The sequence below is a fragment of the Rhamphochromis sp. 'chilingali' genome, assembly GCF_963969265.1.
Source record: "Rhamphochromis sp. 'chilingali' genome assembly, chromosome: 9".
Classification (NCBI taxonomy): domain Eukaryota; kingdom Metazoa; phylum Chordata; class Actinopteri; order Cichliformes; family Cichlidae; genus Rhamphochromis; species Rhamphochromis sp. 'chilingali'.
In genome coordinates this window covers 13,861,244-14,124,910 of record NC_137936.1, presented here as the reverse complement: position 1 = coordinate 14,124,910, position 263,667 = coordinate 13,861,244, and the positions used below count along the sequence as shown (strand labels likewise).

At 41.6% G+C, this 263,667-nt stretch overlaps 1 protein-coding gene and 1 long non-coding RNA gene across 5 annotated transcripts; one reads left to right on the top strand and one right to left on the bottom strand.

The window, feature by feature from the left end:
- Window positions 1–20,084: 20,084 nt before the first annotated feature.
- On the top strand, window positions 20,085–204,552 carry plxna1b (plexin A1b). 4 transcript variants are annotated; one of them, XM_080892383.1, is made up of 32 exons: window positions 20,085–20,208; window positions 54,130–55,556; window positions 72,564–72,746; window positions 108,214–108,354; window positions 121,440–121,540; window positions 123,402–123,525; window positions 124,721–124,874; window positions 125,926–126,025; window positions 132,783–132,897; window positions 147,308–147,508; window positions 162,461–162,557; window positions 165,132–165,322; window positions 171,648–171,799; window positions 174,582–174,705; window positions 174,831–174,967; window positions 177,664–177,831; window positions 180,623–180,716; window positions 181,742–181,978; window positions 183,757–183,900; window positions 185,209–185,443; window positions 188,580–188,722; window positions 189,991–190,247; window positions 192,811–192,877; window positions 196,523–196,669; window positions 197,057–197,216; window positions 197,625–197,728; window positions 197,928–198,024; window positions 199,583–199,773; window positions 201,888–202,057; window positions 202,375–202,587; window positions 202,674–202,824; window positions 203,752–204,552. In XM_080892383.1, the coding sequence occupies exons 2-32, from the start codon at window positions 54,378–54,380 to the stop codon at window positions 203,845–203,847; spliced, it is 5,673 nt and encodes a 1,890-aa protein (XP_080748509.1). In that variant the 5' UTR covers window positions 20,085–20,208; window positions 54,130–54,377; the 3' UTR covers window positions 203,848–204,552. The 4 variants fall into 4 exon arrangements, with proteins under 4 accessions (XP_080748509.1, XP_080748507.1, XP_080748508.1 ...); XM_080892381.1 differs by having other exon boundaries at window positions 197,928–198,036; XM_080892382.1 differs by having other exon boundaries at window positions 188,580–188,728.
- On the bottom strand, window positions 188,606–220,945 carry LOC308403132. Its single transcript, XR_013972866.1, has 3 exons — window positions 220,773–220,945; window positions 190,041–190,209; window positions 188,606–188,744 (listed from the first exon to the last, which is right to left on the bottom strand). It is a non-coding gene; the product is annotated as an uncharacterized lncRNA (long non-coding RNA).
- Window positions 220,946–263,667: the final 42,722 nt, after the last annotated feature.

The window sequence follows — 263,667 nt, the reverse complement described above, 5'->3', positions numbered from 1 at the left end:
TTAAGATAGGCCACGGGAGACAGACAGCCAATCTCTGCTGGCTGAGAGTTTAAATATTCCACCTAGATTTAGCGCTGGTGACAGCCCCGTGAGACAAGCGGCTACCCTCAACTTCAGTAACAATTTCCTGCCGCAGAGATGACTCCGGTGAGGAGCACCGAGAGGTTGTCGGTTCAGCTCCTTGTATGTGTGGAAGAAAGGAGGGAAAGAGTGAGGCTGCAGGGTCCTAAGGGAGAAATATGAAGCTTTTTTTTTTATTTTATCCAGAGTCTGTGTAATAGTGTGAAGCCGGTTTACCCACAGAAAATAGATAATATATCCCTCCATCTTTCTCTTGCTCTTTCTACTCTTTTATCCCTTCCCCCTCTGCTTTCCTTTGCACTCCGCCGTGGTGGGTTCAGTTCTTGACAAGGCCCCACATCCAGCTAGTTGCTAAATGAATAATACATGCATGTTCGCGCAGCACTGTTAGACAGAGGGACAGAAAGAGAGAGAAAAGAGAGGGAGAGGCAAAGACGGCGTATGAGAGATGCTATGTGTATGTTTGTGTGTGTATGTGTGCGTCAAGGTCTGTTTGGTGTTGATGCCTCATATGGAAAGGCCAAAGCTGTCACGGGGCTTTAGATCTAGTCTATATACATCCTGCACTAGAAGAGATGTCTGCACAGTCTCATGTCAGATGATTTTCTTCCATCTTATATAGTCCTTCAACATAAGTGGAAGGAAGAAGTCCTCGGCGAAACTCCCGCAGGGGTGAAAGACAGGCCAGTGCCGCCCTCGGGAGACTGATTGAGAACATTATTGCAGGCAGGTTTGCAGTGCTTTGATTTCCAACGCTCTGTGCGTGGCACTAATACCGCCGTTAGGTCTCGCCATCCATCCCGAGCATCACCAGTTCCGTTTAACCCAGCAGAACGAGGGTTGTCCTACATTTTATCAGCTCCTCTCGTTCAGTTTTGATGGAGATCAAAGCAACGTGCCAGCAGCCAGCGGAGTATGCATGCATTATCAATCATGGCTGTGGCTTTCTGTTGTTCAGGAAAATATATTACAGAGATCAAAAGGAAAGGGTCATCAAAGGCAATATCACTTTACACGTGGGGGGGGGGGGGGGGGGGGGGGGGGGGGCTGTATGCACACAAGCTGGGGCGCAAATCTGAAATGTTTTGGCTTTATGCAAATGCACTCCTGTGTATGTTCGAGGCAAAGAAAAGAAGTGTGAAAACAAACATTTTCTGCCGTCTGCCCTCTGACCCCCAAATTAGACATGTGCAAATGTATGCTGTGTACTTGAGAGAGCTTTTTGTTTCTCTGCACTCCCGTTTCCTCTTTCTTCCTCTCTCTCTCTTCTAAAGACAAGAAATTTCTGGTCTGAGCATGGCATGTTATCTCAAAGGACACATGCAGAGTCAAATGATTCGCCTCCCGCTCTCAACTATTTCCACTTTTATTAAAAAAAGAAAAGAAAAGGAGTGAATCAATGGGATCGGGAGGGGTCGTTGGGACGAGTAAAGTTAGTGAAAGCAAGTGAGCCGGGCTTGTTTTTTTTTTTTTTTTGACGACATGTGTAAAGTGGGTTTTTCAAGGTTGTGGAAAAGGTGTTTTGCCGAGGATGAAGTGCAGTCTCAGCTATTCCCAACGCTTCAAGTACAATGAAAGTCCTAGCACCTCAGGCGGCAGGCTGCTGATTGATGCATCATGACTTCACTCCTCTCACACCGACAGGCGGCTCAGAAATCTGTCTAAGCAGCTCAGTGCCATGCTCACGCAAACATACACTTTGCTTCCAGGCAGTACCTGTGAATGCACCTTTTCTGTTTGCTGTGTTTTTAACCTTGGCGCACACTGCACGTGACCCACATGCTTGTCCACTGTTGGTCTTTCTGTCTTGCTCCCAACAGTGGCTCTCTTCCACAGTGTGCCTGTTGTCTTGTCTTCCTCCCCTTTTACCCCATAAGCAGTCTTATCAGTTGGCCGCCTCTCTTCCTAATCCTGTTTCTGCAAAAAGCTTCTTCCTGTTAAAAGGGAGATTTTCCTTCCCACTGTCACCAAGTGCTTGCTGACAGGGGTCATCTGATTGTTGGGGTTTTCGCCTCTTTCTGAAGCGCTTTGAGGCAACTGTTGCTGTGGTTTGGTGCTATATAGATAAAATGAGCTGAACTGAACTGAACAGTCCCCCTGTTAGCTTAGGGACTTTTTGCAGTGTTATTTCAATGCATTATTGGTTAAATTATAATGGAATTGTTATGCAGTTACTAATGAAAGATTAAGGCTGAATGCACAAATAAATTTTTTGGCTTTGTTTGTTTTTAATTTTATTTATTGTAGTTATGTCACAGGGATGGCTTAAAAAGATTCAGATGTATGAATACTTCCTTGACTGATTCCCAGGGATCTTTCTTTCATTTTTCTTTCTTTTTTAAACAAAAAACCTTATAATGTCTCTTGTTTAAAGAATGCAGGCCCTTAAAAAAGTACACACTGGCACAAGTTTTACCATCTCTGTCTGTTTTACTGCACGATCATTTACTGTGTAATAAGCAAACATCGGCCATGTAAAATTTTGTGTCTTCCTTTGAAGTTTTCCCAGCGATGCTTGTCATGTCAGCAGTTCAGCCGGGGGGATAAACAGTTATTCAACCGCAAGATCAGTTTCAAGTACGCAATGCCGTGTTTCTTTCACAGTTTATGCCAGTTTTTCTTTCAGCAATATTACCACCCAAGGTGAGAAGAAATAACAGCTCCAATCTATCGCGTGTAGTCATGTCAAGAAAGAACGGGCTCGACTCCAATGCTATTGTAGGTTAAATGAAAATGTGTGTGTATCAGTGCTTATATAGTCCTTGTAACAAGATAGTAGACCCTTTGTCAGTTCTAAAGTTTTACCTCTCAGGACATAATAAAAATCATCTGGTTCTCAGTAGGTCTTAAAATAAACGCTCAGATGAACAATAAAACATGAGGTATCACACCATGTCATCATTTTGTTGACAAACAACAGAAGCAGGGCATCCTTATTGCTCCTAATCAGATTCACTCGATCGATCATAAGGTATGTGTTGTTGCAGTGTCAAAGAAGAAAGATGCCAGTAGTGATCTTAGAGAAGCAATTGCTGCTGCCCATCCATCTGGGAAGTGTTATATGGGAATTTTCAAACACTTTGAAGTCCTTCATTCCACAGTGAGAAATTATTCACAAGTGGAAAGCATTCAAGACAGTTACCAGTCTTCCCAGGATTGGATATCCATGGAAATTCACTCCAAGGTCAAACTGTGCAATGCCTAGAGAAACTGCAAAAGCCTAAGAGCTACATCTCAGACTCTACCGGCCTCAGTTAGCTTTTTAAATTTTAAAGATTGTGATCAAGTATGGTTTGATTGGAGGGGTTTCATGAGAAAGTCTCGTCCTTCCAAGCGGAAAATAGCAGAAAGGTTTTCAAGGTTGTTTCTGAACCCTAACAAATTGTTACATGGAGAAACCTTTTGAATACAAGCGTGCTGATGCACACAGGTGTACACATGGGTGAGCACACAGGTGTACACACAGGTGTTCACAGACACAAACTACACCTTTCTTGGCTGCTACCTAAAAGCACATTGTGCGCTGTCGATCTTGTGTGCTGCACAATAACATGTAATATTTGGTATCTACTGTTAGCTAATTTGTGTGGTAATTGTGATGGTGTTGTATTTGTTATGTTGCTCTTTTTTGTTTGTTTTCTCTTCTGTTTTTTTTTCTTATCTCCATACAGGTGATCCAGGTGTTTTGTTTGTTTTCCTTTTTTTTTTCTTCCCCCTTCTCACCATCTCTTCTCTCCTCTATTTTTCTTTCTCTCCCGCTCTTTCGTTCATTCTTCCTCCCTGTCCTGTCCCCCAATCATGTCTGTCCTGTCTGTAACAGCCGAAAATAAAATAAAATAAATACATAATTATATTAAAGGTCAATCAAATGGACCAATATGGTAAGGCCATGATGATCCAACTGCAGTAAATCCGCTTGGCATCTTTCTTGGCCTTCAGACAACAATTCTGATGGTTAAAGATCCAAACGGGACAGGCAACAAACAAAAAAAAGTTTATTAAATAAGAAATGACACAATGTAATATGTTATGTGTTCTTCTTCATGTGAGGCTGTAGTTACCTAATATTAAGACCTGGTAAGAAGTAGCTATTTTTTATGTAAAACCTTAGACTTTAAAAGATATGAATTATTAGAATTTGAATTTTGCACAATTCTTAGCTGAAGTCTGAGATATCCTAAAAATGCTGAGCTAACAAAGTGGTTACTAATAAATATCAGTTTACGATGTTAAAATGTGAGTAAACTTCCTCACAAACGGCATCACGTTGTGATACAGAAGCTGCACAGCTGCCGAGTAGAAGGATCTACACCATATGGTGAAGATTGCACAGCGTGCGGTAAGATTGGAGGTCCCATCTTGAGGATGTCTACATCAGTCGTCTCAGGACAAGAAAAATAGCATCATTTCAGACACTTCATACACCAGTCACCTTATATTTGAACTTTTGCATCAGGCAAACGATACAGACTAATGCAATCCTACACAAACAAACTGAGGTATATATTTTTCCTCTGAGCTGTGACCTCCATTACCCTCCAATACACTATGATAACTTGCGCTGATAATAACTTTCAGGACTATCATTGCATCCTATGTAATCACTCCCTTGGATGTAATAATCTACATCTACCTATTATTGTTATTATTGTATTTTCTGATGGGCATAATAGAAATGCCAGTCTAAATTCTATCACACTTGAATAACAACATTAAAGTTTATTCTATTCTAGTCTGTTCTTTTCAAATAATGTCTTAATATGATTATGCAGCAAAATCATTTACATGTTTTAAATGACTCTCATATTTTTGACTAAAATCAGACCATGATGGAGTGTATGAAGACTGACAAGTTTTGCCCAAAAACCAAGGTCACAAAAAATGTAAGGCTTTATTTGTATAACTGGACAAATATTGTTTCCATAGCAACTGTACTGACAGCTTAAAGAGGCTGTATTTCTGTATTTGTTATAGAGCGTGCCTTGTCTCCAAGTATAGCACTCAAAAGTAACTTTAAAGGGCCAGTTCTCCATGTTCTGGTTACACTGCCTATATAATCTAACTGCAGCAGACGAGCTTTCACTCGTGGAAGTGCAGCTCGAAAAGTGGATTGAAAAGCCTCCGAATTTTCCCTGCAGAGACAATACAGAGAAATTCTCACGATTAACCAGAGGGAAGATAGCTTAATGCTGAGAGCTGATGCCATGACACAACTTTGCATGCTTCAGCTAGCACAGCAGTTCTGCACCAACACAAATAGCGCGACACAGCATCATTTGAAGGCATGCTGTCGCATGAAAACCCAATGCCATCAAATATGCTTCAGCACGAGCGGGGGCACGGCTGTGAACTCCGTTCTGCCCTCGCTTCTGGATCCCGACACTTCTGACAGCATCTACTCCGTTCTTTGATTCTTGTTCTCACAAACACTAACCTGCAGTCTCTAATTTACCTTCCCCATCCCAAGTGCCTCTTAATCACTTGTTCTCTTTCCTCTGTTTCCTTCTCCCCGTGTCTCGCTTTCTTTCTCTCCTCCTCCTCCGCCTTAGAATCCATTGAGGATTTGCAACAATGGAGTTGTAGACTGGATTAAGCAATACAATGTCTGATGGAGGGGGTGTGAAGGGGGGAGAAATCAATGGGTAGATGTGATTTACTAAGCTGCTAAACATCCTCCGACACGTCGACCAATTAGCTGTGTCAAACGGGGATATCTTTACTACATGTCCAAGGTCATTAGATAAGTGCACCCATAGCAGAGCTTTCTGCACTTGGCGCGTGAGTGTGTAAAAACAAAGAAGGAACAGGACGGAAACGTTGAACAATAGAGCATAGCACAGCGCCTCGGTTTCGACTACCTGTCTGCGCTGCTTAATAACATTTGGGATTGCACAGTTTGCACCTTGTCACTCTCACTGCAGCTGCATTCAGTTTAGAGCAATGAATGGCAGAGTAATTTTTTCCATCAGTTCTGTTTCATACAGTGAGTAAATGCAGGAGGCTGTATTGGATTGTAAGCACACCTTTTAACACACACAAACACACACTGCATTTCATTCCTCCTCTTTCTGCTGTCATAGAACAGCTATTGAAGAAAATGAATGACAGAATGATGTGGTTTATTTTCCTCTTACAATAGAAAACATTAACTCATACATATATAATACTTAACTCTATTCTGCATATTCTTAGGGGGGAAAAGAAGCTGCTTAGCTGCACTTGTATTGTTCACCACTGTCCCGCGTGTGCTCATTGCTAATATATTTATCCTGGTAATCACAGCACACATCATTTCGTGTAACATGCCTCACATATCACCTAAAATAAATATAATTCATGATATCACCAAGTTCCTCGCCAGCCAGGGAACCTCCGGCAAAGAAAGAGAATTGGGTGCAGTTATCGCTGCTTTGAACTAATACATGTAGAGTGCAAATATGGAACAGTGGCCTTAATAAAACAGCTGCTGCAGCTGGTCGTTTTTGTTTTTCATTTTCTTTTTCTTTTTTCCATTTGGTAATTTAATTTTGAGAATAACACTGAGGTGTGTTTGAGATTAGTGGAAGAAGAGGCGCGTCTTCACAGCACACAAAGAAGAACTTGAACAAAAGAGAGAAAACAACACACAGAGGAGTAGAATAGAGTTTGATTAGGCAAACATAGCATATTAACATTATTATGATATAAAAATTTATATATATTTAAAGTTACGTTTTTGTCTCATCGATCGATCTGCATTTTATAGACATTCTCTTTGTGGTTCTGTTTTTTGCGATCCACATACCAATAAGAAAATCTGTCTTTGTCTATAATTTGGTGCTGCGTATCCAGTAGAATAGGTTTATAAGAAGAAATACAAAGAATGAAAACACACTGAGGATGTAAATCCAAAATAAATTGATGAAAGGTGCTAAAATGCCCCAGGACTGCAGGAGGACTGCCGCTGCACTTTTCTCGCTCTCTTCTTACACATAGTCATTTGACCCATTCTTACTAGAAGAAAGTTGATGTTGTTGTAGTTCAGAATTAGAGTTTGTATTTACTGGCAAATGTATATATGTAGCACAGTGTTTTATTTCCATCTAATGTATACTAGAACACAGATGGTAGAGCAGGTCAGGATGAGAGTTAGCAGGCTGGGTTATCCTGAGTAATCTTTCTTTATTATTGATATAAACCGAAGCAGTATGTACAAGGTATCTGTATGAGAAGTAAATACATGCAAACAGTATAAAGGGAAAGCAAAATTACTAGTATGTACTCTGTATTTCAATGACGTTTTTATGTTTGTGTTTAATCTGGACCAAACGGCTTTTATTTCCAGCTCAACGATGACACAAAAACACAACATTTAAATGCTGTTTACTCTTAATTAATTAATCCAAATAAGACCTCATATATATATATATATATATATATATATATATATATATATATATATATATATATATATATATATATATATATATATATATTCGTTTTAAAAAATCACCATATCACGAGGTCAAACAGTAGCAGTTAGGAAGATGTCAGCTGAGATCTGTCTTCTTTATTAGCTGTCACATTGGCTAATGGACCTGTGGATTATTAAAATATATGAACTTTCATTAAGTCTCCTACTCTTACAACACGTGCCTTTTTCTCCTCCATATGGCACCGAGCAGTATGTCACATTTGATAAAGTACGGAGACAGCATAGCTTGAGCTCCGCGTTATATCGCAAGGTGGCCGTTATATGAAGTGATGATAACTTTGCTCAGGTAATAAATGATCTAGATTGGCTGCGCATATAGAAGTTCAGGGCTACCATCGAGATATGAAATCAAAAATTAAATGTCAAGACATTTAGGATAGATCTGGTCTCACTAACACCGATAGCTTTTATGAGTGGCATTTGTGACGTGTTGCTGAAGAAAATCTCAAGTGTGTTTTCTGTGTCTACTAATACTGTTTCGCAGCATTTCCAGACAACTTGCATAATTGTAAAGATCAGTTAGAGAGATCACACCCTGCCGTTAAGGGCGTCTGCACCGCTGTCCATAAAATGCACGGCCACATTCTGGCTTTAGCTTCTGAGGTTTTCCCAAGATGCATTGCTTTGCATTTAAATAACTCTTTTCCCATCTATCTCTTCTACCGACCGCATCTTAGCATCCTAGTATAGTGTGTTGTTTTCCAGGCTTTAAGTTTGCTTGGCTGAGTGGGTCCAGGACAGCTGTGAGTGAGGGTCATTCACTGCTCTGTCAGGGCTGGAGATGGAGGCACTGAACTGAGGCCAGCTATCCTATGCTACTCCTACATGCCACCTTTTCTCTTTGTAATATGTTCCTGTGCGGAAGACAGCTTGGAGTGAAGAGGAGAAAGGGAAAAACTGTGTGCATAAACAAGTCACATCAAGTCCTCAGTCTTACCATAGAACAGATTATATAAGCTGCCTTGTAAGGGTTGGATCATTGTGTGACAATGTGTGTTAAAGCTCGAGCAGCTGAGTGTGAGAAATGATCAGAAATAACTGAAGTTTTCAGGCACTTCAGTTCATTCAGTATTGGACAGAGTGTAACACAAAAGGCAGTTCACATTTAGTCACTTCTCTTGAGACCATCTCGTCAAAGCTGATTTCAAGAGTCTCTCACTGTGAAACATATTACCACATGTTTTTATTAGGAAATTCTTCAACTGCTTTTTGTTTCCCTTCTGACTTCATCGGTACACCATTTGCTTAAATTGTGAAATAAAATCATAACCCGCATACAGATGGGTAGCAGGAAAAAGGATAGTGGTGTATGAATCACACCACCTCCATGGCACCATGGTAACTAAGCAGTGCAGAGGTGAGCTCTGAAAGGGAACAAGGTGAAAGGTTTTTCTGTCGTGCGAGTAGTGGAAATGCTTTTCTTGGAGTACATTTAATTATAAAGCCACTTTCTCCGCAGGCGGGTTCATTTGTGCCAGAATTATTTGTCTCTTCATTCTTTCTCACAGGTTTAAAACACAAGCCAGTGTAGGTTACCTTAGGGGAAAATCCACCTCTTGGCAAGTTAGCATACTCCACAGAAATGTAATGACCTTGGGCTGTTCAGTGGAGGATTAAAACAAAAAGACTCATTTGTGCAATCAAAAGCCCAACGCTGGCGCGACAATGAAGCGAATCAGACAGCTTTGCAAACAAGCGTGCTGCTTTTTCCTGCAATAAAATGATTTCGTGCAGACGCACGCTATGCCGTGCATTTCACGAAATATACGACTGGTGTAGGTGTCCAAAGGTGAGGTGGTAGCAGAAGCAGAGTTGTGTTTTGAGAGACGCGTGGCAGGATTTCCTGTGTAATAACACTTGTCTAAGGGGAGTGTGGCTGCTCACAATTGCAGTGCTGACATTTGCATTATGCATCTTTAAAGGACAGGGACGTCCGTCTGCTTTTTTGGAGAAAGATCACTGTGGCCCGTATTTATGCACTGCTGAGGTGCATTCATATAGCACCATAGATGAGAAACCACTTTTGCTCCAGCATCTCCAGCATGACAGATAACGTGATATGCTTTATGCTCATGAGGTGTTCTTTTCCTTCTCCATATGTTTCTCTTCCTGTCATTTTTGTGCAAGTTAATATTGGTTTCAATTTTTACAAAGACTTTTTGTCTTTTCAAAACTGCGCAGGCTCTTTTAAATGTTTTCTGGCGAAGTCTAATCCAGCCTTCTTGCTCTTGAGTGTAACTAGTAGAGTGCACCTTGTTCCAAAGCCTCTGTGTTTCCATTCATTAAACCATTTATTGATTGTAGAGCTTGACAATGAAACCCTGGAGTGTTCTTGACTTGGTTAGATAAAGAGATGAATTTGTTTCTCTTAACCAAGGAAAAAATTCTGCAATCATCCACTTTAGTTATCTTCTGTGGTGTTTTGGGCTTTTTGGTGTGGCTGAGCTGGCCAGTGCAATCTTTCATTTTCAGCATGTACCAGACTGTTGATTTAAGTTCTTGCTATCTCTATGATAGATTTGGCTATCATGGCTTTCTAACACCTTTGGACCTCACACTGAGAGAAGAGAAGATCAACACTTGGAGTCAACTGCACATCTTTTAATGCTTAGTTTGTCACGGCATAAGGAAGCCATAAAACTGCTCGTCAGTCAGTTGTCCAATTGGACTATGAATATAAATGGCTGTATTCCCTAAACAGTTAATGCGATGCTTTTGCCAGAACCCTTAAATTAAAGATGAAAGTCTGCCTCTTGCTTGATTGATTTAAAATCCTCAGTGGGGTTTTACAGAGGCAAAATTACAAGAAAATACGAGTGACAATCTCAAGTCTTAAAATTTGATCAATGCTGTTTAATGGTAATTTTATATACTGCATAAATTACATTATATACAAAGTTCACTGCTTTTGTTTTGACAGATGTATAGCATGTCGCCTTACAATCAAATTGCTCATTACTGCAGTCTTCACAAGCTAAGACGCTCTTATGTTATAATGAAGCTGTGTATCAGGGATCCAGCGAGACGACTGAAGCTGGATTCAGGAAGAAGACTCAATGGTATTACATGCAGGCGATCTGCTTCTGCACAGCATTGTCCGTTTGGGATTTTTTATACCCGGAGGCCACTCGGAAGTGAACAGCGATGTCTCTCTCTACATAGGATCTGGTGTCCTCTCCACCTTCTCAATAATTCAATGGAAAGAGGAGACATCAGTTCTCGTATAATTACTGTGTGAGGGTGACAAGCTCCTCTGTCAAGGGCAAGATGGGAGCAAGCTTTACACTGCTGAAGAGAGCTAAAAGACACAGCAACAGCAGGTGCTGCTGGCACTGCGGATGACAAAAGCTTCAGCTAAATATGAGATGATGAAACTGCAGGTAATTTGGGTGGAAGTTATTTGGGTGGAAAACGCTGTGACAACATGCGGTGTTTTTGTTGTTTAGTGAGAACTCAACTCCGAAAGTTACAAAGCAGCTCTAAAATCGTGACAAGCCTCAGCAGCACTGAGAGGCAAGGAGGCTACTCCTAATTTTACACCTAAAAATGTCATTATTAGATACAGGGGGCAATATTAATTTATGAATTTTGACATGCTTTAACATGGGTATTGTTCTGCTAGTTCTCAGAGGTCAAGAGGCAATGCAATCCTTCTCTGCTGGGCAGAGAGGTGCCTAACGTGATATCTGATTTCGGCTCTGGGCTCGGCTGAGATGACAGACTCTGTTAATCTAACACCAGGCAAACCGCAAACTTCCTGCACAAAGAAACCCTCAGCATAAGCATACCTGCCAAGATATGATTAAAACTGTTACTGTCACTGGGACCTAAAACCTGGCATGGGCAAAGGCTTGGCATACAGCCCTCAATTTTAAATGAGCTAGACAAAGTAGGCAGTCATTAGAAGTAGACGTTTTGACATACCGTCTCCCACAGGCACCCAGGAACGTGTCTGGACCAAAATGTGAGTGTGCTGATTTGGAATCCCCGAGGAGGCCCGCTAACTGTCTTTCGTCCTCATGTAAAAGGCTGAGCTGATCTGAGATCGGCACTCGTGGTGATGAAGCTTTTCTTAAGAAAGCGCACAGGATGGATCATTATAAATGGTTACATATTAGTCTCCAGATTGTCCAGTTTGTGTCTTACATTAAGTCTGAAAACACGTCTATTTTATAAACATTTTGCTCCACTATTATTCATGAAAGCAAAGTCTGCAAAAATAAAGGCTGCATTTAAGGTTGATGGTACATGGTAGGGCTAAAGTTTATAATATTCTGACTTGATATTAAAATATAAATTATTTACACTTCCATTTGGCTGATATATCAAATGAAACTCTGCCTCGCTGTTTCTCACTGCCTGCCGTGTTGATTGTTTACTTAAGCTTGGAATTCATCATTTAAACTTGGACATTCCCCACCTATTAAATACAGAATAAATTGAACATGTTAGCACTTGATTAGCACCAAATTTCAGGAACAACAAGGCTTGGTCACAATTATCTCTCAGAATGTATCGTATTTAAGGTGTTGAAAAACCAAAAGGAAAGTCACACTTGTAAAGTACTTCATTGTGTACATTTCTCTTTTTTAGCAGGCACAACTGTGTGTATAGAAATATGGAAGATGAATGCTGCCTGCATAAAACCACTACATAAAAACAGATCAGCAAAGTTCTCCCTTCACTTGAAATTAAAATAGTTTGAGCCCCTGCCTTGTCACAGCAGGTAGCCCCCCATATTTGATTTGACAGTTTTACCCCAGATGTCCTTCCTGACGCAACCCCAAGAGGGAGCTTGAAATTAAAATCACAGAAGGAAGAAGTAACGTCTCCTCTTGCCTAAACCAACCAGCTGTCCTCCTCTTGAGTTTTGCATCAAGTGATCCAACTAAACACAACACAGATACTTTTTTTCTGGAGTGCTGCCGTGTTTTGAAAAAGATTACAGAGGTCCAGATCTTGCTATCCTCCTAGCTTGTTGCAACCATGTTAGCAAGCTGTTTGGATAGAAATGGATGTATTTCTTTTATAAACTTCGTCATAAACTACATAAATACATTTCTTCATAAAATATACGAATAGAGGGTCAGCATGTCTGCTTAATGACATGTTAATCTATTTAACACTGCCATAAAATATGCTAAAAATATAAACGACAGTCATGCTAAAATAATGGATGCTTTTTGCTAGCTCAGTATTAACCCACAATGCTGCAGCTTGCGTATACATATTTTACATGACAGGAGAGGATAGCTTTGTGATTATTTTTAGCCATGTGTCCTGACAATATTTAAGCTCACACATTGAGCACAAGGACATCACCGCGCCATAAAGTCAGCCACACTCTTAAAGGACATCTACAAAAGCAGCTATGTGTTGTACAAATAGAAACATCAAAGCTCTTTCCCTCACCTCTCTTTCTCCTTCCCTCCTCATTGTCCTCCAGATCTCTGTGACTGTGAAGTGAAAAAGGGGGGGGGGGGAAATAATAATACCAAAATCAAAAGACAGTCACAACACAGGTTCCTGTGATTTTTTGATCAAAATGGAATATGTCAAATTTAATCAAAAGACTGGTGTTAGCTAGTCTCCCTACTATGAGCACCCCAAGGCGTGCACATCAGAAGCCAGCAGAGAAGGGCCACATAAAGTGTTTGATGGCAGCTGAGAGATGACACAAAGAGGCTGTTTGTAACTAATTAGGTTCAGTTCGCCTCACCTAGATTTTAATTATGATTGGGTACTTCAAAAATTTCTGCACCAAATGCATTCTTTCAAAAAATAGCTGGGCATGAGCAGAAAACAAGCTTTGCTGCTAAACAGCCAAGCATAGAGGAACCTACTGTTTGCATGCCCAGCACAGCACGTGGAAAATTAATGGTGTTGTGTTTTCCGGTGCCTTACGAGGTGTGCTTTCTGGTACAACATGCTTCTAATTACGCTGCAACACTCAAGTAATATCAAAGTTGTTACTGTTTTTGATACTAATTACATACATCATAGCATTTCTGCCACTAATTGACTCCATGCGCTATTGCTTATTTCTGTTTCCCACTGCATTTACACGACTCGTATTTGTTTTTCTATAAAGCTCTTCAATATTCACGAAGAGGAGAATCTACCTTATCAATTTAGAACGTATTAAGGTCCATCAGAGGTGAAATCACAAACCGTCGTCGTTACAAATTTGCTGTGTTTTTGTGCTGGCCGTGCTCCCTTGCCACATTCATAATAAGTCTTCGGGCTCGGCACTCATTGGTGTGAAGCAAACTGATAATTCTGAGATTTGTGAGCACCTTAAAATGATTCACAAGCTGCAGCAATTTCTTATCTCACCAGTCTTTTCCCCCCACTATGACAGATTGCAGCCCAGAGGAAAACATTCAGCAGATGAGGAGCTCTAGCACAGACAGGTGATTCACTTCTAATGGATGTTAATGTGGCAGGCACGACTGAGGATATTCCCAGTGGTGTACACTTACAGCTAATTGATAACTGAGGTCTATGAAAAGATGCACATTAAATCATGGCCAATGAGCCTGCCTATAAGGTTGCAGCAATTTTAAAGAGCAAGTCTCCAGAGTCTCTTAAGGTTTCCCACAACTGAAATGCAAACTGAATGAATAATTAAGGTGGAAGTATTCTTAACTCATATTACCTTACTAAGACATTACGATTTCACAACAGTTGCATAAGCATAATCTTATAATGCATAAACAATTTAACCTCCAGCAATACCAGGTTTCTCAATCCCCTAATGACTTTCTTGATTTCTCCTCGTGTTACTGTTTGATTAGTATCGCTCCTAACAAGCCCAGGTGTGATCCTGCAATTTACTTAAATGTAATAAAAAACAACATTTAACTTAATACATGTGCATGCAGATACAATTTGATTCCCTTTGCCATGAACAGATGCCGTACAATAGATGTAAACTTTCAGAAGCTTTAATTTAGAAGGGCATTAAAAATGTGCATGTCTGTGGTGTTTACTAATGGAAATGAAGTTGTTTGTTCATATTAGGAAAGCACTAAGCTATTGTAGTGATCACATACATCACAGGTGATGGGTTTTGCAGCTAGTAACTGGAATGCTGTGCTTGGCAATACACTCATGTGAGTGCCTCTTCAGAATTAGCGTGTAACATAATACAAAAGTATACACTGGTGTACTGTATGCAAATAAACTAGGGGGAAGTTTGTCTGTGTTTCATTTATCCATTACATCACACACTGTTAGTTTGAGATCACTGATCTTATCATGTACTCACCAGCCTTTTTTATTAGTTACATCATGTTAGTAGCTCTGATCCAGAGCTCAGAGCTGTGTTCATTCTTCATGACACAGATTCACCAAATGCTGGAAACATTCGTCAGATATTTTGACATGATAGCATCACACAATTGCTGCACATCCGTGATGTGATTCTCCCATTAAACCATGTATCAAAAGTGCTCTACCGGATTGAGATCTGGTGACTGGGGGGGGGGGGGGTTCTTAAGGAGCTTTCTCATACGGTGTGTTATCAACCAACCATCAACACCCATCGGAAGATGGGATGAAGCGATGAAGATGGTTAGCAACTAGGTAGGCTGTAGCATTTAAATGATGTTCAGTTGGTACCAAGAAGCCCAAGGTGTGCCAAGAAAATACCCCCCATTACACCAGCACCAGCAGCCTGAACCGTTGATACAAGGCAGGATGCACCCATGCTTTCACATTGTTTATGCCAAGTTCTGGCCTTACCATCTGAATTTTGCGGAAGAAATCAAGACTCATCAGACAAGACAATGTTTTCCATTCATCTGCGGTCGACTGTCATGAGCCTATGTGTAGCCTCAGTTTCCTGTTCTTAGTTGACATGAGTTATTTTTACCTTCCTATCAACTCAAAGGAGCCTAGCAACTCTCCTCTGACCTCTGGCATCAACAAGGCATTTTCACCCAGCTCATTGCAGTTTCTAAAATACTCAGACTCGCCTGTCTGGCAAGACACAACCATGCCACCTTAAAACACCTTTCTTCCGCATTCTGGTGCTAATTTGAACTTCAGCAGGTTGCCTTGACCATGTTAATATGCAATCAGCTGTGGCCATCTGATTGGCTGATTAGATTTGCATTAATGAGCAGTTGAAAAGGTCTATCTAATGAAAATGTATAGGTTCATCACAGGCAAATGACGGTGTGAATATGTAAGTTCAATGTAATATTTTTCACTCATGAAAGTGGTTGAAGTTTATAAATGAAGCCTAGAAAATCATCTTGTCCCTCCATAATATATATATTATATTTGAACAACAGAGCAAAGAATTCTGGGACAGTTTTGATGAATGAATAGCTTTGTGCTTCTGTGTATCTTTCTGTACTATTAGTGTTGGACTGCGTTATTTTAATGAACACTTCGCCTCATTATGACTGTGCTAAATGTTATAATCTGTTCTAACATCAACATCTTCAATTGCCTGAAATAATCAAGACAGATAGTTATGTTTTGTTATTTTGACTTGGCTTCAAACAGACGTTTCAAAAAGTTTCTGTTTGTCCTGATCTGGCGATGGAGGGCACAGATGGCACAGTTCCATAATGGCCCAAGATCCTCAGAGCTCAAATAGGATTGAAGTGACTGTACAAACAGATCAGACAGGTTTAGCCAGATGATATCCTGTAACCCTGCTACCCAGCAGTCAGCCATCTTGTTGTTAGCCAATTAATGGCTCATTACCTGTTTAGCCCCCTGTTTGTGCCACCTCAGGTTACAAGGCTACCAAAGCTGCACTTCACTCGCTGGTTCAAATCTGATTAGTTGCGCCTAATTGGCACAGATCAGATGTTTTTTTGGCTTTTATGTACCAAGGATCGGGTTTCATGGGCAGTAAAAGAGATGGCATCGACTGCTAGGGAAGAACAAACAGTGATCTTCTTTCACTTTAAGAGAATTAAAACAAAGTTTTCTCCATCTCTCTTTTATTTTTGTGTCTCTGGAGCACATTTTAATCTGCTGTTATCTGTGTGTCAGGAATAACTGGAAATTCAAGGTACTGTCATTGTATCTGAGTGTGATCATTTCCCTGTGTATAAAAGCAGCCTTTTGTGTTTTATGGACAGAAAAGATGTGAGATCTTTGAATGGATCTGTTTGTGTATATAGATGCAAACATCCTTGCTTGTTGGAGTGTTTGCACAAAACTGCATTTATGTGCGTCTGTGCGATTGCACACTTTGTGTATTTTCAAGGACGACCGGTGCTCTTTTTCACTCTTTTCAAACATTTCTTGGTGTCTTGTTGCTCACTTAAAATATTTGCTCTTCTTGCCAAACTCAGGCCCATTAATACTACATGAATATATATTAAATAAACAAAACAAGCAGAGAGCAAAACAGCAGCAAAGCATCCAAACAGCCATGCGTGCATTTATTTTATATTCTCACAGCTTTCAGCCCAAGCAACTCGACCCGTGCACTATCTAGTGAAGTCATGACAGCTAAGATTAATCAGGCTCATTAAAAAAAATACCACCACTGAGCACTATAGACAAAACAGCTTTTGGTTTGCACTGTAGGTATGTGCACAGAAAGGGCAGAGTTTTTTTGTTTAAGCATATTAGGAGTGCTGTGTCTTTATTTATTACTGTAATAATATGCAACCAGAACTCAACAAACAGCTCAGTGGAAGACAGAGGAAGCAAATAGTCATTCTGGCTCACATAAGCCTATTGTATTTCATACTACATGAAAAATTTTCCCATGAGAATTTGCACCCGGCCTGAAGTGAACTGGACAGACGTGAGTCACACTAATACAAAGCTAATCAATGTGTTACTGTTTAACTGCGAGATAGAGGTTTTGTCCAGAGGCCTTTCACATGTTAAGTGAGGCTAATCTTTTAGTATTAGTGTGCCCAAACCAATTGTTTCTAAAGGCACACAGTGGGCTTTTTGACTACTACTGAAAAGCTGCGAGGTTTGATAGACTTGGGGGAAATTTTCTGGCAAGTGTCGAAACTCAGCTACTCTTCTATTCTAATGTGCAGGCACGCAAAGGTCTGTGTTGTTTTTAATCAAAAACACACATTGCATCTTCGTCCGTGAAACACTCATTCTCACCCTCTCACACTTAGATACACACACAGCTCGTGAGGCCAGGTGGTGTGGTTAGTGCCAGATCTTGGTCTCTGCTCTCCTGAGTGCAATTGGTAACCTGAGCTGCCTGTTTGAGTAACTCAGTTATCCCAAAAGCTTCCTTGCTGCACAGACATCATGGAAAAGTGCCCAAAAACATGGCTTACCTAAGCTCCTAATATTCACTCGCTCTTCGAGGAATATTGAAATAAAGCTTCGAAGGTGGCTTTCACCATTGTGAAGTTCAATATCATAGGAGAAGAGGAAGAATTAAAAGTTGGTTGGGGTATAGGCTTACAGGGGCAGTTTGTATTGAAAATCTGTCATCAAAGTGACACTGAGTCTAAGTAAGGCTGTGGAAATGTGTCAGCTGATGGGACATGACAGACAGGCTTCGGGCCTCCTCGTTTAATTAGAAGTCTGACTTGTTTTGTGGAGCTCACAACTAAAATCTGTCTGCGATCATCTCCCGGGCAAGTTCTAATTTGAACACCATTCACTGTAGATTTAGATTTTCTGCTCACGACCTGCAGGTATGCAATATCTTGCAACAGGATAAACTGTGCCTGTCAGGGCTTTAATGTCAACTGGTTGTCTTGCAAATATTTGTTGTCACTCTGTCCACTCCTGTCATCACCTCTATCTTGTTCCCACACAGTACTGCCTGGGTTTCTCCCCCTCTGCTGTCGTCTACTTCTAATGTAATCTTTTCCTGCGTCTGCTATTTGTTTTAACTTGAAGTGAGAGATGTGTGCTGTGAAACATATTTATGTAGGTAATAATAACTGTGATAATAATGACTTTCACAACTGTGATTAGTTGTGATTGCTGGAGTGGTAGTTGAAAGTAACAATGTCCATGATTATATTTTAAGTGGCCTCCAGATTTTCTTGTTCTCTTTGTTTTATGTTAATTAAATATAATTAAATTGAACTAAAGTCATTTCTTTATATTTTACCAAGAAAATGGGGAATTGGTGCAGCGATTCACTGAAACTTGTGCAAACATACATGGAAATAAAGTATATAGGGTGAAAACTGAGTTTTTAACAGTTTGCATGAGCTTGAAAGTCAACATTTATTCTTAAATATAGCACAAACTTTCTCAGAAGAGCTTTTTTGTCATTGCTTTATGTAATGTCCTGATCCATGCTGAACCTCCTCCATATATACTGATGATCATTTGAACCAAAAACTGTAATTCAGGACTCCATCAGACCTGTTGCCACTGACTTTCAGTGCAGTTCCTGTGTAATTTCCCCCATTTCCCTTCCTTAAGAATAGCTTCTTGGCAGCCACCCTTCCACTGAGACTATTTCTGATGAGGCTTCAGCAAACAGTACATAGAAAAATTGAAGGTCCAGCTGCATCTTTCAGGTCCTGTGTGAGATCTTTGTTGGATTTTGTAATTTTCTTTCTCAAGAACATGACTTTCAGATACCATCATCTGCTGTAAATAGCTTTTTAGGTCAGCCACTTCTTCTTTTGTCCTCCACTTGTCCAGTGTTGTCAGTTTTTTAAAGGACATGCTACACACCATGCTGAGATGTGCCAAGTTTTCAGCTAATAACTCTATGAAAATCACCTTGCTGGTGCAAAAATACTATTTTATGCCTGTCAAACTGTGTTATCTTTGGTATTTTTCATATAATCGGCTAAAGAAATGGGAACAAATTACATGCTTTTGTGACAGGTTGCTAGTAACAAAGTGCCTAAAGACAATTTAAAATTGCTGCTTTGCTAAGTCGTCTGCTATGTGTAGTTACAAGACTTGCTCATCCTTTGAGTTATGATCTTTTCTTATGCTTGAATGATTCATAGGTCAGTGTTAAGTGACTTAAAAAAACAAACAAAATTCTCTGAAAATGGTCAGATACAAGAACTGCAGCCAACTTGCAAGGAACAACTTTAAAAGACCTTGCTCAAGACTGCTTTAAAAACATTACAGGAAACTCTGGCTCCTTGGAAGCAAAATATTAAAAAAATGAATGGTGACTCAAGACTTTTGCACAGTTTTGCATTTCTTTTTAGATTTTTATTAAGTAGATATAAATATTCATTTACAGAGCCTGCCACTACATAATTACCTACAACTGAGAAGGAGGAAATACAGAAAGCCAGATAATTAACAGTGTACGAACATAATAGTTCATAATTACAATTCAATTAAAAACGTGAAAAAAATAGTTTTGCACGTGTGGAAGCTAAGCTTGGCCAAATTATGAATGTAATGTAAAGGTCTCCCCAGCCTTCACATTATAAAGCAGTGGAAGCCCTCTATGGGTTTGTTTGGGTACTGCAGCATCAGCAGGGACAGCGGCGGCAGAGCGCCTCCTCCCTCCCTCCCTCCCTCCCTCCCTCTCTCCCTCCCTCCTACTCCTGGAGCCGGAGCTGCATTCCTCTCCTCTCCGCTCCATTCACACGCAGGGAGCCGCCGGAGAGAGAGCAGACCCGCTCTGTGACCAGTGTGGAAATGTCCACAAGTTTTGGAATTTAAAACCATGGCGAGGATATCTACCCCAAGGATCACTTGAACCTGTAAGTACCGCGAAAACTCTGGAGCAGGGCTCTTTTCGCGTGGAAGGAGCAGTTTTTGGTGGAAATATTGCGCTTACATTCCCCCCCTTCTGTATTGACACCGTGTGGTGAGTTTGGGGTTGTGTTTCGTCTCTTTTCCCCAACGTCTTCCCAGCTCGCGCTGTGTGGTTTCTCCACGAGTTTGCCGGGGAGAAAGGTGGAGGCTTGTGGCTCCGACCAAAGGCAGCCGTGGAAAGCCGTGCGGACGGAGGACCTGTAGAGAGATATCTACTTATTTAGGTGTGCGCTGGTGTGTGTAGACTTGCGTTTCTGTGTTGCGCTGTGTTGAATGTGCGCCCCGGTGTGACCACCAGCCGGATTGGAAACACAGAAGCGCACACACAGACACACACAAACTGTTAAAACTGCGGATATTTTGAGCTCGCGCGCCGCTTTAGCTAACTCTATTACTCTATTGCCTCGCGCTGAACACCTGGTGCTTTGAGAGAAAAAAGGGGATGGTTGCGGGGTTTTTTTTTTAAGTATCCGCGGGTTTTGGTGCAGTGTGTTGAGTTTTTCTCTGCTTGAAGCACGGCTGTTGAATTAAAAATAAGAGTTTTTGGGAGAATGGGAAAAGGAGGAGGGGGGGAAGCAAACTACCGGCACCGGGCTAACGCGGACCAGCTCGCAGCCTAATCTGGCTCAGAGTGCGCCGGGCGGTTGCATTGCCTCGGAGGAGGAATGCCACCACCATACATAATTACAGGTATTCAAGGAGCTGACACTCACTGTCGCCTGGGTAAATAATCGGGGGGAGTCTGAAGAGTCTGCCTGGCCTTAAACGTTTTATTATTATTTTTTTAATGTTATTTATTTATTGTTTTTTTTATGTTTGACTGCCCCGGCTTTAATAAATGGACCTAAGGGAGGAGTTGTGTTAGATTTCTCTAGGGAACAAGGTAGTACCCCCCCCCCCCCCCCCCACCCTTCTAAAAAATAAACAAATAAATAAAGCGATTCCCGTATTAGCTTTAAAATAATTAGAAATTGTATGTCGGCGTGATGTGATTGGGCCATTAATCTGCAAACCAGTTTGTGGCAATTTGCGAGCTTTGTTATTCGACGGCAATTGAATTCCTCTCTTCTGAGCAGGGATGGAGTGGTGAGGGCTGTCTGTGGGTGTGTTTGAGTGCGCATCGGTTGTCAGCTATTGAAAATGCTCTCATTGCTCTATCGGATTCTCCTCAGTTCTATTTTTTAATCAAATCCTGGTTAACCAAATTAGTCTACCCACCCCGACCCCCGCACGCAGCATGAATTCATTTGGAGCCCGTTTTAAACATGCATTCATGAATCATATTAGATGAGTAAAGGCTTAGAGATAATTTGAACCTTTTTTCGGGGTGGTGGGGTGCAAGACTGGGGGTTAATGAGAAAAGTCACATCTGTGTTCCTTAAATATTTGCGCGTGGGTGTATCATCTGCACATCGTGGCACCCGTCGGACGATTTTACTACATGTGGCACCCCCTGGAATAGACAGAGGCGGTTTGTGTGTGATGATGGCATAATTCTGTATTAGAGGTGGTGTGACCCTGTTTGGCCTGAGATAGGGGAAGCAACAGTTTGTTATTGACAGTTCAATGAAATGACATGCATTCACATGTAAATACTGTGGGATTTCAACCATGACATGAGTGTTTGTTTAAGAGGTGGTGCCTAGACACAAGGCTTTAAATCACTTAACCACAGGACCAGGGACATCTCACCAGCTGCACAACACAAGCATACTGAACATGTCAAAATCAAAACTGGCATTATTCACACCAGCGTGTGACTGACAGAGAGGAACCAAAGGCATCATTGACTTTTTTTGTGTGCAAACAATGACCTTTTTCTTATTTAGCAGCGACGGGGCTTGAAATGACAAAAAGCTCAGTGTAGTTCTCCTAGTGACAAAAAAAATCTTCAAGTGATTATGGATATAATAATATGCTCATGATTACACATGTGCATGTTTAGACATGCCCAAACAACTGCCTGTTTTGACCCTAATCTATGAGAAATGGGAGGATCTCACCTACGTGATTGTTTCTTTGTTGTTTCAAAAAGTCCCACTAGTCCAAATGTCATCTTGTACGGCATTAACATGAAAGCTGGCAACCCAGCCAGAAAATTACAAGCAATTTCCCTCAATCTTCCCTAATTATGATACAGATCTGCCCCACAATAGAGCAGCAGTGTCGTGAATTTTCAAAGTCTGCCCTGTCCAGTCTGCCTGCTGCCGTTTGCCGCTGTGAAGAGTAAATCTGTGATGTCCAAACTTTGGAATTCGAGCTGACATGTGCTCTTTGCACCCCTCTGGTCCGGCCTTTGTGTGGCTCCCCCCACGTCGCATTGCTCCGGACGTTTCAGTGAGCGGCATATTTAAGGTCTAATTAGATTGTAGATGGATGACGAAGCAGAGGGGTTGCGCTAAAGTGAGGACTGAATTGCATCTTGGCATGCTGTAAGACTGAGCTTGATATATTTTTGCTTTACTGCTTATATTGATAGAGGATTTTAGAAAAGGAAATAAAAACAAGGATTTGAAATAAATTCCTGCAGACACACATGGGACTTTCTCAGCTGGAGTGAAAAACTACTTCACTGGGTTAAGGAAATTGTTTATATATGGGAAAGGACTTTCACAGTGTAACTGTATTCTTGAGGGTATGCTGCACTATGATTCATGGCTTTCATGCAGTGGGAAGATATATGCACTGTGTTTGCACTCACAGTTTTGTAGTCTGTGTGTTGCTACACTGCAGAATCCAGGTCCTTTTCCGGTGTTCCTCAATGTTTGACCAGTGTAACATCCTCAACTTTTAGGCATTTCCTACTCTCTGCCTCCACTTTTCTGCTGCTCTTCCTGGCTCCAGCCTCATGCTGCCACTCAGACTTCCTTTCCTAGTCCGTTCTTGCCACCGACACCCCCCAAATCGAACACTTTCCCTCTTCTCCAGCAAAGTTACACCTTGTCAGGTTGCATGCCGATTCTCCTCTCCTCTGGTCTCCCTTTTCTTCCTCCTCCTAGAGAGAGACTGGACTAGCAGGCCAGGCCAGGCTTCTCTGTCTGTTTCACAACTGGCTCCTCACTATGTTTCATTTACGAGATGGCTAGTCTTCATTGTTTGCCAGTGCCTGTCCATTGATGCCCCTTTGGCTCAGTGAAGAAGCGTTTACTACTAACTGAAACGGGATCCCCTCTTGAACTGAAACAGTGGTTATGTCAGAGAGTGTCACGTACACAGTAGTGTTAACTCTGCCCCACCCCCCCCATGTGTGACTGAGGGCTTTTTTGGCTCAGCGATGTTGTAATGCAATATCTGCTTTCATATCACAGCCGGTGGAGATGGCATGTTTTTATTACATGAGTTTTCATTTGTGTCAGTCTTGCTAAAGAGGTTAGGCAGAGAGGTATGTTGCCTGCTGGGTTCTGTTAAACTAGTGTTTATTTATTTATTTATTTATTTATTTCGTTGCACGTCTTGATCTTTTCTTCCTTCTTTGCTTCCGTCACGTCCTGCCCAGCCTCTCCGTCGGTCACCTCCCTATATCTCTTTCTGAGCCTTTCCCTTCCTGTCTTTCCATCAGTATTTTACTTAGGCTCTCCAGGGTTTCTGTGATGCCCTGAGGTGAGGAGCCACTCAGCAACAGCAATATTAAAAAGCACGAAAGAGGGTCCAGCAGTAGGGCTCTACCCGAAGGCCATGCTGTGCACACACACACACACACACACTCACAGCTCTCATGGTGCTAACACCTATCCAGCCGACAAGCCTTAATATGAAATAAATTCACTCGCCAATACCTGGCGGGCCTGTCTTGACTGACTGCTCAAATAGGAATGACCTCCATTTGGCCCAAATAAGAAGCTGGGATTGAGAGTCAGTGGGCGGTGTTGAACTACAAAGTGCTGGTGCATTACGAATCATATCAAGAGGTGAGTTTGCAGGTGAGCCGGCAGCATAAACCCTCATCAGTGCCAATCAGAGGCAAATTTAAAGGTAGACTGAGCTATCTGCAAGCTTCATCAAAGTTTTTGCAAAAAAAAAAGGGGGGGTGTGGGAGGGGGGTGATCAGGTGTGACAGCTTTATTTTGGTCTCGGGGAAACTGGCTGAACTAGAAAGGATGCATAAAGTGAGTGGTTGTGGAATTTAAATGAGGGCTCAGGCTGTACTGTTTGATGCTCTGACCATTAAAAACCCAAAATCCTTGTTGCATGCCTTACTATAGTATAGCTGATTCAATATGACCACTGTGAGCAGAGCAGAAATGTCTGCAGTCTGAAAATGGCTTTTTTCTTTCTTTGAGGAAGGCAGCTTTAGTTTCTCCGCCGTGCTCATCCAAGTGAACTGTCTGTTATGTATAATTAATTTTCTCCTCTCTCCCAGTTTATTTTTATCGCTCACTTTTAACCGTTTCTTCAAAGGACCCCTCCCCCGCTTCCGTCTTCCTCAGTGCCTGCTGAAAGTGACAGCTGCTCGGGTACAGGGATGCTTTTTGAAGCAGGCACTGAAAAGGCCACTCACTCAAGACAACTCGGAATAGAAAAATCTCTGCCGTTCTGACAGTATCAAAACCACTCCTGCTAATCTGGCTGCAAATTGAAAGAAGCTCCAGTGTTAGTCTGTGCTGCATGTTGGGGAACAGAGTTTACATGGCTCCCTTTATTGTTCAAAGATTTGTTGGTTGGTTTGCTTACAATGCAAGGCAGAGGGACAAGACTGACTTAAGTAGGGCAAGAAGAAATTTTGTCGTTCACTGTTATGTGCATACTCACATTTCTCGAGGACAATACTGCGATGAGTTTATTTTCAAAGAAAGTCAAATTGACAATCCCTCATTTCATTTGTGGGAAAGACTCATCCCAACCAAAGCGAACCAGTGTCATTGGCTGTATTTGACCCTCGACCCCCAGCATGTCACTACTTGGATTGAGTTACAGTCATTCCGAAGGTCCCAGCGATGCAGAATTAAGCTCGTTCCACTTCTGACCTAGTGGCCTTGTCTAGAATCCCACTACACCTGCAGCTAGTGGGCACAACCTCAGCATATGAGGCTTCCTACCTGGCAGGCTAATGCTCTTGTCAGCAGTCTGTCTTCCCCCATCAGACACTGACTCAGACGGGCAGCTTGGGTCTGATTGTTGCAGACGGACCAAAAAAAGGAAAAGAAAAAAGGTTTCTCTTGTTGCTTTTTCGCTTATAAAAAGAGAGCGAGTCTGGTATTGATCTGGAAATCATCATTCCTTCCTGTAATCTCATCTCATGTCATCTATATTGTTTAATAATTTTATTGATGAGGTGTGCATCTGACAGGTTGAGTTGCACTTAATATTTTCCTGGATTAGCATCTGTGAAGTGAGGCTTCCTAGAATCATAGTTATTGTTACTTAATGTGAATCTCAAATTTTTTTCTTTTTCTTTTATGAACAGTATGTTAGAACTGAGAATTAAGTCACAGACATAGAGGGTATCCCACATACCCCTAGTGTCTGCCTTCCTAAATTTACTCTTAGCAGGAACAACCAATTTCCCTAGTTTATAGGGCAAAATTCTAACCTTTGAATGGCTTCTATCTGGAGCCTGTCAGTATAAGTAGCAGAAATTGTGTCTTGCGGATGCTGAGATAGTCTCAGTTTAGATGAGGGAGCCTACTGGTTGTTTACTGTGCTCACTAGAGTCTGTCTGCCTCTTCAGGCATGTTTGGCTTGTTAATGAGAACCACTGTGTGAGAGAGGAGGCAGTGCACTGTGGGTGTGTGCCTGTGCATGTATTTGCATTGAGATAAGCAGCACACCGTTGATGTGCACACTGTATCTTAACATATTTGTGCACGTGAAAGTGAAAAGACCTCTGGTTTAATGTAAGGTAACTCTCCACTGTTGTAAAGGAGATGAAATGGTGAAGAGTTTTCACTGGCATGTAGTTATTGAATGTTTTGATTAATGTAATGGTGCAGTAACTCATAATTGCGTACTTCTTTTTCATCCATCTCAGTCATAGTATCTGCTGTGTCGTTATTGCTGTCTTGCATCCTTCTACTTGCTTAACACACACACCCCTCCTGGTTTCTGTTGTGTTTACCAAGGGGAATCTTAAATAATTCAAATGGTCTGTACTCCCCAGCCATGTAAATAAGACCTAATAGAAGGAAGGCTTTTGAAAAGAGCCACATGGCTGTGGGCTAGCCTGTAAATCAGCTAGATGCCTGTCTGGGCTCTTTATTGTGTCTGTGTTGGGACTAGCAGTAACCTCCATGTTAGCGGAAGGAAGGACAACTCATTCCACAGAGGTCAGCAGTTTGGTGACTGTGCCCCCGAGGCAGCGGTGGGCATTGAAGAAATGTGTGCATATCCATGTAGGACACAGGTAAATGTACCCTCTCTCTAGTCCCTTAGTTGCGTTCAGGTTCAGGTTTGTGTGACACACACAGACACGCATGCTATGCCTCATAAACCATACACTCTGATGTCAGCACCTGCATGTGTGTTTACCAGATGGAGATAAGTGCTCATTTATTCATTTTGTTTACCAGTAATTTTTTCCCCTGAGTGCTTGGCACTCATTAGATGTCGGCTGGTGCTTTTGGCTAGCTTGGTGTGTGTGTGTGTGTGTGTGTTTGTCTGTGTGTGTGTTTGGAGAGGGCAGACTCTTTGCAGAAAACCAGTCAATCATGGGGACAGAGAAAAAAAGAAAAAAACATTTTGCTCTTTCAACATAACAGAAAAAGCAGTTAGCCTTCTTAAATCCGCTATGCTATCCCACTTCAGCTGCAAAAAGAAGGGTAGGTTTTGAGTAGCTTTAGCCTAAATCACTTTGGAGCGCTTCCCAGCTTCTCACCTCTCCACGTTTAACTCCCAGTAGCCAATTTTCTAAAACAGGGCCAAGTGGGACCTGTCAGGTTTTGGGACAAGCTCAATTTTTTAAGCTATGGTTAAAAGCAGTATTGCTTCTCTTGAAACTCTAGCCCAGATGAAAAATGATTTCTGTTAAAACAGCACTCCAAAAGAACCACTGAAATTATTTTTAAAAGAAAACTGGAACATAAATAAAAGTGCAAACCTTTTACAGTAAATAGCCCTGTTTGTAGTTGAAACCAGGCCACTTACTCCACACGCCTAATCACAATGTTATGTGTCTGTCTAAGAAATGGTTTCCCGATATTCATGTCCCTGTGCTTATGGTGAAGTTGACTTGTCACATAGAAAATGTAGCCTGAAACTCCTCTTAAAATGGTGAAGAAGCAGCATAGAATATCCTACACCTCCTCCTTCTTCACTCCTTTTTTATTTCCACAGCCTCTTTGTCAGCTTTCTTTGTACCCTTCACAAAGGGTTAAAGAGGGAGAAGTGATGAGTAGCCCACTGAGTCTGGCCTCTATTGTATGTTGGGATTGTGCCACTGCATAGCATGTCGACTATAGACACATGTACATGGGACTTTTCTGATTTCACAGGGACTACGGTTACCCCGTAATACGACGCTCACCTGCTGCAGAGTTATGCAGATATGAGACACGTGTATTTTATGAGCTCACTCAGTGGAAAAATGTTGTTTTCATATTTTTCTTTTGCATAGTATTTTTCACTTTTGAACTATACTGTACTCGAAGCTTGATGCACACTGTGCACCTTAGATCACGTTCCTAGCATTTCACAGCTTCAGAGGAAAGTTTTCGGGATGCTGCAGAAATACTTTGTTTTGCTTCTCTTCTGTCAGTGGAACCATGTGCTTGAGGACTATAAAATCTCATTCCCCTCTCTTTTCTACCTTACATACCTTGTTAAGGAGAAAACCACAGACAGCATGGTGTGCAGAACACTGGTGACTGCTCAGTCCAATTCTTTTAGCAGACCTGTGTTGCCTCCATGTAATAACGGCACAAATCCTGGGGGTTCTTTTAAGTTGTCTCTCTGTCCTCGACCACCTGCAGAGAAAAAGCAAACCGACAGGGGCACACTGGGAATAAGTGCTCCAGGCCAGACAATGGCGGACCGCCAGGAAGGGGGTGGGGTGCAGGTTGTAGCCAGAAATAGAAGAAGAGCAGGAGGAGGAGCAGGGCTCCAAACTTTGAGGAGGGGTGGGAAAAGAGAGGTCAAATGTTACAATGATCTGTACTTTGAAGGTGGAGTAGAGCCATGGAGGTTTTATTGCCAGTGCTCTGTTGTTGCTTTTTGCCCATTCTGGGGTGAACCTCTGGTCTGCTACTGCATTATGGGGAGGGGCATATAGATGGGTCTGGATGTGAGCCACACATTGCTATCCCATGATGTCTTCAGTTGCGCTTGGTCACCTCTGACCTCTTCTTCCAGCAGTTGTTGCATTGGTCAGCAGCTTGCCTGGCCCCACATAAAGAGGCGTAGAGTAGCAAGGAACATCTTTGCTTCAGTGAGTCTGTTTTTTTTCAGCTTCTAGATTTTCTAGGCTGGATAATGAGGCAGAGCATGTGACGAAACAGCCAGCAAACACGAAGGAATGCATCAGCGATACCATTCCGTTTCAAATGAAATGGGGTGTGGAGCTTGTGCCTGGTGATGTGCTTGAGCTGGGAGGAGTTGCTTCCTTTCACTCAGTCTTTTCTCTCGAGACTGTCCTCCCTCTGCCTTACCAAGATTTCCTTGGTTTCCATTGCATGTGAAGGAATGCGGCTGTTCTGGTTGATCAGCTCAGCTCTTCATTGTTTTCAGAGTGTGACCTTGTTTGGTTCTCGGGATCAGCTTGACATGGCCTCTGGTGCACTTGCAGACGTACTCTGCGTGTCCTCTGACACATGACAAATCGTATTTGTCTAACTGGCACTTCAGGCAATACCAAATGTTAGCTCAAAAACAATGGAATGACCAATAACCAAAACCAGTGGTTACATTTAAAATGGACATGTCTGAAATTTGTAGCTTTTTCCAAACCCAAGTTATCATCAAGTTGGAGCATCTTTTAGTCACTGGCACACATCTCATGAAGACATTTTAAGGAACAAGCTGTTTTTAGTTTTTCTTTCTTTCTTTTTTTTCAGTTAGACACACCTCATTCTCCCCTCAACAATCACTGCCGCAGTGAAACTTGGCCACAGCACAGACACATTTTCAAAAGTAACCCATCTCCCAGTCTGCTTGTAGCTGCATCAACATAAAAGTGTTTAGATTTGTGAAAGGGCGGGATATTAAGAATCTGAACAAAACGACGCCAGAGCCTGCACCTCGGCCAGAAAGAGCTGAGGGAAAAGAATAAGACAGCCGAGGAATAAGGGAGGGAACTTGGCAGCGCTAACTAACTCGGAACAGCAACAAGACAGCTCGCACCGAAAAATACTAAATAATATTGCTGCAGTGAGCAGCTTTTGTATTCAAAGCAGGGCAAGGAAGAGAAGAGAGTGGTGGGAAAGAAGGATGACAAAAAATAGAGAGGAGCTGATTCAAACTTTAATTAAAGTCTGAACACAGCACTGGAACAGCTGCTGTTGCTTGTGCCACCCCGCCACACTGGCTTTGCGGCTTTTTTTTTCTCTTCTTTTTTCTATTCGGAAGCCAAACAGATGTTATGAGGGGGTGGTGACTTTATCGGACGAAAGGGTTTGTTTTCAGGGAAGAGGAGGAAATTAAACTCTCCCACTGTTAGAACAGTGCTTTTAGTAAATCATTGTGGACACTGTGCACAGCAGTGGTAACTATGACCGTCTGATATCTTATCTCACGCATTATATTATGGTCCTTTCAGACGAGCGTTAAACTGACTCTTTTAAATGAAGAAAATTTTGTATTTAGAAAGTGTCATGTTCGATTTTCTTTTTTTTGTTTAAAGGTGATTGTGGCAGTTTATTGTCATATAGACATTATTACGTCTGTCACGTCATCCGCTGAATTTGCCAGCTATATTCAGCGGAGCCATATGTTAAACTTTCAGGTGCTATTCACACCAGCCATCACTGTGTAGAGTATCAGCCCGCCCCCCACCCCGTGTGATCCAGATGTCTGTCATCATCAGTGTGGTAAAATCCCATTTGGTTGGGCTCGCTCACCTCCCTTATCGGCGTCTGTCTCTCCATCTCTCTCCCTCTTTCTCTTTCTGTCACTCTTCTATGGAGGACGTGATGAAAATGGCTGTTTAATCATGCAGAGAGGTCAACCAATCAAAGGGCCTAGGCCGGGTGATTTAAAGGCCTATTCAGAGCACAGCTGGAGGGAGAGAGAAAGGGGGGGTGAGAGGAAGAACGAGAGAGCTACAGAGAGAGATGGGCTGGGGTTTGATTGCTGTATGCCACAGGCCAGCTCTCATCCACTTACCTCTGGTCTCATTTCACTAATAATTGTCCCTGATAGATTGATGTTATAGACAGGAGATTAGTGAATGGAGTAGGTAGAGGGCAGATAGGCAAAAAGATGCCGCAATGGCAAGCCGACCTGTCTGTTTGGAGAGTCGCGTACACGCCAAACAGCAGAGGAGACCCCTGTTTTCCTCCAATTAACGGCTTCCACTCTTGCTACAGAGCGTACCCGTTTCACACAGATACACAGTTTGAAGACGAGGCAGTTCTCACCTGAATGTCCATGGGTGAGAGTGACAGATGGTTGGGAGGAGCAGGGGAAGTGAAGACAGACAGAAGTGTTGATTGTGTCCGGTCTTTAAGCCTCGTTTCCACACTCACGCCCTCAACTGCCCCGGTATCAAGTTCATGGTACAGGTACTGATATGCACAGTTAATTCATGTTTCACCATTTATTGTAAACATCCATCATTGCTGTCCACATAAGATACATTAAAGCTAAACATATTTTTTCTTTTAGGAGTTTAACAGTATTAAATTTCATGTTGTTAAAGTACAGTAAGCCTCTTCCTGTAGTGTAACCTTTTGCCTGCCCAGCGCAAGAATATTGTGTGTGTTTGTGTTCACAGTGGATTCACAAAGAAAGATTGAAAGGAATTTCCCCTGGTCCTGACAGGGGTATTGCCTGATCAACTTTATTGAATCAAGAGTATTGACTTCAGCTTCTGTTCTCATGTCATCCTGACATGACAATTTTCCACAAGGTGTCCGGTGAAGCTAAATGTTTCAAAGGGACGTCAGTCACTCCTGCCCTGTTTTAATGCTTGTCTCCCTTCAGTGTGTGCACTTGTGTCTGTCACTGTTATTTAATTTTTTGTTTCCAGTGAGTTGAGGACTGCTGAGCTGGTCAGTAGGCTCACATTAACTTTATTATGTGTCTAATTATACAGAGCTGATATTTGGCTGCTTCCACTGCAGTTAAATTAACAACCTGCTAAGTAAATTTTTGTTTTTGGTTCAGTTTGTGTGCTCTGATGCATGATGCTGTCTGCTTCTGCTTTGAAAGTTTCCAAACACTGCACAACTCAGTGCTGCAAAGACACAAATGAGAGCTACAGCGGCCCCGGTTCTTTTTCTAGTTCTTTGCAAAGCTGCAAAAATATGCAGTAATAGGATGATCTCTGCTCACTCGACACGCAAGTTGTCAGAGAGAAAGAATGTAAAGAGAAAACAATGAGAAGTGTTGACATGACTCTTTAAATCATGCTTTGGTGGTGAATGTACAAAACTATGGCGCAACCTGCACGTGACATATGCTTCTGCAGAAATGTGACTGTGTCATGCGACACAGATAAGAACAGCTGTGGTTTGGGCCATGTAAGTCAGTAACGTATGTCAATGCAAGGGATTAAAGATGTTTCAGCATGTCAGAATACCATACTAAAACACAGTATTCCACCAATGCAATTCTTTCAGAGCTTCATCGCACTTTGTTTAATGAGGGCAGATTCACTTGTTCAAATTTATGGAACCAGATCCCAGATATATAAGATTAGCATCTATAGACCTAAGAATGAATTCAATGTAGGGAATCCACAAGGCGAATTGCCAAGTATAAATCAAATTTGAGTTCTTCGCTTGCATTAGCACTAGAATGTCTGATGAGAGGCTGATGAAGCAGCGCTCTCGACACTCCAGTACTCAAATCAAGAATCGATTAATCACAGTGCGTAAAATGTCAGAAAATGGTTGATCGAAGTGATAATTTTCTGGAGCCCAAGGTTGAAAGCAGTGGTTGGTTGCTTCGTCTTAAACCGCTGTTTGAAAAAGATCCTAAATTTAGTGTGACACCAAATGGGCAGATGCAGAAAGTAATTTCATTTGAAAAAGCTGGAGTCTGTCCATTGGCCACTCAGCTGTGATTTAGAGCTTCCTTTTCTTTGTCTTCTGTGGAATCTCTTAAGGACAGAGAAGGTTTGGGGACAAGTTTTCACATCTGCATCGCAGCTGCAATGTTGGGCTGCAGGGATTTTGTTACTCCGTGCTCACCGTGTCTCTGCTTGTGTTTCTGATATAGCCAATAGTATTTGTGGAGTACCACTCCAGCAGATAGGTGGCCTCTTGCTCTCTCTCTTTCTCTCTCTTTCTCTCCCTCTTTTTCTCTCCTTTACACACTCTCTCTCTCCCTCTCCCTCCCTTCCCTTCTCTATGACCTTGCGTTGGCGTGTGCTGATGAGCGCTGAGTGGATACACTCATGAGTGGTGTGTGTGGATGTGTGTGAGGGGCTAGAGAAACTGTAGGAGCTCCATTTGTTGTGTAAATGCAAGCCGCTAATTGACTGCCGGGCACGCAGCCTCTCCTTCAGAGGCTGAACCCTGCCCTCCGTCGGGACCCGGGGATCCTGCCAGGGGAATGTTTGCCCCCTCTCTCTCTCTCTCACTCACACACACACACACACACACACACACACACACACACACACACACACACACACACACACACACACACACACGCTCCCAACAGCCTCCCTTTCTTTCTTTTCCTCTGCTGGAGCAGGCCTGGCACAGGGCCAGAGTGAGGATGGGCACAGCGCAGGCCTCTCTGTTCTCTTGCTGTCTGTCTCTGTGTCGAGATCTCTTAATGAAAATATACACTGCATTTTCACATAATAACATGCGCTGTTTTTGAGCACACTCCTTATTTCCATTTTTTAAATGGTCAACCGTCTCCTTATATCATATGATACTAGCTACATTTGATATTTGTTTTTTCAAAGAAGCAGAATATGGGAAATCTTTATGAATAGGTAAAGTCTCACTGGCATTAGTTACACAGACTTAATGCCACAGGAAGATGAAGAAATTCTCACTATGCTATGCTTTAATTTAAGGCTTAGATTTTCTTTTGTTGTTCAATTAGGGCTGAAACCACTGGCCATGGTAGCCATATCAGTGTTAGCCTCAGTGGTAAGCCGGTATGAGACATCTAGCCCAACTGCTGGCTGGCTAGCAGCCCAGATGTCACTTACCCCCCCCCCACTCCCCACACACACACACGCACACGCAGAGGTTTCTGTGTCGCGCTGGCTGAATTTATAGCCTATAGGTTCAGGTCATTCTCTTTTTACCTCTGTCCTCATGTTTTTTTTTTTTTGCCTGTCCCAGTCTATGTAGATGCATTTTTGTACATCCACAGACTTTATTCAGCTAAAAAAAAAAACTGAACTATGCTTACCAGAGTTTTTTGTGCTTAAAGGATTTTCAGTGGTACACATATGCTTCATGTTTTTAGTGAATTGGCTTTCTGCTGCGGTTTCCATGTGTCCACAAGTCTCTAAATATCTGAAGCTAGAAAGTTGTCCCGTACACTAGCTTATTTCTGGTTGCAGTTCCTACATAATGACACAAGAATAGTTTGAGGTGTGTGTTGTGCCCTTGTACCTAATGTTAGACATTCAGTGCTTGGTATATGTAAAGGGATGTGTGCTGGAACCCAGGCAGGAGGCCAGATTGTTACAAAATTACAATGCTAAAATGGAAAAAATGCATGCTTACGCACACAGACAGAACAGAAAGACCTTCCATGTTCAGGTTTTCCCACCTTAGTCCATTGTTCTGTAGCGGTAAACATTTAGGAACACAGAGAGGAACAGACAAACAATAACCTGACACACTCTCCCATAACACTCTGTTTAGACTGCAAACACAAAGGAGTAAGTGAGTGTGTATTTGTGTGTACACACTCCAAGCTGCAATCCCTAGAAATAAATAAATAAATAAAAGGTGAAGTGCAGTGCAGGGCCCTGTGACTAAAAATGGGACATTGCTGAATTTACGCCATTAACATCCACATGAAAGCATCCAAATGTCAAGAATGTGACTTTCTATTCCTGGTAATTCAGAAATGCTTGGAATGCAGTAAATTGGCAGCACGAGCTAAATGAAGTCAGTCCAGTCGGTAACCTTGGTTTAATGCTCGTCCATGTTCAGTTTGTTTGATGTGATCTTCACACCCCAGCATTTGATAACGGTATTCGTGAGAGAGATACTTGACTTTAAAAACAGGCCTGTGCTTAAATGTGTTATTTTAGGCTTATTTATTTTGGTGACTGTGAATTACACACAAAGAGACAAAAGGAAGGATTTCACATCAAGCTTAACCACTTGTGCTCTAGAGACATCAACAATAGGATTAGCTGGCCTGCTAAATAACCAAGGCCCAGGCCCAAGCCTATTATACTGCCACAAGTTCTTTTTTTTAAATGTTTGTTAATATAGTCACCTGTTATTCCCGTATAATGAGTTGCTTTTGCACAAACCACTTTACTGACAGCAACTGAAATATGTTCATGTTTTTTAGGACACATTATGGCACTTTGGGGTTTTTTTTGTTTTGCTAGAAGTGACTGATAAATCAGCCTTGGTCACATATTTGATTAAATGCCTGCACTTTGCAGAGAGTGTATTGTGCCACAAAGGGTATATCTCAGACCTGCTGACAGATCTCTTGTTTTTGTTTAGATTTTAGGACATGATGAATTGAGTCTGTGGTGCTGTTAGTCACAGTGTTGCCCAACAAGTTTGAATCGGGAGAGCAAGAATTTCTAGTTTTTAAAAGTGTGAACAAAAGCAGACAGGAAGATTATTTCACTGTCTAGGAAATTTCTCACCTTTTTACAGCAAATGTATCTCTTGTTTTAATCCCCACTATAATCTCCACCTTTGATATGCGAACATATAAACTGCTAATAAAACGTACTGAAGCACAAAGACTGTGTGTAAAAGTGAAAGAGAGAAATGATACAGTGGCTGGCAGATTTAATGACGAAATAAAAAGAGGAAGTAAATCTAAAATATGCACTAAGCACAAGAAAAAAGTAAACAGTAGTGGGAAAAAGTTGTAGAGGAAGGGAAAGAGCAAATTGTGCTTCCTCCCTTCTAGCTATATTAGTAGCACTGTAGCCAGACAGTGTTGAATCTGAGTCAGCAAGAGCTGAACTGGGGCCCTACCCTATAGCCCCAGGGTTGCTAGTAACAGACACACACACACACGCAGACTCACTCAGGCACAGTGTCAGACCTGTCGCCCTATTCTCCTCAGCCCTCCAGCTCTAGCCCTAACTATAGCTGTTCAGCCAACCACTCTTAATTAGTAGCTGCTGCTGCCGCCTGCCCTGCCCCGGCGCCACTGTGGTGAAGCCCCAGCCCCACATCTGTGTGCGTGTGTATGTGTGTGGTGGGTTTCAGTACGTGTTTACTCTGTACATCAGCTGCAGTGATGTCTGCATGTCCTCTTAGCAGCGTGCGTTCCTCCTTTGTGATATTGCAGGTGGAACAGGAAGCGCTGCACAGAGAATACTTAATGCTGTATTTGCTCAGCAGACAATGTGGTTATGTGCATGATATTGTTTCGCCACGTGCTTGTCTCTAAAGTCTTTTTAAACGATTCATTCAACTCATGTTGGTACACAAGGGAGCTGCTTCAGAAAAACAGTCATCAGAGGAAAACTCAAATTCTTTCTTAGTAATGCGTCTCAGAGATCACAAGTGCAGAAGAGTAGGTGTGCTTTGAGAGCCTAAAGAGTCTCAGACTGTCAGGAAAATCTATATTTCCCCCATTTCCAATGTTGTGGGAGCTCAGTAGCTGTAACTGCTCAGTGCACATTTTGAGAGATGGGTGTAGAATCTTGTTTCACTAGTGTCCTTGCTGAGGTTTATGCCTGTCAAGAGACAGCCAAGTGTGTGTGTATGCTGTGTGTATTTACTGCTTCAATACGTGTCTGTACTTAAACAACCACAGGAGACAAAAGGCACACTTAAACAGAGAATCTGTTATACTGCAGTTAAAAAGACTGGACTGCATAGCACTATAGACGCTGCACTCTCCCTGTCCATGTTCTCAAATACCTTCACCCTCCCTCTTCCTCATGTGTCCTGTCAAATTCATGATATGAAGTGACACAGAAGGTCTCATCTAAGCTGTGGATCAGACTGACATATTTCTCCCAGAGGACCCACCCCAGTACAAATGCATAGCTGGAATAACTTTGCCAGCCAGCTACCACAGCCACTGGCCTGCTAATCAAGACCATATGAGAGAGAGAGTAAAGAGCAGCTTAGCTTGGTGCAGGAAGCACACACAGCTGGAACCCCCCCTCCCCGTTTTACGCTCACTGCACTCGCATTCATATCTGTTCTTGGAGAATCTTAAGCCACAGCCCAGCATAACAATGACCCACATTAGTGGCATTGCTTCCTCTCAGGCAGGATCTGGGCCATGCAGAGCCATGCTTGCTGGATGAACACCTCAAGCATCGCCAGCAATCAACATTTATTCACACACAACCACCATAGTCCATACATTGATGGATGACTTTAAAATCCAATGTGAAGCGAGAGATTTGGTTGTGTGCTCAGCCAGCAGCTTGTAAAATAAATGCTCACAGCATGTAGCCCCAGTTGAGGCTTTTCAGGAATTCTGTCATTTGACAGTACGGCTTTTAAGAGTGTATTGGTGGTGGTCAAAGCAGTTGTGGTCACTCTACATAATCTGTCAATGTCTTTTACTTCATTTTTTTTTTTTATCCCTTCTCCTCCTTTTTCAGTGAATCAGCTTACAGAGAAGCATCATGTTCCAGTGTAGTTGTTAAGCCCCATATGCAGCTGCACAATATCCCTTCTTTAGTGACAGACTGATTTGTGTGACTACCCAGTTATCAGATCAAAATAAAGACTGCTGGACTGAGATTTAAACCTCCTACATGCCCTTTGCAAAAGCAACAAACCACTGACTAGTCCTCAAAACTACACAGCACCCAAAAGTTTGTGCTATTTTTTTTCTTTGCAGGGATAAATAACCACCTAAGTGAAAACTGTTATGGTTTTTGTTTGCGTACTCCTTGGTTCTTCAGGCAGGAATAATCTTGTTTTAACTCCCCCACCCCCCCAAAAGTAAGTTGTCTGTATTTTGAGTAAGATTTTGATTTGCATTTAAGATGCTAATGTAGCCTTTCGGGTGAGCAGAAATGGCTCGAGTGTGCCGGTACTTTGTTTTGTCCCAGTTATTCATTAGGCTTTAATAATTGCTGCCTTGTGCTTCATACAAACACAGCCTGGAGAATTACATTCACTCTGTTCCTCTCCTTGGAAAGGTCAGGGCATATGGTGAGACACCTCTCACACATTCACAGTTCATGCATCACTTCTCATAGAAAATGTGCTTTCTCGTGGACAGTTGAGCTGTAAACCTGACGTTTGTGTGTCTGTGTGTGAGTTTAAGGAATGCGTTGAAATTCAAATGAAGCATGGGGGGGTTGAGACTTGATATTCACACGGGAGAGAAGCGGGGATCTTCTGATGACTCTCTCCTCCTCTCTGCTTGGGTATTGTGGGTTGAGGTCATGAGCACCGCTCTGGTGGCAGGTTCTTGTCGTTGTGTAACCGTTAACCTTTCCCCCTTGTGAAATCGCATGAGTTTTAACAAGCTATAACACATCATACTAGCCATCCTTCAGCACATCAAGGAAAGGGTCCGCTGACCTGGAGAGGAAAGTGGATTGGAGTGTGGCGACGGAGACCGGCTTAGTGCTGAATCCCATTATCAAACAGTGTTTGTCAAATAGCGGGTCAAGGCCCACTTGTACCAAAGACAAATTAGGTTGTGGTTTAATTCCAGAGCTTTGAGGAGCTAATTTTGCCCTGTTTAAAGTCAAGAGAACAAGAGGTTGCTTGTATCAAGTCTTTTCAGACACTGGACTTGAGATAAAGCTTGATCTCAGCTGCTTTGCTGGAGAGAACAGATGGAAAAAAGCTGTTAATATTTAAAAAGCCTGTTGAAATGTAGCTTTATTTTGCTTTAGTGCCGTAGTCTCCAGGTCGAGTAGTGGATTGGTCGGTCGATATATGGTGGCAGTTATGCAGATTTGTTTTTCATTTTTCCTGATAGCAGTTGAAAAGTAGGTAAGATTTCAGTCTGTTAAATACAGCCCTACTTTGGCACTTTATTACTGCTAGCATGCCCATTTGTCCTTTCCTGCCATAAATTGTTGACACTAAAAGACTCCATGTCTGCACTCCATCCTTTTTGCATATATATTTTCCACTATGGCAAATATCCCAACATTTCTTGCTTCATTACCAGTGCCATCTACTTCACTTTGAAAAGGAGAGACCTAGCTTGCATAAATTCCCAAACAGTGTAGAATAACGGCAATCAAATAACGCCTCTGCCATATTTTCAGTCTGCTTTGAGTGGCTGAAATAAGTGCGGGATTGGAAAGTTATGACTGGCAGTTGGTCCCTGTGGGCCCATGGAACATGGCCGGTCATTTGCCTGGCCGGTACTGGTGTGATCTACTCGTACACAACAGCGAAGTGCCTGGCTGAGAATGCAGGAGAGGCGGTGGAGGAGTAGAGGCGGCATGGTATTTATTCAGTATGCAGGGTTGCAATATAAACAGAGGGGTGACTTAATTAGACTGTGGAAAATAACATTTAAACACATTCAAAGCCAGAGGGAGCTGAGGATTTCTCGTCTTCTGTGATTGTCCCCCCAATGAGGCTGCATCTATCATGTATTGTGGTATTCGAACCTGAGACTAAAATTGCCAATTTTATAATTTTCTCTTTAGGGAACACTGTGTGGGGATCTGTTATGAGATCTTTTTTTTTTCTTTTTTTTCTGTGCGTGTGAAAGAGGCTTTAGACCTGTAGCATCCCGTCTTTCTACAAGTCACTGTCGCACCTTAGATTATTCATATCTAGCTCAGTGTTATGTTGAGCAAGACACTTATATATTTAGTCCCTCTTCTCTCCTGTCTTCCTTGCTCTCCTTGCCTCTTTGTCTCTAGCATTCCTCTCACTCATCACTCTTCCTCTCATCTTCCCCCGCTCCCACCAGTCTCTCCTTATCTCTTTTCCTCTGCGCTCAAATTTCTCTCTTTCCAACACATCTCCCTCTGTTTTTCTTTCTCTCCATCTCTGTTCTTATCCTCCTCCACACTTTCCTCCTCCTCTCCCCCATAGCACTACCTCGTCCTAGGTTCCGTTGCTATAACGATACTGACAAGCCCTTTGGACACAGTTTTGGCTTTCTGTCCCTCACCGGCCTTGCTGTCACTCACTGCATTTAGACACGGGAATGACAAATGTAAACTTAAAGACACACAAAGACTGTCGGACACCCACAAACTATGCACTCACACTCAGTTTACACTAGCAGCAGCTTTATTAATTTAGCTGTCTGCCAAGTTGAAAGACAGTCTCTGTAATATGACCTAATGAACGTGCGTTTGAGGTTGCTGTGTATATTGTCTTGTATTGAACCTCCCAGCCGCCCCCCCTTTCTCTGCCCTGGGACTGACATACAATGGCTGATGTTACTTGTCGTTCTGGACTGCCCGGTAGGTCCAGCTTTTCCATTTGGAATGACTCCAAGAAAAACCAGTCTTCTCTCATAATGCTCAGTTATGAAATGGAAATGTTGGAGTAAAGGCTGTAATTCCACTGAGACTGTAATGCTCAAAGTCTTAGCCTTGAGTATTAATATTTAATATATTTGCTTCCCCCTTAAGCTGAGAAAATTTGTTGTTAGATGTTTACATTGTTAGCATCAGAACAATGTGTGAAAATTAGGGTGAAATTTTCTTTATTAAGGAGAAGCTGCACACAGGTGGGTAAAAAGAAAAGAAATGTGTATATCTGTGTAGGCTGACTGGGTAATTTAGTTACGACGAATTTAATTATGACGAGCTACTCTTATTTGAAACCTATACTCACCTATTGAAACACTTGATTAAAACTCTGAAAAAGCAAGTGGAATCCTTGTGAAAGTTCTAACGTGGAGTATTGTTTTGGAGTACTTAGTTGAAGTTGAAGTGGTGTTGGCTGTAGCTATGTGACAGTTACTCGGTTGCCCACAAGCTAAGGATAAAAATTCCCTTTTAGCTAAACATGCACAGACTGCTCTCCTCTTATCTCCCTCCATTCCTCCTCGTTCCACCTCGCTAACTCTCTGAAAAGGTATCGTCCAATTCACTCATCTCACTCCACTATCTCTCCCGCGTTTCTTATTTCCATCACCACACCTTTTCACTTCCACCATTTTTTTCCCCTCTCGTCTCCAGATCTGGTGATTACACATTTTATTCACTCAGCCTCTTTTCTCCATCATTAGGTATTTGTTCATTCTCTTCTCCGGCCCACTCTCTCATTCTTTTCACATAATTTTAGTTAGATGACATCATTAAATATGGTGCGATGGTTAAGTGAAGAAAGTGGAACTTCAAACATCTCATTACTGTACCTGCTGGAGTTCCTACTTCTGTTTGTATGCAAGCTATTAGTCACACATACCCACATGTACATATGCAAGCCTTCGTCTCTGTCTCTGTCGCCGCCTCTATAGTGAGGCAGTGATGCATGCAATGCTGTGTGTTGCGCTTCACCAGGAATACAGCATGTGCTGATGATCGGTGACAAGACAGGAAATCGCCCGAGCTCACAGGCCTCTATCCAAACATGCTCACTGTCTGCTGGTTTGAATGAAACTACGCTCCTGGGCTAAAAATGGCTGGGGTAGATGCTCTTCCTTTGTTTCAGCTCCACAATAGGGCAACGTACGATAATTAGCATTAACCTCACATAGAGCTGGGCGATAGAACGATAACGATATGTATCGCGATATAACTTTTACTCGATAGAGAAATTAAGCTATCGCGATAGACCTCGCCGCTCTTGTCCTCAAAAAAAAAAGGCCAGCCAATCCAAATTAAGTAGCGCAGAGCCGAACCAATCACAGCCGCAGCGTCACGTCGCGTGACTTGTTACGTACAGCACAAGTGCCAAGCCGCATGTGTGTTTGTTTGGGAAGCAGCCAGCGGGTAATGGAGCCAGCGCGTAATGGAGGAAATGAGTGTGCCGACTAGAAAAATCAACCGAGCGTGACCGAAGAGAAAACAGATGATGGTTCCAACGCCGGAGAGATTGTCGAACGGAAGAGCCATAGAAGTTCCGTAGTGTGAAGGTATTTCGGCTATTTCAAGTCTGACAAAAAACAGAGTAGCGTGCACTGTAAATTGTGCTGAAAGCAAGTCTGGAAATACAATAAACTGGTGCATGCGTCACACTGTGCGCCACGTTATTGTTTCGGTGAAATGAATTTCTACAATACTGTTACTGTTAATTCTACTCTCTACAGTGTTTAAATGCTTACATATACACACAGTTACTGTCCCTCCACACATACGACTCGGTTCTGCTTCTATGCCCCAGCTTTGTTTACTTTTTCCCACCGAGGCTTCTAGACTTCTGATTGGCCAACATTTCAGCACGGTTAGGAATCTAGCGCCACCTGCTGCTTTGGCATGTTCATAGCAGCGTTTTCCTTCATTTCTGCCTTTATGTGTGGACGGGATTATTTTTTAAAACGAAAACGGAAAATCTCCGTTTTCAAAAATACCCGTGTACGCGTGGACGTAGCCTCAGTGTCTGACTGGAAGCGCTAATTCGTCATTCGGCTTTTGTCAGACTAAAGTAACTGTTAAAACTGTTTGAAAAGCTAAGCTATACAACAAGGAGAGATTGAGAATTTCCTTTTAGTTCTCAGTTTATTTGATATTGACAAAAGTTAGTCAGTTTTGTCTGTTCTTCTGTAAAACAAACTAAGATTTATTTTTAGAATTAATATTTTGTTTCTAAGTGGAATTGACAATTTGGTCTGTTTCATTTGTTCTATTTTGAAACTTAAACGCTTTAGCGGCTGCCTTTTGTGTAGTTTGCAATATTTGCCTTTATTTATCTGAAAAAGTCTCATGTTCCTTAAGTACATCTACCCTGTTGAACTTATTATGGGAAATAAATATTTAAATAAAAACAAGCTGCTGATTATTTCACATTTTACTTGTGAGCAACGGCACATTTAAATCTTACAAATATAGTTATTTGGCTTATATCGTGATAGATATCGTTATCGCCTGAAATGAAAAAAACATGTCGTGATATGAAAAAATCTCATATCGCCCAGCTCTAACCTCACATGATTCGGATGTAGCGGTGCCAAACAAAATGAACGAGTTCCTGGACAAGACGCTGTCTTTGTGAATCCCGTTGCACGTCTTCCTCTGGGCTGTGATGAGTTTGACCAGTCACTCTTCATTTTCATGCAAAACTTTATGCTACCGTGAGGACTTCTTTCCAGATCATATATTAATATGCAACAATTTTTTCCCCCCTGCTGTTGAGGAATCAAATCTTCATCCCCCCAGGCTGAGATCTGCATTAACTCTGTTGCCTTGTGACCAATCACAGGACATAAATTGGCTGAACACCATGTGACACAAGCCACACGCCTGTCTTGAGGCATTAAGAGCAGAGAAATAGCCATGCGGTCACAGCCAACAATATGGTTACTAATAGTACTCAACAGTATATATCCGGAAACGGTATGGCTTTAATGGACAAAGATGGATAAGGATGCTGTCTTGAGTCAATACTGAACCAGTCCAGACACACTGCGTATGCTTGCTTGTCTGCTGCCATTAAGACAAAGCAGAGCCATCTATTTGTATAAACTTGAATGCGTTGGATGTCGTTATGGCTCAGTGGAGATGCAGAGCAGATGGTCAGTTTGCCTGTCTGTTTCAATAAAAACATATTGCAGGTGACGAGGCACCAGAAAAATCCACAGCTGATAAGATATGAGCTAGTTTGGACTTTTGTCAAGTCTTTGAAGCGCTAAGGTCATGTGTCAGTTTCTTTATGATGTAATCTCAAAACGGAAGATTACAAACGACTTTGGTTTTGACAGCTTTATCCAGATATGTACATTTTTTGTTATCATATCATGTAATCACCAAAAACCAAGGGTGCCACAGGTGTGATGAGGCAAAGGTGGATTAAATTAGTTTATAGGAGACGAGCAAAAGGCAGTGAGCTACGTTATCATGCTTATGAACAAATGAGTTTGTAGTTGATTAGCTGCTTTCCTTGTATTAGCTTGTGCTTACTGTGGAAAGTCCAAAAAGGGGAGGCTATTTTTATGACACCAGTAAAACAAAAGGAGACAGTGATTTTATTTTAATGCCTTTCTCCTTGAAGCGACTTCTCTTCTGCCGCTTACACCACTATCACCCACTCTGTCCTCAGATCGTTAACAACAAGATTTATAGTGGTATGCATTTTTTTACAGCAATCAACACTCGGCAAGTTTTTACAAAGGAGTTCAGCTCAGCCCTGCTCCAGCACTCAGTGTGTCAAAGGTCAGTCGAGCTCATAAAGAGAAGGTGTGAGGCAGAGAAATTGAAGAGAGTCGTTGCCATTGAGGACAGCATTGTTTGGTAATGGGCTGCTTTGGGCAGAGCAGTCTGCATTCTATTATGGTGACCTCAGCAGGCAGAAAATAAGCAGCGCCATGGAGGAATGTGCAGGCTTTGTTTTAAGAGGATCCCGTCTAAAGTCCAGACTCCATTGCGGTTTTGTTTTGTGAAAAGTGAAATACTGTTGTGGCTATATGCTATTCATTATCATTTCGTCAGTTTAGTACACTTATGTCCCATTTCACCCAGTTCACTGACTGAACCGTTCCTTACCCGTGGTTTTATTACATCAGCACCTGCACATCCAGCCTAGAAAGCTGAAACACACTGCAAGTTGAGCATTTAAATTACAGGACTTGTGTTGTGTTTGGCTGTCATTATGAATTTTCTTTGAGCTCTGTGGCTATTCTGGTATAGGCCCCCTCGAAAAAAATCAACCAGAGATTTTTGTCAGCTGTCACTGGATATGGCTGATGAGCTTTAGTTGTTCACAGCTCGTTGTTCTTGATGCCACTGAGAGAAACGGATCACTCCATAAAATGACTACAGTGAACAATTAGCCATCTTTATTTTCGTCAGACATTTTCACATTGTACGTCAATGCAGGTATACCACATTGTTGGTGCGGAAGCTGTAATGCATGATTCACTGTATTAAAAATAACTTTATTGTTTGACAACTTGCCTGAGACAATCCAACTTTTGCCAACATGACCACGTGTGCTAATTAAAATGCAGTTGTACCTGACCAAATCAAGGTTTAGTGGCAAAACCTTAAGTGTATTATACTAAACGAGGGTGCGTGTTCTTTTGGCTATGACTTCAGTTTAATTCAAACCCTATGCTTTAAGCCATGAATGTTTAGGAAGGACTATAATTGTTTATGTTGTGAGGTAAAAGGTGAAAATATGTAGATGTACTAAATAAGTTAAAATATGTAAAAATCAAGTTGTCATTCCTAAGTGTGCAAACTTTGATTGCCAATTTTAATGTAAATTATAAAGTTTCCTGCCATGGCAGACATGGTGATATTGTGTAGCTTTTTGTTGATGATGAATTTATGTCATCTTCATTATTGTTGCTTTAAATCCATGTCAAACAGAAGCAGTATTAGGTTTATGCTTCAGACATAGCACAGGCTCAATGTGTGTTTGCTTTAGTGAGCTAGTGCTGAAATACTGTAGCCTCACTGTTACAGTTTCACTTTGACTCTTAGTAGGCACACTCTGGCCTGACCTACATAGTGCCTACCTCTCCCACCTTCGTTCGCTCTCTCGCTCACACACACACACACACACACACACACACACACACACACACACACACACACACACACACACACACACACACACACACAAATAAATGCAGGATTTGTCATGGAAATAAAGACCCAGTCGCACAAACACAGTCGAGAGATTAAGAGAAAACCGCTAATCTGTTGCTGCTGCATCAGTGTGGTTGTGTGTCTGTGTGCTGCTTTTTGAAATGTGGGCAGGTTTTTTGATGCTGGGTTCAGCAGTGTTTCATTCTATCTTTGCAGCTAAAATGAAGGCCTTTGTTTCTGAAAGGAATTTCACCCCTGAGAGAAGAAACGGGGAGGAGGAACTGGGTTTCCTTGCTTGTGTTTTGAAATTTGGTGTTAAAGCAATTTGTATTTTGGTAGTGCTCATCTAAAAAGCTGGTGAATAGGCCAGGCATGAGAACTGCATGAGGAAATAAAAGGAGAGAGGCTGAGGGATGATTGGATGAAGGAAACAGGGGTGGATACAAAGGAGGAGACAAACCCAGGCTGTCTGCTCTTCATATGTTATTGTAATGACAAGGGCTGCATATTTGGAAGGCAGCCTGAGGCACTCAACCCTGCGTTCAAGAGCCAATTCAGATACAAGGTTCATAAACCATTCAGAACCCAGAGATGGTGGCGTTCATCTACCAGCCATCTCAGACTGCTCACAAATTACTTATAAAGGCTGTTGCATGACAAATTACTGGTGAGAGTTGATATTTAAAGTGTGGTGAATCACCTTTCGTATAGATAATCATACACACAAATGAATGGTGTGTTTTTTGGGGGTTTTTTTTCTGGGTGAAGAGATGAATTCAACTTGGAATCTTGTGCAAATTCTCTCTGCATTACAGTTTAGCTGACGTGGTGTTACTAATCAGAATCAGTGGCTTCAGGAGCTCGCATAACAGTTTAGACTTTCAAGTGTAAGTTGTTCATAATCGAATCTCACTGAAGTTTGTTTCTTTAAAATGGTACGTGTGTGAAAGTATGTAACCACATAAGAAAACAACTGACATCTGAAATTTACCCGCCAATCACAACAGCCCAGGAAGTGCTTTTTTTTTTTTTTAATTTATTTTTGATATATATATCATATGTCTATATACATGCATGTCCTGGTGAAGCTTTAAGGAACATTAAAATCAGCTTCTGTGCTTGTTTGAATGCTGTAAGCTAGGGGTGGGTGATATAAACGATATACGATAGAAACGATATAAATTTGGCCAACGATAGAGATTTTGACTATACTGCTCTATTGAGATAGCGCATGTTGATGATGTCATCAAGCTGCGCATGTTTTGGTCGAAAGCGTTACAGCGGCTACAACCATTATCATCTGCAAATTATGCCGGGCGACAGTCATAGCAAAGAGATGAAGCACTTTTGAAATATGGGGAAAGCCAAAAACTCCGCTTCACTTCCGTAACATTGATTCATTAATGTTGAAACTTCTCGCAGCTGTTCTATTCCCATGTTGTTGCAGTATATTAATAACTAACCTTGTATTGTGGATGAATAATCTCAGTTGTTCTCCTGACTGAAGTTTGCCCCGTGTATAGCATCCTGCTATGCGATTGCATTTGTCCCTAACCACCAGAATCTCTCACGTTAACTTTTATCGAGTGGAAAAAAGTTGGCGTTCATCCTCCAGCTTCACTGTGCTAATGTTATGCTAACATAGCTGTGTCGCTAACAATCACGTAGCACAACATTATATACCAGGTAGTCCAACTTCAGTAACCCTGCAAACGCCACTGCTGTTTAGTTTTCTGTCTTAATTTATGTCGGAAGTGGTGGCAGAGCTGTACGTTTTAATTAGTTTCAGAAATCTCTCATTCAAAACATGGTATGTCATGTTTAGGTGGAAACTAGCGAGCTAACTTCCTGTTAACTTCTAACTCCGTTAAATTTAATAACTTCTGTTTTCATGGATGCCTGGTTGTTAAACTTAATTGTTACACCTGGTAAAGCAACAACGCTGATGATTTTATTAAAGATGAAAGAATTTAGACTGTTTTTAACTCTGTGTTCGTTTGACTTTGGGACCTGAAGAGGACGGAGTTTTGGACCCATATACTCCGCAAAGCTCCTCACTACGGCAGCCGTAATGCTCTGACAATCCATCAAAACATTTTTTAACAGATTTCTGCACGCCCAAATCGGTTCGAGGTCAGTAAGCACAACCAGAATTCATACATAAGGCACACTCGATTTTTGAGAAAATTAAAGGATTTTAAGTGTGCCTTATAGTGTGGAAAATACGTTATACAGAAGAAAATAATATATAGCGATATATATCGTTACCGCACGTGCTTCAAATTATATCACGATATGGATTTCAGGCCATATCGCCCAGTCCTACTGTAAGCCAGCAATGAAGGCGGCTAAATTCAAGAAATTCAGTGGCTCACTGTCACTACTGTGCACAGGTGCGCACGCCCAGTCGTGACTAACGCACATGCAACCACATACTTGAATAACACTGTGTCCAAAGTAACGTATGCTGGTGTATAATCCCATTTACCTCTCAAAGTGTGTGTGTGTGTGTGTTTAATGTTGCAGCGTATGAGAAATGGAATAATTTGTTTGAAGTACTGCCCACAGTCTGTCTACTGTCTCAGAGTGGCAGCTGCCACATGCGCGCGCGCGCGCGCGCGCGCGCGCGCACACACACACACACACACACACACACACACACACACACCTGTTATCCACAGCACATTGGGTGGCAGGGAAGCAGTTGTCCTTGTATTTACTGCCGCCTCAGACCTTCAGTGTTAGAGTAGATAGTCAGTTAGTTTCTGCCTTTGTCCTTGTGCAAGCTTCTTATTCAAGCCTAGGAAACAAATAGAGGAGTGGAGGAAAAATAAGACAGTGGTTCAGATTATGACAAATTAAGGATGTGAACAGAAAAAAGTGTTGATGTAATAATCTTTTTATGTTTCCAACAAATGTTGTGATTCTCATTGAAAAAGAGCTAATAAAACAGAACATTTTATAATCTTCAGTTTCTATTATTCCAGCTTGTAAAGCGTCTGCTATAAAGACTTTATTGTTGTCTAATATAAAAATATACTTTATTGTTGATTAATATAGAGCTAATGAAGGGTCATTGTTGTCTGTTTTTTCCTCCTCTGTTACGTTTAACTCCTTCGTGTTGAGGGCAGCCACTAGATGGGTCCAGATTTTATTAGTCCAGCCATGTTGATGGAATGAGTGTCAGTGGAGCAAGGTGTTTTAAATACAGGGGGCTCAATTTGTTCCACACCCTGACTTATGCTTTACACACATGCACACACTTGCCAATTCTGTACGATGAAACGAGGCATTCGTTTTGGCAGGCCACCTGCCACATAGAGAGGGAGAGAGAAGGGGCACAGACACTTGTCCCCTGAAACTGATTTACGTTGGCACTAAAACAGAACTCGTAAGGGCTTTTTATGCGCCCGAAGGCTTTCCAGTCGGCTTGTTCTTGCAGCCAACGCAGGAAGGAAATGATACAAGATACCATAATATACAATACTGCTTTATTGTCCGACCTCTAGAAAATTGGTCTTACCTCCTCTGCAATCTGTCTTGGCTTGAGTATGATATAAAGACATTTTTTGGGGGCACTTGAAAAGTGCTGGCTCATTTTTTTTCCCATCCCAGTGTCCTTACCTATCACCAAATGTCTTTTTTCATTTTGTCACAACACAATATGGAATATTCTATCTTCAAGGGGTGTTTCTGAATGTATTGCCCTCAAGACCTCATATTCCCCTATTAATACCTATTCTGCTGTCGTTCAGCTGGAAAGAAGAGGGCCTTGGCAAAACAAATTTCTATATACAGTGACAGATGGGTTTGGATATTTTTATTTTCATTTTTGTAATATAATATTCTCATAATCCCCAGTAGAGGAATGATTGATTTGTTAGAGTGAGATTTGAGTTTGTGGTGTGTTAAGAGGACTCTTTAAGCTTCAGTGTGGTTTAGATTGGTAGGCTGACCCCCTCCTGTCCCTCTCAGCACCTCAGACAGTATCTGATCCGGGACAGATTACACAATATGTTACACTGGTGGCAAAAACGAGCTGCAGCTGACTAACATACCTACCTGCAGCAGATGTGTGTTTGATAGGGTGAATGTTAGAGTGTGTATTTGTTTCAAGAGCAAGCACATCCTCTCCTCTAACTTTTTAAAGTCAGACTTTTTGGGTGTTTCTGTTTGTCTCAGGGAGCGTTTCTGTCCAGAGACTGCCGCCCATTCCCCCGTCAATCTGTCTGTCGCTGCGTCGGGGGATGGTAATCCATTCTCCCCATATGCAGATACTGGCGGTGAGATTAGGCAGACCCTGAGAGAGGATTAAGGCTTCAGGGCTTGGCTGCCCCGTCTATCTTACCTCCTCTCTAACCATACAACCCCGCCGTAATACCACCCCTCCACCCACTTTGCTCTTCAATCCCTCTTCCACTCCTCACCCTTCTCTCTTTTGTCCCCTGGGCAAATATCCAATCTGGAGAGTGTACTAGCTGTGAAGAGGTGGAAGGGAGATTCAGATAAAAACCCATTTAATTTCTGCACATTTGTGTCATGATTTGCACTTAAAATATTGGATCGTTCTTTGTGTTCTGTGGCTGTATTTAAACGAAGTTATATCTTGGCATATATGCCTTTATTTGATAGTAATACTGGAGCCAGATGGGAAATGTGGGGGTGATAGAGGAACTTGAGTTCAACAAAAGTCAGGCCAGGTTGAGAGTTAAACATGGACGGTGCAGTTATGTACAACAGGGATGGTTTTGGTTTGTTATTTTTTATTTTTTTTTGTGTACCTACAGATAAAATTGTAGTTTTTCCTGCTGCACCACCTTGTTTTCAGCCACCTGTGTTTACGCTGTGATTGGTCTACAGTAACTGACTTTGTGCACGAGTCTTGAGAATTTGCAATAATTTTTAGAGCTTTGCATTTTATTTGCTCACACGCATTTCCGGCCTTACTTATAATTTCCTGGCTTCTTAAATCCTCGATTATACCCACTTCCTCTTCGTCTGGTCCCAGACTTGACCCATATGTTGTGACAAGCCACAGAGGGCAAAAAATATGTCTGAATGCTGCTCTCCTTTCTTCTCTCACCACCTTCTCTTCCTCTCTCCCCCCTCCATTGTAGAGTGCTGTAATTGATATGCCACTGGCAATAAATCAGCACAAAGTTACGCTCTGAGCGGCGACCATTATCTGAACGGACAGGTTTAGTTGCTTTGGAGAAGAAGGTGAGAGAGCAAGTTATACAGTTTAGCTCACAAGAGTCACCTGCCGCTTCACCAGCATTTGGGATTACCTCTCCACCTTTGCCTCTTTAAAATGGGGGTCCTTGCTTTATAATCTTTTTGTTTTTCTTCCCCTCAGTCCTATTTCCAGTGCCCATAGGGATGCAGTACAGGCCTGTCGATTGATAGGACATTTCAATATCAAATCCAATAAACTCTGTCCCTTACAGCCAGCCGTCTTTAATGCTTTTCCCTGATGTGATAACACCTTCCCTGCCCCCGATATGGTGACTGCCCATTCCCAAAGCCACAGACGTGCTCCACACCAAAATGATTGACATGTTTTTCCTTGATGGTTCCAGATATGGCTCCCGACCTTCTCCCAGCACTCTTCCGCCCATTTCAGTTTAGCTCTGGAGGAAATTGAAATTGATGAGGGTTTGGAAGAATAAATAGAGAGGGGAAAAAAACTGAGAAATTTGAAGGGGCGTGGGGGCATGTGTGAGAAGTTGAGCGAATAACTCAACAGTTGGGCGTGTCTGCCCTGACAGTAAAGAGAGGAACTAAAGGTGTCTATAAGTAGACGGAGGCCTTCACGCCATGATGTCTTTTCACTAACCTGTAGTTGTTGATGTGTTTTGTGATGTCATTGTCTTATTGCCCTGATAGATAACAAGCAGCAGCAGACCCTAGATGCAATTTGTTGTGTGATTCACACTCTCCTACATCAAGCTGTGGCTGGTCTAAATGAAGAGGAATTACTGCAGGGACACTTTTTTTTTTTTTTTTTTTTTTTTTTCCCCCCCCCCCAGCTTCCCTCTCGTTCTCTATCAGCCACTCTCATTTGCTCGTTCGCCCAGTCTGCCCCATTGTGTCTTTGCCTCACTTGGAAATGACAAAGGAAAATGAGGCAGCCGGCTTCCCTATGCGCTGCCACGCTTTAAATTGACATCTGCTCTCATCGTACGGCGCGACTGTACCATTGAGCAAGAAATTAGTTTTTTTTATAGGCTGGCTCGTCACTTTATTGCGGCTGCTTATGTCGAAGAGGCTGCGATCCGCGTCGAGCCGTTTTAATCTCACAGAGTGGAAAGTGGGGATATATCTGATAACTGCAGCTCAGGCCCTCCTCTCTGCAGTTTCCTTGCCGAGGTGCCTCGACCCACAGGGCTCCCTGGTGTTTGATTCTCGCGAAGGTAGATTAAAATGCAGCAGAAGTGCACCTTTTTGATTGGCTCCTGACTCACTCTCCTTCTTTTTGCCCATACAGTATCCTCTTCGCTCTCTCTCTGTCACGTTCTCTCTTTTTCTCTTTCTCTCCTTGTCCCCCCCCTTCCTATACATTTGTCTTTTCCTGGGCTTTTCATTTGTAGAAAATTGGATGACACCACCTCTCCCTGAACCTGGCTAGCTTTGTGTCAGTTGAGCTATCGTTTGCTATTCCATGAACATCACCACTACTATTTCTCTTCTCTCCTGCTTTCCCTCATTCTCTTTTTTTTCTTTCTCACACACAGTTTGCAGCACCAGTGACTAAAATTTATGAGCAATTCAATGACTACTCTTACTGAGGTGTTTAATTCTTTCAAGATTCGTAAGAGTGCATTTTTTTTCCCTCAGAGGGGTTTACACACCTATAATCTGTCACTCATACCTGCCTTTCTCAAGGATGGAAATATCGAAAAAAGGAACAAGCTGACAGTCATCTCTCTCAGCCTGGCAGGCAGAGCTCCCTGCCCTGTATATCCACACTAATAAGTAAAAAGAACTACAGCTTTTGCTACACAATCAAGAGCAATCACGTAAATTCAGATGTTTTAGCACCACGATAATGGAGACTTTCTCAGGTGCTGCTAAGCCAGTTTTGGTTTTTAAAAAAATCCAGGTTGTGTATCAGAAACAGTCTTGTGGTATCAAAGGTTCAGCTGTTTGTGCCTAATTAGGGGCAAAAATAAGCTTAATAGTAAGCTATTACAAGTGGACTGGCGCATATGTGCTGCTTCAGTGCTCTTTACTACCAGCCACATTCCTACACTCTGGTGAGAACCTGAGACCAGAATTTTCTTCTTCATACCTCCATCTGCCTCCTCGTTTGATTCGTCATCTGTTTCATGTTTTTGCCTCATCCCCCTATCCCCATCTTTTAACCCTGCTTGTCTCACTGTAGTGTCTCATCTTTTCCGATTTGGTATGGTCATAAAACACCTTTGGCACAGACGCTTTGATAGTCAAGGTGAAACTGAAGCGTGGGATCCCTGGGAGAGTTGTCTCCTGTTTTACATAATCAGCATTTACAGAAGAACTAATGTCCTGGTGCTGCAGGAACATGATTGGCCTGTCAGCCGCCAGCACGCGCCCAGCAAACACCGCTCCTCATCACTGTATTGTCATTGTAGGACACCCAAAAGAGCATGCCCTCTCCATTTTTGACTCCTCTCCTTCTCCTCCTCCTTGTCCTTTACCTATAAAAATTCCATCCCTATAAATGATCTCACTCCCTCCTTTTTAATGTCTGTTCTCTGTTGAGTGTGCATATAGCACATTGCATTCTGGGATTCATTATATGTGTGCATTATGAAATGAAATAAATGCCAGAATTGGCTGGCTTGAGGGAGCAGTGATGAAGGAAGCAGTGTGTAAAAGAAAAATACAAACATTGACTGTGCTGTGACTTTGTAGGCATATTGCCACATGTACTGGTGATAAAATGAGTATATCATGAACACTAGATACAATTTTGAAATTGAATCACATACTAAAATGTTCAAGTATTCATTAACCAGATGCAATTTTCACCGTGGTCTTCAACTTAGCCTCATCTTGAAAGGATGAACTCTAGCCCTCGGTGTTGTATGTATATGTGGTATATGTATGTAGATGTATTGCGTTGAGAAGTTGAGCTTTTGGCGGGGGGGAAAAGAAATCTTGTTCTGCAGTCTTCAGTGGGACTCATACATCTTTCTGAAATTGGTTCTAATTACATTGTAGGGTAAATGAATAACATGCATGTTTTAAGGGTCCTCGCTGTGATTGCTGCCTGACCGGGGCACGGTTGGCTCTGGAGGAGTGTTGGAATGCAGTGGATCGGGCCCTTTATAAGCAATCAGTGAATGCTTGCAAGAATTTTCCTGTACGTGCAGCATATGTATCAGCCAATGGTTTTCATAGTGCCCTATGGCTATGTTATATTTATCCTGATATCTAAGGGATATATACTGCAATCATAGCTCTTTCGGAGGAAGCAGAGTTGTGGTTGCCTGCTGTGCTTCCATGAAAGCCTGGTGCTTGTTTACAGTTGTCAGAAGTGCAGGTATAGTTACAATCAGACTGGGTTGAAACTGGGGAGAGCATGACAGTAAAGCCTTCAAGCAGTCCTGGCTATAAATTGCTTGCTGTCAATGTAACAGTGCCCACTGGCCCTTTTTCAAGAGCACACCTCCTCCGAAGCCACCACAGTAACACTGAAAGATATGAAATATTAAGGAGTTCAATGCTGTGAGTCTATAACTCATTCACAGGCTTATATTATGTGTACAGAGCCTTTAATAGTTGGCCTATGCTTTCCCTGCATCTTCACTCATAATTAAATGCAGACACACATTTGCCTTCCAGACTTGATTTGATATCATTTATTTATAACTAGGGCAAATGTCAGCTTGGCTTTTTTTTTTCCTTCTAATTTTGGATGTGCAATTTGTGGGCCTTACTGCCTCCTTGATGCATAATCAATAAGAAATTTTCCTTGAGCACTCAAGGTGTTTTTTCTCTTTTTACCTTCCAGGGCTCCCACATCGTGGCTCTGTGGATGTTCCTGGTGACTGCTCACAACGCTGAGAACAGGACAGCGGATCAATAGGAGTTTTGCTTCCTCTTCTCTGATCCTTCTCTCTCTCCCTCCCTCTTAATCTTTGACAGTAGAACCGAAACTATCAAAAAAAAAAATCCTGACTCGGGATTTGGAACCACAGCTTGCGCTCTCTTTCTCCTTCCCTACCCCCCTCCCAAGCCTTGCTTGTGCACATACCAAATATGTGTCACCTAGCTCGGTCAGTGGCCTCCTCTGGCCAGGGGAACTTTCTCCTCATAGGGCTTTTAGTCATCATGAGCTCATCCTTGTCTGGAGGCCAGCCCCCGCCCTTCAAAAGATTCATCCCAGCTGATTGTTCGCTCACACATCTGGCTATTCATAACAAAACTGGAGAAGTCTATGTGGGAGCTGTTAACCGGATTTTCAAGCTTTCCAGCAACCTGACCAATCTGCGCAGCCACATGACTGGCCCAGTGGTGGACAATGAGAAGTGCTACCCACCTCCCAGTGTCCAGTCTTGCAATCATGAGCTGGCCCAAACCCCGAATGTGAACAAGCTTCTTCTTATAGACTATGCACAAAACCGACTTATCGCCTGTGGCAGCACCTCACAGGGTATCTGTCAGTTCCTGCGTCTGGATGACCTCTTTAAGCTTGGTGAGCCCCACCACCGCAAGGAGCATTACCTCTCGAGTGTGGCAGAGTCGGGTACCATGTCAGGAGTCATCATAAGCTCCCCTCAAAGTCCTACCAGCAAGCTTTTTATCGGAACTCCCATCGACGGCAAGTCTGAGTACTTCCCCACCTTGTCCAGCCGAAAACTGATGGAGAATGAAGAAAATGCTGACATGTTCAGTTTCGTCTATCAGGATGAGTTTGTCTCTTCTCAGCTGAAGATCCCCTCGGACACTTTATCCAAGTTCCCTGCTTTTGACATCTATTATGTTTACAGCTTCAGCAGTGAGCAGTTTGTCTATTATCTAACAATGCAGTTGGATACTCAACTGACTTCACCTGATGCCAGCGGGGAGCAGTTCTTCACCTCCAAAATTGTGCGTCTCTGCATGGATGATCCAAAGTTTTACTCTTACGTTGAGTTCCCCATTGGCTGCACTAAAGATGGGGTGGAGTACCGCCTGGTGCAGGACGCCTTCTTGGCTCGACCGGGCCGGCAGCTGGCCAACTCTCTTGGGATTTCCGAAAATGAAGACATCCTTTTCACAGTATTCTCTCAGGGTCAGAAGAATCGCGCCAAACCACCCAAAGAGTCAGCATTGTGCCTGTTCACCCTTAGGAAGATAAAAAAAAAGATCAAAGAGAGGATCCAGTCCTGCTACAGGGGAGATGGAAAACTCTCCCTACCCTGGCTGCTTAACAAGGAGCTCGCCTGTATCAACTCGGTAAGCTCAAATCTTTTTTGTTACTCCTGCTTTTAGTTAGTAGTAAGCGATTTTGTAAGTTTAATTTTTTGTCACAACACACATATGTTTGTACTTGTGTACTATAAGACTTCCTTGCTTGGATACAACCTCTTCTTATGAATTTGTAATAAAAGAACTATTAGAGCATATGCTTTTCATTCAGACAAAACACATTTTAATGCCACTAGTTGAATGCAGACTACCTGTGCTACATCACCAATGTAGACTGCTGCTATATGCCTGCACTTAGACTATTTCATACTTTATGCCATTTATAATTTCTTTCTCCTGCTGCCTTTCTTTTCACTTCTCTATGCATTTTTCTTTACTCCACAACATCTTGGTGCTTTGATTTAACCAGACAGGGGACATCATTAGCCCAGTCCCCTGGATTTGTGAAATGTCACTCAGGAGGAGCCCTCACGCTCTCACACACATACACACAGTATTGTTCGGTGCACTGCAGTGTGAGATCCTATGGGATAGCATGAGTTAGACTTGGTTTTTACTTACTGATCCACAGTGCATGACCCTGCATGTATTACAGCCAACACACTCCAAATAGACAGACATAGCCTGGCTTTCTTCATTGTGAACATGTGTACCTGCTAACATCCTTTGTATTTTCTGAAAATATTCATGGATCTTTTCACCATTTCCCCTTTACCCAAAACTTTTGCCCAAATTGTGTTTGTTTTTTTTGTGTTTTTTTTTGGGGGGGGGGTGTCTCTGTCTTAGCTGACCACCTGTCTCAGCGTCCACATCTTACATCCTATGTCTGCTTTAAAAGCACCCATGCATTTCCTCCACCTTGCTCTTTCTTAAGATAGCTTAATTAAAGGACCCGTTTTAAAGCTTTTTTCTTTAAATGTCAGTGAACACCACTTTAGCGGCAGGTGTCTTCCATTCACACAACCACACACACACACACACACACACACACACACACAAACCATTCACCCTGTGTTGCGTCTAATGGAGTGGGATAGTTGGTAAGAACAGCACTCTTTCTCTTTGTAGGTCTTCATTAGCTTGAGTGCGCAGGAGTGTTTTGTGTGGTAGTATAAGTGATGTGAATGACCCAGCCAAGTCCTCTTTTACCACCTTCTGTAGATGTATTCTTTTTCCTGTTCAGTGGCTGTCTTCATTCTTTACGGTTCTTTTCATTCTTAGGGCCCATCACACTGACAATAGCTCTAGGGCCAAAAAAGCAGCCTATCTCATTTATTTCAATTAGACCTTTGCACTGGTACTGCAGGAGATACTGGTGCAGAGTGCTGCAAAGAGTTTGACTTTACCATTTATGGGGTGCAGTGCATCTGGTAACTCACTGTGAAGCCCAGTCAAATACTATATGTGCAAGTTTGCGTTACCAGGTAGATAACTTTGTTGCATTGTGCTGATAAGCTTAATGCTGCCATGATAACTCCTACCCAACCTCGGCAGAGTCTAAACTGCTGTAGATTGTTGGCTTTGACTTCAAAATAGATTTCCTGCCTAACACAGTTTTACCAAGACCGCTTCCCTTGTTACATCAGGAGCACAGGTGTGTCCAATAACATTAATTATGGTTTTCATTTAAGTGTCCCAATAAATCATACTGGGAAGCCAGTGTACACCATATCAAGGCTCTATTTTAATGGAATGCAGCTGTTATTAATCAGTTGCACCTACGCATTTCCTGCTATGACACAATAGTGCTGTTGACAGTTTGAAACTGTCTCCCCCCCCCCTTTTTTTTCTCCATTTTGCAATTTGTATTGATTTTTTTTTTCCTCTCAAAGAACATCCCACCAAGGATTCTTCAGACCTAATACTGCTACAATCTTCACTTTAATGCCAGCGATTCCTTCATCAAATCACACATTCATGCTCTGTTAATAACACTGTTCCTGCCCCTTCTCTTTGCTTCCCACACCGTTTCTGTTGCAGCCATTGTTACAGGAGCTTTGGTAATCTTACATCTGCCGTTAATTTATCATCTCAAAAACTGTTGTCCCTTACAAGTTGTCATCAGTGATGATGATGATGATGATGTAATAGCTTCACAGATAAGCCGACCCACTGACCCTGTGGCAGCAGCAAAGCATGAGAGGTTAGACCCAGGCTAATGATGTAGGCGAAGTTTCCCCTAAGCACTGACCTTGTGTCAGCTGCCCACCACTGACCTTAACCGCCACCAGTGACCTGACCAATCTCAAATCTGAGACTATTTTTTTCAGCCTTGAAGCTAGAGCATTGCATAAATGATTAAACATGACAAGCACAGAACTCAGTTAGACAGAATAATAATAACAGATGATTTGTATGTACTTAAATGCCTCAGATGTCACAGTGGTGCAGTGTTTAGGCCTGTTGTTAGGAGTAGGGTTTGAACCTTTTGGGGGCCTTAATGTGAAGTTTAAAGGCCTGTGTGGGCTACTCGAAAGGCTTCTTCACACAGTCTAAAGACATAATTGGCTATAGGTTAGGAGTGTGAGAAACATAGTTTAAAGTGCACAGAAGACAGTGCTGCATGAATTAATGAATAGCTCATTATTTAAAGCATTTGAATGGTCCGTAACACTTGAAAAATGATAAATGCTAACCAGTGAAACTCAATACATTCACGTAGGACACAGACCTTCAAAGTAAAACAGGAAATGTAACATAGACGCAGACTTGACTAGGGGAGACGGAGCAACTAAGAAACACAGAGAACGATAACAGGGAGACACAGAGGGCGGCTAAGTAAATACTCAGAAAACTAAAGAGAATACAAGAAAGCCAAACTAAGACACTAGACTAAAGAATTAACTGGGACCCGGCGGCGACGGGGAAACAGTCCTGGGGGCTGACCGTACGGGCGGCAGTGACGTCCAGCTGGTGGCCCGGAAAGTGGCCGGCGATTCCAAGGTGCAGAACGTGGCTTGGGTGGCGGTGTGGCAGCCGCAGGACCAGGTGAGGTCGACGCAGAAGCAGAGGAGGCTGCTTCAGGCGAAGCTGAAACTGGACCAGGCGAGGCTGAAGCTGACCCAGGACCGTGACAATTATAATGTTTGTGCAAGTGCAGTTTGTTTTCTGCTACTATCAGAATGATATGTGTACATGCACAAGTCAGTGCAGTGTGTATAGTTCAATCAGGGGCAAAAATCTCTGTATGTTTGTGCAGTTGGTTAGTAATTAAAACACAGGCATGCAGAATTAGGTGATTAACACTTTTAAATTGTCAATCTCTCACTCTACATATCCACACACATTCTCGTAAGATACTGAAGTTTGGTACTGAGCCCCACCCTGAATTTCAGCTGCTTCAGGAATTCGAATGCAGTCTGTGTAGTGTGGGAAATGCTCAGTGATGTGGGTGTGAAGGGTGAATGCGTTTAGGCTGACCCTGCCATAGAGTAGTTTAGAGGGCAAAGCGTGGTTGATGGTGGGGTGTGCGGTATGCCTGGACAGCTGTTGGCCACACAGCCGTAATGCATGACCAGACGCTGTGTGAAATTTTCAGATTTGTGCTGGATCGTAATTTCTTGCCTTCGGCCATCATTAAGATGATATGTTTATAGTCACAGTGAGATAGCTGTTTTCTGTAAACATAAATGTTTGAGCGTATTAGAAGCAGCTCTGTGATAAAAGATTTGTGTGTGCGTGCAAGAGTAAGATTGTTTATGCGCCTGTGTTTTGTCCCTGAGCTTTATTATTGAACCCCTGACCTTCTCCCTAGTTTGAGAGTGGATCAATACAAACCATTTCCACAGGAGGAGAGTGAGATGGAGAGAGAGAGTTGCTAAGTTAGGGTTGAGAGGGAGATGACTACAAAAATAGGAAAGATAAAAAGTGTAGTCAGAAGAGAGGAGAAACAGGAGAGAGGCACAGTATAGAAGTGAGTGCAAGGAGGGGTGAGTGAGTTGTGGGAATTAGACGAGAGAGAGGGGCAGCAGGAACAAGAGATGGATGAGAGAGAGAGGGAAAGAAAGGTGCTAGACGTGGGCGGCGTTAAAAATGAAAGAACACGAGGGAGTCTGATCCAGAGGAAGAGTTGGATGTCAAAGCAACATACAGGAGAGAGTATAGGAAGTTAAGAACGGTGCTAAGAAGATGAAAAAGACAGCAAAATAGCAAAGTGAGCCAAGGTAGAGACTTGAAGGGAGTGAAAACCGGAGTGAAAAGCATTCGTATACCTTTTCCAAAATTCAGGAACATTTACAAAGTCTGTTTTGTTTACAAATGTATTATATCCAGGCAGTAGTTCAGATGTGTGATTTTGGGTCTTTACGTGTACACCAATTGAATTGTTAAAAGCAAAACCCAATGAATGAGCTACAGGCAAGATGAAAAATGACGCTGTGCTCTTTCTTTTTTTCTTTTTTTTTTCTTTTTGAAGATGAGGACTTTGATGTTGAGCCATGTTTTGCGTTGCAATCATGGCTGACTAACTTGTAGGTGTAACTTGTAGCCGCCTAAATATGACACATGTGTGAAAGGCAGGGACAAAAAGAGAATATTATCAGAGAATGGATTAAAAAGACAAAATGGTATGTAGAGCTGGTAAGGAAGGACGAGGAACGATCAAGGAGAGAGCAGCAAGCCTTTTACAGCCAGCATGCTCGAAGGAGAGGCAGTGAATCACCGACAGAGAGAAGAGAAGGGTGAGAGGAAGAGTGATAGCCCCAGAAATCTTTTCACCGCCACTGCCAAGAACAGCTTGAGAAAAGAGTAGATGACTGAAAGAGGGGAGAAAGATGGAAGGAAGAGAGGAGAGTGTGATTGAATGCTGGCTGCTGCACAAATAATATCGGTGTCCGTCACCTGGGCACTGCACTGTCCTCTTCAGCGGCACACATTTCTGTCATGTCAACTCTGTGTGTGTTGTGGCACATCTGTCCATGTGTATGTCTAGTAGGTGGTGCTATACAATGAGGACAGAGGAGCACAAGAAGACTCTTGGTATGTGAAATACTACAGAAATTAAAGAGGTGCACTTTAGGTAGAGGAAGTTGGGGAGCCTTGTTGCTCGGAGGTCACTTTGCAGAATTGTTTTCTTACTCACTGAATTTGTCTTATCTGATGGTCACTTCCAGCTGTTTTCTCTGCAGTAAGCAAAACGGAAAACTAGCAAGCACTGACCTTATTTTATTTTTATTTTTTTAAGTGCTCTGAAATGTAGTTGGAGAAAGTCGTAGGAAAGTTGTGGACTTAACATCAAGACAGTGGAGGGAAGCATGGCCATATTAAGTTAGAAAATCTCCATCTGAATCCTTTTAGCACACTACACAGCAATCCACAATGGAGATGCCCTGTAGCGGTCTCCAGGGTTTGTATTGGAGCTGTTCAAGGCAGTTTCTAATTGGCCGTCATAGCAGATATTTATATGGAATCTAAACCATGCTGGTCATGTGGTCTGGGAACAGCATTAGCTACAATGACTCTTTGTGTCTGTTTAATGCCATTAATGTTTTACAGACCAGTGCAAACAGATGCATATTGTACACAAGATTGTCTTGTGTATAATATTGTTTTGGTAGGCCTTTTATATTCTGCTATTAGTCACACTTGGAACTGTACAGTATTGCAAGAAAAGGTGAACCCTTTGAAATGAACAAATTTTGCACTGGTTATTCACCGAGCCAAGTCACAATAATGGACTCACACAAACTAACTGAATTAAAAACAAAACAGAAAAACCCATACATATGGTTGTGCTTTTCATGTGTATGCGCCACACATTATTTAGTAAAAACCTGCAGTGTTTAATTTGGGATTGATTTAGGGCTGCAGTGAGGACAAAGTACTTAACAACCAAATACTTCTGTTGGAATTTTGAGTAACAATAGGGGAGAAAACCATCCTGCTACCACCCTTGTGCTCATTGGCTTTGGAATTTCTCTTTATAAGGATTATATTTGCCCTATTCAAAATGTCCCACTGCTTTCTCTCGATCCCCAGATGGATAGGAAGGTTTTGAACTTTGTCATAGGCCAACGCATCAATCATTTGTAGAATCAATCATAGCAAGTAGGAGTCCGTCTAAAATACTTTTTGTGTGTGTATGTGTGCTGCATAGACCAGCTGTTGTTTGACCCACAGTGTCAGAGGTGATATTTGATGCAAAACCTGAAATCAATATTGAAGTGGTCACTTTGTGTTCAATATTTATTTTATGTATCTGGTTAAAGTGCTCACTGCTCGTGCAGTGTTTAAAAGCCACTACTTGTGAAGTTACTTGGATTCTGCTGTCATTCATTACGATAATTACAATTAATTTAAAGTTGTTGTTTTTTTTTAATGAGCATGAGTTTTGTGAAAATTAAACTAGTTCTTGTTTATTCTACACAAAATGATATTGCTGCTTCTGAAGAGCTGCTCGTTATAAGAGTATAACATAATTGTAGATTTACTCTCTAATGTGGAAGTCTCCAGATATATTTACAAAACCTTTTGATACCACTTTAAAAAAAAAAAAAAAAAAGTAAAGTAGGTATTTTAGGCAGTGTATGGATCAAGTCTTCAATTCATTAAGAATGAATGGGGGAAGCACGCACCTACAAATGTTCTAGTCTATCCTTGCATGCAGAAAAAGAAGGTGGGGAAAAAAACTACACCTAAAGTATTGTCTAGTGTACCTGTCACAAGAGCTCCATCCTGACTTGTTGATAAGCCAGGCAGTAAATGTCCAGTCCTAAATAATTTGCAAATGTGGAGTATGCAAATGATGCTATCTTGCTTTTCAGACCAAAAGAGGAAATACTTCTAGTGAAACACCCAAAGGACTGAAATCCAGATCTGTTCAAATAATCCATCCAAACTATTCTCCTTCTTTTATCCTGAAATACACATTATCATTTTGTTTGAGGGAAACTTGCCTTGTTGTTGTTGTAAAGTCGACAGTGGTCCTTTTGTTAAAGTGTTTGCAGTGGCAAAAAACAAACCAATTCTTAATGTTAAGATTGGTCTGAGTAGCCTGCTTACATTTCAGTCTTTGAAAAATATAAATGGAAATATAAATGATAAAAAATATGTTTTGAATTGGGTATTGGAAATCGTCTAGTTGTACTCGTAATGGTGCTCGTTACCAGATTTCTTGTGTTGTGACATTGTTACCAACTAAATTAGAATCCGGTTGTTCAGTGATGACGCGACGAATCCTACTTCCGGGTCTAAAGTAGTCTGCGTTTAATATGGCTTTTATGTTGTTAACATGTTTAATGCTATGTATTTTCTTCTATTTGATCTCAAAAAGCTCCTAAAACAGTCAGTGATCCCTGTTGACCTCCCTCGGCTTTTATTACCGCTAATCATTTATTTAAGCTCAGTTTTTAAAACCTTAGGATGTAACTACAGCCCAGCCCATGCAGCAGTATATGAATGACTAACTTTGTATTGTAGATGAATTATCTCAGTTGTTCTCCTGGCTGAAGTTTGGTCCTTTTACAGCATCCTGCCATGCGATTACATTTGTTTCTGACCACCGAGAAAACTCACGTTAACTTTTATCGAGTGGAAAAAAAGTTAGCTTGTTTATATTATGCTAACATAGCTATGTCGCTAGCGGTCACGTAGCACATCATTATATACCAGCTAGCCAAACTTCAGTAACCCTACAAACGTCACTGCTGTTTAGTTTTCTGTCTTCATTTATGCTGGAAGTGATAAGAAAGCTGTATGTTTTAATTTGTTTCCAAAACCCCGCAGTCAGGACATGCTATATTGTATTTAGATAGAAGCTAGCGAGCTAACTCCCTGCTAACTTCTAACTCCGTTAAATGTCATAAATTCCGTTTTCATGGATGCCTGGATGTTAAACTCAATTGTTACACCTGGTAGAGCAGAACGCTGATCATTTTATTAAAGATGAAAGACTTTAGACAGTTTTTCAACTCTCAGTAATGCCACAGTGATCGTTTGATATATGGACCTGCAGCGGAGTTTAGACCCAGACACGGCTAGTGACGTCAGACTTAACAACCGGATATATATTTTTTTGTTGCCATTACAGCAGCATCTTAAAACAAATATTCTGCACTTGATGAGCCCACATTAAATTAACCGAGCAGATTGTCATTTCTGTGTTAAGACAAAGTGGATTTGACTCTGAGGCCAGCTCCTAACCTTATTAAATCCGTCATTATAAATATGATCTGATGAATGTAGCTTGCATGTGGTCTCTGTAAAACACAGTCCTCTTTCTGCAGGCCTAATCTAAAAGGATGTGGCGGTAAATGTGTTTAAGTAATTAGACCTGATTAATTGAGCCAGCGTTGATGAACAGAGTTAATTGACAGTCTAAATGAGTTGAGCAGGGAGATGTTGATTGGGTGGGTTGTCTTTAAAGTTATTGGGCCTAATGAATCATGTTTCAGTTAGTATTTGGTCATTTGATAGAAAATTGGATTTTAAAATCAGGAATATTTTCTTTTTTCTTTTTTCTTTCTTTCTTTCTTTTTGTAAACGGCACGGGTTTGCTTTGCGTCCCTGTAAGCTAACAGCGTCACACATACGCACGGTTGCTCTCATTCCATTATTAAAGAACAATAGAAAAACTCTCCCTCTCTCCCTCTCTGTGGAGTGTTTAGTTCAACAAATCCCCATCTCCAGCACCACTCTAACGATACTAATTGCCAGTGTAATTATGTATTGATCGGTACTGTGTGTGTGGGTGTGTGTTGCATACATCATTACCTCTTCTTCACTTCTTTACAGGCTCTTAATACAGCTTGGATACAGTCAGAGTTAGAATTTGTTAAAGTATCTTTTGCTGTTTGGGTCAGCACTTTAAAGAGCCCGATCTCCCACTGCTGGTCGCTGGGCAGCTCCATCAGAGCAGTCAGAGGTTAAGTACTTTGCTTAAGGGCACCTGTGGTGGTTGATGGTGGAAGTATGTTATTCATTCACTTTCTACACCCATATGTCCCAGCTGGGCTAATGGGCCTCCTGATCACATGCAATCTTCTCCTTTCTAACTGTGCTTACAAAGATACATTTTCAAGTGACAGTGTACATTTATGAGTGAGTGTGCATTTCGTATTATCCAGTAGGCAATATTTCTTCTTCTTCTTCTTCTTTCTATTCAGTTGGATTATGGTCTAAACATGTGGTGACAGCTTTTGGAAGCAGTTCTCTGAATAGGCGCCAACTCCTTGAGGTTTCACCGTCTGCCTGGAGTGCACTCAACATAGAAATTACCATCCTGCTACCAATGAATATGGAATTGATGCAGTAATTTCTTTTTCTAAATTATTGATCAGTTAGGATCAAGTAACACATCCTAGAAAATGGCTAGAACGAATCAAAAGGAGAAGGAAAAATAATAGATGGCACACAGGACCAAAATGATTTTTTTCCCCTGTGGATAAGCCCTTGGTTTTAAATGAACACTCTTTCCTCATGGTGACGTTAATGCATCATTTTTGTCACATGCTGGGAAACAAGGTTGTTGTCATAATTGACACATAATTGACACAGTGGTGTCACACCTGACATTGGTGGGGTTTTTTTTTCCTTCTTATTTTTATCCTAAACATAGACGGATGTGAGCTTCTAATTTTGGCTCGTTTCAACATATGTTCTTAGCATATCAAGTGCAAATTTGTGTTTGTAAAAGCTATGGGGATTAGGGTGTGTTATTTCTTTTTCTTTTTTTTTATTTCTTTTTGGCTTAGAACAGGAAATGTTATATTTTGAAGATAAATGAAATAACTGTCAGATTTACAGAATAATCCAGAGCTCACTGTGAAATCCTCTGAACTTTTAAAGGAGTACTTTGGTGGAAAATTGATAAATTCTCTGTCTCTCTCACTCACACACACACACACACACACACACACACACACACACACACACACACACACACACACACACACACACACACACACACACACACACACACACACAGAGCGTGTTTAGTGACTGCACTATAATAGGATGAGGTATAAATGCATGAGGGGTTGAATAATTCCTTTAACTCAGAGATGAATTGCTTTTGATTTTTGGAAGCAGAACAGAACAAAAATAGTTGTTGCATGAGCCAGTTTAAGGAATATGAAAAATAACAAATTGTAACCACACCACCACCTTCTTCCAGTGTGCTTATTTTCCATGTGACTTCACGTACATCATTCACTTGTGTTGTTGAAGCAGACTGCCATATATCTGGGGGAAATCCTCTAAATATAATTTTTGGTGTGTATTCAAATAAGGTCTTTATTTCCAGCTGAGAACCTCTAAGCCCCGTCACTAGTGCTATACATTACGGAGATCTGAGTGAGCTATGCTGGTAAATCATTTTGAAATGGTAGGCCAGTATTCTGTTTGCGCGCGTGTGCCTGGCAGTTACACATGAATTCTTTCCCCTTTGCTTCTTGCTGTATATTGCCACATGAAATTAATTTCTGTGTTTCTCTGGGGGGTTGATGTCGACTGTCTTTGACTACAGAAATAAACACAGCACATGCACATAGTTATGATACCATGGATATCACTGTAAGCCACCAGGTAAAAGGTTGTTAGGCTGCTCTCTTGGTTAGAAAATCAGCACTTCCAAGTATCCTTGCAAGCACATGCACACAAGCTCAGTAGCACTTCTTGTGTTTATTCTACTTGAAGAAAGTCCTGCAGTGCTTCCATGAGTTCAAAACCCTCACTGAGATTTCTGGGTAATTTATGATGCTGCCCTCTCCCAAAACCCCTCACTCTGCTTGGAGGCAGTCTCTCTCTCTCACACACTCACACACACACACACACACACACACACACACACACACACACACACACACACACACACACACACACACACACACAGTGTATGCTGGCAGATGCAGGTACCGTGTGTGTGTGGGAAAACTTCATCAACATAGGACAGCAGAGGAACAGCCAGCACTTGTGGTTGATGCCGCATATGTTCAGTTTCCTCTTCATACTGCTGTCTGTCACTTCTTTTTGTTCACTTCTCTCTTTCATTCTTTCTCATCTTCTCGCACCCACCATCATAAAAGTAGGCCATCGTTATAGTGAAATGCATCAGTTAGGTACATGTCATGTTTCTGGAAACGCATTTACGTCTCTGTTGGCTTGATGAGGAGACAGCTGATGACTAGTGGGGAGAGAAGCATTTTCTTTTTGCTGCCCATGATAAATACACACACACATACATGCGCACGCATTCAGAAACGCACAAAAGCACACACATGAACGACAGGCTTGTCTCGAAACCACGCCGTCAGCATTAATGCCAGCCAGTTTTTGTCCCCCTCTCCGCTGTCCTCTCCACTCCTTTACAGAGCATTTATTTCCTCTTACTAACAGGTTTCTACAAAGAAACATAGTGCCTGCTACTGCAGCAGGCTACCCAATTTATTTGCCTGTTTCTAAATGAACGAGTGTTTTGTGTTTGCCGCCCATGTTTCCTCCTCCCTTAATTGCCATAATTCACAGCAGTGTTTTCAGTCAACAACACTATGTATGTTCCCTTACATAACCCCATGTTGTACTCTGCTGTTTTCCATATGTTTCACTCAATGGAGGTGACTATTGACAAATTCCACTTGAGGCTAGTCTGTGTGCCCAGACATATTTTCCTGACTTAATATGTTGAAGAAATGGCAATCATGGGGGAATGATTATTCAACCATTTCCTTTAGGCCTGGCCATCCAGCGCACATCTGTAATCAGTCTGTTATTGTGGGTGGAGCTGTGTGCACACGTGTCTGGAGCCATATGAACATTTTCACTCTATTTTGCCATTTTGCAGCACGAGATGGGTGAAGCGGCTCCGCCTTCTTGAAGAAATACAGTTGTGGTTGATGAACATGATTACGTAGGGTTGTAGAGACCACTCTGGTTTTATGTGTATAATTGTTCTCAATACTTACTAGCAGTATTTAGGTCGGACAGTTCTCTGCCACCATGAGTATGAGCTGCATATTAAGAATCAACAGCTGGAGAGAATTGTACAATTGTGTGTATTCAATAACCCATAAAAGATCGAGTAATAGTCAAATCCAACAACAGTTAAACAGTTAAAAGTTATGTTTGTTGTTAATTATTCAATCGATTTATTTATGTTTGCTTGTGCAAAACCATCTAGTAACTATCTGGTTCTCCTTGTATCTGATTATAATAAACTCAGCAGATGTTGATTGGAGCTTTGATAAATTGTTCAGGAGGTACATTTTAAACATTGTATTTCCAATAAATGCTTCTTCACTTAGAAAAAAATAAAGTGACAATGATCACGTCATTAAGAGCCATCAGCTTCTGTTTGCCTTGAGCACAGCACTCACATGTTTTTTTTTTTTTTTTTTTTTTTTTTTTTTTCCCCCCCCCCCCCTTTTCTTTTTTGAGAGGGGGGACTTGAGAACAGGCCAAGTTTCTGTGAAAAGCAAATCCACAAATTCATTCAGTGTGCACCGCAGGCACCCTGTGAAAATCAAAACAAGAAACCTCCTCTTCTGCATTTGTAAGACCCTGCTGCCAAAGTCAGCGGAAGGTTGTTGGCTTAACTCCTTTGTCCCCGGCGGAGCTGCGTGTCTTTGAAAACACTGCGGAGCATTACATGCAGTCTCCAGCCAGCAACTCTGCAGAGACCACAAAGGATGGAATATCCTTTCCATACTAAATATCAGCTCCAAATCACATGGGAATCTTTTAGTGTGTTAAATTGCAGAACCCACATCAGAGTGTAGCCTCTGTTAAAATGCTTTCCGACCTCAAGGGAAATGCTTTCTATTCCATGCTGATCTACGCTGTTTAAACCTTTTAGACCAGCAGGAATTGTATACCACCTTTACCCCCCCAGTACCGCAGAGAGACCTGTGTAGGTTACTGTGTGAGCACTTGCTAATGCCTGTGTTTGTAATGGTGGTTTGTGTATTAACCCTTATAGAGTCTTGGGGCAACTGTATACAGTATTTTCCACAGTTGGCCTCCTCTAAAGAAGATACATTAACCTTTTTAGGTCCTGCCTCTTAGGCTTGTACATCTTGGGATTTTGTGTGTGTGTGGTTGTTTGTGTGGAAACGCTACTGAAGACGCATGCACTTCTTTCACATGACTACATGGTTTAAAATGGTTGGCCCTAGTTTTTGTCATATGATGTGTATGAGGAATTATTTTGTTGCTTGTAACCACATCTGCTTGCTCAGGTTGAAAGAATGTCTCGGTTTATTGTGTGCGCATGGGTGCTTATATGTTTGTCTGTCAGTCGCCTTTGTTGTGAGGGATGAAAGTGCCTTCTAGCCATCAGTGGTTACTAAAGAAAGTTGTTTCAGGTAATGGTTGCGTTTGCTTCTAGCTCTCACTTCGTTAAATGCACACACTGCCATACACACAGAAACCCCCATTAAACTGACCCCTTTATTTGTTTCCTTCTACCCTGTGACACGTTAGGGCCAAAAAAATGGGGAGTAAGAAGGGGCAAGCACTTTGTTGTCTCGAGTTGATTGTCCTACCACCTCTCGGAGGACTTGGTCTAAGTGGGCAGATGTGTGATGGACAGAGGGCTGGAGTTGGTGACTTTGTGAGAAATGGAGAGAGACGGGGTGGATGAAAAGAGAAGGTACAGAAGTAGAAAAGGACAGGGAGGGAATATTGATGTTTGCTAAGTTACTGTAGTGGCTAGGAGGGGACAGAAAAAGAGTGAGAAGGAAGAAAAAGGCAGAATAACGTTTTATTGACTTGTGCCGAGCTGCAGGCAATTTAAGCAGATCAGGAGGGAGTGGGTGTTATCTTTTCTCCTGTGCGGATCAATCAGATGATGTAGTGATAAGACTATGGATTACACCGCCATTTACACGCTCCCTATGTATGTGTATGTGTGTGAATACAGCAACTCACACGTTTGCCGGCTGTGGTTAAGTCGCAGATGCACAAACATTTATTCTCTGTTAATAACAGCATCCAAAGTGGACTTTTTTTGATTGGCGTTGTCAAAGAAAATTGATACTCATACACTAATCATTGCTAAAAATTACTGTCTGAGGTGATAATCAATTTCTACAGCAACGATGCTAACAATGCTGGCTAGGGCTGCACGATATTAGGAAAACCTGCGATGTGCGATAACTGTGATCAATACTGCGATAACGATGTGACTTGCGATAAAATAAATAGCAAAATAAAAACAAAAAATGAATACATAATTTCCGCTTTACTGCAACAGTTTTATTTAATGAAAGCTGCTGTATTAGCAGTGTAACAACAAAGTGCACTTTAACATTGAAACATTGCCCCCATAAAAAAACATTGAGGCTTGAATTCTGAAAGACATCCTTCCTGGTCTCTAGAATTAGTTTTAAATAAACATAACTTAAATTATACTGCAAATTATCTCAATGCAGTTCATCATTTTACCACTCACCAAGTAGTTATGATGCAAGTCAAAACTGGAGAGGAAACTTTACTGTAGTGCTTGCGTAGTTTTCAGCTTGGCTCAGTTCAAACATGACGGTCTTCCGGCATGTTTCATACATTTGTGGAATGGCGACATGGGAAAAGTAGTTTCGTGAGGGGATGGGTATCTCCGGTCCACTTTATGTATCAGACTGGTGAAGCCCTCTCTGCTAACTGTATTTATAGGCATTGTTAAAAAATGTGTAATGGCCTCTGTTATTTCTTTGTAGCGCTTTGACGTTTTCTCATAAGGAGTTCCACTTGAAAAACTCTGATACAGAGACGGCTGTTGGACTGCTGCGCTCTTTGTCTTAACATTAGCAACCTTTGTTTAGCTACCCCTGTCTTTCTGGAACTCTTCAAACAGTTCTCTGTGGTTGTATTGAAGATGATGGTGGAGATTAGTCGTGTTTCCTCTGGTGGTTGCCACGAGTGTTCGGCAAGTTTTGCAGAGTACCTGTGTTTGGAGAACGTCGTCTTTATCAAATCCAAAATACCTCCAAATAAGCGAGGTACTATTTTTTTTATTTTATTTTTTAGGCACGAGTTCATAGTCAGTAGCGTTCTCGTCATGCGTCTCGCTCTCAACCTTTACAACTCTGACTCGTTGCTGCAGCGTTGTTCGCTCCCCACCTGCGTAGGAGGCGGGCCTCTAATCCATTTGATTGGTTAATGCCGTGAAGGGCTCTATTCGACTGGTCAAATGTGTAAAGGGGTTTCTTTGATTGGTAAATTCTTTAAAGCACGTGTGTAAACATTTTAAGGTACCCAATTATCGCACTTTACGTCGTCTTTTGCGATGGGCCCATCGCGCAGGCTGATATCGCAATGACAATAAATTTTCGATTTATTGTGCAGGCCTAGTGCTGGCTTTGCCTCCTTCAGTGAACACACAACTTCACACATATCTGCTGCAGACAGCCAGGCACACTAGCAGCCTAGTGCTGGCTTTGCCTCCTTCAGTGAACACACAACTTCACACATATCTGCTGCAGACAGCCAGGCACACTAGCAGCTGAAGTAGTTGACGTTCTTGACACTAACAGACACTTAGGAACTTAAAGAAGTGAGTCAGGCTCCAGTTTGAGAAATATTTAAGTTTTAAACAGTTATCATAAATGTTAACCTGGCCAGCACACAGCATACCGTTTAACTCTATTAGCAATAATCCAATAGTAATATTAGCCAACTGTTATCACTGTGGTAGCGGCTAGTGGCCGGGCTCATAACAAGTGATAACCTTTGCTGTGTAGCTCCCATATTAATGTTATCAGTCCTGTACGTCTGGAACTTGACAGTGTAATTATTTTTAACAGGATAACAAGTGTTAAGCTTCTCTTAAAGTTCCACATTGAGGCTGAGAAAAGTCTGAGCTCTTAGATGGTGTCAGCCTATCTTACCAACTTCATCTCATCAGCAGCAAAAACATGGTGACAAGTCACCTGATGCCCAGCACTACTTCAGACAACCTTTTTTTTTTTTTTTTTTTTTTTAAACATTTATTTTGCACTAGAGAATTACTTTGATTGGCCGTGACAGTTATTGGTTTGGTTTAATTAATCACTTATTGTTTGGATGTACAACAATGTAGAAAATATAGCTTTCAGTTTCCCAGAGTTTAAGTGGTTTTCAGGCTAGTTTTCATCTGATCAGAAGTTGGGGGGGGGGGAAAAGATGTTGATAGTGATGAAATAAGGAAACATTGGTCACTTTTCTAGCGTGGGAAACTAGAAACAACAGTCACTAAATGTTATCCATCAGATTAATGTATTAATACTTAACCACAGTGATACCTGATTGATATCCTGAAACTGTGTACAAAAATGTGCAAATGAAGTAAAGCATTTATTGGCTGTGGCATTTTAACCCTGCTTCATGGATTATACCCTGACTGTGTTTGTATGTCATGACTGGTTAAAGCATCATATGGGTCAGTGGATTGCCTGGGGTGATAGACCCCTCGTGACACTGGAATGTTCCAGATATTGTCACATAGTCACCATCATTACTGCCGTGTCACCACCATGACCGAACACTGTGGAATAAAAGGGGTTTGCATGGTGGGATTGTGCTTTAAAGACAGCAGTGTGTGAGTGTGAGTGAATAACCTCAATTTCAATAATCAATCAACAATCAAATATGTTGGCCATTCTCACTGAATATGGAAACGTGCAGCAAGTTGACTTTTAGGCAGCTTAGCTGCTTTTACGAATTGTTTTTAAGGGCATTTGAGGAATTCTCAGAATAGGTGCTTCACATGCGGCTTCCATAGTATGAGACCACATTAGTTTAGAATTTAAAAAAGGCATTTCTTTGAATATAAAAGCTAATTTGTAGCATTTTTAGAATGTGTCCTTATATGAATTCATGATTAAACGGAATCTATTTATTGTTTTGAAATGAGATACTTTTCCATTTCTTGTTGTAAATACCACTTTAAAAGCACAACAAATCTAAAGAATTCTCTTGTCAGACAGAAAAACATTCACACAATCACCCCAAACATCACAACCTACATTAATTTGTTTTCTGCTGAACAATCTGCTTTAGATCAGAATAGAATTTTGAGTGCTTTTATTTTGTCTGATTCATTTCGTTGCCTTTCCCTCCTGTCTCTAGCCACTTCAGATCGACGATAACTTCTGTGGTCAGGACTTCAACCAGCCTCTGGGGGGAACCAGCACCATCGAGGGGATTCCTCTCTTCATCGATAAGGATGATGGCATGACTTCAGTGGCAGCGTATGACTACCGTGGCAACACTGTGGCGTTTGTTGGCTCACGCAATGGGAAACTGAAGAAGGTAGGATTGTTGGTGTGTGTGTGTGTGGTCTTTTTAAAATTTTTGTTTTATTTTTTTCTATCGATGCTGGTATTTCTTTTCCATTTGAACTGGATGGAATATGAAGTTGAAGGGAAATTGTGTGTAAGCCAAAAAGGCATTTAGATTTTTGTCGTTTATTTATTATCCAGTTAAAAGGAAGCAACTTTCTGGCAAATATCTTTTTACTTGTGAATGGTTACCAGCGTTTTGCCCAGTGATGCTTGTCAGTTCATAAGCTGTGTACTGGCGGCCTAATCGTTGTAGATTTGCATAAGGCACTTTGCTGATGCTTTTTTTTATACTAAATGCAGTCATCACCATTTTTCTTGCTGGTGGCTATTTCCAGCAGGACATCCGAGTGTCTCTTTAAAACCTGTTCATTTAACAAGCAATTTAAAGCAAGTCTGCGCCTACTCTTTCATTGATTGTCATGTTTGTCACGTCAGGCATAAAACGTAACTGCTTTGTCCCAATGCCATGTACGGTCTTTTAAGAGCTCACCTTCAATCAATCCAACAGCTATGACTGGTGAATGGCTTTTCTGTTCAGGTCAGCTGTGCAGGGCTGAGGTGGATAGAGCTTTGGACAGGGATAAAGTGGTGATGGATGCATTGGTGGGGAAGAAGAAAATCTAAAGTGCATTTCTTGATGAAACTATTGTCCCTTTCTTTGGGTCAATTTCTTTGTGGATTCAAAGCAAGTTAGGGTTTATGTCATCGCACTTATGCGGCTGTTGCACCCTTTTCTGTAGAGGAATGATTAATGATGTGCGGTCATGTAACAAATGGACAAACCTCTGTGCCTGATTAAACTGATATAGCTGACCTTTTGTGATTGTATGTTAGATATATGTAAAATTTTCCGCAATTATGGTCCTTTTTGTGTAACAGTGTTGTGTTCAATCTCAGCAATTGTTCCTTTGCGTGTGCGCGCGTGTGTGTGTATCCAGACTATGGAGGACAGAGCTCTCGGGGTAAATGGTATCTCATTAGAATTCACCCCATTTCTCTCCACACTGCTCAAGACCTGTCATCCATTCAATATTATGAATGTATAATCAGCCTGTGTGTTTGTGCACTTTTAATACGAGTTTATGTATTCACGCAATGCTTGTGTGTTTGTCACTCACAGTGTGCATAATAATGCATTGCGCTTGCGATGGCATGGGTTCGTGTGTGCACGCATGTGTTTGTGTTTATGAGAGCGCATGAGACGGCAAACAATACAGTGTCGACTAAGATTCAGTGCCGTGCATTTGTCAAAGTGACACCCATTCACTTAGCTCGGCAACAGTCCCTTTATTTATTTAGCTGTTCTCACATGTCTTTTCTTGTGTGGTGTTATGCACTCTGACTGAGGTATATACGTGTGTTTGGAGCATCACCTGGGGAAGAGACTGCTGCAGTAGGTTTTGAGATAAGTCGTTTTCATGTGTGTGCGCGCCATCATGTGTGTGCGTGTGCGCAACAGCAGAGCCAAGGAGCCCGCGGTTCTTTTGGCTGCCTGTGTTTCAGTCAAACCCAAAAACAACTAAAATAATCTGGTCTTGGAAAGGATTCAGTTTGCTGTGAAGGAACAATATCTAAAACCTGACGTTGGAGCATGCACAGACATGCACGCGCGCACACACACTCACTCACTCACTCACTCACTCACTCACTCACTCACTCACTCACTCACTCAGACAGCAGCCATAAAGAGGCAGATGAAGAAAAAAAAATGGAAAAAGAGCAACTGAATTAATAGTGTGTGATAACAGATTGTTGGGTCCTCTGATTGTGTGCGTCAGTGTTTCTGTAACTGATTTTTATTTGTGTCATTATCCTTTCAGTAAAAGCACCGTCTGTTTCAGGGCGAGTGTTAAAGTTTGTGTGGACGAGTGGGAGTCCATGCAGGCCATGAAGGAATTACTGAGTATGTTCCTGTTCTTACACCTTCCTCAGGAGAGCATTAGTGTTGAATGTTGTTTATATAGCTCTGCCTGAGGGCGATGAAGGGAAAGAGGGGCAGAAATAAGGAGAGTATTGGTTGGCTGGATGAATTTGCCTTAAGGAGACAGCTTGCATGTGTGCTTTTCAGGTGCGTTTTAAGAGACATGGAAAGGTATGATTGGCAAATCCGAAAAACAACAAATCTGGCAGTGACTGTTGCAATAATCTTAAATATAACCAACTAATGTTTGCCAAATGGATCCACATTAATCTCCTGGGAGAGTTTTGAGGTTTAAGGAACATCACTTTACCTTAAATAACTTTTTGTTCACGTCTTTATTGGCTAGACGTGAAGTGCTTTGATAATCTGTTATATCTGCGCTCAGTCTATTTTTAACTAACTATAATGTTCAAGGTTTTCCAGAGCAACAAGACAGTAGCATAAACAACATGTTTTAAGCACTAATGAAGTCCCTCTGTGCTCTGTAGTCTCTCACACACTCGCAGGAGAAGCTTTTACTAATGAGTAATGGTTTGATGGGACACCGACATTAGAGAGAGAGAATCAGGAAGGAAGATGGTAAGATGAAGGAGATATAGGAGGTTAGCGGAAGAAGAAGGGGGAAGGAAGCGATGAAGAGAGGTGATGCCCTCTGATTAACTCATTTCAATGGTCATCTGGATACTGCTGTGGTCAAGGGCACAACTGTTGACCGGCTATCTGCTGCACTTAATTTTTAGGATTAAAAGCTCTGATTCTTTGACGATGTGATTATGTCTGGGTGCTTGGCTCTGCCTGCCATCGGTCCCTGTGTCTTTGTCAGCTTTATTCTAGTTTACATAGTGGACCTTATTCACTCCTCTTTTATGCCTTTCTGTCTGAAGAAGCATTGTAACAAAGCTGCTGTGGTTTGTTTAGCCAACACATTTATAATGATAAAAGTCTGAGTGATTCTCTCAGCCACTTCTGTGCTTTCAGGCCCCGTTGAGCAGTGACAATAAATGGGCATCAACCATGACACACTCACACATACGCTTGCACACATATGCACCATCTCAATAGGTGGTCTGGGGAGATGAGAGAAGAAGGGAGGATTGCACTTGACAATCTAGTACCTATTGTCTGCTTTTGGTGCTGCACACACACGAACACTCAAACGCAGGTTAGGATTCCTCAGCTGCACCCTCCATCAGAGGCCAGCGCGAGCCATCTGCTGTGTATATAGGGCCAGTGTGCCAGGTGGTACGAGCCCCAAGTGCTCGATGTGTCCCCCATTGTGTCCATGCCAGGCTCAGGTGTGTGGGTGCCGTTCAATGACCATTCATCAGTGCATCAATTGAGCTTCCCCGCAGTTTCTGACAGAAGTTAGAAGACAATATAAGACGAGCGTAAACGACCAGCATAAGAATAACATAGTGAATGGGACAAATAAGGCCTTACACTACATGTTACTACATGAAACACATAGGTTTATAGATGTAACAAACTTCAACATAGCATTTTAAAAATCCTTTGAATATGAGAAATCATTTTTTGAAAATCCTCTGACCTGTCCAGGGTGTACCCCACTGCTGAAAAGCAGCTGGCAAAGGTTCCAGCTCCCCTGTGACCCCGAATTGGATATGTGGAAGAAAACTGATGGATATTCAAAGCAGAGAGTGCAGTGGATGATGGTTTGAGAGCATGTCTTGGAGCCAAAAAATAACATGTTTGACCCTACACCTAGTAAGTGTTTTCATTAGCTAATCAGTACAGGATCCGTTGAGGTGTATTTGAAAGCGAACATGACCGAGTATTTGTTCTGTCACCCTGCAGCACATTGTAAAAGCTAAGTGGATGACTGCGTCAGCTAAGCAGCTGCAATCTAAACATTAAGTGGCAGATGGGATTTCACATGTTGTTGCTGTTGTACACACAGCAGGCCTCATGAAGCCACAGTTAGGTTTATGAATTACAGATTTTAAGTCTTTGAGTCTCATCTTCAGTTTGAGCTTTGTCTAAAATTACCTCAGCAAATGTTCTAAATAATATTTCTCACTGTCAAATTTTAAGAAAAACTTAACCCACACAAGTAACTGTAACATAAAACTTGCTCCAGCTTTGGTGTTAAAGATTATCCCCAAAAGCGATCTAATGATCTAAAGCTTGCATCTTTATTTTTCTAACCTATTGAAAATAACAAAAAAATGTTTCATCATAGTAAAGATAATACTGCAGAAATGAGGTTTAAGCCGTAACTACACCAGTGAGACAGCATTTCAGGGGTTAATAAGAAGTGACAGTTTGTCATTTGTATGTGTATATTGCTGTGTGAAGTCACTGATGTATTCCACTGGGGCTGCCGGTGTCACCGTCAAGAGACCATGTCATGGCCTAATTGACTGATGATTGTTATTCTACTGGTGCATAATGCTGCCCTGTCCAACTCCCCTGTGTGTGTATGTGTTTGTGTGTGTGAGGCTGTTTTTAGTGCTTTGCATTTAAATTGTTGTTCCAGCCTTCTCTTTGCAGACAGTGCCCAAATAGTAAAAAACAATTATATATAAATAAAATAAATAAAATAAAAACACACATTCTGAAAATAAAGTAGTTGCTTGTCAGGGAGGAATGATGAAATAAACATCTGTCTTTTACTGATTCTCTATTTGTGTCGTCGTCTTTTAATTGAGAATGTGCAGAAAATTACAGTCTGAAAATATGGTACATAGACTTTGTTTGTTCGTGTGTGTGTGTGTGTGTGTGTGTGTGTGTGTGTGTGTGTGTGTGTGTGTGTGTGTGTGAGTGTCTGAGTGAGAGACTTCTGTGGTTTGTGTCATCATTTGGCTCAGCCTCCCAAGCCACGAGTTGTTTGGCCCGGGCATGAGCACAGAGGCCAGCTTTGTGCGGGCTCTTGGTGGCCCTCGGTCATTAGTTCACCCAACTGCATGGGGTCACACAAACGCACGAAGCGGATGAGAAAGCGACGGAGGAAATGGAGATGTAGCTGATTGTGAAAGAGATTTGATATGGCAGAGGCTGTGGAGTTATGATCAAGTTCCCTAGACAAAACGGATAACTTGCACTTTGTATTTAACACCAAGTTTTTCCACCTAATTTAGTTCTCTCCCAGCGTGCCATCAGTCTTCCAATCTAATCATAATGTTCTCATATTAACAGCTAAATGTATCATTTTCTGCTACAATTTGTTCCCTCTGTGCTGTCAGCACAGTAAAATGGTGTTTTCCCAAATAGCCCAGTTGAGCCACAAATGTGTGAGACGAGCCAGGAATATGCCGTAGGACCACTCATTTAGCACGTAACCTCAAATGAATTTTGCCTTTGTTATTCTAACCGTGGCTAATACAGTGCTCAGAGGACCACAGATGGTGATTTTATTGTTGTTTTTTGTTTTTTGGGGAGTGAAACTTGAACTATATGCATATTATTAAAGTAATGTAATGACCATTATAAGGTCTTACTTATACCGACGCAGGCAGTGGACAATGAAATATGTTTGACAATCTAAATCTCCAAGCTTAAGCTAATGTGTCTGTGTTTGTGTGATTGTCGCTCAAGCAAATGGATATCAGTTGTCTCTGTTCATTGCCTGCCTGAGTCTTTCTCTCATATGTAGGTTATCCTTGCATATGACTATATTCATCCTACAATAGCATTCTGCATCTCTCCGTGAATGCACTCTCGCACACGTCTGCACACACTCGAGCCTTTGGAGGGTGTCATTGTAGATTCACACTGTGAATATACAGGGTTTGTTCACTTCTGCTATCTCTGCTTTTGCTCATTGTATGAGCAGCAGCCATATAGATTGTTGGATAATATAAGCTCTAACAATGTCTAAAACTCATCCATAACCCTCAACTCTGACTAGTGTAACAAGCACAGTGAGTAACAGGATCATCCACTGCTTCCTCACTTTGCCTCTTTGCTTCTGTTCTCTGCCTCGTTTTCTCTGTTTCATCTGCTGCTCACATATTCTCTTTCTATCTCCTTCTGTGATCAAAGATTCCCCTCCCTGATAATAGCTGAGCGTTTGTATGTGTTGAGATGAAATGGCAGTGATCGCTATTTCTCTCTAATCATTTTCTCTCATTAAAGTGAGGAGTGTGCGCATATGCACTCCGAATGCAAATAAATATATGTACAAGTGTACATGTATACAGGAAGTTTGCATGTATAAAGTTTGCGTATGCCCACGCACACACATACATGCTCTTTCCCACTCCAGAAAATAGGTTGTAGCACTTAGATTGTAAGGGTAGACAGTAATGAGGGGTCTTCTTAAAAGATTTAATGCCATACCATCCTTTACACATGCATGATTCCATCCAGTCTCATTAAACCAGGGGTCTAATTCTGCACCTTTTTCCTGCAAGAGCTTCATATGCCATAACGAGCCATATTTCCTACCTTCCTAACAAGCTATGGTGACATTAAGAGGCGATATGACTTGATAGTTCACTCTCAAAACCTTAACAAATGTGTCTTAATCTTGGCACCAATCTAGTCCTTTAACCAAAGCTACAATAAATGTTTAAAGCTAATCATTTTTAAAGAGCAAGATAAGTTACAGTGGGCTTCTGTGTAGGCTAATGCCACAAATGAGAACGGTTCAGTCCTTGATAATCTCGAGCGCTAATGCATTTTAGCTCAGTTCAACTGTGTGTGACTGCACTGCACAGCACTCATTCACTACCTCTGCGTTCTCTCCACAATTCACTACTACCAGGGGTTAATGAGCCAAAGTGGGGAGTAGATGAGAGTGGGGAAAAGCCAAGAGAAAGGGATACAGAATGAAAAGAGAGAGCAAGGGAGATGAATTATAAATGCACCACACTAGAATCCATTTTTAAGGGAAGATTAGAAGAGTCTGGATGCAAGCTGGGATGCTCACATGATCCAAGTGAGGACGAGGCCAGCCTGTTTCTAGGTCATCTCCATTAGGCATCTCGGGGTGGAACATCAAAGAGTCCCTGCTCTCCATATGATATGTGTGTGTGAAAGTTACATGCACTTTTTAAAATTGCACTCAGTTTTACTGTACAATAGTGAAAATCACAATATACTGTTGATGCGCTTAGTGTATTTTTTCCAGCAAATAATGATTTTCTTTAAGGCATCAGTTCCATAGAATTATAGCAGAGCTCTGTCTATGGCAGCTGATACAGCCAAGAGCACACCTGGTGGATGGCACAATGCCAGGACTCATGGTGTCATTATTTCTGACAGGTCACACACGCGCACGCGCACACACACACACACACACGCACTAGAGGGAATATCATAGCTCATACTGAAAGGTAAAATGAGCCCATTCATGCAGGTATATACCAACTTGGAAACACACTGGGACAGCACAGTGTCCGGAGGTTTGGTCATGAGTGACACAGCAGGCAAAGATTACCTTTGGAGGCTATATCTCTCATACAGTCACAGTCACACAGTGTCTCATACACTCATTCCTTTCCAATTAAACTCAGCAGCTCACAGTATGTATGTTCCTGGTTTTAAAAGAGACTGTCTTCAACTCGCTACACAGCTCACCACAAGCCCATTACAGCCACATGTGGAAGCTTAACCTCTTAGCCATTAAATGGAAGAAATCAGCAACTGTTTACGGACGGATACCCTGACACAGAAGTAGGACACATAATGGAAGCAGGCACAGCACTTTGATGCTTCTCTGAGAAAAAAATAATAATAATAATAAAAAAAGATAATACAAGGATTCTTTTCCATCTCCATTACACCAAATGATGAGTGTAAATATGTGAGTTACTATCAAATTGGCTAATCTACTGTGAAGAATGCAAACGGCACTGCCGTGCACACACTCGCACACTCGTGCACGCAGCCTCCTATGGGAAACAACTGTAGCAGGCTTATCAGATTACACGTTGCAAAGCTAATAGATTCTTAATAGATTGTTTTTGATTAGTTCCTGTGGTTTAGTGACGTTAAGATGATTAACATTTGTGAGTAGGGAAACAAACACACATTTGCATTCACACTCACCTGCGTATATTTGCATACAGTGTTGTATGAGGTGACTGCATATTCTGTTACTGTAATTTGTGAATGTCTTTTTCTGAAGTGTGTGACATCAAATGGACGTTGTAGGCTTTAGTAGCACTTCAAGGCCATGAAATTCAGACTGGGTCTCTCTGTGTTTTTTTTGTTTTTTTTTAAAATGCACACACTTCAAAATACTTTTGAGATACACGAACAAAAACAAGTCCAAATACAACAGCTCCCTGCGTTTATCCTTCTCACACAGCATGATGGCATCTCCCGCTGTCTAACTAATTACCCCTCTGTCCTGTGCCCCCCCCAGGGGTAATAGCTTGAGCCTGAAACCTTGTCACAGTGTTAGCTGGCTTTGTATCTTGCCCCAAGCCTGCCTGCTTTCAGACCACTCGCCTCATGACCACTTCTGGCCATACTGCACTCACCCTGTGGGTAATCCTGTTAGCGTAAGAGTATGTGATAGCCAAGCGGAAAGCCAATTCCCCACACTGGTCTTATGCCCTCTGCCCAGTCTCTTAGAGTAACAGCTGGCTAAAGTGAACTTATTTCAGTTTCAGGACCAACTCTTGTTCCACTTTATCTAGGGTCTTCTTATTAGTATTACTGGAGCTAGAAAAAAAGCCCTGTTACTGGTGTAGCTGACCTTGTGACTTAACATTTCCGCCAGCTAAGTCTTTAAAAATGGTGAGGCACTTTATGTCCTTATATTCCCCATTTTAATCCCATATCCAAATTATGCAATTGTCTCCTTTTGGTAATTTATCTATCCATTTATTAAATTCAAATGTTTCAACCTGATTAATTAGTCTCTTTTCCATGTTTCTCTTGTTCCTCTTGCACTTCTTGTCCTTTCCATTTAGTCCTTCTGTTCTCTGTCTTTGCTTCACTCACACTATCGGTCTTTCTCCGTCTCACTTTTCTCCATGGAATTGGTCATTAGCTGACTGACTGAGCTGATTGCATCTATTCCCAAGGCTAGCATTTGTTTGTGCATCTTGTTTTTGTTTTTTTTTCTTTTAATTTTGTTCACTCCCCCCTCTTTCACTCTCTCCCTTGCTCCCCACCCACTCTCCCCCAGCAGTCATTCTTTTTCTCCTCCCAACTTATCTCACTTCATCTACCTTCTTTACACCCCCTGCCGCCCTCCTTTCTTGCACAATTCCATCTATCCCCTTTCTTGCTAAAATGGTCTTAGACACAAAGACTGGTTTGGGTTGCTGAATTAGCATACCAATGCACACAGACACTCCCAACAGTCGTCTCTATATCTTCTCTATAACATTAATTGCACAGTGTCATTCTAAATTGGCTAACACCAATTAAGCCCTCGCTATTATATTTAATTGGTCATTTAGCGTGGCTATGGTTTGAATGCTGTCTCCCTGGGAATGGTATAGCTGGCCTCCAGCAGCCCATGTGGCCGTTTCAAAGACTGTTTCCCCCTCCCTGTGGATTTTACAATGGCCTGGCCAGCAACTGCACTGCCAAGAGCCAAGATGGAGGTGTGTGCATGTTGTGTTCTTTGGAGGGGGAGTAACAAATGGTATGGAGAGGGAGAGAGATTTTGTTCTGTCTGCCACCTCACGCCCTCCAACCACCCTCACATCCCTCTCCTACTATGCTCCTCCATCCATGTGTTGCTGTTGGATTAGGCTAATTAAAGTACCGCAAGCGGGGTCCTCAGAGAGCAAACACACACACACACACACACACACACACACACACACACACACACACACACACACACACACAGAGTACACATTCAGTCTTTAATGAAGGCAGGCACAGATGCACACACAATTGGAAAAACAGGAAGGAACCATGAGCATAAGCCCCCATATGTACAAAGACATGCATCACACTCTGAAAGTACTCTAGCAACAGAGGTTCGTAGGAAAAAGCATTGTGTAAATATTTAATGGGCAGTTTTCTTGCCTTTTTCTACTGTAAATGAGCGAAAGATCACGTGGACCATAGACTGTATGTAAAACATGATTGTAGCTCCCCAGTCTGCCAAATAGGAACTATTAAAGCTACTTCATGATTTGACAGCTGAGTTTCTCAGGCAGATTCATCCCTTGCCTGTAACATCTGGATTGACCACAACAACAGGGCAACCGCTGAAATGCTGCACTTCACTAACCACTTGGGCATAGCCACCATGACAACACCATCTTTTATATAAAGTTTATGGTTTAAAGTAGTTATCTTTGAGTTCCTATATAGACTCAATTGTTTGTCATCAGTAAAGAGCTGAGCTTCAGTCTGTGCAAACCCATCCTAAATGGATCATCAGGAGTCCGTATCCACTTCTAGCTATAGCCAGAGGACTCCCAGCTATGCAGTAATATCCATAGGAGCCATGTGCTGTCTTATTTATGGGTCACTGGCAGTGAACCAGTGGCCCAGAAATAATACCACAACCTCTCACTTTAACCTTGCTGTGTGTCTGCATGTGTGTGCTTTAAAGGAATGGTTGACAGTTTTTGCCGTGTGGCACTGAAGAGTGTTTTCCTGTCTGTAGATCTTCTCTGCTTTCCTGTGTATATGTGGGTGCTGGTGTTTGTCTCAAAACGTTTGCATGTCACGGTATGCACTGATCTTTGAATGTCAATGAAAAATTTGTTCTCAAGATAAAAAAGAAGCGGGGGGAGAGAGAGAGAGAAAAGTACAGAAAGGTAGTCTTGTCACTGAGAAAGTGAGAAAGAACGAACACTTGGTAGGAATCCCTTCCGGATGTTTCTACTTTCAGGATATTGACTGTGTCTCTGGAAAACCGCCTGCTTCCAGGGAAACCTATTGGATTACTGATAACCTTGGAATTGATATGGCCAGTACACGGGGTGTTTAAGAGAGGGAAGGGACAGAGATTGTGGGTACACAGACTTCTTTGGTTAGCTATATTCTCTTTAACTGCTCTTTTGCAGTTAAATCAGTGATGGACTAATACACGTGTACTGTGTTGTTTAGCTTTCCATGCTCCTTAGTTGATATTTATCCTGCTTTGCAGTGGCAGGCTATGGCTTTCGTGGTCCCACGAGAGCCCCGTTTTATTGTGGTTGTTCGTTTTCCTTTTGTTTGCTTTGTTCATTTGTCTCTTTTAATTCTATTTTTTTTTCTTATACTTTTTCAACATGTTCAAAATAAAGATTCAATCAATCAATTATCGTACAGAAGATATCAGAGCATTTTGAGCATACAACAATAAGCACAGTCACACAAGTGCACACCCAATAATAAGGCTCCAATAACATAGAGGTCTTTACTCCAACTTGTCTCCAAATCCCTCAGCGCTGGGCCTGCTCCTCGGTTGCCATGGCAACAGTAGTCAGGGCAGCCACGGTTGGCAATAGTGAGGAAGAAGAACGATGAGAGAGAGAGAGAGAGAGAGAGAGAGAGAGAGAGAGAGAGAGTCACAGGGAGCATTGATGTTTGTGATTCAGCCATGGGATTTCAACGCAGCCACAACACTGAAACTGGGTTGCTGCAATGTTGCTGAATGTTAGAGTTCCGCACCACAACAGTGGGAATGCAGTTTCAGCTGGGGTTGGAAATAAGTGGGCTTGTAGGTCATGTTTACCCCTGTGTGCATTTGTGTGTGTAAGGAGAGAGAGAGGGATGTGCGAGGGAGAAATAAAATTGCAGAGGCAACACACACACACACACACACACACACACACACACACACACACACACACACACATTAACTCCTTCTGCACGTTCAGTCTGGCTTCAGGTGTGTGTGTATGTGTTCATTCATGCACTACACAGTGGCTGTGGACAGGATTCATTCTACACTTCATTGCTTTGATAGTGCATCTGCTTACAACTACAAGGTTTTTCTTTTTTATTATTATTTTTAAAATTTTGCTGTAAAAATAAATCTTACACAAAGTTCTTTTAACATCTGTTAAAAGCTTGCCAGTAACTCATTTGACTTTTAGTATAATGCCATCCAGTTGAAAAACAATTTCCAGAAAGAAAAAACAACAACGAGCTATTGTTGTTGGGGAAATCTCTCCACTGTACATGTACAGTGGAGAACAGCATAGCACAGAGTGGATGCACAGCAAACAGGCAGTTAGTGTCAGAGCTCCGATGGAAAATCCATAGTTTCATTACACTCCTAGTGGTATTAATGTGGCCAGGAGGCGACCAAAGCTCTATCATGGGCCCTAGGGGAGCCAAAATGGCTGCATTTAGTAATGCAGTGGAGTGAAGAGGAGGCAAGAGGGTCAAGACTGCCGGTGGGAATAAAGTGTGTTGGAAAGACAGAGAGAAGCCAGATAAAGTTCATGTGCAGTAACGGGCACAGCTGCAATTGTACCCTACTCACCTTTGGAAATTTCTGCAATGCTGTGCATGTGTGTGTGAAGGAAGCTCACAGTATGATTTGACATCAATGCTGTAGGTTACAATATGTTTATTACACAGATCCTTCACCGACTGTCACACTAAGGTTGACATACACATTTCTTTGTATACCTTGTTGTTTAAAAGGCAACTGTGTTTTGTTGTAGAATAGTACTTAGGGATATTTTGTAATTAAACTTTAAACGGTACCCAGACACACAACAACATTAATGGTGTATTACCATCCCACTTGGCTTGGTATGGCTGTTAACTGGCTCAGACTTCCTGCTCCTTTAATCACTGCCTAACACGAATGAGATCGCACCAGATGCAAGTGAATTCTCAGACTACACCCATTATTATACTTCGTATTTAATAAGGGAAGTTATAAATACACCAAAATTGAGTTGTGTGATAGGGCCTGTCAGTGGTAAAGGGGCCATGGACCTGTTGGGCCCACTGCTTTCATCACCCTTTATTTAGACCTTTATTCTAATCCCAACTCGGTGTTACAGTTCTGTAAATGTATGCACAGCTTTAATGTTATTAAATTAAGAAAACTTGATTTACCTCCATGCATAAACATTTTGCAAGATTACAAACAGACCAACGGACTCACAAGCTTGTTTGAGGAACTTAGAAAGCCACGCTGTTGCAATTGGTGGAAAATAGTTTAAAACTGCTATTACTAAGAACCAAATAGTGCATTAATGAGACAAAGCCACTTAGAGTTATTGGAAGGGTCCTGAGGTGAGTTAATCTGGGAGAAGGTTGGACTTCAGAGCTCCTGGCTATTGTTTGTCCCTCCGGGTGATTAGAGTTAAGAGACAGGCTTTAAGGGAAATTAGCTTTCGATCGTTCCTTCTGATAAAAAGTAGCATTGTAATTGTTAGCGACCTCCAGGGTCAGAAAGTAAAGACCTGGTGAGAGGTATTGTACACAGTAATGTGGATTGATTTTAAAAATGTTGGTCATTTGCTGAAAGTTTACTATTCACAGAGCGTGAAAGTGGCAGAAATGTGTCTAAATCCCTGCTTTTTACTCCTCTTTCAGTGGAATTTGGCAACACACAGCTGCAGGAGTTCAACAGTTCTCATTTTATAAATAATTTGTACCTCATTGTCATCTTATTCTTCAAGTAGACATGTTTATTTTGAACCTCTCTTTACCTTGTATACCTAACCAGATAACATGATGTCAGACCTCACAGGCAAGTGAGGGATTACAACTGGAACAAAAGAGAGAGGAGATGTGAGGAGAGGCAACGCTCACACACAAAACACACACTCTTAATCAGACTGATTGCTTGCATCTCTGACTCCTCATTGCATCACGTCTCTAAGGCATTGCTCCTGCATCTCCCTCTCAGGCTGTTTGTGAGGAACAGATTTAGAAATGCAGGGTCCCCAGTAGACTACAAGCCACAAAAGGCCATATCCTCATGTTATGAAAGCTTAGGTGTTGACCAAAACATGAGGTGGTGTACTTGGTTATAGACTTTTGATTCACATCCAGTGAAGTCTGTAAATGCTGTGTATAAAACACTTGTCATGTACACGCTCTCATTGAAGCACAGTTATATAGAGCCAATTTCATTAGCAGTCAGACCTGACCTGCATACTTCAGTTAATAGAGTTTGAAATAAATAGAGTATTGACTAACTGAGTGCTTAGGTAGATGAAAGAAATAGTTGAACAAGTGGGTATTCAGTGTTTAAAATGCCCAAACAAGCTTTTTCTTTTGCACTTAAATGCATATTTCTCTTGTGCTGACTTTACTGACACACCGATTTTTGTTTTTTCTCCTCCCTACACTTGGAGAAGATGCATACGTTTACTCACACACACACACACACACACACACACACACACACACACACACACACACACACACACACACACACACACACACACACACACACACACACATTCTCTTTCTGACTTGTTCTCAATTCCCAAGTCATCTCCTCAGAGAGAGCGATTGAGCCAGGAGCAATGCAAATTGGGTAAAATGTTCCGGAAAGTGGCTTTTCCCACTGGGACTTCTCAACTCGAGCTCTGAGTTAGCACTCTCTCTCTGTGTATGTGTTCGCTTGTGCGTGTGTGTGTCACAGTTCTTGCACTTGCATTTGTGGGTGTGAAAATGCAAATTGCTCCACATGTGCCTGCGTGCATGAAAATGTGAACGTCTGGATGAGAGTGTGTGTGTTCATCGCTATTTCTCTCAGGCCGCAGTGGGCTGCAGACTGGGGTTAAGATTTTAGGAAGGCTAGAGACCGAAAATAAAAGCATGTTTATAAAGCAAGGTGATGGTGAAAATTGAGGCTACATCTCTGAGATCGCACCAATAAACTGCTACAAACGATCAGTTAGCTGTTAGTGTGACCATCATTTTAGAAAGAAAAAAACTGAGTGGAAGATTTATTTTTGGTTAGAGGGAGATATTGTTAAATTTGCAAATACCATCTGATGTTTGTCAGAGCTTCTTACTTGGACAGTTTTTGACCACAAGCCTGGGATTTGTGAATCACTGACTCCCACGAGATATAAGGCTTTCAGTTTTTAACAATGCATGTGTAGCAATAATCCACAGGACAACACTCTGGTCCTACTTTTATTTTACTGGTTGAGTTTGTCTTATGAACAGTAAACATTACACAAGCTTGAACTGTTAATTAACGTGTGACCTAATACAAAGGACAAGAATCAGTTGTGCTGCATCGATGGCTCTGTTTTATAAACAGCGCAGACTAGAGCTGGGCGATATGAGATTTTTTCATATCACGATATGTTTTTTTCATTTCAGGTGATAACGATATCTATCACGATATAAGCCAAATAACTATATTTGTAAGATTTAATTGTGCCGTTGCTCACAAGTAAAATGTGAAATAATCAGCAGCTTGTTTTTATTTAAATATTTATTTCCCATAATAAGTTCATCCATTAAGCGGACGCGAATGGATGGATGAAGTTCAACAGGGTAGATGTACTTAAGGAACATGAGACTTTTTCAGATAAATAAAGGCAAATATTGCAAACTACACAAAAGGCAGCCGCTAAAGCGTTTAAGTTTCAAAATAGAACAAACGAAACAGACTAAATTGTCAATTCCACTTAGAAACAAAATATTAATTCTAAAAATAAATCTTAGTTTGTTTTACAGAAGAACAGACAAAACTGACTAACTTTTGTCAATATCAAATAAACTGAGAACTAAAAGGAAATTCTCAATCTCTCCTTGTTGTATAGCTGAGCTTTTCAAACAGTTTTAACAGTTACTTTAGTCTGACAAAAGCCGAATGACGAATTAGCGCTTCCAGTCAGAGACTGAGGCTACGTCCACACGTACACGGGTATTTTTGAAAACGGAGATTTTCCGTTTTCGTTTTAAAAAATAATCCCGTCCACACATAAAGGCAGAAATGAAGGAAAACGCTGCTATGAACATGCCAAAGCAGCAGGTGGCGCTAGATTCCTAACCGTGCAGAAATATTGGCCAATCAGAAGTCTAGAAGCCTCGGTGGGAAAAAGTAAACAAAGCTGGGGCATAGAAGCAGAACCGAGTCGTATGTGTGGACGGACAGTAACTGTGTGTATATGTAAGCATTTAAACACTGCAGAGAGTAGAATTAACAGTAACAGTATTGTAGAAATTCATTTCACCGAAACAATAACGTGGCGCACAGTGTGACGCATGCACCAGTTTATTGTATTTCCAGACTTGCTTTCGGCACAATTTACAGTGCACGCTACTCTGTTTTTTGTCAGACTTGAAATAGCCGAAATACCTTCACACTACGGAGCTTCTATGGCTCTTCCGTTCGACAATCTCTCCGGCATTGGAACCATCATCTGTTTTCTCTTCGGTCACGCTCGGTTGATTTTTCTAGTCGGCACACTCATTTCCTCCATTAACCGCTGGCTGCTTCCCAAACAAACACACGTGCGGCTTGGCACTTGTGCTGTACGTAACAAGTCACGCGACGTGACGCTGCGGCTGTGATTGGTTCGGCTCTGCGCTACTTAATTTGGATTGGCTGACCTTTTTTTTTTTTTTTTTTTTTTTAAGAGGACAAGAGTGGCGAGGTCTATCGCGATAGTTTAATTTCTCTATCGAGTAAAAGTTATATCGCGATACATATCGTTATCGTTCTATCGCCCAGCTCTAGCGCAGACTTTGTGATGATTTTCAGGCCTTTGAAAATGAGACATGGATTTTAGCTTTTTATACAGCATTAAAGTCACTGAATAGAAGTGATTGAAAATTTTAAACAGCTAAAAAGATGTAAGCTCACCCTTAAAAATGTGGGTCTGTAGCTACAACCACAAGAGGGTACAAGTGCTAAATACTCTGATAAAGAGCAAAGTTCATTGTAAACTTCTATAACTTCATGAATGTTACAGAAGCAGTGCTTAATAATGAAACATAAATAATGATACATTTAACCGTTAGGGAAAAGCTGAGGTTTAAATGATCCTGGCAGATTTAATTACTTGCCTTAACAATTAAATTTGGAGAGGTTGTCAGTTTGATTGGCCAAAATAAAGTCTTTACTATGCTGCCAAGTTGCTCCTTTGTTGAAGAACTGCATCGCATGCCCTTCTGTGAGCAGGAATCAAGTTTACCTCCAGATGAACTCTTGGAAATGTTTTCTCTGGCATTAGCTATTGCTTCTGCCATGTCCGTTGCGGGGGTTGTATTGTGCTGGTTTGGATTTATTGCCCTCTCTGCATGTGTGAGTGAGTGTGTATTTTTGTGTGTGTGCGTGCAGTCGGTTAGGGCGGATAGTGAAGCATTGCCCTTCCACAAATGGGCCGTGGAAAACCTACAGGTTGGACCATCTGCCTCCTGCACACGCGTGCGTTTCTGTGCGTGAGATTGTGTCTTTTGACTTCTATGAACAGGAAGGTATTGTGTATTCTAAATTTGTGAGCTCACAAGTACACACGTACGAACAGCAGATTCCTGCGCTGGCTAACTTAACAGACTTGGCCCTGGATGGAGGATGCAGGATAGGAAGACAATGGGACTGTGATATTTGGTTTTACTGGAAATGGTGTGAAGAGGTGGAAGGGGGTATGCAAGCACGCCTAGCGAATGGGCACAGTTTTCAAAGGCAGACCTGTAAATATGGCCCGAAAGAGGAAACGATACATGAAAGGGGGGAAAACAAGCTTGTGAATGTCTCTGTGGAAAAGCACAAACACTTTATCTCCAGCTATAATCACTGAGTGAACAAACATTAAGGGGTTTCCAGCCATAGAAGTGAATTGCCTTGTGAAAACGTGTAATATCATATCAGTATCAGCAGTATTGCATTTCAAGGATGTGGGATACATTTTCATCAGGCACTTATCTCAACACAGAACCATTAGACGTATTTACATCAAATCTCTCCCTCCTTTCTCTACATCCCTCCTGCGATTTTTCCCAGGAGGAAAGCACCAAAGTGTGTTTTTAAACGCAAAGAGAGCATGCCACACCATCTGTAACATGTGTATTTCTCAAAGTAAGAATATAGGTTTAATTGAGCTTTTTAATTGTCCTCTAAATCCTGCTGAGCACCCATGCTGCTGCTTAATGGTGTATGTATGCGTGCGCGCGTGTGTGTGTGTTTTCTCTGTGTATGCATGTCTAGGTCTGTTGGGATGTGAATTTTTCTACTTTTGAGTGGAGAGAGTGAGTAAGCAAGCATGTGGGCTCCTTCTTAATGAGCTAATAGCAATGTCTGGTTACCCTTTGAGGAAATTGTTAGCGTCTGTTGTGTTTTTGTAGTTTTGAAAAGGAGAGAAAGGGTTAGAAGAAGAAGAAATGAATGAATTCAATTAACTTGCATAAGAGCCGCCCATGTTGAGTTACATATTGGGTTTTTGGATGCTCTTTGTACATATAGTTGTGTGTTTGAGTGTAAACAGCTGATTGGTTGCTATATTAGCGCCTCACTTTCACTGTAATTCGCTTCGATTTTGAGTTAATCTAATCACATCAATTTGCCATAAACTGTGTGAGAGAGTGGACATTTAATTTCTTTGGCTTCAACGGGTTGTGTGTTGCTATATAAATAACAGCAACTCCGGGCAGGGCTGATCTCTTTGATTGCCTGTGCAATTGTCTGTTCACGTGTTTGTGGTTTTACTTATGTGAGAAATCTAGGAAGAAGGATTTCCTCTTTCTATATGAACAACTTCCTCCTCTCATACACACGTCCTCTCTGTGTGGGGTGCACTTGGAGAAAGGAAAAGGATAAGATATGTGTGTGTGTGTGTGTGTGTGTGCGTGTGTGTGTGTGTGTGTGTGTGTTGGAGAGTACGACACAATAAAGAGTACTTCTATAAAAAGCAGTCTTGTGACAGTCCAGTGCACTCAGCTGACTGTCTGGAAACTTTGCTGTGCTTTCTTCTCCTCTCGCCTGTTTTGCTCCCAGGGCAGCCTTCTCGCTAACTTAACCTTTTTTTTGTCAGAGCATTACATTTTAATTCACACTCTTCACTTTCCTCTGCTCTTTGTCTTGATTTTATTCAAACTGTCCTGCAGAAGGAAATGGGAGAGAGCTGTTGGAAAGCAAAGTGAAGAGGAAGAAGGCAGGGAGTGGTGATTTAATGTCCAGTAACACATGTCGGACTCTGCTCTGTCAGGGAAACGCATAAAAACAAACACGGGCGCTGGAGGTGTTTCTTCAGATGCTGATAGTGTACTACAGTATCCTGTTGCCTAAGCCATTACATCAAGTGTTAAACTTAAGTCCAACAGTGTTGTTACAGTGCCAGCAGTGTGTGTGTGTGTGTGTGTGTGTGTGTGTTGGAATTTCACCATCACAAGCTGAATAAGATTTACCCCCTGTTTAAGTCAACGGAGTTATATTTAGATTGTGTACACAGATGATGATATAGATAGATAGATATAGATATACATACATATGGACATGGAATTGAGTTGTGTAATTCAGTGTCTGCATGTATTTCTGTTTGAACTGTTGATTTGGGTGAGGAAAAGGAAGTGCTGCATGTAACCACAGCCTGGGGTTTGGGCTTTTACCACACTACTAAATTCTGTAATTAAACTAAAATTAGCGTGACTGCCAAACAGTTTCTTAGCCCACTAACAAGTGAGAGCCTGCAGGGAAATGTCGTAAGAATCAGCAAACTGAATGAAAATCCTCAATTTCACTGTATTTGGTTAAAACATGACACATGCTTGTTCCCTTATGCCTCTTTTCCACCAGCACATACTCAACTTGACTCTACTCTGTTTTGGTTGTTTCTATTATAATTGAGTCCCACCTCAATGTGCGCAGGGAGTCCCGTGAAGTCATTTGTTTGCAACACAACACAACCACCAAGCCACCATTTATAAAAACGCCTGCACCTCGTCCCTCATTCCCAGGTTTAAAAAACTGGTGAGTTTGATTCTTTTGAAGAGGTCGTTCCCATGACTCATCCAGTGAGTTTGCTCCCTGCCCAATCAGTGGCATACAGTCCGTTGATGTCACTGTTTGGTTGCACTTGGCTCTCTTGCAACCCTGTACAAGTAGGTACAGAAGATGAACATTCAAGCACTTTTAAATATACCTGTTGTACTACCAGCAAAGTTTAGAACAGATGGAACATGGAACACTAATAAAACATCCCCCTGCCTGAATAGAGGTAAAGGATGTCCTTGAGTAAATAAACTCCACTCCATGCAGGTTAAAGGTTTGGAATTCTGGTCAAAGCTGCCAGGAGGCAAAAAGAAGAGAGCTGAATTTAGATTAGTCTTTGTCACTGCTCGGATCGTTTTGCATCTCTGTTGTTGGTTTAAAGTGACCAATCACCAGTGTCTCATCATCAGCTCTTTCACACTTTATATAATTTTGTTAAACTCTGCCTTTCGTATGTCCTTCCGCTTTCTTCCTCTTGCTAACCACAGCTTTAGATCCATTCTTCTGTTTCTTTCTCTCTGTGTTTGCCTTGGTTTGTGCACCTCATTGAAACAGAGCAGCACAGTCATACACAGATAATGTGTTAGTAAATGACAGCCAGTAACCATTGGTATCAGAAGCGCTCTCACTAAATTTCTCTTGAACTTTCTTCTCTTTTCCTCATTTATCATTCCTCCTTTTATCCTCTGTTTTCATCACTGCCCTTCTGTCTGTTTTGTTCTTTGACCCTGTGTGACTGCTTTAAGTTCAGGCCTTTGAAGATAATATTGTAGCTCTGGTTTTGGGTGCTGTAAATCACATAAACTCAGTTTTCTTCATGTGGGAAACAAACATTTTGAAACAAAAGACTGATGAACAAGAACAAAGTTGTCAAACAATAAGTTTCTTGTTTGCTTAGTACTGCCCCTGTGTTTATAAATGTTGCCAAATCTGTTCATTGTAATTGTATGACTGTAGCCCAGCCCTGGATGAAATTAGGCACCCACAGAAGGATACAGCAAGTCATTTACAGCTTCTAAATTGTCATAATTTGGCAGCAATGTGGTTGAACGTGGGTGGGCCATATCATCTGGATAGCTTTGGGTGTCAACCAAACCCCTCCCAACCTTCTCCTGAGAGACTGCAGCCATTGGTCAGGCCCCATTTTGTTACCATGGCTATAGGCCAAACCAGAGGCGGGGCATCTGTCTTCCACCTGGTCGCACCAGCTGCTCAAGCACTGCTGCTATGGCATGCCTGGAGTGTATCTGAGCCTGCTTGCTGGCTTGTGTTTTTGTGTTTGTACATAATACTTGTATTATATTACAGAAGTGACTGTACTCATAAGTATTACTTAAATATCAAATGGCATTTCTATAGGACCAACAAAGCTACAAATCAGAGAATATATTTAAAGTGCAAAAGAACCCAAAGTTGAAACAGCCAAAGAAATCACAACAAAAGTAAATACACATGTGATAGCTTTAAAAAACCTGTTACCACAGCAGAGTACTCCTGTGATTCCAGTTAGCTTAATTTCATAAGCTAGGGTCTTAAATGAGCTGTGACCACCTATCACCAGACTGGAAATGGCTCAACATGGAAAGTTGGAAAGAGAGGAAAGAATTGCCAGTGGATATAAGACATCTGATTGTGATGCGAAGAATTTGACAAAGTCATGTTTTAAAGAAAAAAAGTGATGATCTAGAAATCAGTCCAGATGCAGTTACACTACTAGTGAGGTGGTGTGGAATAAGCCACAGTAACATGTCATAACTGCAGTGGAAAATCCTTTTAAAAGCAGGCCGCACACATGCATTTGTGGAATTTAGACACACAAGTGCTTCAGACTTGGCACAGAGGTTATCACTGAAAGTCAGAATTTAAGTGACGGTGCAGAAAATACAAAGAGCATTGCATCATGTGTGGACGACATCCAAAAAGAGCCTTTTCTTGCTTGTTGGCATAAAACTGCAAGATTACATTATGCTTAAGAACATGGAAAAAAGCCTGAGGTGTATTAGGAGCACATTCTTTAGTCAGATCAGGCCAAGATAAGTTTGTTTGGCTCAGTGAAGAAACAGCTTATTAATTTAAAACTGGTATCAGATCAGTGCTCTGTGTCAACTGGTACACAAAGCCAAGCTATCTGTATCAGTATCTGGACTCAAAACGTCAGGTTGGTGCATCCCTACCAAAGGCAGTGTGTGGAGTCTGTTGTGCTGCTGTTGTGTGTTATGTTTCCTTATATAGCTATAGTCAGTCCCTATCTGTGCCCTCTGTGGTTACATAAGGTAGTGTAAAGTGCCTCTAGTTGAGCAGTGGCGGTATTAATAGATGTTATTTAAGTGTAGCACACCATGCTTGAAGCCTACATATAGAATCTCACAAGGAGTCTAGTCAGCAAAGTCCAGAGGCAGCAAAGCTGTTCTTGCTTCCAGGTTGTGTGTACCTGTCATTGCTTTTCATCAACTGGGAAGTGCGCGTTAATAATTTATTACCCTACAGCTCTTCTCATTGGGAGGAATACAACATATGCTCTCTGGTGTTTTATATTTACCTCACCCCCCTTCACTGTTGAGATGTGCTACAACACAGGGCAGCACCCCGTATAGATGAGCTTGGGCAATTCTCTGTGTTTTTTTACATCATCCAATTGATTAGCAGCTATTACCAATAGACTATCCAATCATATCCAGCAGCAGACTTGTGACTCATTTTAAATGCCAGTAGCCGATCTGACAGCACAGCTGCTGTCATCAACCAGTATTTTGGTTCATTTAATCACACAGTGTTACAGTGTAGTGGTTACAGTGTGCTAAGTCTGTCTTCATTGTCTGCTCCTGAGCGGAGGGTGTCCCACCCTTCCTTCCCATCCCATCCCATCCTCTCTCTCCTTCCCTCAGCAAACATCTCAAGTGCTTTAATGTTTCTACCTTTTCTTGTTACTCTACTCTTCACTTATTCTGCCATTAGTCTACATGACTGATAACAAGGTTCAATATGTTTTTCCAACTAACTCAAACCAACTGAAAACTTACCAAACAGGAACTGAGAACAAACCTAGCAACTTTTTAAAATACCGACGCAAAACTTCGACTTTTTAAAACCCCACCTCCTTTCCTCAAACTGTAGTTATATTTACTGTTACACATACTGACTTGTGTGTTGGCTTTAGTTGGAAATTTGCACTAAAAATGGTCTGTTTGCAAGAGAATTCGAATTGTTTTAGTTAAAATGTTAAGATATTGGGAAATGTTTTGAACATTTTGCAGTCTAGGATGGAGGAAATGTCAAAAATGTATCATCCTCATCCTGTTTCCACTGGTGTCATTTCATGTATAATATAAAGGATCAAGTAGCTAGTTGTTTCAGCGTGTGTGCCTCTCTCTACACATGCCTAGGACATCTGGTAAATGTCACTGTGTGTTTTCTACTCCTCTGCCCTTCTCCTCTGTTGCTCTCACACACATAACGGTGTAGTGTTTAAATAATGTTGAGGTATAGGTGTGTGTGTGCATGTGTGTTTGTGTTTGGTTTGGTTCGTTTTGTTTTTTTTTGTTTTTTGTCTCGACTTCTGTCTTTCAGATCCTTGAGTTGTTTAATTGTTTCATTTCAGCTTTTATTGGAGTTTCACGCACCCCCCCCCCCCCCCTCATATTCAGATAGAGAACAACATTTCCTCTCCCCTCTGTCCAGTCCAGTCCAGTCCAGTCCAGTCATTTGGCTCTTGAATCAGTCATGCTTGTTGTATTTGGTGGGCAGCAGCCAAGGCTTTCCCTATGGGCCATTACGGCACACTAGGAGTGCAGAATGGTCCAGCAGGGAGGGAGTTGGGGAAATTAATGGGAACAAAGCTATGAGATGGAGTGAGAAATAAAAATGTAAAGAGAGAAAGCGCTGAATGAACAACACAGAGATGAATCAGTGAAAGAAAAAGTGTTGAAAGGGTGTATTGGGAGGCACATTGCTCTGACTCCTGCTTGTGGCAGCCTTCCCAGTTCTTCTTGCATTCTCCTCCTTTAATTTCAGAGGTGAATTCCCAGCAGCAGGGCTAAACCCAAGCCAGGGACATTCTTCTCTGGCTTATCCCCAAACAAGAGTTGGTAATCTGGGGGAAAAGTGGGTGGCCTCACCTGGGAAAAGAGAAAAGAGAGATGGTATAAAAGCTGGTTGGGGAAAGTTAATGTTTCAGTTTGGTCTCACCATACTGCTGTGTCAGGCTTTGGGTTTCAGACAGAACCCAATGTTGTCTTTGCTTGGGTGGAGAAAGAGCATGAGTTCCTTTCACTTAACGGAAACAGCAGTGCTAGAGAGGGCTGTGCGATTAAAATCTCATATCCCGATATAAGACATTTATCGTCCCGATAACGATGTATATCACAAAAATTTTACATTTTCAGCTAATTCTGTGAACCTCGGGCAAGTCGACTTGCGTGAAGTGTTTTCAGCTGGGTGTCGTGTACCTGGAGTCGAGTGTTACATAAGTTGAAACGGCCTCAATTTTCTCTGAGAGTATTTATTACACGGTGTGCTGCGGGGAAAAGCCTGTTCTAAGCTTTAGTTTTTTAACACCTGACGGCTCTTTTTAGCTTCTCATGCGTAAACACTCTGCATTCTGTTTCACGTGATTCAGTTTATTTTGAAAAATCTGAACAGGATCTTCAGCTTGATTGTGAAAGGTTTGTGTGGAAAATAAACATGCGGACGGCAGAGCCATGCGATCGTTTTACTGTCGTTGATGCTAAGGACAACGCATAAAAACAATGGCTTGTCCGTCTGTAGTGTGGCTATATTCAATATAAGAGGAAGAGAGAACTTCGGGAAATTATACAGTGACCATTAAAACAATGAAAAAAAATATTGCCGTAAACAGTTGATTTTGCAAACGATAGCGTAAAATACAACGATAGACATTTTCATATCGTCATCCGATGCATATCGTTATATCGAACAGTCCTAGTGCTAGATCACTTAAAAATACAAAAAAACTAACTCTGCCATATATGTGCTTTCAAAAATCCAGTTCTTTAAATTTACTCATTGCCAAGTAAATACTTCATCACATCTTCATTTTGAAACTATTAAAACACCGTTCTTCCCATCCAGACTCTGCAGAAATAACTTTAATCTCATCCATCACAAATTCCTCCTGCTGGACAAACAATAACACAGTTCAACTGTGTCAAGCTAATGGCAGAAATCCCACCAGACCTACAGATCATGTACCACATCACCTGTAAACTCAAAAGTAAGAACATTCAGACATGGCAGGCAGACGCACGCAGACGCACGCACGCACGCAGACGCACGCACGCAGACGCACGCACGCAGACGCACGCACGCACGCACGCACGCAGACGCACGCACGCAGACGCACGCACGCACGCATGCAGACACACGCACGCACGCATGCAGACACACGCACACACGCGCAGACACACACACACACACGCGCAGACACACACACGCACGCATGCAGACACACACACACACACGCGCAGACACACATTCTTTTCTCGTTCTGTGTTCCTCCTTCAGCTGATTGTTTTGAGGTTGCCATGCCAATGTCTTTGCAGTTATTCCCTGACATATGGAGTGTTGGTAGATGATGATTTTAAAAAAAGGGGGAAGCCCGGCTGTGAGTGTAAATGTGCACAGAGGTGTTTTTACATACACAGAGGCATTACCATGCTCACAAGCACTCACTGGCACATGTACAGAGAGGCTGATAGGTTGGTGTGCAATAGAAGATTGTATTGAAGTGTAGGATTAGGGCGGCCACGTCAGGAATGTGCCTCCTCCTCTCATACAGAAACCAGCACACGCAGCAGAAACAGAACTATTTCTTAACCTAACACACTGTTCATTCTCCCAAGTTTGCACTTTTGACCACCTCATACAGCAGAATAGGCACCGGCAAAAACCTGTGGTGGAGTAACTATCACAACATGATTTGGGTGTTTAAATATTATTCAACGGTTAATGTTTGAAGGCCTTGTCACCTCTGTGTTTATTGGAATTGGTTCATTTCATTGTTGTTGCAACAGCTTATGGATTTCCCCACAGGGCAACAAGTTTTTTCCCCTCAGTTTCAACTTTGGTGAACTTTCAGATTCAGTTTTGCTGACAAATGGCAAGATGTCTTGATGGTGCTGACCTTTGGAAAAAGAGCGAGCCCTAAGTGCAGAAAGTTAACTTGGATTAACACGGAAAATGTCAAACAATTGCTGTCTTCAGTTTATTTAATGTGATGTTTTACTTCTTTTTTTGGCCATTGTGTATATTTGGGATTGTCAGAAGGCTTTAAACACCTGTTAGCGTGATACTCGTCTGACATTTTCTAGACTAAACAAGAGAAGAAAAAACAAAAAAGAGCAAGAAAAGAGAGAAAGGATGGTTAAGATGAAAGTGTGTGTGTGTGTGTGTGTGTGTTATGGTTAAGTCTATCTTACATTACACTTACAGGACAACACTATGAAAAGTCTACCACGCTAGCACCCTGCAACTCACTGATTAAGCCCACATACATACACATGGGCGACCACGGCTGTAAATCACTGCAAACCACGCGGTAAAGCTCATTTTAAACACCATCTGCATTCCTCATCCTTTATAGCTGCCAGACTTTATTCGTGTATGTGTGTGTTCTGTCGCTGCTTTTCTCTGCCCTCCAAATCTCCTCTCATTTAAGCCACCAAGCTTCCTATTGTTACCAGTAACTTTGCTCCTAATTTAAAACATCTTCTCTGTCGCCAGCTGACAGTGCTGTGGTTTCACTGGTTTGTGCCATTTAGTGCCCTGTGCACATTTAGACTTTGTTTATGTCATCTTCTCCCAGTCTTTTCTTGCTCGCTCTTTACTTGTTATGGGCGTTTGCAATGTTTGAGAGCCAAATAAGAGTTTAACTTTTCTGTGTTTTGAATAAAAGCAAAAGAGGAATATGCTGTTGAGAGAAAGGCCTTTAAAAAAAGAAGAAAAAAGTCAGGATTAAGGGAAGTAGAGAAGTGTCTAAACACAAAAGAGAAGAGGGGGAAAAAGATTATAGTGAAGAAAGTACTCCTCCCAGAGGAACTTTTAGGTAGGGGTAAAATAAAATGAACAGAGCGGGAGAGAAATAAATGAAAGGGGCTGTGGAGAGGAAGGCATTTGTGGCCAGGAATGGTTTGGCACACATTACACTGAGGTGTAGTTTTGGCGTGGCTCCCATTAGCCTCTTGTGTTACATCCATTACAAAAATCTGCTCGCGCGCGCACACACGTGCAAGCACACACTCTTACATGGCAGCACAGTCAAAACAGACCCACATCTTAACCACCATAGAATTTCCTTGCCATAATTCTGGTCCTACCCAGAAAAGATGGAAATCACTCATCTCTCTCTCTTTCTTCCTCTCTCTCCCTAAAAGATGTTATTAGAGGCACCAGTGGCCATGTAATCACTTTGGCTCTCCCACAGGAAGAGACACACACACACATGCATGCACACACACCTACCTTAGTAATTACAGCTGAAGATGAGGTCCTATTCACTGTAATCCTAGTGAATGGCTGATATAGTTAATAAATGGTGGGTCAAGCGGTGCTGCATAGTGTCACATCAGAGTGGGGGTGTGTGTATTATTTTTTTTTTTGTGTGTTTTCTCCAGCTATTAATTGATGCCTTATTATTGTGACTGATGTTGATTAACTCTGTGCACACAATTGCACACTTTGCTTGTATTCACTGCACGCAAGCACTCAGCTACACATGCAAATTGATAGACTGCCTCACTTAGTTTGTATGCACATACACTTTCTTTCATACAAACACAACCTTCCACATTCCTACGCACACACACACACACAATACAAACAGAGTTGTTCAGCTGATCTCTTCCTGTGTTTGTATGTGGTTCACTGCCCTCTTCAAAGCCACATGCACACCCCCCACACCCGGTTGCATTAAGCACTCTTCCCGATCTTTGTGTACTTTCCCACCTTCCTATGTCTGATAAGTCTGGAGGCTAGCAGCTTGTTAGCAGAGCTCCTCACAGTTTCTCAGTGGCTTCGAGGCTTCGCAGTCATCCGGAGATGCCAATGTCACTTCAGGAATCCTATAACATGTTGCCATTCTTGCTTGAACACACTCGTAAACATATCAATATTAAATCTCGACTTAAGTCTAGGCACTTTGTCTTTAACGTAAACATCCTCTCAGCAGTCTTTGATGTAAATGTTTAATATTGTTTTGGTTGAGATATCCCATAAGGGATTTGTGTTTCGCCTCAATGTAAGAGGAGGTCTTTTCTCATTTGAATGGCGACACTAAAAAGGCATTCAATTGGAAAGCTCTATCTTCGAGTCTCATCTTATTGTATATGATAATGTTGTGGTGCAATTTCTTCCCCCGTTTGCAAGACAGCTGATAAAATCAGTCATAGTAAAGCACCTCTCTAGATGCAGGGCTTCTCACGCTCTCAGCCTTGTGTGCGTATGTATGTGTGCGCGCGCGTGGAGATGCAGATGATTGAGTTAGTGTGATTTAGTGATGGTTGGAAGATGAAATGCTGCCGCTGTGCCGTGTCTAGCAACTCGCTACACACACTTATCTGACGACTGTTAGCTAAAGGCATTTAATTCAGAGGGTGAAAAGAGGAAGAAAGGAGACGGTATGAAGAAGGAAAGATGAAATGGGAGTAAGAATGCGTGATAGATGAATTAAGGAAAAGGAGAGCAATGTATTGGCAGAGAAGTAAAGGATATAACAATGACTAGGGCTTTTAATTTCAGCAAGCGTGAGGATTAAAAGGCATCAACAATGATGAATAGCTTTAATTTGCTCTTAAAGCAGCTCACTTTCTATCTCCATGTCCTACTTTCATGTTATTGTATGCACACATGTGCTCTAGGAGAGAGATACCACATGTGGCTTGGACGTTTTGTTCCTTTTCTTTTTTCCTTTTGTGTTTTCTCCCCTCCTCTTCCTCCACAGCCTGTTACATGTTTCTGCAGCTGTAGATGTGTGTGTGCACACGTGTGCGAGTGTGTGACCTTTTGGGGAGTACTGCTGGTGAAAGGCCACTGGCTCACACATGAATAACCATGGTGTAGACATGTGGACGAATACCAAAGACGGTTGATAAGATTTGGCAAAGCAAGTAACCTGATATGACAGAATCAGATTGCAGAGCTACATATTTGACTTCATCGACTGTAAAGCGTGAGCTTCAGTATCCTTGATGGAACGTGTCAGGTGCAGCTTAGAAAAAACAAAAACACAAGTGCTGTGGTGTAAGATCATAAATGTACAAAAAAACATTAAAAAAGCTTAAAATAACTCTGTTTTTCGTTCAAGTTGGAACAGTGATAGACAAGCGCTTGAAATACCCAGAATTCTTTGTGCTTCTAAGTAAAAGGAGATTTGACGATGTGTGATTTATTGTTGCTAACAAGGTTCCAAAGTATAGAATTTCATTTGAGTTATTTTGAGGTCTGTTAAAAACAAAATGTGTTAAAGATTTTGTTCCCAGACCGCTGTGCCTATTGTTTCCCCCCCCCCCCCCCCCCCCCAAAATGTAAAATGTAGGATTTGTAAATATAAACTGATCATACAGTTAGTGGTTTTTCTAGGGAGAAGGCAAGACGTCATGGCATGCAACTGAGTGAAAACGCCTACACAGATCTGCCATCTGGGGTTTAAAGTTAATTGCTTTATGTGAGGGATAGTCCGTTCAACTAGTGTTCTGGCTGATATTTGACAACATAATAGCCCACATAGTATAGATTTTAAAACTTTTTACATAATAAACATCTAGCACTGTGTACTCGCTCACAAATGTGGCCATGAAAAATCTAGTCTGGGACTTTTTAAATGGAAATCGAAACTGGGTAGGAAACCTGTGCTAGGGTGTGGTGGTGTGTGGAAGAATTGCTGGCGTACTAGTGAAGTGTGGGAGTGTGTGTTTTTGTCTGGGAGCTGCAGCTAGTTATTGCATTTTTGAGGCACACTGCCTTTGTTGCCTTTTCTTTCCCTTAATCTAGGTTGTTAAGCCTTTTGGGTGCTCGTACTGTCTATCTATATAAATAAACCTACATGAATAAGTAATATCCAGAAGCGAGTAAGACTTCCTTTTACTAACTTTCCCGCAAATACAAATAACATTGTTTAATCATTCTGCACCAATAAAGCTTCTTTTTGAATAAAAACCCATGTTTGTGTCTGCTCTCCCTCCCAGACCTTAAAATAAGCCGTTCCAGACATACAGTGTTATGATAGCAGACACACAGAGCTCGTGTGTGTCTGTACATGTGTTTGAGGGTACACCACCTCCATCATTGTCACCATAGCTCTTTGTCTGTCTTGGCTCTCTTAAAGAAAAGGCTGTTTGGTATGACTGTCTGACCCACATATGGTAAAGGTTTGCTCAGGGCTTCTATGTGTGTTGGCTGCCTATGGTGTGTATGTATATGTGTGTGTCTGTGTGTGGTGAAGTGGGATTTGTCCCATAGAAGCATCAGGGCCATCAGTCACTCATGTGTGATGTTCCATCTGCTCCCAGCTTCATACTACTTCACAGTCAGCCATACACACATAACTAAATCTCCAGAAGGGTTTTGTTTTATTTTATTTTTTGGTGGAAGATAAAACTGTTTATTCCATTGAAACCATTTGTACACACTGAATGGATGCTCTGTTTTCTCTAACAATGCATGGTAACTAAAATACAATAGAGTGTACTGCTTCCCAGTAACCCAGTATAGATGTTTTTGTTTTGAGTGTACAGTTTAGAGGGTCCAGTGCTTCCTTAGGGCCAACATCCTCCTGCTGTTTCTGAAACAGAAAACAATGCAATAGTCCATTAAACACACATGCACACAGACACACACGCATCAAGGAGTAAATTGTGTGTTTTCTGATGACTGCTGCCACTCGAGAACAACAGATATATTTGTTTTGTGTCGTGCTGCGCTCAAGTTCTGCCAAGCTCACTACGCGATAGGAAGTGAGTGATTTCAGGTCTTTATCTGAAAGCCCCGACTCGGAGAAACAAAAGTGCTGAAAGAAGGGAAAAAGGTTTGAGAGGTGTTTGCAAGAAGCGGGCATTAGGTTACTCTAGTGTCCAGTAAATTGTGGTTGGGCTATTGTATTAGTTAATTTGGCTGAGTGGGAAATTAAATGAGGCACAGTTGCTTTGTATTGTGTGGTAGGGTAGGCTGTAAAATGAGCTTGCTAGCCAAGAATACAGAATCACTGAGGTGCACAAGTCTCTTGTTTGCTCTTCAACCTCTTTATCATACCCCTACTGTCCAGGGATTGTGGGTGCATACCAATCTTTTGTTCGGTTCCTCACCCATTTAACACTTTCTTTCATTTCCCTTTGTTCTGTAGAGGGCCTACTTCGGTGGGGCCCCATAAACACACACATGCACATTCACTTGGGGGCCCACATCACATCAAAGTCAGGAATGTGGGGCTTGCAGCCATTATGTATGAATGCATGGACCTAGTTATGCCAAGTTTACCCTTCTTTAGATGTGGTGTCTGTGGCGGTGTGGTTTGTGTGCTGCTTCATGCTATTAGTGAGCCAAGCTTTATGTTCACTCACTTCTCCGAATCTGCTCTGAAATGTCAAAGCCATTATCCAGAGTCCGTGGTCTTGCTGAAGTGTTACAACTCTCAGACAGACCTGGGAACACCTGGACCAGTCTGTTTAGTTCCACTCCTTGTGATGCTAATTACAGTCTTGAGGCATTTGATGTCCTTTTTTGCCTTCTTTTTAAGTGATTTCCCTCTCACTTGTAGTCAGACTTAATACTTAAAGCGACAGTTTAAGACAGATGCTTATATGAAAATTTGTGCCTCTTCTCCTCCACCCATCTTTACTCCCCTGTTTCCTGCAGCCTTTCTGAGTCTCTTTCTGCATTTTATTCTGTACACAATAGAAGGCATCTTATGGTGTCTGCCTCTTTCTGAATCTTTACATCTCTTATGTACACTAGCTTCATCAGTTGTCACTTGAGCCAATGACAGGCATCATTCTCACTGACGTGCTACTGTCTTATCATCCAGCTTCTTTACCCTCATACCCCCACCTTCCTTATCACCAGCTAGCTATCCCATGTATCTATCAGAGCAAACCAGGCCTGCCTGGCACAGATAAACCCAGCATTAGGGGCTTTTGGATGGATTGGCAGGTTGAGAGAGATGTTAATGATCATAGAACAGGAAAAAAATGGATATTAGATGTTGCAGGATGATGAGAGATAGGTGGTTGTTTGGAATGTTTCAGTATGGAGCTGGTAAATTGTTGGTTTATTTGGTTACAATCTCATCTTCTGATACAGGGATTATGCATGGTTTTTGAATATCAAGCGACACGTTGCCAGAGGGAGAAGTATCAGTGTTGTAAAAATAGTTTTTGGGGAAGGTTAGAAATTTATGGATACACTAGACGTTTAAGTTGTCTCTTATTTAATGATTTAAATATTAGAATTCAGATTTGTTTTCTGTGTTGTAAAACCACTGTTTTCCTTTTTTTTTTTCTTCCTCATGGAACAGATGTAGTAAAAACATCTTCTCTTCACTTCTATGTATTCTCAGTTATTTTAGCTGACAAAACATTATCACTACAGGAAGGAATGCCTATTTTGGTCATGGAGGTACTCTGAATAGCACTTAAGAAAGTTATGAAATGTCAGGTTATAGACTGTTTACGTCAGAACCACAGAAAGACAAAGACTAAGGTTCATTTCCAGCAGCGTTTGTGCCGCATCATTTCCTCTCTCTACTGTCTCCTCTTACTGCTTTCCCTCACCGTTGCTTAAGACAGTGCCTTTAATGTGTTTAAAGTCTATTAACGTTACATTATACATGTAGAGAGTAGAGATGGGGCTTGTTTTGAAAATACAAGCACAGCATCATTCTGTAGATTCATCCATCAAGGACTTAATGGTAAGCTAAGCAATACAGAGGACACAATCAGACAGCAACAGCTTCCCGCTTGACTACTGACAATTGCATTGATTTCTTGACTTAGCTTATAGGCACACACAAAGAGCTGTGCATGCAAGCTGATGCAAACATAAATCTGTGATTTTTATATATGTGTGAGAAAACATCTCTACATGTTATCACTCTACAAATGCTTGTAGATCAATTGAAAATCAAGCCGTATGCACGCTGGCGTTGAGCTTGGACACCCACACAGGAATCTTCACACGTATTTGTACACACTTAGCCCTTGTATTAGCTTTAAACCCTTCTAAATGCACAGACCCTGCCATGTTAACCTTGTTATTAAAGCGTAACCTCGAATTCCAGACATAGCAGCTCAGTTTGATTGAATTAGATCTTCTTTAAGTATCCCATCCATCTATCCATTCCTCCATCCATCTGTTCAGCTTATATATTCCATAGTCTTTTGTTCTCTTCCTGTAACTCTGGGCAGCCTCGCACTCTGCACTTGTGGAATGAATTGATTTGAAATGATTTATTACCTTTTTTTTTTTTTCCTCTCTCCCCCCGCAGGTCACCCACTCTCACTCACCCACTCTTCTGTTTTCTATCTTTCTCACCGTTGTTTCTCTCTGCACACTACTTTTTTTTTTTTTATGTTAGCACTGTAGATGAACTGCATCCTGAGAGGGGGAAAACCTGAGCAGAACAAAGATGAGGGGGGAAAAGGTGTTATTTGTCAGATTCAATGTTTCAGTCCCTGTTTCTAAGCTGATATTAAAACCAGCAAAGAGACTGGTTTTTAACTTGGGGATTTTGCAGGCTGGATTTTGCACAGACTGACAAGCAGATGGATGCAAACAGAAGATAGGAAGGCTGTCAGAAAGACAGACGTACATTCTCTGTGGTATATTGCATTTGTGTGTGCAAAACCAGTGTAGGCTCAGACTGGTCATTAGCCAGTGAACTGGACTTGGGTGCCGGATCCAGAGATAGATATGGCTGCCAATGGAAATGTCTCATTTTTTTTAAGGGAGTGGGAAAAAATGATACATAGAGGGCACAGAACAAAAGCTATTCTTTCACCTCTGTGTGCATCAGCAGCTGTTTTTCTTTATTCTGGTTGTCTGCACTTAAAAATTGTGTTGCCTTATGTGCTGGTATGTGTGTTTGTGTGCGTGTGCAAACTCGTCTAGATGCGAACCATCCGTGAATGAAATGTATCCTTTGTTTACGGGCCTATTATCTAGATAATAACATCCATATTTCCTCTCATCTCCAGAGCTTTATCACAGCCTTATGAGCTCTTTCTTTCACTCTATCTCACTATCTCTCTCTCCCCTTCTCTTTGGCACACACACTCATACACACATGCGTACACGCACACAGCAGAGAGCGATAATGGGATTTGTTGCCCTTGGTTTCTTTTGGCAAAACTGTAAATAATTTTTTTTTCATCACAAAGTGTGTTCATTGTTCACCCACGTTTCTTTTTCCTGTGTGTGTGCATATATATATATCTCAATCAAACTAGTGCTTGCATATCTATCACTTGGTGTGTGGGTTGTCATCTTATCATTCTTTCATCTATCTGGATGTGAACCTATTTGTCAGTGTGTGAATTTAGTATCATTTTCCAGCTAGTCATTGCCTGCTGTCCTTCCCTTGTCACTGTGGGCTGATAGCAGTGCGAGTCGACAAAGCTCGGTAATGGAGAGCTGATACTTGCCCTCCCCCCCGCTGCTTTGTACTTTTCATTTGCTGCTGAGATGACTTTGGCTCACAGCCACGCCAGCAAGCCAATCTCCTATCTTGTATCTGCTCCATTACTTTCCATATCTTGGCAAATTATTTGCCAAAACTCACAAAGAAAAATTTGAGCATCCGTTCACGTGCATGTTTGTGCATATGCTGACTTGGTTGCTCTGTATTATATTTGTCTACAGGTGCTTTGGGTGATCAGGTTGTTGTTCACATGCAGAGATGTGACTCACTGTTATGCTTTCTATCATTATACAGGACCACACTGTTTTCATACTTAACTTTTTTTATTTTTTGCTCATAATTTTTAAAGTTTATTCCTCCCAGGTGCTGAACAAAAGATGTCTATAGTCATGATAACAGCACCATCCTGTCAATATTGTTCCCTTCCATGCATCTACCTCTGTAATCACATCTGTGTTCGCAATAATTATACGAGACTCAATACTGCTATTAACACAACCTTTCAATTAAGCCTTTTACATAGCTCTGTAGAACAGGTGCTCTCAACCTTTTTCCAAAATTTTGATAATTTCATGCCTCCCACCTTATAATAACTACCACCTGTTACTGTTGACGTGAAATCAGCTTATTTCACCAGCTGGAACAACATCCATAGACACTTTAGTGTGTTTGAACTTTGGTTTGTAGAAAAAAGTGCAGCTTGAGTGTACTTTATTTATTTATTTATTTATTTATTTATTTATTTATTTAGCATGGATATTTAAAGGGAGATGTGAAAATGAAGATAAATTTGTCACCATTTTATTTCCTTTATTTGTGCGGCAAATCTAGAGGAATTAAGCGTGTGTTTATTTTTATTGTGCATCAATGGTCCACTTGGATTAACGCTGCATCATTTCTCTACAAGCAACAAGTTATTTTTATTTAGCTTCAAGGGTTTCTACTGTAAAAGCACGGGGTTTTTTAAGCAGCTGCTGTCTGATATTATTGCTGTATTCATGTACATCACTTTTCTGCATCATCTTTTTATTGTTTTCATATCCAAATGAGTTTTCCCGTGTGTTTCTTTTTTGCAGATCTTGGTTAACTCCATAAACGCCAGCCGTCCAGCAGTGCTATACGAGAAGGTGACCGTAAGTGAAGGAGGAAGTCCCTTACTGAGAGACATGCTGTTCAGCCCAGACCAGCAGTACATCTACACTTTGACTGACAGACAGGTGAGTTCATGTCCAACAAATACACTAGGACACACATTCAGTCCCAGCAGACATGTTGCCATTGCAATACTTTTTCGACATAGTGTCTGCTGGGACAACATACTTTTTAAAACTCTTACTTGTGATACATGTAAGAGTTTTTAGGATTCAAATTCTCCATATCCAGCACCTGACTATTCAGTATTTGCCAAAGGTACATACTCATAAATACTAACATTTATTTTTGTTGTGTTGCATGTTTGAATAGTTCCTGTAGAGCAGCCTGTTACTAAATGTCCAGAACACACTTCCCTTGTGCATATTTTGACATTCCTACCAACTCTACACTCATTCTCTGTACTCACACAAATCATCCCCACTGGATTTCATTGCACACCAACACACATTCACACCAGCTACAAACATCGCCACCATGATGGCTTGCTAATAAGCCAGACATTACATACATGGGGAGTGCAGGGAGAGTTATAGGTCAGATGGGGGGGTGTGTGTGTGTGTGTGTGCGCGCACTCTTCTTCTGGTGAAGGCTTTCTCTAGTGTGATGGTGAGGAGAGGAAGGGGTTGGGGGGATTGGGGAGGAGGCAGAGAGAGCATGTCGTATCTCTGCTGCTCCCCATTTCCAGCTGCTCCCTGGTTGTTGTTTTTTTTGTTTTTTTTCTTCTGTCTCATTAGTGTGGTGAGTGAAGGAAGCAAAACGAGAGGGAGGGGGAAAGAAAAAAAGGGGTTGTACATGATGGGAATATGTCTGTATTTAATAGACCTAAAATAGGCTGTCGAATTGAAAATGGGTGAGATGTATCTGAGGTCTGCTCTGTGAGAGGCTTTTTCAGAGGTGCTGATTCTGTAGGTGGCTTAAATCAAAGTCAGGCCATAAAATGGAAACATTCTTTGCCTGTTTGACACCCAGTGGGATCATCAATGGTCACTGTATAACCACTGCCATGGCTGGGGCTTGGTAGATAAATTTTTTTAAATGCAGATTGTGCTATGAGTGTAACAGTATGTTATATCACAGCCCTGTGTGTCCTGGCTGAAGATACCTCTGTTCAAGCCAGATGACCTTTTGATGACATATGTGAGGCTCCATCTGCACACACACACCCCATCATCACAATCATCCATCAGTTCGATAGCTGCTCGTCACCGAACCCAGCTGCACGCTGGGGCAAGATACAACACCAAGTTCGTCTACTTCAGGAAACTTAACTTATAGTCAAAGAAGTTCATTCCCATTAAATTGATTCACTCAGTGCAACACATACAGTATGGACATGTATACACACCTTGCACCCTATAGGAACATACCTATAGGGTTTCTGATTATAATCCTGACCATAGGAGCACAGAAGAAAGGAACATGAGCTGTGGGATGTGCTGCTCTTTTTAATGGTAACACACATATATTTTGAGGGGACACTTATTTTCAAGTTTTGGGTTAAGCACATGATTGGGGAAAGAAGTAACATAGTAGAAAACGCACACCAATGCACACACATACTAGAAGAACAAAGCACATGTCTAAGCAGCTAAGGGCATGAAGGGCACACACACAAAACCATAATGTTACTTATAGGCGCTAGTACCCAGAACATATGCTCGATTACACACACTTTATGTACACACACAGTCTTGTAAACAAGTGTGTGTGTGTGTGTGTGTGTGTGTGTGTGTGTGTGTGTGTGCGCACGCATACACACAGAGAGCTTCATCTCCCTGTGCGTTTGATCCCCATTAATGGATAGCAGGCCTGGGTTAAGCAGAATGGGGGGGCTGTGGCTTCCAGACCTTATAGCTAAAATCCCTATCCAGCGCTAATGACTGGAGGGGGCAATTGCCTTCTCTCACCCTCCATCCTACCCTCATCTTTATCCTCTGCCCTCCATCTATCCCACCATGCCCCCACCACTACATTTTTTCTTTAAATCTTCACTTTTGCTGCCACACACACACACACACACACACACACACACACACACACACACACACACACACACACACACACACACACTCTGATATTTCCATCTAAGCCCAAATTGAGTCCTCCCCTCTCAAATGCCTTCTACTGATCCCATTCCCGTATTTTTAATGATCTCCCCCTATCGCTGCCATGGCCCCCCTCTCCACCAGATAGACACGCTCATACTCTCTCGTTCTTAAAGAGGCAAAGGTGGAAAATTGTGGGATAGATACATGGAGTGGTGGGTAGGAGGGCCTGCTTTTGCTAAAAGATGCTGATACACTCACGCACACACATTAACACACAACTAGTTTGCATGAGGAATATAGCCATGCCCCCTTTTTTCTAGTGAGATAGACACACAGCCCTGCCTTCACCCTGGGAGTGTGTGTGTGTGTGTGGCTGGGTGCCTGCGGGGGTTCCTCAGACAAGCCAAGCACATTAAGGTGTCACTGGACATATCCACTGATGCGTGGACCACAAGTTCCACCACCCTTCTGCCCTCACCCACTCACATACACACAAATGGAGGCTAAGGCGGTGAGTCACAGTTAGGGGTGAGGCCCAGTGATTTATGACTTGCTCTGTTCCAGCTATATTCATCACTGTCATTATTATCAATGGAGGATATGACAGCGGGATAGGACGGCCTGCTGTGTGTGTGTGTTTGATGAGACAGTGTGTTATTGCAGGAAATTTAGATCAGCTTATTTCTCACTGCAGTCAGGGTTGTATGATTCTTATGGACTTGGTGCTAGGGCTGCCACAAACGATTATTTTGATAGTCGACTAGTCACCGATTATTTTTGCGATTAGTCGACTAATCAGATCATCATCCATTGGACGTACAGCGTACAGCTTATTGCACCAGCAGCATCTGGTCTTATATAACTATCATTAGCTTACAGCTTGAAGTGTTTGTGCTAACTAAAAATAAAGACAAGATGGTAGTTTATAAATTTTTAATGAAATTTGCAGATTGTTTCGGTGAAGTTTAATAAACTCCTTGCTTTCTAAAATATAACAGGACACCGGAGTATATTCTCCAGCGTCTCACACTTCTGATAATCAGCTGTCTGCTTGACAGTTTTAGCTGTGCAAAAACTATAACTTTAATCTCAGCCAAACCGATTTACTCAGGAACAAATAAAATACTAAAGAAAGCCAAACAATAACATTTTTAAGTTATCTAAGTGACTTATATATATGTTTAACCTGACTAGCGAAAGACGGCGGTGGGTTTGAAAACGATTTGCCGGGAGTCCGGTGTTCTCACGGCTCTAGTTAGCCTTGCCCCCGCCTAGCTAACGAGCTAGTGGGTAACAGACGTCTCCGAAAACGTCGGAGCGCTTTTGAAAATATGTGGTGTCCTGATAAACTGAGCAGATATTTGAGGTTTACACAGCTACATTCTCGCCTGAAAATATGTTAAACGTTTATTTTGTGACCCAGAAAGAATAATAAGAGTAAAGTTAAAACTAACTAGCTGCCGCCATTGTCGACAGCTGCGCTATGAATTCTGAGACACAGCTTCTTCTTCTTCGGGGTTTAACGGCAGCTGGCATCCTTGTACATGCAGTGCTGCCATCTTCTGTTTCAGTCCGTTATTACACTCTTAAATCCTACTACTCATTCCTGCGTCCTTTGTGATCTTACAAAGCTTCAAACGATGCGTCGACTATTAAATTAGTCGTCGACGATTTTAATAGTCGACATAATCGTGACTAGTCGACTAATCGTGGCAGCCCTACTTGGTGCATGTTATTTGTTTTTTAATCACATTGTTCACATGCACAAATGTACAAAAGTGTCTCTCCCAGTTGACATCCAGTCATTCACTCCTAAGCAGTGCATGTATACATTGCACATAAACATATTAAAACCTGTTATTACCAAAAACGGGAAAATACTTTATGCAGATTAGCAGGCTCATTAAGTGCTGCTGGTTTGCTCAAGTTTTTTTCTTTTCACAAAAATATTCAACACTTCAAGAAGAACAATGTAGCTCTTTGACTCAACCCAAACTTTTTGAAGCCCCTGCTCTGTGCAAATCTCCCTCTGTGGGGAAATTGTCTTGTGGTGTTTTGGCTCAGTCAAGTCTTCCCGTCTTCAAATCATCTCATCTTTTGTTTTGGAGCCAAAAAGGTAGAAAGCTGTGGCTTCATTTGATGCCACAGATGCTGCTCTGTCCATCTTTGCACCCTTGACTCAGCCCTTCAGTGTTATACACGCATGGGCGCACATATCCTTGCGTCTTTGATGGCAGCTCTTGCATATTATGGTGCTGTAGTGTGTGGTGCTGGCTAATTGCTGAAAGCATGAATATTCATCTGCTCTGGTGTTGGATGAGGGACTGGATTTGAAGTGTGAGAAGGCAACAAGCAATAATGCCTTATAAGGCTTGATACAGGGGAGGAAAATCTTGTGTATGCATGAGGCAACCTTTGTTGTGTCAGGGAGGCACCTCTGATTGTTAGACTCGCATTGATTCAGCTTGCTTACTTTTATATGACTATACATTTGGACAGAAACTCAGCTTTCAAACATTATTTCTAAACATACATTGATGGGCCGTGTCACTGAAGCCAGCCTCGAGTCCTTGGGGCATGTGCAATGTATCCTCTGGTAGTGGATCCTGGGGGTCCTGTGAATTGTGGGGTGAGGTTTCCACAGACTGGATCTGTTCTGGCACCTTTTGTGGATACTCAGTTGGATTGGGATCTGTGAAGTTTCTGAAGCCAGGCCACCACTTTACGGTGTTCATGGTGAACATCGCCCTGCCCTGGGAGAGGTGCTGATACAACTGAGTGCTGTTTTACGTGTCAAAGTAACATACGCATGAATGCCAGCACCCTGGGTTCCCAGTAGATCATTACATTGTAACAAGATGATCAGTTGTATTCATTGCACTTGTCAGCGGTCTCAATGTTTTGGCTGATCTGAGTATATTTTTGTGTGTGTGGGCTAACGCCATTGTCCGAATCTCCATTCAGTATTTGAAAGAGATTTCCCCCTCCACATTTCACAGAGACTTGCATCCCTCCAAGGAATCTGCAGTCCTACACTGGATGTGCTCGCAGACAAAGTTCTTGTGACATTCACAAGCTGTTGGTTTGAGTCCCTACAATAGCAAACAATGGTCTGTATTGTGTTGTTAGCTCTCTGAGCAAGGAGGGCCTCATCAAGTAGCATCTTATCCGTGGAGTTTTGTTAGACATCAATCCCCTCTGTGTGTGTGTGTGTGTGTGTGTGTGTGTGTGTGTGTGTATCTGTTTACATTCACATATTACTGATTCGCTGCCAATCTCGTTAGCAAACACATTAGCACAAACTGACATCAACATACATAATAAGCAGCTCGTTGTATCAATCAAAGCTGACATTTTAGTGAACTACATACAGCTAATCAGCCGGTTCTAAATGGCTCCAAGATTAATTTTCCACAATTTATCAAACTCTGGCTGACTGAGGAACTCCTGAAGTTAACAAGCACATAATGTGGTGTTTAAACATTAGCCATTGTTGGCTGACACTTTGTTTTATCATCCATAGAGTAAGTGTAGCATGCAGTAAATGAAGAGAGGATGAGAACCATTTTTTTTCTCAAGTTTTTAGCGCTGCTTTATTTCTTTAGTTTTATTCACAAACAAACTCTGCTTGGTTTCCACACTGATATTCTGAATTAAACATTTTCTTATTTAACCAAAAGCCAAGTAATCCATGTCACATAATATGAAGACAGAATTGTTTTGTTTTTTTGGACGTGTATGGTAGAGCAGATTAATTTCTTTTTCACTGGCTTGGAAAAAAAAAAATTAACTTGTCCTGTATAAGCCTTAATGTTGATCCCTGAGCTCTTGTATCCTATGCCAAACACTTAAGCACACGTACACAGTCACTAGTCAATTTGTCCTACACACAGAATTTAAGCAAGAATGTGGTCATTGTTATGTAAATGTTAATAGACCTGGTGCATTGAGGCAGAGAAAAGAGTACACTGACTAGAATAGGGGGAAGCTGGTCATGTAGCCATGCAGATATATGGCACTCAATTACAAGAGTGCAAACCAATACTACACCTTTCTCTACTCAGGATGAAGCACCTACACCTGTAATTAAAATGACTGCTGTGCAACTACACAACACATTGTATTGTGTTACATTTATGGATGGATCATCTGAGTGCTTTTACAAATTCTTAATAAGGTTGAATATTTCAGTAGGCCAGTGTATATCAAGACATGCTTGAATGGTGATTTGATTACATTAAAAAAAAAATATATATATATATTTTACACAAACCAGTGACTTAACTGTGGGGGGGAAATAATCAGAATAAACTACTGTGAAAATTGTCTGTTGCACCTCTAGTTCCCTCTTTTGTGACTTGATGAAGGGAAAAAATTGAGTGAAATATTAGTAAATCCTTCAGAGACATGAGACAAAATTGGCCAAGATGGCATCATTACACAGGCAGGGATGGTTTCAGTGTCTCTAACCTCACTTATCTCTTTTTCTCTCTTTTTCTCTTAATTGTGTTTCCTGCTTTTCCTCTCACTGCCCTTGTTCATATCAGATCATTCACTGTTGCATTTCTTTAAATCCCTGCAATAGTCTTGAACGTGTGCGCGCCTCATCAGAAAGTGTGCTTGGACACTTGTCTTGTGTGTGATGCTATCAGCCCTAATGGAAGTCTAACTTGCCACTAGATAGCTCTGTCTTTCTCTCATCTTTCTCTGTTATACTTTACCATCTTTTCCCAAAGGATGGTGTGATAGAGCGACTGATATGGTTAGAAAAGAGGGTGAGATGGATAGGGAGGTTAATGGCTTCTCCCCCTCCTCGCCTTCCTTCTCAATCACTATCAATCGGCCGTTCTCCTGTTGCTTCACGGTGATTGGGTGTAGGGATATGGCCCTGACTGATTTGAACGAGGCCAATCAACAGCTGGTATAGCCAATGGTGCTGCTCCTAGTGGCACACTATACTACTCAGTTTCATGCATTAACCAGAAGTCACACTGAGTAGAACAATGAAATGTCGCTCATGCATGACAGCACAGGGAATTGTTTTGAATTTGAGTCAAATTTCTTTTCAGATTCATGCACAGCAGGCCTCGTCAGACCCCGGTTATAAAGTATCAAATAGGGGGAAAGCTGAGTGGAAAAGCAGAAAAGCACGTTTTCTTTCTGGTTTTACTGTCATAAATTACAACAGGAAAGAATACGACGCTGATAAATGGAACTAGAAAGACATTTGCACACAATAAGCGGGGCTGTAAGTACTGATTGTTTTATTTCACTTCAACTCATTTGCATTTTTGGCAAACATATCTTTTAAGGGAAAGAGAGAAATCTAGTTCTCAGTAAAAATGTGTGAAACCAAATTGGACCTGTGAAGATCACTGCACTTGCCTTAAGGAATACTACTTGGCTTGTACGTACTGTTGCAGTGTCTTCAAATAGAAAATTCTGTACGTTTTGCATTTGTGACTTACTTCTCACTTAAATCACAAACTTATAAGTAATTTTTGTGGCATTTGATTCAGCTGATGTGCAAATAGCACACTTATTAGTTCTGTGTATTTGCCAATAGTGAGTGGGAGCCGTGTATGCGGCTTCCTCCACACTGCCTTGGCATTTCCCTCACCTACACCATACATAGTGTTTTCAGTACTTCGTGTAAATATATTATTGATCTGAAAAACACCCCCAAAAAACGTCTGAACACGTCTTTGGACTTCTGTAGCTTTTTATAAATATATATCGGTAACAAATTTTGAATGACGGGTTGCATATGAAGGCAAAGCCAATCAGGCAGATTTAGGTTCTCTCTCCACAAAAACACTATCTGTTATACACCTCCCAGGCATGACTTCCACACAGCAGCTCTTGTGAGCGCAAATAAAGAAAAGCAGCATTTGTCCCCCCTTTTTTGCCTCCCTCTTCCTCTTCTCTGCTTCTCTCTCTGTGTATATGGTGGTGGGTTGCTTGGCAGTGCTAATGGAAATGCCAGCTGTGTGGCTCCTCACTCCTCACCAAGTCCATTTACTAAAGTGACAGAGTCATTTACCAGGCAGACGGCCTCTCCCATCCTCACTTAATTAGAAGACCCCTAGGCCTGTCTACCTTAGCCGGTCACATTTACCTCTTTTTCTCCCTTTACAGTCTCTTTGTTCCAGCTCTTTGTTTTCTACAGTTTTTCAATCTCTGTCTCATGCTTTGTCTTCGTCTCTATTTTTTTTTTCCCACTTACTCCCTCATCCTGCTTCGTTCTTCTGTCTCCTCTCTCTTTCTGTCGGGCTCCTTCTCACCAAAGGGACAGAGTGTAATGGACAAATGGATACACAAAGACTGAGAGTATATTGACTTATTGTTGAGAATAGCTCCTTTTAGAAGAGCTGATGGGAAAGTCCATGTGATGAAGGTGTTGATGGAGAGAGATTGGTTCCCAGATCTTAAAAGTTTTTTTTTTCTTTTTCTCACTTTTGTTTTGTTGGTTCAAAATTTCATATTGCTGATTTACTGTTGCACTGACTTCAGAATTAACACAAATGCCTTGTAGGATAGTTTGGATTTTAGCTGTCATCCTTGAATTCATAACATACACAAATGCAAATGGCAAATAAATATATAGTTATATAGGCCTGCTTCTTGTTTTCATCAGTGTGTTTCAGAAGAGAGAAAACAAAATCTGAGTCCAGTGAAAGAAATAAAGAATGAGGGTGAAAGAGAAGTCGAACTGTTCAGAAACAAGAAACGGCACATAAAGCACAATATAAAAGAAATAATAGATAGAGGGGAATGAGTCAAAGGGTGCTAAGTGAAAAAATACTGTTCTGAGAGAAAAATTACAGCTTTCTTGCCGTACATAAAGGCTTAAACTTGGCTCTTTGTATTGCTACATCACTGAATTCTAACAGTTATGTAGTATTTCGACATCTATCAGTAAACAATGTGACAGCAGATACGTTTCTGATGGGACACCGCGATTGTTGCTTCTTGCATTTTGTTTCTTTCACTTTGGCATTTCTTAGCCATCTACAGCATCTCTCCTTTCTTGTCAGTGCCAGTCTTGTTTGCTTTCCTGCTTATCTCCAATCAGTCAACACATCAAGCCTAGTCTTGCTTGCCATTGATCTTGTAAGCCCCTTACAATCCAGTCAATGCACACATGCTAACCCAGCCTTTGATACGACCCCCCCGCCCTCATGTACACACACTTGCTCTCCTGACCTGGTATTCTAGCACTTGAAGAACTGGCTCACTTGCATGGATATACTGGGAGTTCAGCACTCCAATTTCTAATGTTGCCGGGATGATACACTGTTGCCACAGCAGAAGACGACAACACCAGTTACTGTCACTGCAAAGTAATGACAGCCACAATGTGTTTAGTGAAGTTTTACCCTAACAAATAGTTGTATCTGTCTTTGTTTCTATTTCTGTGTCCTCCTGGAGTGTTTAGTGGCTGTGTGGATGGGTATTGATTTCATTGTTGCACACAGCTATTCACTGCCAGCACAGATTAAGCCGGGAGAGAGTGCACGCTGATTGACGGTTATTGAAAGAATGCAGGTGTGGTTAATGTCGGCTTAGAGAAAAGAAGTCACAGAGGAATGATGACGAGGAGCTGACCCTACTCATCTTGCTGTTTTCTTTCTCCCTTGCTTCCCCATCTCTGCTCCCAAGATGTTGGCAAAGGGAAAAAAACTTCAAGGAAAATGTTGTGTAGTTATTTTTTGTGTAAAGATCACAGAACAAAGTTTAGATGAAAGTAGAGAAGCAATAAAAAGCCACGTGTTTGAGATTTTTATTGTTGCTTTGATAAAAGCTGTGTGCATTTAAGAAGAATCTGTGGAAAATTGACCCAGTGATGTCCTTCAAGCTAACCTTTTGAGGCTTTCCTGTAAGAATCAAATTTCAGCACTTTCTACTGTTTGCTGAATTGCAGCATTACAGCCATTTTAAGTAGTGTTAAGCACGAGAGATTTGGTGGTGGTTCTATAGTGAGGCACAGGCATTGCCAAATTATGATGCAGTCTCAAGTATTTATCTGAAAATAACTGAAAACAAGCAGTGATTTCTTCTTCTTGGCCCCCTGACAGTATAACCCAGTCTCTTTTCTTGCAGACATCTACAGCTACACCCCCTCCTTCTCTCCTCTTCTCCAGCCTCTCTCTGTGTTTGAATGTTTAAAAAAAAAAAAAAAAAAAAGAGAAGCCGCAACAAGGCCGATCCTTTTATGTCTTTACAGTTTACAACCAATGAAAAGCTGCGCTGAAAGCTTTACAGTTCCTCTGGGTTTTGGGGGTGACCGTCACAAAGCCTGTTAGCTGGACGTTTAAAAGCAGGTGATAGCGCTCTGTAAAAACAGATTGAAGGGGAAAGGTGGAAAGTTTATAGCTGAAAGGAGATGTCATGGCATTGTGATATGGTCAGGGTAGAAGGTTGACAACAGAGGAAGTAGGAGCAAGAAAAGGAGAATTGAGCTACAGCAGTGGATGCTATTGTAAATAAGGAGAAGTCAAGAGAGAGGAGATGGCGGGCTTGGTTTATAAGGTCATTTAAAGGAGTAATGTGGCGCGCTGTCAGGAATTGGCTTTCATTAAAAGAGCCATCAAGAGAGATAGGAAGAGGGAGACAGTGAGGATAAGTGTGTGTGCCTGTATTCCTAACAGAGGGAGAAACTGACCTCTTTTTAAGGTTTTTATTTATTTATTTATTTATTTTATTGTATCTTCTTGTATCATACGTCATACACATACTTTCATAGCTATTGGAAAGCATTTTATTTACCCACTGGGGAAAACAACCACTATAGTTTCTTAATTTCTTCCCTACGATTTGAGTCACTACCACTCAGCTGAGCCCACAGTGTCTTCACCACTGCTACTGTAGGAACGAATGTGAACAATAGGTCATACCTATCATTACACAGGGCCATGATAAGATTATGCTAGCTCACCAAGGACCCGTAGCGTTAGTATGATTTATGTGGATCATTGTCCTTAATCAGAGTCACGGTGAATTACGGTGAGTGGAGGAATTGGCTGGTATATGTGATGATATGTGGAACACATAATTCTTTCCTTTCGATTTCCTATTTTTTTGTTGAGTCATAGAGACCTCCTATAAGGTGTCCAATCACATATCCTAAACTCAAGCTGCTTTTCTCCCCTTCTATCCATCATGTCTTAATTCATTCACACTTCTTTCCCCCTCTGTCATTCTTTTATTATCAAAGACACCAAAAGACCCAGTCCCCTGTTCCAGCCTTCTTTCAACTCTCCTTGCAGATGAAAACTAGACTCACACTCAATTTGACAATGACACATAGCAGGCGTCTGCCACCATATCCCATCTACTCAGCAAAATGTCCTTGCCAATTCGCACTGTCTTCCATTAGACTTCTCTTTGACTTCTCATCCATGCAGCCAGCACTTCCAGTAGATTACCACCTTCCTCGTTTGCCTTACAGTCCAGCACCATATCTTGTTTGCGTCATTTCATCTACTGTACTGAGGTCTACATTGACTAATAGATGAGGTGCTCAGGATGATGGCTACAAACAGTGATATAGGCACAAGAATCATATAGTGTAAACAAATAGATATGCACTCAGGAAATAGAGGATAGAAAGTGCTATGATAGCGTATAGTGTCAAGTGTTTTTGTTTTTCTGTCCTGTGAGCCTTCACAAAGCCCCAAAGCCAGTTTGCCGCAAGGCATTTGAAGCAGAAATTAGTTCCATCATGTCACATCTATCTCATATCTCAGTTGTACTTGCAGCTTGCAGAGGAATCCTGGCCCCAGTTTAATATTTCACTCCTCTATTCCTTTGTCCACCTGTTTTCCGTCCTGCTGCTAACCACCTTTATCTTAAGCCTCAGGCCTCTGTTCTTTTCTCTTCCGTGTTTTTCTTTTCTCTTATCGCTCTGCCCCCCAACCCCCCCAAATCCCTACCTCATAAAAAAGACACCACTTTAGTCCCTCCACATACCACTTGGATGAGGTTCTCATGGTTAAATCTGTCTGTGTGATGTGAAAGTGTTACCCAGGGGAAAGATTGTTAAATGCTTTTACTTAGTGATCAGCTGGCCCTCTCTATGCTGCATGATTTAGAACCAGTCTGCAGTGGCAACTTGATACACACTCACGTTTTCTTACACACACACACACACACACACACACACACACACACACACACACACACACACACACACACACACACACACACACACACACACACACACACACACATCATGAAATGGGCTTCCAGCAAATCATCAACTTGGGGGCCCAATGGTGAAGAAAAGTTGGATGTGGTGCTGACACTTGCAACAGATACAAACACACACGCTTACTTTGTTGCCCACTAACATTCTCAGCATTTGCTTTCGGGGTGTGTCACACTCTTGAACAAGCTCAACCTTTTAATATCTTGAAACACACATGCATTCTTTCACGTTCACTGGGACCGTGTTGTGAACAATCTGTCGTCACCTTTAACTGAAGTGGAGGGCTAAACTTGCACACTTAATCTGGTTTCGTAGGCAACATCTGCAGACTATCATCACACTCGTACACACACACAAACACACAGCGCGAGTAATGTCACATTGATGCACTAAAGCTTTGTTGCACAGGCTTTGTACAGATTTCCCTCGTACATGTGCGCATGCACACACACACAAACACACTGGGTCTGTCCTTCTGGTCCTCTGCCTCCTGTTGGTTTTTGAGGTCACCTGTCAATCACAGCACTTTTATCATGTTCACCTTTCAGCTGTCCCATGATGCACTGCGAGGCCTCTCCTGTACATGCTTGACTGGAGGCTGTCACACATTGCTGAAATGGTTCACCACAGCACATATAAGCACAAAGACCCACACATATACACCTCTCACCGACTAGCACTTAGTCTCTCTCAGGAACACACACACTGAGACAAACACACACTAACTGTTTGCTGATTGCATTTTTTAAATAGGAGTCTGATAAGCTGTCAAATTCTTACCTCCATCCGGCTGAATATACTCTTCATTTTATGAGTTTGATTGTGAAGACACTAATTGCCTCCCTGCTCTATATCTCTTGTCTCTCTTCCCTGCTTCGTCTCTCCGTAGGTGGTGAGAGTTCCAGTAGAGAGCTGTGAGCAGTACACCACTTGCGGGGAGTGTTTGGGCTCCAGAGACCCTCACTGTGGATGGTGTGTTCTTCACAATGTGTAAGTGCTGCACGTATTAACATACTCCATCCTGGTGCACTTCATATGTAGCCTATTGCATTACACTGTAGATAGCAGAGAAAGCAGTGTTGGCTGTTTTAGTTCAGAAGATCACATTAGGAATGGAAGCAACAACCTGAAAAGTTTTATATTATACTTAGTAGGCTTTTACCCAACAAACTGTGATGACAGCCTAATCTCCAAAACAGCTCTTTTGTAAATGTTTGTTATAGATTTAATAAAATTCTTCTAACAAGCTTAAATTAGTCCTTTAATTATCACTCAAGAGGAAATTTAAATTTTACAGCTGCTGCATGCTTCCAATAAATACTTACAGAACATGACAGCTTACATTATTAGAACTATTTTTCTCAGTGTTATTGAGCCAGTTTTGTGTGTGTGAGCATGGTATTGTACACCTGCAGACTTTTGCAGGAACAGATTTTACAGATTTTAGAATTAGTCTCTTTGTCGGTCTTTGGTTTTTGGATTAAGTCTTGTTTGCTATAAGATTACTGTTTAAGGTTAGATATGTAATAGAGGGATTTGCAGTCGGAAAATTGAGCTTAGCCCTCATAAGAGTGTAGTGATACATTTTAACACTGTTTACCTGCAATCTCGTCATTCTTTCTGTTTGACTGGAAGGTTTGTGTGCACACACTGTAAGGCGAGAACAGTTGCATGTTATTGAGAGGTGACAGCATGTTAAACCACATTTGGAATGCCTCAAGCTTTGGGCGTAAAGCCATCTCTTCATTACATTAATTAAACTTATAGTACGTATCACCAAACCGTCTCTCCTCAAGGCATGCACAAGCACATACACAAACTACTTGTTTTTACCCATTTCAGGAGACTATCACACATTTGAAATTACACATACAGTCATGATGGACTTAATTCAGTGACAGCCCGCCATTTGGACACATGGAATTGAAACGGGGGAAACGCTTCATTCACACGAATACACAGTCGCACACATCAGAAGAGCAGTAGAAGGGAAAAGGGTTCCTAATAAGAAAAGGTGTACAAATCTTTCTACTTTCTGCTAATGCCTTACAGTGTGTGTATGTCAGGGACTCTCAGGTGGGTGCTTGGTGACAGCTTTTTCTTCCCGACCGTGAGTGAAGGCTAACTAAATGAGGGAATGGGGGCACCGCTGTATGAAGGAAGCAGTTAGCATTTTTTCTGGCTCTCTATTATTGTTAAGGACTTGCAGTACGCTGCATCAGCATTTTCTTCTCACCGCTGGGACCAGATGTTGTTAGCGCAAAGGTGAAAGTGATAGCTAATGCATTATGAATTGCTTATAGTAAAGCCACTACGATACGGGGCTGAATGCTGATTTTTAGCACGATCAGTTGGCTTTTAATAAGCGTGGGTGAAATTGCTGACCCCTTTGATATGCATCTGGTAGGAAATTGCATCATTTTTTAGTGTTCAGGGAAACTTTAACGATCGCCTGTACATCTCCTGAGAAGTGTGAATTGGGTGGGCCTGTAAAGTGAAAAGATGAGGTGAGCTGATTGGTCTTGTAGCTTGGCAGTTCTTGCACAAATGTCACGACCAATAAGGTAATGATCTAAAGCCCTACAGTAATGGCTGGGGGAAGCTATTAGCCTATTTGTCTTTTATTATTGCTCCCGTTTCTGTGTGACTGTGATGGCTGTGTGTGTTTATCATCTTAATATGATTGTCATATTAGTTTAACAGTTTCTTGTGTCCACTGTTGCCTCTTTCCTCCTCTCACCTCTTGTCAAGCTCATTTTCTTTTACCCCGTTCTCCTTACCTTTCTTCTTGTAATTACTATACATTTTTCATCTTTTTTAATCTTTCGCTTCTTGTCTTGCTGTTTCCCAGATGTTCACGTAAGGACCACTGTGAGCGGGCAGGAGAGCCTCAGAGGTTTGCCTCTGACCAGAGACAGTGTGTGGAGCTAACTGTTCAGCCGAGAAATATTTCTGTCACGATGTCTGAAGTCCAGGTATGTCTTCCTGTTTCAGTGCACACAGATATCTTACTTGAGCAGAAAGACTGTAAAATGGCCAGAACTCAAAAACCTCCTAAACATTAGATTTATGTCTTCACTGGTATAAAAATAAAGTGTAAGGTTGTGTGTCCCACTCTAACTTGGTGAAGCGAGGCAAAGTTGTCGGGTGCAGCCAAGAAATGGCCTGGCACGTAACCCGTTGTTAAAATGTCATGTTGTTGTTTTCAGACTAAACGAGCAAGCATAACATAACATAATAATCAGTGAGCTTTAGAGGTGCCGGTAGACAGATTTAGTTACTGTTATTTGACAGAGACAGGGTGGCATTTCCCAAAATGCCAAACTAAGGTTAGTGTCGTCTCAAAATGGTTTAGGCTGGTTGTATGATGCATGAGGATTTTTCAGCAGATAAGTAGCTGGTTTATTTAAAGGTGACGTTATAGTTAACGTTCACCTTCTCAATAGCTCTGTGAAATCTTCTGTGTCCACTGTGCCTTTTTTTTTTTTTTTTTTTTTTAAGACAAATGAGCTTTGTTCATTAATTTGTACTAATATGACGTTTGTTAGATACTATCAGTTTTTTGGTAAAATGATTGAATTCGTCCTATCATCAAATTGGTACAACATAATGGAATTACAGAGAAATGAGCAAAGCAAGAAACGGTGTGCGTCTCTATATCTGGTGTACAGTGTTGCCAGTTTTCACTGGGATATAAATGCAATCTTATGTCATGGATTCTTTAGGAAATTACACCAAAAAAGTCACTTTTGAATATTTACAGCAGATTTAATTAGAAATCTGCTTTCCGTGCCCTCGTAATTCTTACTCTGAGCTTTTCGAGGTCTCGTTCCATCAGTGGCTCCTCGGTGTAATCATATAGGTTTGACTGATTACAGTTAGCCTCGCTTTCATTCTGCACATTAACTTGTACACATTAACCTTGCTCGAAATGGCCACTCCAGTGACTGATGCACACATGCATACGCACATGCGCTCACTCTTTTATTCCTGTAACTGTCACACATACACATACCCATGTATCACTCCCCTTCTGTCCCAACAGCCATTAACCCTCATGTCATATCTTATAACAATCCATGTACACCGTGTCCTTCCATTGATCAAGCACTGGGTACTGATTCTGTCGCTCTTGCTCTCTCCTTCTCCCTCTCCCCCTCCCACCCGTAGCTGGTCCTCCAAGCTCGCAATGTGCCCGATCTGTCAGCGGGGGTCAACTGCTCCTTTGAGGACTATGTGGAGACAGAGGGACAGATCCAGGGTGGACACATCTTCTGCCTGTCTCCTTCTGCCCGGGACATCGCCCCAATCACTCGAAACAAAGGTCAGGGCAGGAAGGGCAATGAGTGATGAGGTCATTGGGTGGTAGCACCCAATGAGATGTGTGGCTAGGGTTATGGCAAGTTTTGGTGACATGCTTGAAGAATGTAGACACAAAATCTTTATGATACATCTTTGTTGGTTTCTTTGGCCTCTTGATCATCTTATTTCCATGCCATTCTGTACTGTATATTCACCATCAGATGTAGCAGATGTGTGCCCTCCTAAAGGATCTTGTAGTACACTTGAGCTTTAGAACAGAATTGTAATGTTACTAGTTGATTTGCTTTGCATGTCTATATTCAGTATTCCTTGTCAGTTTCAATAAAAGCCACACACTCGCTTTCTGAAGCCTAAACACAAGTCCAGCTTTATCTACTGAAAATAGAACTGTTTTTGTATTCCCATTATCAACCATTGTGCACTGATGTCACTTTCATTTTATTTATCTGAAAGACTGGTTTTGTGCTTAACTTCATTTCAAAGCAGCAACTTCAGTGTGGTTTAGCGTAATGTTTAAAAATATCGACATCATTTTTTTCCCAGAGATTATGCACCTGTTTTATGTCCAATTCTGTCACACCACAAAGATGGTAATAAAAAAACTTGTTTTGTATTCGCATTCAAAGCACCGAAAACATGTCACATAGCGAGCACTAAGTTTCCTCAAAGCAACATCACAGTAGTTCTTCAACTGAGCCCATTATGCCCCATTATGAGTTCTCATCAGCCTTGGCATCCAAACACTGATTGGTGCTGCTATTTTTAATGCCACCCTACTGTGGGTGTGACATGAGTAGTGTGTTGCTAGGCTGCAGTATGTCTTTGTGTATGTGTTATCTGTTAAGGGCACAAAAGTGGAATACAGAAGTGTCACTCTGTATCGACAAATAAGTTGTTTTAATTTACGCCCGTGTTTATTCTGTTTTTAAAGTAGTTTTTAGATACAAATGTAATTATTTGCTAATGTGTTTGACTTGGACTTTTCTCTTTTAAGCCTTCAGAGAGAGCAGAATAACTGTTAATCTGGCTGCTTCCCTGTTTCTGATATGCAGGTGACAAGCGGGTGGTGAAACTTTACCTGAAGTCCAAGGAGACGGGCAAGAAGTTTGCCAGTGTCGACTTTGTCTTCTACAACTGCAGCGTCCATCAGTCGTAAGTGACAGTGACGACATGTTTTCTAGTTTGATGGGCGAAAATGTTGTTTTAGTCTTTTCCCTCTTGCTCTTTTAAGAAATGGCCTCTTTGTCCATTCGTACCATAGGCTGTCTCATGTTACTGTCCATGAGAGAAACAGTTAGAGACACACACACATCTATCTCCCCCCCTCGGACCTCCACGGGAGGCTTATGTTACAGTTGAAGAGAAAAATCAAATGTGCCATATATGAGAAACGATCGGGACATGCGATGGTAATTCTACTCTTTTTATCATATCCCACAACACACACTAATGGTACTTGCATGATTAATTCATTGCATAGTGGTCTGTCATAATGGCTCAAAATTTTGGACTCTACCTTAATTATTTTGTTTTTTACCCGCTTGATTAAACAAATACAGTTGGCGTTTTTAGCAATGACATTGTCAGCCTGGCACTTATTTACCCCAAAAAGATCAAAGCAAATATGATAATACTGAAACGGTGTGAATCAAATCTTGTGCCTCTTCCAATGAGTTGGTCTCCTTCACACTCCAGATGCCCTCAGCTCTCTGTGCCTAGTTGCAGTTCACTGCCTCTCCTAATCCACCTTCTGCTGAAAATCTCTACCACCCATAGAGCCACACCCTTAGGTCAGTCCTACCACAAGCCTGGTGCGCCCTGCCAGGGTAAAAGAATCCTCTAACTCCTCCATCCCCCTAACACAATACCCTCCCTCCTGCTCAATCGGGGCTGATCTAGGGGAGGCTGAAACGTCTGCTGGGGTATTAGCCTTGGGGCAGCAGATGGCTTGGGGGCCCCTGGGGTACCACAGGGCTCCATCCTGGCTTCCCTCTGGATGCAGGATGAGCCTCCTTCGAGGATTGTCTACAAACACACACAGACATACACGTGCAGTGTTACTCCACTCCTGCACTTACCGCTCACTGAAACCCCAACTGTCTTGGACACCTAATCCGTTACTGTGACCTTTAACCCAACCCCCTGCTCTTGTACACAAATCCCCTGCCACGGCAACGATGATTAGCTCAGCTGGTTAAGGGTGTGGTGGTTTACGATGTCAACTCACAGTTAATTCATCTCCCACAAGGACCCCATAATGTCGGTGTTATCTCTCAATGTCTTTTTGGGTATTTGGGTGCATCTTGCATCACATCTCATGTTAATAACGAAAACAAATATAGTAGGACACCTTTTTGTAAAATTCGATATCATATCAGATATTCTAACATGTCACTGATCTCATAAATCGATTGAAAAAGTACGAGAAGTGACAGAGACGAGAGAGTCGCCCGTGTGACGATATTAGCCCAATGAACTCTGATTAAGTCCGCTCCCTGTTCTGATCTAATACAACCTCTGAGTGATGTAATGGACATGTTTAACGAAGTTAGAGGTAGGGCACGTTGCATCTTCTGCAGCGACGCTGATGGTGAAGAGAGATGCTGAGATAAGAATTCCATTTGGAGCTGGCACTATGTCCCGCATACCCGCTGTTCCCCCCCAGGCGTAAGTGTTTGCCATCTGATGAGATCAGACTGGTAATGTTGTTGGTGTAATCAGTTCAGGCCCGCACAGCCACATGCAAGGCCCTGTTTCCAGAATGCTTGGTCATTCTTTGCAGAGCTGGGCTTTCCTCTAATGGCCTTGAACTTAAAATACTGCAGGCTCTTACACTATGCAGGAAGCAGACATTCTCGAAACATTCAGAAGCAGAATTGCGAGCATTAGCTGTGAGTGAATTCCCACGCATCTTTCTTTTTTCCTCCTCAGCATCATGTTGTACTTCCTGCTGTCTAGGCTTGTATGCTGGAGTATAAATGCACACTGGAATTGCTTTGCCAACAGTTTAATCTCACGTGCTAATACCCCCCCCCCCCCCCCCCCCCCCCCCTCCACCCACACCCAACCAAAAAAACACCAAAACAAATTTTTTTTAAAAACAACACACACCCCACCTTTTTATTTACTCAACTGATTGCGTCGTGGCCCTTGCCTTTTCAAAAATGCCATACATTTGCATAGCAGTACTAATATAATTAGAATTCCCACTGTTTCAGTTTAAGGGTTGCTGAGACTGAAATAGAAAATCACCCGCGGCCATGATTGCTCCTTAATTAAATATTTCCATACGCTCCTTTTCATTCCACAGCCCCCCATTTAATAAAGATAGAGCATACAGTCTGGAAATGAATTAGAGTTTGGGTGTCTGAATAAGGCCACATGAAGCACCTTTTCTTAATATGGTTAATGTGGCTTGGCCAGTGTCTGGATCATTTGTTGTGTGATTGAGGGTGCTCTTTGGAGAAAGAAAATGTATTAAATTTGATAACAAGAAAGGGGCATGGTTTTGTGATGGAGAAAATGGTAGAAGAATAAAGCCAGAAAGGTTTGGAGTAATTATAAAATGAATGGCCCACATAGACTGCCTTGTTTTCTTGTAAACACTCTTGTAAACGCATTAATAGATTTATGTGCACGAGCATTAGTCCCTATGTGTTTTATCAATCCCTCTCAAATTTTGAAGGGATGCAGTAATGATAGAAAAGACTATTCTGGAGGGCCGTTAAATTATTCACCTCCACTTCTTTCAAATGAATCGTGACCAATAAATAACTCATTTTGCCAAGTGCACAAGTGTCAAACGCAGCTCACGAGGAGAGCTGATTGTGTTTAACACTCCAAACTGACCAAGGAGAAGAGAGAGGAGGAAGTCAGTCTATTGTGTTTGGCCACTGCTGCTGCAAAGCTAGCGTATCTCCATTAGCATCTGAATATGAGCGGATTAAATTAGCATTATGAGCGTGGACATACGGGCAGCGTGTCTCCAGCCGCTCAAAGGCTCTGAGTGGCTACAGGCGATGGGGAGTGACAGGAAGGAGCAATAAGGACGCTATCGGGGGGTCGGAAGAAAAGAGCCCACCTCTGGACACTAGAATTGAACGTCCTCAAATTGCCCTGGGTGGGCTTTTTATTAAAAGGGTGTGCACCAAGCCTAAAAGAGAGACCTTGAAATCCTAAGGCAGCTCGTTACAGGGGGTCCTGGTTACTTGGAGGAACCAAAGAGCGAACAGTAGGGGGTTGTCAGACAGGGCCTACTGCTGGCCTTGGGTGGCACGCATAATGGGCGACGCCTTTTATTTCAAAGGGCGTAACCATAAAAGTCACTAAAAGTTGGCAGTAGTTACATGCTGATATTTTGCTCATTATTTCAAAGTCGTTGGTACACTAACAAGGCTGATTTGACATGAATAAAAGAAAAAGGAAAAAAAAACAGATATAAAGGATTATTATCGGGGTTTAGTGACAGATGTGTTAACTGGTGTGAATTACTAACTACACTTTGTACTGCTCACTGTCTGGTTCTAGTTACCTGCTGTGTTAAGTTGGTGTTGTACTGTATTTTGATGAACTCTAATCCAAAAAAGGTATTCATTGACATTAAAAATAGTATTTGTTAGCAAGAGAAGAAACCCTAACAAGCAACGCCATGAGCATGACTAACTTACCTCTCCTTCATTTGTCTTGCACCAGTAATGTCTTCTGGTCTTTTGTCCAGCATTGACAGCCCTTCCTCTTTTTCTTGCAACTTCCTTTGGGACACAGTGTTGAGCTAAAATCCCAGTTCTGCTCTTTGACTCTCAGCACTGTATGGTAACCTTGCGTCGCCTAATCGCTTTCCCTCCATTTGTTGGCAACATTGACAAATCTCCTATTTGCTCTTGTGTGGTATTAAGAGGCCTGTTATTTCCTTAGCTGCACATCTTTTATTCTAAATGGACAGCTTCTGTCAGCACAATGCTAAATTGGTCAATTAAAGAGGCAGTGGGATTGAATTAAGCTCGAGCATCTGATGTTGCTCAAAAGGAGGGGTCTGGGCTAGAAACGATCGCTTAAAACGTGCACCTAACAAACGAGTGGCCCTAATTGATCCAAATGAATCCACATCAGGGTTTGATGGATTCATATATGGGCTCCATCTCAGTGCTCACAAGTTAAGACCCTCATTTTTCATTTGCTGTGGGGAAGGGGAGCTCGCATTTTACACAGGGTTAAAACACACTTGAGAGCTTGTCAGGAGTCATTCAGGCAGAGGCACAAATTTATACCTGGTGGATGAGGCTGAATACGAATCAACCTGCTCGCTTTCCCAGCTTACTTATATTAAATGTAGTATTTTATTGTCTTTCCAATAAACCATATGCTCACACAAAGCTCAGTAGCTGAAATGAGTCACAGAATAATCTCTAACTAAGTTCATGCCGAAGACAAAAGGCTTTAGTAAGCTCTGTAATAAAATGAAACAATTTTATTTGCTAAGTCATAATGGTTACATTAGATTATGCAGTACACATAAATGAGATACCAAGTGGCTAAGCATCTCTCGAGGAGTAAGAGAGCACCAATAGCATGATGCCTTGTAGATAAACTGCTCTTAAACCTGTTTGGCTGTCCCTTACAGGTCCCTTTAGATGGTGGATACAGACTCATAAACGCTTCCCCACTTCCAGCCTAATGTTTCCTCGCTCTCCTGTGAGACCTCTCACCCCCTTTACCCCCCCTCTCCCATCTCTCCCACGATACCTGGCGTCTACATCTCTGTCAGGGAAATCCACCTGCTTTTGATCTCTCTCTCTCTCTCTCTCTTTCCCTCTTTCCTTCCTCTCATCTTTCAGCCTGTCTGTCTGCACCTCGCCTCAGTTAAAGCAGGTGAATTCAAAATCGTGAAGCACTCTTAGTCCCACGGATGAAAGAGGGGTTTAGACAAAGGGGAAGGGGGAGAGGGTGAATGAAAGAGTTGAAAAGAGCGAGAGGGGCAGAAATGGAGTGACAGAAAGAGGTAGATTTTAAAAGACTGACAGAATAAAGGACTGGAGGGAAATGTATACGGAGAGGCCAAGTTTGAGGAAGATTATTGAACATATAGAGGCAGCAAGCAGTGGACAGTTACAAGCAAGTGGGGAGTGATGAATGAGGGAACGAGGGAGGGGGGTACATATGTTAGATAGCTAGCTGGAAGATGGGAAGAATATATGAGAGAGAATATGAAACGGGGTGGCAAAAAACAAGTGGAAAAAGAGGGTTTTGAGGAAAAAAGATTTAAATAGCATTAAAATATTTATTTATATCAATACATTCTTTTTGTATTGGTCAGTGTGGTGTTACCACTGTATTCAAACTATATTATCCCAGCCCTGTTTTACATTTTATTTTCAGTCTGCTGGTTCCCTTTCAGTTGATTCAAATGGTGCAACACATAAGTATGAGATATCATGGCTCCGTGTGTCCTGCTGAAGAAACCTATATTCACGCCTTTAACCTCCTAGGACCTGCCGTCCACATATGTGGACGTCACATTTTGGGTTATTTAGACCAAAATACTAAATTTTGCTCTTCAAGGGCCTGATACCCGCTTACGAGGACATTATACTGCTACTGTTCTATCAAAATTTTAAATGAATATCCTCATATGTGGCTCTGATTTTTCATAAAAACAAAAATAAGGTAAAAAAAAAAAATCTGGTAATTCTTTGTTTTTACATTCATCGGGCCAATCAGCCCAAATATCAAAGAGAAATTAAAAATGCATGCTGTGGAAGAGTTCGGGTCTTAGGAGGTTAAGGTGGACGACCTATGGCGTGCATGTGCACTGCTCCGCCTGCACATATAGCGCGATGTGTCGCTCTGCGCGACATCCTCCCAATACGTCATATGAAAGCCTACAGCTAGCTCTCACAGGCCCAGAAGCACCCATTCCAGGTGTGTTCAATTTTCAGGTGACCACATCGAGTGTTCCCGCTGTATTTTCATTGTCGTGCCCCAATATAGGTGCCTTCAAACAACTGCATGAATGTACATGTTCCTAAGTTCCCAAGCTGCTGCAGGTTAGCTTGGCTGGCTGCTCACAGCTGGCACACTTGCGCCCCTTCACCGTGGGTGGTGCGAGCCGTTGCTATGGGTTACTTTCTGCAGTTCCGGGTCAAGCGGTTTCGTTTCTGCAGAATGATAAAAACTGCTGTTCGCAAGGAGGCTGCAGTGATACTGAAGAGGAAATAAGTGCACTGTTGCAGAAAAGAGCAATACAAGTGGTCTTGAACACTGAGGCAGCTTTTAAATGCAGTTGGCCTGGAAGATTGATTGATTGATCTAAGACGTGCTATTTTTCATGTGGCTATACACCCGAACCACAAGCACTTTCTGAGGTTTGCGTTCGAGGGCGTAGCCTATGAATACCCGGTGCTGCCGTTCGGGTTGTCTCTTGCTCTTTGCAAATGTGCCGAGGCACCATTGGCACCCTTCATAAATAAGGGTCTCAGCATCTTAGCCTATCTAGACGACTGGGCTCTAGTAGCTTGCTCCAAAAAGCAGGCAGAAAACACAGCTATCACACAGTTAGGCATTTGGTTTCTGTTTTCCTGCTACTGTTCACGTTTTTCCCTACAAAGGGGAGGGAAAAAAAGAAATGACATATTGTGACAGACCACACATCCCAAACACAGTCCGTTCCATAAGCGAATTTCATATGCTTAATGAAGAGAGATGACAGAATAAAGAGAAAATAAAATAACATGCAGTCTTCTTCCAGCAAGTTAGATCAGGTTATTGATAGAAACTGATGGACCAGTTTCACTTTTTTCTGTGTCTGTGCCATAACAAATGATGCTGTAAAGCAGTGCAATGACTGAGCCTGAAGTAAGAAGTCAGGTGACCCTGTTAACTTCTTTTCTCTTTTAATCTCTCTCCATTTTAGCTGTCTTTCTTGTGTAAATGGCTCCTTCCCATGCCACTGGTGCAAGTACCGCCACATGTGCACCCAGAATGCCAACGACTGCTCTTTTCAGGAGGGCCGTGTCAACAACTCTGAGGTAAGATTCATTGAGCAGATTAGTGCACATTGCTGTCACTCCACTGCAACATCTTCTGCTGCATGTATATTTGTTATCTATCGATTTGACACATACAGCATCCAGCTTCTACCTTTACTTTCACACCCTCACTGTGGTTTTCTCCTCATATTATCCTGCTTCGTGTGTCTGCTGTCTGTATGTGTGATAGTGGCTTTTGGCACAGTGACAACAGCTTGTGTACTGTGCAGCAATAATTCTGTCGTGGCCCATAAGGCCATAAGCAGGCTTGGATGAATGAATGTCTATGGAAATACTGCCTTGTTCTTACATAGCCAAATGCTGCATTAGCATAAAAGCTAATATCAATCGTGCCTTCTGGCAGCTACAGCAGGCATCATGCAAGGCATAACAAGTGTTTGTCAACTGCTGGAGTATAAACAAGGATATTAGTGATAGATGCAGAGCCGTGTTATGTTTTCAGGGTGGTTTTCTAGTTTCTTTGTCTCACACACACCAAACACAGTCCTGTATATATTAACACACACAGAAAAATGCACTGAAACGCTCATCTCCTCTGTGGACTTGCGCATGTAAATCCACTGCACTCCCAAGTGACTGACAGTCATGCCTGTGCTTTGTCTGATTGATGCTTCACACATACACATATACACGATTCCATCGCCTTATATTGTGGTCTGACTTTCGCTGTTATCTCTACGCAGATTAAAGTCCCCCCTTGTCAGCCAGCCCCAATCACCGGCCTTTATTAATTGGTCGACCTTTATTTACTTTCGTCTTTCTCTTCCCTCAAACCTGAGCTGTGCAGAATCCCAAATGCTAGCAAGTTAAACCGCAGCCTCAGTGCCCGTCCAAAACAAGACACCGACCTAGCCTTCACGGCTCATGGAGCTAACGTTAGCGGATTAGTGCACCCATCTGCAAGGCACAGGGAGAGCGCTGGCTAGCATACTCTGAGCCGAGAGAGGCCAGAGGGGCAACGGATGGATAAACAGGAAAGGCCTGCAGGGATGAAAGGGGGGAAAAAAACAGAGGAAAGCTGGAAGCAAGTAAACATATAAACTCAGTAACACTGGTGAATGATAGGATAATTTTTGTCTGAGGCATAGCATGTGCTAGAGTAAGATTTGGAACTGAATAAGCTTACATGAGTTTATCAGATGTTTGACAGGAAATTAAGTAGCTGGACATTATTTAATGACTAACCGAGCAAGTCTTTTAAAAATAAATCTCAAACTATGAGGATTTCAAATGTTGGCATTTGCTGCGTATAAAGAGGATGATTATCGGAGTGAGAAAGACAGCAGGAAAACAAAAGGGATAGACAGATCGGCTGACAGTGGCATGTGGACAGAGAGACCTCTCCTGTCACCTCGTCTGCCCAAGAAACCACCGACCACATGCTCCACAAGAGAAACCATCATCTGCACCATCTCTCTCTCTCTCTCTCTCTCTCTCTCTCTCTCTCTCTCTCTCTCTCTCTCTCTCTCTCTCTCTCTCTCTCTCTCACGCACACACAGACGCACACACACATACACACAGCATAAACACACAAGTACTGTTTTGTCTTTTATCCAACCGAAGTATAAACATTCTTACAACAAACACACACACACATGTAGATACATATTCACAAAGTCATTCATCATCCTTCTCTTAGCTGCCTTATCCATTAGTTGCGCTCTCAGTGCCCCAAAAGTACAGCTCTTCCTGTAGGCTAGGCTTATCCTTCTCCTCTCCAGGTCCTTCTCTCTCTACCTCATCTCCACTTTGATGCTCAGTCTCCACATGTTTTTTTTTCTCATCCATTTTTTCTGTGCTAGCTGTACAAAATATACATTGCTTTAAAAAAAAAGGAAAGGACTACAGAGATTTTTACCTCGCTTTCTTATCCACCTCATGGTTTTACCTCTTGGGATTGCATGACATCAGGGATGGGTGTTTGTGTTCAAATATGCTTGCACCCCTAATTTAGACACCCGACAATCCCTTTTTGTTTCGTTTTATGCTCTAGCTTCATCCTGAATACAAAAAGCAGTGTTAAACATAAGAGTGAAATCTGCTCTCCTGATGGCAGGCATTTTACTCAGACCTTTAACACTCTCACACACAGTAGATAGGACTGGATAGGACTCATTTTCAGGCAGATAGAAATCAGATAGAAGCGTTTACACAGGGTTGATGGGAGCCCAGCTGACTCTGTGGTGTAAGTGGAGTTCTACTCACTAGACGGTAGCTGATCACAAGTCGAAGCATGACATAAAACGAATGAAGTTCCCTTTTTTTAACCACTGTTTCAATAAAACAAAAAACAAGCACCATTATTTTAAGTATTTAAAAGAAAATTGAGACAGGTGTACATAAGATTTCTTTTTCTATAACCTTAATTCTCTTCATTTTTTCCCCCTCATCCTATCATCTGACGATTTCTAAATGTTGTTACCATGGCAACCAGAGGATGGGTTTGTTGCCCCCCCCCCCCCCCCACACACACACACACACACACACACACACTTTAGTTTGCGTTCTCACAAAACCAGCACTCCAGTGCTATCTCATCCATCTGTAATTTGTTCCACCAAATTACATTGTGATGGGAGAAAGTAAATAAATAAATAAATAAACAAGTTTAAAGAATGAAAATCCTGCTAAAAGGTTTTGAATAAGCCAACTAAAGAGTGAAAGTGTTGTTCTTTTTTGTGAATGGACTGTGTCAAAAGAGGGAGCAAAGTGAGGCAAAGACAGAGTAAGCAGAGAGGAAATAAATATAATGAGTGACATTTCCAAATCAAATATGCATGAATCAACAATGCTTCCAATGGCACAACAAACAAATCCTCAAATTAAGGAGCATTCGGGCGGAAAATTGCGGGAGAGGAGTAGGAGTTACTTTATTCTAGAAACAAACAAAAAAAAGCTGGAGAGGGAGGAAAGAAGAAGGTCTCCTTGATGAATTATTTCCTGTTTCTTCTAGAGGAATTTTAACTTTCTTTGTCTCCTCTCATTTGTTGAGGAACTTGATTGCTTCCTTTATTTCTCCTCTCCTCTCCTCTCCTCTCCTCTCCTCTCCTCTCCTCTCCTCTCCTCTCCACACCCATGGAAATAAACTGTTATTGTGAGCCTTGATGAGTGCCAGGCAAGGTTAGGGGTGGCTGGGCTCAGGTATGTTAAGACATACTTACGTGTTTATTTTGCTGCAAAGCAAGGCTCAGTCTCACTCGAGCAATCAAGGAGGTGGTTAACTTGATTGAGATTTGTGGGTACGAGGCTGCTGCTTTTTAACCCAAAAGTCTTTTTTTCCCTCATCTAGTAATGTGCGTGAATTTTGGGAAATGTGTGCTTTTATAGTGAGCGTTAGATGAGTAGATCAGTAGTTCTGCCGCACGTGCATGCTAAGTATATAGCTAGAGATAGAAGTGAGTGCTAGTATTCTGTGCCCGTGCAATACTCATTTAATGTATGATCCATTTTGGACACTAAAAATGGAGAAAGGGGGAAAAAATGAAATGGACCAATTCACGAGGCTATTTTCTGTCTGGGAGCTAACCAGCATTGACTTAAATCACTGATCCTGAATAATGCATTCAGTTAGGACCCATAGGTATTTGGACAATAACAGGATTTTTGTAATTTTGACTTTGTATGGCATCAGAGTGAATATGAATGAAGACTCAAGATGTGATGGAAATGCAGACTTTCAGCTTCAATTCAAGAGTTTTAACAAAAGTAGTGCATTAACTGTTGATTGTCAAGCAGGTTTATAGCAGGTGAGTCCTGTTCCCTCATTATTTGAAGATAAGTTGGACAGAAAAAAAATCTGGAGTTGCTTACAATTGTTGAACTTGTTTTTGAGGTGAAGCACCTTCACCACATGTAGTCAAGTTAAGAAGATTCTTGAGGAGGCCGGCATGTCATCATCCAAGTCTACAATCAAGACACACCTTCGTGAATGAAGTGAACTACACAGAGTTTACAACAAGGTGCAAACTGCTGATCACACTCGAGAACAGGAAGGTCGGATTAGATTTTGCCAGAAAACGTGTAAGAGAGCCTGCACTGTTTCTGGATAGGTGAAGCAAAATTTAAGCTGTACCAGTTTTTTTTTTTTTACTGTCCTAAATAAGTGGTTTTCTGTACATCTGCAAGAGAGGTGAGATGAAGAAAATAGGGGTGTGCATGTGGGGTAAATGGTAAGATATTCTATTAACACATATTGATGTGTTTATGTGCTATAAGTGTGGGCACTGTGCATATCGAAACAGAGCAGTGGTGGTAGGAGACACATTAACAAACACTTGAAGCCATTTACTCAAATGTTAGTCTGTGACACACTGACCAGCGATTAAGAAGAGATGCTGCATATCGGCTGTGCAACAATACAGTGACACATTTTCTCAAGTGATGGCTTTTCCTCACACACTCTTAACCAAATACACTTAAAGCATACAGCCTGCTCCCACATTCTTAAACAGCCACAGAAACACATGCTTAATGTTTGTTTTCACGCTCTCTTTTACACACACACAATGGCTGATGGGGTTATTTGTGATGGAGGTGTGAGGCCCCGGACGGTGACATTCTGGCACTCTGTGTTTGCCCTGGCTGGTGCTCAGACACTGAGCAGAACACACACACTAGGCCATAGGCCAAGGCTGCTTGAGGCGCCTTGCCTGGTGCATGGATATATATGCATGTTTGACTATACTGCTTTAGTGTGTGTTTGTGTGTGACTGTCACTGGCTCTTATCAGGACAGAGCACAACCAGCAGCACAGGGCTGCAGGGGTTATATGGGTGAGGTGGAGAAAAGATATCCATCTTTTTCTTTTCTTTCTTTTCTTTTTTTGCTTTGTATCGCTCCATCCTGGTGTATTAATCTGTTAGTAATATCTGTTTTCTCCTCTATGTACACTCCTTTTTTCCCTTTTCTCCCTCCTTTACCCATACTGTTCCTTCATGCAGATCCGTTTGTCTTTCTTTACTTGCTCATCTGTTGCAATACCTAATTTCCCTTTTTATTCTGTTGAATTCCTCTCTCCACCTCGGTGCACCATGTAGCTCATAGCTGAACTTGCATAAACACACCCCCACATGTGAGTTTCTGCTCAGTATGAGGAGACGTGCCTAAGCCATATTTAATAAAATATAAATAATGCTGTGAAGAGGGAGCAAATAAATTAGGAAATGGGTGGAGGTGGAATGCAATATCCCTCATGCAGTTCTCCAAAACAATGCAGCACTTTCAATTGTGCATATATTTCACCAGAGACAAACCAAAGGCAGACTAGAGGTGCTGTAATTGAGACCAGATGCAAACAGAACGAGTAGAGGGGGGAAAATGTAAAGAAACAGAGACAAGGGCAGGGAGTTAAACAGAGAAAGTCTGGCTGTAACGAGCAGCAGATTACATTCAGAGTGACACAATTTATTTTCCAAATGCTCTCCAAAGTTGGAGGGAAGGAAGGGAGAGGGAGGGAAAGACGGGGAACATGGAGAGGAAGTGGAGGCGATGGGCTGAAGTAACCACAGCTTCTTTGCCAGATGGAGCATCGTCAGACCATGACCGTCCAATGTTTAACTCTTGGTTTGGTTTGGTAGCAGTGCACCTTCTTTAGCTTTTCAAACAGCTTCAGTCCTCTAGCTCTTCTGTTTGTTTTTTGTTTTTTTTTTCTTTGTGAGGCTCCCGAGGAAACTTCCAACAGTTAGTAACCGCATTTTGCCCCTCAGGGAAATCAGTGTGAGATTGTATCAGGTGTTTTGGTAGATTCTCTCATACATCCATGGTCATCCAATTCAGCCCTTCATTAAAGTTGCAGCACTCTGCATGTGTGTGTTGTTCTAGTTTTCCTAGTTCCTAGCGTCCTAATCATAGTGTTGGAAATGAGGCTCTGCTCTGGGTGTTACTGTATTTGGACGATTGGTCACATACAGTAAGATCCATACATCCCAGATGCTTAATCTCTGCCTGTCTGTGGCTGTTTTTAGTCGTAACATTCCCAAATCCCAGCTTTTTTTCTTCTTCCCCCTAATGTTCTTTCAGGATCTCTGCTCAAAGCTTCCATTATGACTTCTGCACTGCTTTGCACCATCCATCAGGCTCAGTAGAAGCGGGGAGGCTGGGTGGACTTTCGTGTAGTAGACAACTGCACAAAGACAGTTTTATTCATGGAAGAGGGAGAAGTTTAGCAAATGCAGCTTGTGTTAAGCGAGTATTAATAGCACGTTATTGGTGTATTTGGTTGAAAAGTCTTCATCCTCATACGACATTGAGAAAATGTGAAGAATTCTCTCCTTGATGTAATTCGCCGACAGACGACAAAGCCCACTGATGCTGCAGGTATCACCCCAGCTGTGCTAGCACACCAGCTGCAGCACTGAATACAATACAAGTGAAAGCTAAATGAAGAGTAGGTGTGAAGTAAAGATTCACAGGAATGGACACATAGGCACACTCATAGGAATATGACATGATAGATGCACAGGGGTTTGCAGCACGCGTGGATTAGTGTTTGTCTTTGTGCCAGTGTGTTTCTTTGTGTCAGTCACATGTCCCAGTGGTTCAATTATTCAGGCTGTGTTAAATCTTCATTTCCGCAGCCCTCACAGCCAGCCTGCCTAATGGTGAACACAGATGAATATTGCATTTTCGCCATCAACCCCTGCGTGTGTCAAAGACAGGATAGAAGAAATAAATACAGAGTCACTGAAGGAAGGAGATGTCAGCAGTTGGAGTAGTAACACAGTAAAGTGAGCTGAAGGAAAAGCAAACTCCGAAGTGCAGGCAGATCAGAAAAGGAGAGCGATTGTGATTGAGAAACGCTAACTGCCTGCTGGGATGGAGAGGCATAGAGAAAGAGAGGCAGGAAATAAAATCCGGTAGCGTGCTGAGTCGCCCAGTCTCACAAGACCAGCTAACTGTGTCTGTCATGTTGGGCTTTTCACTGTGCTGTTTTAGTAAAGTGGCTCTCACTGATTTTTATTCCAGCCTCCATTTCATGACACTATTGCACTCCTATAGAAACTCAAGATGGACAGTGATGCACTTACATACAAGCTTCAGAAAGATGGAGAGTTATTTTTTTAACCTTTTGAACCATGACGTTATTTTAAAACACAAAGCTCTATAAATAAAGAATATGTTTATGTATATTAATTTTTTTAATCTCCTAGCTGCTTTTGCATGCCATCCTTACTTCAGCAGCAGGGTTGTTAACCTACCTTTTCTTTGAAAATTGGCCTAAGGGGAGGTTGTTCGCACAGTGCTCTTTGTTCCATTGTTATGGATCTGATTAGAAGCACTGATCAAGTCCTCACCCTTGCTGGCATCAAAATACGTGGGGGGAAATCACATAAAATCATATAAAAACAAAGTGTAGAATTCATGTAGTTTGATTTAAGACTACGATAGTCAGACGTCATTAGATCTGAAGTAAACCTTCACCTTATGCTGCCAGTTTTACATGATTCAGCACATTTTGGGGGTGGAAACATTTCTTTGATGATTTGATTAGTTACATATGTGAGCTAAAAGACAAATGTAATTGTTTTGACTTTTCTCTTTAATTTTGACTGATTTATTAGACTTGTTTTATACTATTTTACCCTTTTAAGGAATGTGCAGAAAGTGTGTTGGTACACTGTTCAGTTCCAAATTTATCAGCGGACCTTTGCACTTTGGATTCTTAATGACCAGCTTCTTTAAGATCATAAATGTGTAAATCATGGTAACAAAGCTGATCAGGGTTAATCATTAAGGGAATCTGCAAACAAAATTAGAAATGAGATAATATTGGTCTGCTCATCCACTTAATCTGGAAAACAAAAGTCAGTTTTAGTCTATCCTTTTGCTGAATTATGGTGCTGTCTTCAGAGAAGAGGCATGAGGCAGGAGACAGGAGAGCGTATCTACCTCTAAAATCAAAGCTTGTCTTTGAAAAGCTGAAAAGCACAAGGTTTGATTGCTGCTGACATATCTGGGTTAGAATGATAACGGGGTGCCAAGCGTCCCCACCCCTCCCCCTCTACTCTATGAAAATCCATAAGGAGAAAAAAAAATAAAGGATGTGCTCTCAAAAAAATATTCACACATTCTTGCTTTTTATTGTTTTATGGCATACTGCGCCATGTGTGTCGAGGGGATAAACTGTGTAGGTTTGGCAGCTTTCTCGTAAGTCAAGGATGAGGGATTAGGAGATGAAATCAACATGTATGTTTGCTTGGGTGTTACATCAAAGCAGTCTGAGTGTGCGTGTGTGTTTGCACAGCATAGGAGGATCATGTATGTAGGTAGGTTCAGTCAAGCATCTGCTCTGTGAGACTTTGATAATCCATGTTGAATTACATTTATATCACACATTCTCTGGCATCTCACTTTAAATTAAACTCTCCATTCTCTGCTCCTTCATTCCTCTGCGCTCATCCCCTTATTTCCCTCTCTCTCAGTCTTCCTCCCTACATCGCTGCTCTGCTAAGAAAGCAGGGCGTGGGCAGACAATCTCATAGTCCCTTTCAAGGTTCAAAGTCCCTTTTCTTCCTCTGCTTCCCTCGCTCCTGCTCTGTTCTACATGTTGCTGCCTTATTAAGTTGTTCCACTCTTTCCCCCACAGTCTCTCTCCCTCCCTCCCCCCCACAGTAGGTGTCTGTCTGGTCACAGAACATCTTTCTGGTTTCTGCCTGCTAATAAGCTCGCATCAACTTTGTGTGCACACGTGCTTCCGCATATGAACCACACCCTGCAGCTTATGGAGATGTTCCGTTTTATTCACTTTTAATAATACTTGCACCTCTGGGTGTCATATATTACATGTGTTGTAGTAATTGTATCATTGTGTACTTAATGGCTTGTAGATTTAAGGCTTAATATGCCTGTGCACTCTCCTTCTGGTCTTTATATTCAGACCTAATGGATCTCATGTTTTTTCCTTACTAGTATGAGTCCAAAGTCCAAAACTAGTACATGCACAAAGACACTCTCTCTCTCTCTCTCTCTCTCTCACTCACTCACTCACTCACACACACACACACACACACACACACACACACACACACACACACACACACACACACACACACACACACACACACACACACACACACACACATTTAAAGAAGCACATGGCTGCAAGCCAGCTGCTACACAGAAGACAAGGGAGCAAGAGACTATGTGGTCCTTGAAATGACAATATGATGTATGACATGTCATGGCATGGTGTTACGTGGCTTACATCAATTAAGGAATGAGCTTCAATTAACAATGTGGTTTAAATTCCCCCAAATCTCATTTAAAGCTGTTTCTTAAACCTGAAAACCATTCATATGTCTTTAAATGATCAGTTATTAAGCATTAAACAATTCATGTAGATGAAAAGAACAATGTAGTCTAATCAGTAACCACCGCAGTATATTATAGTACTGTTATCACATTTCCACCCGTAGAATCTTTTGTAAGTGATTCTGTTGTTGATTTGGCGTCATCGTACTGCACTGTTGATGTTTAATTTTACCACCTGTGTTCTGTTTTGTGTCTGGGTATTTATCTTTCTGGAACATAACGATGCTGTATGGCTGTATATGATCTTTGGTGGCACAGATATTAAAACGCTGAAATTCCAGCTGCAAATACAGTTAAACGGATAATATAACAATGTGACTGTGGTTTATGTTTTAATTATTCAGCATTACGTATTAGTTGACTGGAGGTGGGTGGCCCTCAACAAAGGTTACTTGTTTAAGATGTTAACCTTCAGTTTTAATGGTGCAATTTTCACACTGCTAAAATGTGTGATCCACCCAGTGCTATTTATTAATGTATAGTGGATTGAACTAAAGGATAAATGGGACTCTGAAGTTCAAGGCTGCAGCTCTTTGGTTTGCGATGTGAGACCTCTGTCAGAAACCCTGGGGGCCATGTCGACAGCCGGCAGGGGGGTGGGCGTCCAACACTCTCCATATACCCTTTTGTCTGCCCCCCTCGTGACTGACACACATGGACACACTTACATGCACACATACACACTGTCCCTGTTATTGTACCAGTGTGCCCCCCCTCAGCTCCTGTGTGACCATCTATGCCATCTCATCTCTCCCCCGGGTTCCCCATATCGCTTTACTTCATAATTTAGCGTGTTATTTTTTCTCCTCCCTGATCTATAGTCCCCACATCACAGAGGCAGCTAATTAATTATGGATGGATGCAGGGGGTGGGGGCTAAGAGAGACTAGGGGGGGCTTTAAAAAAACGACCAGACATCCACCTCATTACATATGCGCAGTGTTTTTGGAGCTTTATTAATTTATATCTTGTCAGGCTATGCCACAGCCTTCAGAACTCTTTTGGCTTTTTAATACAGTTATTTATTTATATAGCGCCGCACACTGACTTTTGCCTTCATCCTCCCACTCTGCGCTCGCTTTCTTTTTCTCTCCTTTCACACCACCCCGTCGAAGTCTTGATTTTAATCTCTCACCTTCAACATATCTGCATGAACACACAGACATGCGCACTTTCCTGCCGACTGTCTCATTATCTGCTCTTGGCGGATGTTAAAAGGTGTTTTGCTCACCTGCAAGAAGAGATTATCTCCTTTCCCTGCCGAACACTGGTTTTATTAATTTTTTTCTCTCGTATATTTTCTCATTTGGTGTAGTAGACGTAGCGTGTAAATATCAGAGCACTGAAAATGAAGGAATTTATTAGATTGAGCTGGAACTGGAATGGCAGTTTGAGTACTTGCACTCAAAACTTACTTCTGCAGTAGCATTTTTTAATGACCCCGTCTTTATTAAATACAATTAAATTAAATATTACAGTCTATATAATTATATATTCCTTTACTGTAAAAGAGTGGTGGGACTAGCCTCAGGCAGCAAAGCTAACAGGGGCCTTTGAGGGAAAACAAATACAAAGAGGTGAGGAAAGCCCTCCGGCTACTTTAACAGAAGCTGCAGACTTGGACTTCAGCCATCAAAAAACACACACACTTTGCAACATCGACACTCGTTGTTATTCTCAAAAACACAGGTACATGCTCCTAGAGCACAGTCCAGTCAGTGTGGGAGGATTTGACATTGTCATAATTAGTACAGTCAGAAGAAAAGAGTTAAATTTGGCAAAGGGGTTTTCTGTTACACTATCTACATCTGTTGTTTTTAAAAATACTTATAAAGATGTCAGAATGCAAAGACAGTCATCAAAATCTTAAGATTGAGCAGATGTTTTTGTGCTGTGTTCTCTTTTGGAGAAACCATCTGTGGCGCGCATTCCTTCAGGCATCTTTTCCACTTCACGGGCGCATGCGACTTTACCGTGGTTACACTACAGTGAGATTAAGTGATCCTTATGATGAAGCGAGCTGCTGTTCTGTGCAAACAGTTCCTGGTGTGAAGCATTTATGTGTAAAGACGAACTCAAATCAGCCTTCGATCATCTATTGAATAAAATTTGCAAATGCAACATAAAACATGTGTGCAGGTAGGTACAAAAAGACTGCAGATGCTTACATTTTTTACATGTCATATCTAGCCAATAAAGCCACAGTATCCGCCTTCACAGATGAATTGAAGTTCGAGAAGTCAGGAAAAGGAAGGAAATAAAGGTTCAAACGAATCCCCCCCAGTGAAATATTGTTTCGGTGCACCCTGCACTTTGTAGCCCTAATGCAAGCTTTGAACTGTTTTGGCACCTGTCACAAAAACTGATGGAATAGTTTTTCCTTGCAGAGCACTTTCTTCTTTATCCTGCTCTCTTTCCCACAATGTCCTGTTTTTCCTGCCTTCTACCTCCTTTCTCTTTTTCTCCCGGAACTCCTTTCCATTGTGTCTCGAAAGCACCATCAGCTTGTATTTGAACAAAGTACTTAATTGAATTTTCTTCTATTTTTCTGCATTGACACCCTTAAAATGCCCAAAGAGGAAAAAAGTTGTTTATTATTATTATTATTATTATTATTATTATTATATTTTAACCTATTAAATAATTGTTTTGCTTTTTATTAGAATTTAATACAGAAGACTGAAAGAAGCAAAGGGCAGTATAATGACGACTGGTAGAAAAAACGTTCTGCTGACACAAATTCAATAGACGGATAAATAAAACATTGGCTAGCTGCAGCTTGTCCTACAGGCTATGTTAGCTTCTAACACATTGGCTTCTACTAGTTAGCTTTAACAGCAGGATACTGAAACCTTTCCTTTTCTCTCTTGTGGCTCCCTGGACAATGCAAGCCCACGGCTTTTGACATGAGCATTTCTTCCCCCTCTGAAGCAGACTTCAAACCGCATCATCTCTCTCCTCTTTCTCCCGCTCGCTCTGTCTCTACCCTTCCATCAATTTTCAAGTGTTTTCAGATACTCTAGGCAGTTAATTAAGTAGGACATTGTCATGGGGCTTGGGTACATGGTGTGGATGATGCTGGATGAATGTGTGATAAAGAGATCGAAGTGATGCAGAGGGATTCAGGCATTCTTCCTGAATATTTGTCATTTCCTGATTCTTGTATTATTTTTCTTTTTATTTCCTTTTGATCCCTCTTTATTCAGTCTTCATATCCTTTTTTTCTCCTTTCCTTTTTTCCTTTGCTTCTCTTACTACTCAGCTTTCTTTTCCTGATGCTCGCTCCCCAGTTAAACTGGTTCCTCTGGTTCTTGCTGTTTCCTTCATTTATTTCTCTTCTTCTCAACAATCTTTCCTCTCCTTTCTTTCCTCCATTCCCTACTTCACTCCCTCCTTCTACACCATCCATTTTCCCTGCACACCAATCTTCCCCACACCCGCCGCCTTCTTCCTAGTTGATTATACATCAGGTCTTCAGCAACCCGCTTCTTCCTACTATAGTATTCCCCTCTCTCATTATGTGTTGTGCATGTGTTTGTGTGTGATCAGACACACAAGGCCAGGGCTAAGCAGGCTAATGAACAAACTCCAGCATTGTGTTCAGGCCCTGGGGACATGCTGTAGCTTCTAATGTATAATAGCTACAGCTAGAGGAGGGGAAAGAAAAAATCACTGACAGTGAGCCAGCTATCTGCTTAAAGAAACAACAAGAAGTGAAGGAGAGGCTGTGTATTGTGAATATTTTACAAGGATCTGGTCAGTGCTTTCCTTTTCCCTTAGTGTATCTTATTCTTGCCTTTGGACTTGTCAGCGTGAGTGTGTTGCTCTGTAGAGCTGCACTATCTTGCTGGGACTATGAAATCTAAAATGAATACTTTTAGAGGAACACTCTGAATCTTAATCTATTGTTTTAGGGCCTTTTATCCTTCTGAAAGAAGTCCAGTTTGCATTCTCTATCTGCACATGTCTCTTATAATTTGAGTTACTTTACAGTGTCTCTAGGTTGTAAAATTTGTGATTTGTCAGCACTGATCTGGTTTATTATCCTTTTGGCTCAAGAGGCAGAGTACGGGGTGGGATGGTTCCACCCAAGTTTTAAGTCATGTTTTTTAGGATCTGTCACCCACCCTCCTGCTCTCTTTCTCTGGCTCTCATTCTAACTGTTGACAGGATCTGCATCAGTGCCAGATCGTGGCATGAACACTCTAATGACTTCATTTCTTCCAGCACATGCACAAATGCATATCTAGGGAACATTACATACTGAGCAGACTGCCCAATCTACTTCTTGTTCAGCAAACACATGCGACCATACTTAATTAGTCCAATTGCATATTGAGAAACCTATTTGTCTTACACATCTATGGAAGGACACACACACACACACACACACACACACACACACACACACACACACACACACACACACACACACACCCACCCACCCACCCACCCTCTGGGGTTGTGTACTGCAGTGATGTAAGCCAGTGGATGGGCTACTTCCAGATGATCCAAACAAGACATTCAGCTCTGGCCAATATCACCGTGAGAGCGTGCGCACACACTCACACAGACAGGCTGAACACAAGTTCATGAGCTCATTACTCCATTCCACACATGGATATAATACGCTGGAGCGCATCCTCGTGCCAAAACAATGTTACACCATTGTGATGCGAGTAATTTTACTTGGTAGATAATAGTTTATGAGCTATAGACAAAAAGCTTTTTGCTCTAATGTTGTTGTACAGCATTAATCTGGTGCAAGGCCAGCAGGAGTGTTGCACAAGCATACAGCACGCGAACAGTGCATCACAGCGCGACTCTAGACTAGAGCGTGTTATGGGAAATCTGGCATGAAGGCAAATACGGTACGCAAGCCTCGGCCTTCTTGCCTCTTCAGCTGTTAACAGCAAACAAATGATATATTTTGTCATCCCAGCTCTTATCTTGCTGTTATTCACTTCTTGTTTGCATGCCTTTCTGACTTTGTGGAATTATCTGACTCTCTTTATTCTTTAACGGTCTTGTCTTGGGTGTAAAAGTTAAGCATTTATTTTCCCCACATTTGTTTTTCACAGGATTGCCCTCAGATTCTGCCGTCAACCCAGATATACATCCCTGTCGGGGTAACAAAGCCAATCACCTTAGCTGCAAAGAACCTGCCACAGCCCCAGTCTGGACAGAGAAACTATGAGTGCGTCTTCCACATCCAGGGGGAGATCCACAATGTGCCTGCACTGCGATTCAACAGCACCTCCATCCAGTGCCAGAAAACTGCGGTTAGTATGGAGAGATTGAATGTATTTATTTTATGCAATCAAGCTGAATGAAGCGATGTTAATGGTGAAAAACAAAGCAGGTGTTGTGATGTACACTAACAGTTTGAAAGGGGGGGGGGGGGGGGGGGGATTTCTGTCGCTCACTTGTAAAATAAAAGCAGCCAAAATTCCTGAACACTGAACAGGGCAAGAACTGCACACAGAGTAGAAGGATAACCATTAAGCGCTGTTACTTTTGACCTAATCAATGCAACTAGGTATCTAAATCATGCTCCCAGTGCGGGCATTGACTTGGCCAAGGTTAAATAATGGTCTCCTACAGGTAATGGCTATCTAGACACTAATGTGCTCATTGTCCTGATAGATGTCGTGCATTACTTGGACACTAGCATAGTCTTGATCAAAATAAATGATGTAATACTATAGAATTGATAGTTAGCAATTAGATATTGTGACGGCAAGTGTTTACATTTGAATTAATACAAATTTATAATGAGGCATTTCCTGTTCTGGTCCAAATCATAACAGATTGTCATGGCTGATGTGTAATATATAAATTATTGATCAGGTACGATGGTCAGCCATAGTGTTTTGTTTTTTCCCCCCAATGCTTCTGTTATTTATTTATTTTTTTTATTTATTCATGGCTTTGTCTGATAGGGATGAGTGGTTAGTTGGTTGGTGTCTTCCAGATTAAAGCAGTCTAAAGGAGTATTTTGTTTCTTTGCAGAAGTTTTTAATAAGTGTAGAGCGTTTGCTGGTAGGTTGAAGTGTTTCTGCGTGTAGGCCCATGCCTGTCCAATGTGTTGAAATGTGGTTGTGTGTTTATATTTTTATATATATATAAATATATGTGTGTGTGTGTGTGTGTGTGTGTGTGTGTGTGTGTGTGTGAGGCTTCAAACTAGCATGACAGATAAGAGGTAGCTAGCGTCGCGCTTCACTGAGGCTGAAAATGTGAAGAGGAAGTCTGTCTCTGAAGCTAGTTGGGAGCGGATTGATCATGTTTACACCTCGACTCTATACCTCTCCCTCTCCCTTCCTCTGTGTCTGTAGAGCCCATCTTTCTCCCTGTCTCTCTTCCTCCCACTGACTGTCATTCTTTCTTCTTCCTGCTCTTCCCTACTTTTCTCACTCCATCTCCCTCGTCTCTCATAAGTTCACTTTTGCTACTTGTTTCTGTTCGTGTCTGATTCCATCCTAAGATATACGATGCCATTAGAGCTGCTGCTGTTAATTTAGTTTTACATGAGGATGTTTAGCTGCCACAATAACACACTTGGAAGAAAATAGATTCAGAGACAGTAGAAACCTCAGGATGTCTCTGCCTAATAAGATTTAGCACTTACTCACTTCTCAATTAGCAGCAACTGGTCATAATAGGCACAGATTGCCACAGGAATTCAGACACTGGCAGACACATTTAGAGTACAGGGTAGCAGTAGTCTCTGTTTAGCTGTATAGCTTGATGTGTAGCTGCTGTGACGGCTAGCACAGTGTTTGATTCTGTCTGTATCGACGGACAGTCTTTAGGTGTTGGCACACGCTAGCCAGTTGTTTGTGAAGGCAGGGCTAATTACCTAACACAAGGCTTGTCTCTCCACAGAGATGCTTGTTTATTGACTGTTTATTGTAGCTGCAAGGCCAGTGTTAATCAACAGCAAAGCCTAGCCTCAGCCAAAAGCTGAATTTCTCCATTTGATGTCCACAAAGCAGACATGCTAGCAGTAATTAGCGCGGGACTGTCAACACTTAGCCCCTGTTAGCAAATAGCAGTGGCATCCTGACTGTATGGCCAGATATCGATGTAGCGTGTTCATCTAGTGTGCTTGCATCCATATTTAGTTTCAGAGTAGGAAAAAGGTGCCAGCTGCATGAACTTGCAGTTAGGGCATAATTCATACTGGCTCAAGATTAAGAGTTTAATTATGTGTCATGAATTATTACTTTGAGAGTCTTATTATAGCTCTGGAGCGGCATTTTGGAAGAAGCGGGTCTTAAATATTAGTTTATCTATTTATAGACCTTTATATCTCTACTTTCTGCAAGCACCCGTCCGTGATTGTTCTTACTTTGACAGTGTTCAGAACCAACTCAATAAATCATGAATGGTTCTGCAGTAGAAATAGACTTTATCTGTTATACTGTGTGCACACTGCTGCCTCAGCTTGCAGGCATACAGTTGTGAGGATAGGGGTCGATCAGTGTCTGTTCATGTGTGCACATCTGCATGCTTCTATATTCCTTAGGCTACGGATCCCCGGGTAGCTATGCATGAGTGTGTTTGGATGTGCAGTTCCAGAAGAAGACTGTAAGGGGCATTACACTTGCTGATCAGTGTGATAAACACAAGCGCTGCATAATCCACAATATAGCTTTTTGTTTGAGATCCACAGCAAGTGCCATATGAGACACATTACTTAGAAAAGGTGAAGATGAGGGCTGAGATGAGACGTGTGCTGAGAATTTCTATAAAGTGAAGAGGAAGTACAGAGTGGACAGTATACGTGAAGGTGGGAAATGTTGATGAAAGGAGAAGGGATAAAAAGAGTGGTACAACTACAAATCAGTGGAAAAAGAATATAGGAGAAGGCAACGTGGACTAGGGAAATTGGTGCGTAGTTGACAATTTCAGGTGAGATGAATGGAGAAAAGTGAGAGGGAGAGTGATATTGAAAAGAACAGAGGGGGAAAATGAGATGAGAAGCTGTAAGAGAGAAAATCAGCTCAAAAGTGTCTCCTGAGGCCAAAACGCATTCTCCTTTCTTTTATACAATATCATCAGACTATCCGAAAGAAATAACTATCCACAGGATATTCAAGACATCCACAGTCGGATAATGTTTAAACTTTAGTTTCCCATACCTTACTGCTCTTACAGTGACCATAATAACTCAATGCTCTTGCGTTGTATCTCCTAACAGGAGGCTGTCAATATCCAACTGCATATGTGGCAGACATGATATATGATAGTGTAACTTCAGCTCTATGCTAACCTTGTTGGGTATTGACTTTCCATATCTGCTCATGGGAGAAAATATTGGTGCTGTGGTATTTCTGTATAAGGTTACTGTACATACCAGCTGATCCCAACGGGGAAAGAGCAAGCATATCATAAGACCAGAGAAAGAATGCAATATTGGAAAACGGTTTTCTTTTGCAAGAGGGGACACGAAACAAGCCTTTGTCTTCATGGTGTTAAGACTTTGAAGAGTCATGCATTTAGAGTAAGGGTTTAAAAACACTGCTCAGAGCTCTAATTTCTGCTTTACATTTTTAACTTTTGAAGTTGGGTATATAGCCAAAAGTAATTCAGCATTTATTCTTTAGGAACCTGTGAAAGTTGGTGAAATGGCAGATTGTCAGAAGTCCATTTGCAAGTTAATTAGAGAAAAATGCTGATCATTTTATAAGAAGAAAAAAAGTGTCCTATTCGTATTTATTAGTGCCAAACAAGCCCACATTACTACTGACACATACAGAGCCATCCGCTATGCCTTATGGTAGCAGTTAACTCCGGTCAGCAGCGACCAAACCAACAAGCTGGTGTCTACATTGGTGCCTTCCGGTTTTCTGACCCGGTCCAGACAGCTTCCTTGTGTGTGATCCAATCAGGGGCTTCGGTTAAGGTACAAAGGCCAATAGGATGCTGAGCTGTGGGCTGGGAAGTTGTGCTCATAGTGCCAGAGGGGTCGTTGGAGCAACAAACACATGTACACACAATTCTTTCACACACAAATGACTGCAGTCTTGGGTCAGACAGACTGATGTAGCGCAGCTGGACATCGTTTGAAGGTTGTGGGTGAGAGATGAGAGTCAAACTGTTCAAGACTTTTTGTTTCTGTTCTTTTATCTTCATGTGTTCTTAGCCTTTTGTCCATTTGTGCGTCTCCATTCTCCTACCCTCAGTTCCCTCTTTATCCTTCTTCCTTGTTTCTCCCCGGAGGGCAGGAATGAGAGGACAGATAATATCAGAGCGGGCCTTACACCATTACCTTCTGTCTGATAAACAGCTCGGCCACTCCATCACCCTCTTTCTCCCAGTCCTTCACCAGTGGAGAAAAAAAGCAGACATGGGGGCAGGAGGAGAAAATCTAGTTTGGGATAGAGTGTGTGTCTGTGTGCTTCGCTTCTGTGTATAGAGAGCAGCTGTTTGTTAAAGTAGAGATGCGAAGTATCAGGGGTCCTGATGGCATCCAATTAAGGGAGATAAAATGATGATGAATTGCTGCTGGGCAGTGGAGACCAGTGCTCCTGTATCAGTGTGTGTGTGTATGCACATATGAGCTCACTTATACAGGAAGAGAGCAGAAGAAAGCAACCATACTGATTTGGGGAAGATTGTGTTGGGGAAAACAAAGAAGAGCGGGGTTGGAAAAGAAAAGACACAAAAGGGAAGTTTCTAGCCAGAGCTTCCAGGAAAAAGAGAGGTAGAGAGCAGTGTGCAAGATGGATGAGGAGGAGGAGAAGTGAAAGAAGAAGGGTGTATTGAGACTGTACTGTGAGAGAGTTTGAGGAGAGGACAAATTGTCTGCTGGCTTCCGATGGGAAATGAGAGAAGTATGGCAGACAAGAAAGATGGATAAATAGATGAATGAATGGATAGACTGAGAAAACAGAGGTCTAGAGAAGAGGCTAAACATGTCTGCAGGGAGAGTGGTTAACACAAACCACACTGGTCTAATGGTGTCACACACCCTGTGATGTGTGTGTGTGTGTGTTTGTAAGAAAGAGAGAGAGAGGGCTGAAGCTCAGTCCTAATACAAACTAAACTCTTGACTTTTTATGGGAACAATAAAACTAAAGTACTAAATTGCATATTAAAAAAATTAAAATATAAACGCACTATAGCATGCACATATATTCATACACACATAGTGCTAAAGGTAGCAGGAAAAGGCTAATGAGGGCCTCGGTGCTGTTGGGTGGAGGGTTGGTGCAGCAGAGCAGAGTACAGTCTGGCCTGGCATGGCCTAGCTCAGCTTAATGAGATATAAACACTAGATCTGCCATTGCACTCAGCCACAGCACACACTGACACTGTTTTAATTGGCTTGCACATTCTGTGTGTATTGTGTGGGGATGGATTTGGGGAAAAAGCAGTAGACATTCACTGGGTTTTACTGTGGATAGCTGCAGATGAAAGATTATCATCATGTGGCAGCCCAGACTCATCTGATCTGTTACAATGTTGTTTAAAGTTAATGTATTTGTCTTAGTAGATCTTATAGCTGGGAGAAACATGAGTCTTGATCATGTGATTTCCTACTATAGCTCAAATTACTTGTGTACATATCTGTTTAAGTTTGTGATATTTAAACAAGATCTTGTGTTTGCTCATCTGTGCTTATTTGGCATTTATCTGACTGCTCGCTGACCCATCTTCTATTAAAGCAGCTCAAAGTGAGAGAAAGAACAGACAATGACCTTCCTATAGTGTGCTCTTTTTTCCCTCTCCAGCAGTGCCCCCTTTTTTTACCTCCCTCTCACATACTGTGTGTGTCTCCCTCATTTTCCTCTTCATCTCTGTCCTGTTGCTGGCTCACTTGCTCTCCTCCCTTCTGGCAGGTGAAGAGCACAGCTCCCACGCTGCTGTCCTGGATAAATAAGAATTAACTGCAGCACAGCTATCTGCATATGCCAACTTCTCCACCCCACTTTTCTTATCTATTTCTCATTTCTCTCCGTCTCCCTGCATCTCTGCAATTTGTAACCTTTACTCCACATATCCTTTGTCTCATAGCAGCGCTGCACTTTTTCTAAATCATTATTTGAAGAGACATTTGAAAAGCTGAAGGGATTGTTATAGCAAGGCTCTCCTGCCATTACCCTGGTGAGAATAGAGACCACCAGGAGGTCAAGCCAGAGAAAAGACCTGGGCTTACTTTCACATCTCTTAGAGAGCATTTGCACACTTTTCTTTTCATGTGACTGTCTGAAGTGTGGCCATACATGTCAAACACCTTCTGATCACAGTATGCTGCCATAGAAGAATCAGTTTTCTTCTCCTTGTAAACATTCAAAAGATGCCTACCTTTTATTAGAAAATTCATCGTTCTACAAATATCGATGTGCACAGAATGAGCCTGTGCAGTTAAAGCACCATAAACATATTGTCAGTAATAGCATCTTACTATAAGCAAGTCATTCTATAAGAGATTAAAGTCTTTCATTAAAATATAATATTAGAAATTGGTAAATCTTCCTGGAAATCCTGTGATTAATTAAACCATTAAGTTAAGTTGCAGCATCACCTTATTTGTAATAAATACTGAGAGCATGGCTTGCACATGCTGACTTCATTTTGAAAAATTCGCAGTGGAGGAGACAGTGTAAAACTTTAAATGTTATTTTGTTTGCATATTGTGATAAAGGGCTGCATAAAAACAAAGTTTGTCATTTAATGCCAGTTAATGTCTTCTATTTGTTGCATATTTGTTGTTAGCTTTGTTAATGTCATGGAGAGTGCGCTCAGTGATGGCAAACTACTGGAGTTACTGAGTCAAATCAAAATGTGGTCTGTATTTCCTCATTATGGGACCAGCATATACATACATATGTGTTATTTGGCAGAGAAGTTAGTTAGTGGCCACCAGAAGAATGGCATTAAGTTGAGGTAGGAGAAAAAGTCTGACGCCACTGAAAATCTGGACATTTCTGCCAACTACCAAAAATCAGCCTTTTGTCCTGGGAGAATTTTAGCAAGCTTACACTAGCTTAATGCATAGGCTGAAAAATAAGAAACATTGACTATGGCAGCATTATTTTTCCCTCAACCCAGCATTTTTCTCCCCTCCACCCCTCTCTTTTTCTTTCCATCAATGAAGGAAGCATGCATGTGTGCAAACGGGTATGCACACATGTGCGTTATTGTGTCTGTGCTGGAGATAAGCTGGGGAACTGGGCCCAGCCATGCTCCAATCCTGTTAGCATTAGCGATTAGCACTGGCTAACAGGCTCCTATTATGAGCAGGGGCTGATTCTCTGTCGCCTGACCGTACACATGCACACACGCACATGCGTACACACAAACACAAAACTATAAGACGGATTACCACTTGATCCTTGATAAGGAAGCTATATCTGCCCAGAAGTTGTGTGTGTGTATATAAAAGACTGATGGTGTGTACGACAAGACTTGGGCATCCACTGTATGCCGAGTCTTATCTAGGCTGGCAAACACACATTTCACTTTACTTCACCGTGGAATATGTCAGAACTAGAATGATGTAGGTTGAAGGTTATGTTATGTCAACTAATGGTTTTTGGATCACCTTGAGAAATCTGTGAACAGAGGAAGAGGGTAACCCACATATTACATACATATCCCAGGCATGGGCCTGCCCTGGGCAAAAGGGATATTTTTTTTTAGCACACCCTCAAAATGACCAATTATGAGGCTGTGGCTCTCATAGAATTTACCCATTGTTACCTGCCTTACTTTCCATCTTCACCCTACCTTTATTCATCTCCTTCATTCATCTACACCTGCCTCCCATTCTTTAGTTTCCAGTGACAAATGTCTCTTCTCTTCTTTGTTTTAGTTTTTTTGTTACACTGGCTTATTTGTTGTCACTGCATATTCTTGTTTCCTTTATGGAATCTCCATTTCCTGTTTCTGTCATCTGCTCTTTCATTGTAAATATTCTGCATCTCTAATTTTCTCTCTGTGTGCCCTCTTTGTAAAATGTAGTGATTTTGTGGTTCCATTTTTCAATGTGACTTTGTTTTTTAGAATTATTTCTTGGTGTTTAATTTTCATACTGGAATTTGCTGTATGATGTGCGTAAACCCTGTCCAAGGCCCATGTGTGTATTCCCTGAACGCTGTGTTGTGCAACAGTGGTGGTTCAGTATAAAAGTTTAATAAGCCCTTGGTGCAATGAGAGAAGATGAGCTCTGGATAATAACCTAACCTTTCCAATGGCTCCCCCACTCTCTGCTGCCCGTTTAACACACATACATGCACATACACTCTCCTCCCTAACTAAATATGCATGTTTGTGTTGTCCCAGTTCCCAATATAGACTCTTCTTTGAGGACTGATATACAGACATGGGCAAATTCTTGTATCATAGATTTAAAACAACAAAAAACAGAGGATAGATAGCTTTGGTGTTTTATTGATGTGTACTTGTGGTGGACATTTTGAGTTAGGCAACAAGGTAAAAATCAGTGTTAAGAGGCTGATATACATCTAAAATATGTTACTATTCTACTTTATTGAGTAAAATTGGTAACATGGTCAAAGAAGAAAAAGGCCTTCTCTTAGAATTTGCTGTTCAGCAGAGAAGCAAGGGCAGAAATAAATGGCACCTCGGTCTCTTGTCCTTAACTAAAGCTAGTCTTCTGTCCTGTGGGAATACAGCAGATGGATGTATAGATATGTTTTTGTCTTTAAAAATGGTTTGGAAAGAAATGGTCTGGTATTCAAGTAATTGAAATTTTGGTAATTTGTTTTTCTTTTGTTATTCTTTATCATGTTGGTATTGCAGCGAGTTCCTTTCTCTCTGTTTGTGTGTTTAGATTAATTTAATTCAGGTTTATTTATATAGCAGTATTCCCTGTTAATCTCTACAAAATAAAGCATTCAGGATAACAGTGTTTAATTTTGTTTATTTTCCATTTTGATTTTGACTGCTTCAATTTAACAACCTTCGTGTCATGTTACAGATTATGAGAAACCTACCTGCTGCTTAGTGTAAACACAACTGACTGTTCAGAGAGCGGTTGATAATTTTCGAACCCCTTCATCAGCTTGAGCAATTTCCAAATACAAAGCTGACCTTGGCTGGTTAACAGCCTTCTTCTCTACTCTCACCATCTTTCTCCCACTTGCATCTCTAGCTTTTATGTCTCAGCTTTATTCCAGATGTCTTGTGTTTCCTGCCTCTTTTTGCCTCTTTATCTCCTTCTCGCTGCGATGCTTTGATGCTTTTTCACTCTTTGCACATGTTCACAGTGCAGTGTCCCTGTGCACTTCCTTTTTTCTCCCCGTTCTTCTCTCCTATTGTCTTGCATGCAGATATACACTCAAACACACTCACACGTTCTCTCCATCTTTACCAATTGAAGAAGTGCTCTTGTTCCCAGGCAGACTGGGTGGTCTTGTGGTGGAGCGATGAGGAAGGAGGGAGGGAGAGATTGAAGAGGTTCATATGGTCAAACTTCAGAAGAGAAATAATAGCTGATGTCCAAAATGTGTTTTTGCTGTGCCCTATCTTCCTGTGTTTGCATGTGTTTTTATTCATCATATTTTACTTCCTGTACAGACCATGTGATCAGTCTTTGATGAATTTGCCGGCATCCTTCTCTGGAAGGAGTCCCATGTGCCGGACATATATTTATAGTACAGTGTGCACATGTGTTTTTCTGGAAATGTTTGGTATATCTGATAAGGAATCTGGTTCATATTTCCTTGTTTGACTGTGGACCTTTTGGGGGGGATTGAGGCAGATGAGAGAAAGTCAAGCTAAGATTGATAGGGGAAGAGGTTTGTAAAGAGGTATAGGGAAGGAATAATGAGAGGGAAAGGGAAAGAGAAAAAGGAGGGTTGGAAAGGAGGATTGCAAGAGAAGGAGAGGCAGAGGAATGTGTGAAAAGACCGAGGCAGACATGTCAGAGAACAAATTGAAAATGCCAATTTCACTTTAGCCCCCACCAGCTCACGCGCTTACAGCCCAGCCCCGGCCTCTTATTCCATGTGTAAATGAATGGTGTCCACAGAATAACACACAATCACCTCTCTATCCATCTTGCCCTCGCTATTTCCCTTTCACCCTTTCTGCTGCATTACCTGCTCTATACCCCCTCTCCCTACCCTCTTTGTCATCCTTCCTTTTCACCATCTTTTTGTTGTTTTCACTCCACTTCTGAGCTTTTGATCACAAATTCCAAGTATTTTCACATCTTCTATCGGTTTTTTCTTTTCTGTTTGCCCATCCACTTTGCTTTTCACACCCTACCTTATTATTTTGTACTGTGCCAAGGCTAATGTTTTGTCTTAAAAATCTAGTTGTAATGCAATAGCACTGTCTAAATTCAGAACTTACTATATCTACAGTGAGACTGTAAAAGTTGTCTCTTTTCTTTTTCTTTTTCTTCAGTGTTCTGTAGGCCAGCTTCCAGGTAGAGTTGCTCAAGTAAAAGTTTCAGTAGTTCACAGCTGCTAAATAAATTAGAGTGAGCCTGAAAACACATTTTGAAAGAATTTGCCTTTAAAATCAGCTCTAAGAGCAAAGTGGTATTTTTTCTGAGATGCATGGAGACGTCTTTCTTTATTCGGATATCAGCGTCTCAGCCTTCAGGGCCCGCTAAATGTAAATCATCCAATCACAAAAAAAGTGATGAAAGAATTAATCAGCCATTCACACATTGTGACATTGCTGTGTCCTCTCATTTTCTTATCTTCTCAGTGCACATTTTTTAGTCCTTTCCTCCCTCAAATATATTCAAATTCACTGTTATTACAGATGTCAGGATAAATCTCACAGTATCACACTGGAGTGGGTGATATCAAATCAAATCAAATCAAATCACTTTTTATTGTCACATCACATGTGCAGGCACACTGGCACAGCACATGCGAGTGAAATTCTTGTGTGCGAGCCCCACAAGCAACAGAGATGTGCAAACACAACAACACAAACGAGCAAAATACAAGAATGGCCAACCTGAAACTAATAAATATATGTACAATATATAATAGTGTATGCATTTCTGGATGTGTATACTAAATAGTTTCCTACGTGTGTGTGTGTGTGTGTGTGTGTGTGTGTGTGTGTGTGTGTGTGTGTGTGTGTGTGTGTGTGTGTATACACATTTTTACAAATTAAATAGTAATAAAATAATAATAATAATAATAATAAAATATATAAAATATACAGAGTTGAATATGTGCAAAACAAGTGGCATTTATATACAGTGTGGAGTGCATAATGTTGAAGTTCCAGTAGTGAAGCTGAGGTGTCTATGACGTGTTCAGCAGTCTGATGGCCTGATGGAAGAAGCTGTCTCTCAGTCTGCTGGTACGGGACCGGATGCTGCAGAACCTCCTTCCTGATGGAAGTAGTCTGAACAGTTTATGGCTGGGGTGACTGGAGTCCTTGATGATCCTCCCCGCTTTCCTCAGGCACCGCTTCCTGTAGATGTCTTGGAGGGAGGGAAGCTCACCTCCAATTATCCGTTCAGAGCACCGCACTACTCGCTGGAGAGCTTTGCAGTTGTAGGCAGTGCTGTTGCCATACCAGGTGGTGATGCATCCAGTGAGGATGCTCTCAATGGCACAGTGATAGAAGGTCCTGAGGATGCGGGGGCTCATGCCGAATCTTTTCAGTCTCCTGAGAAAGAAGAGGCGCTGCTGGGCCTTCTTCACTGTTTTGTTTGTGTGTACTGACCACGTAAGATCCTCAGCCAGGTGTACGCCAAGGAACCGGAAGCTGCTCACTCTCTCCACAGCAGCGCCGTTGATGGTGATGGGGGTGTGTACTTCTCTGCACCTCCGGAAGTCCACTATCAACTCCTTTGTCTTTGCGACGTTGAGGGTGAGATGGTTGTCTTGACACCAGTGGGTCAGGGCGCTGACCTCCTCCCTGTAAGCCGTCTCATCACCGTTGGTGATAAGACCCACCACTGTAGTGTCGTCCGCAAACTTCACAATGATGTTGGAGTTGTTAGTGGCTGTGCAGTCGTAAGTGTAGAGTGAGTACAGGAGAGGGCTCAGTACACACCCCTGTGGAGCACCAGTGTTCAGTGTGATGGGGGATGAGGTGATGCTGCCCAGTCTGACCACCTGGCGTCTGTCAGACAGGAAGCTAAGGATCCAGCTGCAGAGGGAGCTGCTCAGTCCTAGATCCTGCAGTTTCCTGTCCAGCTTCGAGGGAACGATGGTATTGAATGCTGAGCTGTAATCTACAAACAGCATTCTCACATATGTGTCTCTCTTCTCCAGGTGTGACAGGGCAGTGTGTAGTGTCAGGGCTATGGCATCATCAGTGGACCTGTTGTGGCGGTATGCGAACTGTAGAGGGTCCAGTGAGTCGGGTAGTGCAGAGCAGATGAAGTCCCTGACCAGCTTCTCGAAGCATTTGCTTACGATGGGGGTCAGGGCTACAGGTCGCCAGTCGTTCAATGAGGAGATGGTGGAGGATTTGGGTACAGGGACGATGGTGGCCATTTTGAAGCAGGCTGGGACTACAGACAGAGAGAGGGAAAGGTTTAAGATGTGCGTGAACACTCCAGCCAGCTGAGCCGCGCATGACTTGAGGACGCGGCTGGGAATCCCGTCCGGACCAGTAGCTTTGCGTGCGTTCACCTTCCTGAAGCACTTCCGCACATCCTCCTCAGACACAGTGTGCGCACTGACGTCATCCGCGGTGCGCACACTGTCCGGTCTCATGGTGTTCGCTGTGTCGAATCTAGCGTAGAATACGTTTAGATCCTCACACAGAGAGGCCGTGGTCTGCGGTGTGCTGGTTTTCCCTCTAAAGTCTGTGATCGTGTTTAGTCCCTGCCACATACTCCGAGGGTTGTCAAACTGTTGCTCCACCCTGTCCCTGTACTCACGTTTGGCTGCTTTGATCGTCTTCCGGAGTTGGTAATGTGCGTGTTTGTAGTCCGATGTGTTCGCGGAGGCAAAGGCGGTGTTCCGTGCCGCGCGAACATCTCCGTTAATCCAGGGTTTTTGATTTGGGAAGGATTTGACTGTTCTGGATGGGACGACATCTTCCACGCATTTCCTGATAAATCCACAGACTGAGTCTGTGTGTTCATCAATGTCTCTGGCGGCCACGTGAAACATTTCCCAGTCCACGTGATCAAAACAGTCCCGCAGCGCAGACTCCGATTGGTCCGTCCAACAGTGCACCGCCCTCCGGGTTGGAGCTTCCTGTTTCAGCTTCTGCCTGTAGGCGGGCAGGAGCAGGATGGAGCAGTGATCTGATTGGCCGAATGGGGCGCGGGGGAGGGCTTTGTACGCATCCCGGAAAGAGGTGTAACAGTGGTCGAGTTGCCGGTTTCCACGTGTGTTGAAAAGGATGTGTTGATGGAGTTTTGGTGAGACTTTCTTCAGGTTTCCCTTATTAAAGTCTCCGGCTGTGATAAACGCTGCCTCTGGGTGTGCGGTTTCCTCACTGCTGATCGCGCTGTACAGTTCCCTGAGTGCACGGTCAGTGTCGGCTTGTGGGGGAATGTAAACAGCCGTAATAATCACTGCTGTAAATTCCCTCGGTAGCCAGAATGGCCGGCACTTAATCATCAGGTACTCCAGGTCCGGTGAGCAGAAGGATTTGACCGGGTGCACGTTCGCATAATCACACCAGCTGTTGTTGATCATGAAACACACACCACCGCCTCTGCTTTTCCCAGTAAGATCCTGTGACCTGTCCGCGCGGTGCACAGAGAACCCCGGCAGTTGTATTGCGGAGTCCGGTACTTTGTCCGATAGCCAGGTTTCTGTGAGGCAGATCACGCAGCAGTCCCGCATCTCTCGCTGGAATGAGATCCGTGCCCGAAGCTCGCACAGCTTGTTCTCCAGAGACTGCATATTAGCCAGTAATAAACTGGGTAACGGTGGTCTGTAAGTGCGCCGTCTCAGTCGAACCAGAACGCCAGATCTTCTCCCTCTGCGTCGGCGTTTGCGGCCTCCAGGGCCAGAGAACAAAGGCGTCTCAGGTGAGATGAATGGGGGGTCTGCAAACGGAGCGTCCGTGTTGCAAAACTTGAACTCCGGAAAGTTATAAGAAAGACCGTCTTTTATGTCCAGTAAGGTTTGTCGGTCGTACACAAGGAGACAAGTGCTGCTCGTGAAAAAATAAAGGAAAAGTAAAATTAAACACAGAAGAAAGCCGTTGCTTGGGGGAGCTCGCGACGAGGCTGCCATACTCGGCGCCATCTTGATCACTCTCACATAGTGGCAAAGTTGTAGCTAGATTCAATCTTTGAGGGCTCATAGCCCCGAGCTTGGGGCTTTCACATTGGATTTTATCACCACTCTACTAGAAGAGAAAAGTCCTGCTATCTCTCACCCAGGGGCTACTGGAGATACTGACCATACCAGAGGTAGTGAGAGGGGCTGGGCACCATTAGGTCATTATCTGAAGTCTCACCAGCCGTCACCTCAACATTGCTGCTGACAACACACCCATCTTGTCATATAGTGTCTGCTTTATGTCGTGTGAAATACAGCTAACAAAAGAGACGTTAATAATGTAAAACCTGTCTCGGTGAAGTCTGTGAAGTTCTTGATGAAGATGTTGTATTTACCTCACATCAGCAGGGGTTATTGGGGAGGCGGTGTAATTTCTAAAGCGGCATTTTATTTGCTGGTGATAATTGTCATTGATAATTTATATGTTGGGAGTTTGGGCAGGGACTCATAGGAGCTCTTTTCTCCGTTACCCGTTCAGTTAACACGCCGCCATCACATCACCGCTTTTGAAGCTTGTTGTCTCATTTAAAGCAATTCCGTAAAACTGATTATGCCAACGATGAGTCAATTACATTTCAACTCTTATTAGTTCAGGATGCAAAAATGAAATTAGATGAGAATATTATTGTCAGAGATATATTATGCATTTCATTCATCACTGGAATGGAATGAGTCATACAGTGATGGGGATTCCAATCTCTTAATCAACTCTGCGCTCTGCCAGGCAGCGGCGGATGTGCCATGTGTAAAAATCACAATATAGCCTGTCTCTCATCATTCATTTTTATGGCCCTTCAACTCTGTGAGCACCGCAGGGTATGACATTACTACCAACCACTAGCTTAACTGAGTTTGCTCTTGGTATTAGCTGTGTTTTTTTTGTTTTTTTTTTCCCTCGCTCTTATGAATTTATTGAAGGAATTTTATTGAAAGATGGAATGTTTTCTGATGATGATGCTGATGTAAGAAAAATGTTGAATGGATGAGTATGAATTGTAATCTTGTTCTCTTTGTTTTATATTTCAGTATAATTATGAGGGCAATGACATCAGCGACCTGCCTGTCGACCTGTCTGTAGTTTGGAATGGAAACTTTGTCATTGACAACCCCTATAACATTAAAGGTGAGTAATATTAAAGGTTACTTATGGTAGGAACTGAATGTGGTTGAATGCGTTAGATTTGTCTTAGAAACCGGGAAGGAATTCAGTGTCCTGCAGTGACGTACAACATTTTTTTTTTTTTTAACCTTAACAATTATATTTATGACTCCAATCAGTATGTATTATGTAATAATCACCCAATCATCTTTTCTGCTTCATGAATGGCACATTACCCCCAAATACTACAGTCAAAAAGCAGCCATTGCTGGCCTATTGAGAGATTGAGTGGCTTCCTCCCACAGTCCAAAGACATGTATGTTAGGTTAATTGGTGGTTCTAAATTGGCCATAGCTGTGAATGCACTGGGCCCTGCAACAGACTCGTAACCTGTCCACAGCTACCTCTTGCCCTATGACGGCTCCACCCCCACCACAACCCAGATGGATGGATTAGTGGGTGGGTGTTTTTAGTTGGTTAGCTGTTTTAAATTACCATAGATACTGTTACATTTTGACACAATCTTTCACAGTTACATATTTGAGAACCGTATCTAGATGACTGTGTGTGTATTTGTGTGTAGAAGAGGCAAAACAGTCACATTATTAAACTGTTTGTGCTAACAAAAGAGAAAAAGCACAGTTAAACACTGCACCCAAGGAATGTGCTCAAATCTTCTGTCAATGCCAGAGAGTTCACATATTCTAGTTTTGGTCATTTGTATTCACTAATGCATATATTGAATAATAATTATGTCCGTCAAGGCTCAGGTTCCACCCCACGAGACTCTTTTGTCATGGCTAATGGGTAGCAACTAGTGTCAAAGGGATCAATGTAATTGATATTTTCTCTCTCTAAATGTTTTAAATTTCAGTATATTGAGCCACGTTTGGGATGTACAGTGTGTGCATGTTGTAGAGCAATGAGGCTAATTTCTGCTTTGTTTGCAAATTGTCCAATTTGAACAAAGCAGAAATTGGCAAGCGTCATGAGTCGAGGTGCAAAAGACCGCTACACTGTTAGTGTCTTAGGTTTACACCAACTAATATTCAAAAACACATAACCCTTTGCATTTTAAACAGATTTTTACCATGTTTTGTATGCATATTGTTGCATTTTCCTGTTTGTTAATCTCTTTAGTGTTGTAGGCATCCGTGTGTATCTTGACTTGTGTTATTTTAATGTGATAGTGCATAGAAGACATATATATTTCTTTAAACTGTATTAGAGTGCATTATATTTGATTTAATGTGAAACCACACCTCATCCAGGAACCTTGGGGGGTAATAATTAAACTCATATACATTCTCAGTGCACCACTGTGGGAGAAGACAATGAGATCATGTCTGTTGGATATAATTACTGGTAAAAGTCTTTATAATGCTGTCTTCGTAATTATTGTGGGTTGTAAAGCACAGTGGGGGATGTAACATTATTCCCCTGCTGTGAGGTAAAGTAACATCATCGCCAGTTCGATATAGTCTGTGGATGACAAGCACATTGAGTTTTGTACAACAGAGGGAGTAGCATAGTCTGCTCCTGGTTGTTACTCATTAATGTTTAAGGACACAACAAGTAATGGGTATTTTGGATGTAGTATTTAATGCCAGAATTTGCCGTTATATCTTACATGTTTGTGAGTTAGTGATTATTGCCATTTGTCAGTAAGGAAACACCACATCACTCTGTGCTGTTTATTGATCGCTCTTTGTAGTCTAATTGAGCCAAGCAAGCTGTTGTAGTCTTAAATGTCAGATATCTCTCAGTATGAGTGGTGTAACTGGTCTACATGTGTTTGTACCATGTAAACAAAGGCGTGTCTGTAGTATTGTAGTCTTTACTTCATCACTTTGTGCATTGTGTGTTAACTCAAATGTAACACATCAGGCAGTGACCTACAGCCTAAATATGACTCTCGTCTTCTTCTCCCTTCACTGCCAGCCACCTCTGTATTTCTCAGTGATGATAATCATCTAGTAGAGTGCAAGTGATGCTCACTCATCTTAAATACTGATAGGTTAATGTAATTAAAGGCGAGTCGTTTAGCAGCCAGTAATTGGCATAGGGTTTCTTTAAAGCTGCTCCATGACCAATGGGATTTGGGGAAGGAATAGCAGAGAAAGAGAGAGGAAAGATTTACTCTTCTGTTCCTCGTGCCTTTGGGAAATCGGGCCTTAACTCAACTTTGGCTCAGTGACACTGAAGAAGTTTTGAAACTTTATGATAAAGCTGAGGAAGTGAAAATAAAGCAATTTAATTTCATTCAAAAGAAAACTGTCAGGTTTCTTATCTGCTTATTTCAGTCTGAAAATAAGATAGTCTTTGACTGGGGGGAGTTACAATCCAGCTGATAAGCAGCAACATAAGAGACTGGTGCAAGGATTTATAAAAACAAGGAGAATATGCAAACTCCACAGAGAGGTCCCAGCTGGGAAGTAGGTCTAAACCTTCTTTGATGTCTTTGAGGCCACAGTGCTAACCGCTAGCACACCCTGTCATTTCTAACATATTATATTGACTGGATGTTTTATTCACTTGGTAGCCTCAGTTCAACAGTAATAATTTCATGATGCTTCATTTCTCCCTCCTTCTCTTCAGCTCACCTGTATAAGTGCTACGCACTGAGGGATAGCTGTGGGATGTGTTTGAAGGCAAACCCCAGGTTTGAGTGCGGCTGGTGCGTTGGGGAAAAGAAGTGCTCCCTGAGACAGGAGTGTACTCCCCCAGAGAGCACTTGGATGCATGCCACAACAGGAAACAGCCGCTGTGCTCACCCCAAGATCACCAAGGTAAGACTTGATAATAATGACACATGCTTACACATATTGTATTGCAGTTAAGCATGATTCCAAGATAACAGATGGTACACGTCTTGTTGTGCAAATGTACCCACACATGCACACAGACCCCTATATCCAGACATATAACTACATGCAGAGTGGACTGTGCACAACAGAAATATTCTCTTTGACACAACAAAATTGAAGAGAAAAATAAAGCAGAAATAGTTAATTTTTTTGTAATTTCTCAGCTCATTATATCACAACATTTCAAAAACCCTTTTGAATGAAAGCTGTTTGAGCAAAGAATGTGAATCATAAAGTGTCCACATTCATCATTAGCCCACTTTAAAAACAACATTGCATGGAACAGCTAAATTCAAGGTAAAAAGAATAGGCTTCTCTAAGCACTGCTAAAGCACACACTCACGCTGCTGATTGGTTGTTCATGACCTAGCAACTCACTGCAAACAACTCAGGGGTCTAAGAAGAGAGGCTTCACATTACAGTATGTTACTTGTAAGCAGGCTATGATTGATTCTTATGTGTTTTTTCTACAAGAATCCAAGCCAGATCATTAGTAAAAACAAATTTTTCAAAAGAGGAGCTTTGAAAAGTCTTCCTGCTCTGTGTCATTGTTTGGCCCCGGAGAGTGAAGGGGACATCCTAGGAGGGCAGACAGCAGAGAGGATAGACAACTTAGAAGCCAACACTAAGACTGCAACAGCAACACAGATGGGCTGGCAAGGAGGAGGCAGTTCACACACTCCAAGACTGAACACACTGACGAGATCAGAGACAACGGCTTCACACAGAAGCGCACACAGACACACACATGCACCTAAATGAAGAGTTAGGGAGGGTGGTTGTCTGGAGAGAGACAAAGAAGCCGAGGATGTGGTAGTGCGTTAATTGTGTCCCGCCACGGGTGCTGAATATGTGCGTGCACATGTGCATGTGTTCATCTGACAGGCTGGCAGAGCCGAGGCGTCTAAACACCATAGCGTAACCATCTGTTGCCACTAGTAACCGTGGCGGTGGTCCTCGTCTGAGTGCGACCTGGGTCACAGTTCCTACAGCTCACCACTGGGACTAGTGCACACACAGTGCGGTTTGAAAGCAATACACTGCTGTGTGAGACGCGTCCTGACATTCAGCCCTCTCGTCAGTCTGTCTTCTTCCATTTTTACTGTGTCTCCAACAGTGATTCAAACTTTCAGCCAAGCATTTCTTCCTTTAAATGTATCTCAAATAAGCTGAAGAATCATCTAAATTCTTCAACTTAAATGAGTGTGAAATATATGTTTAATATCCATGCTCATTTCATTGATGTTGACTTGTGTGACTGAAGCCCTCAGTCCATTTCCTGTGTGACACGGGCTCGTCTCTTTGAATGTGTAATGAAGATACTGGTTAATTGGAGCTCTGGCACATAGATAAAACCATTTGCTAATGCTCCCTCTCTCTTCGTGCTCGTTTCAGTTATCTCTTTGAAACAAGCATGCAGAGGCAACTGGGTTGTGTGTGCGTGCTTGCGGGAGAGAAACGGGAGGTGGTAGGGGGGTTGTGCTCACAAGCATGTGCCGTTGCATGCATATGTAGGGGTAAATCCTGCCCTTGGGCAAGATGTTGGTGGCAGTCAAAAAGCTGGCAAAGAGCTTCAAAAAGCAGCAGGAGAAGAGACGCACTGCAAGTTTGAGAATGCAGAAGAAGAGACAAAGAAGTGGAGAAGAAAGAGACACTGGGGGAAGCGTTATCACCAAGCTGCGCCGCTGGCCTCACCTCTCTTCTCCACCTTTGACATTTACAGTTTGACATTTAACGCCAAAAGAACATCTGCAGATGACAAAGAAAATCTCTCCTTTTTCATCCGCCATTTTATCTTCTCCCGCCCCCCGCCCCCCAAAGAGCATCACATTGGCCACACAAATTGAATATTATTCCACTTCTTACCAACCATTTGGTCAAATCCCCCTTTCCCTGTTTCATCTTTTTTTTCTTTTTGCCTGATTCAGCCTGCTTTGTTCATTTATGCAGCATGCTAACTGCTGTGTGGCCAATAGCTGGTGGATTAACCACTAATTTCATTTGGACCAAGGAATGTGTGTTCAGCTGGGGAGGAAACACCACTGGAGACACACATGTGTGCACAACATACACACAGTAAGAGCTGTCAGAGCAGCAAGTGTTTAACTTATTTAGTGTTATTTTTGAGTGGGCTATTGTCCAGTTGATATTTTTCAGTAGTGTGCGGTGTGGCCACTGTGCCACTAACAGCTTTGGCACCTAGTACTTCTCTCCAAATTCAGCAATTAATGTTTTAGGTACTAAATGATGATTTTAGACATTGTAAGAATTTGGCTGTTAAGCTGATGAAGTGCTATTTTTATTGTGCTGCGTTTTTGTGCACTGACATTGTGCACAAAGATTAATTAGTACTTCCTTCCAAGCAAGCAAGAAAATACTCCCTGCGTGTGTGTCTTTGAGCCTGCGCTAACACTCACACAAGCCAGCAAGACTCACAATGGTGCCCACACATTCTCAGAAGCCTCCAAATGAAAATAAAGTAAGCTACAACTTAGGTAGTCTGTATTATATTCTCAAAATGGCATTCAAAGCCACATGGATAGGGACACACACACATACTCTCTATGCCACTGTGTCCCAGTGTAGCACAGCAGTGTCCTGGTACTGGCCCTGGATGCTGCCTGGCCCTCCATTATCCATCATCTCCTGCCTGCCATCTCCTAGGGGACAGGAAGAGCATCACAGCTAGCCCTTAGAAACCAATTAAAACAACGCCGGCCATTCCAGTCTGTGTGTGTGGGAGGGTTGCATTTTTAGGGTTTTAGCACGTGGTAAGCTCCATGTGTTTATGTGTGAGTGTTTCTTGATGTTGTATATGTATTAAAGTGCATAAATGGATCTGATGGCCTATCATTTCTCCCTCATGTACTGCTTTAGTGGTTTTTGCCTTTGCCAGTTTTCTTTATGTCCCATCTCTTTTTTGTAGCTAGTCACATTTGTTTTTCTCATCCTTTATGGTTTTTTGGCAACACTTTTTTTAAATTTCCATCCCTTCCACCGACTATTTCCTCTATCTATTAACTATTCAGTATTTTTCATTTTCCTTTCCCTTATTTTGAATCTCATCCTTTGGTCTCATTGTTCCCTTACCTTCTATCTTCCTTACCCTCTTGCTTGCAACCTCCTTATTATCCATATAGAGATAGATATTGTTCTGTTTACGGGTGTTGATTGACCATGCTTCTGTGATTTGCTGATTGTATTTTGGGGCTAAAAAGTAAGCCCCCACTGTTACAAAAATAAGAGTATTTACCCACTGTTGGGTAAATACTTAGCGTGCTCATTCATAAAGGGGAGGATTGTAACTGGATGTCAGCCACGATGATGTCCTAATTAAGCTCGTGTACTTGTTTAATGATCAGAGTTCAGCCAGAGGGATATAATTGGCCCCGATGTGATTCTGACTTCTGACACAGATTTGTTCCTGTTCTATAAGGCTACACATCTTCAGAGCTAATATTGTTTGACTCAGTCACATGGAAACATTTAACGTTTAAAGACTTATTTGATCCCTCTCTTCTTTCACGTCATTGCCTCTATCAGATTGCTTGTGAGTTTTTGTTTTTGAAAGCCTTTCATATCACAGATAAACTCTGGAAGCCTTACACCATGTTCATATCATCTCCCCCCGTGTCCCTTGCCCGTTTCCCCCTTCCCCCTCCTCCTCTAATTTGCAGATGCTATCTGTGCACTGCTTCTTAGCCATCCACAATAGGCCTGACATAAAGCCTCAAATACATCGGGACAAGTCAGCCACAAAGAGAAAAAAGCGAGTATGAATGAGTGTAGAGCGTTATGATGGTGAGAGGAGAATAGAGCGAGTGTTTAGGCTGGTGGCTTTTATCAAAAAGGGCGCTTTGTTTGTGTTGTTTGGTTGTGGATGGAACAACGTGCATGCGTGTATGCGTCTCACTCTGTGTCTTTGTGTGTCTATGTGCTTGATAAGCCAGTGCTTATAGAGAAAGAGAGGTTGATTACCATATCTAAAGATTGTGACTGAGCACTGCTGCATGCCAGTCATTCTTTTGTCTCCAGCTAAAATCTATACATTTGGGCACACTGTCAAAGACTGAGACAGAGACTGAAATAAAAGACACAAGTTCAAGATGGAGTGCCAGCTGATAAATAGCCATTAATTAATATGTGCAGCATTTCATTTCTGGCTTGCATGACACTGGGCTTTGTTCCCATTGTGTGTTTGTATTAATGGTTTTCTAAACACCTGTGGCTTTTACTAACCTGCCACCTTTTCCATAGTGTTAGACTGGGTATCATTGTAGTGCCAGGTGGGGAAATATTTGAGTGGGTTGAGAGGTTAATCTAATTAATCTGTAAGACTGTAGATAAGCTTTAAAGAAGCTGAATATTGCAGAACATATTTTCATTGTTGGCATGGTGTCAGTAAGATTGATACTGTCATTATGTCTGAGTGGTAAAAATGAAGCTACGACTGCTGCTTAGCTTGGTACAAAGACTGAATACAAGATGTGGCAGCTGCAATGGCTCTACCTATTGCCATGTTATAATATTTCTGTTTTACACAAACAAGCCATAATATGTTAATTAGTGACTTTTGGTGCTGATAGCTGGATTTTGTAATGATTTAGATATCTGAGCTGGCTTTTTTCCCCACCACCTTTGTTCTTTATGCTGTGCTAAGCTAACTGGCTGCTGATAGTATTTCCTAAACTATTAAATTATTTCTTTTACAAACCTGAATATTTGAATACATTATCCCTGCTGTCACCTTTTCCAGCACTTGGTGTATTCCCATCCTTTTTTAAAAAATAGATTTGTGAAGTATGCGATACACACAATGTTTCTGCTCTTAAGAGCTGTATTTATTTGACAGTTCTGCACAGGTAGCAGTTCGTTCCGATCCAGCTCTCTCTCCCGCTCGACTCTGCCGTCACATATAGACAAACAGAAAGAAGACACTGTCATCACACAATCGCCACCACCTGTGGCTCACCTGCCTCCCGGTACCGCCCCCTTGAGCTCACTGCACTACTCCTCCCCTGCAGCTGCGCCAGGGACCACACCTCCGCCACAAGATTAAATTTGTAAATTTATTAAAGCAAAGGACTAGTCGCACCACTTTTAAAGATGGCAAAGGTTTTGACCACAATCACTTAATTTCACTAGAATCACTGTCATTAAAGGATTTCTTCATAGAGAAAAAGTAAATTTGCACAGCGTAAGGTTCAGCTTTAGCGAAGCTTGACAAATGAATCAAACTGTTAATGAATCTTCGTGACAGTGCTGACCTTTGAAGGAACAAAGAGTGATATGGAGGTCAAATTGAGTGAGTTGACATAGCGGCACACGGTTTTCAGTAATTTGTTGGATGGCACAAATATTAACCGTTTTAAGTCAGTGTTTCACCAGGCTTCCAGCACCACTAAAGACTTACAAGTGGAGTGGCCCATATTCTAGTTGTTGGTGACCGTTGAACCGTCCAATCAAATAAAACATATGGGAGACTGGTCACTGTTTTACCCCTTTGTTTCAATGTTGACATGTTTGTCTGTGTCTTTGTAGAGCTTTGTGTGCCATACAGCAACTTTTTTCTACACCAAGCAAAAGATTGCTGTGTTAAAAAAAAAAAGCAGGATTCATAATCAATCTTTTTTTTTTTTTTTTATACATTTTTTTGTGTGTGGCAACTTACACCCCCACTCCATGACATCCAACCACTGTCTCCCCCAATAACCCCCCTCCCTGTTGCAACAAATGACCCCACTGCCCCGCCGTGTTCTAATCCAATTAGCTTTAGCCCTAATTATACTAGTAAAGACTGATTACCATTGTCTGCATTGGGGCTGAATGAATAGAGCCATGATTAGCGACTAGGCTAGCCTCGGGTAGCCATTAGCACCTCCGTACACCTGTCACAGACCTCTAGGGAAAAAAAAAGCAGAAACCAGGGGTCACTATGTGTTCTAATTGTATTCAGCCTATAAATCTTCACAACATTAAAAGAGGGACGTAAGTGAGGGTTTGATGGGTAGGTCCAGGTTAAGTGTGCGAGTTGGCAAGTTGTGAATGTTTGACTGAATTGAGGTGGAGTTAATGGATTCAAGGTCATTTTTCATCGTGCTTAATGAGGTAGCAAGAATGTAATTCATGCAGAATGAAACATGACCATAATGACCTAAGTAAACTGCCATTCATGCTTAAACACAATATACGCCACATGTGTTGTTCTGCTTCACTTATGTCCTCCTTTCTTTGGTCTACCACCCAGTTGTATCCTGAGACTGGGCCCAGACAGGGAGGAACCATGCTGACCATCACTGGTGAGAACCTGGGTCTACAGTTCAAAGACATCCAGAATGGAGTCCGTATCGGCAAAGTGGCATGCAACCCTCAGGAGGACGAATACATTAGCGCTGAGCAGTACGTTGGCATTGTCTCTTTCTTCACCCTGTTACACCCACTGATTTTAAACCTCACTCTTTCTAAAACTCATTGCTTTCTTTTTTGTCTTGTCCCCTATTGTTGTGACACTGAGTGCTAAGCACAACGCTGTGACTCTCTCAGACCTTTGTTTCATAAAACCTTCAAAGGTTAAATGCTGTTTTCCACTAACAGACAAAACCAATTCCTCACAAATAGCCTCAAGCTGTGCATGGTGCTGCTACTTTCTGTACATGTTCAGTCCGAGTAACTCTGACAGCAACTTGAATAAAACCTGTTCAACTCAACTAATGCTCAGGTCAGGTCAAGCAGCATTGAAATACCTCGTATAACTCGCCTCATTAGGATTAATTTGACCCATTTTTAGATATAAGTGGATTTAATATTATCAAAAGTGTGCAATATACATCTACTGAAAGCTATTCTTCATGAAAGGTTGTCATGTGAACACTCTAAGTTATGTTTACTGTTTTCTGGGAAATGGTGAAGTACAGCAGATTGCACAGATGTAATTTAACTCCCATTTAATAGCTGCAGTTGTATATCCTGAGTAGAACTCAGAGTAATGTATAACAGTCATGTTCAGTTTATGACTGAGCTCTTTGTTTTAACTGTTAACAGGGTGCCTCTTTGAAAAAATGTTCTTTATTTCACGTGTAAACAATATCATGTGAATCATTAATTAAATTACATTCAGAATAAGAAGAAATCTGGGGCACTGGCACACTGGCAGTGCCCCATTATAGCTCCTCCAAATACTGGGGCAATGAAATTACAAGATGAGTCCCACTTTCTCTTTTATGTTGTATTCATCTAAGCAGACAAGATACATTTTCTGATGAGGAAAGAATTGGTGAAGCTCGTCACAGTTGGAGGCGTCCTCAATATTCTATTTCCAACCATGTTGCTGTCATTGTACAAAAATGCCCCATTTGCTGAGTTTTGCAGCACAGTCCCAGCAGACTTGGTTTTCTTTCTGCCACCCTCGCTAAGAAGAAACCAGAAGAAATGTGACTTTGATGGTTTGACAGTCAGGAAAACAGAATGCTGTTCCACACTCACTAGTGGGTTTAGAGTAGCGTAGTGACATGTCAGTCTTGATTTATAATTTATAAACTCGTGTGTTGTTTTGTTCAGACAGAGCGGAGCAGTTTTACATTCACTTCTATCACGAGGCCGTGCTGTAGCCTAACTTTTTTTTTCCCAAACATGTTCATTTTCTCCAAGTGATCACATCCAAACGTCAAGATGGTGACGTTTAACCCGGCCAGCTCAATAATGCTGCTTTTGGCCTGTTGCCATAGCACCCGCAGGAAGAGGAGGGCGCGGTTAGCAGTTAGGCTGTCATGCTAATTAAAAGTGATGTTAGCCATACAGTGCCATTAGTGTCCCGTTTGCACTCGTCATTCCTGTGACCCCATCAGAGCCATAGCACAGAAAACAAGACGGGGTCACAGCATAGACGGCACAGGTCAAAGGTCAGCTGCGAAAGACAAGAGGATGTGCAATGACTGTTGGGCAAAACGTAGACACCTTGTTCTCACTCTGGCTTTCTGCTTCTGCCACCTCTTCTACATCAGTTTCTATGATTGGAAAGAATTGGATTGCAAGGAAGTGTGGCCTTTTCCCACCTAAGTCATCAAATATTCACTACATGGTTTAACTTCACTTTGAGAAAAGTACATCATTGCCAGCAGTGAAGAAAAACAGAACCTAAGCTCCCTCTTTTTATTGCCTTATTAGTAGTTACTATGTGACAATTTGACATATGTTTAATTTTTTAACATTCTACATTCCACCAAAGTTATTTGATTGAGTGAGGCATAATTTATGTTGTTGTCATCTTAGCTAATGTAGTTTCTAACCACGTAATACCAGCTCAGTGTAGCCACCTGTCATCTGGGCAATAATGATGCAAGCGGAGCTGCATTCCTAACTGAGATTTGTCCAGCATTTTAATCATGGCCTCTGTCATAGCAGGAGGACAGCGAATAAATGAAAGGGAAAGTAAAAACAATGGAAACGCACAGCATCGCAATGTGAAATTCATTGTTGCGGCCGCGATGCAGTTGCCATGGCCACCTGCAGGGTGGATGGAAGCAGGAGACTTAATAACTCATCGCAGGGAGGGGAAGCTGAGGTGATGTGTAGGATATGAGCTTGTTCAATTAATCAAGCTCTTTCCCTTTATCCCTCTCTCCTTCTTACTTCTTTCTTTCTCCTTTCTTCTCTGACTCCCTCCTTCCTTTGCTCTCTCGTGCTTTCTCTCTGTCTCATTCGTGCGCTCTAGCTAATTAACATTCAACTATGTCTCCAGTGGGTGAAACATGAAATGAGTGTGTGTGTGTGTGTTCTCCCTGTGGGCTACACCACCATTCCTCTCCATGTTCAATCATTTCTCCTGTGGATTTTCATTTGGCTAGCCAGCGCCCAAGGCCAAGTGCGCAGCTTATGGTTCTACAATACACGCTAATGCATGAACACACACAGAAAAGCCTTTAGTTTCGTAGCAGTTCACATTATCTCTAATAGAACATTTAGTCTGTTTTTGTTATTTTTTATGAATAAGATGGAAACTAATGAAACACTTCACTCATAAATATCTGAATGCTTTTCTGATTAGACAGAGCAGAAAAGAAGTATTCCTCATTTTTTTCTGTCCCTTTTTTTTGACCAAGTTGTCACACTATTAAGCAAACACTGAAACTGAAAACATTCACTCGTTTACATAGTGATAAACTTTTTTTCCTCTTGTTTTCAGGATTGTGTGTCGGCTAAATGATGCAACAGGTTACAGAGTGCAGGAGGCTCAGGTGGAAGTGTGTGTCAGAGACTGTAGTCACCCCGACTACAAAACAGTCTCAAGCAAGGCCTTCACTTTTGTGGTAAATGTTGTTGATGTATATTACAACTGTGTTTTTGGATGATTGTAACACATGTATTTGGCAGCCACAGTCCAGTCGATAAGTGACGCTTAACTTGCTCGGCCTCTGTCTGTGTCCCTCTTTAGTCCCCATATTTTTCACGAGTCCATCCTTCCACCGGGCCGCTATCTGGAGGAACAAGGATCACTATTGATGGCAGTCATCTCAACGCGGGCAGCGCTGTGTCTGTGAAGATTGGACTTCACCCCTGCCGTTTCGTGAGGTGAGTTAATCCAGAGTGCTTGGAGTATCTACAGTATATTCTTTTAGTTCAAGTGTTTCAACCTGAAGATTTTTTGGGGGGGCAGTTTACAACAAAGTCACAGAACTCTTGTTTATGTAAGGTTTTTATAGAGGCTGATTTTTCTAAGAAAATGACAGTTTAAATTTGTGTTGTGCTGCTGTGGAGGCAGGGGACCATGTTGATTAAAGCTCTCCAAACAGTGAAGAGGAACCATTTGGCCTTACCGTTTCAAGATGTTGTAACAAATGTTTGCAGATTTACTACTGATTTACTGGGTTAAAGTGTAGCTGTTTTATTTCTGCTCTTTAGACAAATAATAGCCATGTAATGCAGAATATTTTGCCTACATCTGCTACTGTTTTTTGCCAACTTTTCCCACCGTTTGCTGCGTTTAGTAATTGTAGTTATTCCCTGTTTTTAATGTATGACATTCTTCCCTGGTCAGTGCCTTCGATTTGTGCAGGACTAGCAAAAGCAGCGAGTAACAGGATGACCTGCAGTGCTGTAATTCCCAGCAGGATGACAGTGTAGCCTTTCCCAGTGAAGCCGATATCGTTGTTCACTTCTGCTGTGGATGGCTTAAGTGCATGGCCCACATTTTCTCAAAGATATGACTATAATTTAAAAGGAATGATATGGTGTTGCTGGTAATTGGTAACTTACATTTTGCTGCTTTGAACCGATGTTTGAAATATGTAATTTTTCTCTTTTTAGTTTTTGGAATGATCTTTCTCTGCTATCTTCACTTGTCACTCAGTCTGCAAGAGGTTGTGTTTGGATTTCAAGGAGAGGAGACATTGATCCAATTTGATATGACTCTAATTCCCCTAGCCAAGAACTCCATTGTTTCTTTGAGTCTCTTGCTGGCAGACTCACAAAAAACTGGGCTCTGAACTAAATCCAATCATGTATGGTGTCTGGCAGATGGCACAAGAAAACATCACAGAAAAGATTGTTAGTTCCCTAAAACAATCGCATATATACTGAAAAGGTTTATCTGATGGAAGCTTCCTTATGGAGGTTATGTTTGTCAGATAGGAAGTGGTATAGGAATACTCCTTGTTTCCACTTTTCTTGTTTCTTTGCTTTAGAGTGGTGTTTTTTTATTGTAGTGGTTCCGTTCTCTTAGGCAACAAGTGACAGGTTAAACTAATAAGCTTGGACCCATCAAGTTCTTTTTATAGCATATCAAAAGCAAAAGTAGAGGCCAATTTAAAGCTCTGTAGCACATCCCGAGAAAGGTGAACATAATAGTCTTGGCCTTTCATTCACTGAGCAGCAATAACCTTTATGGCCAAAGTAATGAACTGGTTGAGTCTATCTCTTTAATGTGTCTTTGTATTCAGTGGGGCCTCTGCTTTAATCAAAACCTATTTACCCCGAGTCACTCATCCTCTTATCTCCCTGTGCAACCCCTTTTCTTTCCTTTTTCCTTTCTGTGTCCCCTTCTGGCTTCTTTTGTGTGGCCGCAACCTTGTCAAAAATACGTACGCGGCACCACTGGCACTCTTGACAGTGACAGCGTTGTGAAAACTGTTTCCATGGAAACACAGCACTAGTGGAATGTGAAAAACCTTTTTTTTTCTTTTTTCTTTTTTCCATTCGTCCTTCAGTTTTTCCCGTCTGTCTTCATCCCCTCTTCAGCAGCATTTCCCTCTGAGGACCCTGTAAAAGGAAATAAAATAAAATTTCCTCCTGGGACAAAGACTCCCAATATGTCCGTTCTTGTTCAGTTGCCAAACCCCACCCGAAATCCCAGTAAAGACGCAAAAATGGATTTTTGTTCTTTCATCTTCTCCATCTTCTGTTTTATGTGGATTTTATTTCCACAGCGGATAGTGGGGGAGGATCTGTGTACAGATCAGCTTGCTCTTCTCATGTTCAAAATTTCATACTGTCCCACCTGCCTCCGTGTCTGCACCACTCATACGCGCAACCTTTTGCACATTCTTTGAGTGCTTTGTAGGGCGTTGGCAGACGTCGACTGACACAAAAAGCATACTTACACCCCGAGTAAGTGTTAATCTTCTGCCTGTGAACAGCATTTATATGGAAATTCACAAACCCTCTACACAGTACACTTGATCAACACACTGTGCACGTACACAGGTATGCGCACATAGGTTGCCATCCCCACCGCTTCTCTTCCAGCAGTGTCTTCCCTCGATGGGGAGGGGAAAGTGGAATGAGCCAGTGGAGTGGAGCACAAAGTTTCTGGCAGCAGCGCAAAGTTTCACAGCAGGTCACAGCTGGCTGGCTGTCTGCAAGGGAGGGAGTTACATCACACAGAGAGACAACCAGCCTGATCTGCCACTTCAGATCTGTTAGCCAGAGAAAGCAAAGGAGGGAAGGAGAGACGGACAGAGAGAGGGAGAGTGTGAGGGCTTTGAAGTACAACAGTGTATGATTCAGGCTGACGAAACCAGGGCTGGACAGACTGAAAGATGTTGGCCTTGTGGATGTATGACAGTCACCGCCGTGTCTGTGTTACAAGTAATTAAAAGGATGAACAAGAGTTTCCTTCCTGTGTAATTGTGTTTTTCTGTTTGGGGTGCCTAAAAACTCATTGTTTCCAGGAACTATTAGTATTAATCTTTAACTCAATCACTATGAGACACACCTTAGCCTGTGACTTCCTTTTCTCTTGTCTTCTCTTATATCTCCCTCACTTTCAGGCGGAGCGCCAAGGAGATAGTATGTGTAACCCCAGCAGGCCAGGCCACGGGCCAGACACCTGTCATGGTGGACATAAATGCTGCTGAGCTGAGAAACCCAGAGGTCAAGTTCAGCTACACAGAAGATCCTACTATCCTGAAGATCGAGCCTGACTGGAGTATCGCCAGGTAAGGAACCAATCAGAGCTTTTCCCTGTGCTGCTTCCAGGACAACATAGTTGAACATTTTGGATTCATGTTTGTCTTTTTGTTTTTGTTTTTCTGTGTTGTATAGAAGAGCAAAGACAATGCAGTCTTATATTTGAGTTATCAATTAATTCTCATTGTTTACATAGTGTCTTCCAACCCTGAAGGTGATAAACACTGAATATTTTAGAGCACTTGTTAGAAAATGGAGGTGTATTGTCATGAGTTACTGTATTTTTAATGTTTTGCTCACTCGTTCATATGGCGAACTATCAAACATTCACTGTATAATGCATCAGCATATCATGTGATGATTTCCTTATCTATAATTTATATCAATACAGTGTTTTATCTGCAATTCTGCTTGATGAACCTAGAGCTACAGAACAAAACAAATACAAACGCATGAATACATTATTAATCACCGGTGATGACTAGAGCAAATTATTGGCTTTTTTTCAACTACTCTGAAATGTGAACTTTGTGGAGAGCGTATTCCCTCACCGTTGTCACACTTGTTTTACTTTTCTAAACATATTATTTATTCAGTTTATCTTTATGTTTCTAAAGCAAATCTTTGAGAGCAGGAACAGCAGTCAAGGAGACTCCTGATGCAGTGCTGCTAGTTGATGAGCTGCAGCAGAGATGTATCTGTAAATATTACTTGACTTACTGAAATGAGTCTACATAGCCACAGGAAGATTTCCTCTTCAAACACAAGCTGTGTTGTGGAGAGAGAGGGGGGAAAAAAGCGTCCACATGCTAATGGGCTTACTAGCATGACCTAGAAACTCCCATACTTCTCAGCTGAGAAATGAAGCCAGCAAACACACCAAAACACACTCACACTGTTGACTCTCTCATTTACTTCAAACGTACTGTAGTGGTTCCAATTATTTTGTCACATGTGTAAGTTTTGGTAGGTGTTTTCCTGCTGCTTTAATTAAAATGGCTAAATAAAAGTTCATTTACAGCTCTGAAAACATGTTCAAAAGTAAATCCTGAATGAAAAACCAATAAACATTGCATCTCATAATCTAAACACAGTTGCTCCAAGATGCTCAGCAAGTTAAATAATGTTCGCCTTTCGTTCAGATTTGTCAGTATTAAGTTGTTTTTCAAAAGTAACTGTACTTTGTGCAGACAGTTCACATAAAAAGCTTTTCAGGATAAGGCATAGTAAATTATCTTATATCTCAGATATTTATTTTGAAGTATCAGCTCTTACTCCACTTCTTACTTCTAAATCTTTCATCATGTGAAACAGGTGTGAGTGGAAAAGGAGTCTAATTTGGAGTGGAATGAATGAAAGGTTGAGGATAGGAGAAGGCACTGTCGTCAGCCTTGGGGCTAAATAACCTTAACAATCGGCTTGTGTTTGGTGTTTCAGTCAGTGCTCCCAGAGTAGCAGTCGCATGCTTCTCTGGGCCATTTGTGTTTTTCATTTTTTTATTTTTTTATTTATCAAGCTATGCTGTCGCTGTGTCCCCTTTGGTGACCCTCTTCCTGGAGCTCTTGCAAAGAGTGCTCATTCTCACAAATTTGACTACAGAGTTTTTTGTTCTCACTCTTTCAGGAGGAGTTTCTTGGATTAACCGCACACATACATGGCTTTGTAGCAGTTGCAGGACACTACAGGATGTTTACACAGAGTAGGACAGTGTACACAGTACATCATGTAGTTTGCACTATATCTATGGAAATGATGATCCTCATAGAAATAGTCTTACCGCAGACGGACTTTTTTGCGTTGCCTTATACCTCGACAACAGAATTTTCTGTTCTTCCATCAACACGTGAAACTAACTGTAAAACATAAAAATAACTTTGCCCACTTTTTACAGCAGACACTGTTCAGCCTCATTTAGTACCTTTAAGTCTCTGAAAAGCGGTAAACTTTCTCGCCTCAGGCAGTTTTCTCGTCCTCCTAGCTCCTCAAGCCCCATCACCCTCTGAGGGATAGTGTTACTTCAGGCCCCGAGACTGCCCTCACCTCCATACCTGCACTTGCTTCCTGTTCAACAGTTTCACTTAAACAGTGCTGTGGCACTTCTTTTTTTTGAGTCCTAGCCTTTTGCAAAATGTGTGAAATATGATTGAGTATATGATTTGTATTTTTATGCGTGTGTCTTTGTGTACACACAATAGCTGTGTTTTGCTTCTCTACTCCAGCTTTCTATGCTAGTTGTATGCTAACTTATTTAGCTCCTGTCAGAACACCTCACATCAGATAAAGTTCAGCATCGCAGGCCAGCAGAGGCTGATGAGAAGGCATTGTAGGGGAATAGGCCCCACACCCGTATTAGCTATGTCTCTACTATTCAGCGTCACATAGATCTGAATAGGTCACAGGTGTAAAGGTTACAGAAAATGTCAGATCACTGACACTGTTGCTTTGCCATGTATATCTCATACCGCTTTGCAGTTTCGGTACACTCTGATAACGTCCCCTGGGTCTCAGGCTGGTATTGGGAGGCCAGAAGCTTCAGGTTCTCATGTGTAATGCTACAAAGTTACTTGTTCTTTACTGCAGCCTGTGTAGCTGTTTAAACACACTTTGAACATCAGAGAAATCATTTCCTTAAAGTCAGCCTCCATGATTAAGTGAGTGAAAGACTACAGCAGGAGTGACTATGTGGCAAATGGCGAATCACCAACTGGAGGGCACTCTTTGCTCCCACAGAGAATGTATTATATTTTTATTGGTTGTTTGTTTTCTCCTTTTGTCTTGATTAACTTTATGTTCATTTTTCTTTTCTTTTTTTTTTTTTAGTGGAGGAACCAAATTGACCATTACTGGAACTAATCTGGCCACCATCAAGGAGCCGAAAATGAGAGCCAAGTACGGAGCTGCCAAGTCGGAAAATGTGAGTGCTTGCACACCTGTAAACACTTTATTTCACATTATAAATGCATTGATTGGACAAGTAAGGTGGACTAAAGCCCATATAGACTGCAGGTCTCTCATTCACACTGTCTTGATGCTGGCTCCCTCTCCTTATCCATGAAAAAAAGGTGATAACGCGCGCACACACACTCCTGGGACACAGACTCACACACCTGACCCATCGGTCAACCAGCCAAGGGCCCATTTTCTGTTTGTTTTTGATGTTGAATTTCCTTTTAGCAGTTTAACCTTTGAAATGTCAACCAGCAATAAAGTAGCTCTGGCAAATCCCCCTCTCTTCACCTAGCACCATGGGGCTTAGCTAACCTTTTTCCCACTCCCACTCTTAGCTAAAAGTAAAAATATCCATTGTTGTTCCCTTGTCTCACCTCTCTGCAACCATTTTTATTTTTCTTGGTTAATGCATCTATTGATCTATAAAAACAGTTGTGCTTTATGTCTTGCCTCCAGCTTCAGTATGCGTCATATGGCACATAATGCATGGCTATGACATGCTGCGTTATCAGCAAAGGTCTCTCTTGCTGTATTGTGTTATCAGCTCCAGGTTGACCTCTCCAGATTCTCTGCCATTACAGTCTAATTTGTTCTACGGTGACTGATTTAAGTGTCGTGCCCCGCGGCAAATTTCCAGATGATATCAACACTGATTACAACACTGATGTTATTAAACCAGCCTCTTCCTCATTATGTTATTACTGAGACACTTAATCACTCACACCATATACCTGTGTTTTAGCTCTTATAAATATTATTGATTACGCTTGAATTAACATATGTTTTATTCAAAGATTAAAACAATTACCTGTTTTAATTTCATTCCAAAATGGCATTTTAAACAAAGTAGAAAGGTTGTTAAATAGGAAATAAATCACCCTCTCAATCTGAACTTCTTCTCATTTTCTTTGGTCTTTTCTCCTTTTACTTTTTTCCTCCTGCATTCCTAATTTATTCATCACCTGTCCCCACTCTATGTTCTCTTACCAGAATTGTACGGTCCTCAACAACACCGTAATGGTGTGTCTGGCGCCCTCTGTGGCTGGATCTGACAAGGGCTTCTCGGATGTGGGCAGCAGTCCTGATGAGATTGGCTTTGTCATGGATGACGTGCGCTCTTTGCTGGTGGTAAACGAGACTTTTAGCTACCACCCGGACCCTGTGTTTGAACCTCTGAGCCCCACCGGCATGCTGGAGCTGAAGCCCAGCTCACCACTCATACTCAAGGTAAATTGCCTTGTGCTCTTAGCATTGATCTGTTTTGGCCTTGTTCAGCCTGACTTTACTTTACATCCATCACATTCTTTGTCTTTTTATTCTTGACTTTGCTCTTGACTTTTTTTTTTCTTTTTTCCACTAAACCCTTTGTCTTCTTTATGCCTCTTTTTGTTCTTGAGTCATTCTAATAATGTTTTCTATCTTGTTTTAGCCTCATCGGTCTCTTCTTGCATCACTTTCTTTGTGCCTGTGTCTCCTCTTTCACATAGTTTACCTGGAATGGGTGGAGAAATATGTTATGAATTGAGTTTGTAATTATTTAGTATTAAAGCTTTTTACGAAAGGTTACCCTTTAAAGGTGAGGGATTAATGTGCCCATATCCCAGGACTCGAGGATAAAAGGTTAGTTGAGTGCTGGCATTCACTTGACATACAAGAAAACAGTAACGGCAGATACATGTAGCAGTGTGCTAGTAATATCGAGTATTGTCAACAGTGTTAACAAATCAATCTCTCAAATAGATATTGAAAAAATATAACCAGATGCCTCCCAGTCAGCTTCCAGTGCAGCTGATAAGACACTGATGTGCATTTGAGGTGATTTGCTCCAGACATTTCTGTATAGGCTCTTCCCTTTCGCCTTTTTCTCGCGTTTCTTTCAACACGTCGTTCTTTTACATGTGTCAGCTTCGAGAGATGTGATTTCTCCACCTGCTGTCTCCATTGGGTTTTAGAGACATTTTTTTAAAAAAAAGAGTTGCTTTTAAGTTGCTTTTCAAAATCAGTTGCAAAGGGAAATAATGTTTATAAAGTGGGCCCATGCATTGCTGTGCCACCTGCGCAGATTTTATACGATAACTTCTAAAGAGAGACTTCATAGACATGTTTACTCTAAGCCATAGAGGCAGCGCGCATTTGAATCCAGAGCGAATTTACCCCTCCCACTTATGCTGCCTTTTGTCATGTCACCTCTCCCCTTGAACTTCAAAGGCTTTCAGGAACGAGGGAGGAAATTATCACACAATTTCATGGAAAACTAAAACCTTTTTTCTCTCAGCCAATCTGGGTGGAGTTTTAGAATTAAGACTCATGAGTCTCTCCTCTGTAACTTTAAATATCACCATAATGAAATGCTCTGATTGCCTTGCCATGCTCCCGGTTAAAAAAGGAAAACAAAAGCTGCAGAAATAAGCTGCAAAGAAATGGCATCCTATTAAATAATTGCAGACAAATTAGAAGTCCATCAAAACTTTCCAGCAATTAATTCTCCCTCTTTGGAAAGCATGGAGAGCATGAGGAAGGGTAGGTGAAGATGGCACAGAAGCAAACAGAGATTTATTTACTGGACTCAATACTTTTAATGCAACCAACACATTTTTTTTGAGTCTTTCGACAGCTCGCTGTGATGTAAGCCCTCAGCTGAATCAATGAAAAAACACCACGAGTGTTAGTGTGTTAGATTAAAGGAAAACAGGTTGGGACCTCACAAAAATCACAGTAATAGTCATATTTGCAGACAGTTTAACTCGTGATTTTAGTTGGTTTCTCTGAGAGGTATTATCTGGCAGCATCAGAAGTGCTGTTGCTATGGTTACCTACATTTTACAGCACCTTGCACATCGGGCAGTGGATGAACTGTTGACATATACCTCGGAGCCAATCAGAGACAAGTGTTTGTTTTACCGTGGTCATGGCTCCAACTATGTTGCTTTTGTATAGTTTCTCTGTTTATATCAACCACCATAGACTTGACTGTGTGTAAGTAACATAAGTGTGTCTGTTTCCAGGGTCGTAACCTAATTCCTGCAGCCCCAGGAAATGCTAAGCTGAACTACACAGTGCTGATCGGGGAGACGCCCTGCATTCTCACCCTGTCTGAGAGCCAGCTGCTCTGCGAATGGCCTAATCTGACCGGAGAACACAAAGTCACTGTGAGTGAAACTTCAGGTCTATCTACATTTCTGTAATGTTTTCCGTTTGCGCGCTGTGTCTCTCTCTTCCACCCCTGACTTATCACAATCTGAGCAGATCACTGTGTCATTCAGGTTTAAGGATTTGGCTTTACAAAACCTGAACATCATCTCTCTCTAAGTTATATTGATCCTGTGTTAAATAGTACCTGTTATTTCATCAACCTGCTTCATTTAGGGTTTTTTTTGTAATTCATTCCATTGCTGGTGCATCTGGCTTTCACATTTCTCCTATTTTTCGCTGCAGCCCCTGTTCCCTCTGCTGTTTCCACTGTGCCTATTCATCACCCTTCTTTAATGTCAATCCACTTCCTGCCTTTTTATTCATTCATCTCATTCTTTCTTCCCCACCCATCAGACTTAAATCTCTTCAATTACTCTAGATTTCCTTTACCCATTCATATAGCTGCAAGCAGATGAACACACGTATCCCTTCTCTTATACGCTGGCAGCATTTGCAACTGTATTTATGTCTTAGAGGCTTTTGATCAGTCTGGTTTTGGCTGGTATCCTCCTTCAGATTTCAATAGTATTGATATTCAATAGAAACCAAAAAATGCCTAGTGGGTGTGATAGGTCTGTCTATTTTTACCCTCCTCTATTTGCTATTTCATAGACTTAAGCCAGTTAAAGATGAAATAAAAGGAGGATAAAGAAGAGGAAAAGAAACCTATCCAAATGTTGTTGGGTTTTTAAATTCCCATTTTCTGTCAGCAAGAAGTGTGTGTGTGTGTGTGTGTGTGTGTGTGTGTGTGTGTGTGTGTGTGTGTGTGTGTGTGTGTGTGTGTGTGTGTGTGTGTGTGTGTGTGTGTGTGTGTGTGTGTGTGTGTGTGTGTGTGTGTGTGTGTGTGTGTCTAAAGCTATATGTTCTTTTGCTCATTCCCAAAAAATTGTCTCAAAGCACAGATATGACAGACATGTAAAGAGTTTTGGGGGATTTTAGCCTGCCCTTGGCTTTACTTAGCACAACTTGATTTGCCAACATAAAATTTGAAATACATTTTAATTGTATCGTAGGGCTAAAATCATCATGTGGGATACATTTGTGATTGTTTCAGTTACACAGTGCGAGAGTCATACATAGCTCCTCAAACCTGTAACACAGCTAATTTATTTCTTAGCTGATAAAAAGAAAAGTAGTTTGCAGCATCTCTCTTTCACATACTGTCCCAACCAATCTGCTTTTGTTCTGAGTAAGTGTGTGCTGTCTTTCATGCGCCTGCTCTCCAGGCAAAATAGTATACTCCTCTGAATGTGTCTATTTCGTAGGTGCGTGTTGGAGGCTTTGAATACTCACCAGGGACACTGCAGATCTACTCAGACAGCCTTCTCACCCTGCCTGCCATCATTGGTATTGGAGGAGGAGGTGGACTGCTCCTGCTGGTTATCATTGTGGTTTTGATTGCTTATAAGAGGAAGTCGCGGGATGCCGACCGCACTCTAAAGCGATTACAGCTGCAGATGGACAACCTGGAGTCTAGGGTGGCCCTTGAGTGCAAGGAAGGTGAGTCCAAACAAAACCTGTGTGTCAGGGGTGTGATGCTAGCCACTCAAAACGAGAAAACCCACTTTTATTATGTTGGTATTTCCTTGTTTCTTTCTATTTCTCTTCCCACATACTTCTCTCATCTTTCTTCACAAATAACTCCCATGCCCCCAAATCTCTCCCACACTGCAGCTTACCTAAAAAGCTGAACAACTTCCATTCAGTAGTCCTATCCATTTCTCTCTCCCGCTCTCTATTTCCCCCTCACTCTCACTGCCAACTGTCCCTCCGCTGTTAGGTGGCAGCGGTGCGTGTGTGTGTGTGTGTGTGTATGCGCGAGCTTGGGTATTGGTGTGTTTCCAGAGGACTACTTTGATCTGAGCCAGCCACCAGATGTTGGCTCTCCACCCCATGAGAGAGCTGCCTGGCTGGCCTCGCTACCATCCACACTGAGAGGGGGAGGGCTAGATGGAGGTTAGATAGAGACAGGGCACAGAAGTGTGAGATTGTAAGGAAGGAGTGGTTTGGCAACTGCTGAACCGGGGGGAGAGATGGAGAGAAACTTACACACCAATACATTAGCATATATTCATTTGGCTGGAGACGGCATGGATTGAGTGAGAAGCTGCTGATGCTGTTGTGGGTTTGTCTGGCAGGAGAGAGAGAAAAGCAGATGGGGAGAAAGGGAAGGGGAATACTGATAACTCTGATCATTGCAATGCGTTTGAATTTGAGATCACTTCACTTGTTGCATTTCTTTAGTGAATGTCAAATATAGTAGGTATGTCATAAATTTATTGTTACTCATTCCACTGACTTGTTGTGCTTTTATTAAATATAAAAATATAAATTTTCATTCAGAGGTCAGTTGCATTTTTATAGTGTCAAGGGAGATTTAATACCACACCTGAATATCTGGATAAAGTACATGTGGCCAAGTTGCATTGTGGGTCATGTAGGAGCCAGGTCTTAATGTAAAAAAGGAAAAAAAACAAAAAAAAGATTGGTATGCAATAGCTTTATTTATGCTGATTTATGATAATTGATTTACTGTGGCCACAACCTGGGATTATCTGATTAGTTTCCTTGAGTCTTAACTGTCAGTCATCTGTTCAGAGGATGATTTTGTGGTTTGTTTTTTTCCTTTGCGTGCTATTCCTTCATCTCACCCGATGCTCGCATCTTTACATCCTGCTCTTTTGCAACTACCTCCAATCACACAGACCTAAACTCACATTGCAGGTCATACTGTGATTGGCTGGAGTGTGTAGAAGTGAGTCCATGTGCCCTGACCCCGTCTGTCCCTCTCTGTCAGTACTGTCTGGAAGACAAGAGGGCAGATTTGGAGTGGGAGGAGAGTGAGGGAGATAAATATGGCAAACAAGTCATGGGAGTAGATGGGAGGCAGAAGAAGAAGAAATGGACAGGAAGATTATGCAAGGGGTGGGAAAATGAAGAGAAAAGAAATATCGGAGAACAAATTTCAAAATGGAGAGAGTGTGTGCTTGGATGGGAAGATGGAGGATGCTAGATAAATATGTAGTGGCAGACGGAGCTGGGTGGACAAATAAGAGGACAACATGGAGAGAAGGGACTATTTGAGATGAATAAGGAATGATGGAAATAAAGTCCTTCTATCAAGAAAGGCTTAGCCAGGAGATCACCTAAAACATTATAGGCTTGCAAAGAGAGTTGTGTAGAATAATGCTGAGAGGTGGAGAAGGAAACTAAACGGATAAATGAGAGAAAGATGGAAGGATGTAGTTAAGAGGAGGTAACCATAAGGGGGAGAAAGGTGACCTCTAAGATGTCACTTTGAAAGGAGGAAGGGAGGGAGAAAAGAGATTAGAAGAGAGGGACAGGGTGACACAAGCCATCTGTTAGTCTGGGCTTTGCTTCGTTATTTGTTTGAGTTGTGTTTCCATGTGTTAGTGTATTTTGGATGATGCTATATGGCGCACACACACACACAGAGCTGTGCTAATAGAACCATATAGCTGTATATTTTCTACCTCAAGGGAGTTTTATGTTTATAAAATAGATTTGGGGCAGTCCACCAAAACCATTAGCTGTATACACTATTGTATGTGATGTGTGAGAGAATGGATTTGATCCCATATTTTCCCTCTAGATGTGGCTCGTGAAGCCAGTGGAGTATACAGAATGGGGTCAGAACACACACTTTGTGGGAATGGAAAAAGTGTGAAAACATTGACATGTGCGTTCACATAAATCATCTGGGCACAAGGTTATGTGTTCAGCTGTGGGGTACAACAGAAAAACTGTGTGTGTGTGTGGGTGTGTGCGGGAATACAAGCATGAGAGGTGGCGGTGTATAATGTGTGTGTACTCACAGGCTTGCCATGTGTGCAACTGCATCCTGAACTCCCCTCCAGCCACTGAGCAGCTCCAGAATACTTTCTCTATCAGCCATCTCTCCCTCTCTCTTTCTTTGCACTCTTAGCACAGAGTGATCCCATAAGGCTGCTTTTCACTGCTGCTCTTTGAGACACCTCCACCTTCTCTTCATATCATCCATGTTCCTTTTTTCTGTTCCTCCTCAGGAATGTTTCCAAACATCAGATTGATGGCATGACAAGCCAAGATCTTAAGTGTGATTATTTTGAAAACTATGGTTCTCTTTTCTGCATGTTTTTTCCCCAATTTCTGACTATTTAAAAATATAAATTGAAAGTATTTAACATAGTAATAAACACCTTTAAATCTTTAATGCCCAGCTTTACCCCTTAGTAGTTTTTTTGTTTGTTTTTTATCGTTTTTATCCTATTCGACCCCATCCAGTACTTAATAAATACCAATCAGAATGTCTCAGTTTTCCAGGAAAATGCTTCCGCAATGTTTTTGCAGATGAACAGATGTATTTTACATCTATTAAGCAGTGGTTGTTTTGGGATATATAAGAAAGAAGTGTGACAAGTCATAGTCATTAAGTGTGTTTAAATGAGCCCTTTGTGTTGTGCTAGTGCTGACAATGCTAAACACTGCACAGAGCACCACTTCCAACCAAATGTGTCATCAAAATCAACTAAACAGTCTTGTATATGGCAGTCTGCTCTTTATTTCATCTTGAGAAATGTGTCTCTCTTTTGGAACTTAAAATACATTTGTAAGCATTTCCCGTTTCTTTTCTCAGCCTTTGCAGAATTGCAGACAGACATCCATGAGCTCACTCAGGAGCTGGATGGAGCAGGAATCCCCTTCCTGGACTACCGCACCTATGCCATGAGGGTCCTCTTTCCTGGGATTGAGGACCACCCTGTTCTCAAGGAGATGGAGGTACGGGTCAGTAGAGAGCACCCTGCACACACACAAACACAGGATGAGGGAATGTTTCATAGATTTCATGTAGGTGAGATTTGAAAATCATGTTAGAGGTAGGCAATCTGAATCCAAACCTTCTAAAACTGCATCTTAGTCCAAGATATCAGACAGAAGGGTTCAAGTCCAAACTCTCAGGACAAACTCTAGTTTTGTGGCTGTTTTGAGGGGCAATGTCTGAGCTCCACTAAGACTCCGCACAAGTGATAGATTGCCTCTACAGTACTGAGCCTGTTTGAGGCTCCTGAAAAAGCAGTGTTCACATGTTCAATAAAACACACTCCGCTCTACTATTGTTCGTTTCTCAAGAGGAAACACTCTATTACTAACATGAACTCAAGCGCTGTGGACACTGTAATGCAAGGTGCACCTGTACCACTGTCATTTCTCTGTACATTACAGTATCACGCACGCATTTACCTGGAAAATGCATGCATGGTGCACTGACATGCACATAAGGTTATGACTACAGAGACAAGCTTTAGAGGAATTCACTATCTGCTTGTGCTATCAACTGTATTCCAAAGGGATAGTGTAGCGCAACATTGGATTTTCATTTGGATGGCCCAGGCAATCACAAGCCACAATAGTGCGCTAGCAGGCAGATCAATTTCTTATTACTGCCTAAAGCTCACATTCTTACTTCAAGCCTCACTGTCTTTACCTGAGAAGGGGAGGCCTGCCAGTTACGTTGAGAGGAGAAGAGGGAAAAGGGATGACAGTGAGGGTTGTAGGATAGAGAGAACTGGTTCAACAGTAGGCAGGTTTTCAAAGCTGCAATGTGCCGTTTCCTACATGCATGTGGAAAATATAAGAGTATTGACATGATTATGCATGGAGAGAAAATAGAGCACATGTGGCTCTTTATTCATGTCATTTGATAAATCCTGTTTTAAAACATACTCATGAATCCATTGCACAGCTATAACTCACAACCAGTTCATCATATTTTCAATCTTTTCAAGTCCCTTTATCTAATTTTCCCCTATATCGCTATCTTTGATCTTTCTTTACTCTTTTCTACCAACCTTCTACCTTCCCTTTCCTTCTTCGTTGTCTTCTTCTCCTCTGTGAATTGTATGCTTCCTTAAACCTACCATGATCACCTCCATTCACTTTATCTTCTCCTTGTCCAACAATTGACTGCCTCTTTTTTTCTTTATTCAACACTCCTTCTTCTCCCAATTCTCCTTCCCCTTCATCACCTCCGTCCCCTTCTCCTTCAGGTACCCGCCAATGTGGAGAAGGCCCTGACGTTGTTTGGCCAGCTACTCACCAAAAAGCACTTTCTGTTGACCTTCATTCGCACATTGGAAGCACAGAGGTCCTTCTCTATGCGAGACAGGGGCAACGTGGCCTCCCTCATCATGACAGCACTGCAAGGAGAGATGGAGTATGCCACCGGTGTCCTCAAACAGCTCCTGTCTGACCTCATTGACAAAAACCTGGAAAGCAAGAACCACCCAAAGCTCTTACTCAGGAGGTACAAAAAGCAGGAAATAAGAAGGGGAGGGAAAGGGCTAAAACCTGGCTTTGGGGAAAAAACATGCCACACGTGCACCAGTTAGTTGCAGGTTCGGGTTTGAGGAAATGCATTTGTGCGTGTGTGTTTTCAGGTATTTTTCCTTTTTCTTATATTCGCTGTGTTGGGATGTTCTTGACAGGAAGCACCCTAACAAAAAACCCCTGACTAATTATATTAAATTCAACAAAAAATAAGGGAAAAAAGTAGTGTTAATTTTTCATTTCGTCATGTCAGTGCTGCTGCACATTCAAATAATCCACGTAATTAGACCTGTTGTAGCATTAAAAAGGGAAGAGGAGAACATGAACATATATTCTTTGTCAGAGTATCGAGTGATGTATTTTTTCAGTTTGCGGCTGAAGTTATGAGGGAGGAAGGCAGGGGACAGTGACTGCAGCTTTTAGAGGCCTGTGTGACGTTACCTCCTCTCTATTTCTCAACCCTGTCCCTGTCAGAGAGGATTACACCCCTGAGCACACATACAGTCCCACTGGAGCCACAGTCAGACATACTGCTCTCTCATTTCTCACAAACACACAGAGAAAGATGAAGAAGGGGGGGGGAAGTACAAGAGATGCAGAGGATGCAAAGAGGGAGAGGAGGATTTACAAGAGTTGGTGTGAAGAGTAAAGAGAGAAGGATTTGGTAGGGAAAGGGGAAAGTAAGAAACAGGGGAAGGCAAAAATGAGATGTGAAAAGGGAAAAGGTAGCAAGATAAAAGTGGCTGAAGTAAAAGAAGGTAGTGAAATAGTGATTGACAGAAAAAGAGGGCAAGTGGCTGGAGGGAGACTTGAGCTACAAGGAAATTGATGAAGGGTGAAACATATAGAGGAGAGATGGTAAAGAGGGAGAAAGAACAGGGAAGGGTAGTACAGAGCAGATAGGCAGAGGGAGAAAAGAGAAGGAAAATGAGCTACTGCTGACAGCCGAGCAGAAAAGGATACACATATTTAAGGAAAGACACAATTAGAGAAATGGCCTGTCTCCAAATAAATTGGAATTAGACATTAAATGATAAAAAAAAGTTACATTTTTTTTCTTCTCCTACTCCTCGGAGAGATATTTAATTAAAAATCTAATCAAATAAATGACTCTCAGCCAGCGTGCCTGTGTGAAGTCTTTTCCAATCCCCTCTTGGGGCGTATGGTCACAACACGCTGTCCCTGTTAACTACACTTGCCTCAGGAGTCGGTGTTAATAAGCTCTGCAATTGTTGCACATGGTTCACCCTGTTTAGGTCTTTTTAGTCAATAGATAGATGTAAAAGTCCTCTCCCATGGGGATCTCCACCTCCTTTGATGAAATTATACTTTTGCATTGGGTGCAGTTGTTTTGTATACTGTGCGTTGAGATTCATTGTCTGTGTGCAGCTGGCAAAAACACAAATGCGTCATCGCTTATTCCCGTACGACGTGTTCAAAAATGATGTTCAGGGGCATAGATTAGAAGTTACCAGTGGACGTCACGTGCTCAGAAACGGGGTTTGTCCCGGTTTATTCACTCGTTATGTTTTCTGTACCTGCGTTCTCCGCTGCCTCATCATTCATTCTCTATTTTGCTGACAGGCATGAAAAAGAAAAAATGCTCTGCATCCATTCAATAAATCCAACAGTCAAACAGGAAGGTTTGAGGAAGCGTAGGAGTACGTGTCTCATTTGTGCTACAGGCCTTTATTGGTTTTTACTACTACATTGGCCTAGTTTCCAGAGTTTCCTCTTTTCTGTCTTACTATTTATTGGGCATGAAAATTTTTCAGCATAATGTAGCTGTCTTCACATTTCACCCATGGTGCCGTCCTAATGACCGAATGACTAATATTTGCGATAAGTATTGGAACGTGGCCCAGTTAGATAACCTAGTAACACAGGTGTACCCCACGTCAATATAAGAGAAAATAAGTGTTTCTAATGTGAAAAGCATGGAAGTGTGGCGGTAACACAGAGAAAGATTTTTATTTGCCCCCCCCCCTGTTTCCACCCACATACCTAGAGTGCCGGTGTCCCTCTCAGGTATTTAACAAATTAGACACAATAAGTCATTTAATTGCTCGGTTTTCATTTCATGCACTTGTTGCTCACGTGTTTGCTTGACACATGCACGTGCGGAGGTTCCCCTCATTACATGGCAGGTTTGTGATTAACGAGAGAAGTTAGCGAGTTATACTAATTGCTGTATTTTTTATGAAGATTAGTGGGTTTGCCTAGAGGTAGTGTGAAGAGGGGATGGAGCAATGTAAGAAACTGAAGGATTTGCTTTCTTACATTATCTTTTTCTTTGGTTGTCTGAAGATTAACTGCATAAAGACTGATAATGTCATGTAGTGTCTTTGACATGCAAGCGTGTTTCAAATGTTTGTTTTTTTGACCATAGATTATAACCAGGCAGTCCAAGATGCCAAAACCTCCTCATACAGAGACTTTACGCTCCACTTGTGGCACATACTACTGTCTTTTATTTCCAGTTCACCCTCACCCATTACCCTCTCTTTTCTCTCTCCCATTTTCTTTCATCGGTCTTCCAGGACGGAGTCGGTTGCTGAGAAGATGCTCACCAACTGGTTCACCTTCCTGCTTTACAAGTTCCTCAAGGTAAAACTGTCCCAGAGGCGCACACACACAGATACACACAATTGCAGAAGCAACAGCATCACCACTGGTGTTTGAGAATTGAAAAATGTCTCACTAACAAGCGCACACATTCACAGCTGCAGCATTAGATAAGGCAGAGGCAGCAGGGTTCCTATTCCTTACCTCTGCCTTTCATGTGGTAAATTCTTCTTTCTACCAGTTGAGGGATCTGCAGAGTCTGAAGCACTGTTCAGACACAGCTGGCCATGTTGGTTTGATCACCGTAGACTGTCGCACTAACCTGTCCTTTCTTTGTCCCAAGCTTGATTCTTTTAGAGCCAGGAAAGTGTCTGTGCGTGTATGCATGGCTGTGTGTCTGGATGGCTCTTCAGACAGTTGGGGCTTATCAAAACAGGAAGCCACACATCTTACACAATTGCATTCTCTTATTTCTCTTCTGTCTGTCTTTTTGAAATCCTCTCTCTGATTTCATATCACAGGGACTCACTATAGCTTAAAATGTGATAAATTCTTGCTTCCACACACACATTCTCAGCTTTCAAACATTGCTGCAACTAATCAGTTAGCAGCGGGGCCTTAAACCCCCGCCAGGGCAGGCATTCTGGTGGACAAGAAACCAGCCAAGCCCTCGGGGATCCCAGTTAGCATCTGTGTATGCGAGTGTGTCCGTTCTGGTTGTGCACGCATGTGTGTCTTGGCTCCAAATTAGAGACTGGACGGCGAGAGTGTGGTTCAGTAAAAGGGGAGTGGGTTATCAGAAAAGCTGTTAGGGATTTTTTCAGCAGCTGTGTTTATGAACTTTAGTGGAGACAAAAATAACAGAGAAACAATTAAAAAAAAAAAAAAGCAAAAACACGGAAGATTGTGGAAAGAAAATGGTTAAAAAGAGGGCAGAGGTGTTTTTGGAGGGTTTAAAGGGCGTGTAGGGAAATATGGGTGGGGGGATGAGTACTGAAGTAAAGAGTTTCTGTAGCTAGCAGCAAGATTAAGCCTCGCTTTCATCCAACCTTTGCAGTTTAATGCCTTTCTTTCTCCTATGTTTTTGGGAGTAACATGAAAGAAAGGCCTGGAACAATTTCAGAGTTCAGCCAGGTGTAAATAGAGATGGGTAAAGGTCAAGTACCTGTTCAAAGAGATAGAGCTTTAACCTACGAAACGAACAAGAGATAGGAAAACAAATCCTTTTATCCATTACCCTATTCTAAGCATTCACTTGTCCTCTGTTGCACAAGCTTGTGTGGGATCACATGGTCACTTTATTCTGCTTTAGAGAGAATTTTAGACTAATTATAAAATGTGATTGCTTTAGATTAATTCAATGAACAATCAGAATCAGAATCAGAATACTTTATTGATCCCTGGGGGAAATTATTTTTTGTTAGAGTGCTCCTTTTTAAACCAACATTAAGACAAGACAGACAATACGCTAACTAAGAATAGTACAATATATACATATATATACATACATACATACATAAGTCACTTATAAATAAATATTTGGAAAAGAAACATGTGTAGTTGTAGCAGCAAACAGTGTGTTAAGTGGATGCGTTGTACAGGGAGATGGCCACAGGCAGGAATGATTTCCTGTGTCGTTCAGTGGTGCTTTTCGGTAATCTCAGTCTCTCACTGAACGAGCTCCTGTGACTGACCAGCATGTCATGGAGTGGGTGGGAGGTGTTATCCAACATTGTCTTTATCTTGGACAGCATCCGCCTCTCCGACACCACCTTGAGGGAGTCCAGCTCCATCCCCACAACATTGCTGGCCTTACGGATCAGTTTATTAAGTCTGTTGGCATCTGCGACCCTCAGCCTGCTCCCCCAGCATGCAACAGCATAGAGGATCGCACTGGCCACAACAGACTCATAGAAAATCCTCAGCATTTTCTGGCAGATGTTGAAGGACCTCAGTCGCCTCAAAAAATAGAGACGACTCTGGCCCTTGATGTAAAGTGCTGTGGTGTTTTTAGCCCAGTCCAGTTTATTGTCAATGTGTACTCCAAGGTATTTATAGTCCTCCACAATGTCAACACTGACCCCCTGGATTGAAACAGGGGTCAAGTGTTTCCTGGCATATATTATAATATATTATATATTATATTTAATATTTAATATATTATATTTAATTAATTAATTTAATTTAATTTAATTTAATTAATTTAACAGGACACTGAAGTCAAAAACACTGTAGCGCAGCAAAATGTCTGCGCGACACAATGCTTTTAGAAACGTATAGCATCAGTGCTGCTTTTCCTCACTGGCACCATTTGAAGGAGACAGAAGGACTGAGACGCAGCGCAGAGCTGGTTTGTATGCTGCTAGACAGAGAGGACGTCTGCCAGTGTGCTGTGTTTTCACCATAGGAGGCAGGCAGTGCTAGATTATCCCACAGAGTTCATCTGACAGCTCACCAAGATGACTGACTGGCGTTGATGCATGAACATGTCCAATGAAGCTCGGAGGGCAGCACTTGCAATATTCGGCCTTGCCTCAAGGCACAAAGCTGCAGACAGAAAATGTGAATCACTGGTTAAAAAGCACTAATGTGAACATTATCACACCATGAACGCTTTTAAATACACACACACACACACACACACACACACACACACACACACACACACACACACACACACACACACACACACACACATATATATCCTCATTTCGCATTTACGTCATCAGTTTTGTCTGCAGCGATAAACATGTACTCGACAAATTGCTTGCTGAGATCAGAGATTTGCACAGCATTGCAACACTAAGTTATTCTAAACAAGCAATGATTAAGATAGATTATCTAAACCAGTAATTCTCAGTCTTTCTGACCTCCTGAGCTGCAAGTAATTAAATCATAATTTAATGCTTTTTCATCAGTGCACCTAATTTGAAGGTCATAAAATATAAATATATCTCAATTAGTTAAAATCAACACTGTGCAGTGTTAAAATATTAACAAGAAGTCAGGAAAGACGGCACATGACACCTGTAAGGAGAAAATACAAAGCCATACAGGCAGTGCTTAGTTTGCAGGCCTGCTGAACAAGTGAATGGAAAAGAGGGGAAGCAGAAACGAGTGTGAAGAAAAGAGAGACAGGGAACCCAACATCCCAGTGCTTGTTGCCCATTTGACACGTCTCACACACCAAAGTGCTTCTCCCAGCGTTTTTCACCCCTCAGTCATTAACCTTCTATTAACTTCTCCATCAATTGCCACTCACTCACACTCACACTTTCTATAATTTCTCTCCTCCTTGCTCACTCACTTGCTCACACACACAAATAGAGGCTGTTTTTTCTTACTGAGGAAGAGACACAGGGGAGAGGCTGGAGGTTGTGTCAGGGGGGGGAGGGTTTTTGTTTTTAGCGTGCTGTTAGCCAACACAAGTCGTGGCCTTGTCCTTTACTGCTTCGCCTGTGGTTGTCTTAAAGAAGATTAGAAATATAATTGAAGAGTTGCTCTGAAAAGCTATGCACTTTTTGCTGCCGTGTTTTTGCTTGGAAAGTTCTTGAACAGTTCAATGTTCAGTTTTCACTTTGTACAGTATGTCTTTCTCTCCTTTTCTTCATATAACCTTTTGTCACTTTTCCTTGATACCTGTCTCTTCCTACTTCATAATACAACTGCGTGTCTCACTTTTTGAAGGAATGTGCCGGGGAACCTCTCTTCATGCTGTACTGTGCCATGAAGCAACAAATGGAAAAGGGGCCAATAGATGCAATCACAGGAGAAGCCCGCTACTCTTTGAGCGAGGATAAACTCATCAGACAGCAAATTGACTACAAGACTTTGGTCAGTACTCAAAAACATACTTTCTGGACACAGGCGCATTTGTTTCTGAACAAGGTTGTAAAGCAGATGGATGCTTACAACTAAAACAGCGCAATGATGCAGAGCTGATATTTGTCCAGTAATTTTGGAAAATATTCTTTTATCAAAACAGGATCCAACCTGCTAAATCATTATTATGCCTGTATTGATAGGAATAAATAGCTAGCTGTGCACCCCTTCTGCTCTTTAACACTGATTCTGAGGTGCCATATGAAGTGTTTCTTTGCAGGTCAAACACAACCACAGGGTCATGCTCTAACACATCAATAGTTATTACTTCCAGTCTGTGCTGACCCTCTGGTCTAAATGTAACCTGTGCTCTTTCCCTTCCGCCCTTTGCATTTGTAGACGCTGCACTGTGTGAACCCGGAGAATGAAAATGCTCCAGAGGTGACAGTGAAGAGCCTGAACTGTGACACAGTGACACAGGTGAAGGAAAAGCTGCTGGATGCTGTGTACAAAGGGACGCCTTATTCCCAGAGACCGAAGGCCTCAGATATGGACCTTGGTAAGGAGCTGGAAAAAATGAACAACATACAAATATCAAATCACACGGAGAGTCATAACACACAGCTGCGCTGCTATGGGAGATAAAGAGGGAATTGCTTCAAGAGCTCTCTGACACAGAAGGGAGGCACTTCTAACAGGAGTGGGAATTCTGATCCTAAAAAACATCTAGTAATGTGTTTAAAAGTCCGTAAAACTGCACTACACTCACTCTGAATTCGATCTAATTACAGTAGATTAAGTCGTAGAAACCTGATTTGCTGTTTGGAAGTTTAAGTTTATGATGAGAATTGATTGGTGTGCCTAAAAGGGGCACTGACTCTGTCTATGCTGTCTGTCTTGAAAGATTCTTATTCCCTTTCTATTAAACATTACAACCTTACTTAGCACTCTTGTGTGTGTCTGACAGAATGGCGGCAGGGCAGGATGGCTCGTATCATCCTTCAGGATGAAGATGTCACCACTAAGATCGACAATGACTGGAAGAGACTCAACACCCTAGCTCACTACCAGGTAACCAGCTTCTTAATACAGCACAGAATCCCTTGAAGCTATGCTGGAGAAAAACCTCTGTGCTTCTTATTGATGGCGTATTTATGGATTCTTAGGTTACTTATCAAAATGAAAAATCCAGAAATAAATTCCATGTGAGCACTGTGAAAGTTTCTTTGGCTGGACAATAATCTTGCTGCTGGTTGAATGTCTGCTTCAGGTGACAGATGGCTCAGTGATTGCCCTGGTACCCAAACAGAACTCGGCCTACAACATCTCCAACTCCTCCACATTCACCAAATCCCTCAGCAGATACGGTACGAAAGAAGGTGTGTGTGTATTGTATGTGTGGAATTATAAAAATTCAGACTTGTTAATTTTATTTATTTATTTATTTGCAAAACTTGGGATGTTGTTCATAGAAAGAACCTTTAAAAACATCATTCAGAACCTTTCACATGTTAATTTGGCATCTGTCTCATCTACATTAGCAAATTAGCTCAGTGCTTTTCACACCTGTTTACATGACCTGGGACTTGGTTCAAACTGTTCCACAAATACTGGTTTCAATTTACATACTTTGGCCCCTGGAAGCCATTAAATATGATATTGCTAATCAAGTATTTGTGCCCTTATCAGTAATATAGTACATTTCTCCACACAGTGTTTTAAGTGAGTTCCAAACCTTTGAAAGAGTTTCGTGTCAGTTCTCCTCTCTGCTGTAGAGGAGTGGATAGTAGTTTTATTATTACTCACTTACGCCACAGTTCTGTCCACTGATGTTCTTCATATCTTATGTGATAAATTATTAGTTCACATGAAAGTCTAACAGACATAAAACTGATGTCCTTCATTCAGCCTAAAGAGGCAGATCAGGAAAATAGAGCTGTTTTTCATCTGGTTATATTAGCTCACTTAAACTACTTGTTCTTGTGTTTGCCTTCCTTCGTCTAAGTAAAGTTGCCTTGGGGGGGTAGCTGTCACAGACAGCTACCTGAAGCTTCCCTTGTATACATGATTGTGCAGAAGACTGTTTAATGATCACTTAACCTCGAACATCTGTTCAAACAAATGCTTGGCCTTCTTGGGGGCATACATGGAAAACAACAGCGTAGCTAAACACAGTATAGCAGTGGTGCACTGAAGTTGTTGCAAAGGAATCAGAAATCTTGAAAGTTTCTTACATATGTGAAATCAAAGAGTCACATGGAGAACAGCATATTTTAGATACATTTTTAAGCTAACAAAATGTCAGAGCTGTCAAAATGCCATATTTGTAATAACTGGTTTAATGTTGTGAAGTAGATCTCAGTTCCTCACGACGTTTTCCCCCCGTCCCCCCCTCTCTTCTACCTCTATAACTGTACAGAGTAACTCTACTCCAGAGCCCTGCCACTGTGGCATACACATAATACTCACTAACATATTTGCTCCGAGCTTACCTGGTTCACATTCTGTCCTGACAATTTCAAACCCCTCAGTCCTTTGCTGCTTTGTCACGCAGCTGACAAGCATTCAAAGTGGAAGCGTAATACTCTGTGTCACAGATATGACATCAATGTCCGACAAAAGGAGAGAGGGGGCAGGTGAGAGAGTGATAGATGAATTTATTTTGCAGTGAAAGAGTGACATGTAAGTAGAAAAAGCTGTCACATTTCAATAGTGCTTTTAACTTCAGTCAGATTTTGCCGTCTTCAGCTATGCCAGATATTTCATTTGTCTCATTGTTTTTTCTTCTTATATAAATGTTTCTCCTTGAAATGGTGATTAAGACGGCATGAGTCATAATTTATAGCATTTAACACACAGAGCAGCATGAAGGTTTTTGGCTCTTTGACTTATTTCTCCAACACGTCCTCCTTTATCTCTGTGCAGAGAGCATGCTCAGGACAGCCAGTAGTCCAGACAGCTTGCGCTCCCGAACACCCATGATCACCCCTGACCTCGAGAGCGGCACCAAGCTATGGCATCTGGTGAAGAACCACGACCACTCAGACCAGAGGGAGGGAGACAGAGGGAGCAAGATGGTGTCTGAGATCTACCTGACCAGACTGTTGGCCACAAAGGTAAAAAGAGGCTGCGTATTCTCTCACACGTGCAGACCCAGCCTCCCGACTCCACCACATCCCTGTCATGTAGCCCATTTCCACCAGCAGCCCCTGTTGACCTTTGTTTGGTGGTGGTCTCTAAGCTCATTAACATTTTTCGTAACCTTTTCCACAAAGACACACATATGCAGAGTCTTAATTAGGAGGTTGACCTTTGACTATTGAGTTGTTTGGTTGGTGTTACTGGGCCCTCTGTTGGTGGCCTCGGGGCTTTTAGGCCCAGGCCAGTACCCCACGATCATTATTCACCTAATTCCTCCATGTCCTCCAGACCACACTGTGGAAACTGTTTAGGTTTTTATGCAGCATGTGTCCTCAGATGATGATCAGAGAGGTTGGTTTAAAGGCTGGAGTTAGGTCAAGTGTTTGTTGATACTGTGCAAAAACAAACGGCAGGTAATTTGTATTTCTTCCCCGAGTTAGTTGTTAACCACTACGGAGCAGTGTGTGACTGAGCCTCCATGTCTGTTAGATTAGGTTGTGAAACAGAAACTATTTTATTTTCTTTAACTGCTGAAGCTGCTAAAGCAACAACAGCTTTTCAGAGCTATAAAAGAACAGCTAAGAAATGGCTGTGAAGGCCTTGCAGCCATATATATTTATGTACAGTCTAAAGCACACGTTTCCTATAAAGTAAAAGCTTTTGCCCAAATTCATACTTCCACTAAAATAAGTGATGATAAAATAATGTTATTTAAGGATTAATTTAGCAGTGCTAATTACCTTCAAGAAACACCTTTGTTTAATTTTTGCATTAATTGTTACAAACTGCACTTAAGCACAAGGGAAAAAAACCCAACTAAAGTCATTAAGAGAAAAGCTCTTATTCAAAATGCACCCATTTGGTTTCACATTTCCTCAAGAGTAAGAGCGGTTCTGTTCTCTGAATAATGGATTCCAATGATTAACTTGACGATATAATATAAAATGTTGCCTTCAACACAAATGTTTTAGTCTAGTTAAGTGTCAGCATTTGCTGTTCGGGCCAGAGAAACGAGGGGGTATATAAAAAAGGGTTTTATTAGATGTATGAAAAGCCAAATTAGCATTTTTTTATTAAACTTGTTAAATGTGAGAAATGGACGACTTTAATGTGTGAATTCTGGCACATCTTAAACACACACATAAAAACACGTGGCCTTCTGTTGGTTTCTGCTCATATACCACTGAATATAAACATACCTCTTTGCATTAATTATAAAATGTCATTTGTCCATACGCTAAAACCATGTCAGGTTCTTGCTCTCATTTGCAGAGCTCCCATGAGCTCCCAGCTATGAAACTGCAAGGTTAGCTGCATCAATGCTGCCTCAACTGGGAAGTGATTAACATACAAGCCAGAGGAGGACAAATGGGGTGGGGGGCACCTAAAGCATTGCAGTTTGTTCTTATTTATTACAGCCCCCACAGCTGTGTGTGTGTGTGTGTGTTTAGGAAGCTGATTTGTTAATGTGTGAACGAATACAAAACTGCAAATTCATCTTGTGGCTGCTTCAAAAAAGGTTTTGTAAAACGTGGCCTGGATGCTTGAAAACGGGGACAAACGTGTGACAACTTGTGGGAAATATCAAATCATTTCAACTTCAGAGAACTTTGTTAGGATTCTGAATTCTCCAGAGTTGTGCGATGTGGTAAAACACTGCAGAACAGCCTTAGGCTGAACTCTCATTGGGCCCTATCCTAAATACTGTAAAGAACACTAAGTGCTCAACATCATCAAAAATTCTCCCAAAGTTGAAGTACTGACAGCAAAGCAGAGTCATCCCAAGTACCTGCTACTGAAAGCCATCGCCTGCAGCCACGACAGCAAAGAAGAATGTGCAAGCAAAGGCAGTTGTGTAACTGGACTGTTGAAACATTAAGTGTAACGGGGACAAAACACTTATCTCTATATGTCCATCTTTGGAGACAAAATCTTATGTACACAAACAAACTGGCACATAGTTTTCCACATTTCTAAAATTTGTTTCACCACTTTTTGCATGCTGCTGTTTGCGTGAAAGCCCCAAAGAGCAGGAAAATGTCAACTAGTGTAGTAAAACTCCTAATCCAGTATTGATTCCTGTGCTCAGGGTACGCTCCAGAAATTTGTGGATGACCTGTTTGAGACCATCTTCAGCACAGCGCACCGAGGCAGCGCTCTGCCTCTCGCCATCAAGTACATGTTTGACTTCCTGGACGAGCAGGCAGACAAACACTCCATATCAGACCCTGATGTACGGCACACTTGGAAGAGCAACTGGTGAGTTTGCGCGCGTGTGCAAGCTGTGAAAGGGCATGACTGGCAATATTTGATTGCTGGTTTGTGTTTTGTTGGCATTGGTGTTGCTCAGTAGGAACAATATTGGACAGTAAGCCAACAAATATGGAACACTTTTACATTGTTAGTGCAACAGAATGCACCACGCTTGTATTTTTCCCTGCCAGTTCTAGTATCTAATCACTCGAGACTGCTTGTTCAGTGTGTATGCAGCTTAATGCACTGGTGTGGTATCTCTGCACATTAATAGACCAGTCCTTGTAGCTCTGCAGCTCATCCTTTTTTCTTACTGCTTCCAGTCTTCCACTGAGGTTCTGGGTGAACGTGATCAAGAACCCACAGTTTGTATTTGACATCCACAAGAACAGTATTACAGATGCCTGCTTGTCTGTGGTGGCTCAGACCTTCATGGATTCATGTTCAACCTCAGAGCATAAACTAGGGAAGGACTCACCATCAAACAAGCTGCTTTATGCTAAAGACATCCCCAACTATAAAAACTGGGTAGAAAGGTATGTAAGCATGGTGGATTAGACGTGAATGTTACATTTGTGTGTTTTGTTATATTTCATACAAATATTCAACTGTTTTCGTCCAGGTACTACTCTGACATTTCCAGGATGCCGGCTATCAGCGATCAGGACATGAGTGCCTACCTCGCAGAGCAGTCACGCCTGCATGCTAACCAGTTCAACAGCATGTCAGCCCTACATGAGATTTACTCCTACATCATCAAGTACAAGGACGAGGTGAGATTTAAGTCTTAGTACTACCTAAGAGAAGGAAACAAAGCTGTACTAATGTTACATACTAAATACAAGCTGTTACTTTTGTCTGTATACAAAGACTTACCTTCAGTCTTATTGACATTTAAGAGGCGATTGGGGGACAGGGCTATGGCTCTTTAAATCCTCTTGCAGACCATTACATGTGGAAACCATTTGAATACAAGCGCGCTGATCCACACAGGTGTGCACACGGGTGTTCACTGCTCGTAGACTTAAATTACACCTTTCTTGGCTGCTACTTCAAAGCACATTGTGCGCTGTCTGTCCTGCGTGCTGCACAACAACATTGAATATTTAGTATTTATTGCTGTTTACACTTAGCTAGATTAATGCGATGGTGTTGTGTTTAGTATGTTGCTTTGTTTTTTGTTTTTTTTGCTTGTTTTCTATTCTTTTTCTCTCAACAGGTGATCCAGGAGATTCCCCCCCCCCCCTTTCTCACTGTCCCTCTCCCCTTCTGTTTTTCTTTTCCTTCCTCTTTCTTTCTCCCTTTCCTATCCCTCACTCATGTCTGTCCCGTCTGTAACAACTGAAAATAAAATAAAATAAATAATAAAAACAAAGGTCGATCAAATGGACCAATACGGCAATGCCACGATGATCCATTTGGAAAAGTAAATCCATTGGGTATCCTTGTTGGTCTTCAGACAACAATTCTGATGGCTAAAGAACCAAATGGGACAGGCGAAAAAAAAAAAAAAAAGACATTTAAGAGGCGATTTAGTCGGGCTAACTGAATAAATTAAACCAACTTTTGCATGCTTTATGACCCAGCCATGTGGGAGTCCTTATTCATCCTTATGTAGGAATAACATCTTTGTGCTTTGAAAGCAGGAGCTGTAAGTTTTTTTGCAGCATTTGCTGACCTCTAACCCCTTTTCCCCCCAGATCTTGTCAGCTTTGGAGCGAGACGAGCAGGCAAGGAGACAGAGACTGAGGAGCAAGCTGGAGCAGGTCATCGACACAATGGCGCTGACCAGCTGAGGACCATTGAGCACCTCCTGCTCCTCCTCACTCCTCCTCTCCATCTGTCTCTCTCCCACGTTCCTCTCACCCAGACAACAAACAAAACTCCAACCCCCAAACAATACGACAGACGAAACTGCAAAAGGACCGAGGCAGTATACTGCAAAATGGGGGGATTCGGCAGAGATGGGCGGGGCCTGTGTACGCTTACATGTGTATGTGTGTGTGTTTGTCTGCAGCTCCATACAGTGTGTCTGTGTGAGAGGCTAGGACACGGGACGTTTTTTCACACATACATACATGGAGAACATGTCAACTCGACAGCATTTGATTATTGTGGATGTCGGTGTTTGTGGTTTGCTTGATTTTGATTTCAGGAGTTTTGTTGTGATGACGCGATGGTCAGGAAAGAAACAACGGAAGCCTGGAAAGAACTCCATATACGGCATCATTAGCGGAACGGACCAATCTGTGATGAGCCAATGGAGAGAGGATCTCTCTAGGTCATGTGACTCCAGATGTCACAGTTAGAATTTTTTTTCTTTTTTGTATAAATGTAATCAACTGCCCACTCTCTGATCTCTCGCCACTTGTATTACTGCTGAATTTGCACAATTTACAGAAACGTTACAAAGCAAGACTATATAGATATTATATATAAATACAGCTACGTTTTTAAAGAAAGATTAGGGAGTAAACTTTTTTCTTTTTTTTTTTTTTCTTTTCAAACCAACAAATACAATAAAAATAAGACAAAACACGATTTGATGTGGACAAAAAAAACAACGAAAAAAGAAACAAAAAAGTCGTACTGTGCCATGTTTTCTTTGAATGTTGTTTAGTGCAAAGACATTTTGTTAGATGGAATGTGCTACCATATGATTTTAAATATGAACATGCCTAGTGACTGAAAAGAAGTTTTTGAATAACAACCCATCATAGGATCCTTGTTGAAAGTGACAAAGAAAAAACACAAAGTCGCCCATCTCCACATCTTCCAGGTAGAGTTCATGGTGTCACGGTGATAACATGAAGTTGCTGTTGTTTCTTATTCAATCAGTGCAATCTGTTGGTTTCACAAAGCCAAATATATACCTACAGGATGGTTGCTTTATCATGGCCACGTTGGTGTCTGTTTCTTTAATTCAAAGGTCAAGAGGTGACAGTTTTAGTGGCTCGTAGTTTAGTGACGGAACAATGAAGTAGCTACATTGCACTACCTTAAATATTCCTCTTTGCGCTGATACCACCCTGTCTAACTTTCCAGAGGTCATGCTTTTGTGTTAGCCATCCCTGAAAGGATCATTTTCTGACGGTTCTGCAGGAGCAAAGTCTTTATTATTTACAGACTCTGTTCATTCAGCAACCACAGTGAGGTCAAGTAGAACTTCACTGTGGAGAAACAAAGTCAGAAAAGCCATTTCCAGCCTCAAGCCACTTTCCCCCCTTTTTTCTGTTCTCACAACAGAGGTGCAAAGAAAAGACTTAGTGTTATTTCTCCACCTCGAGAACATATATGTTTGAGACATGGGTTTAAGCTTTCTGTCCACGAGGAGGGTATAGAAGTGTACAGAGGTGAGACACTTTGGTTCATTAGCTACACGAGGCTGAGTAATCCTCATCTTTGCCTGCAGCTCTTGTTTCAAAACTAGCCTACTGCCATGTGTGGCTTAAGCTTTTTATATTACTGCTCTCATAAGAGGATTTCTTTGTTTCTGTTTTTTTTTTAAGTCACGGTTTTTGACTTTATGGTGAGAAATAAGAGGGGTTTATTTCTGCTTGCCGAAAACCAAACTGGTCTGTATATTGTTTTTGTTTTTTTGTTGTTGTTGTTGTTGTTTCATTTGTAAATTGTATACTTTTTCATGATGAACAAAAGCTGTTTGCCATTTTTTTTGTAATCAGGTTGTTTTTTTTGGTTTTGTTTTTACTTTCATTTGTTATCTGTAAATTGTACATTTTATGGTACGCAGAAGACAAAAGTCTCTTCAGTTTGCCTGAAGTTGAAGTACTTGACCGAACTCAAGGTTTATTTTCCTGATCTCTAGGATCAAAATGAAATTGTTGAATCAGATGAGCGTCTGTGTTGTCGTGATGGAAATGTGACTTGCTGCTTTAACTCTTGTACCTTGTTTTTCTATCGAACATTAGGGCTGTCATTTTATGCTGATCATAAATGCTGTCCAATCCTCTTTTGTTTACTGTACATGTCTGAGATGCAACATGACTTCTACAGCTGTATGCTTACGAGCTTCATCCCAGTACTCGCTGGGACTTGATAGCTCACTATGTACCTGCCAGTCTTAAAGGGACCACTCTGGCCATGCTTGGATAGAAATTTCTCCTTTTCATGTCATCATGTTGGTTACACATGTTACATTATTTCTAATAGAAATGAAATCCTTCACTAAAATGTTCTTAGTCTATTATGAAAAACAAAAAAAGTAATCATATTTTGGATTTGTTTTTTTGTTTTTTTTTCCCCCCTTCTGACTTTTTACTGCATTCATACATTTTGGTGCTCTTTCTGTATAGATCACGTGGAAATGAATGACTGCTGAGACTCAGTGGTGCTGTTAACAGCAGTCCTCTGGATGGTCTGTATGAGTGCAGTAGGGACAAATTCACTCACTCCCTCATCACAACTGAGGCTGTGGTGTCCAGCTGATGATCTGTCAGGCTTTTCAAAGACACTTACACATTCTCAATCCATTCTCAGGTTCATGCTCCATTTGTGTCCTATTCCACTCGTAGCTCTGTTGATTAAACGACTGCTGGGGGAGTCGTGCTTGTTTATCATTTGCATGGCTACTTGCCTTTTAAATTGACCTTCTTCTCAAGTCCACATGTATTTTTTTTCCAGCTGCCCTTCTCTACTATTCATTTTTCACTGTTTACTTCAACAGCTGACTTGTGTTTATTGTTACTCGGTGGCCTAAGAGTGTAGGCTGTAGATTGAATTGCTGGGTTTGCTGCTGTTGTCAACCTTCAGAGTGAGTAGACTCAGCTCAAAGTCATGTTTAATTCTCAGCTTCATCACATTTTTGCCTTTTCAAACCATTGCTGAATCAAATGAAGTCCTGGCATCATTCTGTGTTTTTTTTCCTGCTCGCTTCTGATTCTTGGAAATTCATTATTTCTTTTTTTTTTCCTCCTTCAAAATGGAAGTTGCATAGAACCCACGGAAACGCAAAGCAAAGGAATTTCAAGTATAGTGGCTAAAGAATTTTAATACTACAATAACTGATACATTTTTAGAGTTTCAGACTTGAAGCGACTGTCACAAGTTTGCAGGTTAACATTCATTGTGTAAATATTCTGTTATTTCCTATTTTGCAGATTTACTACTTGTAAATAAACACGCATCAAGGAGAGATTAAACATTTTTTGCTAAATAATTTGTGGCTTGGATTTTATTTTTTTTATTTTGTCATCAGCCGTGTTTAGAGATGAAAATGTTGTTGTTGAGCAGCTTTGTTGATACATGTCTTGCATTAATCACTTGACAGTCTGCTGTACACATAATTTGAGATCCCCAAAATCCGCTACTCAAATGTTTACATTTATGCTGCCCCCCTCGATGGACGATTGAGTCACCCTCACAACTTTAAACAGTCTTTTGCCAGGAAAGTTTAGCTGCCTGCTTTACTCTGACCACAAGGCCCTAGTCACACCCAGGGGCAGATCTAGAGAAATTTTCTTAGGGTGGCAAAGAAATCAAATGGGGTAGCAAAATCAAAGCCTTTTTTCCCCAAACACATATGCAGGTGGTTACATATGGTTATAATGATTCAAATGCAGTAAGTATACACGTTTAAATAAATACATGTTTTAGTAAATTTTTATAACTTGAAATGCAAATATAAATTTTACATTTTGTAAACATATACAACTATTTATCTAAAAATGCAGCCAATACACCTGACATTTTTATTTTTATTTTGTACAACCATTTCAAAATATTACTAAAACTAAAATGAGAGAACAATCTGGTGTCGCAATAAGATGCCCCAAAAATTATGTGTGCCAGTAAAAAAAAAAAAAAAAAAAAGTTTTTCCACCAAAAGACAGAGGAGAACAGCACCGGGATAAACCTGCAGGCCTGACAACAGGTGTATCACTCCGCTGGTTTTCTACTTAGTGACAGTGTTTACAAATGTGCCTTTGTGACATTCATTAGTGCCCTCACTGACAAAACAAAATAACGACTACACAAGACAACACACTAACTATACACTCCACACTAAACGTTATAAATCTCCTATATCTAAAAACTCTCTTTCACACTCGCTCGCTCTGTCTCGCTGGCGTTACCATCACTCCCAAAACTTTCCCCTCTTCCTAAACAACCAAATCCCACGTGTTGACATTTATTTTTAATTGGTCGACATGGTACATTCTTCCACCGATAGCGTTAAAACGGTTTTAAGCTACTGAAAACAAGAAAAAAGCCGGTCCGTGTTATGGGCTGAACCATTTGTTAATGGTTGAGGGGGGTGGGGGGCAGAGCGTGTGTAACACTATGCAATATTTTCAGTTTTAGCATTTATATTCACTGTTGACTGTAACTACGCTCAAAGTGTTAATGCGATCTTGTTTTAATAAACACTGTCATATGCAAAACTAGGATGGCACTTGGGGTGACAAGGGATCATTTTAGGGTGGCCCTTGCCACCCCATGCCACTCTTCTACAGAGATGGATGCGTTACTGTAATCCGATTACTTTTTTCAAGTAACGAGTAAAGTAAGGGATTACTATTGCAAAAACGGTAATTAGATTACCATTACTTTCCCGAAGGAACGCTGCGTTACTGCGTTACTAAAACCGTGATTTTTTTTTGCGAGAATGTCGCATGACAGTGACGTAAGCAAGTGCAACGTTCATGACAACAGCTGTGTGCAGATCAACAATGGATAATATATCGAGTGCGGGAGAGAGTATGAGCGTGCAGCGTTTAAAGCGTGGAAGTAGGGGAGACCGGGGATAGTTGTAACGTGGGTCAGTTGTAACACTTCCAATTTCTCCAATCAGGGCTAAGTTTCAAATGATGTGACTCATCCTGTGCATGCCCAATTCAGTTCTGCTATCACATGTGAAAAATCAGCACATTTTGTCAAACACAGACAATTTAACATGAAAAAAAGTAATTTGTATGCCAAAAAGTAAGTTTTTCTACTTTATTTCAATTTGTGATAGCATTATCTGCTTTGCAGTTAAACTCATCAAACTTAAATTATGTTATTTGTATGTCTATGGGGATGTATTCTGTGTAGGTCTTTAGTGCTAATGTTTTAGCCGTTGGCTGTAATGTTAGCTAGTTCATGGCTATAGGAGTCTGGGTCAGTTGTAACAGCAACAGTCTGGGTCAGTTGTAACAATAATGCAGATGTTACAACTTGCCACACTATTACTTTAACTTATATTAAACAAGTTGGGGCAACGACATCAGCAGAGAGAGGTTCACTGGTCGCTTTTGTATATGCGGTTAATGCCATTGGCAACACAATTACTTCACTGTTTGTGTTCCCACATTATGCAGACCACTGTGTCAGAGATGGACCAGTAGGAAGTACTGGTAGTGGAAATAAATCAGGATGGGTGCAAGAAACAGATTTCCTCATCTTTCTGAAGCACTTTGCAAACCACACCAAGGTAAGCCATGATAAAAAGTAATGGAATTGCGATGCTGGTGAACAACTACATTTTTTCAGCTTCATTGTTATGTTCAAAATTGGTGCAAGAGTTGTAGGTTATAATGCCCACTGAGCCAATGAGGCCAAACTCAAGGAAGACCAACCAAAATTAATGAAATATTCATTTGCAGAAAATTCCATAATTTGTCTTTTTTGGGGGGTTGGAATATGTTCAAAAGCTAGATTTCTGCATTCTGTCACACACACACATAGCTACATAAATGGATGTAAGTGCATTCATGTGTTGAATAAACAAAGATTACATGTTAATGTTTTGTTAGTACCCTTATTTCATTGTGTTACATTTTACCCCAGGATGTGTTACAACTAACCCAGACTATGGGGTTAATTGTAACATTTCACTCTTTGTGTTTGAGACCATACCATGCAATGGGTAATTGTGCTGCAGAGAAAATAGCTGCATTATTTAATAGCAGAGACATGTAAATACTTTGCATTACATTTTGAATCCACTACCTTAAAAGAGCTTCAATTTACAGACAGAAATGTCAAAAATGTTACAACTATCCCCGGTCTCCCCTACTGACCTTACTTTGAGTTTGATTCCATAAAAAGTGACAAAAACATTAGTGTCCATCGTGCGTGGGAAGAAAACTTCTTTTTACAGCGAAAAAAACCCCTAAACTTCCAAGCAAGCACCGAGTGCGCAACAAGGTAATGGGAAACTCACAGAAAAACTCGCAGATTCTTCCACTGACCGCTGCGGCACACCTGCACCAGGGTAAACCTCCGCCTACACTACTCCTGCTTTACAGGTGAAAATAGAGCAACAGGACCGCTGAGTCTTTGACTTTATTTATTTTCTGCTGTGTTTTACAGCGTTCCTACGGGAAAGTAACGGTAATCTAATTACCGATTTTGCAATAGTAATCCCTTACATTACTCATTACTTGAAAAAAGTAATCAGATTACAGTAACGCGTTACTGCCCATCTATGTCAGTAAGTAGTTTGATTTGGCAGAATTTTGCACCAGCTGCCCTTTCTGATGAATCCCAAAGGGATTTTCTGTCTCCTCCAGGATCAAACAGGATCTTTCACTTATTAGCCAAATGTGGAACCTCACCACACTATGGAGCCACACTAGCTGCACCAGAAAGCAGCACAGTAATGTTACAGTAAATATTCACCTGCACATGTTTAAAAATTATATCTTGTAAAGTTCTGCACATCATCAGAACTACTTGAGTTGGAAAACATCACGATCTATTTGTTGACTTGTGTAAAACTTTTTATACCTTAAGAAAGGAAGCTTATGTTGACTTGGTTAGTGTGATGCCGCTGTTAAGTTTAATTCCATTTTGGGGCTTGCAAAAGGGGCTCCTTTAACAGTGATCAGTGTTTCTATTGCGGATCATTACAGTTGTTGGTGGTACTGAATCATTTTAGGAATGTATTTCATGTCATCAGGAGTAATCTACGGTGGCCCTGAGAGATCAAATGTCCTGCAACTTAAGATCGTCAAACAAAAACGTACTGCAAAAGCACACAAGACACAAAATAATAAAACAACTGTTTAGGTTATTGTCTCCCAAAAATGCTTAAAAACTAAACCAGAACTACTAGAGTTGGCAAACTCTCACATTATTCACGTCATACTGTAGATACATGTTTGATATTAGCTGTTGTGTTTTGAGGCTTCTGGAAGCTTTTAGGATTTTTTTCTGTTTCCATTGTTTATTCAATTTTAATTACATTTCTTCTATTTTTGTTGTGTTTTATTCGACTTCCTTTGTGTCTTCTGTGCTTTTACAGCATTTTTCAATTTGCAATGTGTTTAACACAGTTTGTGAGGATAATCTGGTCTCTTTAATACTATATTGTGTTAAACCAGGCCAAAAAAGAGAGTAGTTTTAAAAACGTTTAAGCTTGGGTGGGTATTGAAGATCTTTTATTAAATTTTCCAAGTGCAAAATGCAGGACCTCTCATGTGGCTTGAAAATTGTTATACCTTGGGTAGCACCATGGTAGACATTTTTTCAATTGATGCTCAGCCTTCATATTAATTCCAGCGCCTTAATAGGCTGTGTCATTTAGTATCAAAGAACTGAGGATCAAAATGTTCACATTAAAGAGGAACCTTCTTGTCAGCACAATACCTTCCCTTCTCCATCTCCCTGCCTTTCATAACATGACCGGCATCATTAATCATTCTTACGGGACTGTACTTGAGCTGCTGGTGGGGGTTTTATTCTCTGGAGGTGCTAATACTAACACATTTACCTTCTAACCATACATCATGCTTGCATTGCCCTCAGCTTACATGGTCACTTGCGTGGAAGAGTGGCTTTGAGCGTATAACAACAGCAGATCATCAGGCAGCTCAGAGCGGCCAGACCAGTGATTTTCACGGCATCTATTTTGCAACTGAAAAGAGAGGCATAGGAGAAGACACCAAAGTACCTTGTCCCTTCTTTTTTTTCTTGGCTTGCCCTGACCCGTTAGCACTCCCCCCGCCCGCCAGCGCATTCAATGAGCTCAGATTGACAAAAAATGTTATCGTTCACACCATGTGTAACCATCCGGGCTAATTCAATTAAAATTCCATCCGAGGAAGAACGCTGAAATTGCGTAATGGTCGTGGGAGCACTGAATCTCGTAATGATCCTGTCAAGAGGCAAATGATCTTGCCGCGCGTACATTATGATAAATTCCTTGCAAAGCACAAGATGCTCGTTTCTTCACCCACCCACCTCTCTTCTTGCATGCAGAATTCTATTGCCATAGTTAATAAAGCCATGATCTATATTTGCCCCCCTCAACTCTACTTTCCTTTTTAATCTCTTTTAGCTACAACTGAAGAGGGCACTGTGTTTTATCACGCACTAAAACCCGGTGAAATTGAAATTCTATTTTAACCGAGGAGCCTTTTGGTGTCTGTCAGTGTGCGTTGCATCAAGTGGATGGTGGAACCGGGGCACAATGAGTGGCAGTGGTATCTATAGGGCCCCTAAATCCAGTGAGTGGTTCAGTGGCTGCTGGCGAGGCAAAGGTGACAGCTGGAACTGGTTGGGGACGCTGTGAGATGGATTACTGTCAAGGTTCTTAACTTAGGGTGCACACACACACACAAAAAAATAAAAATAGCTGTGTGTCTGTAGAGACCCACAGTAAAGGAGAGGAGTGGGTGTTAAGTACAAGAGCTGCCAACCTTCAGCCCACCACAGATGTATACAGTCATGCCATGCAAAGCTCCCCAAGGCAAGTGCAAGTCTGAAGCATAGTGAGTACTAAGTAATGTGTGAGGTTAGCTGCTAATGGCTCAACTGTGACATGAATCCAAACGCTCGCTGAAAGTCAGCGATGAATGAAAAGAATATATGCAGGGAGTCTTTTGCAGCTCCCACAACTTTACAGGGCTTTAAAAGGGGCCGCAGGCCTGAAGCATCACTTAGCTAAAGGTGCTAAAGGCGCTGACGAAATCTGCACAATGCCACACAACAGACAGGGAAAGTCAGCATGTGGATGGGCTCTCTCCCACAGCCCAGAGACATGCAGTTAGTGGAGTTAGTGAAACTGATGCTTCTAAATCGCCCATAGGTGTGAATATAAGCGTGAATTGTTGTCTGTCTCGCTGTATTAGCCCTGGAACAGACTGGCAATCTGTCCAGGGCATACCCTGCCTCTTGCCCTATGACTGCTGGGATAGGCTCCAGCCCTCTCCCCCAAGACCCTGAATTGGATAAGTGGAAGAAGATGGATGGGTGGATTTGCAGCTTGTTGTGTCTCAGTGGCCGAAACACTGAGATGTTTCAAAATTTTTACTCTTCACTTTTTAAGAGACGAAGACGTGCACAACTCGGACAGAGAGCAACGATCATCTTTGACCCGAGGAGGAAGCTTAGGGGTACATCACTCACCATCTTAACAATGCTTTGATTGCAGCCATTCCCAGCTCTCTGTGAATGGTACTCACGGCCATTGATACGTGGTCATGGCAATTTGCATATTAATGATCATGAAACTGACCTCACGGCCCATTCTTAATCAGTGGTGCTAGTACTGGTCATCATGCAAATGTTTCTTTATAAGGCTGGGGAAACTTGGACTGGGTGACTTCATGTTTCTCCCAATGAAAACGCACCGCCCAGATCAATAGAATCAACTTTTAGTATGATATCTACATTCTAGCTGAACAGTAACAGTCACTCATGTCTTTAATGAACATGAGGTCAGTGCGGCAACATAACTGTACTGTAAACGACAAGAAGTTCAAATGAAGCTGTGACACGCTCTTAGTTCTGTTGATAATGTGTGTGTGTGTGCAAACTTATTACACACGTTCACCTGTGTGCACGGTCCATGTTTATATTTAATGCAGTTATAGATTCCCTTACTGTGTAGTACTGTGTTCCAAGTTCCACTTTATTGTCACTTCAACCATATACAGTTTAAAAATACACAGTGAGGCGAAACAACGTTCCTCCTGTGTGATCACTGCACAGAGAGAAATAATTACAGAAATCCGTATGGCAGGTTAAACATTGCATTATGATAAATCTCTGGCTGTCTTTTATTATTTTGTTTTGAACGCAAAATTAGAAGCCAAACATTACAATCAATCACTTTAATCGTGATTCATAATTGCTTATTTCTATAAAACTGCAAACAGTTTTAATAAATTCATTTCACGGCTGATTAATACTTGTCCTCCAGGTTTCTGATGGAAAAATGGAAAAGCAAACAACGATTTAGCTGTTTGCTGGTGTATTTTAGGTCTTCTCCGCTCTGAATGCAGAGTGCATTTGGAATGTCGTCAGAGATCACACACTGGCACGTCGCACTCGTCTTACCGAAGATCGTTTCTTTTTCTGTTTTGGTTTCAATTACTTTCCACAGAGACTAAGCAAAAACATGTTTGACCCAGACTTTACATCCTGAGATATTAGCAATCTGAATGAGAATTATTCTATAATGTTTATATTAAACCTGCCCTCTATGTGACCAGCAGTCACTGCTTTATTACAGGGATGGTATCAGTGGTGCCAGTAAAAAATTTCTTCCTCAACCACACTGCTGAAAATTGTGGACATCTTCTCAGCCTTTATTTCATCAGACCAGAGGATTTTGCTTCTCCTGGTGTAAGAAGTGTTCAGGTGAATTTGAATATGACTTCTGTGTGACCACTCTATTTGTAAGGTTCTCCCATCACCAAATATTTCATGTAGTGGCCATTTGGTTGCTGGTTACCCGCCTGACCAAAGCCAGTCTTTGACCTTGCTATTGTATTATGTTTTATTATTGTTACTATTTGAGTGTAGATTCATGAGAAAAATCACTATAAGACGAGTCTGAAATATAACTGAAAATGAACCTATTTGGGGAAAATGAGAAATCTGAGGTAGTAGGGTTTTATTCTAACAGAGTTCTATGATTTTAGAAATGACAGGAGGTCAACATGAACTCCTTCTAGTGTTAAAGGATATTAAAGCCCTCCAAAACCCTCCACTGTGCTGCATGTAGACATGTTTCAGTGAAGAGGAGGCGGGTGCTCATTCTACACATTTTCTTTCATATTAAAAAAAAAGTATTTATATATGTGGAAGACCTACTATTAATTGGAAGCCATTGTGTTACTGCAATCACCAACAACAAAGCAGTGGCAAAGTCACAGATGTACTTTTCCAGTTTGCAGGCACCGCATCATTAGTCGAAGAGTAATGATGCCAAACCAGGCCACCGGTGTCTTCCGTGCTGCACACTGACTAATAGGTTTAAAAATACTTTAATGCAGTTAAAAATAATAATTTAAGTGCATTAAAATGTCAAAAAAGAGGGAAAAAAATCGCTTTTCATCAATTAATTATAGTCAACCTCTCCGAGCCAACAGGAGCATTTTGGCAGAAGCTTTCACTTGATGTCAGTGTCTGCAGTGGAATGAAAGATCATTGGCTGATGTTCCTCCGTTCCGTCTGGCTTGTTATTTTCTCCACAGGTAGAAGCCATTATGCACCGAGTCTCCTCCGTCAGGGCCACAGAAAATCCATTCCCTGCTCCACTGACCTAAAGCTTCCTGATGCCTGATTAACACACATGGGATAACAATCTATATAGAGTATTTTAGAGCTTTTAAAGAGGTCTTCTATGGTATCTTCTGGACCATATTTCCCAAACACTGTCCAGACACTCGGTGTGGATGATGATTATATAGATCAGTTAAATTGTTTGATGTATTTTCCCCGTTTTCCTTTAAGTCTAAATGCTCAGAATTAATGAGCTGAACTTGACTTTCAGCTGTCATCTCATTCACCTTTAAGTTTCCTCCCAGGTACACACACACACACATTCAAACATTCCCTTAGGAGACCCACACCCTGCTGTGAAGTGGACTTAACCGTCTTCTACGCCAGGTGATGGGGTCATCCCTCCAAGGATCCAGAGGAATATGTCCGATTAGCCCATCCACCCTGCACGCCTCCACACAACGATGCAGAGTCTGTCTTTATGCTTCCAACATGCATACATTTTATCATCAGCTCCATGTGTACATACATGAGTGGTTTGCGTGCAGTCTGGAGGTCAGTCCGGTCACCTGCAACCTTCCCACGCAAGACATCATCAGTCAATTTAATCCCAACTTAACCATCTGATGGAGTGCACCAGATTGATAAAATACTCTGGAACTGTTGCTAATGGTCCTCGGCGATCTCACTTTTTCTCTCTCTCTTCCTTTTTGCCCCCCATTCACATTCACATGAAAACATACACACAATACAGCCCCTTTTGATCTTCAAATGGGTGTCTTTGGCTGGATTCTTTTTTAAATTTTCTCTGTCTTGGAACTTCAGTGAAACTTGAAAGGCACTGCTTTTGCTCGGAGAGAAGAATGAATCTCTTTAGGTCTATTGTGGCATTAAGCTTTGAGGGGGCACAACAAAGAAGTCAAATAGATATGTACACATCGTTTGCTTGCTTATTTTTCTCCATTTATTTGATTGGCTCTTGAAAGAGCACTTCGATAGACAATAAGCAGAATAATTATATCCGTTATATACGTATATCCCTGCTCAATTTTAACCATGCCACACTGGACTCTACTCTGGCTGCTTTTCACCAGTTTGTGAATTGTCCCACAAGAAGCAACAGGACAATTGACCTACTGTATGCTAATGTGAGAGATGCATACAGAGCCACCCCCCTCCCCCCACTAGGGAAGTCAGACCACAACCTGGTTTACCTACAGCCACAATACACACCCCTCGTCCAAAGGCAGCCGGTCACAACGCGCTCCATCCGGAGATGGACCCCAGAAAAGGAGGATGCTCTGAGGGACTGTTATGACACCACAGACTGGGATGTGCTCCTGAGCCCACATGGTGAGGACATAGAGGGGGCGACACACTGTCTTACAGACTACCTCAACTTTTGTGTGGACACGGTCGCCCCTGCTAAGACGGTACGGTGTTATCCTAATAACAAACCGTGGGTAACACAGGAAGTCAAAGCTGTCCTCAACATGAAGAAGAAGGCTTTCAGGAGCAAAGTGAAGGAGGAGATGAAGGCAGCACAGCGGGAGGTGAAACGCTGCCTGAGGGAAGCAAAGGACACCTACAGGAGGAAGGTGGAGCAGAAGTTGGAGAGGAACAATATGAGGGAGGTCTGGAATGGTGTGAAAACCATCACAGGCCACAACACCAAGAAAAGCACAGTGGGGGGGACTGTGGAGAAGGCAAACGAACTCAACAACTTCTTCAACAGGTTTGACCAGCCCACAACCCCCCCACCCTCACCTTCACTACAGAGTCCAATCCCCACTCTCCTACCTCCCTCGCTTCCCCCCCTTCCTGACACCATGACACCCCCCTCCTCCAATCCCTCTCTCAGCAGCAAGACATCTCCCCCCCTCCCCTCTTCCCAAACATCTCCCAGTGTCACAGTGGATCAGGTCAGGAGACAACTGAGGAAGCTTCGCCCCAGAAAGGCAGCAGGCCCAGACAAGGTGTGTCCTAGGATGCTAAAGGCGTGTGCTGCTGAACTTGGGGAGCCGCTACAACGAGTCTTCAACCTCAGTCTGCGACTGGGGAGAGTGCCCGCCCTATGGAAGACATCCTGCATCGTCCCGGTCCCCAAAAAGAACCGGCCCAATGAGCTGAATGACTTCCGACCGGTGGCACTGACGTCACATCTTATGAAGACTCTAGAGCGGCTCTTCCTCAACCTCCTCCGACCACAGGTACAACATGCCCAGGACCCACTACAGTTTGCATACAAGGCAGGTGTCGGAGTGGAGGATGCCATCCTGTACCTCCTACACAGAGCCCACTCACACCTGGATGGGGGAAAAGGCACGGTCAGGATCCTGTTTCTTGACTTTTCCAGTGCCTTTAATACCATCCGGCCCTGTATGCTTCAAGAAAAACTGAACAGGATGGAGGTGGACCCCTGCCTGGTGGCTTGGATCTCCGACTACCTCACCGACAGACCACAGTACGTCAGGCTGAAGGACATCACGTCTGACACAGTGGTCAGCAGCACAGGAGCACCACAGGGAACTGTGCTGTCCCCTCTTCTCTTCACCCTGTACACCTCTGACTTCTGCTACAACTCTGAATTATGCCACATTCAGAAGTTTGCAGATGACACAGCCATCATGGGGTGTATCTGGGATGATCAGGAAGAGGAGTACAGAAGTCTGGTGAGGAACTTTGTCGCATGGAGTCACACAAACCACCTGCAACTCAACACCTCAAAGACTAAGGAACTGGTTGTGGACTTCGGGAGGTCTAGAGCAGGTCCACTGCCGGTTCAGATAGAGGGGGAGGAGGTGGAGGTGGTCAACAAGTACAAGTACCTCGGGCTGTGGGTGGACAATAAACTGGACTGGTCATGCAACACAGAGCACCTGTATAAAAAAGCCCAAAGCCGACTGTACTTCCTCAGGAGGCTGAGGTCTTTTAACATCTGCAGGAAGCTCCTGAGGATGTTTTACCAGTCGGTGGTTGCTGGAGTACTTTTCTATGCTGTGGTGTGCTGGGGGAGCAGCACAGCAAAGAAGGACTCATCCAGGCTGGAGAAACTGATCAGGAGGGCTAGCTCTGTGGTCGGCATGAAGCTGGACACTCTGGTGACAGTGGCAGAGAAAAGGACATTAAAGAAACTGATGGACATTATGGACAATGCCAGGCATCCTCTGCACACGGCCATTAACAACCAGAAGAGTCTGTTCAGTGACAGGTTGCTTCTCCCAAAGACAAGAACTAACAGACTTAAAAACTCCTTTGTCCCACACGCCATCAGACTGTTTAACTCCTCTCTGGAGGGGAGAGGGAGGGGAAACAGGAGGACAAAGGAGGGGGGAACAACTAAGCTGTAGTGCCTCTTCACCTCACTGTGCAATACCTTTTGTGCAATACTTTTGTAAATAGTCAACGGTGCAATAGACTCAATACTTGAAATGTGCAATTCACTTGTATTTTTATTTTTATTCCTATTTATTCTATTTATCCCCTTCGTATATTTTATTTATATTGTCTCTGTATTTATATATATATATATATATGTGTGTGTGTATAACTCTGTAACTTCTGTCGGTGCTGTGCTTTTTTGGAAATCGAATTTCCCAGAGGAACCCACCCGAGGGATTAATAAAGTTCTATCTTATCTTATCTTATCTTATAACGTGTCACGGTCTAAAGCAGATAAAGCTGCGCCTTCTTTAAAGATAAGGGAAAGAAGCAGATGTATTGGAAAAGCTGTGTTTACACTTGTTTCTAAATTCAGTCAAGTGAATAAAATTCAGGATACATTCTCTCACAATGAGCATAATTAACTTCACAATAAATTATTAATTAGACGTATCAGAGGATCCCAGATGCTTCTTTAAGTCTTCAAAAGGTTCAGCCTAATGCTTCGCCCTTTAACCCTCACGTTGAGCCTGCCTGCCGGCCTCATCTTCAGAGTGGCTCCCAACATGTTCCTTTCACTCTGCCTCCACACAACCTGCAGCCTCTCGTGCATTCACCGCCGCGACTTTGATATCAGAGGGACGTGGTGTGTATTAACGACCCGCCGCTCATGAATTAATTAATCACTTCTTTGGAACGTATCAAACACGGCAGCTTGTGATCAAGTGCATTGTGGGATTGAGATAAGGCATGGACATTGCCTGGCAATGGAACTAACACGGGGAGCCTTAATTAGTTCAATTAATTAACCACGGGGGTAGAGGTGGTGGTAGTGGTGGTGGAGGGGTGCATACTGGAGTTGACAGCTACCTGGAGATCAAGGTTCAACTGCTGGTGTACAGATCTTCACCAGGGTGTGGTAGAGAAGATAAGAGAAATGTGTAATTAACTTTTGTTGGTGAAGACACTTGGGCTCAGGGGAGCTGTGCTACACCTGCTTAAACCTTACAGCTTAAGCTCCTGCTGATGTTTCTCACTGGCCTTTGAGTTTTATGTGTAGATGCCTCATGGGATGCTGTCATAAAGCTGCAAGACTTGAAGCCTTATTGAGGTTCTCACTCTTAAACAATAGCTTTGGAAATGTGGATGTGTTACCGGCACCAGACCTAGGGGAATCTGGACCGGCAGCAAGCGGCACACAGGCTAGAGAGCACTGCGTAGCCAAATATGAGCAAACTGTGGATTAATAGAGAGGACACCGAAGTTAGCGTCTTGCTCAGGCCGGAGCTCATTTATTTCTCTACATATACACAATACAAATCACACTAGACCATGCATTCTTCCCATAAAATAACAGAGTTCATAAACAAAAATGAAGTTACAAAAAGCATTCTCTCAAAAGCAAAATAAATACAAACTAATTCAAAATGACTTTACATACTCACAACTTAAACAAAACACTCACGGTTAAAGCATAACAACATACCACATTCACACAACCTTTCCCCACATTCGCGCCATATACGCTATTACTTTTGAACATGGCGTCCCTTGAACGCAACATAACATGGCGGCAGACGACTGCAACGTTGTTTCACCAACAAAAAGCTTTCCTCTTAATACATGTACTCAGTACTGCTTGGCTAACACTAAAACAAACACTACAACACATTTTCGGAAGTCGCAGGTTGCCACTGTCATAGTATATACTTATAGTGCTACGTAGCATTATAGCATTATGCCGATGATACACTAATACTCATTACAACAAAATACCACAAAACAACATCATCACTCTCATCTCAAAATATAGCCGAACAGTTGTTACTCAACTTACATGACATTTAGAACCAGTTCGGTAACATAAAAGTTTGTTTGTCAGTACCTGTGGATTAATAGAGAGGACACCGAAGTTAGCGTCTTGCTCAGGCCGGAGCTCATTTATTTCTGAGCTGCGCATGCGCAGAGCCTATAGCTAGAGTCTCTCTGGTAGTTCCACAGCAGTGCAAGAGCACCATCTACTGGCATAATGAAATATAACCAATATAACAACACATAACAATGTCAAAATAAGTCACAATAATAAACAAAAAATAAGCGGGTAATTGGTTTTCTTACAAAAATAAACATGTAGCTTTTTTCAACCTGCTACAGATGCAATGATTGATCTCATGTGGCATCGTATTCGTACAAACAGCTGAAATGTCTAGTATAGTACAACTACTTCTTCTGAGCTTAACATTATCCTTCAGCCCAGTCAGATAGAATCAGGAGGCAGATAGCTTAGGGGAAAATATAGAAGAAAGCAAGGATGTCTTTGTCATGTCTGTGAAGGTTCTCCGTCATCCAGGTCATCGTAGTCTAAGGAACTTGGAAAGAAAAGCTTCTGGACTTTTTTAAGTTGCTTGAGGACGTTTCACCTCTCACCTGAGACGCTTCTTCAGTTCAAATGGTGTAGAGTCCCAGATTTAAGCCCTGTGGAACTGTCCCCCAAGAGGGACAATGGACCTCCTCATGAAAATGGGTGTAGGTCGCAATCAGCCAATGCAGATGTCTTTCTCATCCTAGCAAACTCGTACCTGAAAAAAGAATGTTTGTGTTCTCAGTAAATACTCCTCCTTTTTTTTAATAATATGGCCAAATCAGTTGTTTCTTTGTACGTCTCATATTTGAACATGGCAATTCCCCTTCTGGCTCTAGTTTTACTAGAACTGTTTAACATACAGATATGAAGTATGACGAGTTTACTGTTTAAAATGTATGATTTAACATGTAGTGACCAGGCAATTTCTTTTCCAAATTAGTAGCAATCACCTGCTGAATTTCAGTTCATGTACTACATGAAAAGATGAAAGTCTTTCCTTTTTTATCTGTTTAAGAGTTCATCTTAGAGCAGTCCAGCAATCTTTGACAGTGCTTGCTCAGGCTGCTGCTTACTCCACGCTACAAACTGCTTGAATTACTGCACGATATGAAATTTCTGCTGCTTCTGCTCTTCTACCAACCACCCTCAGCTGCCAAATGTTCAGATATGCTTTTATGTACTGTAGCCGGAATATTACAGTCTGTATTCCCAAGTAGCTCATACATCAGCTTGTGCCGAGAACACATAAAAATAACTCCATTCACTACCAAAGGCCAGAAGATATCTGGCTGTGTCATTCATCTCTGGTACAATAGACATTTTTCACAGTAGACATTTTGACTTGACACAGTAGAAAAAGCACAGGTGGAATTAATAACAGTGATCACGGTTCTCTTTTATTAACTGTTGCACTGAACGTCGGCAAGTTGGAAAGGGAACCAGCACATGCGACAGCAGGAACTCCCCAACCTGTTTTCATTCAAGGAGTGTCAACTACTGCAAATCTGCCAAAGCTGCTGGTGTCTGAGACAGGCACAACGTTTCTTCTCTCATCAGTATTGTGACATGTGTTGAAGCCCACAAGCAAATAGTCCTGTTTTAAAAACCTTCACCTTCTGCCAGAGGTAGAAAAAGTGTCAGTAAGTGAAATTTTACACACTTCTTTAGGTGCAACCTTCTAGTACCAGGTTGGACTACCTTTTACCTTCAGAACTGCCTTAATCCTCCAAGGCATAGATTCAACAAGGAGCTGGAAACCTTCCTGAGAGATCCATATTGGTCCATATTGACATATAGGATCAAACAGTTGGTGCAGATTCAGCTGCACATCCATAACGTGAATCTTCCATTCCAACAAATCCTAAAGGTAGATTGAGATCTGGTGCTTGTGGAGGCCATTGGAATACAGTGAAGTATGTTGTCCTGCTGGAAGCAGCCTTCAGAGGATGGACTTTAAATGATGCTCAGTTGGCACAAGAGGGACCAAAATGTGCCAAGAAAATACCCTCCACGTCACCACCAGCTGAACTGAACTGTTGATACAAGGCAACTTTCTATTAACACATTTTAGTGAGCCCCAGTTTCCTGTTACGGGAGCGGCACTTGTAGCCCATCTGTTTAAACATTCAGCGTTCAGGGATGCTCTTCTGCATACTTCGGTTATAACGAATGGCTGTTTGAGCTACTTTTGCCTTTCTATCAGCTCAAAGCAGTCTGGCTATTCTCCTTTGTCATCTGCTAACTTTCAAGGCATTTTCACCCCAGAACTGCTGCTCGCTGGATATTTTCTCTTTTTTCAGATGATTCTCTGATTGTGTGGGTAAATCCCAGCACATCAGCAGTGTCTGAAACACTCGGCCCAGTCTGTCAGACACCAGATATTAGGTTTGGTCATGTTGACCACGTTACATGCAGCTTGTGACTCAATGATTATCAATTTATCCATCTTCTTCCACTTATCCAGTTCAGGGTCATGGGGAGGCTGGAATCTATCCCAGCTACTATAGGGCAAAATGCAGGTACATCCTGGAAAAGTCACCAGTCTGTTCCCTCCCCATTTATTTGATTGACACACCAAAAGTTCTTGGTTAGGTTTGTTAAAAGATGACGGGTTGGGTTAAAAATAAGACTGATTACAACATTAAACTTAGACATTAAAAAGGATGACTCAGAGAGCTGAAATGTGATGCAAAGCGATCAAACATCCATAAGTGAGAAGTTGGGAGCAAGATGAGGCTCACTGCCTCTATGTGGAGTCATCATTCTTTACCTCACATTTCCCAGTTTTGACTTGTTTGAATGTTTACTGAGGAAAAACATTTGTTGGAAAGAATGAAAACTCACATTTGCTTAAACACAAAAACTCGTGTTTGGTTGAAAACAAAGCACTACAGAGAAGAGTAAAAATAACTTGATAGTTTAATTTCCGATGCACAGCACATCTAAACGAGTCCTGCAGCCCAGGGCTGCAAAAGCATTTGAAACTGAAATTCACTTTCACAGTTTGTCTGACTTATTTGATTTTTCTCTCAGTATTTTTCGACAATAAAGATGTATGTAGTAAAGTTTGGAAAGCCTGGAATCCATTCGAGAACATTAAAAGAAAAAAAAAAGACTGCAAAATAGAGAAAAAGTTTCCAGAGTGCAGTTCACATACTGCAGGACTCCCAGTGCCTTCTTCTATTGGCCATGAATTTTTTATAGCCCCCGTTGCTTGTCGCTCCCTTGCTTTTGTCGACTGAGTTCAGCTCTTGCGGTGCCGGTGCTTTCAAAAAGCCAGCAGCCTCGACCTTATCTTCCTTTCTATGGGCGAATGCTGCTTGTATTGCAGGGGGAAGAACTGATGGAAGGAATGGTGGGTGGATAGGTTAGAGCCGGGCAAGGTGGAAGCGACTGCTGCGGCACAGATGGATGAAGAGGTGCCTTCAGTGTCAGGTAGTCATGGTAACGTAGCGGACAGGCATCACCGCAGAATTGTTGGGAGAAAGTTGAGAGTGAACGTAACGACCGGTTTAACACATTTCACCTTCCTCTCGATGCAACGGCAAAACAGGCAGAGGACAAGTCAGCTTCACAAACATAAACAAATATATTTGTGATCGTTTATGAAAGACGCACACTGACTTTCAATTTTATTCTGCACACCTGTAGCTGTGCACTGCCAAAAAAATAAAACAAGATATTCCTATTAGTAAGGGTTGAGTGAGAACAAGGGACCCAAAACAGGCAAGAGTTTAGAGCATGAGAGGATAGTAGGCATGGGGAAGAGGCAGCAGGTGTTTGTCTGATAATGACCAGGTGGAGGTAGCTGGGCTCTGTTTCCCTCCATCGCTCCACTGAGTCCTGTGGGGCACAGGAAGGGAAGACAGAGGGAGGAAAACAGGAAGGAGAGGTGGAAGGAGGTGAAAGGATCTGAGAGTCCAGGGAGTTGTTACCAAGATGAGGCCGTCATCCTATCAGCCACTTCCTCAATCTCTGCTGCCCCTTCCATCGTTTCCACCACCTGGGCACTTGTCAGAGTCGGGCTCTTCAGCCAGATCGATGACTGGGCTGCTGGAGAACAAAGATGGGATCTGACCTGCAGCATGCTGCCACAGCGAGCCATTTTCATCAGCAGAATTACTGATAATTTCTTTCCCCGATACGATGCCGTTATTATATTATCTCTCCATCGGATTCCTGCTATGCTCCTTAGCAGGAAAAGTGCAGGTGTAACTAACAACATTAGGGACAGCTCCATTTCAATATGTTGGTACATGGCAGCGAGACACCATGCGCGGTGCCAGTGTTGTGTAAGCAGAGTTTCTGATCATCGGCCACCATTTACATCGTTAGTTACACCTCTGTGCTACAAGTCTCAATTTCCACCATGAGATTTCACATTTAAAAGCCATCCTTTGATATCTTGCTCATCACTAAAAAGCCAGAGGTCAAAAAATAAAATCTCCTGGAGACACATCCTTAAATTCTTTGTAGACACTGGGGTGTAATTACCTGCACTAAAGAAATTCAAATTCAAATTTTATTTGTCACGTACACAGTCATACACAGTACGATATGTAGTGAAATGCTTGGACAACTGCTCGTGACCTAAAGAAAACAAAAAAGGAAAAGGCTATGAATAATATAGGAAATAAATATGAAAAATTAAAAAGGGTAAATTTAACTAGGAAGGAATAAGATAAAATATATAAATTAAAGTTGAAAATAAAATAACTGTACAACAAAATATACAATATAGAACTATATAAGAATGTATGAAGAAATATAAATAAATATATACACAATAACAGCAGCTGTACAAGTATTAACTGGAAATGAAGACTATAATGTCCAGTGTTGTGCAATCCACATTATGTCTTGTCTAAAGAACTAAAACATCTGTGTATCTATGTCACGTGCCAGATGGATCAGAAATCTGACAAGCAACACAAACTAAATACATTCCATTGCTTCTTTAGAGCTTTCTGTAAAGGAGTTTGTGACCCAGAAACCACTTGTGAACGACATCAAGCGCAAATATACCATATTGGGTATTAGTTAAAATTATCATTAAAAAAAACCCCAAACATTTTCAGCAGTTGCAACCATCCCTGGTGAGTCCAGCTACGCTTTGAGTGATCAGTTGCTGCTTCCTATGTGTCAAAACTCTTGATACCCGACAGCTAAAATTAATTTGCTCTGACATCTCAAATTAGTTTTGAGTGGATTTGTAAAGGTTTCAAGTAGTTGTGGGGCACACTGCTCCAGGCAGACAGAAAAGATTGTTTCCCGTTGGTAAATATATCAGTAGTACGTAGGTGCATATCGATATTATTCTATGCTCTCTGTGAAATAACATCACAGCGTTTTATGCAGCCTGGCTGATTTGGCAAGTCGAGCTGTGACTCTGTAATTTCCGAGTGTGTCCAAGAGGCTGAGGCTCCCATGCTGCCACCTAAAGGTGAGCTCTGAGTGACTGAGTCCACTGCTTCAGCCACGGTCCATTTAACTGCACCCACTCCACCATCGTGTCCAGGTCACTGTCTCTGTGGACCCAAACACACACACACACGCACACTATAGACTTGTCAAGCTCAGTGGTGTGTGACTACACATATTAACATGTTCCTGTACTGAGGAGATATAAAAAAAAAAAAATCACATCTTGTTTCTTTTGGTTTAGTTTTTGACAATTTTTTTCACAAAAAAATTCTGCTTCATTGTGCCACACAAACGTGAGGAGATTTTTTTTTCCTTGTCTCTGACAATTAGAGCCTAACTGATATACTCAAAACAGCACACCACACACACCCTTATGAATGCCACAATTCCAGATAACGCAGTGCACCTGGTCACCCTGCTCCAGAGTTAGTCTTACTGAAATATCAGAGCAGGGGTGTCCAACTCCAGGCCTCAAGTGCAGGTTTTAGATATCAGCCTGGGTCAACACACCTGAATCAAATGATCACTTCATTATCAGGCGTCTGCAGAAGTTCAAGAAATGTTGAGGAGGTAATGTAGCCATTTAAATCAGCTGTGTTGGATCCAGGACACATCTAAAACCTGCAGGACACTGGCTCTCGAGGCCTGGAGCTGGCCACCCCGATCCAGTTAAAGAGTCGTGTTTCCAATGCCGGCTGAATTATTTCTTGTGTAATTGTTTCTTGTGTTAACTGTCAAAAGATAAGATGATCTTATGAGATGCAGTCCTGCTGCGAGGCTGAAGGCTGTGTTTGACAGCTTTGAAAAGGTAAAAGTACAAAAAGCACAAATGACTTTGTTGTTTCACTGTAATGAAAATCTGATCTCAGACCAATTTAAAATTGAAATTAGCGTTCAGGTTGTGTCACTGCAAGTGTCACTGCTATTAGTGTTTGACAACAATGGTGTCACTAAACTGTGCGAATGCATAGCCGCCCTTGAGTGTGAGGAAAATGCCCCCAAAAAGTAAGGGTTGATAAATCTCAAAAGCATTAGTTGCAAGTTTAATAGACGCGAGAGAAAAGATGAATATCAAATTGTTTAAAAAAAAAAAACCCCAAAAAACCAAAAAAAACCCAAAAACACGTTTGCAGGGATGCTGTGTTTTGTGTGAGTGCAAAGTTTCTCATTTTCCCAGGGTGGGACCTGGTGGTGTCACACTCTTTGACAAGTCAGTGCTATCTGTCTTGATTGTTTTTCTACTTGGCAGATATGAGGTTTCTTGTTCCCCATCCAGCCCCCTACGCAATCTCTTTCTAGAAAGTTTGTTATGCATGTTCAGTGTGTGAAAGAGAGAGAGAGAAAAAGCACTTGTCAAAGGCATTTTTTGAAAAACGAAAAAGTTTTCCCCTTTTCTCTGAGCAAAAGAGAGAACAAGTTTCTTGACTAGAAAGAGTAAAGAAAATGTGAAAACCCCCATCCCTGTGATGGATGGTAAGGCGCAGGCAATTACAGACAACATACAAGACACTGTGCACATAGACGATATCGTAAACATGCACACAAACGCACACAAACACTAAACAATAGATGCACACATATTTAAGACACTGGCAATGCGAGATAATCTTGAGGTTCTTCCTTTCTGAAAAAAAGCTGATACATTCCAGCTAAAATCCATTTAAGGCTCCCTGCTTGGCATACTGATAAACATACTGTACGGTAAGTGCTCTCACACACTCACCCACACACACACCCATCACCTCCAACAAACTGGCTTCCATAAGCAAACGCAGAACAAGCACAGCCAAGTGAAATGCACTTGTGGTGCAAACATACAAAAGCTTTGTATGTTGGCCATGAATTTTTTATAGCCCCCGTTGCTTGTCGCTCCCTTGCTTTTGTCGACTGAGTTCAGCTCTTGCGGTGCCGGTGCTTTCAAAAAGCCAGCAGCCTCGACCTTATCTTCCTTTCTATGGGCGAATGCTGCTTGTATTGCAGGGGGAAGAACTGATGGAAGGAATGGTGGGTGGATAGGTTAGAGCCGGGCAAGGTGGAAGCGACTGCTGCGGCACAGATGGATGAAGAGGTGCCTTCAGTGTCAGGTAGTCATGGTAACCTAGCGGACAGGCATCACCGCAGAATTGTTGGGAGAAAGTTGAGAGTGAACGTAACGACCGGTTTAACACATTTCACCTTCCTCTCGATGCAACGGCAAAACAGGTAAGTACTTCCATAAGCAAACGCAGAACAAGCACAGCCAAGTGAAATGCACTTGTGGTGCAAACATACAAAAGCTAGCTGCCATATCGTTCCAGGTTTGATTACACGGACCTCACATGCACTCATGAGTGGATGTGAGGTGAGGTGGTAAGCACGCTCCTGGTTTTCTAAGGTTCCTGAACTGCAAAATGAACGGGGTCAGAGACAGATTCAGGTTGCTCACTCACTACTGGGATTTATGTGGAGAAGGAGAGAAGATATTACATGTTGGACAGAAAGAAATGTGTGGGATGGGAGGAAAGATGATGGGAAAGGAGGAGAGCAAGTTGGAAAACAGCAGGAATATACAATAAATGCATGAGGAAATCTTGCACGCAGGCAGGAAGCACTATGGGGAGAAAAAAAAAAGAAAAAGAGAAGGGGATTGAGTATGTGATAGCTGGAAAGAATGAGGAAATCTTGGGACTGGAATAGAAAAGGTGTGGGGCAGGGCGAGCGGGGACAGAGAGAAAGGCAGGAAAAGTGCAGAGAGATGGTAATTGACATAAAGGGAAAGTGACAAGCGAAAAGATGAGTATGTAGGGAGGAGGAGAGGAAGTCAGAGAGAAAGAGAGAATTACTATTGAATGAAGAACGCGACGGAGAAAAGCTTTGGAAGGCGATGCAGACAAGAGGGAGCGGGAACACGCTGTCATACAGGCTGACATTCAATATACAGGACTCGCGAATATCTTAAATCATTGAACAAAATGGCTTGTGTAATGACAAGGGGTTGTATTCTGCCTACACATAATTCATGGCACGGCAGTCACACACATCTCCAAAGTGAAGATAAATTGTGACTCCACTCTTGTTCATCTATTTGAAGCATGTCTGTGTTTTTAATATCACAATTTCAGCATTGATGTTGATGTGACAAACCTCAACAGAGATGGATTTCATCCTCACCTGAGTTTTTATGCGTAGTGTTCTTGTCACACTAGCAAGGATGATTTTTTACAACATTACAGAGATTGCATCTCAGAGAAAGCGTCCAAATTCAAATCAGAGTTAGGTGGAAACAGTTGGAGGGCTTTGCGAGAATCAAATCAGACTAGTGCAAACAATCCCAACAAAGCATAAGAGTACAGTTTAATTCATAAGGCATAAGATATAATTTACATGTTGATAAGGTTGTATTGTTTCTGCCGCTAAGTGATGTTTTAAATACAGGAAGCAGGGGCGGTGCTATAACTAAGTTGTTGGGGGGCATATGGCCCCATTAAAATCCCATCTGGGGACCATTTGCACACAATCTGATATCCCCGTGTTGGAGCTGTTCCTGCATCATCATAATAATGTTGGTACAGGATCAACATTACATCTGCCCAGTCACGTTGTAGAAACATTTAGTTAGCATTAGCCAAGTAGCTAGCGAAAGGCTATAAAAACTATCACTAGTAAACCAACCAAAGCAACCCTAAATTTGGCTAACAGCAAACGCAATATGATCATATATTTGTTATATTATATAAATGAGTAAAGAAAATACCTGAAATGCTTACCACACAACAACCCCCCCGACATCCTACTCAATTACTAGTTGCTAATTCTACCCTTGGTGGATGTCCTACTTCCTCCTACACACTATGCTTCATGGGAGACTAATCACCAAATAGTTTATGTTTCAAATTCAGTTCTTTCATAAACCATTTTCAATTCTTTCAGATGCTCTGTTCCTGAAATACTACAAAGCAACGTTCTGATACATGACTTTACATTTAAACATTTAAACGGCCAATTACATTTAAACTTTCCATAACAGCTCCAATGAACAGTAAAGTTAAACTGAAGATGTTTCAGACTGACTCTCTGTGTCTTAAACCCTGGATAATGATGGAAAACAGTGCCTCGAATTGAGAAAGTTTCTATAGTTTTTAATAATCCTACAGTTACATTTGCTTTCTTTCCCCCCCAAACCTGCTGCTTCTCTCAGCCCCCAAAACAAAACAAAAATCAACTGTTACTGGTGCTGCCCTCCAATTTGGGTGTAAATGTCTTCTACAGTTTGGATGATGGCTGTATAACTTCCAGTGCTTGCTAGAATGCATTTTGAATAGCCTGATTTACTTTTGCTGCTGTCATGATACAAAGATTTGGCAAAGCAGTCAGATCTGTGTTTGTGCATGTCAACACAATTCACATTATAGATACATTGAGTTTTATGCACCCTACAGCTTAATATTTTTAGTGTAATAATCTCATTTACTTACTGATTAGCATGCAGAGGGCTGTGTGGAAGGAAGACACTAGAACATGCACACTGACCTAACAGAAATATAAGATTGAATTTCGGGACCTGGTTGCCAAACCATGATAACACTGCTCATAAATCCCTTGATCAAACCCACAGGGAGCAGGGGAGAGGAAATGTTTCCACACTGGTGAGGTGAAGGTTCATGCGGAGTTAGAGCACTGAGAAAAACAAATGTGAAGTCAGAGTGAGGAATAACACCCCGCACTCCTGCAGCTACTACTTAAATAATACAAACCTATTTTGATGATGCAATCCTGTTGAGCTACACCATTTCTAGCTGAAATTGAGTCATTTGATAGGTTAGATTAAAATAAAAAGAACTTGTAGGCTTTGTCATCATCATTCATGAGATTGCTGAGTGGTGTGTGTGTGCTGGGTTCTCCTCTGTTCTCCTTCAGACTCTTTCTCCTCTCCGTGGCAGGTGATTGAACGCAGCTGATTCCACTTGCTAATCACCTGAGCCCAGAGAGCAGAGAGAAATGTCTCAACAAGTGTCAGTGGGCTCCTTTGGCAGTATTCAAGCTGTGTGTGACTTGTGACCTGAACTCTTTGTGAGAAAATGTCTTTTCTGTTGTGTTTCGGTGGACTATTGTTTTTTCTTAGATTTTTAGCTTGACCTCTTTTGTCAGTAGCATTCTTCCAGTATTTTGGAAGTGCAGTTGTTGCAACAGTGTTGCCTCACAACAAGGTCTCAGATTCAAACCCACCACCCAGTTGAGACTTTTCTGTATGTTCTTGCATGGGTTCTCTCCAAGCACTCCAGCTCTGTCCCACAGTCCAAAGAGATGCATGTTAGGTTAAATGGTGACTCTCAATTGACCCTACAGGGTAGGTGTGATTTTGAGTGTCAAGGGTTCTGCCTGATTTATGCTTCAGCAGGAAATCTGTGTGATAACCTACAATGTAGATTTCCCGCTAAAGCGTAATTCAGTCATTAGACTTTTACAGTGAATATTTACGTGAATGGCTGCTGTCGTTGCAGGCATTTATGCTGGTGTGTGGTCAGTGTTGGGAAGGTTACTTTTAAAATGTATTCCACTACAGATTACAGAATACATGCCCCAAAATGTATATTGTAATGTATTCCGTTACGTTACTCAATGAGAGTAACGTATTCTGAATACTTTGGATTATTTAATATATTATAATGTTTTTAACAACTACATGAATGTACTATTGCTGTGTGATTTATTACTATTACTGAAGGTTACTCGCCATACCAATACCAACTAGATTTTTAAATCTTAATAGAAAATGAGCAACAGTAGGGTGGACATTAGGTAAGGCTGCACTTTTTGCAGCGATCTCGTATAGAAAACTATTCCGCGCATATATAAAACAGGTCTGCGGCTCCAAACCGTAAAGGCTCCAAACTGTAAAACCGTAAAGGGACTTCTGGCTAACATGTCAGGTTCCGGTGTTCTGGGTATCCATCCTACCTGACAAACCATCTTACCCGTTGTTTCTGCGCATGCGCACAACACGAAATTAAGTGAATATTATTACCTTTGTGAATATTAGCTAGAAAAATACTCTGACGGGTAAAATTAAGTGGCAAATCATCCTACCTTTGTTAATCTGAGCTAGAAGCATACTTTTACGGCTAAAATTTAGTAGCCAATCATCCTATTTTTGTTAATAAGAGCTAGAAAAATACTCTGACGGGTAAAATTAAGTGGCAAATCATCCTACCTTTGTTAATCTGAGCTAGAAGCATACTTTTACGGCTAAAATTTAGTGGCCAATCATCCTATTTTTGTTAATAAGAGCTAGAAACATACTGTGACGGGTAAAATGAATTGCCAAGCCATGCTACCTTTGTGAATGTTACCTACAAGCATACTTTCATGGATAAAATGAAGTGGCAAACCGTCCTGGCTTTATGAATATGAGCTACAAGCATACTCTGATGGGCAAAGTTAAGTGGCAAACTGTCATACAGACTTAAATTTGTGCTGGAATTACTCTGTGACAGCAGAAATGTGAATAAACTACTTACGGTAGGACGTTTTGCCAAAGTAGGATGGTTTGTCAGAACACCGTGTCGGGCTCGTAGCTGAAAAATAGCTTTACTTTGTTGTCTGGGTCAACTTTGCTAGCGAGAGACACAGAGAGGCGTTGAAAGGCTGCTCCAATGGAACTTATTGTTTCGGAGGAAAACACCAACACGGTGTACAGTCGAGTCTTAATAGCTTATTTACAACTGGGCTCGTCAGGCACTGTTGTCTGCAGTGGTTATTATTATATTTACATGCTTCCATCTCCCGTTTCTGCTCAGTGACAACTCGTACTTTTCGACTCTCCTTTTTCTTCCTCACTCGCTCACAGACACATAACGGGTATGGCAGTCCATTCTCCCTGCAGCACGGACTACACTGCTCATGGGGCTACATTCTTTAGGCCTATGCCTGTAACACGCTGCCTGTTGCCTTCATATTAAATCATTTTTGTGAATAATTTTTTAAAATATTTCTTCATGTCATTATGCGGGCCGCAAGTAGAGGTGACATGGGCTGCGAGATTGAGACACAGGCATTAGAGCCTCTTAATGCGTGTTTTGTTTGGGTTTCCACCGGTGTGGAAACCAAAAATAGAGAGAGCATAACCTCACATATGAAACAGGAAAATACCGCCGTGTAATCCATTCATTTCAACAAAGTAACTGTATTCTAAATACCACCTTTTTAAACAGTAACTGTAACGGAATACAGTTACTCATATTTTGTATTTTAAATACGTAACGGCGGTACATGTATTCCGTTACTCCCCAACACTGTGTGTGCTGGATTATGGGTTAATAATCATAGTCATGTCCAGGTGTTTCCAGCTGTATATGAGGTGCCATATAATATAAATAAATAAAATGCTAGTTCTTTTTCCTACTGTAAAAAGTTCCTGGAAATATCCAAGAGGAATTTACGGTACTGAACAGGCCAGTCACAATAGTTGTGGGCTGCGTCGATGTGTTAGATGGTTACATTTCTAGGGAGGTGCACATCAGGTTACGGTGCAGGTTGCCTGGTACAGGTTTAGAGGGGTTTGTAGTTACGATGTAGCTACAGCATAGATTTCACATAAAAACATAAATCTTTTGTTACCCTTGCAAACTGGTGACCACCACAGTGTATCCCACCTTTCACCCTCAACCAAACACCATCACTGCCACTAACTCCTCGCCCTTTAACACAGTCACATTAGTAGCTGTAAAATTTTAGTAGCACAAAATAAAACTTAAATAGATAAAAGCATGCATAACAGCCCCCTTTTTTATAAGAAGAAACCTCTCACAAGCATTTTTGTTGAAGAATGTTTAAAAAGTCATGATTGTTCATCCAGAACATTTATTTATGATGACTGTGGTTAATTTTACAGCACCTCTCTTCCCATTTTATGGCACATTGGCAGTTTTTGATCATGACTCAGATGATGTCGTTCTGAAGTGTTGTTTTATAAAAAACAAAACAAAACAAAACCATGACATCTGCCTCCATGTCTGTGCGTTTGTGATAAGCAGTTCCTTTTCTGTGTGTGTGTTCCTGTCTGTTTGGATGAAGGTGTGACCTCTGGCTTTTCAACAGAGAGGGAGCAAAATTAGAAGAAAGAAGGGAGGGAGGAGGGATGGAGAGACGGATAGAGGCTTTGATGAATAGACTGTTGTGGAAAAAAAGTGTCTCGGCAAAAGAGAAGAGGAATGAGGTCATTATCTTTGTCCTCACCTGTGGCCTCCAGAACACACACGCGTGCACAAATACACACAACACAATCCGCATTTCATCAACAACAGCAACACCTCGGCCCATCCCTCCTTCTCCACAAACTACCTTGCTTTGTCAAGCGGCTGTGTCCCTGCTTTTCTGTCGCTTGGATAATAATTTCTTCTTCTCTGCGTGTCATTGTCAGCTCTGTATATTTCAGAGCTTTCAGGCTTCCTCCTCCCTGATTTATTTTCTGCAATCCAACCATCACACTCGTCACAATCTTTTTCCCCACTCCACACATCACTATTACAATCACTTGCCCCGGGTCACCTCCCTGCCCCATTACTGCTCCACTTTTTCAACCCCCGCCCATCCCTCCTTAGAGCACAGTGCGCTGTAATCACATCCACTGGACCAAGATCACCTCCTCTTCTTCCCCTTCCCACCTCCTCCTTGCCCACTTTCGCGAGGCAGGTCATGCCTCTTGAGGCAGCGGAGCAGAGAAATTACCTGTTATCGAGGGTCGATTTTTCATGCGCTTGTAAATTGCTTTGTATTGACACTCTGTCAGAGCAGGGTCATCACAACGGCCCGGGCCAGTCGCCACCCTGCTGTTGCACTGCTGATCTCGGGGGTGCTACCACCGAGACCAGAGCAGTCATGATCAAGGCAGGGTGCAGCTTGTGCGTGTTTTGTCTGCGTTTGGGTCTCAGTTCTAATCATTGTCATTATGAGTCTGTTTGAGACGGTTACAATAACAGTTCTGCAAGTAGGTAGTAGGTTTCAAATTACCTCTATTTTATTAATGTCAAGAACCGAAGTTCAACACACAAGCTGGACCCAGGAGCAGAACACACACACAGCGGTACGAGAGAAAAAATAAACTTTATTATAACTGAGAGTGTCCCGGGAGAGTAGAAGGGAGAAAACGCACGGAACCAGAGAAACCGAGGGACCGGGAGAAGAATCGCGCAGGAAACGCCGAGAGCGGGACCGTGGGAGGCTGAAACAGAAAAAGAAAAAAGGATTATTGGGGTGCGGGTAAACCGGCAGCATACGAGGGGAGGTAGTGTACGCGTCTTACGATGATAGCGGGGCCAAGGGAACCGGAGGGAGGGGTGAGGGTCCGTGGGGAGAAGCTCCAGAAAGGGCGAGGCGGCTGGGATTGATCGTGATCCAAATTCTGGACAGGCTGGTGACTCAAAACACGCCGAGCAGTGATCGCTGAAGGACGATTACGGACTGGCGTGGAGCAGCAGGCTGGGCAGGATTAAATGGTCCACCTGGTGATCGCCTGGGATGGGATGCAGGTGTGGAGTCAGCGGCCACGCCCACGGGAGTGGGCATCCCATCAGCACCTCAGACGCCGGGCCGCGGACCATGACAATTAATGAATAAAGCATCTTTTTTTTTCCACGTACAACACCAGGCTAGGATCAGCTAGGATGATGTTGATGCTTCATAAAAATGTTTTTTGCCATTTCTGATTTATTGGCTCCAAATTTACTTGCAGCATGTTATTTGCCCTTTCCAAAGAACAACTGACTCTGTGCTGACCTCTGTTACAACTTAAAAGACGGTGAAATATTTCGGCCTCAGCATTTCAAAACACACTTTTTTTTACTAAAGAGATCACAAAATGTGAATCAGTTCTACCTGCCTCTTCCAGTTCTTTTGTCCTTGTTGCATCATTCCTTTTGTCTGTTTTTTTAAAGCATTTTTCATAATGTGCTTTTGTATGTCTGTGCGTACGTTCCTCCCAGCTCTTTCTCATCCATCTAATGTCTTAAATCTCTCACCTCTCACTTGTCAGTCGCATTGGCAGATCTTTTATCTCTCGTGGCTCTGACACATTCTCTCTTTTCTTTTCTTTACCCCTCATTTCTTCCTTTGTTGTCACACCAGTGCTGAACCTCAACACTAAGATTTAACACTTGTTTCTCTGTTAACTGTTTCAAAGATCTTCTGAATGTTGCCTGCTAATATGGGAACTGATGTATGCATTTCTGACTTTGAGTTACCTGAAGTGTTTTCTGCTGTAGTCCTGTTTCTGTGCGAGCTCTATGGTTGCTTTCCACCAAAAGGCTCAAATTAGAATCAAAAACCGAGCTATGAATAAAACACTGTCTCTGTGCACAGCAACGCTGCACGCAGGTGGAGGCTGAGAAGAGCAAGCAGAGTTCACTTAAAGGAATATTCCACTGAAATCTGCCTTTCAACTATCAAAAACTCACTGCCTGTAGGCCTGAAAGGTGGCTCTGAAAAGTTTGCAGCTCTTTTCTGTGCACAGAATCTGGTTTCTGTAGTTAGACTGAATTTATAGCAGGTGGAAGGAATTTCAACAGTGATTTAGAGAGAGTTTTTTTTTAACCTATACCAATATCCAAATGTGCGTTTTAAAAATTATGTCATTGCAGTAACTTATCATGCACTGTAGTCTGTATGTCTCTCACATTGTTGCTGACCCACTTGTCTTGCTTCATTTTAAGGTTTGTGTGCAGCTCTCTTTAGGTTCTGCCAAAGCATTTTAGTCGGGTTGAGGTCCTGACTGAAATGACGAATCATTACACCACCTTGACTCTTTTCTCTTTCAGCCGTTCTCTTGTAGATTTGCTACTTTGCTTGTGGTCATTGTATTATTACATGACTAGGCTCTAGCCAAACTTTACTGTTGGACAGATCATTTTTGACTGTTTGGTTTGTTTAGATGCAACTTTGCAAACCTAAGCTGTGCTGCCATCTTCTTTTTAGAGCGAAGAGGCGTTCTGTTGGCAAACCTTTCAAGCTACACTTATTCAGCTTTTCTAGTTCATTCTAATTTGTGAACTCTAACATTTAATGCACTAACCGAGGCCTGCAAAGCCCTTGGGTTTTTTGGAGTTTCTCTGAGCATTGCCCAATCTGACCTTGGGGTATATTTACTGAGACGTGGGCAGATTAACGCACACCTAAATGCTCCAGACCAGCCAAATGCCAAAGCTTATGTTTTTATAGAGGTGCTCACACTTGCTGATGATCAGTTAATCAAGTGCATTTGATTCACTGCACCTGGCTGCCTCTTAATACCCACAGATGCAGTGATGGTTTACTTAGTTTTTCACAGGACTGCACAGAGTTACGCGTTAATAGCCTGTTTAACATATTTATCGTTAAGCTATTCATGAGCAAAAATGTTATAGACCTCTGATGAATATAAATGAAAGTTGCTTTTAGTAGGTTTAGTTTAGATGTTTGTTTTGTGTCATTGTTCACTTTTTACTGAGCTTTAAGAAAAAAAATTAAGATCAGTGCACAGTTCATGCTTATGCTTTTTTAACAGTTACCTGATAATGAAAGCTAATAAAATGTGAAAAACATAAAATGACAAAAGCATTTAAATATGATGTTGGTGGGTCAAACATAACACAGTATTTAAATTAGGGCTTTTAAAACTGTATATATGAAAAGCTGCCGCATGCAGCCACTCAATAAATAAATACATACATAAATAAATCTACCTTGACTTGATGTTACTATACAGTTTATAGGTAGCAAGGGTATCAACTGATTTATCTGGACAGTTCGAATCTGACCATCTCCAGCATTAAAACTGTGGCAAAAAAAAATAAGGACTTCACATTATATTTTATTTGAAATGGAGCTAGGCTTCAGTTCAAAGTAAATCAAAGGTATCAGGTCTTACACGAGTGGGTGGCTGCAGACATATATTCATGTTTCTTTGCAGCCACTGGCTTCAGTGTGATGCCATATCCTTGGCAAGCTGTGCCGATGTCTGCGTTTGACACCCACTCGTTTGTTAGGGCGGCACAATCTAGACACCGCTGGCACCAATGTGACGGCAAGCTTTCCCTATGAAAAGATGAAGCCATGTGAAAATGGTTAAAAAGCACACACAAAGAGGCAGAAGTGGAAAAGAAAGGTGCCAATGAGAGATAGAGAGCAATGAAAGGATCGAGAGAAAAGGATGAAAGACCAGAGGACATATAGAGCTTGGTCAGGAAGACAAAAGTGACGCCATGTGAGAAATCCAACACTGGTGATGAAAAGGAAAAAAAGGACAGAGTGAGTCCAGATGCAGTGTGAAAACGGTGGAGAGGAAAAGGCAGAGACTGATAAATGGGTAGAGAGGAATGCCTGAGAGACTTTCTTTCTTCCTTCTATTCCCTCCAATGTCAAGCCAAGCCAGCCCTCCTGGCAGATGTCTCCTCCTCCACCCTGACCGCCCCACCTGCTTTCCCTCCCTTTATCCTCCCGCTGTCGTCCTTCTATCCTCCTCCTCCTCTGTCCTGCATGCCACACAGCTGCACATCCACTTCCTGTGCATTAGGACTCATCTGCCACGAGTGTGTGCTGAAAGAGCCTCCAATCTGCAACGGGCTTGTCTCAGAGCACATTAAAGCTGCTCTGGGCACGACACTCCAAATGAAAACACACCCAGTTTATTAATCTAACTCGGTAATTGGGGCTGCAGCTGAGTTGAGGATCCATCCAAAATAGAGTTAAGCAACATGAGCATTGTTTATATTTTGACATTAACTTTATTGACGTTAAGGATTTTTGGGAATGTCTAAAATCCAATTTAATGAATGTGATTTAGATAAATCATTAAATAAATTATAAAACTGTGTTTCTAAAAATGTTATGACATGTACATAAAAACAGAATACAAACCATCTAAACCCTGAATTTAAGTGAAATTTTACTCACTGAAACTGAGGAATGTTATTGCTTTCATAAAGCGCCAAATATAACAACAACAACAACAACAATCTTTATTTATAGAGCACATTTAAAAACCAACGGCATGCCAAAGTGCTTAACATAAAACAAATTAACACAAGTATAATCAAAGTCATAAAAACAAAAAATAAAAGTGTAAAATTATGTTCACAGGAAAAAGCCACCAATAAAAAAAAGTATAACTATAGCACATAACTATAGCACAATATAACTATGCCATCAAAACACAATGGCGATATGACATGCACAGCGCAAATAAAAGCATGATAGGAAAATTAATAGAATAAATCACTGCAAACAAGGCCAGCATTTAACCGGTAGAAAAAGCAAGATTAAACAAATACGCTTTAAGCCGTGATTTAAAAGATTGAATAGAGTCAGACGCCCGGATGCCAATCGGAAGGTTGTTCCACAACTCTGGTGCAGTCAGGGCAAACGCTCGATCACCTCTAGACTTCAGCCGAGATCTAGGCTGCACCAACAGTAACTGTGAGGATGATCTTAAAGCCCTAGCAGGAACATATGAGCTTAGGAGTTCCTTAAGATAGCTCGGTGCTATGTTGTTAGTGATTTTAAAAGTAAACAGCAGAATTTTAAATTGGATACGGTATTTCACAGGCAACCAGTGCAAATCAGCTAGGAGGGGGTAATGTGGGCAAACTTCCTAGTTTTGGTTAGAATGCGTGCAGCAGCATTTTGGACTGTCTGTAATCTATGAAGGAGGGCAGAGTGGAAACCAAAATAGAGTGAATTGCAGTAATCCAGTCTCGAAGTTACAAAGGCATGGATGAGCTGAAATATAATAGCAATTTAAAATGGGTAGGGCAGGAAAATAGGTTATTGGGACACCTGTGACATAAATATAGGTGTAAAAAGAGCAGAGAGCAAGAGTTTTATAGTGATCGATTCATCAGTGTGTGAAAAGACTTTTTGGGCTAAACAATTCAAGAATGATGGTGCTCAGTGAGAAAGTGTAAAGCATAAATAAATGATGAGGAGACTCCAGAAAAATCTTTGAATTCTCATTAAATACAGAAATAATTCTATAGTGGAAATCGCTAACATTTATATACAAATGCAAGCTAAATTTTTGCAGTGCTAAAGAAAAAAACAAGGCATTGAGGCAAGGTGGAAAGCTGTCCTGTGGTCGTAATGCTCATCAGGCTGCATCCTCTGGGAGACGAGCTAGCAACCTTGTTATCAGTGCATAAGTCAAGAGCATCTCTTATGTAACTGCCGTGGTCATGGCAAGGAGGGTTTAGTGCATATATAATTAGTACATATAAAGGTGCAGTTAATGCTTAACAAATCAGTTTTGGAACAAAATATGCATTATGAAACAAAAAATAAAACATACAAGCTGTCCTACATGAATAAAGGAAAATTATTTGCTTTCAAAAGTAGGATAACTGGTCTCCTCGGATCTTCGAGGTTTCTCCTTCTTCTTCTTCTTCTTCTTCTTCTTCCAGCTGCTCCCTTTGGCGGTCGCCACAGTGGAACATCTGGATGGATGGGTCTCAGTTTCATTGGTGTGACTGTGTCCAGTTAGTTGGTCCAGAGACGCTCTTTGACCTGGAGACTGATGGGAGATTTACGTGGTAGACTCTGGCTCTGCTTTCACTGCTCTGACATCAGTTACCATCAGCACGTTTGTGGAAACAAACATCTTTAGCAAGTACATGAGCTTCTGTGAATTTATCAATGTAAGAGAAACATTTTTACTCACTGATCATTTTGGTCTAAATGTTCGATTTAGCAGTGGAGTTTTAAACTCCTTTAGCACATTAGTAAGGATAGTCTTGATTATGGAGAAGAGATGTCACTGGATATCACCTCCGACCTCCACGGGTCCCAACAAACCACTTTTCTACTCTTCATCCTCTTCATATCTGCCCTCACTTCTTCCTTACTAATCCTGTAAACTCAATTCCCAAAAATGTACAGTGTTATTAAAGAACAGGCGAAGCAGCTACAGTCCTTTTGTTTTTTATTTAACTGTTGCATGTCTAGGGTATTTGCTATCGAGTTATACGTTTTGCCACCTAGCTGTTTGTGATTTGAAGATAGCTGATTTGAAGATGTTACACTGATGTCATTCTAAGCCTGCTTCCTTCCCAGATCCTTGCTGGTGGTCTTTTCAAGGACAATGAATAGCCCAAACTTCCCAGCAGCATACACAAGCTTCTCTTAACATGTTTAAGCACTCAGTTTACAGATAGCTGGACTTACAAATGCTGTCATGGGGATTTTTGCATTGCTAGCCTTATCACATTCCAAAAAATAGGGAATTTAGTTCTGCATTTATAACAATAACATATTACATCATTTCCAGTAATGAAGCTATTCAAACATTTTTTTTGCCAGAAATTCAAAGTGTTATCTCTTGCTGCCACTTGGGACTACAGAATTACAAACTAAGCCTGTGTGGTCTTTAAATGTGCAAAAGTCACATGTTGTTTCAGTAATTCCCTTAATACTTGGGTTGCTGTGCTGCGATAAGGAACATTTAGCCACTCCGAGTTGAAGAATGATGTCTATTTGAGACTTTATTTCATATGGAAAGAAAAAAACAATAAATAGAGACGATCTATCTGAAAAGCTGGTAAAATGCCGCTGTCACAAATATGAAGTCAAATTTGGTTATCCTGGCTAAAATGGTATTGATATTTAAGTGCAGTTTATTGTGTTGAGTAAAATAACAGCAGTTGTGGAAAGGTACTGTACTTTAAAATGTCAAACAAATCATCTACAATAGGGCTCCACGTTCTCTCTCTATATCTATCGGTCTATTGTGTGTGTGTGTGTGTGTGTGTGTGTGAGTGTGTGCGAGAGAGAGAGCCAGAGAGAGTGCACTTTCTGTGTTGTATGTTTATCAGTGTACAGTGTGCGAGAGAGAGAGTGACAGAAAGGAGGTTGTCGAAAGTGGGTAAGTGCCGTCATTACTCACTCTCCACCGTAGAGTGTGTGCTGTTCTGCAGCGCCCCGTTACATTTCAGTGTTATTTAATAGAAGAGTTTAATTTTTTAACAGATGTGAGCTAAGAGACCAAAAACACTAAGCCATGACAGAGTGAATGAGCCTCACAGTTGTATGAGGACTAGTTTGAAAGGGAGACACATAACCAGAAAGGTTAAGAGAGTGCCGAGCTATGTTGGATAAGACAGAAAAGAAAAAGTGAATTGTATAGCTTTGTCTCTTATATTTTTACTTACTGGCATCTAAGTGCCACAATTAACTGTGATGGCAAGAAAGTCGTGTTAACGGAAGACCAAGAAAAAGCATGTTTAAGATTTGTGAGAGTATTTGATTGGGTGAATGAGTATTTGTCTCTTAATTACCATTTAACAATATAAACCTGAGGCAACAGTCCCACACACCAACACAAATCCTATCTGAGGACACACATCCACTCTGTATCTTAATATTTAGGTATGAACACAAATCCAAAGATGAAAACCAGCACAAAGAAACATCAAAGCGATCGCCACAGTGAGCCTGACTGCTCACCACTGCTTGTGTTACCTGTTGAAGTTCAGGGTCTGGCTGTCGGCCTGAGTTCTGCATTCAGCTTTAACATCACTCTGCATTCTTGGCTAGCTTAGCGTTAGCATGCTGCCTGAGCAGATGCTTGTAAAGAGTTGAAGATGTGTTAGCAGGATAATATGGTTCTTTCTCTCCTGGATGCATTTTGAATTTAACCATCGTGCTCTTGTCCTTTTCTGCAACTGAAATAAAAGTTATGTCCATATCCACGCTGTAGACTGCGCCACAATTTTCTGCTCCGACACACGAACTTAAATCAGCTGATTGTAGTGCAAATAGAACCTATAAGCTGGATTGATAGGCAGGCAGACTAACAATTCCAAGGAACTGGACTGCTGGGAACCAGTTCTCTACAACAGCAGTCCCAAACCTTTTTTGCGCCACGGACCATTTATGTCCGACAATATTTTCACCTTTAAGGTGTCGTGGATAAATACAACAAAATAAAACCAGTACAGGTACCTAAAAAAAGGAAGATTTATTCATAACACGGGAAAAGACGCAGGGAAACCGAGTTAACAATATAAATGATATAAAAATAACAATAAAAAATGATAAAAACATTGAAAACCATATATTTCACACCTGAGCCTGAACTGTTGTACCAAACAACTCACAGACCAGTACCGGTCCAGGGCCCGGGGGTTGGGGACCTCTGCTCTATCAATGACAGGTCAACAACCCTCAGGACCACCTCCTAAAGAGAAACTCCCAATACGGGTTAAATACCAGGGACTTTCCACTATTTGAATTTGGAACTGACAAAGGCTGATGAAGAACTGGATAAAGAAGTGAAGCTGTCTTCTTTTTAACTATTTGTTTCTTTATTGTGTCATATATGGATCTGCAGTAGTAACTTCAACCTCTACACCTGGCTCGATGCTAATAAAAGTATTCTGCTTAACACTTTCAGATGGGCTGTGCCGATCAACCAGGCACTTATGGATCCTTATCTGGAAGAGATTCCAGCTTCTGAGTCCTTCACCACAGGGAGTATTTCTGGTGGTGATGCACAGAGTCTCAGCTGGCTAAGTTGGAAGTCCATTTGACTTTTTGTCAAGACACCCATGACCTGGATGACTGAGAACCTACACAAAAATATGTTTTGGACCATTTTGTCATCCTTGCAGATGTGATTAACTAAGCTGTTCTAAGGTGCTATTAATGCAAACAAAATATCTAGCTGATGCTTTACATTTCACAGCAGTCACCCAACAAAGGGCAAAGAAATAGTCTGCATCTGGATTTGCAGTTTTGGAAATGGTTTTGAGTTGGCACATGGTTGGCATGATGAAACTATTGGTAAATTTATTTTGCAATGGCATGTTAATTTTTAGAGAAGGAAGGAATCCTTCTAGGTCATTAAATCCTTTTTCAATAAAAATTCAAACCTAGCGGCACTATTTGCACCTGCGGCGGAGGAGACAGCATTGTCTTGTGTTTTTGACTGTAATTTGCTGTAGTTAGTCCTTCACTTACTGTAGCTTGAGAGGTGTAAATTTGAAATGACTATGAGTAACGTAACCAACATTTGTTCCTTTTCTGCCAAGATCTTCTGTCATCAGTGTGGAATAATAATGTCTGGCTGTGCTGTAAAATAACCTATATATTATTTTTTCAACAATCATTTGTTGGAGGAAGGAATATCCGAGCAAGTCACCAGTCTATGACATTTTGAGGTTAATGAAACCAGAATAAGAAGATGCAGATTCTAAACAATGGTATTTTGGGCTGGGAAAGTATAATGGTAATCGTCTTGCATCACCTTTTGTTGATTAAAATTATATATTCATGTTATATGCATGGCATAATTTAATCATAATCCTTCTTTGATTAGAGGAATTCTTTGATAGGGTTGTTAACATGCACAACAACCGAGGCTTTGATAATACGGACAATTTTTCGGATGGATGAACAAACACAAAGGCAGCGGAGAGGAAAACAAGCTGAGCCTTGCTGGTGAAAAGATACACCTTGTGCAACTTCTGATGAGCAGGTGTATGAGTTAGGAAACAATGTGCTAGGAACAGCAAGATAGCTTCTTTTGGAGTTTATTGGAGTTATTCTGACTGATGAAACTGGGTTCATTATTCTCTTCACACGGCTTAGCTCAGGTATGCTTAAATCAGGTATTTACTTGATTGGTGGCAGATGAGCCAGGTAACATAAATAAATGTATTTAATTCAAAAACTTCCAACAAATATGAGAAAAAAACACAATTCGTGGATCCTGCTTCAAAAACCTGCACGACTGAAATGAGCTGTTTCCTGCTTAGCTGCTCAGAGAACACATCAAAATGAGAGTTTGTCAAAGAAGTTAGTTTGGATTTGATTTAATTTGTATTCATAAATGACCTTTACAGTGCAAATTAGTTGAAACTACTGCAGCAAGTTGAGATTGTTTTTTTTTTTTTTTTTAGCTAGAATACTTGGGCAGCATGTGTTTTTTGCTGCTGTTAATTAACCTAGCAATAATCCCAATATGCATTTAGTTCCACATGACATAAAAATAATCTTCAAACACTGCAGTGCAGAAAATTGTATTATTTAGAGTGAACACCTAGTTAAGCATTCAGGTAACATTGTTGGTGAGTAGTCTGCACAGATAGCTGGCCAGGAAGTTGAACATTTTCTCCTCCTGTGGCAATTTTCTGTCAGATTATTAGAAAAACTGGATAGATGACGATGGTGGGACTGTGGAAATGAATCGTTTCTGACTCGTCCTCAGAGGTAATGTAGCTACAGTCCTGCTGAAAAAGATATTGCGTATTTAAACTGGCTGTTATAGTGTTCACAAGACACTTCTGCCATGTCATCGAGTAAACAGAGTATATTATCTAAATAGGTAACCACAACAAAATTTTAAACGCGCCAAATCACATCAGTGAATTTGAATTCTCATCACACTGCAAGCCGAACTGCTTCAAACAGCTCATCGAATACCTTTTTCTTCCACGCTTGTTAAAATAAGACACATGTAACTCCTTAAACTTTTCTAACCTCCTTTGTCAGATGGGTTTTGTGGGTCATTTCTGATGAGCACTTGTAGGTCATAGAGGGGCCAGTAGAACAAAAATGTTCTGCTTTGTGCAAGCAATACTGTCATCAAATATGATGGAAGTAAGTATACTGCAGACTCATCACATATTTATAAAAGTAAAGAAACCAATGAGAAACCTAAAAGTATTTTCATGCCTTTTTTGGGGTGGCTGTGGCTCAGGGTCAGGCTGGCAGTTGTAAGGTTCATGGGTTGCTTCCTTTCTCCTCCAGGTGTGCATGTTTATGTGTTTTATGGGCAAGATGCTGAACCTCGACTTGCCCACCGTCCTTCGGTGGGTGAGTGTGTTTAACAAGATGCTCGGGTATAGAAAGAAATGCACGTATGAATGTATGTGTATGATTGGGTGAATGAGGTCCTTTACCTTTAACCCAAGAGTCTGAACTAAACAAGTTGCATGTGACAGCCCACAGAGTGACTGGACTGAAATACTGTAGGTCTAAATCTCACTTCCTATCTCTACATATCATTTTAAGTCAGTCTTAACTTATGGTTATCTTTACCTTTGATTATCTCCATGCTAACTCACCTTCTCACTGCCTGTGATTTGGGTATTTATTGCTGAGTTAACCCTACATAACCAGTAGGGGTGCAACGATATTCGTATCGATATTGAACCGTTCGATACAGTGCTTTCGGTTCGGTACGCATATGTATCGAACAATACAACATTTGTAATTTATTTTATCAATTTTCCTTCTGACGATGCTGTCTGTGTTGAGCGCTCAGTGAATCTGTGTTCGACTACTCCGCCTAGGCTGCACTGTCGAGCGCAGATCCACTGAGCGCTCAACACAGACAGCATAGTCAGAAGGAAGAGCGCAGGGCAAGCTAGCGAGACAGAAGTTAAGCTCTCCTTGCAACAGGCAAATTGAACGTCATTCAGATCTGGCGTTTGGAATTATTTTGGTTTTCATGTGACGTATGACCCTGAAGGTAAGCGAGTCATGGACTAAAGTAAAACAGTATGTTGAATGTGCCATGCAATGCTCAATTACATTGGTGTGAACTAGTGTGTTAGCGCAGTTAGCTCGTTAACGTGTTGGCCGTCTAGCCCCATGCACGGAGTGATCGGCGGTAGCTCGTTAACGGAGATTTGCTGTGTTGTGGCGTTAAGGTCATTTCAACGAGATTAACCTGAAAGCACTAGCAGGAACACGACGAATATGACTGCACATTTACGCCGACATCATCCTAGTGCAAAGACAAGTGGAAGCAGACAAAAAAAAGCAAGCATGCTACTAACTTTAGCCGAGTCATTTAGACAGCTGTTAGCACATGATTCTCCTTATGCTGCTGAGAATATAGCCCAGAAGAAGCGGATAGTATAGCTTTTATTTTGGAAAGAGCCATTTCTCTGTAATAAACTCTCTTTTCCAAAGATGAGTGATTCCTCAATCAGATACAGGGCTTGCAATATCGCTAGCCCGACGTCCCGGAGCTAGCGATTTTTTTCAGTCGGGCTACCAAAATCTATCTCTTCCCTGCCCGTCGGGCTATTGTAGGAAAAATATATGTCAATGCTTTTGCATTCTTTCGGAAATGTAGCTGGGTAATTATGTCATTGGGTGAGCCACTGTCAATATGTGACATATTGAAATCGCGTTTGAATTTGCGCTTGTTTTTTTGCTTTCACTTTGCAATCGTGCGAACTGTGTATAGAGACGACAGCACTGATCTGTGAGTGATGATAATTTGTGCACCAATTCCTCTGACATCGTCTTATTAATCGTTAGCTTACTATGCAAACATGACAAGTGAAATCTCCCGCAGCTTAAACATGTGAGAGGTTGATCGCGCAGAGAATCGCTGAGCTTATGTGAGTGCGTGTGTAAAAGCATTTCAGTTCTGCTGAGCCAAATAAGACAGGTCAGGGTGAAGAAGTGACAGCCAAAGAAAAGCTTACCACAAAACGGAGAAGTTATGACAAATCAGACTATAAGGCAAAAAGAAAGTGCAGCTTTATGGTTTCATGGACAAAAGAATTTCTGTGGCTGCAATATGACGAGCTAAATAACCAGGGCTGCACATAAGTGGTCCGCAGGTGCGCATTCGCTGTCAAAATAAAAAACACGCACAAGGGTTAGGGTTAAATTTAAAAACTGTACTTTTGAGTTAAAATATATATTTATAATTTTAATAAATGACAAATTAAAAAGGCATGAACATTTTTTTGTATCGAAAAAATATCGAACCGTGACACCAAAGTATCGAACCGAACCGAACCGTGAATTTTGTGTATCGTTGCACCCCTAATAACCAGACTGTGTCTTTTTGATTTTACTATATTTTCATATGGAACAGACTACGGCTGGCCTTGTGATGGACATGCCCAGGGTGTATCCTGCCTCCCAAAATCAGCTGGAGGAGACAGCAATTAAGAAAATGGATATAAAGATAGATGGAATTAATTCATATTTCATATTTTGTCAGTGATGCGGTCTTTTCCTGATATTGAGTCTGGTTGGTTTGACATAGAAGGCCAACTGTAGGCACACTGAAATACACTGCAGTGAGTACATTATTCATGCATTCCTTTGTTGTTGTTTTTTAGGTCTACATACTTTTGATCCAGACAACTTTATGCAGTACTAGAACTTTTTTTTAAGTTTCCACTGTGGGATGAAAATGTGTTTTTACTTTGCTTTAATCAAGAAGCAAGAATACATCCAAGTGATGAAATCAAATATGATGCCTTAAGCTGTAGTTCCTCTACTGAGGCTGGTTGTATGAGCTCTTCCAGAGTTCAAAGTTAGGTTGGGTTGTGTTTTGAGTGAAGATTGTGATGCTACAGTGACTTCTTCACACTGATTTGCCTTTCATGTTTCCTAGCAACTGATTTACACTTTGCTAGTCTCCCCAGGTTTTCCACTGGCTCAGGCACTACGTGCAAAGGGGCATGTCTGTGACAGCTGATTTTTTCCAATGCTCGTCATAAATTTATTTCCTGAGCGACAGTAAAACGGGTTACAGAAGCCTTTACAATCTCCTGCTCGTTAAACTGTGCTGACCAAATGCTTTTAGTGCTGATTAACTGTGACAGACCTGCTGTAAACAGACGAAAATGCACCATTAGCTTAGCAACAATAACACTACAAAGAATATTTGAAAACTCAGTATATGAACATGTTTGTTATTTAGTCGGTAAAGTGTATATGACAGCCTTCAATTTCATTTGGCCCAATAAAATATCCTTTCTCTCCAGAGCGGAGGACAGCTCTAAACTTTTTTCTTTTGATTTCAAGCTGTTGTGTTCAACACAGAGCAGTCTTCAGACACAAAAACACATAGAGATGCACAAACTCGCAAACACACACACACACACACACACACACAGTCCCTAATGCTTTATTTATTTATGTTTTCATTGCTTATGGATGTGGAAAGAGGGGTGCAGAGGGAGTGAGAGAGGTGGCGGGGAACCATGTTTTTGAACAGGTTGGCGATGATCACAGAGTCTGAGGGGCCAGTGTTAATGACTTATTCATGGACCCTTCTGGCCCCTCACAGCCCCCGGGAATACACCAAACAGATGCAAGAGAGAAAGAGAGAAGGATGGGGAGGAGGTAAGATGCAGAGGCAGGGAGGAGCGATATGAGATGGAGGGGAGAAACAATGTGATAGGACAGTGGTGAAGAGAGGCAGAGAGGGAGGGAGGGTTAAGCTTTGCATAAAGAGACAAACACAAAAGCAAGATGAAAGAGAGGAAATGGGGTGTGGATGGGCAACAGACGGAGAGAGTACTCACAGTGGTGACCATTTTCTAACCTTTGTATCGGTCCTGGGACATAGACGAGGTGCTGCAGAAGGACTAACTGGCTGGCTGAGCAGGTGACAGACTGTTGGGCTAGATCATTATGCTCATTTCCATCTATATCTCCAAGAGAGAAAGTGGAGGTGGCTTTTTATGCTGCCATTTATTTGATCCTCCTGCTAAATTTGTGAGTTTGTTCACTTACAAAGAAATGAACAGGCTTTATTTTTTTAGGTAATTTCATTTTAATGGAGGCAGACAGAATATCAACCAGAAATGCAGAGGAAAAAAAGTATGACATACGTTTATTTGCTTATCACTGAGTGAAAGAACTATCTGATGCCCTACATCCCAGCCAGTTCTGTCTCCCACAGATCAGCCAGTCAATAAATTACACTCCTGATCTGATCTCATTATGAGCATAAAGCACACCTGCCCACAGAATCAGTGTCTTCTAGTCCAACCTCTCCACAACCATGGGCAAGACCAAAGAGCTGTCAAAAGATGTCAGGGGCGAGACGGTGGACCTGCGTGAGGCTTTAATGGGCTACAAGATCATCAGCAAGACTCTTGATGAGAAGGTGACAACTGTTGGTGTGATTATTCAGGAATTTAAAAAATATAAAATGATCATCAGTCGCCCTCTGTCTGGACCTCTCATCTTGGTTCACGTGGAGTGGATGATCATGAGAAAGGTGGTGGATCAACTCAAAACTACACGGGAGGAACTTGTTAGTGATTTGAAGGCAGCTGGGACCACAGTCACCAAAACTACCAACGGTAACACACAAGAGCGTTACGAAATAGAATCTTGCAGCAGAAGCAACTTCTTCCGCAGCTCTACTTCACTGCATTGAGAAGCCGATGGAGAGGGCCATGTACCCTAAGATACTGGAAGAGAACCTCCTCCTATCAGCCAGAACAGTGAAGATGGCAACCAAGGAGGAAGCCTGTTAAGGTCATGGAGTGGCCTAGCCAATCTCCAGACTGAAGTCTGATAGAAAATCTGTGAAGAGAGCTGAAGCTTTGAGCTGCCAAGCAGCAGCCAAGAAACCAAGGATTTAGAGAGTTTCTGTAAAGAGAAGACGGCCAAAATCCTTCCTGAGATGTGTGCAAACTTTCACAGGGTGTGTTTGTGGATTTTTGGTTGATATGCAATATGCAATTATTGTCAGAAATTATTTTTTTTTTTAAATGGAGAGTTTACTGAACCATGTGACAAATGTGATTCACTTTTAATTTCCATAAATGACTTTTAAGTTGTATCATATTTGCTACATCTGGCATTTAAAAAAAAAATGCTTAAAAATGTACGGTACAATTTATTCATTTATTTCTCAAAAACTCACAAAAAAAACTGTATGTGTCAAACATGATACATAGACCTTAAAGGGTTAAAATGTAAATCCCATAAAAAGTAGAGACTGGTCATTTGTTTGTAAGTGAGCAATTTTACTAATTCAAAATAATTATTTCCCTCATTGTATGATCCATTTTACGATGTAGTCTCTGTTTTTTTTTTTAGGTTTAATCATCACTCAGGAGTGAAAAGTATTTTTACAGTAGTACTCAGAGTAAAATCAGATTGATGAGGTGGGCACCACATTTAGTCTTTGAAATCCAAATGACACAACTGGACATTTATCAATAGAAAATCATTTCTGGTATCATAGCAAGCTAAAATGCAGCTTTGCGGAGTGTGCAGCTATAAGCAGATGTTCTACATCTAACTGGCGATGCGCCGACAGTTAATGTGTTTGATCAACACCGTCTCTCCATCGCCTCATTAAAACATGACCCTAAAATAGTAACTACACGTCTCAATAACCCTTTCAGAAAGGAATGGAAGGAAAAATTGATCAAAAAAACTTTTGATTCTTTTTTCTCCTTCGTTTCTCTTGTCTCAGTGTAATAAAGAGACATCTTCATTATCAAAAACATGATTTCTCAGCTCTCCATAGCATTGGAGACTTTGTGATATTTTTGCACTTTTTCTTCAAACACTTGTTTATGAGACTCCAGTTCTACAATACCTCGGGTTGTTTATACAAGCTATCTGAAATCCCTGTCTTAATCAGAGCTGTGTTCAAAGGTAAGATAAGGGCATGCCAAATCCTTCTTAACCCACCAGCGACACGCTTCACACTGATTTACAACGTGTCTGTCTTGTGCTGCTCATATAAAAAGATAGAGTGGCAGATATCCACAAAGAATTGCACGTCTTTGTTTAAAACATCACACCTCAACATTTTTGAAGGAATTGGCACATTTTAGCATGCCTGAGAACCTTCTTGAGCAGTAGACGATGTCAGATGAATGGCTTTGGCTTGAAACTTAGCCCAGCATCTGCATAATTTAGGATCATGTTGACCCAGTTTTGCTAACTCTATTTATGACCTGGAGTTAAATATAATATCATTTGTGGCAGAGGGCTCCCTCTTTCGGACAGGTTTTAAATCCTCGCCTCAGTTTCTCCTTTTATTCCATATTTTTTATACTGAGCATGTTTTGTTGGAGCATGTTGTACTGCTAAAATATAAGCTTTCATAGGGAATCACTTATAGAGCCTATAACTCTCTCTCTCTCAAATACAGACTATCATACAGGCACACAAACCTACACTGTACCCAGAATGCTGCTATTGTATATCATATCATTATAAATATGAAATTATTATTATTTTTTTGATGCTGAGCAAGGGGTGAAATCAATCCCTGCTCAGACTGTTCCTCACCTCCCCATCACTGCAGCAACTTTGATGCAAATACTTAAAAGGGCAGAACTGGCGGGTAAGCTGTGCATCGCCATGGCAATGTAGACTGGGAGAAATCCATTTTTCATAGACAGGCTTTGCTGGTCGGGCTACTGCAATGCATGCGATATCAAGAGAAAGGAGAGCCAAGTGGGAAACCAAACACATTCAAACAGCCAGAAATCTGACAGAAAAAGCTCCAAGACAAGACTTGAAGAGGTTGGTTGTTTTTGACTGTTTTAAGACTCTCAGTTGGCCTGTTTGGCTTACTGCAGTGTATGTAACAGTTGATGAAGAGGAGGTATGCGCATGGACGCACTCACATACAGCATATACTCTATGAATGCATGCATGAAAATGCGCAGGAAAACGCACAAACTGAAATTAAATATTGTTTTTACATGATGCCAAGTTTAGTAAACAAATAGTCACAGCAGTGGGAACGTGCTTCATGTAGGGGGTGCTGTGGGATGGGACTATGGGTTGGGCAGAAGCCTCAGAACCCATACAAATAAAAGATTTATGAAAAGAATCTGCTTTAAAATACACATAGGATATGCATGCAAGACAAATTAATCTAACCTGTAGCTAGTATTTCAAAATTGTTCTTTCACTTAGGATTAACTGATCAAATGTTTCTGGGATGCCATTAATATCCAGTTACTAGCTTAACAAATGTCAGCTTCCTGTCTTTACTTGAACTATCATCCTTTGAATTAAACAAACAATAGATTCTATATACACATATTCAAGTCATATAGTGTAATTATATAACTTAGCTGCATCTTTCATTGCACCTTTCTGGCCAGTGAAATGTCCTCAGTTCTAAAGGTCCAAGCCTTGAGTTTCATATTTCATTTTTTATTGCTGTAAAAGTTTTACAGCAATAAATGTTTTAATATCTGCAAAAACGTATGATATATTGAAAAGAATCCAAATGTTGCATCATTTCCTTAGATTTTGAAAAGCGTCTTCAGCGCAACGTGTTACAGGATGTAAAATCAGAAACATGCGCTATGATGTTTGCTCAAGGGGTTTCTTGTTTCATCAGTTGTCAGTGTAGTGAGGAAAGAATGAAATAAATATACATTACTTTTCAATCTGCATCATTATCTGTCTCTGTGCAAACAATGTCTCTATATTTATTTACATTCATATTACAAGCACACTCTTTCAACATTGTTCCACCTGTTCACAAATACTAAATTTCCCCCAAATACACACACACACACATACACACACCTACACACACATACACACCGTGTAAACACACACAACACTGTGGCTGTTAACACCTGCTTATATACACATTAGTTTTGCATGGGTACCTGTGCAATGACTGTAATCCATCATGGGCTGTGCCACCCTGGTATCACACTAGAGCTACAACACAGGCCTGCAGATGTTGGGCACGCTGCCAAAGCCAGTGGAGACAGCGATGATCCACACAATCTCCCCTCACCGCCTAACAAATGCTGCCTCCTCCCTGCTCTCTTATACACACAAGCGAGCACAAACAGGCTGACGCGAACTGCACATGTGCAAAGATTCGCACATTAGCTCATCCTCGAGATATGAGAGTTGACAATCACAGATGTGTCTTTATTATTCACTGTTAGCTTGCCCCGTAACAACGCTGGGTCACTTTCTGCTATAAATCAACTGAGATAACTTAAACGCCTTCAGAACAAACTCAAACTTTATGTTGTATTGGACCAGATGGTGAAAATGATACTTTTTATCCTTACAATGTTTATGGCTATGACTGAGCTGTCATTGTTAAAAATATGATTTAAGGTTTTACATCAGAAAAAAAGGTCACGTTAGATACAAAACCTTCATGGAGAGCCCAACAGTTTAAATGCCTACATGTAGTATTGATATTAATGGTAAAATTATTTAAAAATAATTGTTAAAAATCTAAGATCGGGATGATTGCTGTAACATGATAATTAATAATTATAGATCTTTGTTAATGCTTAATAGTTAATAAATCTCTAACAAGCGTGTTTTTTTATCAAATCGAAGTCTGGCATCGTGCACAGAGCAGAGGACGTATCTCTTAACTTTGTAAAGTGTTGTGCTTCTTCATTGTGAAAAATGTGTTTTCCTCATGCACACAAAGGGGGCTCCTACATACTGATTGCAGTCCTCTCTTCAAGATTAGATAAAATTATGCTGCTTTTCATTGATTTTTATAATCACACACCCAAATAAACACTGTTTGGATAGCTGTATTGAAAGTTAAAACTGATGTTCACTATGCTTCTTTTAGCAGCATACAGGCAGACTGGTGCAATGAGAGTGGCATAAATCACAGGACTGTAATTCTGGAGACTGCACTTCATGCCCTGTTTCACCCGCTGCTTGGTTGAGATTTGTAGACGAGCACATTTGGGTTTAAATATATTTTAAAAGAAAAATATAACAAGTCTCCCTATGTGAAGAACTTTGTACGCTGTTACAAATTGATGGTATCAAGTGTAATGAACACTTCCAACAAAACAACAGTAACATTTGGTAATTATTCACAAAAGACTCTAAAAAGACTTTATTTTAGTTAATGTCTTTTAATATCTCTATGATATAAACTGGTCACTTTATTGGTTACATGCTGCTAGTACTGAATTGGAGAGGAGTTAAAATGGGACTTGGCAGGTGGAGGAATCCTAAGATCAGGTGTAGCAAAATTGCTATTTTGAATTCAGGTGTTCCAATTATTTCCACAACAAAGTGGAAGCAATTGGGAACAACAGCAACTCAGCCATGAAGTGGTAGGCTACGTAAAATCACAGAAGGGGGTCAGCAGGTGCTGAGGTTTATAGCACACAGAGATCGCCAACTTTCTTCAGTCAATTTCTACAGACCTCCAAACTTCATGTGGCCTTCAGATTAGCTCAAGAACATGAGATAGGTTTAAATAGAGGAGCAGCTGCATCCAAGTCTCACATCACCAAGTATAAGACAAAGCTTCAGAGGCAGTGGTGTAAAGCAGGTTGCTACTGGACTCTAATGCAGTGGAGATGCAGAATCATGCTTCTCTATCTGGCAATCCAATGGACGAGTCTGGGTTTGGCGGTTTGAATGGAGAACGGTACTTGTCTGACTGTATTGTTTCAAGTGTAAAGTTTGATAGAAGGGGATTGTGGTTCGGTGTTGTTTTTCCAGGAGTTGGGCTCAGCCCCTTAGTTGCAGTAAAAGGAACTCTTAAGCCCTCAGGGTACCAAGACATTTAGGACAATTTCATGCTGCCAAATTTACGCACAGAGTCCTGACCTGACCTCACAGAGCACCTTTGGGATGTGGAGACTGCGAGCCACTCTTTCTCATCCAGCATTAGTGTTTGACCTCACGAATGTGTTTCTTGTAGAACACAGTCCTAAACCTGGTGGAAAGCCTCCCACGAAAAAGTGATTCAGTAAAAGGACTAGATGCTAGAGTCCCTGATAGCGCATTGCTTTAAATGGAGAGAATCTTGAGGGATGGCTTATGAGGAAAGGCAGCCCAGACACTTTACCAGCAGCACACATCGTTGTGTGAAGCTACTGTAGCTAAAAAGGGTGGCTCGACATCATATTAAACCCTATGAATGAATGAATGGGATGCCACTTAAGTTCATATGTGTGTGAAGGCAGACCGGTGAATACTTTTGGCAATATAGTGTAAGTCATATACTAATTTGCATAATTTTATTTGTGTACAGATCAGCTGACCTGTGCTGCCCTGATGCACTGCCCATTATAGATTAACCAGCTCGTCATCTTAAATATAAATCATTGCAAACTTTACCACAATAAGCTGTATAATAAGCATAATAAGTTGCTTTTTCATAGAGCGTCTGTATAAAAAACAAACAAAACTAATTATACTGTAATTTGTTTTGCAAGATATTTCACAATTAAGTATAATTAAGCAATGCGCTGTGTATAACTCTATCGGATTTAAAAGCTCTAAAATAAATTAAGACATGTAGGATTTTAAATTTCGAGTTTATAAAATTTCACTTGCAGGGTAGTCCTTACCTTTGAAAATGATTCCTTCCTTTCCTCTCTGTCATCTTTCAGTGTCGCACATTAATGTTTTTACCTAAGAGAGTTCAGGCTGTGCTGAAGAATAAAGGTGGTCACACCAATTATTGAGTACTCATACATACTCACACATATTCTCTCTTTTTTGCCACATGTACTGTATTTCTAGGTGTGTTAAATCGCCGCACCTGTTTCCCATTTTCCTAACAAAAATTAAAGCATGGAGATGCTCAAGACCTTTTGTGTGTGTGTGTGTGTGTGTGTGTGTGTGTGTGTACACTATGTAAATTTTAGAGCAATTATTTAGTATTACATAAATCTAACAGCAAGGTAACATAAATATTAAGATTTAATGATTAGTAAGCCATAATTATTATTTCATTAATATAAAATACATACTAAACTTAAACAAAATTAACAGTGGTATTATAATATGTTACCACATTCATTTTTAAAGCACATTAACAATCAAACAAGATCAGGAAGCACACAGAAAATAGGCTTCCCATCTTTTATGCATTTTCATGCATAAAAGCCTGAAACACAAGTACCACGCTCAGATCAAGTGCTGGCCTCCACTCACTGTGTATTCACACTGATATCAAAGGGCGAGTAAAAATTTAATTGGTCTCTGTGCTCAGTCATTTCTCTTTCTCGCCACTTCCTTATTTCTTTCTCTCTCCCCTTCACATGGACGTGTGCGCGCGCGCACACACACACACACACACACACACACACACACACACACACACACACACACACACACACACACACATGCAACGACACACACACACGCAACGACACACAACTAAATTTGTAATGCCACCCACCAGCAAACTGGCACCAGCTCTTGTCAATGCATACTCACACATGCATATACACTTCTGTCACAATCATTTGTATGCAAAGTGGCTGGCTGTGATGGGTTGCTATGGTTGCTGTTACCAGGTTATGTGATGAGAAGCAGCAAGATGCTTTACTTCTAATTTGTGCCAATGTAAAGGTGTCAGTGTTGGAACATATAGAACAAGAGGCAATAACACAACATGAGCTGGCTGGAAATGGGCGGAACATCGACGGGGATGGAGACTGCAGCATAGAAATTAAAAGGATCAAAGGTTTAGCGTTATAGACACTTAAAGGCATAAAAGTGTTGGAAGCACTTTGACAAGAAAGTTAAAAAAAAGCAAGTAAATTGTTAGGTTTGCGTGAGACAGTTATATATGGTGTTAAAACAGAGCTGTGAAAGTAACAATCTTGCTAGCACTAACACAGAACTGTTAGAGCGGAGGAATACATTGATAGCTAGCCAACATGAAGGGCTCAGCTCCGTAATTGCCTCCATGAGATTCATTAGTATGCATATGTGTGTGTGTGTGTGTTTGAGGCAAAGTGAGTTTATGGGAAAGCTCTATGTGTTTGTGTGTATGTCTGGAGCAGATAACAGTGACAGCTTAAGGTCATGAAGAAAGGAAGGGCACATCTGAAGACAGCGTATCTTTGATCTCAACACAACAAATGTGCGACTGCATGTAAGAACCGGTGTGTAGCGGAGATAGACGGCAGAGTCAGCATGCTGTGTGTGGGTGTGTGTTTATGTGGTTTTGGCATGCACACTCGTGCATGTTTAATGCATGAACATGTTTGTGTAACATGTTTGCGTGCGTGAGAAATGGAGGCGCTATCTTATCTCAGAGTTTTACTCAGCCTTCGGAAAAAAAATGTATCTGTGGGAATTTGTTTAGACGTGTGTATCTGTGCGCACAAGACAAGCGGAACGGTGCAGGTGGGAACTAATAAAGCAAAGTCACAAGGTTACAGGTACCCATGGATGTTGCAGTATTTCTTGTATGTCTAGCTTCTGCGATTGCAATTAACACCTACGATTTTGTTCTCCCTTGGCTGAGTCATTGGATGTGGATTCTCATCAAAACTTTTGAACTTCTTAACATGAAGTATGATCACATGATAACATTAAAAAAAACATGACTGATGCAGATAATAGAATGCAATCAACATGATGTCTCTGGCCGTGCTCCTAATGGAGCTTTTGACTAATTGACTGAATCTATCCGTAAACTGTCTTGGCCCTCCCAGCTCCTCTGTCACTCCTTAATTGGCTATTGTTCTGTTATTATCAGCTCTCCAGGGCAGTACCATCTGCTATCTCCAACAGGTGAGTTGCAAGAGGACCTTGTGTATTTGTCTACATCTGTTTTAAGGTGTGTACATTTATGCACCAGTGTTGTTTGCTTTGCCAGGATTATGTCTGTTTTGCTTAAGAATGCGCTTCTGAAGAGCTGCTTGTGTGACTTTAAAAAAACAAAAACTTTCCTATTTGCTCTTTACATCTGAAAGAAGGTGCTGGCTGTGCTGGAGGAGGAGAGGGACCTGTTTCATTCATCAGCAGTGCAACAGTGCATGAAGCGTGTTGGCTCCGGTATTATTTTAACTCTCCCACTCATTTACTTTATTATCTCCTTATCTGTGTGCATCATTATGGATGTAACCTGTGTGATGAATAGCCTTTTTGATTAAGGCATGCATGGCTCCTTTAACATATGGACATACTGTATGCTTGTGTGTGTTTGTGTTGCCCCCTGATAATGCAAGGAAACGCTGCGATTGTGTACCTTGTTCACAGGAAGAAGTGCTTCATACACCCATACTGATACACACTTTCATATACTGTGATGTATTTTTTTTTTTATCAAATAAGAGAAAGAAACTCAATATGACAAGCTTAATACTTTGCATATTAATGATTAACTGATTATTAGATTAGATTAAATTTGTGAACTGTTGTTGATATGAGACCCACATAACAGGTGACTCACTAATAGGTGGTGAGCTGTTGCTTAGCTTTTGTAAGATCAAATAAAAAATGCAATGCTTGATGACTCAAATCTGGACACTGGTGTGGAATATGCTCACTGGCAATGGAGTGAGTCTCTGTCTTTACACACTGTAGTTCTTTGACGCGATATTTAATGCAATTTCACACAGTTTACCCCCTCCTGAGAGTTGGAAAATGTGTTCATCTTTATTTTGGCAAGTTTTTGCTCCTGAGAAAGTGGAAAAGAAAGCATTCCCAGTTTGTGCAATATTGTGTCTCGAGTATAAAACCTTATCTTTGGCTGCCTGATAATAGACATCCTTCGGCAGTCCTCCAAAACTACCACATGTGAAATTTCCTGAGCCAAGGTTAAAATATGGTTATTTTTCAGATTTCACCTCAAAATAGCTTTGATATGATCATATGACTACATATATTTCACATAGTGATAAAACCACATAGAGCATTAGCATCCGGTCTTACTTAGCTGTTTGGAGTATTTTAACATCTTTCAGCGCATTGTTTTTACTGTTTTAGTTCATTGTCTCTGCTCATATGGAACTCTTTTATAGTTTAAAGCAGCCAACATCAAGTCAACATAGCTATTTTGTACTTGTTTGAAATAATTACCAATGCTGTCCCCAGAGAAAGGTCTCCCTCTTCAGGTCTAAACACACTCTGACAGAAGTGTCCAACTTTATGCTGTCAGTAATGTTGGAAAACTGACTGATGTCTTGTCTTTTTATTCCCAGCGGTTCAAACATAAATTCAAAGGATTTTCTAAGTAATGAAATTGATTTCAGCCCAATAAAAATGCTCCTGACCCTTTAAAGATATCAGACAACTTTAGTAACTGATACAACACAAATCATTACACCTCATGAATGTCATCTAAATGAGTCTGAAATAAATGAGGGCTAACATTGTCTATTTAGCAAAATGCTTTTACTTAGCCTCTTCCAGTCTGAGTCAGTTTGGAACTGTGACATGCATACTGTGTTTCTGACAGGCTGCAGATGATGTGTTGGAGAGGGGCTGTGCTCACAAGTCTGACTGTAATGAGTGCTAGCCACTAATTAGCTTGTTGCTGGATGCCAGAGATGGCTGGAGCTAAAGCCCCGTCACTGGAGCAGTGCAGCGAGGAGAGGGGAGAGCTACTCTAATGAGCTCTCAGTGGTGTGTTTACTGTTAACCAAAGTCATGGCTTTACTCTCGGTGTGTCTCCCCTCCAGACAGCGCTCACACACACAAACACACACAGGCACGCTTTGGATCTCGACTGATTCACGAACAGAAATCTATATTCATATTTGGTGCATGACTGCATACAGACACACTAGCACACAGACAGCTACGCACAAAAAAAGCACCTCACTGATTCAATCTGTAATGTTTGCCACTGATGGGGCCTAATTAATGTGGCTAAGCTGCAACTCTTCATCATATCTGTAACAAGCAATCTCCATTCAGACATGATAGGCTCGACGCATTAGTCAGAATCAGAATCAGAATACTTTATTGATCCCTGGGGGAAATTATTTTTTGTTACAGTGCTCCATTTTAAACCAGTAAGCTGTGGATGGCTGCTGCACAGGGAAAAAAACAACAACAAAAAACAAAAGAAACATTCTGCTTTTGGTCAATGGGAATCTATTCATATGTCAGCTGTATCTTATCTTTTTCCCCTCATTGTTCCTCTGAAGAAGCTGTGCTTGTAACAAGGGCAGACTGGTTTAAAGGACAGAAACCCAGCTTTGTTTACCTATTTCTTTAAGATTGATCACCACAAGGATAGAGGGATACCAGTGTCACTACCTGGCAGACAATTGCCTTTATTTGTGCGCGAGAGTGTGCACATGTTTATCTACCTACCTGTGTACTCCGATGATCACATATACTTGTAGAGCAGTTATTAGTCAGTGTGCTTGCTTATGCATTGACAGCAGGAGCTAGAGGACATTTGCACAGCAGTGACTGGAGTTCGAGTGAGTGCCCACAATGCCGTCCCCCTAAGGTTCATTAAGACTACAGACCCGACAGAGTAAACTCATTCAGGATGGATGAGCTTAAAATTTGCGGACACAGATACACACACAAATGGACCAAACGTTCACCCAGCACGGCTATTGAACCTTTTTATATTTTCTTGTCAAGTGAGTTTCTCTAATGAAAAACAAGTGCTTTGAATGTGTCCGCAGAGGCTGTTTGTTAAAACCATATTTCCAATGGCTCCAAATGGCAGGCAGTTTCATGTGCAATTACAGTTAATGTTGCTCAATCCCGCTTCAAATCCTACACTATGGACTATATAGTAAAGGTTTGTACCATCTATCAGCATGTTTTTGTGCAAATAAAAGTAGTTAACTGTATTCAACCATAGTGTGTAACCTTCTAAAAGCAGCATTGTCAGTTACAGTATATATCCGTATATATCTCTCTATATAGATAGATAAATAGATAGGTAGACACGCAATATGCCCATATAAACGAATGGGTAAAAGAAGACTCCAAAGAATTTTGCTAGGGTTTCAGTGATGGAGTTAGGGCCATTAATTTATTCTTTTGTTGAATATTTATGTTGGCCTGTCACGGTACTGGGCCATGAGGCCCAGGATTTAAGTTCTAATGCATATTTTTGTATCCACATGTGTAGTTTAACGCATCTAGTTGTTTTCTAGTTTGCAGTTTAGTCCTTGGTTTCTTGGTCCCTTTTGTCATCTCTCCCTGTTCCGTGTGTCTACCTGTCATGTTTCATGTCTCTGGTTAGGTTAAGTTCATGTTCTATCTCCATGTCAATGTCTCTGTGTTTCCTGTTTTATTTTGAAAGAGTCTGGTGTTCTTTGTTCATTGTAGTTAGTGTTACTCTCCCCTGTATTGTCATTATGTTTCCTTCTAGTCAGCTCTGTTCTCATGTGTCTCCACTTCCCCTGATCACCTCATGTGTGTATTAAGTCCTCAGTCTTCCTTTGTTCGTCACTGCGTCGTCTGTTCAACTTCCCCCATGTTACGCCAGGTTTCAGGACTCTGTGCTGGTCATGTCCATGTTGCTTACGTGTAAACGTTTCACAGTTCTTTGTTGTTCCAGCACAGAGTCCTGTTCATAGTTGTCTCCGTCATGTGCATCGTTGTCACCCTGTCTTCGCTTTCCCTGCTGTCTGAGTTAAGTGCCAGTTCTTAGTTTTCCCAGTTCAGCTTCTAGTTTAGTTTTGCCTCTGTGGCATGGCCACAATGTCTCGTCCAAATTTTCTGCGCTTACCATCCCATCAAGTTCAAAATTTGGGACATACTAAAAACATCTAGGATAATATTTCGTTTTTTTGCACACAGCCATAGGTTATTTATGGACCATAGGCAACAAAGCATTTAATTGACTGATAATTCATTGTCAGGTATAAATAGGCATGATTAAGTAAAATAAATAATCAAATATACATGAGTTCATTAGTTCATCAATAAATAGATATTTTAAATTAATGATTAGGGTAACGTACAAAATCACTTACTGACCAACATTATATGACTATAATCAAAGTACAAAATATGCTGCCATGAGTTTATGATGTTTGATGCTTTTTTTGTTTTAGTTGACTCCTTAAAATGGATGTGAGTATCTGCATTAAAAATCTTGGATCAGCTGGGCATTAGTTTTTCATCACAACTCGTGTGAACTGCATACTGAAGTTAAATTTGAAACTTGACTGTGTTGTCAAAAACTGTGCTCATCTTCATGAGGTGGGATTAGAAAAATAATGGGTGGCTATGATTTTATCAAAATCTGTTTGTAGGGACTGAATGTTTAATGCGCAAATGTTTTGATAAGTGAGTTATATAATAAGAAACACCATGGATAAAGACTCCATCTCCATTTTTTTGACTCCACCTTCTGGCCATAGTGAGATTCCCTTTCATCTAATTAAACCACGCCCATTAAAGATTAAATAACAGCCTTATAACAGTGTGTCTGCAAACACTGTTCTGTTCCAAACATTCGTACCTACAGCTGAACTTAATTAAATGTGACAGAAGCAAAATAGTTCTTCAAACATTTTTACACATTTATCCCAAAAAATGGACAACAATGCGCTCAAGGTGCGCTGAGTGTAATGAGTGATTGAGTCATATAAACCTTGTTTCAGGATTATGTCTGAGAGCAGATGTCCCATTTCCAAGTCAGGACTAATAGAGTTAAACAAAGCCTTTCACTCTGTTTAAAATTAGTCAGACGTTCTGTGAGAGACTGGAGCTCTACCTGTCACACACAAGATAAAAAAGTGGCCTCGTTTATCATTCAGTGTTAGTACTTTTGTTCTGGAGGGCCCCTAGGCTAATACTGGCCAATGACACTCTACAAATGTAAATATTTTCTACTTTCTTTTCTAAGAGAAGACATAGGTAAGTCTGTGAAGGGTTATTGAGGTCAGTGGCCATCTGTTAGTCTGTGTTTTATGGAGCCCCTGTCAGCAACAACAATATCCATGAACTTTTACGAGAACTTTCTGACCATTCAGAACTGATCAGATAGTACTAAAAGGTACTTTGTTATGATTGTTAGTCATGAATTATTATAAATGACTCAATCTGTCCA

Bases quoted from the DNA above. Each gene is read 5' to 3' on its own strand.
- plxna1b (XM_080892380.1), top strand. From the start codon at position 54,378: ATGTGTCACCTAGCTCGGTCAGTGGCCTCCTCTGGCCAGGGGAACTTT. The intron at 123,526-124,720 runs GTATGTCTTCCT...TCCCACCCGTAG, and splicing joins TCACGATGTCTGAAGTCCAG to CTGGTCCTCCAAGCTCGCAA. The intron at 171,800-174,581 runs GTACGTTGGCAT...TCTTGTTTTCAG, and splicing joins GAATACATTAGCGCTGAGCA to GATTGTGTGTCGGCTAAATG.